General features: G+C 39.0%; 1 protein-coding gene across 1 annotated transcript; it reads left to right on the plus strand.

Annotated features, from left to right (window-relative positions):
• Window positions 1-38311: 38311 nt before the first annotated feature.
• On the plus strand, window positions 38312-39277 carry LOC149263758 (uncharacterized). The gene has a single exon (XM_089390304.1). It carries the CDS (start codon window positions 38312-38314, stop codon window positions 39275-39277), a length of 966 nt encoding a protein of 321 aa, XP_089246430.1.
• The last annotated feature ends 249081 nt before the right edge of the window (window positions 39278-288358 follow it).

Here is a 288358-nt window from a genome sequence, read left to right on the forward strand (position 1 = left end):
ACTGGCAAGAAACCCTTCCTTAAACATCTCAATATATTTGGCTATGATGCTTATATACGCTTTGTAAAGGAAAATGGGAATAAGCTAGAAAGAAACCTAAAAAGTGTACCTTTATTGGAGGTAAATATGGGCTGAAAGGTTATAAGCTTGGAACCCATAAGATAGTATGGTTGTGTATATTCAAGATGTGGTATCTAGAGATTTTTTTTTTTTTCAAAAAAGAAGTCCTAACAAGTGAGAAAGAACCAGATAAGATATAGACTGAGTTGAAGGATAATGAAATAGATTCTACACAATAATAGGAATCAAAATAAGAATAACCACATACTCTGGTATTGAGTGTAGAAATTAATAGAAATTTTCTACTACAGATGAAATCAAACTGAAATCAAGAGATTACGAATTTCCTCTATTATTTTGCGGAATGGAAATCACAATTTAGAAATACATGCAATGACATGCAACCATCAAAACCACAAGAACACAATGATTTACAGGGGAGCCCAACTAGGAAAAACCCCTTCATTTCTTTTCATTAATTGAATTAGAATGGGAAACTATTAAAATGTCTTACTTCAATCCTAAAGCACACCCTACATTATAAACCTGTTCTCCTATTGTTTGTCTTGCTTTGGACAACACTTAGCCCCTTCGTTTCTTTTCATTAATTGAATTAGAATGGGAAACGATTAAAATGTCTTGCTTCAATCCTGAAGCACACCCTACACTGTAAACATGTTCTCCTATTGATTGTCCTGCTTTGGTCAACACTTAGCCAATTCAAGGCTCCATCTTGCTCCTATTTCCTTGTGAAATCCTTGAGGAAATTAGCTCCTAAAAGATAGGAATTTCCTCCAATTTTCTTGCAAAAATCCCAAGGAATGATTCACCTGCTTAACTTCCAAGCCTGTACACTCAACTAGTATAATTGATAATTACAATGTGCATTTTCCTCCACTCTAGCTAGGCAATTCGAATTCCATGCATGTCTAGTGTATTTTTAGATGTTTGACTAGTTTAACTGAGAGATCACTAAGTTAACAACAATTCTACTACTCAACTGACCTTTAATTGAATCAAATAGCTACTTAAATCAATTAACTGAGTTAAACTAAAAATAGCTGAACTAGATTGCTAAATTTTATCAATCACTACATGCACAACTCTACTTCTCGCATATAACTCAAATTTACTGAGCTAACTACTATACAAGGCCATGTCACACAAGTTTACTGCAATCCAAGTCACCACGCTGATGTGGAAAATAAAATTGCTCAATTTGAATAAGGTGAAAGTCAAATTGAGTCTTTATTCCATCTTAGTAAGAAAGGGATTTTTCATCACCCCTATCTTGCACTTGTGAAATTTGAATTTTCCTCTTGACAATGCCTTTGTCAAGATATCTGCATCCTACTCCTCAGTTGGAATGTATTGTAACATCACGATTATTCTCTGGACACAATCCCATAAGTGATGGCACCTTCCTCTAGCTTTTTGTGAACAAGCTACATATGCTTGGGAATCTTCTTCTTCCTTGGAATTTATTCCTCTAGAAAAAAGTCATGATTATTCCTGAGAACAAGTTGCTCATAATTATTCCAAGAGTGGACTTCCTTTCGACTACTTATACATGATACAAATGAATCCCATGACTTTGATAGTCCATTGAGTGTTGAAATCACAAGTTCTTTGTCAGACACAATTTCATCAATAAATTGTATTAAATCTCTCAGTTAATATACCCTCACAAATTATTAAGCCACTGTATCATTCTTTGACATTCTAATACCACGAAGCTCATTTATCAAACCCAAGACTTGGCCAATATTGTTGATGGTATATAGACCAATTATGGCATCGTACATCTTCTTTGTAGTGTCATTCTTTGAGATGTGTGGAATTAGATGATCCTTGATGGAGTCCAAAATTATTCTCATGGAAGTGATGTCATATTTCTTGTAATTCTTCTTTCCTACTTCATATGTAGGTTCAATTATTTTTCATTTGCACAAGAGAATTAGATCTATTCTTGTCTTCCAATCTCTAGAGTTAGTATCCCCTTCCAACTTGTTCTCTGATTTCATGGAAGCCATGGATTCAACTTTATTGTAGCTATGGGGTTTCTTCAAAGTGATCTCAAGGTAAACCTTCTTCAAAAATTATCGTTGTGCTCTTTCCTTCACAAGTGATGAGCCTCAGCATTGCAACAAGAATGTTGCAACTCCCAAGGCTACCGAATTTAATGATCAACCTGGGGTTCATACAAAATTAAGAGGTATCGGCACTATATGTGCAACATACAATGTTTCCTTCCTTTGCTATTATGAGAGAAAAACAATTCTGCCTATTTGCAGGAATGAAAGTCTGAATTTAAAAATGCTTGTAAAGTAACATGAAATTCGCTATCTACTTATTAACACAGTTTGCTTGCAAAAGAACCCTATTTGTCACATGTAATGTTTTAACTAATCTAAGCATGAAATCTGATCTAGAGAGTACTAACTACTGTGCGCATGTGTAAATATAAAAGAACTCATTTTTTTAATTTTTTTGCTTTATAAATGCAAATGCTAATCATTCCTTGATCTTTGGCAGGGGAGATATGTGTGGAGGAAGAGGGGTACAATGATTTTGATGGCTTGGAGGTCAAGTAGGGGCCTAATCTCAGCTTCAATGATTATTTTTCTCAATTTGGACTCAAAACAGGCCGCTACATGATTTCATACAGGATGTACTAGTTCTCATACATGATCCACTAGTTCTCCTACAGGATCCCCTGTTTTACTACAAGATGTTACAGATTTACTATACGAAATTATAATTCTTCGAATGACCAAGAAAATATAATCCAAATTGGATAGGAAAAATCTTGTTATTGACTAGGATATCTTAGGGCCCCATTCCAAGTGTAATCACTCAAAAATACCTCTGTTAACGCATGCTAAAAAGTAGAAGAAAATTACTAGTCAAAAATCTAGAAATTCGAGAACTAGTGAGCTAGAAAATCTATAAAATGCCTAACCTAATCAAGTGCAAATTCAATGGGGTAATTTTTGTTATGAACTAGAATTTTTTTGATCTAATGCATGTGGAACCATCTCGATTGAAGGTCATTAGCATTCTCTAAAAAATAGCAGAAATTTACTGTTCTTTGCCACAAAGGAGTTCTATAAATCTAGATTTGAGAATAAGAAAGCTAATCCAAGTAGCTCAATGATTACTATTAACTTCCAAATATTTTCCAAGGATGAAATGATTGTTGTGATCCTGCAAAAGAACTTACATCAACCATTTAACCCAATCCTACAACAAGAAATCATTAATATTAAATGCAGAAATAGAAAGAAATAAAAACAAGAGATGGATGTGAATAAGAAGTGAAAAGAAGGAAAGAAAATGATACAAAAGGGCTCTGAGGCTCCTAGGATGGACAATCAAAAGGAAACTCAGAGACCTATGGAGGAGAACAATACTTAGAAGCTGAACATGACACCAATCTTCATTATTTTCATCAAGACAATTACATCCCTGCAAGTAAATACAATGGAGCTGCAGAAATACGAGTTCTCTCCACAAGAACACTAATGAAAATCTCCCCCTAGAGGAAAATTAGGCTTGGTACTTATACAAAATTATTAGGAATCATTCTCCATGAATGGAGGAAGCTTTCCCCACCAAAATCCCTTGATTAGTCGATCTGGTTCCCAATACTAGGAATCTACATTAAATGGTAGGGAACACACTCCTAGATTTTCTCAATCACTGGAGTTCCACAATCTGTGCCATAATTCCATAATATTTTGTTGATTTATTATTTAATAGTGATCATCCTATAGTAGGGAGAAAGTCCCTAAATTATCTCCTCCTCCAAATCATCATTATCTGCCCAATATTCTCATAATATTCCACAAAAATAAATAATATTAGGCACCAATATGCAATTATTCATAAACCTTCCTAATGAATATATTGAAGTTAAAAATACATTATCTAGTGCAAAAAGAGAGGTTTAATGTGATGAAGTATGGTCATAGGCCTTAATTTATGTTTAAATTGAGGCATGGGCCTTAAATTATGTCTAATTTAGCGGCTCACCACAAAGCCCTCATACCATGCTAATTTTTCTAGTGCAAATCATACTAGCACTTATTTCAGAAACTTGAGAATTACTTCCAATGAACTAGATGATTATTTTTCACTTTCAATGTATCATCAAGAAATTACACATTAAAAAATTCAACCATAGAGACAATAGAATAGCAATAGAGATCGCAATGCACAAAGAGACAAGATTTTTACCCTCGGAAAACCCGCTAGGGGGAAAAGAAAACCAACCATTTCCTTAGAAAATCAATGCAACAAGAGATACATCAAAGTCAAACTAACCAATAATATGATAACCACAAGATTCCTCAATATTTCAATTCAAACTAAACCAAAATCACTGCAAGATTCCTTTCCACAAACTCACATTAGGTCTATACAAGGGATGAATTTCAGCCTCTCCTTTATCTCAAAATTTTAGACAAGTGACCAAAATTTACCACAAAAACTTCAGACTGGAAATTTCACACATTCTAGGGTAACACAAGGATCACATGTGTGAGGGTATCTTCTTGGAATCAACTTCTTCTTCTCTCTTCAACTTGACCTTCTTCTTCTTGTCCTCCTTTGCCATACCAAATAAAAAATATACTTGATTGATGAGAGATGAAAATTTGCTTGGAGTGGAGATCAAGTGGCCTCTATTTATACATACTGGAAGGGGTCAAATAGGTGCCTCTTGGGGAAGGGCCGACTTCATCACTTGCAGGCTGACTTGGACATATTGTGGTGTCTAGAATGAAAATTTAAATTTTCATTTTCCTGCTTTTGTTAAGGACATGAAGAACATGCCTTATAAATTTTTTATTTTGAATATAAAATCAATAAATATTTTCCTTTTCTTGGAAGCATGAAGAACATGCTTCAAATAAATGTTATTTTACAAATGTAATTTATATTTCATTATTACAAGTACAAATGAAACTTTATGAAGACCAAGAATAGCTACAAATTCAATAGTAATAAGCACATAATCTTCGTATTAGTAGAGACAACAACCTTATTCATCAATATATAACAATAAACATCATATTACTTATCTATTATAAGATGATGATTGGGAAAATAGCTCCATGGGATCACTGTTCCTCCTAGTGATTGATACCAACTCGTGTAGGTACCACTCCTATGCCAAGCAATGAAACAAGGGTGAATTTATTGGCTATTAATCTAGTTTTCCTTACTCAAGCCCATTTTTTAATCTTATAACTAGGGAATTTAAATTTCACCACATAATTGTAGCAACAATCCTGCTCACCAACCTCTCTTTCCTCCTTTAAAGTTTTTCATAACACAAGTAATATGATCCCCTTTAGTTCTAAATAGTCCCTCTGTCTATCCAACTTCCCTCTAATGCTCCAATCGAGGCTAGCTAGGAAAAATCTAATGTTGGGAACCAAAGAATCTCAATTGAATTTCATCCATTACCTATAAAATCAATTATAATTTCCTCATACATTTATGGAAACAAAACTAAGGCAATAAGTTCACCTTTGGAACAATGGATTCTTAGCATCAACATATTAACATACCTCACCATCAACTCTCACATGATAGAATGAATAATATTTCCCCAAAGGTGGAATAAATCCCTTCCCAGTTTTCGCATGAATATAAGACTTTCATGGAGACGACATGCCTCTCCACAACGCTTGGAAAATAACATATGGAGCATAATACAATGGGATACAAATTATTTGGGATAAATACACATGGAATTGTAGTAAAATATTACATTTATGACACTCCCCTACTTCCCCACTCATTGGTCCATTTCCCCCATGGTGCTCCTAGGGATATATAACCCCAAGAGCTCCTTACTAGCAATAACCAAGTGGGAAAATTACCACATACTTACCATAGGCAATTTTACAACCCCACTAGCATCTAACTTACCTTATCATATAATTATTATAACCCCATAAAGTCTCATGAATGTCCGTAACCCTTGATGGTTACAACCCTAGTAACTTAGCGCTAACTACTAAATCACTAATCTCTCTTCATCCCAATCCATATAATTCCCCTACCCCTAATTGACCTTAAACTTAAACCTTTGTAAACCCCCAAACCCTTAAACAAAACCTTATGACCACTATAATTGTATCAACTACTATTATATTTGTAATGATCCCTAATTAACCTTAAAATCAATCCCCTATAAAACCATATGCCCCAAATTATTTGTAATATCTATAAACCTACGTGTCCTTATTAGTTGTATACCCTTAACCGACACCTTAAGAGATAAGTAATTTCCTCATATGAATATTTTCACCCTATGAAAATTGGTGTTTAGGCAATAGAAATGGGATTTAGATGTCCTCCTTGGAATTGGATGAAGTGAGAGTCAATCATGTGCTTATTATTGGATTTGGTGCATTTTTCATAACGCACAGGTTCTTAGTTGCACTTATGTTATGTATTGTATTTAGGATTCATGGATTATTATGTATGAATTGATGTATTACACTTGTTTTTTCAGAAGGTTATGTGATGATGAATTAATGGAGAAAGTTGTAATGTTCCTTATAGTGATGTAGCATGTTTCTCCCCTTTAGTGATCGATGATGTCGACTTATGTTAAATTTTGTTGAGCATGTGAGATGAGGGCCATTTGGTTGAAAAAGAATATATATGTGTTGCACATTAGACTTAGGCACATTACACTTAGGTCCTACTTCAAAACAAGTTAGGCATGTTAGAATCCAAATATACCTCAAAATGATTTTTATGCAATGGAAATGATGCTTAGGCATTAATATATAAATGGTTGGACATGGATAAAACAACATTTCTATTGTCAATAAAATGACTCTTAGTCAAGCAATATTCCAAAATGAAAACCTAGTCAAATATCTAAGAGCAAAGTCAGGTATCCAAACTTTTCATGATTATATGATGCTTACAAGCATTGATTCTAATGTGAGGTTAGTAAGGTTTTTTAAAGTTACAAAAATTTCTAAGGCTAACAAAGAAACACTTTAAAAAACTAAAATAAAACTAATGCGTGATGTGTCCTTTTTTGTGACCCTGAAGAACAACAATAAAATAATAATCAATGAAAATCAACAATTTTTTAGCATTAAAAAGTATTTCCCGATAATTAAAAATATGATATTGTTACATTTAAACTGATCCCTATTACTAAAATATTATTTATATGATATTTAATTTTACATATTAATAAATTAGTTTTCTAAGCTCAACATCTCAGTTTAGAGCATAGGGTGGCCCCAAAAATTTGCACGAGAGGTAGAATGTAATAAGTCTTAAGAGGATTCATATGCCTTTTCCACATGATCACCTTGATGATTAGTTATTGACATAGATGGACATAATGAAAATTTTATGGCTTAGACGAATTGGTTTTGGGTGCCTTTAATCCAGGTGGATGTTGGTGGCCACCATCCTATTCCAATTGGACCCCCACCACTCTCTATTTCAGTTTTTCATTTTCCTTAATTGTAGCACAATTTACTATTTTTGGCAGTTTTTCGGGTGCTAAACTTCCGGAGACGTTTTGAGGCCCTAGATGATGTTTTTTGGGAAAATCGGGGCAAACATGAATCCTTCACTAATGTTTTCTACTAGAAAGTTGTAGTCCTCAGATATATATTTTTAACGAGGTATTGTGTGGCTGAAATAGAGATCGTATGCCAAAGTTATGGCCCCAGGAAGTTGATGTACCAATTTACCCAAACGGGGCCCATAGTTTTGGCGCTTCATCTCCTAGGGTTAGGTTTTTGGATGTTTAGGGTTTTTCATTGTTTCTCAATAATAAATAGGCCTTCGAGCCTCATCGTAACACAGATCAGAGGCATGTAGCCACCAGATCACTTCTCAGAGATAAGCTACCATCTCTCAAGCTAGTTTTTTTCCATTATGTTTGTAAGTATATTTCAACATTTTATATTAATGAAATGAAGTGTTATTTCTGCTGCATCTATGTATTTATGGTTATATCTGTGATTTTTTGTGTTCTTTTTAAAGTTTGGATCAGTTGTATAAGAGAAATATGCTCTTTCTTTGTTTTTCTTTGCATGTCCCCAACAAGGTCTGGATATAAGGAGTTAGGGCTTGAATTGGTTGAACCTTTTCAAGACCATCCTCACAAATCTCGACGACCTCCCATGGCGGAAGAGAAGAAATACGATGGGGCAAGAGATCCTTTCAAAATATTGCTCGAAGAAGCCCTAGAGTGAAAAAGGAACGCGATGATGGACAACTTTGCCCAGATCCTTCAACGACTACCCAAAGGCGACGCATCTTCTTCTAGCAGCCACTCTGGAAGCGCCATGCATTTTTAAGGTACAAGTTAACTTTGACATCCCCATATTTTAAGTTCAGATAGATGTGGACGTCGTAGATAAATGGTTAAATATGCTAAAATGATATTTTTCTTTTCATGGATTTTCCAGTCGGGAAAATATTAATTTTTCACTTCTTAAAGTCATCCCCCACGTTAAGGACTGGTTAGAAACCTATTGTGAGAAGAAGGACGAACGTACACCTTCACAATTTTCAGCCACACCCACTTGGAATTTGTTCTGAGACGCCATCAAGGAGTAGTACTAGCTTGTGGGAAGGTATGAGGATAAATACCTAAAGTGGACCACATTGTGGCAGGGAAGGGACCAAGACATGTCAGAGTTTACCAATGTTTTTCACACCCTTCGTATGAAGTTGGGTATCAAGGATTATGAGTGACATTTGGTGATCAAGTGCCACCACTATTTACACAGATACATCCAAGATGAGATGGAGTTCCTGGACATCTTGTCGCTTGGCACAACTTATTGATACGTTATCAAGATTGAGCAGAAGTTTAAACAGAAGAAGCGAGACTTTGGCTCTGCGAACCAGAAGCGAGAGAAAGGCACCCCAAACCGCAGAGAAAAGGAAAAAGCCAAGGCAGGGTGACCCAGGACAAACCACCGAAGCTGCAAGCAAAGAAAAACACCTCGAAGACAAAGAAGCACACGAGAAAATGGTGTGACTTCCATAAGAGCTCCATTCACAACACAAGTGAGTGTCGGGACAAGAAGTCACTGGTGGCCGAGCTGAAGGCTTTTGAATAAGATGCATGTTCTAACTCTGACTCAGAACCCGAAAAGGGGAATGACAAAGGTAAGCAGATCATTGACGTGGATCCAAGTGCCACCTTGGTGACCATGAAGATCTAGAAGAATGAGACTGAAGATCCAGAGGAGGGAGAGTGCCTCTTCCACTCACAGATGTGAGTGAAGGGTTCTCTACTGTAGTTCATTGTTGATAGTAGGATCTAAAAGAACCTCATTTCAGTAGAGGTCATGAAGAGGCTGGGTCTACCAACTAAGACACATCCGCAACTGTACACCATTGAGTGGCTTCACCAAGGATGAGATCTTTGCGTCAGCCAACAGTGCCGCCTTCCCTACAACATCAAGCCCTTTACGGATGAGGTACTGTGTGATGTTGCTCCTCTTGAATTTTTTGATGTATTGTCGTGACGACCATACTTGTGGAAGTGACATGGTGTATATGGGTTTAGACACCGCTATGTTATTATTTATTTGGGTAATAAGTTATACAGGATACCGAAATTAGTGCCACCTACCGCCATCTCTTTGATCACTGCTAAGCAATGCAGTAAGGTCACCTCCGAGACTGGGAAATTTGTTTTCTTTAATATTCTCTCTAAAAGTAAGGGGATATCATAGCCACATCCATGGCCCCCAAGAAGGGTTTCTCCACACATCAGAAGCAGGTGGATACAATTGTGGAAGAATATAGGGACATCTTCTCCTCACCGAAAGGGGTACCCTTGCACTGTTAAGTCAAGCATTCGATCAATCTGTCTCTCGGAACACCTGTACCCAACATGATGATATATCTTCGCTCAATTATAGAAAATGAAGAGGTCAAGTGGAAAATCTAGGAGTTTCTGCAAAAATGGCACATCCAACCAAGTTCCTTGCCTTATGGGAGCTCGATTGTACTTGTAAAGAATAACACTAGGTTGTGGAGGCTCTGCATTGATTATTGGGCGCTAAACAAAATCACTGTCAGGAACAAGTATCCAATCCCACTGATTGATGACCTTCTTGACCAAATCAAGGTGGCCAAGTATTCTAGCAAGATCGATATGAAGTCTGGTTATCACCAGGTGCCAATAAAGCCCACATATGTATGCAAGACCGCCTTCAAATCCAAGGAAGGCCTTTTTGAATGGTTGGTTATGTGCTTTGGGTTGAAAAATGCCCCTGCTACTTTTATGAAAGTAATGGATGAGATATTGTAGCCCTTAACCAAATCATTCATGATTGTTTATCTTGACAACATCCTCATCTTCAGCAAGAGTTGGGAAGAACACTTGCAACACATTCGACAAGTCTTTCAAACCCTTCAACATAAATTGTTTGCCAACTTTGAGAAATGTACCTTTTGCATGAGCTAGGTCCAATATCTGGGTTACGTTATAGATGACTGTGGCATGCATGTGGATCCGACTAAGATCCAAATCGTTCAGGATTGGCCAGCCCCAACCAGTCTAACAGAGCTTCGCATCTTTTTGAGCCTTACAAATTTTTATCAGAGGTTCGTGTTTGGATTCTCCCATATCACCTTTCCTTTGAGTCAGGTTACTAAGGGTAGGGTGAAATAAAGTTTTTCCTTGTTCGAGTCCCAACAGAAGGCGTTCGTTGGGTTGAAGCACCACCTCTACTTTGCACTGGTACTCACATTACCTGACCTGCAACATCCATTTAAAATTGAGACAAACGCCTTTGATTATGCTATTGGTGTAGTCCTCACCTATCATGAGCATCTAATGGCTTATCATAGTGATACAATTTTTGATACAATTCGTAAGTACCCCACCTATGATGAAGAGATGTATTCCATCATGTAGGCTTGCCCGAAATGGAAGCATTACATTCTGGGGAAGGGGATGGTTATCCACACTGATCATCGGCCTCTTCAATTTATACAAACACAAGGGAAGTTGTAGAATGATCGCCATCATAAGTGGTCTACATATCTGCAAAAATTCCACTTGAACATTAAATAAAAAATGGAAACACCAATCATGTTGCAGATTTCCTCAGTCGAGTCCCAGTGGCAACAATGACTGTTTCTCAACTCTTGTGGCAATGAGACCTTTGGATGGCCTCAACTATACAAAAATGATCTAGAATTTGCCTCCACATACCAGATGCTAGTAGATGGAAAGAAAGTTCATGATTTCCACCTCTAGGATGCATTATTATGCTACCTAGGCAACCTTTGTGTTTCCTCAAGCGAGCCTGCCAAGCTAAATTGGGAGGCACACTATAGTCGGGTCGCATGACACTTTGGTGTGGAGAAAAATGTGGCTCTACTACAAAAGTAATTTTATTGGTTAAAACTCCAACTTGATGCCGGGAAATATATTAGATCTAGCACTGCATGCACCATCTCCAAGGCAACCATCAAGAAGCAAGGCATGTACACTCCTCTGCCTACTCCCATCCAACCGTGGGAATCCATATCCATGGAATATATGCATGGCCTCCATTCTAACAAGCATGGAAATGACTGTGTATTTGTGGTTGTGGACAAATTTTCTAAGATGAATATATTTTTGGTCTGCAATAAGTGTATCACAACAAAGGACACTTCTAAACTCTTCTTTGAATGAGTGTGGATACAGTTTGGGATCTCGCAAACCATTATATCAGATCGGGATAACAAGTTCCTGACCACATTCTAGTCAAGCCTTTGGGCACTATTGGACACCAAGCTCACCAAGTTGATTGCCTTCCATCCACTGGCCGATGGCCAGATGAAGGTCATCAATAGGATGATAGTGCACATACTTCGCATATAAAACTCCAAGAACCCATGAACCTGGGATGAGAGTCTTCTATATGTTCACCATAGTTATAATACAACCCTCCATAGCTCAGTTAGTCGTAGTCCCTTTCAAGTGGGTCTAGGATTTTAACCATTGTGTCCGATTGATGTTGCCATGCCTCATGAGACTACACATACATAATCCACACATGTATTGTCCGAGGATGATAAAGTGATCAGATTATTGAATGCATCCAACACATCCGCCATTAGGTTCAGGACATCACAGAGAAGTCAAAGTCCAAGTACAAGCAACGACATGTTCAACATCGCGTGCCACACAAGTTTCAGGTGGGTGACAAAGTGTGGTTGCATTTGCAGAAAGAAGACCTTACTAGAGCACATCAGAAGCTCAAACCACTATGATATGGTCCTTACACCATTACCAAGGCTTTGGGAGACAATTATTTTGAGCTCAACATTCCCCCATTCCTTAGCTTGCACCCCATTGTTCAATGTGGACCACCTTCGACCATACTTCCCACCATTATTGGACATGTTATCACAAAATCAAGCACTGAAGGGCTGCTGATCAGGTAGACTCTGTGCAACTATTTCAAACCAGACTTTTGACTAAGGCTTAGTCTCCTTAGCCTGAGAGGGCTCTCTCAAAGGGTTATTAATTTTAAATATTGATGAGATGGCTAACTCTTGCAAAGTAAATTTAACACATATGTTGGCTGGACAGACATTACAAAGACTTCCATTGGGCTCATGGAGTTAATCATCATTTCAGCAAACTATCAAACTATTCATTCATAGAAGTCAGGGCATGTAATGTTTAAATACTCAAAACACATCTCATAGAAACCTCAGCTTATAAATACACACAGGAAATCAGAGCAGCAAAGTGAATTCTGAGTGATTGTGTATCTATACAACTGTAAAAACATAAAGGATAAAACAAAACCACATATACTGAGCATTTGAAACACTGTATGAATCCTGAGAAGAAAAGCAGTCACTTGTATTACTGAAAAATGAGTTTGTACACAAGCCAAAATAACACTCTGTTTTCTCAAATATCCAACCCCAATTACATAGATCATTCAGCTATATATAGACACATACTTCTAACTACTTAGAGCTTCCTCCTGCAGCATGAGGGGAGCTCGATGACTGCTATTAATGACCCATATCTGCTATTGAACTGACTCATTAAATACAATAATTGCTAAACTAGAGCTTTAAAGAGTCCTAATTAACCTATAACTCTAACTCTATCTTCCTCGTAGCAAGATTCCTTCTTGTTCTTTGACACTTGTCTCCTTTTAGCTTGGCCGAGATGACTGAGAGGATGATTCAATGTTCCACTCTAGCTTTGGATGCTGAATGCTTTAATGGTTCAGTGATGTTAGGAGAAAACCCCTGTTTTTCCGGTCCCTGTCTTCCACCATTTATTCGAAAATGCAGCAACATGTCTCCAGCTCTTTAATATCCCAAAAATGCAGAGCACCACCATGTTTCCAGATGTGTTGGAGGCTTCGTTGATGGACAGGTATGCAAGCCAAGAATCCTCGTATGCAACTCCTTCCAAACCCTAATGACCGGTAATAAAGTGCCTTTATCATCAAAACTTTAACTTGAGCCAAAACATTTCACTTTTACAAAAGGTACACCTGTCATCATTTGAATGGCTATGCTAACTTCATTTGGTTTCCTATATGTCCCTTGGGTGTTTCCCTTGAAAATTTCCGGTCACTTCACCAAACTGTTTGTCTGCGCTAAAAACAACACCTACAGCAGTTTCGCAGTTTCGTAGCGCGCTACGAAACTGCGAAACTGTTTAAACAGCTTGTGCTCCTGCAGTAATTATTTGAGGAAAGGATCTCAGAGGTTCTTGGAGTATGCGAAAAGTCGCAATTGCAGTAAAAACTCGGCCTGGAGTAAGCTCTATATGCATCAGTACACATGAGCCAAATAATATAACAGAAACTGCAAACGGTGATAACTACAGCATAAAAATGGTTATAGCAGCATAATACATAAGCCCCCTTATTCAAATGCGTTCTTTACCATGAGCAGCATCAACTTTCTTATGAAACCATTCATGCTAGGCCTGTAACTTAATAATCTTCATGTTGCTTATTGCTTCATTAGTGACCTGCATACAGTTATCTTTGAATGAAATGAGCTTTTCGGCCATAAACACTCCTTGCTAAACTTCAATCTGATCTTTGATTACAGCATGTATTCCCTTGGTGTTCTGACTTATGTGCACGAGAAAAATTCCGTCCCCTGCTAAGTCCTTAATGAGCTTCACTAACTGAACCGACTTTACTTGAACTGCCTTCACCAAGAGAAAAGGAAGCTAAAGATTTTGAGGCCCATGCTTTTGCATTCATAGCTCCTTCTTGGAAGTTTCTTCTTTTACAAAATTTCAGACTACTCTTAATTCTATTAACATTGAAAATGTTTAAAACCTGCTCTATGAATGTCGGATGATTCTCTCTCTACATCTGCATTACTAAACCTCTGATCAGATTCACCACCATCCCATGACTGTCTGGGGTTAAGTGCATAAGATTAGTGCATATAATCCAGAAGGTTATCCTTAACAGGAAAATTACCTTTCCCTCGGCTTCCTCACTTAACATACGGTATTGGGCACCACTGCCATAAGGCTGTAAGCTAGAACCATACAAAGAACTCTTACGATAATTTTCATTTGCATCCAAGCTATATGAACTGTTAGCAACTCCTGAACTAGAGAAGTAATGTATCTCATCTGCATAAATGTCATGTCCACCTTCAATAGGAGTTTTACAAAAATATCAGAATGCCACGTCTTTGTGTGCTGTCAACCTTTGTCCATGTGTGAAGACAAAAGTTCTTCCAAGCTGCCTGACATATTTTGGACTGTAGTAAATGTGTTCACTTTATGACAAAAGTTTAAAGTTGCATTCGAATACATGTTTCCTCCACCTGTATTAACTTTGCTGAAGATTGATAATTTTGAAGGATCCCTTTAAGATATTCCCTTTTCAACATTTCCACTTGTAGTTCATAACTAGTGATTGAGATTGGAGTATTTAGCTTCAGCTGCTACGAAACTGTTGTTTTGCCTGAAAAATAGGTCTTGGGACAGAGCTCATAACTTCTCACAGAAAACGTATTTGGAAAAACTGAAGGAGGCTTTTGTAAACCAATCCGTGCTTAACAAAAACCTCTTTTAGTTTTTTGAAACCTTACTCCAGCTGCCCAGAATCGATCCTTGAAGAAGATGTGTAAAACATGAAATTAAAAACTGCACCTACAGCAGTTTCGTAGCACAACTTTTAGTCACCCGTTTCTCCCAGCTCATAATCAATTTGAAGAAACTGAAAGAGGTTTTTCTAGTTCAGTATGTTAGGAATAAAAACCTCTTTCAGTTTTCAAAAATATTCTTTCAGCGGCTCTAAATACCTCCTGGAAGTTGACTACTTAAAACAGAGAAATATGCCTGTAGAAAACATCACCTACAGCAGTTTCGTAGCGCGCTACGAAACTGCTGTGTAATTTCAAAAACACAACTTACATGCCAAATTTGACTATCTTGAGCTTCTTTACCTTGAAATGTCCTTCTCATCTGCCTTGAAAGTTGAAACTATGCAGAGGCACCATTTTTCAAGGAAAACTTCACAAAGGTAATTCATATCAAAATTTAGGATTACCTTACTTGCCTTGCTTGAGCCTTCAAAGAACTTTTAGGTATGCTGACCTTGAGTTTGCCAAGTGCTTCTTATGCAAGAATTGGTCATGAGAATAACCAAGACCAATTCTCCCTTACCTTACCCTTTTCCTTTGAAATATTTTCAGTGATAACATGACACATCATACATTGTAGAACAAATCACACCAACAAAGTTAAACCCAGACTGCATGGAGTCAGCCACAATTGATCGGATTATGGAAACCCATATCAAGAACAATTTCTAGTAGAAGATCCAACTATATTGATTTGTCCAAGTTGGCCAACTCCGACACCAAGGCAAATGGCTCACCAGGGACCAAGTTCAGCAAAAGTTTCCCCATCTACCAGAGGCACTCAACACAATGGGAACCATTGCTTCATAAGTGGGTAGGACTGATCCAGGTGGATGTTAGTGGCCACCCACCTATTCCACTTGGACCCCCATCATTGTCTCTTCCAATTTTTTAGTTTCCTTAATTGTAGCACAATTTACTATTTTTGGCAGTTTTTCTTGAACTTCCAGAGCCGTTTTGAGGCCCTAAACGACCTTTTTTGGGAAAAAACGGGGTAAATAATAATTGGAGACTCACGTTTCCAGTTGAAATTTGTAGTCCTTAGATATATATTTTTAACGAGGTATTCTCCACGTCAAATAGAGATGGTATGCCATAATTACGACTCCGGGAAGTTGATGTACCAATTTACCCAAACGGGGCCCATAGTTTTGGCGCTTCATATCCTAGGGTTATATTTTTGGATGTTTAGGATTTTTCATTGTTTCTCAATAATAAATAGGCCTTCAAGCCTCATGTAACACAATTGAGAGGCATGTATCTGCCACATCTCTTCTTAGAGATAAGTTACCATCGCTCGAGCTAGTTTATTTCCATTCCGTTTGTAAGCATATTTCAATATTTGATATTAATGAAATGAAGTGTTATTTCTACTGCATCTTTGTAATTATGGTTATATCTACGATTTATTGCGTTCTTATTTAAGTTTGGATCAACCTTATCTAATTTGCAAGGCACATCATGGGAAAACAAAGTACCCTTTCTCATATAAAGGCACACCATAGAAAATTTCTCATACTAATTGCATGCGCCAAGAGAATATTGGAAGAGAACATGGCCAGAGAAGGAAAAAAAGTTTGTTGTGGTTAGCCTTGTGCCTCGACACATATTTTACATAAAATTCATGAGTGGCATAGATATATTGATTACATGGATGTTTGGACTATATACGAACCAAGAAATTTAGGAAGTGCTCTCTGGGTTTTGCAATAAATGGTTGAAGTTCCTTCAGGCACAAGTAGCCATGGATCACAACTACGAAATGCATTGATTGGGTCTACACCATCTGGAATGAATCCATCAATAACACATAAACCAAAATGATCTATAAATGAGGGAATTATACTCCACTCGGTTCACTAATAGAGATCTTTTACACAATTTAAGTACTTTTCTCTCTCTAAACTATGTTCTTAGGCTTGGACACAATACTATATTGTTTGGAGGTTACTAGGCCTCTATCCTCTACTTAGTACAAGGATATTTATACTTTTTAAGGATACAAATATTGTTCTCCGTGCAACCTATGACCTAGATTATCTAGTTGGTTCCTTCACTTACAAAACCTACACATAAGAAGCCAGATGACTATACTATGGTAAACAAATGTTAGTTCTCAATATTCAAATCAATTTTAGGTCTCCAACTCCATTTGAAATGGATTGTTATGCTCTTAGGATCCTTTGAATGGTTGTAAGGCTAGAAATATGATAATTAATTTCCCATTACTATATAATGTAACCTGCACCTGATTGTTACCTAACAAGGAAATCATAATCAGGCCAATAAAAAAAATTAAAATTCACCAATTCTCAGTGACTAAGAACTTTGTCTCTTGATTCTTATTATGGTTGTAAGGATTATGATTTGAATGTAATTTTGAGTTCCAAATTCTCCTTAATCAATTTGCTTGGCCTCTTAGGTCTTTAACCTCCATGCTACTTGGTACAACCATTGAGCTATGTGGTAAAATCAACAATGCTTCCACTCTACAAAAACCTTTATTTATTCAAGTGCAAAAGAGTAGAAGTATGAACAAAGATGTGTTTTCAATGATGGGTTGACTAATCAATAGAGATAAAAGTAAATTCTCCAAATACAGATCTAGGTCGAAGGGAATATCTAAGTCTCCTAGTTAGTTAATTAGAAGATGTTAGAATTGTGGTAAATCATGACGTGACAACAGAGATTGCAATTTGAAAGATATTGAGTAGAGCAATGGATCTGACGAGTAGTTGACTAAAGGAAGGACTTGTTTGAGTGAAAGAGGGGATGTGTACTTAGCTTTAACATGTGCACAATTAGATCATGAGGAGTGGTTGATCAACTCAAGAGAATATTATTATGTGATACCCCACGAGGAGTGGTTTTATGTGTACGAAGAATATGATGGAGGGTATGTATACCTGGGGGATGACTCAACAACTAGAATAGTAGAATGAGGTCTATTTCAACGAATTCTCAACAATGGTCATAATATAAATTTTCCAAGTGTGTTACACATTCCAAGTTTGGATATGGAGATATAGTTGTGCATACTATATTCGAGAAGGATGCATGTAAGATGGATTGTGGTATGATGGTATTGATGGGAGGAGTTCAATTTGGGACATCATATAAGTTGTTGGGAGATGTCGACCCAGTTGGATATAGTAGTGCAATCATTCTTGAAATTGATAGGTCAACTTCTTGTCAAGTCAATAAAACCATGTTGTGGCATTAGAGGATGTGACACATTAGGGAAAAGGAATTTGAGCTATGTAATGTAAAGATATGGTTGAATATTTTCTTGAAAAATTTATATAATTCGAGTTCTATGAACATTATATGGGAAGTAGAATCATATTAAATTCCCATTTTCTACTACAAAGGAAAAGGGGATCATATAGCTTGTTCATAATTATGTATTTGGGCAAATATCAGTACAAGCACTAGGTGGATCTCTATATTATGTTTTTTCTTCATTGACGATTTCTCCAGATATGGTTGTATTTCCTAAGGAAGAAGTCTAATATTTTCAATAAATTTCACTAGTTCAAATTTCTTGTGGAAAAATATATAATAGGAAGATAAAGATGTTGAAAAATGTCAAGAAAGATGAATTATATGGTAAATTGAGAAGTTTTGCAAATAACATCAGGTAGTATGTCAAACAACTACTCCATATACCACTCAACATAATGGATTCACTGAGAGGATGAACGCGATATTGATGGAAAAGACAAGGAGCATGCTCAATGGTGCAAAATTGGCACAAGAATTCTTGGCGGAGGCAATCAACATTGTGTGTTACTTGGTAAATAAGTTTCCTTTATCAACATTGGTCAACACGGGTTGATAGGAAGTATAGTTTGGTAACAATCCATCACTCACACATTTGAGAGATTTTAGATATGAGGCTTTTGCCCATGCTCCAAAGGCAAAAAAGGATAAACCTAAATAACATGGCATTCAAGTGTATTTTCATCAATTACAAGATGGAATGAAAGGATATAAACTATAGGTTCTGGTGACAAGGAAAATAATATATAGTCAAGATGCAACTTCAAGTAATTATGTGTACTTTTAGGATTGAAGAGGCTTCAAAGGAGGAGGAACAAAAAAAGTTGATGTTTGGTTTAGAGAGTGAGGAAAGCGATTTAGATGAGTTTACTAAATTATATGAAAAGGTGGAACCATAGGATTCAATATCGAGGAGGTAAGGTCAAGTAGGGAAACAACCTCAAAGGTATAATTTATAGTCTTCTTTTTGTTGGGTATGTTTCATATTCTTTGCATAACTAATTTGACATGCTATACATTGCACCAAGCATAATGAGGGGTTACATGAGGAGGGGAAACCCCTCTTGTTCACATGGGTTGTGGTGGGGGAGAGGGAGGGGGGGAGTCAAGGGAGAGCGAAGCTCCCCCATATTCAAGAGGTTTAGGATAGCACCCTTGAAACAAATTTTGGTTAGTTTTTTTGCCTCCTTTTTTAATAGTTTTTTGCACACAATTATCACTTTTAGTGGTTTTGTGGTGCATGGTGGTTCAACTCATCAGTTTGTAATTTTGTTTAATGAACTACAATTTCATTCTAATCTGGGGTAAATGGATTTCTAGTTTATGGATTCCATGGGATATACATATTATGTTGTAATACTATAAATAAAACATATATTGAAAAATATTTCTGTTTTTCCTAGTTTGAGTTTTCATGGTAAAATCTCCGTGTTAACGTGTGTGTGTGTGTTCCATTGTATATTATTTGATTTTTGTTAGGAATATGTTTGAAACAATTAAATCTACAAGGTTAAAAACTACATTTGGTATCAAAGTAGTTTTAGCTTCAAGGAGACACTTTTGTGGCAAAGGGGTTTAATGCAGGCCTATGTTATACCTTGTTATAGTGGGAGATATGTGGAATCAAACATTTTGGTGAAAAAAATGGTGAAGTGTTCAAAAACAGAGATCAAGAAATTCTACGGGAAGATTGGATATGGAAGCTCAAAATGGAAGAACTTTTGGTGGACAAATATCAGTGGATCGTTGTGGATCCTGGTGTTACATTGATGGGGATGTCAATAGAAAATGGTATTAAGTTGGGTTGAAAGGTAAAGAGAATAATATAGTTTCATCTCTAATTATTGATATAACTCAATGTATAAGGAGGATCTTTATATCAATCGATGTCCTTGGTGAAAAATTGTACTTATAGAAAAATATGTAACCTGAGGATGAAGGATGGAGACTCAATGAAAAAGAATATGAATGCATTCAATGTTGTGGAAAGTTATCTATTATATATTGATATTAAGAATTAAGATGAAGATAAGTGCATTACTTTATTATTTTCTTTATCATAATTATGGTATATTTTAGTTGATGCCATAGGAAATAATGCAACTATTTTAACTTTCAATGAAATAGTCTCATCCTTGTTATTGGAGGAGATGAGATAGAAAAACATGGAAATTCATAACACAAATACCTTATTTGTATGAGGTGTTGAAATTTGGGAGCTCAGGGAGAAATTCCTCCATTGGGAAGCCTTCCTCATCTAGTGAAGGCCCTACTAGCCCTGGGAAGAATTTAATTTTCATAAGGGAAAATATTATTTTTAATGTCAAACCCACATGTGCACAAAAGTACAAGTCAGCCTGGGCAAGGAAAAACCACCTCATAAACTTCATTTAAATACACGTCATGTCACATCATTTAGAGACATAACATCGCACACATCTCTTCTCTTGATTGGTTCATACTACATATGCAATTGCAGGTCAAATCTCAGACGTGCGAAGGGAAGGAGGAATTTTATATTTGGTTTATGTACTTTTTGATGGGACAAAATTGACTAACTTTGACTTCACTTTTAGTTGGGTTCATTTGACTTGGAATTTCTGAATTTTTCTATGATTTGGAAGGCCAAATTGATTGGGAAGGAGACCAAACATTTCTGGGCTAGCTGACCAAATTTGATTACAGACGTTGGCTGAGTTTGACCGCAGATCTATTGAAGGTTGACTAAAAGTTTTATCTCTCCTTTAACTGAGTTTTTTATGGCTAATTTGACTATCATAAGAAGGCCAAATATTTTGATTGGTTGACCAAGCTCTTTGGAGGTAGATTTGACCATTGACCAAGACTGGTTCTTCTATTGTTGACTTTGACCAAAATTTGCAGATTTGAATTTTGACCAAAGTTGACCTTTTGGGCTCGTCTTTGATTGGACATTGGATTGATATTTGGGATAGTCAAGGCTTGACATTTGACTCTTTGTTAATGAACTTGAACATTGTATCTCCCTACTGAACATTTGATCATTACAGTCTAATAAAAGAAGAATTTGGAAAGGGTTTTAATGTGGTCTTTGACCAAATACTATGTCTCTATTGTTCTTGGATGTCTTATATTGTACATTTGACTTACTATTCTATCTACAATTGCTTATTATTTATGGGAAGATTCAATTATATTGAAAATTGATTGCTAATTGAAGAAGACTTGGAATAAGTGATTGCGTTAAGCATTGAAATTTAAAAAATTAACAAGAGGATGCTCTCGTAATAGAAATAAAAGTAAGTCCTTAAGTGGGAGATCTAAATATGCAAGAAATTTTGTAAAGGTATGTTTAAGATATGGAGAATAAGGGCATTACAAGAAATATTATATAATATCCAAAATTGTTAAGAAAGGGAAGGGATATGATGATGCTCCTTCTACATAAGTAAGAACATCCTTAGATGAAGGAGGGAATGTGTACATGGATTCTTCAAGTACACATGTAGATTATGAAGCATGGTTGGTAAACTTAGGTGCATCCTTTCATATGACTCCTCATAGGGAGTGGTTTTGTGAGTATGAAAGATATGATGGCAGTGATGTTTTCATAAGAGATGACTCAATAACTAGAATTAAGAAAAGATGAAGCTCATGGTTAGAAGGACTAGAACACTCAGTGTTTTACACATCCCATGATTGACCATAAATTTGATTTTTAAGCAAGATGAGTGATGCACATGTAAAAATAGTATTTGAAAATGATACCTGTAGGACAGTTCAAAGAGAATTGGTATTGCTGAGAGGAGGTTATATTGAAATTCTATATTGAATACTAGGAAGCATTATTAGATATGGGCGCAATAGTTCTTGAGAGTGAAGCAGAAGAAGGAAAAACTCCTACAATATCAAGATAAATGACTATGTTTCGGCATCAAATACTAGTAAATACTGGAGAGAAGGGCCTTTCATTACTACAATATGATGATATAATAGAGGGTATGTCTAATTTCTCTCTAGAATTTGATTTTTCTGAACATCACTTATATGGGGAGTAGAATTGGGTAACATTCTCGTCTGGTTCTACGAGTGTAAAGGGAATGTTACAACTAATGCACAATGGTGCATTTGGACCTATGTCGATTCAACCACAAAATAAATATTTGTACTATGTCTCATTTAAATATGAATTAACAAGGAATACATGGATTTATTTTCTCAAGAAGAAACATAAAGTCTTTGAAATATTTAAAGAGTGTAAGTTTCTTATGGAAAATCATATAGAGAAGAAAATTAAGGTGTTGAGGATAGGTAATGGTGGAGAATTCTGTGGGAATGAGCTTGAATAATTTTGTAAGAAGTGTGATATAATAAAGAATAATACTGCTCCATACAAACCTCAATGGAATTAAGTTGCATAAAGGATGAACTAGACGTTGAGATAAAAATCAAGGATAATTCTCAATGGTGATGGGTTATGATAGGAATTTTGGGTAGAGGTAGTGGAAAATTCTTGTTAACTAGTAAATAAATCACTTTCATCAATGTTGGATGACAAGACTCCACATGAGGTATGGACTGGCAAGAAACCCTTCCTTAAACATCTCAATTTATTTGGCTATGATGCTTATATATGCTTTCCAAAGGAAAATGGGAATAAGCTAGAAAGAAACCTAAAAAGTGTATCTTTATTGGATGTAAAGATGGGCTGAAAGGTTATAAGCTTGGAACCCATAAGATAATATGGTTGTGTATATTCAAGATGTGGTATCTAGAGATTTTTTTTTTTCAAAAACGAAGTCCTAGCAAGTGAGAAAGAACCAGATAAGATATAGACTGAGTTGAAGGATAATGAATTAGATTATACAAAATAATAGGAATCAAAATAAGAATAACCACATACTCTGGTATTGAGTGTAGAAATTAATAGAAATTTTATACTACAGATGAAATCAAACTGAAATCAAAAGATTACGAATTTCCTCTATTATTTTTCGGAATGGAAATCACAATTTAGAAACACATGCAATGACATGCATCCATCAAAACCACAAGAACACAATGATTTACAGGGGAGCCCAACTAGGAAAAACCCCTTCGTTTCTTTTCATTAATTGAATTAGAATGGGAAACTATTAAAATGTCTTACTTCAATCCTGAAGCACACCCTACATTATAAACCTGTTCTCCTATTGGTTGTCTTGCTTTGGCCAACACTTAGCCCCTTTGTTTCTTTTCATTAATTGAATTAGAATGGGAAATGATTAAAATGTCTTGCTTCAATCCTGAAGCACACCATACACTATAAACATGTTCTCCTATTGATTGTCTTGCTTTGGCCAACACTTAGCCAATTCAAGGCTCCATCTTGCTCCTATTTCCTTGTGAAATCCTTGAGGAAATTAGCTCCTAAAAGATAGGAATTTCATCCAATTTTCTTGCACAAATCCCAAGGAATGATTCACCTGCTTAACTTCCAAGCCTGTACACTCAACTAGTATAATTGATAATTACAATGTGCCTTTTCCTCCACTCTAGCTAGGCAATTCAAATTCCATGCATGTCTAGTGTATTTTTAGATGTTTGACTAGTTTAACTGAGAGATCACTAAGTTAACAACAATTCTACTACTCAACTGACCTTTAATTGAATCAAATAGCTACTTAAATCAATTAACTGAGTTAAACTAAAAATAGCTGAACTAGATTGCTAAATTTTATCAATCACTACATGCACAACTCTACTTCTAGCATATAACTCAAATTTACTGATCTAACTAGTATACAAGGCCATGTCACACAAGTTAACTGCAATCCAAGTCATCACGTTGATGTGGAAAATAGGATTGCTCAATTTGAATAAGGTAAAAGTCAAATTGAGTCTTTATTGCTACAATTTATAACACTCCGTCTTAGTAAGAAAGGGATTTTTCATCACCCCTATCTTGCACTTGTGAAATTTGAATTTTCCTCTTGACAATGCCTTTGTTAAGATATCTGCATCCTACTCCTCAGTTGGAATGTATTGTAACATCACGATTATTCTCTGGACACAATCCCATAAGTGATGGAACCTTCCTCTAGCTTTCCGTGAACAAGCTGCATATGCTTGGGAATCTTCTTCTTCCTTTGAATTTATTCCTCTAGAAAAAAGTCATGATTATTCCTGAGAACAAGTTTCTCATAATTATTCCAAGAGTGGAGCTTCCTTTCGACTGCTTATACATGATGCAAATGAATCCCATGACTTTCATAGTCCATTGAGTGCTGAAATCACAAATTCCTTGCCAGACAAAATTTCATCAATAAATTGTAGTAGATCTCTCGGTTAATATACCCTCACAAATTATTAAGCCACTGTATCATTCTTTTACATTCTAATACCACGAAGCTCATTTATCAAACCCAAGACTTGGCCAATATTTTTGATGGTACATAGACCAATTATGGCATCGTGCATCTTCTTTGTAGTGTCATTCTTTGGGATGTGTGGAATTAGAGGATCCTTGATGGAGTCCAAAATTATTCTCATGGAAGTGATGTCATATTTCTTGTACTTCTTATTTCCTACTTCTTATGTAGGTTCAATTATTTTTCATTTGCACGATTTCAAAAATATCTTCCCTTGTGAGAATTAGATCTATTCTTGTCTTCCAATCTCTAAAGTTAGTAGCCCCTTCCAACTTGTTCTCTGATTTCATAGAAGCCATGGATTCAACTTTATTGTAGATATGGGGTTTCTTCAAAGTGATGTCAAGGTAAACCTTCTTCAACAATTATCTTTGTGCTCTTTCCTTCACAAGTGATGAGCCTCGGCATTGCAACAAGAATACTGCAACTCCCGAGGCTACCGACTTTAATTATCAACCTGAGGTTCATACAAACTTAAGAAGTATCAGCACTATATGTGCAACATACAATGTTTCCTTCCTTTGTTGTCATGAGAGAAAAGAAATTCTGCCTATTTGCAGGAATGAAACACTGAATTTAAAATGCTTGTAAAGTAACATGAAATCCGCTATCTACTTATTAACACACTTTGATTGCAAAAGAACCCTATTTGTCACATGTGATGTTTTAACTAATATAAGCATGAAATCTGATCTAGAGAGTACTAACTGCTGTGTGCATGTGTAAATATAAAAGAACTCATTTTTTTAAATCTTTTTGCTTTATAAATGCAAATGCTAATCTTTCCTTGATCTTTGGCAGGGGAGATAGGTGTGGAGGAAGAGGGGTACAATGATTTTGATGGCTTGGAGGTCAAGTAGGGGCCTAATCCCAGCTTCAATGATTATTTTTCTCAATTTGGACTCAAAACAGGCCGCTATAGGATTTCCTACAGGATGTACTAGTTCTCATACATGATACCCTAGTTCTCCTACATGATCCCCTGTTTTACTACAAGATGTTACAGATTTACTATACGAAATTATAATTCATCGAATGACCAAGATAATCAAATCCAAATTGGATAGGATTTTTTTTTTTTTTTTATTGACGAGGATATCTTAGGGCCCCATTCCAAGTGTAATCACTCAAAAATACCTATGTTAACCCATTCTAAAAAGTAGCAGAAAATTACTAGTCAAAAATCTAGAAATTCAAGAACTAGTGAGCTAGAAAATCTATAAAATTCCTAACATAATCAAGTGAAAATTCAATGGGGTAACTTTTGTTATGAACTAGAATTTTTTTGTGATCTAATGCATGTGGAACCAACTCGATTGAAGCTCATTAGCATTCTCTAAAAAATAGCAAAAATTTACTGTTCTTTGCCACAAAGGAGTTCCATAAATCTAGATTTGAGAATAAGAAAGCTAATCCAAGTAGCTCAATGATTACTATTACCTTCCAAATTCTTTCCAAGGATGAAATGATTCTTGTGATCCTACAAAATAACTTACATCAACCATTTAACCCAATCCTACAACAAGAAATCATTAATACTAAATGCAGAAATATAAAGAAATAAAAAAAAGAGATGGATGTGAATAAGAAGTGAAAAGAAGGAAAGAAAATGATACAAAAGGGCTCCGAGGCTCCTGGGATGGAAAATTCAAAGGAAGCTCAGAGACCTATGGAGGAGAACAATATTTAGAAGCTGAACATGACACCAATCTTCATTATTTTCATCAAGACAATTACATCCCTGCAAGAAAATACAATGGAGCTGCAGAAATACGAGTTCTCTCCACAAGAACACTAATGAAAATCCTCCCGTAGAGGAAAATTAGGCTTGGTAGTTATACAAAATTATTAGGAATCATTCCCCATGAATGGAGGAAGCTTTCCCCACCAAAATCCCTTGATTAGTCGATCTGGTTCCCAATACTAGGAATCTACATTAAATGGTAGGGAACACACTCCTAGATTTTCTCAATCATTGGAGTTCCACAATCTGTGCCATAATTCCATAATATCTTGTTGATTTATTATTTAATAGTGATCATCCTATAGTAGGGAGAAAGTCCATAAATTATCTCCTCCTCCAAATCATCATTATCTGCCCAATATTATCATAATATTCCACAAAATTAAATAATATAAGGCACAAAATTATTTAGGCACAAATATGCAATTATTCATAAACCTTCCTAATGAATATATTGAAGTTAAAAATACAATATCTAACGCAAAAAGAGAGGTTTAATGTGATGAAGGATGGTCATATGCCTTAATTTATGTTTAAATTGAGGCATGGGCCTTAATTTATGTCTAATTTAGAGGCTCATCACAAAGCCCTCATACCATGCTAATTTTTCTAGTGCAAATCATACTAGCACTTATTTCAGAAACTTGAGAATTACTTCCAATGAACTAGATGATTATTTTTCACTTTCAATGTATCATCAAGAGATTACACATTAAAAAATTCAACCATAGAGACAATAGAATAGCAATAGAGATCGCAATGCACAAAGAGACAAGATTTTTACCCTCAGAAAACCCACTAGGGGGAAAATCAAACCAACCATTTCCTTAGAAAATCAATGCAATGAGAGATACATCAAAGTCAAACTAACCAATAATATGATAACCACAAGATTCCTCAATATTTCAATTCAAACAAAACCAAAATCACTGCAAGATTCCTTTCCACAAACTCACTTTAGGTCTATACAAGGGATGAATTTCAGCCTCTCCTTTATCTCAAAATTTTAGACAAGTGACCAAAATTTACCACAAAAACTTCAGACTGGAAATTTCACACATGCTAGGGTAACAGAAGGATCACATGTGTGAGGGTATCTTCTTGGAATCGACTTCTTCTTCTCTCTTCAACTTGACCTTCTTCTTCTTGTCCTCCTTTGCCATACCAAATAAAAAATATACTTGATTGATGAGAGATGCAAATTGCTTGGAGTGGAGATCAAGTGGTCTCGATTTATACATATTGGAAGAGGTCAAATAGGTGCCTCTTGGGGAAGGGTCGACTTCATCACTTGCAGGCCGACTTGGGCATATTATGGTGTCTAGAATGAAAATTTAAATTTTCATTTTCTTGCTTTTTTTAAGGCCATGAAGAACATGCCTTATAAAATTTTTATTTTGAATATGAAATCAATAAATATTTTCCTTTTCTTGGAAGCATGAAGAACATGCTTCAAATAAATTTTATTTTACAAATGTAATTTATATTTCATTATTACAAGTACAAATGAAACTTTATGAAGACCAAGAATAGCTACAAAATTCAACAGTAATAAGCACATAATCTTCGTATTAGTAGAGACAACAACATTATTCATCAATATATAACAATAAACATCATATTACTTATCTATTATAAGATGATGATTGGGAAAATAGCTCCATGGGATCACTGTTCCTCCTAGTGATTGATACCAACTCGTGTAGGTACCACCCCTATGCCAAGCAATGAAACAAGGGTGAATTTATTGGCTATTAATATAGTTTTCCTTACTCAAGTCCATTTTTTAATCTTATAACTAGGGAATTTAAATTTCACCACATATTTGTAGCAACAATCCTGCTCAACAACCTCTCTTTCCTCCTTTAAAGTTTTGCATAACACAAGTAATATGATCCCCTTTAGTTCTAAATAGTCCCTTTGTCTATCCAACTTCCCTCTAATGCTCCAATTGAGGCTAGCTAGGAAAAATCTAATGTTGGGAACCAAAGAATCTCAATTGAAATTCATCCAATACCTATAAAAGCAATTATAATTTCCTCATACATTTATGGAAACAAAACTAAGGCAATAAGTTCACCTTTGGAACAATGGATTCTTAGCATCAACATATTAAGATACCTCACCATCAACTCTCACATGATAGAATGAATAATATTTCCCCAAAGGTGGAATAAATCCCTTCCCAGTCTTCGCATGAATATAAGACTTTCATGGAGACGACATGCCTCTCCACAACGCTTGGAAAATAACATATGGAGCATAATACAATGGGATACAAATTATTTGGGATAAATACACGTGGAATTGTAGTAAAATATTACATTTATGACACCCCCCTACTTACCCATTCATTGGTCCATTTCTCCCATGGTGCTCCTAGCCTGGATATATAACCCCAAGAGCTCCTTACTAGCAATAACCAAGTGGGAAAATTACCACATACTTACCATAGGCAATTTTACAACCCCACTAGCATCTAACTTACCTTATCATATAATTATATAACCCCATATAGTCTCATGAATGTCCGTAACCCTTGATGGTTACAACCCCAGTAACTTAGCGTTAACTACTAAATCACTAATCTCTCTTCATCCCAATCCATGTAATTCCCCTACCCCTAATTGACCTTAACCTTAAACCCCTGTACACACACAAACCCTTTAAACAAAACCTTCTAACCACTATAATTGTATCAACTACTATTATATTTGTAATGATCCCTAATTAACCTTAAAATCAATCCCATATAAAACCATATGCCCCAAATTATTTGTAATCTCTATAAACCTACGTGTCCTTATCAGTTGTATACCCTTAACTGACACCTTAAGAGATAAGTAATTTCCTCATATGAATATTTTCACCCTATGAAAATTGGTGTTTAGGCAATAGAAATGGGATTTAGATGTCCTCCATGGAATTGGATGAAGTGAGAGTTAATCATGTGCTTATTATTGGATTTGGTGCATTTTTCATAACGCACAGGTTCTTAGTTGCACTTATGTTATGTATTGTATTTAGGATTCATGGATTATTATGTATGAATTGATGTATTACACTTGTTTTTTCAGAAGGTTATGTGATGATGAATTAATGGAGAAAGTTGTAATGTTCCTTATAGTGATGTAGCATGTTTCTCCCCTTTAGTGATCCATGATGTCGACTTATGTTCAATTTCGTTGAGCATGTGAGATGAGGGCCATTTGGTTGAAAAAGAATATATATCTGTTGCACATTAGACTTAGGCACATTACACTTAGGTCCTACTTCAAAACATGTTAGGCATGTTAGAATCCAAATATACCTCAAAATGATTTTTATGCAATGGAAATGATGCTTAGGCATTAATATATCAATGGTTGAACATGGATAAAACAACATTTCTATTGTCAAAAAAATGACTCTTAGCCAAGCAACATTCCAAAATGAAAACCTAGTCAAATATCTAAGAACAAAGTCAGGTATCCAAACTTTTCATGATTATATGATGCTTACAAGCATTGATTCTAAAGTGAGGTTAGTAAGGTTTTTTAAAGTTACAAAAATTTCTAAGGCTAACAATGAAACACTTTAAAAAACTAAAATAAAAATTAATGTGTGATGTGTCCTTTTTTGTGACCCTAATAGCAATACTTGGAAGAACAACAATAAAATAATAATCAATGAAAATCAACAATTTTTTAGCATTAAAAAGTATTTCCCAATAATTAAAAATATGATATTGTTACATTTAAACTGATCCCTATTACTAAAATATTATTTATATGATATTTAATTTTATATATTAGTAAATTAATTTTCTAAGCTCAACATCTCAGTTTAGATCATAGGGTGGCCCCAAAAATTTGCACGAGAGGTAGACTGTAAGTCTTAAGAGGATTCATATGCCTTTTCCACATGATCACCTTGATGATTAGTTATTGACATAGATGGACATAATGAAAATTTTATGGCTTAGACGAATTGGTTTTGGGTGCCTTTAATCCAGGTGGATGTTGGTGGCCACCCTCCTATTCCAATTGGACCCCCACCACTCTCTATTTCAGTTTTTCATTTTCCTTAATTGTAGCACAATTTACTATTTTTGGTAGTTTTTCGGGTCCTAAACTTCCAGAGACGTTTTGAGGCCCTAGACGATGTTTTTTTGGGAAAACCGGGGCAAACATGAATCTTTCACTAATGTTTTCTGCTAGAAAGTTGTATTCCTTAGATATATATTTTTAACGAGGTATTGTGTGTGTCAAATAGATATCGTATACCAAAGTTACAACCCCAGGAAGTAGATGTACCAATTTACCCAAACGGGGCCCATAGTTTTGGCGCTTCATCTCCTAGGGTTAGGTTTTTGGATGTTTACGGTTTTTCATTGTTTCTCAATAATAAATAGGCCTTTGAGCCTCAATTTAACACAAATCAGAGGCATGTAGCCACCAGATCTCTTCTCAGAGATAAGCTACCGTCTCTCGAGCTAGTTTATTTCCATTATGTTTGTAAGTATATTTCAACATTTTATATTAATGAAATGAAGTGTTATTTCTACTGCATCTATGTATTTATGGTTATATATGTGATTTTTCGTGTTCTTTTTAAAGTTAGGATCAGTTGTATAAGAGCAGTATGCTCTTTCTTTGTTTTCCTTTGCATGTCCCCAACAAGGTCTGGATATAAGGAGTTACGGCTTGAATTGGTTGAACCTTTTCAAGACCATCCTCACAAATCTCGACGACCTCCCATGGTGGAAGAGAATAAATACAATGGGGCAAGAGATCCTTTCAAAATATTGCTCGAAGAAGCCCTAGAGCGAAAAAGGAACGCGATGATGGACAACTTTGCCTAGATCCTTCAACGACTACCCAAAGGCGATGCATCTTCTTCTAGCAACCACTCTGGAAGCGCCATGCCTTTTTAAGGTACAAGTTAACTTTGACATCCCCATATTTTAAGTTTAGATAGATGTGGACGCCGTAGATAAATGGTTAAATATATTAAAATGATATTTTTCTTTTCATGGATTTTCCAGTCGGGAAAATATTCCTTTTTCACTTCTTAAAGCCACCCCCCACGTTAAGGACTGGTTAGAAACCTATTGTTAGAAGAAGGATGAAAGTACACCCTCACAATTTTTAGCCACACCCACTTGGAATTTGTTCTAAGATGCCATCAAGGAGTAGTACTAGTTTGTGGGAAGTTATGAGGATAAATACCTAAAGTGGACCACGTTGTGGCAGGGAAGGGACCAAGACATGTCAGGTTTACCAATGTTTTGCACACCCTTCGTACGAAGTTGGGTATCAAGGATTATGAGTGAAATTTGGTGCTCAAGTACCACCACTGTTTACACAGATACATCCAGGATGAGATGGAGTTCCTGGACATCTTGTCGCTTGGCACAACTTATTGATACGTTATCAAGATTGAGCAGAAGTTTAAACAGAAGAAGCGAGACTTTGTATTTGCGAACCAGAAGTAAGAGAAAGGCACCCCCAAACCGCAGAGAAAAGGAAAACGCCAAGGCAGGGTGACCCAGGACAAACCACCGAAGTTGCAAGCAAAGAAAAACACCTCGAAGACAAAGAAGGACACGAGAAAATGGTGTGAGTTCCATAAGAGCTCCAATGACAACACAAGTGAGTGTCGGGACAAGAAGTCACTGGTGGCCGAGCTAAAGGCTTCCGAATAAGATGCATGTTCTAACTCTGACTCAGAACCCAAAAAGGGGAATGACAAAGGTACGTAGATCATTGATGCGGATCCAAGTGCCACCCTGGTGACCATGAAGATCTAGAAGAATGAGACTGAAGATCCAGAGGAGGGAGAGTGCCTCTTCCACTCACAGATGTGAGTGAAGGGTTCTCTACTGTAGTTCATTGTTGACAGCGGGATCTAAAAGAACCTCATTTCAGTAGAGGTCATGAAGAGGCTGGGTCTACCAACTAAAACACATCCGCAACTGTATACCATTGAGTGGCTTCACCAAGGATGAGATCTTTGCGTCAGCCAACAGTGCCGCCTTCCCTACAACATCAAGCCCTTCACGGATGAGGTACTGTGTGATGTTTCTCCTCTTGAATTCTTTGATGTATTGTTGTGACGACCATACTTGTGGAAGTGACATGGTGTATATGAGTTTAGACATCACTATGTTATTATTTATTTGGGTAATAAGTTATATAGGATGCTGAAATTAGCCCCACCTACCGCCATCTCTTTGATCTCTGCTAAGCAATGCAGTAAGGTCATCTCCCAGACTGTGAATTTTTTTTTCTTTAAGATTCTCTCTCAAAGTAAGGGGAATATCATAGCCACATCCATGTCCCCCAAGAAGGGTTCCTCCACGCATCAGAAGCAGGTGGATACAATTGTGGAGGAATATAGGGACATCTTCTCCTCACCGAAAGGGGTACCCTTGCACTGTCAGGTCAAGCATTCGATCAATCTATATCCTGGAGCACCTCTACCCAATAGGATGATATATCTTCACTCAATTATAGAAAATGAAGGCGTCAAGTGGAAAATCTAGGAGTTTCTGCAAAAAGGGCACATCCAACCAAGTTCCTCGCCTTATGGGAACCTGATTGTACTTATACAGAATAATGCTGGGTTGTGGAGGCTTTGCATTGATTATTGGTCACTAAACAAAATCACTATCAGGAACAAGTATCCAATCCCACTGATTGATGACCTTCTTGACCAAATCAAGGTGGCCAAGTATTCTAGCAAGATCTATATGAAGTCTGGTTATCACCAGGTGCCAATAGAGCCCACATATATATGGAAGACTGCCTTCAAAACCAAGGAAGGCCTTTTTGAATGGTTGGTTATGCGCTTTGGGTTGAAAAATGCCCCTGCTACTTTTATGAAAGTAATGAATGACATATTGTAGCCCTTCACCAAATCATTCATGATTGTTTATCTTGACAACATCCTTATCTTCAACAAGAGTTGGGAAGAACACTTGCAACACATTCGACAGGTCTTTCAAACCCTTCAACATAAATTGTGTGCCAACTTTGAGAAATGTACCTTTTGCATGAGCTAGGTCCAATTTCTGGGTTACGTCATAGATGGCTATGGCGTGCATGTGGATCCAACTAAGATCCAAATTGTTTAGGATTGGCTAGCCCCGACTAGTCTAACAGAGCTTCGTATCTTTTTGAGCCTTACAAATTTTTATCAGAGGTTCATGTTGGGATTCTCCCATATCACCTGTCCTTTGAGTCAGGTTACTAAGGGCATGGTGAAAGAAAGTTTTTCCTTGTTCAAGTCCCAACAGAAGGCGTTCGCTGTGTTGAAGCACCACCTCTACTTTGCACTGGTACTCACATTACCTGACCTGCAACATCCATTTAAAATTGAGACAGACGCCTCTGATTATGCTATTGGTGTAGTCCTCACCTAGCACGAGCATCCAATGGCGTATCATAGTGACACAATTTTTGATACAATTCGTAAGTACTCCACCTATGATAAAGAGATGTATTCCATCATGCAGGCTTGCTAGAAATGGAAGCATTACATTCTGGGGAAGGGGATGGTCATCCACACTGATCATCGACCTCTTCAATTTATACAAACACAAGAGAAGTTGTAGAACGATCGCCATCATAAGTGGTCTACATATCTGAAAAAATTCCACTTGAACATTAAATAAAAAATGGAAACACTAATCATGTTGCAGATTGCCTCAGTCGACACCTAGTGGCAACAATGACCGCTGTTCTCAACTCTTGTGGCAATGAGACCTCTGGATGGCCTCAACTAAACAAAAATGATCAGAGTTCGCCTTCACATACCAGATTCTAGTAGATGGAAAGCAAGTTCATGATTTACACCTCTAGGATGCATTATTATGCTACCTAGGCCACCTTTGTGTTTCCTCAAGCGAGCATGCCAAGCTGAATTGGGAGGCACACTATAGTCAGGTTGCAGGACACTTTGGTGTGTAGAAAAATGTGGCTATACTACAAAATTAATCTTATTGGCTAAAACTCTGACTGGATGCCGGGAAATATATCACATCTAGCACTGCATGCACCATCTCCAAGCCAACCATCAAGAAGCAAGGCCTGTACACTCCTCTGCCTACTCCCACCCAACTGTGGGAATCCATATCCATGGACTATATGCATGGCCTCCATTCTAACAAGCATGGAAATGACTGTGTATTTGTGGTCGTGGACAAATTTTCTAAGATGAATATATTTTCGGTCTGCAATAAGAGTATCACAACAAAGGACACTTCTAAACTCTTCTTTGAACGAGTGTGGGTACAGTTTGGGATCTCGCAAACCATTATATCATATCAAGATAACAAGTTCCTGACCACATTCTAGTCAAGCCTCTGGACACTATTGGACACCAAGCTCACCAAGTTGATTGCCTTCCATCCACTGGTTGATAGCCAGATGAAGGTCATCAATAGGATGATAGTGCACATACTTCACATATAAAACTCCAAGAATCCATGAACCTGGGATGAGAGTCTTCCATATGTGCACCATAGTTATAATACAACCCTCCATAGCTCAATTAGTCGTAGTCCCTTTCAAGTGGGTCTAGGATTTTAGTCATTGTGTCCGATTGATGTTGCCATGCCTCATGCGACTACACATACATAATCCACACATGTATTGTCCGAGGATGATAAAGTGATCAGATTTATTGAACACATCTAAAAAATCTGCCATTAGGTTCATGACATCATGGAGAAGCCAAACGACAAGTACAAGCAACAACATGTTCAACATTGGGTGCCACACAAGTTTCAGGTGGGTGACAAAGTGTGGTTGCATTTTCAGAAAGAAGACCTTACCAGAGCATATCAGAAGCTCAAACCATTATGATATGGTCCTTACACCATTACCAAGGCTTTGGGAGACAATTATTTTGAGCTCAACATTCCCCCATTCCTTGGCTTGCACCCCATTGTTCAATGTGGACCACCTTCGACCATACTTCCCACCATTATTGGACACATCATACATTGTAGAACAAATCACACCAACAAAGTTAAACCTAGACTGCATGGAGTCGGCCACAACTGATAGGATTATGTAAACCCATATCAAGAACAATTTCTAGTAGAAGATCCAACTATATCGAGTTGTCAAAGCTGGCCAACTCTGACACCAAGGCAAATGGCTCACGAGGGACCAAGTTCAACAAAAGTTTCCCATCTACTGGAGGCACTCAACACAATTGCAACCATTGCTTCATAAGGGGGGAGGAATGGTCTAGGTGGATGTTAGTGGCCACCCACCTTTCCACTTGGACCCCCATCATCGTCTCTTCCAATTTTTTAGTTTCTTTAATTGTAGCACAATTTACTATTTTTGGCAGTTTTTCGGGTCTTGAACTTCCAGAGCCGTTTTGAGGCCCTAAACGACCTTTTTTGGGAAAAATGTGATAAATAATAATTGAAGACTCATGTTTCCAATTGAAAGTTGTAGTCCTTGGATATATATTTTTAACGAGGTATTCTGCGCATCAAATAGATATTGTATGCCATAATTACGACTCCGGGAAGTTGATGTACCAATTTACCCAAACGGGGCCCATAGTTTTGGCACTTCATATCCTAGGGTTATATTTTTGGATGTTTAGGATATTTCATTGTTTCTCAATAATAAATAGGCCTTCAAGCCTCATGTAACACAGTTGAGAGGCATGTATCTGCCACATCTCTTCTTAGAGATAAGTTACCATTGCCCTAGCTAGTTTATTTCCATTCTGTTTGTAAGCATATTTCAATATTTGATATTAATGAAATGAAGTGTTATTTCTACCGCATCTTTGTATTTATGGTTATATCTATGATTTATTGCGTTCTTGTTTAAGTTTGGGTCAACCTTATCTAATTTGCAAGGCACACCATGGGAAAACAAAGTACCCTTTCTCATATATAAGGCACACCATAGAAAATTTCTCATACTAATTGCATTCGCTAAGAGAATATTGGAAGAGAACATGGCCAGAGAAGGAAAACAAGTTTGTTGTGGTTAGCCTTGTACCTCGACACACATTTTACATAAAATTCATGAGTGGCATAGATATATTGATGATATGGATGTTTGGACTATATACGAACCAAGAAATTTAGGAAGTGCTCTTTGGGTTTTGCAATAAATGGTTGAAGTTCCTTCAGGCAGAAGTAGCCATGGATCACAACTACTAAATGCATTGATTTGGTCTACACCATCTGGAATGAATCCATCAATAACACATAAACCAAAATGATCTGTAAATGAGGGAATTATACTCCACTCGGTTCACTAACAGAGATATTTTACACACTAGTGAATATTTACTCTACCGAGAAGACCTAGCCGCGCGCGGCTCTGCTGAACGGATTGCAACAGCCACAGCCGCCAACGATCGACGCCATGAGCGGACCAGGGGGCGGGGAGGCCGCTCCCACCCCTCCAATCTCACCTGCAGAAGCCTTCAGCAGTTTATTAAAACAGCAAAGGAAGAAACGCAAAACATCAGAGGCGCCGAAGTTCATTAAGAAACTTGAAGAGATACCTGAGATTGCTCTCCCAGAGGAACAATCGATCAAAATCGCCCTAGCTCTGTCTGACAGAGGCCTAGTAGGGCAGTTTATGGGCCGCTGGCCATCCACAAAAATCACGGACGAATGGATTCAGAGGAACTGGAGACCTCAGCTAAAAAACAATGTGATCTGTTATGCTGTGCGACGAGGCTACTTCATTTTTGAATTCACAACCAAAGAAGATCGGGATTTGGTGTTCAGAAACGGGCCGTATTTTATGGGAAATCAAGGCCTGTACCTAAACAAATGGAGCCCCGACTTCGACCCCTCCGTAGATGTCCCTAAGGAGGCGCCGGTCTGGGTTCGCCTCCCGAATCTCCCGATACATTGCTGGAGCTATCAATCCCTGCAGAAGATCAGAAATGGGCTGGGTCGTTTCATTGATAAAGCTGATCACAAGGGCCAATATACCTGCGCCAAAATCTGTGTGGAAGTCGATCTGGAGGCCGGTCTGCCCGAAGCGGTCAAGCTATCAGTTGGAGAAAGGCAGCATTATCAGAAGCTGGATTACGAGCAGTTGCCGTTCAAATGCCGAACCTGTCATGAGCATGGAAATTTCCAGCGTGACTGCCCAAAAGCTTCAGCAAGGACCACGGTTGAAGAGGAAGGATGGAAAGAAATTAAAAAGGGAAAGGCTGTCCCAAAACCCCCGGGGAAGAATACCTCTGCATCGCTGGGGAAACCCCAATCTAATCCAAAGTCCAATGCTGAAATCAAAGATGGCTCCTCCTCAGGAGAACAGGTGGAAACCATGGAGACACAAGAGGAAACTGGAAATAAGTCGAAGCAAGTGAAAGATATTGAAGGAGAATCATCGGCTCCTCCGGTTGATGATGGTCAGCAGGGGAAAGAAGGTAATGAAGAGCACATCAACCTTACCTCCGAATCTGAGGAGGACTCGGAAGAGAGAGATTCTGAAACAGATAACTCGCAAGTCACTCCTATTAAATCGACAAGGGGCCGGAAATCCAAGAAGAAATAGCATGAGGAAAAAACTTACCTAGATGTTCTCCAAGGTTCTCAAAAAACCCTAAAAGGAATGATGAATACGAGATCTGGGCGCAAGAGTAACAGGGCTCCAAAAGGAGCCTCAATCCCCCAAACCAGTAAATAATGAAATACGTCTCCTGGAATTGTAGAGGATTAGGCAGCAGGTTGAAAGAGGAAGCCGTCAAAGACATAGTGGGAATATATTCGCCTGAAATCCTTCTCATCCAGGAGACTAAGCTGGAGGAACCCCTTCTCCTCCAATCCAGTAAAGTATTTTGGCAAAAAGGTCCAGGAAGAGCAATTAGCACAAGAGGTGCTTCTGGTGGAATAGCCACCTTCTGGAACAGCTCCATTTATGATCTCATTCAAGAAAAAAGAAATCCCCATTGGCTTTTCACTCAGCTCCTTCACAAAGATTCTGGTCAACAGGTAAGTATGTTTAATGTATATGCTCCTATTTTGCCAGGGGAAATTTTTTTTTGTTGGAACTCGATTCAATCTTTTCTTTCAGAACAAAATCCAGGGAATATTATCATTGCAGGGGATCTGAATGTCACCCTTGCTTCTGGTGAGAAAAAGGGAGGCTCCATTGTAAGGGACCCTGCTAGAGAATGGGTTGAAGATATTATGCTGGGCTGGGACCTGGAGGATATAAAACCTACTTCAGGCAAATTCACCTGGTCCAACAAAATATTAGCCCCAAATCATATAGCTGCCCATTTGGACAGATTCCTTGTCCATTCATCCTTCCTGACTTGCGGACTAATGGCCACTTCTAAAATTCTTCCAAACCTCATTTCTGATCATAAGCCTATCCTACTTGAGCTTTCACTGGATGGTAATTTAGGCCCCATTCCATTCAGGTTCAGCCCTCTGTGGATTCAGCAAGAAGGATTTCAAGATGTAGTCTCGGATGCCTGGAATAGGCCTGTCCGTGGTTCCCCTTTCTTTGTGTGGGAAGAGAAAATTAGAGTTTTAAAAAGAAGTCTTAAGGAGTGGGAAAAATATTGGAAACACCCACTGCCAAAAGAAAAGAATCTCTCAACAAACTTGCAGCCCATCAAACAGCAATGGAGAACAGTCCTGTAACGCAAAATCTCCTTCAAAAAGAAGTCGAGCTGCAAAAAATGGTTCACAAATCTAGCAGGGAGGAGGAAGAATTTTGGAGACAGAAATCTAGAAACTTATGGTTAAAGTCCGGAGACAGGAACACCAGCTTCTTTCACAAGAAAGCCGAAGCCAGAAAGCACTTCAAAACAGTTTCTGAGATACAATACCGAAACACAGTTATAAAGGATTTTGATGGCATTAAGAGAGCTGCTTATTCTTTCTTCAAAGATCTTTATTCGGCTCCTGAAGAAAACCCTATAGACCCCCAGGCCTATCCGATGGATTTAATTCCCAATAGCGTAAAGGACTCGGACAACGCCATGCTGACTGTTCCGATCAGCTTGGATGAAATTAAGCATATTCTGGATTCTATGGAGCCTGATAAAGCCCCAGGACCTGATGGGTTCACTGTCAGGTTTTACTTGGCCTGCTGGTCGACAATCAACAAAGATTTACTAAGAATGGTCAGAAAAACCCAGAACTGTGCAAAGCTGGGCGGTGGCATCAATTCGGCATTTCTAGCATTGATCCCAAAGGAGAAAGGCGCTGCTGACTTTAGCAGATTTAGGCCCATATCATTGTGCAACTCTAGCTACAAGCTGGTCTCCAAAATAATTGCCAACAGGTTAAAGAATATTTTGCCAACCATCATCCCTGAAAATCAAGGCGGATTCATAAAAGGAAGAAAGATCTTGGACAACATTGTGCTGGTGCAAGAAGCTGTCCATTCAAGTTGCCAAAGAAAAGAGAAAGGTATGGTTATTAAGCTCGATCTGTCTAATGCTTTTGATAGGGTAAGACATGATTTTTTCTTCAATGTAATGAAGAATCTAGGTTTCTCATCCGACTTCATAAGCTGGGTGAATGCCTGTATTGCCTCGCCATGGATCGCTCCGTTGGTCAATGGCCGCTCAACTGACTTCTTCCAAGCCTCTAGAGGCCTCAGACAAGGCTGTCCCCTGTCTCCTCTCCTTTATGCTATTCAGGCCTCGGTCCTCAGTTTCCAGCTTGACCACAACCAGAAGATGCAAATTTTACCGGGCCTTAGAACGACACAGAGAGTGAAGGATATCAACCATGCACAGTTCGCAGATGACACTTTGCTGCTTGGAGGAGCCAGCCTAATCTCTGCCAGATCTTTCAAGAAGGAGCTGGACATTTACAAATCGATTTCAGGAAGTAAAATTAACTATCGGAAATGTTCAATCTATGGCTGGAACTGCACGATCAAGGAGCTGTCTGACATTGCAAGGCTTTTAGAAATGGATGGAAATCGTAATTGGGAGTCTTTTAAATATCTCGGGATCCCCATATTCAAAATCAAACCCAAACTTGCCCATTGGATGCCGCTGCTCGATAAGTTAAAGAACAGAATTCAAGCTTGGGGTGCCTCATGGCTGAATAATGCAGGGAAAGTCATCCTGATGAAGTCAGTCCTTATAAGTATGCCGCTTTACCAAAACTCAATTCTCCTCGCCCCCAAATCCTTTCTCAGCAAAATGGACAGTTTGTTGAGAAGATTTCTTTGGGAAGGTGGGAACAACAACGACCGAAGGATCCATTTAGTGAATTGGGAAACCATCAAGAAACCTCTCCTGGAAGGCGGCCTCCATCTGCGTAACTTGGCTGCTCAAAACCTTGCTTTGGGATCCAAGATTTTGTGGAACTTAGTTTCCGGTAAATCAAGTTGGAGCAAAAGAGTCATCTGGAAGAAATACTACCAAGGTCAACGCTTGAGATGCCTGGATAAGCCTCCAAGAACCTTAAAAGGATCCCCGATCTTCAATCTCTGCAATCATGCTATGGAGCAGTTCAGCCAGCAACTTTACTGGATCCCAGGTAATGGGAGAAAAATTAAAATCTGGGAAGATTCAATTCTTGGAGACCAACCTCTGATTCAAGTGGAGGGGCTGGCAAATATCAGAGCTTGGCTTCAGTCCTCCAACTTGCACACCTTGTGGGACATTTCCACCTGGAAGAACGACACTGATAGGCTTTGGGACTGTTGGAATTTGGGAGAGATACCTCATAGGTTGCAGGGGGAAGCTTCACTTCTGCTGGATATGCTTCAAGGCAAGTCTCCCTCAAAGGCCACTTCTAAAGACAAAAGAGGCTGGGGCTCCCTCTCAGGCTCTTACACAGCTGCCGAAGGTTACAAAAGTATTCTGGCTGTCCCTTATGCTCCTCCTAACCCAACTATATGGAAATTTATATGGGATTTCCCCTCTCTCCCCAAAATTGACTTTTTCTGTTGAACTGTTGCGCACAATAGAATTCTCACCAGAGACAACTTGAGAAGAAGAGGGATGGAAGGGCCCTCCAGATGTTCCCTTTGTTTGGCTGCTAAAGAAAATGTCAACCATATGCTGTTGCTCTGCCCTTTTGCTCAGGTAGTTTGGAGGGGAGTTCTGAGGTTAAACCATGCAGATTTAGTTCTTCCAGAAAGCATCTCTAATCTTTTCCGAACCTGGGTCATTCTATATCCCTTTTGCCTTAAAAAAAAAAGTCTTCTCAAAATAAGCTGGATGTGGATCCCTAAATTTATATGCTGGAAGCTGTGGTTGGAGAGAAATAATAGGATCTTCAGAGGAGAAAGCTGCAATCCTACAAGAGTAATTTCTAAAATCAAAGCTCTGCTAAGCGAGGTTTTGGAAGTCAACTCTACTGCCAGGAATGAACTGAAGTTGCTCAAAGAAGAGGAGCAATGGCTCCAAGAATTGGCACCGAATCTGAACGAAAGACCCACACCTTCTGCTCCTATCCATGCCAATTGGGAGATCAGGCTGGAGGAACAGGAGTTTATAAAGTGGAGATCAGCCTTAGATGAATACTGTTTGTTCTTCGATGGGGCTTCTAAAGGAAACCCCGGGGCGGCAGGCAGTGGCGGGGTGCTCTTGAAACCAGGAGGATCAACAGAACTGCGATTCCATTGGGGCCTGGGCACCGAAACCAACAATAGAGCAGAGGCTCTAGCACTGTGGCAAGGACTGAACCTGGCGATTAATCGGAACATTCTCTCTCTCTGTGTATTTGGAGACTCTAGGCTCATTATCCAAGCAATGTCCTCTCATAAGGCTCCTCATCAGGTCCATTTAGCCACTGTTATCCAAAAAATTCACCTCTTACTGCCCAAGTTCAGGAAAATCTCCTTCTATCACATACTAAGGGGGCTCAATTCTCAAGCAGATTTGGAGGCCAATCTTGGCTCCCTCTGCAACCGTAGAGCTCTGGTGGTTAATTCGAGGGAATCCTTCTGTCCTATCCCATAAGGTTCATTCTGTTCGATCAGCTGCTCCTTTCTAAGCCTCTGGTTTTTTCGCTGCTCCGCCATACTCTGTTCCATGGGTCCTTCCCTCAAGGTAATTGCAAAGCTTATAGTCTTGATCTCAGGATGCTCTTAGACAATTCCTTTATTAACACCCTCTCTCCTGTCAAATCTCCTCTCGCAAACCCTATCTCCTCTAAAATCATCTCAGATCCTGTCCAGAATCTCCACTGTTCTCACATCCGAACAATGACTTCCATTCATATCTGAATACCATCAAAGCTTTTCATTCCCCAATGGAATCAATCGTTCTGCAGTTTCAAGAATGGCAACTTGTGCGTTGAAGATGCTTATGCCGCCTGTATATCCTCCAAAGAAACCGAGGTCTCATTCAAGCTCGACTCTCCATTGCGCGCTGCTTCAGGGTTTGTCCAAAGAAGGCCGTCGAACTCAGTCGTTATAGTGATCAAAGCCGGGCACATCCTTCACTAGGCGGATTCTCTGTTAGTCTGTTGTGAGATTTCCTGTTCTTGGCGTGAGTTGGACAGAACAGATTATGAACTCACTGAAATGTAATTGCTGAACAGTTTGGACAAACTGAAATGTAAACGCTAGCGGCAGGCAGTTTGCCGCCATAAATAAAAGCTATAACCGTTAATGTCAAAAAAAAAAAACAGAGATCTTTTACACAATTTAAGTACTTTTCTCTCTCTAAACTATGTTCTTAGGCTTGGACACAATACTATATCGTTTGGAGGTTACTAGGCCTCCATCCTCTACTTAGTACAAGGATATTTATACTTTTTAAGGATACAAATATTGTTCTCCGTGCAACCTATGACCTAAATTATCTAGTTGGTTCCTTCACTTACAAAACCTACACATAAGAAGCCAGATGACTATGCTATGGTAAACAAATGTTAGTTCTCAATATTCAAATCAATTTTAGGTCTCCAACTCCATTTGAAATGGATTGTTATGTTCTTAGGATCCTTCGAATGGTTGTAAGGCTAGCAATATGATAACTAATTTCCCATTACTATATAATGTAACCTGCACCTGATAGTTACCCAACAAGGAAATCATAATAAGGCCAATAAAAAAAATTAAAATTCACCAATTCTCAGCGACTAAGAACTTTGTCTCTTGATTCTTATTATGGTTGTAAGGCTTATGATTTGAATGTAATTTTGAGTTCCAAATTCTCCTTAATCAATTTTCTTGGCCTCTTAGGTCTTTAACCTCCATGCTACTTGGTACAACCATTGAGCTATGTGTTAAAATCAACAATGCTTCCACTCTAAAAAACCCTTTATTTATTCAAGTGAAAAAGAGCATAGAAGTATGAACAAATATGTGTTTTCAATGATAGGTTGACTAATCAATAGAGATAAAAGTAAATTCTCCAAATAAAGATCTAGGTCGAAGGGAATATCTAAGTCTCCTAGTTAGTTAATTAGAAGATGTTAGAATTGTGGTAAATCATGACGTGACAACAGAGGTTGCAATTTGAATGATATTGAGTAGAGCAATGGATCTAACGAGTAGTTGACTAAAGGAAGGACTTGTTTGAGCGAAAGAGGGGATGTGTACTTAGCTTTAACATGTGCACAATTAGATCATGAGGAGTGGTTGATCAACTCAAGAGAATATTAATATGTGACACCCCACGAGGAGTGGTTTTATGAGTACGAAGAATATGATGGAGGGGATGTCTACCTGGGGGATGACTCAACAACTAGAATAGTAGAATGGGGTCCATTTCAACGAATTCTCAACAATGGTCATAATATATTTTTTCCAAGTGTGTTACACATTCCAAGTTTGGATATGGAGATATAGTTGTGCATACTATATTCAAGCAGGATACATGTACGATGGATTGTGGTATGATGGTATTGATGGGAGGAGTTCAATTTGGGACATCATATAAGCTGTTTGGATATGTCGACTCAGTTGGATATAGTAGTGCAATCATTCTTGAAACTGATAGGTCAACTTCTTGTCAAGTCAATAAGACCATGTTGTGGCATTAGAGAATGTGACACATTAGGGAAAAGGAATTTGAGCTATGTAATGTAAAGATATGTTGAATATTTTCTTGAAAAATTTATATAAGTCGAGTTCTATGAACATTATATGGGAAGTAGAATCATATTAAATTCCCATTTTCTACTACAAAGGAAAAGGGGATCATATAGCTTGTTCATAATTATGTATTTGGGCCAATATCGGTACAAGCACTAGGTGGATCTCTATAGTATGTTTTTTCTTCATTGACGATTTCTCCAGATATGGTTGTATTTCCTAAGGAAGAAGTCTAATATTTTTAATAAATTTCACTAGTTCAAATTTCTTGTGGAAAAATATATAACAGGAAGATAAAGATGTTGAAAAATGTCAAGAAAGATGAATTATATGGTAAATTGAGTAGTTTTGCAAATAACATATGGTAGTATGTCAAACAACTACTCCATATACCACTCAACGTAATGGATTCACTGAGAGGATGAACGCGATGTTGATGGAAAAGACAAGGAGCATGCTCAATGGTGCAAAATTGGCACAAGAATTCTTGGCGGAGGCAATCAACATTGTGTGTTACTTGGTAAATAAGTTTCCTTTATCAACATTGGTCAACAAGGGTTGATAGGAAGTATAGTTTGGTAACAATCCATCACTCACACATTTGAGAGATTTTAGATATGAGGCTTTTGCCCATGCTCCAAAGGCAAAAAAGGATAAACCTAAATAACATGACATTCAAGTGTATTTTCATTAGTTACAAGATGGAATGAAAGGATATAAACTATGGGTTCTGGTGACAAGGAAAATAATATATAGTCAAGATGTAACTTCAAGTAATTATGTGTACTTTTAGGATTGAAGAGGCTTCAAAGGAGGAGGAACAAAAAAAGTTAATGTTTGGTTTATAGAGTGAGGAAAGTGATTTAGATGAGTTTACTAAATTATATGAAAAGGTGGAACCATAGGATTCAATATCGAGGAGGTAAGGTCAAGTAGGGAAACAACCTCAAAGGTATAATTTATAGTCTTCTTTTTTTTGGGTATGTTTCATATTCTTTGCATAACTAATTAGACATGCTATACATTGCACTAAGTGTAATGAGAGGTTACATGAGGAGGGGAAACCCCTCTTGTTCACATGGGTTGTGGTGGGGGAGAGGGAGGGGGGGAGTCAAGGGAGAGCGAAGCTCTCCCATATTCAAGAGGTTTAGGATAACACCCTTGAAACAAATTTTGGTTAGTTTTTTTGCCTCCTTTTTTAGTAGTTTTTTGCACACAATTATCACTTTCAGAGGTTTTGTGGTGCATGGTGGTTCAACTCATCAGTTTTTAATTTTGTTTAATGAACTACAATTTCATTCTATTCTAGGGTAAATGGATTTCTAGTTTATGGATTCCATGGGATATACATATTATGTTGTACTACTATAAATAAAACATATATTGAAAAATATTTCTGTTTTTCCTAGTTTGAGTTTTCATGGTAAAATCTCCGTGTTAACGTGTGTGTGTGTTCCATTGTATATTCTTTGGTTTTTATTAGGAATATGTTTGAAACAATTAAACCTACAAGGTTAAAAACTACATTTGGTATCAAAGTAGTTTTAGCTTCAAAGAGACACTTTTGTGGCAAAGGGGTTTAATGCAGGCCTATGGTATACCTTGTTATAGTGGGAGATATGTGGAATCCAATATTTTGGTGAAAAATATGGTGAAGTGTTAAAAAAAAGAGATCAAGGAATTCTATGGGAAGATTTTTGGGATATGGAAGCTCAAAATGGAAGAACTGTTGGTTGACAAATACCAGTGGATCGCTGTGGATCCTGGTATTGCATTGATGGGGATGTCAATAGAAGATTGTATTAAGTTGGGTTGAAAGATAAAGATAATAATATAGTTTCATCTCTCATTATTAGTGTTACTAAATGTATAAGGAGAAGCTTTATATCAATTGATGTCCATGGTGAAAAAACTGTAGTTATAGGAAAATATGTAAACTGAGGATAAAGGATGGAGACTCAATGAAAAAGCATATGAATGCATTCAATGTTGTGGAAAGTTATCTATTATCTATTGATATTAATAATTCAGATGAAGATAAGTGCATCACTTTATTATTTTCTTCATCATAATCATGGGATATTTTAGTTGATTCCATAGGAAATAATGCAACTAATTTAAGTTTCAATGAAATAGTCTCATCCTTTTTATTGGAGGAGATGAGATAGAAAAACATGGAAATTCATAACACAAATACCTTATTTGTATGAGGTGTTGAAATTTGGTAGCTCAGGGAGAAATTCCTCCATTGGGAAGCCTTCCTCATCTAGAGAAGGCCCTAGTAGCCCTGGGAAGAATTTAATTTGCACAAGGAAAAATATTATTTTTAATGTGAAACCCACATGTGCACAAAAGTACAAGTTGGCATGGGCAAGGAAAAACCACCTCATGTCACATCATTTAGAGACATAACATCACACGCATCTCTTGTCTTGATTGGTTCATACTACATATGCAATTGGAGGTCAAATCTCAGACGTGCGAAGGGAGGGAAGAATTTTATACTTGGTTTGTTGACTTTTTGATGGGATAACATTGACCAAATTTGACTTCACTTTTAGTTGATTTCATTTGACCTAGAATTTCTGAATTTGACTTTGATTTGGAAGGCAGAATTGATTGGGAAGGAGACCAAACTTTTCTGGGCTAATTGACCAAATTGATTGCAAACGTTGGCTAAGTCTAACCACAAGTTTTATCTCTCCTTTGACCGAGTTTCTTATGGATAATTTGACTATCAAAAGAAGGCCTAATATTTTGATTGGTTGACCGAGCTATTTGGAGGTAGATTTGACCATTGACCAGGACTGGTTCTTCTATTGTTGACTTTGACGAAAATTTGCAGATTTGAATTTTTACCAAATTTGAATTTTTGGGCTCATCTTTGATTGGATATTTGATTGATATTTGGGATAGTCAAGGCTTGACCTTTGACTTTTTGTTAATGAACTAGAACATTGTATCTCTCTACTGAACATTTGTTTACAATCTAATAGAAGAAGAATGTGGAAAGGGTCCCCCCCCTTGTGGGGTTTTTATGTGGTCTTTGACCAAATACCGTGTCTCTAATGTTCTTAGATGTCTTATATTGTACATTTGATTTACTATTCTATCTACAATTGCTTATTATTGATGGAAGATTGAATTATATTGAAAATTGATTTCTAATTGAAGAAGAATTGGAATAAGTGATTGTGTTAAGCATTTAACTTTGAAAAATTAACAAGAGGATGCTCTCGTAATAGAAATAAAAGTAAATTCTTAAGTGGGAGATCTAAATCTGCAGGAAATTTTGTAAAGGTATGTTTAAGATATGGAGAAGAAGGGCATTACAAGAAATATTGTATATCCAAAATTGCTAAGAAAGGGAAGGGATATGATGATGCTCCTTCTACGTAAGTAAAAACCTCCTCAGATGAAGGGGGGAATGAGTACATGTATTCTTCAAGTACACATGTAGATTATGAAGCATGGTTGGTCAAATTAGGTGCATCCTTTCATATGACTCCTCATAGGGAGTGGTTTTGTGAGTATGAAAGATATGATGGCAGTGATGTTTTCCTAAGAGATGACTCAATAACTAGAATTGAGAAAAGATGAAGCTCATGTTTAGAAGGAATAGAACACTCCTTAGTGTTTTACACATCCCATGATTGGCCATAAATTTGATTTTTGTAAGCAATATGAGCGTTGCACATGTAAAAATAGTATTTGAAAATGATATCTGTAGGATAGTTAAAAGAGAAATGGTATTGCTGAGAGGATGTTATATTGAAATTCTATATCGAATACTAGGAAACATTATTAGAGATGGGTGCAATAGTTTTATTGTTCTTGAGAGTGAATCAGAAGAAGGAAAAACTCCTACAATATCTAGAGAAATGACTATATTGTGGCATCAAAGACTGGGAAATACTAGATAGAAGGGCCTTTCATTACTACAAGATAATGATATAATAGAAGGTATGTCTAATATCTCTCTAGAATTTGATTTTTCTGAACATCACTTATATGGGAAGTAGAATTGGGTAAGATTCTCCTCTGGTTCTACGAGTGCAAAGGGAATATTACAACTAGTGCAGAATGATGCATTTGGACCTATGCTGATTAAACCACAAACTAAATATTTGTACTATGTCTCATTTAAATATGACTTATCAAGGAATACAAGGATTTATTTTCTCAATAAGAAACATAAAGTCTTTGAAAAATTTAAAGAGTGTAAGTTTCTTATGGAAAAACATATAGAGAAGAAAATTAAGGTGTTGAGGATAGGTAATGGTGGAGAATTTTGTGGGAATGAACTTGAATAATTTCATAAGAAGTGTGATATAATAAATAAAAATACTATTCCATACAAACCTCAATGTAATTAAGTTGCATAAAGGATGAATAAGACGTTGAGATAAAAAGCAAGGATAATTCTCAATGGTGATGGGTTAGGATAGGAATTATGGGTAGAGGCAGTGGACACTTCCTGTTAACTAGTAAATAAATCACCTTCATCAATGTTGGATGAAATTTTTCCACATGATGTATGGATTGGAAAGAAACCCTTCCTTAAACATCTCAATATATTTGGCTATGATGCTTATATATGCTTTCCAAAGGAAAATGGGAATAAGATAGAAAGAAACCTAAAAGGTGTATCTTTATTGGATATAAAGATGGTCTGCAAGGTTATAAGCTTGGAACCCATAAAATAATATGGTTGTGTATATTCAAGATGTGGTATCTAGAGAAATATATATTTTTTTCAAACAAGAAGTCTTACAAAGTGTGAAAGAACTAGATAAGATATCGACTGAGTTGAAGGATAATGAATTAGATTATACAAAATAATAGGAATCAAAATAAGAATAACTACATACTCTGGTATTGAGTGTAGAAATTATTAGAAATTTTCTACTACAGATGAAATCAAACTGAAATCAAGAGATTACAAATTTCCTCTACTATTTTGCAGAATCGAAATCACAATTTAGAAACACATGCAATGACATGCAACCATAAAAACCACAAGAACACAATGATTTATAGGGGAGCCCAACTAGGAAAAACCCCTTCGCTGCTTTTCATTAATTGAATTAGAATGGGAAATGATTAAAATATATTGCTTCAATCTTGAAGCACACCCTACACTGTAAACATGTTCTCCTATTGATTTTCCTGCTTTGGCAAACAATTATCCAATTCAAGGCTCCATCTTGCTCCTATTTACTTGTGAAATCCTTAAGGAAATTAGTTCCTAAAAGATAGGAATTTTCTCCAATTTGCTTGCACAATTCCCAAGGAATGATTCACCTACTTAACTTCCAAGCCTGTACACTCAACTAGTATATAATTGATAATTACAATGTGCCTTTTCCTCCACTCTAGCTAGGCAATTCGAATTCCATGCATGTCTAGGGTATTTTTATTTGATTGACTAGTTTAACTGAGAGATCACTGAGTTAACAACAATTCTACTACTCAACTGACCTTTAATTGAGTCAAATATCTTTTTAAGACCAGTTAACTGAGTTCAACTAAAAATAACTTAACTAGATTGCTAAATTTTCACTACACGCACAACTCTACTTCTAGCATATAACTCAAATTTACTGAGCTTACTAGTATACAATTCCATGTCACACAAGTTAACTGCAATCCAAGTCATCATGCTGACGTGGAAAATAAAATTGCTCAATTTCAATAAGGCAAAAGTCAAATTGAGTCTTTATTGCTACAATTTATAACACTCCCTCTTAGCAAGAAAGGGATTTTTCATCACCCCTATCTTGCACTTGTGAAATTTGAATTTTCCTCTTGATAATGCCTTTGTCAAGATATCTACATCCTACTCCCTAGCTGGAATGTATTGTAACATCATGATTATTCTCTAGACACAATCCCAGAAGTGATGGTACCTGATATCAATGTGCTTGGACCTGTCATGAAATACTTGATTCTCAGAGAGTTTAATACAGCTCTAATTATCACAATAAATCGTTGTCGGATCCATATCCTGACTAAAAATACCCACAAGTATTTTCCTCATCCATATGGCATCACATTCTGTTTGAATTGCAACCATGTATTCAACCTCTACTGAGCTGAGTGCCACAGACTCTGTTTCTTGTTATATCAGGGAATAGATGCAGACCCAACACTGAAGATAGCACCTGAAGTACTTTTCCTATCTCATGGACTCCTTGCCCAATCTGCATCATTGAAGCCTTGGAGCTTAACTCCCTCTGTCCTCCTGTACCATAACCCATACTTGGTTGTGCCTTTGAGGTACCTCAACACATGCATTACTTCCTTCCAATACAATTTGGTAGGCTCACCATGGCTTGAATCAGCTGATTAACGGAATAGCATATGTTGGGCCTTATGTTCACAAGATAACTCAAGGATCCCACAAGCTATTTTTAGATGGTGGAATCAGTTTCCTCTCCTGAAGAATCACTTTCCTTCTTCCAGTTTGTAGCTAGATGTGTGTCCATAGGTTTTCAATTCTCCATGTGAAGTCTTTGAAGTATTGTAGAGGAATACTTCACCTGGATCACAAACAACTCACCATCACCCTTCCATACTTCCAACCCAAGGAATTAATGCATCAAGCCCATGTTCTTCATCTCGAATTCTCTTGCAAGTTCCTCCTTTCAAGAGTGGATCAATTTCTCATCCCTTGTAAGTATCAAGTCATTAGCATAAAATACCAAGATAAGCAACTTGCCATCTACCATAATGTGATAGAAATTAGCATCTACTTCACTTTTAGTGAAGCCAAATCCACTGAGATATGTGTCAATCCAAGTGTACCATGCTTAGGGATCCTGCTTGAGACCATACAAGGATCTCCTGAGTTTGCACACATGTGTCTCCCTATCATATGTCTCAAATCCCTCTGGCTACTATATGTAAATTTCTTCCTTAAAAACACCATTGCGAAAGGAAATATTCACATCCATTTGGTGGATCTTCCACCCATTTGCACAACTAATGCTAGAATGGTTCTGGTTGAGATATATCTTGCCATAGGGGCAAATGTTTCCTCATATTCCACTCCCTCTACCTCTGAGAATCCTTTGGCCAGAAATATGGCCTTGTAGTTCTCAATTCTCCCATCTATTTCATGCTTTACTTTGTATATCCATTTCGAACCAACCACTGACTTGTTCTTCCGCCTCGACACCACATCCCATACACTGTTATTCATGATGGAGTCATATTCCTCCACCATCACATCAACCCACACCAATTGAGAAACTACTTCTTCAAATTAAGAAGGCTCTGTCTCAAGGAGTTATGTCATGAGAGCCATATATTTAGTGTACCTGTCCGGTGACATCCTCTACCTGCATTGATATGTAGGAGCTTCTACATGCTCCCGTGCATCCTGTACCAATCCATAAGCTTCTCTGGTTCTCTTCCTCCCTCTCTAGAATATTTTGGTTGATTGGGTGCCTCCACCCGACCTTGTGTCTTCTCCTCCACTTGTGGATTCTCCACGACATCCTAAATCTTTGCATGAGGCTCCTCCTATGGAGATATAAGCTCATCCTACTGTGAGATACTTAGATATCACTCTATAGAGCATCTCATTGCCTTCTCCTCATCAAATTTGACATCTCGTCTCAGTAATTTCACCTTGAGTGAGGAAAATACACCTAGTAATTATGTGGTGTATTTGTGTATCCTACAATGCCTCCCATCTCAGTTGTCGGCTCGAGTTTATTCTTGCTATCCTTGGAGACATGACAATAAATAGTAGCTCCAAAAATTTGAAAATGAAATACATCTAGATTTATCCCATAGAAATCTTATTCGGGTGTGATCATGCCAAGTAGTCTATGAGGGATCCTGTTCTGTAAATAAACTACAATTTTGCATGCTTCTTACCATAGATGTAATTCCAACCCTTGATCATGCAACATGGCTCTTTCTACTCCCACTGTGCTTATGTTATTCCTTTCAGCCACCCCATTTTACTGTGGGTTATGGGGTGCTATCAGTGCTCTTCTAATACCCTCTTTGGTACAAAAGTCATTGAAGGCATTAGAAACAAATTCTCCTCGTGGGTTATGGGGTGCTATCAGTGCTCTTCTAATACCCTCTTTGGTACAAAAGTCATTGAAGGCATTAGAAACAAATTCTCCTCCATTATCACTTCTTAGGGATTTCAATTTCTGACCAATCTCCTTTTCAACCAATGCTTTGAATTCAACAAATTTTGAGAAATCTTCATCCTTCTTCCTCATGAAGAAAATCCAACACTTTATAGAAAAGTCATAAAAAAAAATCACATAATACCTATGTTTTGCTGTAGAGGCTGTAGAAAATGGTCCACATACATTATAGTGGCCTCACTCCAATATTTATCTATCTCTACTATCTTGGCCCTTGAAGGTGGATTTGACATATTTCTCTAATGTACATCCTTTGGAGACATCATGTTAGTCAAGGGTACATTTCGAGAGACTGGTGGTAATCTGCTGCATGTTTTTTAAGGCCCCATGGTGTAAGTCTCCCATGTACTTGTGCCATATTTCTCCAACATCTTGACTCTACACTTTTTCTGCCTTGCTACTCAGTGTAGTGCAAGATTCCACCCCAAGTTTGTAGATATTTTTCACTCTAACTCCAATATGTTTCACTTGCTCGGTAGATACATGTCTCATAATGCTTTCCCCTTAATAAAAACAACATCATAACCTCTATCCTCCAATATAACTACATCGATCAGGTTCTTCTTTATCCCAAGTACATACATGACATATTTCAGATGAATATGGGAGCCTGACTCCCTTTTAAAGGTTACAGTTCCAATTCTTTTGGTACTGTACCACCCATCATCCCCAAGTTTTATGTTCATCTGGAGATCCTTCTCCTCTAGGCTTGATCAGAAAATGATCCAGGACTTTAACCGCAGTCAAGAAACAAAGGTAAGGAACAAAGGTTAAGAACAAATGTTTGTACATGACTGCCAGTTCTAAGTGAATTAGTGTTAAAGGGTTAAATTTGGCCTTAAGCGCTAAAACCTTTGTTTAAGCGCATAAATTTTATAAAGTGCCTTTTTCATTAAATCCAAATAAAGCACGTCGGAAGTATTGGCCAAGCAGTTAATGGTATATCACGTGGGTGAAAGGATAGAAGCGATAATGAACCCAAAGCATGCGTCCATTCAGTAGGTGACACGTAGCAGAGAAAAATGTCTTTTCTCACGCGCCCTCGGTCATATATCAGTCGTGCAGGAAATCTGCCCGAGATTGAGCGGGGTCACATCAACGACGGAGATTGTCCGAGCAAGTTGGCAAATAGACGATGTGACAACCATTGGATGGACAGGATAGATCGATGGTTTAGGATTAACCCGACCGCAAAAGCTCTATGGTTGAATGTCCCTAACCGCCGGGGTTATATCACACATATGTGCGCCCAACAGTTATGGTAATGACTAACGACTACCTCTGACGGTTAGCCTGGCAGAGTGGCTAAAGTTTAGCAGAAGTGCTAAGTTTAGTTGAAGTTAGGTGCGGTTGCTAATTTTGGTGGAGATACCATATAAAAGCACACACAGAGTAGTTTTACAGAGAGGGGGATTCAAGAGAGAGTTATTCAAAGAGACAGAGACAGAGCCCAAGAGTTTGAGAAAATCAGAGAGAGTGAAACAAACCTTCTGAAGCTATGGAATAGTCCATAAACCCTGAAGAGGTCATCTTCATGGAAAATTCCATCCAAGAAGATTGATTCTGGAGTTCAGAGCCACCAGAGGTTGGAGGCAATTGTAGGAGCTATCAGAGCTCATTCTCAGTGATCCAATAGTCAATTCTGACTGTAAAGGACCTTCTGAATCCATTGCAGGGATTTTCAGAAGCCTATGAAGACTTCTAAGGGCCAAGAAGCTACAGGGAAGTTTCAGGCAGCAAATGATCAAATGATCAAGTATGTTGTAGGTGTCTGATGTGTACTGAAGACAAAAGGAGTTCCAAAGACAATTGAAGAATTCTGAGGGCGTTAGTGCCATCAAGAAGCTCAAGTCAAATCAGTGCACTGATTGAAGGAATCAAGTCCAAGGAAGCTCAAATCTTTCACAAAGTGAGGACATCCAGGGATATAGATGGTATTCTAAGCCCATTGGTTCAATGGTTAACCTTTGGAGTTGAGTGTGGAACTTGTAAAAGAAGTTTTACCATAATCCCAAAGAGCCAAGTCAAGTTGATAAGAGATCAAGGAGACGTAGCCCATGATATTAGGGTCAACTCCTAAATTATATTGCTGTTATGTGTGATTGTCTATTTGCTGCATTTACTATTATATGTGTTTAATATCAGCATGAACAAATAAGTACTTAAACAGTATAAACAAAGACATACACCTAATTCAAGTACTTAATTCCGCAATTGTCAACATAAGCTAGATCATATATTTGTTAAGCTTTGGAGTGGGAGGTTCTTGTAAGTATAATAAGATATTAAACCCTCATTTTAGATCAAGGCTAATGAAGAATTCTTTGCATCCCGTCATATGGAACGAGGCACTTGAACCTAGACAACACACACTCCCCATTAAAATACTTTCCATGCATGCAAGTAGGGTGAAGTATAATTTGAATTGTGAGGAAAGTGCTTCACCTCATGCTCCTCTTGAAGGATTCTTGTTAGACTTGTTGTGTGGACACTTTGTTGCATAGTGCCCATATTCATGGTAATGAAAACATCCTATCTTGCTTAGGTCCTTCTTCTTTCCATTGTTCTGGATGGACTTTGACTTTTTTTGGGATTTCTTTCCCTTACCCTTCTTTCTCTTTCTAACCAAGGAAAAATTCTATTCCTCCTGAGATTGGGATGTTACTCCATCTCTAATGTTCCTCCTGATTTCTTCCTGTACCATATTGGACCAAAGTCTCTCCCAATTTGGAAATTTGTCCCTTCCATTTATAAAGTCCTAGTAGATGTTCCAGGATTTTGGAAGGCCTAAGAGAGATAGGCTCACTATTTCTAAAGAGTGTATATTTTCTCCAACTCCTCCAAGCTCATCTTGGCACTGAGTGAATCTGGAGAGGTAATGTCAAATAATTTGGTTTTTCTGCATGCAGATGTTTCTGAGCTTGTACCTCAATGCCAATTTCCTTGCATCACTACAATTTTCAAATATCTCAGTGAGGGTCCTCCACATAGAAAAGGGAGTTTCCTTTCCATGTAAATTCGAGGCTATGTGGTCTCTCACACCCTCCAAGACGACCCTCCTAGATTTTTATCGTATCCTTCTTCCAATGGGCTAACTTCCATGCATATGATACTGCTGGATTTTGAATGTCAGTTTTGGTGTACTCAACCACACACCATTATCATCGAGCATTGCTTCCATCCTGTCCTTCCAGGATATGAAATTCAAGGTTTCCTCAACTGAACACTCCAATCTCAATTTGTTGAAAGACATTTTCCTTCACGAAAGAAAAACTGCTTCATTGAATCTGAAAATCGAAATCTCTGAAGGAGAGGATCTATAGGCTGGTTTATAGTGTGATTTATGTTCGGATACCATGTAGAAATTAATAGAAATTTTATACTACTGATGAAATCAAACTAAAATGAAGAGATTAAAAATTTCCTTTACTATTATGCAGAATTGAAATCACAATTTAGAAACACATGCAATGACATGAAACCATCAAAACCACAAGAACAAAATGATTCACAGGGGAACCCAACTAGGAAAAACCCCTCTGTTGCTTTTCATTAATCAGATAAGAATGAGAAACTAGTACAATATATTGCTTCAATATTGAAGCACAAATTGCACTGTAAACTTGTTCTGTTGTTGATTGTCCTGCTCTGGACAATACTTAGCCAATTCAAGGCTCCAAATTGCTCCTACTTCCTTGCACAATCCTTGAGGAAAATAGCTCCTAAAATATAGGAATTTCCTCCTATTTTCTTGTGTAATTCCCAAGGAATTATTCACCTTCTTAACTACCAAGCCTGTACACTTGACTAGTATACAATTGATAATTATAATGCACCTTTTCCTCTAGGCAATTCAAATTCCATGCATGTCTAGGGTATTTTTAGCTGATTGACTAGCTTAACTGAGAGATCACTAAGTTTATGACAGTTCTACTACTCAACTAACCTTAAACTGACTCAACTAGCTACTTGAGCTCAATTAACTAAGTTCAACTGAAAATAATTGAACTATATTGCTAAAATTTAGAAATCACTACATGCACAACTCTACTTATAGCCCATAACTCAAATTTACTGAGTTAACTAGTAGACAAGGCCATGCCACACAAGTTAACTGCAATCCAAGTAATCCTGCTGATTTGGAAAATTGAATTGCTCAATTTCAGCAAGGCAAAAGTCAAATTGAGCCTTTCTTGCTACAATTTCTAACATTGAGGAGATTGGTTTGAGAAAGAAGGTAACCAAAAAAGTAGACTCCACCTGATTTCCATTAAAAAATTTCTTTGTTTATTTTTGATGATGATGCTAGAATTGTTAGGGAGGAAATAAATTCAAAGGATGGAAAACTCTGGAAAAAGGCCATGGTTGAAGAAATGAGAGGCTTTGGTGCAATTAGAGGTTATCTAGTGGAGATTCCATCTAGAAAAATTCCCATTGGAAACAAATGAGTGTTTAAAAAGAAGTTGAATACATAAGGAAATGTGGAGAAATACAAAGTTCGATTAATAGAAAAAAGTTATTCCCAGGTAGAGGGAATTGACTTCGATAAGACTTTTTCTCATGTTTCTAAGTTAACTTATCCTAGATTTATTTTTATTTCTATCTATTTTTATTTTTATATAGAACATATGAATGTGAAGACAACATTCCTACATGAGGATCTAGAAAAAGAAATCTACATGAAACAACCAAAATGATTTCTAGTGAAGGGAAAGAAAGAGCTAGTATGCAGGCTAAAAATGTCCTGATATGGGTTAAAGCAATCACCAAGGATGCAACATAAAAAAAATTGATACTTATATATTGGGACTTAGATTCACAAGGAGAAAAGCATATCACTATCTGCATTTCAAATTAGTTGTTGATCATATTATTTATTTGGTAATGTATGTGGGATATGTTGTTGATTGGAAATGATAGGAAAATCATACAATAAGTGAAAGCTCAGTTGTTCTCTAAATTTGATATGAAGGATTTTGGTGCTACAAATTTCATAATGGGAATGGAAATTAAAAGAGATCGAGAAAACAAGAAACTTTGGTTAAATTAGAGGAAGCATGATGAGACAATATTACAGAGGTTTAATATGTAGTAATGTAACTAATTAAGGTGCCTATTCCTATAGTTGTAAAGTTATCTATAAATCAATGTCTCAAGATAGGAAGTGGATGACATGTCCCATGTTCCATATGCCAATGCTGTTGTAAGTTTGATGTATGAGATGTTCTGTACTAGAATGGAAATTACACACGTAGTGGGAGTATTAAGAAGGTATATTTATAAACCAAGGAATATGCATTTTGGAATGTCCCTTTTTTTGAATGGTCATCGACTCAGTAACTTATTTGGTTCCGATAGGTTATAGAAGGAAAAAAGGGATCAAATAATTTAATTATTTGGATTCCATTCCAGTGAAAAGAGAAACAATTGGAAGTGATAATGAATAATTAAATTAAAAGGTGCTATTAAGTGGTACTGTTGGACACCTAATTCACTAAGGGTTATGATGTGGAATGTGAATAGTCATTGGAGTCCAATATACCTTGGAAGATGAAACCAATAGTCACACAATGTATCCAGATGTAACATATTTTTGAATAATTAATAAATTTATGGTTATCTTTCATATGTGGTTGCTCATTCCAATAGTGATATCAGAGCAGGTCTTGCTCAGAAACCCGTAAGATATGCCTCTCTTATTTTGTCAAATATGTTACTCTGAGCAATACTAAAATCCTTGACCATTTCTCTATGTATGCACACTCCAATAGACCCGGAAATTTTCTCAACCCTTCCATCTGCCATTTCTCCATTTTTCTCTTCTGTGTTCTACCATTGACCTGCATCATGGAATTTTATTGTAACACCATCCATTGTAAGGCATTTTCTATTTCCCTTTTCACCTCTTCTTTGCAAATAAGAAACGAGAGTAACCATGTCCTACAATTGGAGCATTAAAAACAGTATTGTTGAATACCCAATGCTTAATTGAAGTGAAATTGCAAAAGACACCCTTCTAGAAAATGAAATAAAAAACGAGAGTGGTTGAATATGGTTGTGGGTTTAAGTCAGGCCACTTGTTGAATGCATCGTAAGATATGAAGCATAATTTATGTTTTGCGGTAGCGACGCTGAGGGTTTAATGCTTGAACAGAGGGAATTGGGGCACATGATGGATCTGAGAAACACCTAGCAGATGCCCATTTCGAGCTCAACACCTTAATATGAGTATCCAAATGGAAATGGAAATGGAAATGCTACCACCATTATGGTGCTCCAATAATTTAGAAGGGAATTCTATCCATTTAGTTGGCATTTCAACATCCAACTCACATATTAATACAATCAAATTGATAAGGATAAAATTTACAAAGCTAGGCTAATGCTTTATCTCAAAGTGATTTTTGGAATTATTAATGTTTATAATTCACAATTATTTTTTCCAAGCTATTCTGCATAAGGAAATTAAATGACCAGTGTAGGTGAGATGTTAGATACGTTATATTGGCAACGATTTAGAAAGAAATGAAATGGGAGGTAGGTATGACATTCTGACTTGTCAGTACTACCATTTCTTTGTAATTATTTGCTATGTCTTTCCCTCAGTACCATCCTTGTTAATTTCTTTTCTTGGCACCCGTTGCATCTAACATTATATCTGCATCGTTTCCTTATATTTCTATATCAAAATTAGAATATTTTCATAATCATTTCTTCTATGATTTAAAATCTATTTCAAACTAGCTTACTGTCTCTAACTCCAAGTGGGAATTCAATATCTCGTATTGGTTTTATTTTAATTCAAAGTAAATGAGAAAAGTTATCAACATTCACATCAGCCAAGCGAGGATTTAGGTTAGGAATTCATGTTGGGAACTATATTATCTCAAGCATGGAATCTAGCCCAATGGTATGATGCCCAGTGAACTTCTATGGGTGTTGGAGATGATCTGTTTGACACTTTTTTCAGTAAGACATGAGCTAGTAAACACGTGTCGAGAGCCAGGTTCAAAGATATAGAAACCACAGTCATTGACAAGGTTCAAACATGGGCATACTAACAACTCTTCCATCTTGAACAATTGATATAGGGTAAATAAGGACTCATGGTAATTAAATTGTGAGGAAGGAGATTGTGGGCCTCTGTTTAGATCATGTGAGGAAGCTAGCTGATAACATGTAGGTGAGGTCAACATAAAAAATGATGGTGACATTTCAGACTCCCCTTGATAGTCGATGCCCTCAAAGTTGACTATACATTTCACTTTTTTTATATGTAGCTCTATCTTCTTTTTTTCCTATCATGGTTGTGATAGTTTAAACTTTTGTTTCTTTGGATGTGTTGTGGCCAGCAACAACCCCCCTTCTTATTTAGTTTTATTTCTAATACTAAATAAGTGGGGACCCTTATTCAAAAATTCAAAAAATTATTTAGTGCTTGTATTTCCTTTTTCAATAAAACTTACTATCATAAACTTAGGAGAATACCCTAAAAATATAAAAAGACTTAAGTTTTATGATAAAGTTCGACTAAAACCACTCCTTTAATAAAAAGTGTGACATTGCAAAAAAGGTAATGGATGCCTTCCAATGAGTGGAATTCTAATATTGCGAAATCGCGATGCGAAATCACGCATCAAAAGACCCTCATCGCATCGCATGCCTCAACTATCACTTAAAGCTAAAATGCCTCAAACCGCCGATATGAGATGGTGCATCTCGCAAATCACACTTCGCAGAAAACACATTAATGGATGATTACCACACACAACGGATTTGCGATATTGCGATCTTCGATACTATGATCTGCGATAATGAAGCAAATCGCAAAATCGCCTTATCGCAGATCTTCAGGGCTCGTTGTTCGAAAAAGCTTTTTCCATAAACCAATGCCCAGTTATGCGCGTTAATGTTAATCAATGAGTTAGTTGGCAATCATTAATGAAATATGGCTTTGATTTGATCGAAGAGCCATTTCACGTAAGGTGATATATTTTATATGTTTTTAGCATTTAAAGCTTTCCTGTCACCTTTTTCTTATCATTACTCTTACCTTATTTGTAAACTGCAGGAGTGAAGAGCAGAGAAGTATACATACCAGTGTTCGGGATATTATGGGAAAGAAGGGTAAAGCTCCAAGTTCTAAAGACAAAGAAATGACACCCTTATACACATACACCACCTGTAACAAAGATGCCGGTATTACTACTTGGGAAGGCATGTACAGTCTACTCGAGGAAGAAAATCCCAAAATGATGGAGGTTACAGCTACTGCAGGCTCACACGGGTCTTCTGAGGCGTCTATTACAGAACTAGCATGTTCGTTCTTGCACAGGATAGCGGTTAGGCCCAAAATTCTTCCATACACGGACATGGTCAAATGGGTACTGGATAATGTTGATATCATGAATAGGGAATTTAAAGCTCAGAACCAAGAACTCACGGAGTCATTATTTTCACAAAATTTAAGCTTTATATCCTCTAACAAAAAGCACGCAAGAGGCGAAAATTGCACCAGGGAAGCCCGGATCGAGAAACGGAGGCAGTTTCTGATGCGCGATTAGCGCTAATCATGCTAGCGCTAATTGTGCATCGCCAGGAAAAACCCCTCGAGATGGAAAGCCTCTAATCGCTCAGTCGCTTGTAAGCCCGAATTTTTTTAGGAAAAAGCGCTAAAGGTGAAAGACAAAACTTGAACTCTAAAACCCGTGGTATTTATCAGGGATATCCTCAAGTGGTATATAAATATCTACCAAATGTACAACATCTATAGACAAGCTAGAGACATAAGGCTCAAGAAAGGGCGAAATCCATCAAAAGGTTAACCAAGTTGAATTGGGATTCTTATTGGACGTACTTGGTAAAACCACACAGCTAGTGCATGACTCTCAAATGCATCATTAATTTTGCCGAGAAGATGGTGCCAGCTCTTGCCGATTTCGTTTTTGCAGGACAGCTAAAGTCGGAAGTCGGCCAGCCAACTCTCCTCAAGCAAATGCTGAATGCTTGCGACTACAAGGAACAGATACATAGATAGTTAGTTGTTAGTTTTAGTTTTAGATTCAGTTTTAGTTTTAATTTTTCTTTATTTTTTCCTGAAATGAGGACGGTCATTTAAACCGCATCCTACATTTTTGTAATAAATTATTTTTAGATTTAGCTAGTAGTATTTAAACCCTTCTCATGCATTTAGAGAAGGGTCCTGAAATTTGTCAAAAACTTGTCCTCAGAACATGCACTTTTGCACCCTCCGAGGAGGTTTTGATGAATGAATGGAACAAGATTTATTGATATCTGCATTTAATATCTACTACTGATGTTGCACTTTTGTACTCTTAGTGGATGTTGGATTAAGAAGAGATAAATCATTATTGCTTGAAGCTCATGAGTAGAACTAGTTATAAATGGTACTTTTATCTCTTAACTATTTCTGCCTATGTGTTAAAGTGATATTCATGTTCAGTTATTTATATATGAATGCGTGAATGCTTGAGTTATCATTTGGCACTTTTGTACGGTGATAGCTATTTATTTATGCTTAATATATGAGTAGCTTATTATGCGATATGTTTTTCACAATTGTTTCGTCTAACTTTTTATACGAAATGGTTTATCTTTATTGAATTCTTTTCTCATAGCAGTTGAATGATCTTTATTACCAATTGTTATTTGAAATCATTTTAGATTGCATAACAGAAAGATTAAATCCCGGGTTAGTTTAGAATTAGATATTTATGTTCATTAGAATACAATTGCATGTTGTTAGATTAGATTTAGAATAAAAGCATTTTACTTAGAATTATTAGAAAGGAAATATCAATTCTCAACACACACACACATAGATTGGGAAACTGGTCCCATATCCCTAGTCAGACCCACTATACCAAGTAGAAAAGGAGCTGCTAACCAAGGTCCGGACCGGGTTGGTATCCCCCTTGTTGTAGACCCAGTTTTCGGGGCTTCAACATATTTGGCGCTAAAAGGAGGGCCTGAAACTGCGAATGGAAAGTAAATCTAAATCTAAATACCATTCTTAGAGTAAATCGCCCTCACCATCTTCCCCGACTTCTCCATCGCATTTAGAATCTTTAAATCTTGAGCAAGAAGTCGAAAAAACAACAACCACTGCCACAAACCCGAATATTTCAGAGAAATCTACCATTGAACCTCTGGAAGTTGAATCTTTGATCCATAAACTTCAGCGATTTTCTATATCACCCCAAAGATCTGAAAAATCTCAAGGTAGTGTGACTTCGTAATATAACCCTTCTCATCCTCTTACCAGATTGAAGAGTGAAAAGTTTGGTATTGAGCCAACTGAGTTACCTCTACCTACAAGGAAGAGAGCAAGGAAATCACCTAAAGGGTCTAATAGCGAGACTCTTTCATCATCATCATCCATCTCAACTTCTCCACCACGAAGTCAACCATCCACCCCTCCACTTCAGATTATTGTCCACCAGTCCACTGGAACTTCCACATCTCCTTCTCAATCCTCTGGAACTATAATATCCTCATCTTCCCAACCGCAGGGATCATCTTCTGCGCTTTCATCTGTTAGTAGTTCAGCGATGGTCCAATCTCCATGGAATAACCAGGGGCAGTCTTAATGCCTGCACCCTTGAGTCAAATACCGGCCCATCCTGGAAAATGGCTGCCTAAGTTTAATCCTGAAGCAGGCATGCTAGAGAAAGAACATATAAACAACTTTATGTTATATATAAATCTCAATGGAGTTACTAATGAAGACGCTGTCGTCCAACTCTTTCCTTACACTTTGCAAGGAGTAGCCGGATCATGGTATTTCTCATTACCATCTGGATCTATCACTAGTTGGGATATCTTCCAGGAACAATTCTTGACTAATTTCGGTGATGACAGGTCTATGGCGACATTGATCAATGACCTGTCTAACCTTAGGGCTGAGTCAAAGGAACCTATCAAAGATTTTAATTCGCGTTTCAATAAATTGTTGAATAAAATTCCTACTGCTTCCAAGCCTAGCAAAGAAGTTCGAAGTGAATGGTACATCTCTGCTTTACCATCGAACATAGCAATCTTCGTTGATAGGGCCAACAAAACAACTTTAGCTGACAATATGAAGGGAAAAATAGTGGTAGAGAAATGTATCATAGCCTTAGAAAAGAAAAACGCCATTGATGAACGAAAATCTAAGAAGGTTACTTTTAAGGAAGATCCCAAGAAAAAAAAATTGAAAGATCCATTCGATTTAGAACGATTGCAAAAAGTTTTGAAAACCATGTCTAACGAAATGGTTGACATTAAGAAACAAGTAGCAGAGACTTCTTCTAAAAATCCATACAAGCCTTATAGAAGAAATCGTTCAACTGATTCAAAGCCTCCCAATGCTATTACAAATGTTGAATCAGAAGAAGAAGAAGAGGAAATTGCTACCGAAGAATCTACCGATGAAGAAGAAGTTGTAGAGGTACAAGGTATGTGGGATTTCATCCTCCCACATGAAGAGGATCAAGAGGCATCGCTGGTTATTACTAGAAGTAGAAATCAACTCGATCCTCCTCAACCTACTCCTAAGCCAAAGAGCGCAAGCTCAATGCCTAAGGATAAAGTCGCAGCAAAGAAGACATCACCCAAAGCAACTCAAACAAGCCCAGTCCAAACAGATTCACCAACTCCATCTAAAACATTGATTGTTTTGGATGAAATGGAGTATAATATCATATAAGACATGAAGAAGACTAAGGCTAACATCACTTTTTATGAGTTGAGCAAGTTAAGACATCAGCAAAAGTTACTTTTGAAAGAGTTACATGCAGTACCGGTTGCACCTTTTTCCACCGCTATAATCTCTCAAGCTTCCCATGAGATGGGAAGACCTCCAACTAATGTGATTAAAAAAATTGATCCAAACGATATCGCTTTAATTGGAGGAAGGTCAAGATCTCATAGTCCCCCATTTCTTCTTACTAATGAAGTTTTCAACAAAAATTTGCATAATTGTTTAGTGGATTCTAGAGCTCCATCTAATATCTTACCTAAATCGATATGTGCAAAGTTGAACGTTCAACCTAAATAATTTGCTGTGTGCATAGTTCAGCTGGATCAGTCGGAAGTTGAAGTGATCGGCGAACTAAATTAGGTTACCATAAGGCTGTCATCTAATCCAAAGGTATACCAAGTTATCGACATTTTAGTTTCAGATATTCCAGAATTTTATGGATTAATTCTTAGCCGAGATTGGTCTGAAAAACTTCATGGATACTTTGCAACTGATTGGTCACATATGTGGCTCCCTTACAATGGTAAACCAAATCAGATAAAGGTTGAGCGAGAAAGACATCAGAAATACATAGTAACAAAATTGGAAGGAGAAAATGAACCTGTAGCATACAACAACAATATAATTGGCAACTATTCTGTTGATTCTTTCCTAGGAAATTTTAATGCTCATACTTCACCTTACTTAGAAAATTCTGTTTTATCTCAAGTAGAATTTTTTTCCCAAAGAGATAGTTATAAATGTATTAATTTTATTGATAGTGCTGTAAATAAGTTTTTATTTTGGAAGTTATTCTTTGACGGTTCTAAGTCTAACGAAGGAGCAGGAGCAGGATGCGTACTAATCAGTCTAGAGGGAAACAAAACTATGCTTACTTGTAGACTCGAGTTCGATTGCACCAATAATACTACAGAATACGAGGCTTTAGTCCAAGGATTATAAAAAGCAATCGTATTAGACATCAAATATCTACAAGTCTTCGGAGATTTTGAAATTGTTATTAGGTAGGTACGGAATACTATACATTGTCTATCAGTTCATTTAAAGCATTACCAATATTTAGTACAAGGTTTGACTGAACATTTTATAGCATTCAATATTTCATCGATTCCCAGATTCCAGAATGCTAGTGCCGACCTCTTGGAAAATTTAGCTTCCAAGCTCATTCCCTCAAAAGACTATAGCCCTGATAGATTTTCAATCGAATTAATATTTAGACCCTCGATTCTTGATAACATTACCAATTGGAGAATTTTCAACGATGATCCTGATATTGTAATCTTCCTCACATCAGAGGGATCTTACAATAATCAGATAATTGATGAGGACCAACATGACAAACAATTGCAACAAGATAGCACTAATAATGCTATGCCAAAATCAGTAGTCAAATTGGAAGACCTATATGATTTGAAAGATCGATTCAAAAGATCTACCAATTCAAAACTTCAAAGTTCAACTCTGAACTATGAATTAGTAAATCTAGGAACTGATACCAAGCCGCAGAATATCAACCTAGGTCTTGGCCTAACCCCTGAAGAAAAATTAGCGTATGTTCGTCTCTTGAAACAATACAAAAGTGTCTTTGCCTGGAATTACGATGAACTTAAGACTTACGACACTTCCATCATCCAACATACTATCCCAATGATAAACGATGAAAAACTTGTCCAGCAAAAGTTGAGAAAGATCCATCCTAATCTAGAAAACCAGATCAAGTCTGAACTCAATAAATTATTGAAAGCCAAAATCATTTTTCCCGTTCGACATTCTAAATTGGTTTCCAATATGGTTCCTGTCAGAAAGAAGAACGGAGACATTAGAATTTGCATTGACTTTCGAAATCTTAACAAAGCCTGCCAAAAGGATAATTTTCCTCTGCCTCCTATGCAGCAAATATTACAGGTAGTTGCAGGGTCAGAATTAATGTCTTTCTTGGATGGTTTCTCAGGCTATAACCAAGTTTTGGTCCATCCCGATGATCAATTAAAGACTACATTTAGAACCAAATGGGGTACTTGTGCATATCAAAAGATGCCTTTCGGTCTGATCAACACTGGAGCCAAATTTCAAAGGGCCATGGACATCGCATTTAAGGGATTAGTAAACAAATTAGTAGTAATCTACTTGCATGATATCATTGTATATTCCAAAAAATGAGGTAATCATCTCAGAGACTTAAAACAGATCTTCCAACGTTGTCAAAGATATGGAATTTCACTTAACCCAAAAAAGTCATTTTTTTCATTAAGTGAAGGAAAAATTCTTGGTTTTATAGTGTCAAAATCTGGAATCCATATTGATCCCGACAGAATCAAGGAGATCTCTGAAATACCTTTGCCTCACAACAAGAAAGCTATGCAATCCTTCCTTGGCCAGATTAATTTTGTAAAGAGATTTGTTCCAGATTTTTCAAGAATCGTATCTCCTTTACAAGCAATGATTAAAAAGAACTCAATCTTCAAATGGGGCCAAGACGAATATGAAGCATTCAATATGATCAAACAAGCAATTGTTAATGCTCCATCTTTAGCAACTCCAAAATTTTTCGATCCTTTCATTTTATATACATTTGCCTATGATAAATCATATGCTGCGATACTCACTCAAGCAAATCAAGACAAGGCAGAAGCCCCAATTGCCTTTTTCAGTTCAAATCTACAAGGGGCTGAATTAAATTATTCAGACGTCGAGAAACAAGCTTATGCTGTTTTCAAAGTGATTAAATATTTCAGACCCTTTCTGCTTAAAACCCATACAAAAATCATAGTACCGTTTCCAGCAGTAAGAAATCTCTTAGTACAGAAAGACGTGGGTGAGAAAAGAGCCAATTGGGTTACTGCCTTACAAGAATACGACGTTGAAATTAAACCAACAAGTATTGTAAAAGGTCAAGGCTTTTGCAAAATGCTGGCTGGAGCATTGCTTATTTCCGAAATACCATCTGCAGAGATACAAATGTACGAGGTAAGCCTAAACGATGTTGAATCATTATACGCTGATATCATATTTTATCTAAAGAATGGATATGCTCCTTCAAACCTCGATTATACAAAGAAAAGAGCTCTAAGGTTGAAGGCTAAGCAATATCAACTCGTGAACGATGTACTTTTTAGGATGAATTATGATTCTGTTCTCCTTAGATGTCTTGAGAAATCTGAAGCTGAAAAGGTGTTGCAGGAACTCCACGATGGACCAGCAGGTGGACATTATGTTGGAGATGCTACTACACATAAAATCCTCCGCGTAGGCTATTATTGGCCCACACTATTCAAAGACGCACATAACTATGTAAGGAAATGTCAAGTTTGTCAAACTGCTGTTGGGAGACAAAAGAAACCATCGTTGCCTTTGCAACCAATCAACATTGAACAACCTTTTGATCAATGGGGATTGGATATAATAGGTGAGATCGTTCCTCACTCTTCTAAACAACATAGGTATATCCTTACAGCTACAAATTATTTTACTAAATGGGTAGAAGCAGTTCCTCTCAAGACAGCTAATGTCGAACACATCATTGATTTCATAGACCAGTTCATAATCACCAGGTTTGGTTTACCCTCTGCTTTAATGTTTGATAATGCATCGTATTTCTCTGGCAATGCTATGACTGAATTTGCACTCAAAAGAGGTTTTAAGCTTAAATACTTTGCCAATTATTACCCACAGGGGAATGGATTAGCTGAATCAATGAATAAAAACTTAATCAGAATCATTAAGCGAACCATTGATCAAACTCATAAGAATTGGCACAAATCCTTAATATATGCTTTATGGGCAGACCGAATAACGCAGAAAGCCTCTATTGGCACTTCTCCCTTTAATTTAGTTTATGGGAAAGAAGTGGTCCTCCCAACTCATCTAGCGATTCCTTCTTTGGCCTTAGTTCAATATATTGATGAAACACCAACCTCCTCCTTAAAACTAAGGCAGCTGCAAATCCTTAAGCTAGAAGAACAACGAGAACAGGCTAAAAAAACTCATGCTCATCACCAAGCATTAGTAAAATCTTCTTTTGATTCAAACATGATATCCAGAAAGGACTTTCAGATGGGAGATCTAGTTTTAAAATGGGACAAGGCTCATGAGGAAAAGGGCAAACATACGAAATTTCAACGAATGTGGCTTGGCCCTTTCCAAATTGCAGAAATCATAGGTCCATCTACTTTTATGTTATAGGATTTAACAGGAAAAAGAGAGTCTTTACCTGTTAATGGGCAGATCCTCAAAAAATACTTTCGATAGGAGATCAACCTTCTATTTTTGTAGATTAGTTTTTCCTTTATATTCATAATAAAACCAGTTGTAAATGGTTATGTTTGGAATTCATGAAAAATACAAGTATTTATTTTAGATTTTGTTTTTCGCTTGTATAAATAGAAATGATTTAGAAAATTTGTCATTATTATTCAAAGATACAGTCAAAGGCTATAAGCCAGAATATGATACTAGTTTCAACCTTGTAAATTTTGATAAAAAGCGACCTTTAGTGAGATTTTTATTTATTTATTTATTTATTTTTATATCAGTCAAATGAAAAGTATCAATAACAAAATGAAGATTCTCTGTAGAAAATCTCTTTCCAAAAACTCTACCATTGTCGTCCAGAGCTATTCTTAAGGAAACAATGACTTCCTCCCCACCTAAGGAATTACGAGCTTCAAGGAATAATCCAGTGATACACTTTAAACATAAAGAATAAGAGGTCTCATCATGAGCCGACTTATCATGATCATAGATATTATAGCTTGCTAACTTTGCCAAAACTGCATACCACAACAGGGCAATGACTCAAGATTGTTGCAATCAAAAGACAAGGGGTCTCATCACGAGCCAACTTGTTCAGAAAAGTTATAAATCAAGTGAATGGAACTGTCATAATTTGGCTACAAAACCAAGGCATTGTTCTTTAAGGATTACAAGAAAATAAAAGCAATAAGTATGGATATGGATTTCCCTTTGAAAATTGTATATTTCTCCAAGTAGGATACACGATCATTGCTGGGTAATAGGTAACCCTGTCGAGGCTATAAATGCCTGCTGGCAGCAGAGGCTCTACTTGCGACAAATGAGCAAATTTAAAACTGATCTATAGAGAAGGCTTTGTTTTTATCTTTATAAACTAAGTAGTGCTGATGTAGATACAATGACTAGCTTGGGGAAGTAAATAACCAAAGTTAAACATAGAAGAAACAAACTGTCATAGATCGCTGAAAGCATGATGTACTTTATCTTTCCATAATAAAGTTTGATTTTCTAGAAAATTTTTTGTTTTCTAAAGAAAAGTAGAGATAACTGGTGCTTCCAAGTGAATCACCAATTGTTGTGGCCAGCAACAACCCCCCTTCTTATTTAGTTTTATCACTAATACTAAATAAGTGGGGACCCTTATTCAAAAATTTAAAAAATTAATTAGTGCTTGTATTTCCTTTTTCAATAAAACTTACTATCATAAACTTAGGAGAATACCCTAAAAGTCTAAAAAGACTGAAGTTTTATGATAAAGTTCGACTAAAACCACTCCTTTAATAAAAAGCGTTGCATTGCAAAAAAGGTAATGGACGCCTTCCAATGAGCGGAATTCTAAGATTGGGAAATCGCGATGTGAAATCACGCATCAAAAGACCCTCATCGCATGGCATGCCTCAACCATCACTTAAAGCTGAAATGCATCAAACCGCCGATATGCGATGGCGCATCTCGCAAATCACACTTCGAAGAAAACACATTAACGGATGATTACCACACACACCGGATTTGCGATATTGCGATCTGCGGTATTGTGATATGCGATACTGTGATCTGCGATATTGTGAAGCAAATTGAAAAATAACCTTATCGCAGATCCTCAGGGCTCGTTGTTCGAAAAAGAGTTTTCCATAATCCAGTGCCCAGTTATGCGCGTTAATGTTAATCAATGAGTTAGTTGGCAATCATTAATGAAATATGGTTTGCTCTGATCGAAGAGCCATTTCACGTAAGGTGATATATTTTATATGTTTTCGGCATTTAAAGCTTTCTCGTCACATTTTTCTTATCATTACTCTTACCTTATTTGTAAACTGCAGGAGTGAAGAGCAGAGAAGTATACATAGAAGTGTTTAGGATATTATGGGCAAGAAGGGTAAAGCTCCGAGTTCTGAAGACAAAGAAATGATGCCATTATACACAGACACCACCTGTAACAAAGATGCTGGTATTACTACTTGGGAAGGCATGTACAGTCTATTCGAGGAAGAAAATCCCAAAATGATGGAGGTTACAACTACTCCAGGCTCACGCGGGTCTTTTGAGGCGTCTATTACAGAACTAGCATGTTCCTTCTTGCACAGGATAGCAACTAGGCCCAAAATTCTCCCATACACAGACATGGTAAAATGGGTACTAGATAATGCTGATATCACGAATAGGGAATTTAAAGCTCAGAACCAAGAACTCATGGAGTCATTATTTTCACAAAATTTAAGCTTTATATCCTCTAACAAAAAGCATGCAAGAGGTGAAAATCGCACCAGGGAAGCCCGGATCGAGAAACAGAGATAGTTTCCGATGTGTGATTAGCGCTAATCGCGCATCGCCAGGAAAAACCCTCAAGATGGAAAGCCTCTAATCGCTCAGTTGCCTGTAAGCCCGAAAATTTGTAGGAAAAAGCACTAAAGGTGAAAGACAAAACTTGAACTCTAAAACCAGTGGTATTTATTAGGGATATCCTCAAGTGGTATATAAATATCTACCAAATGTACAGCATCTACAGACAAGCTGGAGACAGAAGGCTCAAGCAAGGGTAGAATCCATCAAAAGGTTAACCAAGTTGAATTGGGATTCTTACTGGATGTACTTGGTAAAACCACACAGCTAGTGCATGACTCTCAAATGTATCATTAATTCTACCGAGAAGATGGCGCTAGCTCTTGCTGATTCCGTTTTTGCAGGACAAATAAAGTCGGAAGTCGACCAACCAACTCTCCTCAAGTAAATGCTAAATGCTTATGACTACAAGGAACATATACATAGATAGTTAGTTGTTAGTTTTAGTTTTAGATTTAGTTTTAGTTTTATTTTTTCTTTATTTTTACCTGAAATGAGGATAGTCATTTAAACTGCATCCTACATTTTTTTTTTCCAAAGAAAAAAACGGTAACCTTTTATTTAAAAAATGAAAAGTTACACTAGCAAATGCATTTAAGCATTTCATAAGTAGCCCATATGGGCTCGAGTGCATTTGCACCCCACGCTACGTTAGAAGACTAACGTGCATATAAAAGAATAAGAAAAGAGAAGAGAAAGAGGAGAGAGAAAGAGGCAAAAAAAACTGAATTCCGGCAGTGAGTAAAAACTCACGCTTCAAGTTTTTCTCCCCTTTTTCTTTTCGACCTTGCGCCACTCTCCTTGAGTGGGTTCGATCGTAGCTATGACTAACTGTGTTTCTGCTTTTTGTGGGGCTGTTTCCTTGTCTGAGTCTGAAGTATCTGAGTGGTGATGCCGTTTGATCCCTCCCATGCTTTGATCCTTGTCTGCCTGATTTTGATGGAGCTTTGTGATCTTGTTTTCTGTTGCAGTTTCCTTCTGTGTCTCCATTTCTTGGGATACCTCTGCATTCTCTGCGTGGGTGTCATCCTCTTCTGCTTCTGATTCTTCATCATCTGAGTCAGGGGGAGGAAATTGCCATCCTTTCCTCTGCTTCCCTTTCTGCTTCTTTTTGCTGTTTGCTTTTTTTGCTTCTGGGCATGTGCTTTGCAGGTGTCCTGTCTGTCTGCAGAGCCTGCATCTGAAGGCAGTATTTTCATAGTCTAGTGCTTGCAGCCAGTTTTGTTGTTTATAGATCAGCTTTATGTTGTCTGGTAGCCCTTTGCTTAGATCTGCTTCTACACAAATGCGTGCAAAAGTGTAAATCCTTTCATCAGTCCTCTCCAGATCTGTTTTGATGTATTTCCCTATGCTGTTCCCAATTCCTTCCAAGACTGGTTCACTCCAAAAGTGAAGGGGAAGGTTATATAGGTGGACCCAAACCGGTACTTTGGATACAGTCATGTTATTTGGATCGAAATCTGGGAACCATGGGGTCATGAACAGCCCCGATGTTCCCCAGAACCAAGGCCCATCTCTGATGATTTTTTCTCTGACTTCCGAAGATGCAAATCTAACTATAAAAAAACCCTTGGAGCATAAATGTATATCACATTCCATGGTCCAAGAGGTGAAAATCCAATGGAATAGATCCATTGGTTTTGGCCAGAAGCTGTTAAAACGACAGATTAGGGCCTGCGTTTCATAGGACTGTACGAAAACATCAAGCCCTGTAGCGTCAAAATTTAGGGCTGGGGTTTGCCCTAACTGATCTACTATGTATGGCCTAGGAGTATACCTGCCTTGATCTGGAGAGGACCCTGTGTCTTTGTTACCCTGAAGAATGTTTTTGTAGGAGGAGCCTCCTTTGGGTTGCTGCTGAGATGCTGGTTTTTTCCCCTTGTCCCCTCCTGAGGAGTTTTTGTCTCCCCCTGAGCTGCTTGACTGGCCCTGAGGAGGGGCTCCTCCTCTCAGTCTGAGGTTCAAAAGAATGGTTTCCCCTGGGCTAATCCCATAGCTTCCCATGGTTCTGTTGTCTTGGAGAGACCATCTGCCATTGACTAAGTGTTGGATCTGGCTAGGGTATCCAGTCAATGCACAGATTTTCTGCTTCAGCTGCAACACAGTATTTTCTGCATGTACCCATACTAAAGAAGATTGCGTCTCTGGGGTTTTAATGAAGATCTGAAAGGGAGTTACCTGATGTCTGCAATTTTGCTGAGTTCCTGCTTTGCCTGAGACGGTGACGTTGCTGGTTTCCTTGTGATCTATCTGTCGGCGATCTTCCAGATCTGAGCTTCTAATGCGGCATTCTACCCTTTGCCTGTCGCGATCTGCCAACTCTCTGTTGGATCGATGTATATAGCCACCGATCAACTGCCTAAGCTCCTGGAGGTCTTGCATCTTGTTCATATTTGTGATATCCGTCCTGGATCTACAGGAATTGGGCCATGCAAAAGGGTCCATAGGCGGATCTGCCCCATGCAACCCTACGACTTTGCATGCATGACCAGGGTTGGCAGATCTGGTATATATCAGGCCGATTTCTGACAAAATTCCGCCCCCAAACTGAGTTCTGAACCCAAAAACGAAGACCGGCTGCAGATCTCTGGTCTCGGACGGATTTGTTTGCTTCTCCTTCAGATCGGCCCTAGTTTCATTTGGCCCATCATGCATTGGGTGGTATGGGCGAAGGGTAAACGCTGTACCCACGACCTCCGGTAACTTCCAGGTATTTGGCCGCATAATCAAGGCTGCTTCAGGGGTTTGAGGAGGGTCGTAACACTCCCGCGCTGCGTTCTTGCTTTCGGTCCTGTGGGGGACTGCGTCCTTCCCCCCACGCCGCCTCCGACGATCGCCATGCCGAGGGTTTCATTCCTTGCGCAGGTCGAAAACGCAGCGATGGCCATCTCTCCAGTCAGGCTCGTATCCATATATATATCTTGCATCCTACATTTTTGTAATAAATTATTTTTAGATTTAGCTAGTAGTATTTAAACCCTTTTCATGCATTTAGAGAAGGGTCCTGAAATTTGTCAAAAACTTGTCCTCAGAACATGCACTTTTGCACCCTCCGAGGAGGTTGTGATGAATTAATGGAACAAGATTTATTTATATCTGCGTTTAATATCTACTACTGATGTTGCACTTTTGTACTCTTAGTGGATGTTGAATTAAGAAGAGATAAATCATTATTGCTTGAAGCTCATGAGTAGAACTAGTTATAAATGGTACTTTTATCTCTTAACTATTTCTGCCTATGTGTTAAAGTGATATTCATGTTCAGTTATTTATATATGAATGCGTGAATGCTTGAGTTATCGTTTGGCACTTTTGTACGGTGATAACTATTTATTTATGCTTAATATATGAGTAACTTATTATGCGATATGTTTTTCACAATTGTTTCGTCTAACGTTTTATACGAAATGGTTTATATTTATTGAATTCTTTTCTCATAGCATTTGAATGATCTTTATTATCAATTGTTATTTGAAATCATTTTAGATCGCATAACAGAAAGATTAAATCTCGGGTTAGTTTAGAATTAGATATTTTTGTTCATTAGAATAAAATTTCATGTTGTTAGATTAGATTTAGAATAAAAGCATTTTACTTAGAATTATTAGAAAGGAATTATCAATTCTCAACACACACACACATAGATTGGGAAACTGGTCCCATATCCCTAGTTGGACCCACTATACCAAACGGAAAAGGAGCTGCTAACCAAGGTTCGGACCGGGTGGGTATCCCCCTTGTTGTAGACCCGATTTTCGGGGCTTCAACAGGATGGTATGTAGTTGTTGGTGCAAAAGACAATTGGGATTATGGTCTTGTAAAAGGTGGCTTTGGGAAATCTTTCTTCACTTTTAAAAGCACTGTATATCTTGGGAATTCGGTTAAAAACAATGGTAAGTTGCAAATGGTATTGTTTTTTTAAGTTTAGCAATTAAATTGCATTGTAAATGGGTGCATTTTCTTTAGAAACCAACACCCTTCTTGAGTTCCATGCGTAAAGGATCTTTTTTTTTAAATATTGATCCATGTGAATGCTTAATAAACATATTCATCCTCTCAATTTGTATGGGATAAGAGGGGATTAACAATGAGGCTTCTTGTTTTGAATCCCTATCAATCAAGCATGTACAAGCGAGCTTGAGTAACACTGATACATCTTCTCACCTTTTATTTGATGAGGGGAATTGATGGATCAATTACAAGTTTCAAAGAGCCTAATCCATAGCCATAACAACACCAAAAGGAGAGCCTCAAGCCTAAACTTGAATCAAAGTTGCAACCAAATTCAAAGTTATGAGCATGATTAATTTCACAATCATCTTCAAACTGGAATTAGGAGCACTTCCACTAGCAGAGAATTCAAGTTCTAGCCATATTTTGAATTGTTCTAGGAACTACACTAAGCATTGCAGAGTTGGTGGTTAGCCTTAAACCACCAGTATTTGAGACCTCAATGGTCTCCCTTTTTAGAAAATAAGGGAGCACTTCATCTAGGAGAAGACTTCAGCTTCTAGCAAGATTTGGAATTGTTCCATGAACTGTATCAAGTGTTCTAGGTTTAGACCCTAATGGTCTCCCTTTTAGGAGAAATAGGGAGAACTTCCTCTAGTATAAGACTTCAACTTCTAGCTAGATTTGGAACTATTCAAGGAATTGCAGTAAGCATTCTAGTGTTGGTGTTCATCCTCAAACCATGTTACCTACTCATATGCACATGGCAGGGAATGAATATCCCATTGCCAAATGGACAAGGCATTTGATAAATTTTAAAATGTTCAGAAGTCCAACAGGGCACCTATGCTTCCTTTTTTCTCTCTCATCTCTCTATACTTTATTCTATCAAATTCCATACTCCTGCGTGGTAATTGTATAAATGAACGCTAGCATGATGGACTTATATAAAAAAATTAATATATTTGGGGCATGGTTAATAAGTGAGTCCACTCTATGGTGTTTTTTTCATTGGACTAATTATTTTCGCGCTTTATGTTTGGTCACAAAGCTACTGATTGTTACAGGAGGAATATGAAACATGTAAGATGTTATGCATGTAACAAGCTTGGACATATAGCCAAGGAATGCAGGAACAAAGTTTGGGCACCATATCAAAAGGAGAAAATGTCATCATCACGCTTGAAGATATGGAGGAAAAAGGAAGTACAGTCAGAAAAGGATGGCACAGTACAATGTACAGACATACCAGAATCAGAGGAAGCTGAAAGTACAGGACGCAGTGCAGTAACAGGAGACCTGCGTGCGGACGCAGGCCAGACCAAGTCCAGGTGCGTCCAGGACGCAGTTCAGTAACTGAAGATCTGCGTGGGGACGCAGAGAGACTGAGGATAAGGTGCGTCCCTGAAGCAAAAGGACGCGGCGCGATAGTAATTTTGGGTGCATCCCTGAGTAAAAGTACGCGGCGCGATAGTGATTTTGGGTGCGTCCCTGCAGCAACAGGACGCAGCGCAGCAGAAGATGAAGTGCGTACCTGTCTCAAAGCATTTATTGGCTGATTCTTCTTGATATGCATGATCAGATTTAACAGATGGCACTGGTTCAGGGGGAGCATATGTCCTAAATGCATTGTTGGCATTATGGTCCTTGGTGACAATGCTTATGTTTCATCTTGCTATTATGAGTTGGTTACATGATCAGATGTATGGTTGATTCTCTAATGATGCTTGCATGAAGTCTTTATTATCCTTGGCACATATATGGATGAGGTTGGCTGATTTCGTGGATGATTATTCAAAGTCACATTGTTGGAGACATGATGATGATGAGTTACTCATGCATTTCATGATGATGTTGACATGAGCAAGATGCATGATTTCTTTCTTGGCACAAATGGATGAGGATTGTTGGCTGGATACAGGGATGATTATTCATACATATGTTGATTGATGCTGATGCTTTCATTTGATGGCTCTTGATTCATGTAGATCTGGATGGTTATGAGTTGATGTTGACAGATACTATGGAGCAGATTATACAGTGCTGTTGTTTGTCATGATCTTTAGATGTTTGGAAGGTCGTAGCATGACTCATGTTGTAATGGTCTATCTATTATAGTCATCTCTTCAGGTCATGTAACGGCCTATGTCCCCCCACTATGCATGGGATGAAGATGTAATGTATTTGGCTCTCATATTTTTGATGTATTCCCACTTGGTTGGATGGATGATCCTTATTGTGATAGGTGATGGATGTATGTATTGAGTCTTTTGGTGATAGGAAGGTCATTTATGATATATATAGAGTCATGTTCTTCTTGTAGAACATCTTTTTGCAGACCTTGCTTACAGTCAGGGGGAGCTTGACCATGAACAAACACCATACAGCAGAGCAGACATCTCAGCTGGTTCTCAGAAAGACCATTATCAGATTGGAGCACCATGACATATACAAAGGGGGGGCTCATTCAGAGACTTCAGCAGATCTGGTTCATAGTCAAAGGGAGCATGTTCTTAGGGGGAGCATACCCCTTTGCCCTTGATGTCAAAGGGGGAGAGTGATCTGGTGTTGTTGCCATCAAGTCCAAAGGGGGAGATTGTTGGCATTATGATGCATGTGTTGTACTTGATGGCAACCCCCCTCATAGAAGACCATCTCACTTATATACATTCAGAAGAGATATCAGATGTAACATAATACATAGATGCAGGACAGCTCAAAGGAATCAAATGGCAAGTTCTTAGTAAGCTTTGCCATCAAGTCCAAAGGAAGAGATTGTTGGCATTATGGCTAAAGTGTTGTCCTTGATGGCAACCCATTCAGGTGGTAGTTCACTATTCTTCAAGTCAGCAGCAGAAGTTGATGATCAGCTCTCAGTTTGTTGAAAATTAAGAAGGACGCAGGAAATCTGTTCAGAAAGTGCGTCCCCGCAGGTATACCATGCAGAACCCGCGTCCAAGGACGCAGGCCAGCCGTTCAGGGGGTGCGTCCACCCAGTGCACACATTTCAAGGCAGAGAAAAAGCACGTGGGGGTTTCTTGTGTGGTATCTAGCCGACGGTTTTGTGTTTCTATGGTGTCGGCTCGTGGTATTGTTCCATGTTTTAAGGAGGAACTTGCCTATATAAAGCAAAGGAGATCATTTGGATTTGGCAAGTCTTGGGTTGAATATCTTATGAGGGCTAGATCTGGTCTAGATCTAAACAAGGCGAATCTACTGATGGACCGAGATCTCTTCGGCGCATGTTCAGATCTGTGGATCTGATTGTCTGGGTTACTTCTGAAGTCTTGAAATCATCTATGCCCGGAGGGACGCAGGTGCAGTAAGGGTTCAGGTGCGTCCGGGACGCAGGAGCGAAGAGTTTCAGGTGCGCCGGACGCAGGCGCAGAAGGGTTCAGGTGCGCCGGGACGCAGGCAGTTCAGTAGACTCAGTGCGACGGACTCAGGCTAGCAGTTGAGCAGAGTGCGTCCGGGACGCAGGCCAGCAGTTGAGCAGGGTGCGTCCAGGGACTCAGGCCAGCAGTTGAGCAGGGTGAGTCCGGGACTCAGGCTAGCAGTTGAGCAGGGTGAGTCTGGACTCAGGCTAGCAGTTGAGCAGGGTGCTTCCTTCTCTTAAAATCTTTGTTTATCATTGTTGTGTTCTGGGTTTTATCCTATTATTGTTGATCTGGTTACTTCAGTTGATTGGGTGTTTCATAAGGTTGTTTGAGCTTCATTGTTGTTGTTGGGTCCAGTATGAAAATTGGATGAAATGTGGCCTTTCAGTTTATGGGTTGTGCTTCAGTATATCCAGTATGAAAATTGATGAAACGTGGTACTTGAAGGAGAGAAGATTGTAGGCCGGCGCCTACGTACTAGTATCTAAGCTAGTACAAGAGCTAAAGGAAATCTTTGGAGCATTGTAGCAGGTAGTAGCCTGCGTACTAGTAAATGGATCGGCTAGTACAAGAGCAAAGGGGGTTGTAGCTCCCGTACTGGTATAAGGCTACACCAGTACAAATATTGTAAAAGAATTTTCTTATTAAGAAGAAGATTGAGATGACTTGCAGCAGGTGGTTTTTCTCCCGCATTGGGTTTCCACCTTACATCATTGTGTTCATGTGTGTGCCTTATGTGTGATGATCTACTTTATGTTACTGCATCTGTTAACTGATAATATGGTTGATAATGTTCTAATGCACTCATTGAAGATCGATTAACTTAATCACAAGAAGTTGTGGAAGTAGCATATATGAATCTGATTATGGAAATGAAAAAGTTTTTATAATACTGATTCACCCCCCCCTCTCAGTATTATTTCCAACAATTGGTATCAGAGTAGGTCCTTTGATAGAAGCTTGATCGCTTGAAGGAGATCCGTGGATCAATGGGAAAGAAGCTTAAGAAGAAAGCTAATAAGAAAAAGAAGTCATCTCAGAAGAACTATGACAGTGGAAGAATCGATTGGGGATTAGGCATAAGAAGCTCTTCAGATTCAGAATCAGATTCAGAGTCATTATCAGGTATGAATGTGTTATCCTCTGATGTTCCAGCTATATTTCCTTGTGAAAGAGATGAAAGTGATAGCGAAACTACTGAACTTGCTCTTATGGGTGAACAAGAAAGATATCAAATAGAGGCAGAATTTAAAAGGCTGACAGACAAAATTAGAGATCAACAAGATCTATTAAACAAAAAGGAATGTGATTTCAAAGAAGAAGCTACCAAACTAAGGGCACAACTAGAAGAAGGAAACAAGGTAAGAAAGCTACTCAAGGACAAGGAAGACCAATGTCAAAAATTGCAGCATGAAGTGACATCATTAAGAAAAGAAGTCAACGAAAGAAGCACAACCATCAAGAAACTCAAAGATAGATCCAGCTACTATGAAAATCTTGAAGCTACAATCCTCTCACTAAAAGGAGATCTTGAAGAATCAAAGAAGCATAATACAGATCTACTCCAAGCTATTGCAAAACAAGAAAACGAAGTCACCAGCTTAAAATCTCAACTGGAATGTGCCTTCCGAGTTCGTCAAATGCAGCAGGATCTGTATGAAGAACAAGAAAAAGAAATTCTCAAACTAAGGGAACAAATGGAAGAAGGAAGGAAAGCTGAAGAAGTTTTGAAAAAGAAATCTCTTGAAAAGGAAGAACAGCTTCAGGTTGAGGTAAATATCTTGAAAGGTAAACTAGAAGAAAAGGATAAGCTTTTACGATTTCAAGATAGCTCTAAAGTATTGGATGATATTCTTAGTAGTCAAAGGTCCCCTGCTATAAAGACTGGTCTTGGTTTCCATGAATCTGTTGAAGGTGAATCTAGTTCACAAGGTGAGGCAAGAAACTCTAAAAGGAAATCTAAAGTGATCAACGAAGAAGTGAAAGATCAATCTCATCATCAACCAAGGAAAGAAATTCCTCAAAGAAAATCCTTTACTCCTCCTATGAATAATGTTGAATGTTATGTATGTCATAATCTTGGACATGTTGCAGCTAGATGTAGAAGAAGAAGAGTTCAAGACCATTATGCAGAAAGGTCATCTCAATCAAGGTACTTTTATGGATATTGCTTTGCTTGCAATATGTTTGGTCACAAAGCTACTGATTGTTACAGGAGGAATATGAAACATGTAAGATGTTATGCATGTAACAAGCTTGGACATATAGCCAAGGAATGCAGGAACAAAGTTTGGGCACCATATCAAAAGGAGAAAATGTCATCATCACGCTTGAAGATATGGAGGAAAAAGGAAGTACAGTCAGAAAAGGATGGCACAGTACAATGTACAGACATACCAGAATCAGAGGAAGCTGAAAGTACAGGACGCAGTGCAGTAACAGGAGACCTGCGTGTGGACGCAGGCCAGACCAAGTCCAGGTGCGTCCAGGACGCAGTTCAGTAACTGAAGATCTGCGTGGGGACGCAGAGAGACTGAGGATAAGGTGCGTCCCTGAAGCAAAAGGACGCGGCGCGATAGTAATTTTGGGTGCGTCCCTGAGTAAAAGTACGCGGCGCGATAGTGATTTTGGGTGCGTCCCTGCAGCAACAGGACGCAGCGCAGCAGAAGATGAAGTGCGTACCTGTCTCAAAGCATTTATTGGCTGATTCTTCTTGATATGCATGATCAGATTTAACAGATGGCATTGGTTCAGGGGGAGCATATGTCCTAAATGCATTGTTGGCATTATGGTCCTTGGTGACAATGCTTATGTTTCATCTTGCTATTATGAGTTGGTTACATGATCAGATGTATGGTTGATTCTCTAATGATGCTTGCATGAAGTCTTTATTATCCTTGGCACATATATGGATGAGGTTGGCTGATTTCGTGGATGATTATTCAAAGTCGCATTGTTGGAGACATGATGATGATGAGTTACTCATGCATTTCATGATGATGTTGACATGAGCAAGATGCATGATTTCTTTCTTGGCACAAATGGATGAGGATTGTTGGCTGGATACAGGGATGATTATTCATACATATGTTGATTGATGCTGATGCTTTCATTTGATGGCTCTTGATTCATGTAGATCTGGATGGTTATGAGTTGATGTTGACAGATACTATGGAGCAGATTATACAGTGCTGTTGTTTGTCATGATCTTTAGATGTTTGGAAGGTCGTAGCAAGACTCATGTTGTAATGGTCTATCTATTATAGTCATCTCTTCAGGTCATGTAACGGCCTATGTCCCCCCACTATGCATGGGATGAAGATGTAATGTATTTGGTTCTCATATTTCTGATGTATTCCCACTTGGTTGGATGGATGATCCTTATTGTGATAGGTGATGGATGTATGTATTGAGTCTTTTGGTGATAGGAAGGTCATTTATGATATATATAGAGTCATGTTCTTCTTGTAGAACATCTTTTTGCAGACCTTGCTTACAGTCAGGGGGAGCTTGACCATGAACAAACACCATACAGCAGAGCAGACATCTCAGCTGGTTCTCAGAAAGACCATTATCAGATTGGAGCACCATGACATATACAAAGGGGGAGCTCATTCAGAGACTTCAGTAGATCTGGTTCATAGTCAAAGGGAGCATGTTCTTAGGGGGAGCATACCCCTTTGCCCTTGATGTCAAAGGGGGAGAGTGATCTGGTGTTGTTGCCATCAAGTCCAAAGGGGGAGATTGTTGGCATTATGATGCATGTGTTGTACTTGATGGCAACCCCCCTCATAGAAGACCATCTCACTTATATACATTCAGAAGAGATATGAGATGTAACATAATACATAGATGCAGGACAACTCAAAGGAATCAAATGGCAAGTTCTTAGTAAGCTTTGCCATCAAGTCCAAAGGGGGAGATTGTTGGCATTATGGCTAAAGTGTTGTCCTTGATGGCAACCCATTCAGGTGGTAGTTCACTATTCTTCAAGTCAGCAGCAGAAGTTGATGATCAGCTCTCAGTTTGTTGAAAATTAAGAAGGACGCAGGAAATCTGTTCAGAAAGTGCGTCCCCGCAGGTATACCATGAAAAGTACGCGACAGTATTTTCATGTTTTGGGAGTCTGAAAATAGCTGAAAGAGAACTCATACTAGAGGAACAAGTGGTATAAAGTGTAGCAACTGGTTCCGGTCATGGTGGAATTTCTCAAAACATGTAGGGGTCAAGAGGTTGGCTAATAACACTACTCGTCACAATAGTTCCTTAGGAAAGGGTAAAAACCAAGTGAAAGCATATGATCAGCCAAGAAGACGGTGATGATGGAATGAGAAAACCAAGGATCATCTGGAAAAAATAGGCTGATAAAAATGGCAATCACGAAAATAACATGAGAATGGTTTCATTTTTAAACAAGCTAGAAGCATGGGAAACTATGCTTGAAATTAGTTTCATTTTTACACAAGTTTGAATGGAGAAAAACTATGCTTGAAATAAGTTTGATTTACCCCCAAAATAATGACTCAATTTGAGGCACATGCCCCCAAAATTCATTTCATTCACCTAAGTAGACTACAGGTGGGTGGAATGAAGGTTCATTTATGAGATCAAGTGAAAGACTCGACTGGGAATTTGTGAGATCGAATCAAAGACAAATTGGAAGGGGACATGTTTCATTTTTTAACGAGCTTGAAACAAGAGAAGAACTATGCTCATGATTCCTTGTTTAAGTTTTTTAATGATCTTGACACAAGAAAATGAACTTTTCTCTGACACCTTGTTTTATTTTTTAACGAGCTTGACAAAATAAAATGAACTATACGATGACACTCATTGGTTCGAAACACGTCAACAAATGTACTATCATGTGATTTATGCCGAAATACTTTTTCTCATAAATATGCTATGACACCTTAATCATGATCTCCAAAAGGCCATGGCTTCCAAGAGTTTCTCATGAAATGGGAGGACAACACTCTGGAAGGGATACATATCAATGTATATAATGGAAAGATGAGGTTCCACTGCCCCCTGTACATGATGCAATACATCACCTACTAGATCATCAATAGACACATGCATAAAAAAGGTTTCCACATAATTAATCTATGGTGGGGAAGATACTACTTGCATATATGGACCATTTAAGGAATCTGGGTGTTTGGGAGTCACATTAGGAATAAATAATGAAATTTGGTCAATGGTCATGATTTTTCTTTCATGTGGGAAACATGTCACTCGAAAGAGAGAAGAGACGAGAGCTCCCATGACATAAACATAGTCACACCTGTTAGTGTCAGTCTTTACAGCCTTCCTCCAGTGATCAAATGTGCTCTTACATAGTGATTTTGAAGTGTCAAGGTCAAATTTTGTCATTTCAGTGAGTCTTCAAGCAAAATTTGGTCACTAGCCATTAGGTCTAGGGTTTGCCCAAATGTCAGTCTATGTCACTATTCAGCTGAGTCTATCATCATTCATAGGGTTTTCATTATCATGTCAGTGTCTAATGGGTCATTTGATACCTTGTTCATGCTTCAGTTGCGCCCAGGCAAGGTCATTTCCCTCTCCTAGGTTTTTGAAGGCGATTTCTCTTGGGCGGCCAAATCACCGGCAAAACTTGTTTCCTGATGTTCATACACCTTCCCCTATCCTTAAAGTACCTTATCAAACACTTCCCATCCCTTAGATCCGCCAAATTCCTCATTTTTGCACAAACCCTAGTTTCTAGCTACAACCTGGCAATTTTCTAGGTTGGGCCTGTGTTTTGCCCTTTTGGACCCCTTCCCCTCACTCAATCTCTGAGATTACACTTTCCCCTGCTTCCTAACATCCCTCCCTACTCCCAAAAATTTCCTCAAGAATTTAGAAGCCCCTTATCCCCTTCATTTCGCTCCATTTCGACAAAATTCCTTGTTTCACACATCGGGGCAAGTTTCACTAAAATGATGGTTCTGAGCAATCAAAGATGAATTTTGCAAAACTGATAGAGGTTTTTGTCCAAAACATTCCAAGGAAGAAACACCTCCTTCACTTTTTGCACAGGTGTCATGGTTTGAGAGAAATGTCAAGAATACTATTGCCTCAGGAGAATCAAAGGCGCCTCTGAAGTGACCTTGGGAAAATCAAGTTTTCTCCTAGCTTGGTTGGCCAAATGACTTTCTTGATGGGTAAAATGATAACTAGACACAAATATCTTTCCAATGAGCTATCATGAGCTCAATTTGGGGTTGAGGAAGGTATTCAAAAGTTGACTGCAACAACACTCTTCCTTGAGGCAGCCTCATTGGGCACTTTTTGACCAGTCTTGGGAGATTTGATTTTTGACAGGTCAAATCAACTCCAAATTGAAAAATTCCACTTGGGTTGGAAATTAGACTCAAATAAATTTCCAACGAGCTATCCTGCGCCTGATTCCGACACCGGGAAGGCCCTCAAACAAGGCTGTGAATGTGCGCGACCACTCAGGAGGTGCGCGACCACTCAGAGGCTCTCCTGCAGTGTTAAATTACAACGTGCGCGACCACTCAGGAGGTGCGCGACCACTCAGGCTGTAAGTGCCAAAATCACCTCCAACTCACTCAAAATCTCCTTCAAACTTGCAAATTGGGTTGAGGTAGGCTCTCTACAAATTGTTTTGTTGGTTGATGGTGATTGTGGATCCTCATGCTTGTGATTATACCTCCAAGAATGCAAGGAAAGAAGACATTGGTAGCTGCTTGTTCATGTAGGCATAATGCTAGGGTTTGATGTTTTTTCAAGGTGTTGATTCCCATCTATTCCCTCCATTTTTTCCCATTAAATTCACAATTGTTATGATATGTTTCTATCTTATCTCATTTGCAAAGAATATTAAATTTCCCATCCCCAGTACCTAAACCCTATCCCTCCCTCACATACATTCCCTAAACCCTAATTCCCTCCATCTAATCTACCCAAAACCCTAACAATGGACAATAAACTATCTTGAGCAGCGCAACAAGCAACTTGAGGATGAGAAAGAGTTGGATGAGATGTGGAGGATTCGAAGTGACCGAGTCATCAACCGTAGAAGGCCCGGTGACTTGCTGCCCAAAGAGAGGGAGTCCATGCTTATTCGTGTGAATGCACACTTGGAGAGACTGTTGGAGAAAGCCGAACAGGACAAGAGGCTGCTACGGAACATGAAAAATCACTATTGGGCGAGAATGCATGTTTGCAAGGCTAAAATGAAAATTCTCCGAAGGAAGCTGTCAGAGGCCCAGAAGAAGAAGAAAAGGACAAACCCACTCCGTATCTTGGCTGAGGCATCCCTCACTCACCATGGTACTCATTAGCCTTCATCCAGCAGCAAAATAAAAAAATTTTGAGAGTTTTGGAGCATTTTGGAATTTTTTTGGAAATTTACAGGTTTTTGCCTATGGAGTGGTCTCACCCCCCGCGCGACCACTCGGGAGGACTGCTCAGAATCACAAAAAGTTGACATTTTTGGAAAGGGCATGCAAAAACTAGAATTACCTATACTTGGGGTCAAATTGATTTTGAGATTTGGGCCTCCAAAAGCTCAAAATACATCAAAATTTTGACTTTCTGCCCACTTTTTGAGTTGCAGAAAGTGACCTTGGGAGAATTGACTTTTGAGGGGTCAGATCAACTCCAAATCCAGAAATTCCACTTGGGATGGAAATTAGACACACAGAGCTTTCCAATCAGCCATCTTGCACTTGATTTGGACAACTGGAACCCATTCAAAAAGTGCTGCAAAGGGGCGCGACCACTCGAGCTAAAATTGCCAGTTTTGACTTTTCAGGCCTGCAAACTCTGTTTTTACCTTGGTTGATCATTTGTACCTGTAAATGATGGATGTATGGATAATTTTCATGGAACATTGATAGATTTAATCTCTCTTAACCCTTTTAGAAGCTTCCTTGATGTAAATAGTGAATATTTAATGCATGGATGAGTTAGCTAAGTTTTAGAAGCAAGTTGTTTTGAATTCCTATTATCTAGTGCTTAGTTTAGAATTAGTTCAAACTGCTCCTAGGAAGCTGAGCTCGACCCCTAGAGGTGGGGAAAGGAGCTAGATGGTCTATATTATGCCTTCTCTTGCTCATTTTCATGGTTGGACTCTTGTGGGAGAAAGTATTATTGCATATTGTACATCTATTACTGCAATTTAAGGAAAAGGAAGGCCAGGGTTTTGCAGACATCATTGTGGATTCTTGTGGATTGTTGTGTTGATGGTGTGTTCTCTACATGTTATTGTAAGTGTGTTTATGTGTTCCATCTCTTTCTTTGCTGCTAATTGAACAGATGAAGTGATAAAGTTTGAATTCATGCATGCCATGCTCAGCTTTTAATTTTGTTCAATATCTATGTTTTCCACTGTCTAAAGAGGATTCAAAGTTGTTGTTTGCCCTCTTTAGCTCCTCCTCTATCATTCTTGATCCTCCATCTCAGATTAAGGCATCAGCACTCACTCCTACCTTGCCCCAAAGATCCCCCTGCAAAAACTGAGCCCAATCCCCGCACCCTGAATTGCACTCCCTCCAAATTGCCACCAAAAACCCCAAAAATCTTTAAATCAACCTCCCTTATCAATTTACTAGCCTAAAATCTTTATCCCTAATTGGTCAGCTTATCCTATTGAAAGATCTTCCGAATCTGACCCGAGAGAGCCTTCTCATACCTCGTAGGGTTAGCTACGAGGTGAAATGGTTTGATGTAGCCTTGAGAGTTTGTCTATCTCAGCCTAGGTGAATTCCAAGCGCTAACAGCACCCAAGGAGTAAATTAAAATCCAAAGGGCCTTGGAATACCATCACATATTTATAGACAGTCTTTCCTCCCAAAGTAATAGGAAAATAAGGAAGGATTCCTAACGGTTGACTGGTTCCTCTGTCAAAAGCCAATAAATTATGGGTAAAAGGCACAACTTGTGGAGAACCTAAAGCTTGCCAATAAGTGGAGGACATAATACTAGAAAACACGCCTTCATCTATAACTGTGCTAGGCACGGGCACATTATAATCTTATACTACGATCTGGAAGGGAATGGAATGAGGAATACGATATCCTGCCAATCGACTCCAATCAAAGGAAGTGACCATACTACTTGGAGCGGGTACTGTGGGAATGGGATAACTACCCCCTTGTGATATGGGAATGGGAGTATTTATCCCTTATGCCATGGGAATGGGAAAACTACTCCCCTATATCATGGGAACAAGAGGATTGTACCCCTGTGCTGTGGGAATCGGAGGGTTCCTCCCTAGTTCATTGGAATATGAAGAAATGAGAAGAACCTAAGTGATATGAAATTCACTCTCTATGGGAAAGGTACGATCAACTAAAGGTGGAGTCGAGTAAACTATGTTCTCTACCAATGGTTGGTTGGGAATAGACTCATGGGATTGATGTTCAGAGAGAGTGAGATTGAATGGATTTGGATTTTGATTAATCACTTCATCAACTAGTGGAGGATTAGGGGAAAAAATTTGATAGCTTGTCAAAAGTTGCGGTTGAGAAACATTAAGGTTTTCCAACACTTTTTAGGCTTCATCGATATCAAGATAAAGGTGAATAAGATGATTCCCTTCAAATAATATATTGGGAAACTTGACTTTACCATTTTTCCCATGGGCCTTACTATCACTAGTTGAAGCTTTATCACTAACATGATCTCTAGAGGCTGATGACAAAGGCTGATGTGAGCCAGTGGACCACACTTCTAAGTCCTTGGCAATACTGGGACAATCTCTAAGAAGGTGATCACACTTACATAAATTGCAAGGAAATTTAACTTTATGGGGCTGATTCGAAGATTTGTCCATACTAGTTGCATGGGTAGCAATGGTTTCTTGGTTGCCCCCATGCTTATTTTTCTTCTTCTTCTTCTTCCTTGTCTTATTTTTCTTAGCCTCCTAGTTACTTGAATCAAGACTTTCACTAGGAGATGAGGAAGAAAGGGATGAAGAAACAATAGGTGAAGAAGGAAAAGGGCTAAATTTATGATCAACTTGAGGTTGTTATTGTTAAGGTGGAGGAGAAGTTTGTTGAGGATTAGTTTGGACATTCAAAACCATAGTGGTCGAAAACAACCAAATTGGAATACCAATGGTAAATTCAGAAATGGACAATGTTGCAATATAAGAAGCACCAATATTTCCAAAAGAATGAAAAGGACTAGGATTCCCGTCAGAGGGGTTTCCTTGATTGGTAGACTCAGGAACTATTTCCATTAGTCTCAACCTAAGATCTACTAAGAAGTTTTTCCATAGTAAGGATTTCCTTTCGCAGTCAATTAATTGATTTTAGAAATTAACAACAAAAATAAATAAAAAGGGGTAGCTAGGCAAAAAGGATTACCAAGAAATGTGAACTGCAATATACCACCTTAGATAACCAAGGATTTACATACGAGCAGGCAATCCCTCAGAATGTTGTGTCCGGTGTATCACAATATACAAGGCGTCCGACTCGGTTACCTAAGGTGAGGATAACAACCTAGTGGGGACTTCCAAAATATATCCGAAGGTACGTGGAAGTGTAATCTGTAGTAGTGATGTCTAATGCGTAACCGTTTGATGAGAGCATTCCTATATACTTTTCATGCGTGCAGTGCCATCCAATATACCCAGAGGTACGTGGAGAAAGGTCCTATAGACTTACATACGTGGAACAAGATATCACCCCCAGAATGCAATGATGGAAGAAAATGATAGGGCCTATGTTTATAAACGCCGAAACACATATATAGCCTAGACCTCTGGATGTTTGCGTTAATATTACAAATGCTCCTTAGGTTAATTGAGTGAATTTTAGAGTTTATCTTGAATTATGTTTCGATTTCAAGGCTCAAAACTCGATGTCACTTGAACACACCTATGATGCAACTAATATGACAAAAATAACTCTTTTCATTTTCCTTTCAACAATGAAAGGCATAACTAAGTAGGGGAAGAAGGAATCAATCAACAATGCAACAAATAAGTGATGCAACAATCGATCTCCTCAACTTCGCTACTCCAATAAAAATAAAAGCCCTATATGTGATGCATGATGCATAAGATTTTTCTTTTCGATTTCACTTAATTTTCAATGAAAACTAAGATATTCACCTAATCACTGATAAAAGAAACTATTCAAAATGATGACTAAAACACTAATTCCTTCAAGAAACCTAATGATCAAGCAATATGTTTTCTAATGACCTAATGGAAAAGAAAAAAGGAAAATCCAAGGGAATTCTCATCAAAGGCTATAAAAACCAAAATCAAACCAAATGAAGGCTATTGAGATACCAAAACACACTTAGGGACACAAGGGGAACCAAATGGAACAAAGATAATTAGAGAGCAAGGCAACAAAAGGAATTTTTTTGCATGCAAATGGGGTCAACGAAGGTGCTTAAAGGGCTATGGTGCTCTGCAGAGCAGGTGCAGCGAAGGCTAGGGTGCTTTTCAGTGCTTTGTCTGTAGACTAGGGGGTGCTCTGATCCTAATTTGACTAGTTAACAACACCAAAAACCAAATCAAGCTCAATGAAAGGTCTTCCTAGGGTCTATTAGGATATGAGTGAGGTAATGAAGGTCGGTTCAAGAGGTGTAACAAGGGATAAAGTCAAGGAAACCTCTAAGGGAATGAACTGATCCCCAATATGGTCTCCAATTTTTTATACAGAATCTATGACTATGGAAAGAAGTGTCTTCCCTAGACCTAGTGGCTCGGTCTAGAAAAACATAAATCAACAAGTATAAATTTATCCTTACAGGAACTAGAGAATGGAAAGATGCTTGTGATCCATTGCAAGCTCTTTTCTCCACTTGGATCGTAAGCTCCAACTGTAGCTCCAATCGCTATAATTAGAACTTGCACAAATAATCAACACAAGCCAAAGAGTTACAATATCTATGTAGAATTATCTAGTCACTCTATTAAATGGATCAATATAACATTGAAATGTATGAATGTAAACATAACATAACACATATAGGAAAACTGTATACTCTTTGTATTAATATGAAAGGGAGAGGGTTTAAAACCAAAAGTTGAAGCTGATCTTGTAGATATCTCCCCAAGTTGACTTGTCCTTCCTTGCCACAACGCACACCTCAAAGTAACCCTAATGCATGGAAATGATAAATATATTATGATAAAAGCGACAACATAAGGGTATGATTAGTCTCCAAAATACAACCTTGATGTTGTAGATGGTTGTAGATTTATAGGAGAGTGTGTTAGTTTAGGAATTCTTATCCATTTACCAGTCTAGGCCTTAGATCCACTTAGGAGGGGAGGATAAGGTCAAGGGATAAGAGGTGAAATATCCAAGGTAGGATTAGATAAGAGTAAAACTTCTTACCTAAGGTAAATGGTTGTAGCAAATCTTGGAAGCTTCTAGAAGAGGAAGCTTCAGTTTTTTTTTCCCAAATTTCTAGAATCAACGCACCCCCAACAAGGGACAACCTGCTCCTGATCAGAGCAGGTGCAGAAAGGAAAAACCTGATACTGAACGCAGGTCCCTAAAGGGACAAGGTGCACTGGGCCTTAAAAGCACTGAAATGAGGCGGTCAAGCTCAGAAACTCATGGATTTGGGAGAGTCATGCTTAGGGATTTTTGTAGGGATGATGAGAGAGTATTCATAGATGTTGATTAACCTAGTTTGTAGGCCTATTGACCATATGAAAAAAAATGGACTATAACAGTCTTCTCGCTTTATTTATTGTGTGGACACTTTGTGGCATAGTGCCCAAATTCATGACAATGGAAGCATTTAATTTTGGTCAAAATATTTATTCTTGCCACCTTAACTGGATTCTGGTTTGGATTGAGATTTCCTCCCTTTTCCCTTCTTTTCCTTTCAATATAAATAAATATTTTGTTCATCCTTTCCCTTGGATGAAGTCCCATCTCTTGTATTCCGCCTTATTTCCTCCTATACCAAATCAGACCATAAGTGTTCTCAATTCGGCAGTTTCTCCCTCCCATTCACCAAATCTTGATTGCTATGCCAACTCTTGGGAAGGCCTAAAAAGGCCAGGCTTACCAAGTCTTCTTCAGGTACTATAACAACGAACCCATTAAGTTCATCATGACATTATGTAAACTTACACAGATGCTGTGAAATTGTGTCATTCTTCCACGTCTTGATACTTCAAAGTTTATCCTTGAGTGCCAACTTCCTGTGGTCACTATTTTTCTCGAACAATTTTGTCAGTGCTTTTCACATTTTGAGAAAAGTTTCATTTTTTTGGAGATTTGAGACAATGTGATCTATTACTCCATCCAATATTCTTCTGCTCACCTTGGCTGCATATTTCTTCCACTGAGGAAGGTTCTGAGAATCAGATTCTTGTGGTTTGACAACATCTGAGTTGATGTATTTTGGCAATCCATTTTCATCCAATACCGCCTTCATGCGATCTTTGCAAGCAACAAAATTATAGTTTCTTTCCAAGGAAAACTGTAGACTTAGTCCTTAAAAGGTCATCTTCTCAGCTTTGACGAAATCCTACTGCACTGAGCTCCAAAATAAAACCTACTGAGAAACAACTTCGACTTCATTCTCTAATGTGAATCTTGCTCTGATACCATGTAGATATTACAATGTAGATTTGCAACTTCTTATGAAGTTTTAATCAAAATCACATGACACAAACCTACCATACTTCTCTCAGAACATTAATTCAAAATCTAGAAGATTTTTTTTAGACATGCAATCAGGGAAAGAAAACTACTAAAACCCCCAATTCTTGCTTGCATTAAATTAGAAGAATAGAGATGTATTACAATTTCTTTTCTTAACTCATCACACTCTACAAGTGCATAACCTATCTCTCTGCTCACTGAAAGGCTCTGACCATGAATTAGTTAAATTTTTCCTCTGCTTGAGCTTCTATTTCCTTGCGCTATTCCTTGAGAAATTAGGCCTCTATTATTTATGAAATTCCTCAAATTGTTTGCAGAATTTCTTTAGGTTGATCCTCTGACTACATGAAACACCTGTACATTCAATTCTAATCTACAACTGATGTTACACTACCTTGGAATCTACACCTCAATTGGGTAACTCGAATTATTTGCATGCACATGCTATTTTGGGATGATTGATCAGTTAATTGGATGATCACTGAGTTTGAATGAAGTCCCACTGCTTAACTGACCTTCCACTAGTTCCGCCAAAAGTTGGAACTAGTTTAACTGAAAACAACCTGAGATAACTGACCTTGATTGCTATAAATTAGCAATTAAACATGCTGAATTGAACTATAACTCCTCCAATTTGAATTTACTAATTAAAATGGGTGATACAAGCCATGTCACACAATTTAATATCATCCAAGTTGTCTGCTAATGTGGAAATTCTAATTTTATCAATTTAATCAAGGCAAAATAAAATTGAGAATTTCTTGTTGCATTTTTCAACACTTTCATCACTTTTACTTGCAACCTTAAACATATTGATATTTTGATTTGATTTCCATTTAAAAAACCAAACACATAAGATTAAATTTGGATTTTTTTTCTAACAATAATCTATTTTTCTAAGAAGGACCAAGTTTACTTGGCCATTCATTAGTGAAACACCATGAAAATATGATCTTTGGGACTTAGAATTTTTTTCTTTATAAGACTAAAATTTTAATAGGTTTAGATCATCTACCTTCAGTTCTTTCTTTACTAATTTTCTTCCTAATTTTTGGTAGAATTTGATAGATCAAAAGGAGTTCTTGCGGAGGAACAAAACACTCAAAAAGTTACCTTTGGATAGCTGATTCAAATCTTAAATTTCCACTTCGTAAAACCCCTTTAAAGGGAATCTTCCACAATATCATTTCAAGAAAACCACTTGAAGTTTATAGAAAAAGGCTCTCTTTTCAGGCTACCAAAAGATCCTCTTGTAATCTAGTGTAACTTTGTCAAGAGTCTTTTCTCTCATTATTGGGATTTTCCAAACGGACCAATTGGAAAATAGTATTTTATCCCTTTGAAGGGATCCTATTGTAAAATATCTCTAAATCATCTCTACAAATACCTTTCTTGAAGGGATCCATTGTAAGTCATCTCTCTATCCCTCATTCCTATAAGGGGGATGCAATAAAGAATTCATTTTCTTGGGGGTTAGGGGATTTTCCGCCTAGGAATCCCTCCCTTCCCCATTTGGGGAAGTTGTTTTTGTGATGCTTGAGTGATTTTTATTAGCTAAAGTAGAGTAGAGCATTTCACTAATATGCATTTGATTCCTACTGTGCAATATTTTATGCATTGAGCTTATGTTGCAAATTCATTCACCTATCTAGTCATTTTCTCTTTAGTTTAGTCAACTTTTACACTACAAGCAATTTTGCATATTTGATAAAAATATTTCAAATTTGTCTCTGCAATAATCAAATTTACCTCTAGCTTTTCTGTTGAGTGGAAATTTAGGGACCCTTTATCCCCTATTGACTCCTTATTTTGAGATAGAGGCCCTAACGAGGATAAGGTCTAGGGAAGAAGTTCAATTGAAATTTGTTCAATTTGCAACCTACCATATGCAATATACCATAATTTAAAATAAATCAAGATTACATTCCAATACATTCATCTTCTAGCATTGACACTTGGAGTTTCATTTCATTTTACTTCCTAAGTTCATAAAGCTTATCTATCTCTTTGAAGCAATTACCATAATTTCAAGTACATACATTTTGTTGAACAAAGCATCTTGTTCTAAGCATTCATTTTTCTAAGCATTTTACATTGAACATTATTGTACTTGCCTATCTGTTGAGAGTGCTAGAACTGCCAACATGTAAGGGGATCCCCCCAGTAAGAAGTTCCAATTAGATCTAAAACCGTTTGGTGTAGGAGTCCCAACAGTGAGTCGTACGTTAATGCCTTGACCGCAATTTTGCACAAAGGCAAGTAAGATGTCTCTGTTGGTAGTAAGGGTGTGACAACTGCAACAAGCCAAGGAAGGTGCATGAAAGGTTCTAACACATTGAGGGTGAGGTGGGTGCGCCCCCTAGAAATCTGTAATAGTATGCGACATGGAAGGGAACACAAGAGCGAAGATACATCACAAGATGGAAAGCAAGTTAGCGAGCAATCTGAAGTGATGGTTAAACCAACAACACATTTAAGAAAGATTCACACATACTTATACAAAATAGTCCATACATGCATGCATAATAAAAAAAATACATATATCATTTATAGTAAACCAGAGTTCATAGAATAAAATATGACATATGCATGAAACATGCTGGATCTGTTATATTAAGTGTAAGCTCCAGTCATACAATACATCCATGTCCAACCACTAGTTCAAATAGTGGAACATTACAACCACAACCGTCTGCTCCTCCAAAGAGATATACTAGCTTTGCGTAGTGTAGAAGCCAAGGCTTATTACAATACTGTCCAAGCTCTCTCCAAGAAAGTCTTACCGAAGCTTGGCTGACCAAAATCCTTTACAATAAATTATGAGGTTCTATTTATAGCAAATGGTGGGGTGACCGTTGACATTCCCCTTTGTGACAGTTCATCTACCCTCATGAATCTTCATCTACTCTATGACTGTTACATCCACTTGTCGACACTTGAACTTCCACTTGACAAGATGTTACATTAGAATTCACATGTGTTCACGTGAGACAAAATAGTTTTAGGAAGCCATGCAAGACATCACTGACACTCGGTCCATTGTGGTGAGACCAACTCTTTGACATGCTTGTGATGGTGAAGTTGGTGAGATGATGCTAAGCTTGGTCATCTGTGATGGTGTGCATGCGCTCCATGGTGACATCTTGCTGAAGGTAACTATTGCCTCCGTTGCATCAGGGTGCATTAGTATGGCTCCTCCATCCAACTTTTTTTCCATAATGCAAATGGTCTTCTTGGGTGCGGATGAACCGACAAAACATTGATGCATAGTGTCTGTGCTGATCTTCCAGTGTGTGCTGGTGGTCACGCGCATCAACTGTCAACTACATGTTCAGCTCCAGGTGGACTTGCTTCTTGTCTTCACCTTGGTGAGTGTGTTGAATGGGTTGGATCGCATGCATGCGCACAATGATGTGCGTGCTATTGAATCCCTTGCATGCAATCAATAACACTGCTCACCATGTCTGCTCCGTGCCAGCTGCTGGGATGGATCTATAACTTGTATGGGCACAGTTTCATCCGTGAGTGCATGTTATGCTCCCTACTATTCATGTTCCTGCTGTAACTCATTCGCTTGTCTGTGTAGCTCATGTCCTTCCTTGAGTTGCTGCGTCAACACATGCAACTCCTTCTTTGTTCCATTCTCTGTCTTCATGTGATCTTCATGTCACGCCGTCGCCTCATAGCCCGAGTCTCTGAAGTTGCTTTCATCATCAGTGGATCCACTTGAGCTTACAACTTTGTTCTGCCTTCGTATTGTCAACAACCTTCCTCTTGCATTCGTTGCATCTGGTATGCTGCCTTTAGTCGTTGTTCATGATGCTGCTTACTGCGATGCTATGGCCATCACACCTTGATGTCCTTGGATATGAACAACTTGATATCTTTGTGAGTAGGTGAGATCATAGACGCTTGATCAACGGCATTCCCAAGTGTGCTTTGAACTGTGTCTTTGACTCTGCTCTCCTAAAACCATTGACCTATACTGCTGAGAGGCAAATGAACACGTTCTATACCTAGAAACATGGAAACAATCATGGAAACAATCATGGCAAGCAATCTGTTAGTCGAAAACCAAAATGAACTTGAGAACTGACTTGCAACATACCTGTGTGACTGATCATGAAGGTTGCGCAATTTTCATTGGGAGGTTTGTTATAGACATTTTTGTGCCTCGCAGCATGGAGCATGAAATGTCAATAATTACAGGGATCCTCAGTCCCTAAACATGTTGTTCTTACCCCTAGAAGAACAAGGTCAGCAAACCACAGCACTTCCCATCAGTTCTCCACCTGAAAACACTCAAAAACAGGCTATTTTTGGATCATGTCAGCTGCTCCACTGAGCATCTGCGCTGGAATGCAACTGCTCCTCCTTGTACCTGCGCTGAAAGTCAACTCCAATGAAGGCTACCTGCGCTGGGCGAGATTGGCCAAGTGGCACAGTCATTCTGCAAGGTGTCAATTGCCCAGGAAGCTTCCAAACTGACACTTGGTTCGAGGGATTCGCCCTGTGATGAGTAAGAGGCACTTGATCTCCATGTGTAAGCAAGGATCTCCAAGTGGACTTAAGAACTGAAGTTTAACTAAAGTGGGAGAGGACACTAGTCAGCTTTATGCCAGCCTCAAGCTGACTCATCCTTTCTCCAAATCTCCTATATATAGAGCTCTTCTATGAGGTCTAAGGAGGCTGGAATTTTGTGCAAAGCAAGGAAGTGCTGTTGGTTTACAGTTAGAGCTATTGGGTGATTGCTTTTATAGAGGTGAAGAGGAGATTTCTTGCTGCTGGGGAGGTGCTGCTGGATTGGAGCCATTGATGGTTGTAACCTTCTCAGAACCCTTTTACTTCTATCAATAAAGCTTTGAATGTTCTCCTATATACTTGTATTGCATTGATGTATTGTATTTACTTGTATATCTGATTCACTCTAATCCATGCATCAGTTATGAGTACATGTTTCTTGTAGTTTTCCTTCTCTTGTTTGTGCAGGATCTTTGTGTAGCTGGACCGGCAAAGGGAGCAAGGAGCTGGGAACAAGAGACAAAGAGAGAGGATAGGATCGACAAAAGCGAAAGACACCGGTTGGTCAATCTTTTCTTCCTTCTCTGTACTTTCATAAAGGAAAATATCAAAGCTTTACTTTCAGTTGTTGCTAAGGACTGTCACCCTTAGAGTAGGGATAGGGTCATCCGAGTCGGATACTTTTCCCCACAACAAACTGGCGACTCCGCTGGGGAGCTAGTATCTTGTTGGTTAGTTGTGTTTCTAGCTATTCATCTCATAAACAAGGAGAGCACCAAATCGAACTGCAATTGAATCCTTCAATTGCAAAGTAGAGGGCAGCTGCTCTCGTTCAGTTTCTGAGCAAGTTTATGATTTGAAGAGCTGATCCACAAGGACTCTTGTGCTCTTTGTGATAGCTTTTCATCCTCTTGATCATCCCTTAGCTTGTACTTGACCTATAGCTTTTTATTTCAGCAAAAACAGTGAATTTTTGAGCTTTTTATGACCCGGAAACCCTTGTAAACGCAACTCTCGTGTCTCAGTGCAGGCTGTCCAAAGGCAGTCTGCATTTCAGCGCAGGTACTCCCTTCGGGAACTGCGCTGAAAGTCAGTTTGACAGACCAGAGCCTGCGCTGAACCAGTTAGCCAGTGTCTTGCTGAGGTTTCCTACTGAGTCTGGGCCCTGTTTTCACTGTTGTTTTGCTGCTGATTGCTTGTCTTTGTACTTGCTGTAAACCAACTGTCCTTGACATTATTCCACCTCAGTTGTGTGATGAAACTATGATTGTTCTTTCAGTATTTCTTGATTCATTTACAGTTTCCCATTGTGAAAAGCGAACCAGTATAGCTGTGACCTCTTAGATCCAAAACTGTAAAAGTGTCGTAGTGGTCTTGAGAGTTAGTTTTATTGCTGTTCATAGCTGATTGAGTTTGTTTGTTTTTCATACTATGGTTTGAATTCATACATTTTTAGTGTCGAAACAAGTACCTGTAAGGCGTCTTTTGATTTTAGACAAAACTTGTTTGTTTACGCTTCAAATTGAATTCGAAATTATACAACAGTTTCCTTTTTGTCTTACATCAACATTAAGGAAAAAGAAAAGAAATACCTGCATCTTGCATTTGCATTTTTTGATAAGTTTGCGTGATTGATCTAGGAGAAAGTGCATTAGTTTGTGCTTTGTGGTCTGTGTGGAAAGATAGTGTTTTCTTATCCCTCAGTAGTTAAGATTTTCAAAGCTAAAAAGATTGTAAAGCTTGCTTATCATTTTAGCTGCATTTAGGAATTTGTACCAATACATCTCGTGGTGATCCTGAAAGACAAACTACTAAACAAGATCAACTTAAAATATATTGAATGAATCTAAAAACGCTTTGTAACATAATGCTCACAGTAGAGGTCTAGGTAGAGACGTGTTCCGGCGTCGTTAAACATAGTGACTGTCGATCTCTACGAAGGTGGGTGATTCCTCCTGAGGGACGATAGCACTAATACGGACTTGTGCTCCCGCGTACCGTCGCGTATATTGGGAGACCCCTATAGGCATTTATCCTTTATCCTTAGGAAGCCGTGTCGGCCGCCCTTACTGATCGCGATGCAGTGAACACAGCATTCACGAAGATCGACCACTTGTACCGTAAAACGTATTCTGTGGTTTCGCGAAAGGTTTGGCACACCCTCTGCCTAGATCTCCAGAGCAGTTTCTTTTGGCCTTTTTCAAACTCTATAACTGAAAAAGTCCAACCGAGCATTTGTCACTTCGGGCTCGTTAATACATCGAAGGCGACTAGAGTCATCTTTAGCTTTTTCTCGACTCTTAAAACATGAAAAAGCAAGTTGTGTCTAAAAGCGTCTAATAAAATTCATTCAATACGGAAACCTAATTCCCCTTTTTGTATTTTAGTTGATCGAGTAATCCGCAACCGTGGAGGAAAGTCAATTAGAACTCCGTCGTTCGAGGAGACTCGCGAGTCAACCGTCTTTGTCTCCGGAATCGAGAGTAGTACGGACGAAGCAAACTCGCTTGACCGGGTCAAAATCTCCCATTAAAGTTAGAACAACAGTTCCAACTACATCTAAGATTCTGGTCACTCCTAATATTTCTGGAATCCCTACCTCTATTGAAGAAGTTCAACAGCGACAGAGGGACAGTTGTACTGATCCTAGTCTGAGAACAAGTACTTGCATAACTGAACCAGTTCCATCTGAAACCGGTCCACAGAGTCTTGTTGCTCAAACAACTGTCGCTGTCGAAGCAACCCCTTCTTCGGCACCAGAAATCTTTTACGGACCTGACAGTCTTCCTCTTCCTCCTGGTCTGATTGCAATAGAGGAAATCGTAGAGGACCAGCAAGCAAATACTCCAACTCATTTTGGAGTAGGCATCACTCTTTTTCCTTCTGCATCAGAAGTTTGTCCATCGCCAGTGGAAGTTCCTGTAGAATCGTTAGGCAGTTTATTGGATAGACTTAAAATGTCTGAGCAACCGTCGACATCTAGGACTGTGCCAAATGACACAGCGACAGCAGAAGCTCCTGCTGTCACTCCGACGATGTTTGCCGGCATACCAGCTGTCCCGACTAGCTCTCAACAGCTAGAAGGAGTCCACCCAGGGACTATTAGGACAACTTGGTCTGTTCCAGTTTGTTCTTCCGGTATAATACCCGGTAATTCTTATGTTGAAACTAGACAAATTGATCCCTTTGGAAATCAGTTTGGACCATCCAGTCCTCAAAGGCAATCTATACCCTTGAGCTCCGGATTGTTACCGTATGGGGGGCAATATGCCCTTTCACTTCCCCCTCCGGGAGGATACCCATACGGCAGTTTTCAACCGCATTCAGGTTTGACTGAAGTTACAACGAGTGGTTGGGTGCCTATGTTGCCCCAACAACCGAGAGTTGTATATTCCATGCAACAATGTGTACCTATGTCTAGCATCCCGACGACGCCAGCAATTGTAACCGTGTCGCAAGTTCAATCGATGCCTGTTGTATGTCAACCCCAAGTTGTAATGCAACAGCCCCTTGACCCTGCAACACAACCACAATCGCCAATTGTCGGGACGACACAGATACAAACGGGAACCATAACCCCACATCTTGGTCCGTCGGTTAGTATCGCACAGCAAAACATGGCTTCGCAGCCATGGATGGTGCAATACCAACAACCTCAGTTTCAACAGGTGTACCAGGGATCTGAGCAACAGATCTTTGCAAATAGTGGGCAACCCTATATTCAGAACGGGTTAAATCCACCACTTTACAGTGGCCAAGCCCACCAGCCATATCAGTCCTATGAACATCAGTTGCATTATGCTGGTATGGAAAGGCCTACTGCTCAGGCGATTCCATCGTATCCTAGGTACGCCTCGCCAAACCTGAATCAACAGTTGCCATTCGTGGCGACTCTAGAATTACCAGATTTACATCGATTGACGAATGATCCAATCGCCTATGCCCATTGGTGGCCAGCGATTCCTCACAAACTTCCTTCGGACATTCCTAAATTCAATGGAAATCCTGGCGAAGACCCGTCGAATCATGTGATGACTTTCCATCTGTGGTGTTCGTCGAATACCTTGAATGATGATTCGATAAGGCTTCGCCTTTTCCAGAGGACATTGACTGGTCTGGCGGCTAAATGGTATATTGAATTACCTAGAGCCTCTTTCGACAATTTTAGTTCCCTAGCCACGACTTTCTTAACACACTTTCAGTTACCTATAAGGTACGAAACTGGAACCGAGATCTTAACCAATTTCAAGCAGACAACGGCCACACATATATCAGATCATATACATGAGTGGCGTCGTCGTCGCAGAATGGTAAAGACTTATGTTCCAGATCAGCTTTTAGCTGAGTGGTTTATAAAGTCGCTTCTTCCTGCTATAACAGAAGATGTGGCCAAGGGAGGCGTCGTAACAGAGGAGCAAGTTATTGCTCGTGCCCAGTATTTAGACTTAGTATATACTCAGTCTGGCACGCTCTATGACAAGATACCTGACGCCCCTAGACCGGAATTTTCAATTCCTCCCCCTCCTGGATCAAATAGTGACTCTCATGCCGGCGATGGTGTGATTGGCACTGCAAATGCAAAGTCAACACGGGATTCCTCTAAGAAAACCCGTAAGACTTCGAATCAAAATGCAAATGAAGAACTTCTTGCCTCGGAAGTAAGTGCCGTGTCGGACGACAAGGGAAAACAACTGAAGCAACCAGGAGACAAGAAGAAAAAGAAAGGGAGAAAAGGGAAACCCCCTTCGGGGTGTCATATATGCGATGAGGATCATTGGACAGCAGATTGTCCATGCAAAGCTGAGCTTAAAAGATTCTTTAAGAGTCCGAAAACCTCAGCTGTGTTGACTGATCCATTTCCTAATCCTGGTCAAAATCTGGTTGCTAATCAAAATGCTTCCCGATCCCAAGTGCTTATGTTGTCTACCTCAAAGCAGCAGAATAATGCTTTGACAAGGAATAAAGATTACGGGAATCCATGGCTGTCAAATAACAAGGCTAATGAACAACCTAGTAGTTCGACGACAGCTTTGACCAAAGTTGTGCCACCCATCATTCCTGAACCAATGGTAAAGTTGCCAAAGGGAGTAGTACACAAATCGACATTTAATCCTTGTGCCAAAATAGCACAGAATTATAATATAATAGAGGACCTGGCCCAATCGCCATCCGCTATGTCGACACTTGAGGTACCGCAAAATTGCCCCTCCCAAGAGCAAACTTTATTATCAGCAATAGGTGGGATTGGCCCAATGGATTCCAATCTTGTGGCCTTTGATCATAAAGGATATGACCCTAAGTTACTAGCTCAACTAGCTTTCCTTATTCAAGTGAAAGCCCTCAACAAAACTGTTCATCGAACAATTATTGATGAGGGGGCATCTACATGTCTTATGTCGATGAGTTGCTGGAAAAATTTAGGCTCACCACCCTTGTCGAAATCGTCAACGACCTTAAAGCATTTGATGGACGATCATACACTCCCTACGGGATTTTAGGTAACTTGCAAGTTGAACTGGGGGGCAAAACAGTAGAAGTCGATGTTGAAGTAATTGATGGAAACCTCGATTACAACATCCTACTAGGAAGGCCCTGGATATATGCCATGGCCGCAGTCGTGTCGACCTACTTCAGGAAGATTGCATTTCCCTTTCAAGGAGGGATTACAGTCGTCGACCAACAAACTTTCCTCCCCGACAGTTCACAAGTTACGGGAAGCATTCCAATGACACATGGAAGCAATCATTCGATTCAAAATATTGGAGTAGGTCTCCTAAAAGACCCTGCCTTAATGGGTACTTTTTCCCTACCGCCTGCAAGTAATCTGGCGGAGGTGGCCACAGTGGAAACCTACAATATGAAATCTTCTATATCTAATGGATTCGGAAGATTCCTAAACATTTTGTCAGCATGGATCATCGCCCTAATAGAAATACTGTAAATACAGTGGGCTCCGAGGACGGTTCTTATCTTGTGTCAACCTCATTAAAAAATGAAACAATTCCCCTTTCTCAAAGGTAAACCTTCATTCCAACCACCGAGTTGGATGCAATGAAGCTTGGGGGGCATGCACCTCGATTTTCATTATTATGCTGGGGGCATGCAAACTTATCATCGAGCAGTTTTAGCACATAGTTCATGCTCGTTAAAAAATAAACGCAAGATCCGAGCAGTTTTAACGCGGTCTTCATGCTCGTTAAAAAATAAATAAAAGCAGTGAGCAATGTTCCCTCCAGAGTTTAAGCTCATTTTTATCTAAAAAAAGAACCTATCCCGGTAAATAACCTTTTGAGATCGTAAATCCATCAGCCATAAAAGCCTTGGTCGTGTTTGTGCACCGTCACCTCCACTTTTCATTTGGCCGATCATTCACCTCCATTTGTGTGTTTACCTCTTTTGAGAAACAGCTGCGAAGAGTGATTTCACCTAGCCATCCTTGTGACACTGCCGTGATTGGAGAATTCCAACCTGTACCTGGAATCTGCTGCTATCCCTGTTTATCACTCGTTCCTCAAAAGACGAGTCTTCTTTGAGCTCTTTTCATCTGACTCGTAAAATATGAAAAGTTTGCCGAGTTTTGGCCTTCCAGCTCGTTAAACGACCGGAAGAGCTACCCCTCCTCTAGATTTTAATCTTTTTTGGACCTGAGGGATTATTGCACAAAAAGATCGAGCGCTTGTCTTGTTCGGCTCGTTAAAAGTACTGAACACTCATCCCTTCTGTATTGTTTTATACTTTTTCGGACTTAAGGGATTAGATGATGAAAAAGGAATTTTGGAGTTAACTTTCTGTACCTTTTCAAACTCTCTAAAAATGAAAAGGACCGAGTTTTCCTTGTCGTTAGACTCGTTAAAATGATTAAATAGCGACAAACTTGTCTTTAGATGAGAACGAGTTTCCCTATCGCTAGGCTCGTTAAAACATAGCGATGGGCTTGCCCGAAGGGCAGGTTATAGAACAAGCATATGTTATCCTCCTCAAGATTGACAAAAATAAAGAGGTACTGGTCAGAAATGACTGGGGAAAAATTGGGAGAACATCAAAGCTTAATGGTAGCAAGTCGCTCTTGAACATGACACTTTTCCTCCGTACCACATCGGGTTGGGTTGTTTCATTCACCGGTCTCATCGCCATGGTCTTCGCCAAACCATCCACATTTTGGGGTAATGCTACCGATCCATCGCATCAGTGTCGTTATATGTTCAAGAGAGGTCATTCTGAAAGTGTCAACCGTGTCCCATCCACTACCATACATTATCCTTCATCCATTCATGATCGCCACCCTGAATCATGTGTCACAGTTTGTTTTCACCTCCACTAAAATCATTAGCTCCGTTCCGTGTCATTGATGTGGGATTCATTAAGGCCCTCCTTTGACGGATCGCTTCTTGTCGACTTCAGCTCATTATCCAAGAAGTTGATCTAGGAACAACCCCCTCAGTACTTTGAAGCTTGCATGCCTCAATGGCAAGTTTCTCACTTCCGGCGACAGGTATACATCAATGACCTTCGACCAGAAGATTTTGCGTGGCGTTCGACGCCAAGTCCTTTATTCATGCCACGTGAATTGTACTGCAGTACCTTGAGGGTCATTATCATTATCGGTGATTCCTCTCGCGCTTGTTAACGGTTTTCATCATTGACCGGTAATCAAGCGATGTCTTTCCATGTTCGACTTCAGCGAAATTATCACATGGATCGACTTGTACTTAGAGTGAAGATCGAACGAGTTTGAAGACCCCGGATCTAGTTTCATCCATCCGGGCTGCGATACATATTCAGGAAATATAAAAGCATTTGTCATGTACATCATTGCAGCAGATGATCATCCTACTCAAAGGATGATAATTTCAGCAGAGAATTATCAGTCTACCATCAGACGATCGTCTGTTCTATGTACCAAAATGTATTTATAAAGCTGAGCATGGGAATGCCCGCCTCAGCTAGATCATGAAAATAAAATGAAAAATAATGTATTGTATTGTATTGTATTACAGGGCGCCTCCTCAGCACTGGAATGAACTTCGGACCCTCTAGATAAAGCATTTCACCCAATAAACGACCTCATACTTTAGGGGGCAACTGTTATAGACATTTTTGTGCCTCGCAGTATGGAGCATGAAATGTCAATAATTACAGGGATCCTCAGTCCCTAAACATGTTGTTCTTACCCCTAGAAGAACAAGGTCAGCAAACCACAGCACTTCCCATCAGTTCTCCACCTGAAAACACTCAAAAACAGGCTATTTTTGGATCATGTCAGCTGCTCCACTGAGCATCTGCGCTGGAATGCAACTGCTCCTCCTTGTACCTGCGCTGAAAGTCAACTCCAATGAAGGCTACCTGCGCTGGGCGAGATTGGCCAAGTGGCACAGTCATTCTGCAAGGTGTCAATTGCCCAGGAAGCTTCCAAACTGACACTTGGTTCGAGGGATTCGCCCTGTGATGAGTAAGAGGCACTTGATCTCCATGTGTAAGCAAGGATCTCCAAGTGGACTTAAGAACTGAAGTTTAACTAAAGTGGGAGAGGACACTAGTCAGCTTTATGCCAGCCTCAAGCTGACTCGTCCTTTCTCCAAATCTCCTATATATAGAGCTCTTCTATGAGGTCTAAGGAGGCTGGAATTTTGTGCAAAGCAAGGAAGTGCTGTTGGTTTACAGTTAGAGCTATTGGGTGATTGCTTTTATAGAGGTGAAGAGGAGATTTCTTGCTGCTGGGGAGGTGCTGCTGGATTGGAGCCATTGATGGTTGTAACCTTCTCAGAACCCTTTTACTTCTATCAATAAAGCTTTGAATGTTCTCCTATATACTTGTATTGCATTGATGTATTGTATTTACTTGTATATCTGATTCACTCTAATCCATGCATCAGTTATGAGTACATGTTTCTTGTAGTTTTCCTTCTCTTGTTTGTGCAGGATCTTTGTGTAGCTGGACCGGAAAAGGGAGCAAGGAGCTGGGAACAAGAGCCAAAGAGAGAGGACATGATCGACAAAAGCGAAAGACACCGGTTGGTCAATCTTTTCTTCCTTCTCTGTACTTTCATAAAGGAAAATATCAAAGCTTTACTTTCAGTTGTTGCTAAGGACTGTCACCCTTAGAGTAGGGATAGGGTCATCCGAGTCGGATACTTTTCCCCACAACAAGGTTGGGAGACTGATTGCGAAGACTACACAAGGCATATTTTGGGCTGCTAGGAGGCTGAATGGCTACTGGAACTGTGCAATGAACAATCCAGTCTAGTTTTTGACTGCTCGAATTACACAATGCACAATCTCAGCTAGCAATGGTTGCATGCTTAATGACTGCATTATGCAATTTTCTGGGCCAACAGTCACTATCCCTCAGAGTTGCACAATGCAAGACTCAAGGACAATAACTGGGAAAAAGTGCGCATTTCCTGAGAGGAAGACAAAGCCTTCCTCCTTAGGTTTGCGCAATGCTGTGTTGGTGAGGCAGAGTCTGGGCCAAGGTTGCCAAAACTCGCTGACAGGCAACTGAAAGCAAATGTGAACGCGAATGTATGGCGATACTGAGTGTAAGTATGAGTGAATGTTCATGCATGCAAATGGTGAATGACAGATTCATAAAACAGAACAACATGCATGTGGGTGAGGCGAGTTGCCGAATGAGAGACCATTTGTGAAAACAATTTCATGCATGCGACAACAGTGAGATGTTAAAGAAAACTAAAATGGTGCTAGTACAAGCTAGTATGTATCAAAATGATAGCAAGCCCTGACTGAAATCAAGAAGACAATGTTCATATGAAGTGAAACACAAAAAGCACCAGAAATGCAACACAAGACATGGAAAGCGGGCTTACCCAAAAACAAATAAGCTGAATGTGCCGACAAATCCTAGATGCGATGTGGGATGTCAGAGCTGCAAGGTTGATGTGAGGAATGAGCTTTGCAATGTCTAGTTGATGAGCTTGGATAAAATCAAGGTTGTGACACGCATGCCACAAATCTAGGGAAAGCGACACTTGGTGGGAGGTTTCTGAAATGATCCTTGCATGTAATGTCCAACTGCCAAAAATAGCTCCCTGAAAAAGGGATGCCTTTGCATGCTGCCTTGGGAGAAGTAGCCCATGCATGCAAGTCTGCTTTGCTCGGTCCTAGAATTAACTAATTAACTCAGCTGCACATGCAAGAGGCTGCTCAACTACTGGGAGAAAATGCACATTTCTGACTAGGAGCTGGGCTTGCTGCTCAGAAGATTTGTGCAATTTCTGGGTAGGGCAGCTGACTGCTGCCCAGATTTGCACAAATTCTGGGCTAAGAAGCTCAGCTGGGAAGGATTGCACAATTTTTTGGGTGAAGCTTGCTCAATAGAATTGCGCAATTGTGGGGCCCAGCAGGCTGCCAGTCAAGATTGTGCAATTTTTGGAGGGAAGGTTGGTTGCCCTCTAGATTTGCTCAAATTCTTGAAGGAACTGCTCAACGTTGTTGGGTTGTGTTATATTCTTTCCACGACTAGCCCACATAGTTAACCGGGGGGTTCGCCCCCCCTTCGTTGCGCTGATTGTGTAGGGGGGGGTCATAGGGGGTTTGAGGTGTACCCATAACCCCACTTTATGGGGTCTGGGGCAGCGCCCTGGAAAATTTTGGTTTTGGACCCTATGTTAGGTTGGGTGGATCCACCTATGGTTTTGTGCATGATTTTCGCACATGTTTTTGGATGCGATGGTTTTCGGTCCATGGTTTTGGACGCGATGGTTTTTTGGTCCATGGTATTGGATGCTTCGACATGTATAAATATGTATTATAACATTGAAAGGAATATAATGAAAAATCAAGCTGGTAGCCTCGATTTTGGGATCCAGGGGTAAATCTCTGTGTATATGTGTTTTATGTGTTATGCTCTTGCATTGTTTATTTTCTGTGTTTTAGAATTCATATGCAGGTAATTTCTGTATAGGGTTAAAACCTACATTTGGTATCGAAGCAGTTTTGGCTTCAAGGGGACGCCTTTGTTGCTGAGGGGTTTCGCTCGGGCCTGTGGTAGACCCTGTTCAGTGGGAGATCTGCGAGATTGATTTTGGTGGTGAAAGAAGATGGTGAGGAGTGGAAAGATAGAGATCGAGAAATTTAATGGTCAGGGTTTTGAGTTGTAGAAACTCAAGATGGAGGATCTGTTGGTGGATAAAGATCAGTGGATTGCCGTAGATCCGGGTACTAAACCAACGGGAATGTCCGATGAAGAATGGAAGAAGTTGGATCGGAAGGCAAAGAGCACAATATGATTGTGTGTCTTAGATTCAGTATTGTTGAATGTATCAGGGGAAGCTACGACAAAGGCTTTGTGGGACAAGTTAGGGACTTTTTACCAATCTAAGTCTCTGGTGAATAAACTGTTCATGCGGAAAAAGCTGTATAACCTGAGGATGAAAGATGGAGACTCGGTAACAGAGCATATGAATACATTTAATACTATGGTAAGTCAGTTAGCATCTGTTGTTATTAAAATTTTAGATGAAGATAAGTGCACCAGTTTGTTGTGTTCTCTACCAGATTCGTGGGATAGTCTGGTTATTGCAATAGGTAGCAATGCAATTGCCTTGCAGTTTGATGAAATAGTCTCAGCCTTGCTGACAGAGGAGATGAGATGGAAAAATATTGAGAGCCAGAATGGTTATGTCTTGTCTGTACAAGGACGGTCCCAGAACAGAAACAAAAACAAGTCATCGAGTGGGAGATCTAAATCTAGAGGGAGATCTAAATCTCCAGGAAAACCTATAAAGGTGGTGTACTGGAAATGCGGAAAGGAAGGCCACTTTAAAAGGGACTGTAACTCTAAAGCTCCTGACAAAGGAAAGGGATCTAATGAGGCTCCTTCTGCAGAGGCGAAAACCACCTCAGATGAAGGTGGGGATGTGTACTTGGGTTCTTCAAGTACACATGTAGATCATGAGGCATGGTTGATTGACTCAGGTGCATCCTTTCACTTCACTCCCCATAGAGAGTGGTTCTGCGAGTATGAGAAATATGATGGTGGTGATGTCTTCTTGGGGGATGACAGGAAGGCTAAAATTGTTGGTCACGGAAAAGTAAAGTTGAAGTTGCAAGGTGGAAGGGTTAGAACGCTTCCAAGTGTTCTACATATTCCTATATTAGCCAGAAATTTGATTTCTGTAAGAAAGCTAGATGATGCAGGTGTAAAAACAATGTTCAAGAAGGATACCTGCAAAATGGTTTGGGGAGCATTGGTATTGATGCGGGGAGTTCATATTGGAACTCTGTACAAGCTACAAGGTAGCACTGTTATTGATGGGTGCAATAGCTCTATGGTTCCTGAAAGTGGAGCAGAAAATCTAGTGGTCTCTGGAGAGAAGACCATGCTGTGGCATCAAAGGCTTGGACATATTGGAGAGAAGGGCCTTTGAATACTTCATGGTAAAGGTATGGTAGAAGGTATGAGTGATAGCTCCCTGTATTTTTATTTCTGTGAAAATTGTGTATATGGGAAGTAGAATCAGGTGAGTTTCCCCTCTGGTGGTAAGAGGGCGAAATAGATATTAGAGCTTGTGCACAGTGATGTGTTTGGACCTATGAAGGTTCCATCACTGGGTAAGTCTGTGTACTATGTATCATTTATAGATGAATTCTCAAGGAATACATGGATATATTTCCTTAAGAAGAAATCTGAAGTCTTTGACATGTTTAAAGAATTTAAGGCTCTGGTGGAAAACCAGACAGAGAAGAAGATAAAGGTGCTGAGGACAGATAATGGTGGAGAGTTTTGCAGCAAGGAATTTGAAGAATTCTGCAAGAAGTGTGGCATATCATGGCAGAAGAATACTCCATATACACCTTAGCAAAATGGAGTTGCAGAAAGAATGAACAAGACGTTGATGGAAAGGGCAAGAAGCATGCTCAGTGCTACCCGGTTAGGACAAGAATTCTGGGCAGAGGCGGTGGATACTGCATGTTACCTGGTCAATAGGTCACCTTCATCAACGTTGGAGGATAATACTCCACAAGAGGTATGGACTGGTAAGAAACCCTCTCTTTCACATCTAAGGGTATTTGGATGTGATGCATATGTACATGTTCCAAAGGAGAAAAGAACCAAGTTGGATAGTAAATCTCAAAAGTGCATCTTTATTGGGTATAAGGATGGTTTAAAGGGTTATAAGATTTGGAACCCAGTAACAAGGAAGGTTGTGTACAGCCGAGATGTGGTGTTCAGAGAGGTGAAAGATGTTATTAAATATGAAGTCCAACCAAAGGTACCTAAGAAGATAGAGTTTGAGCTAAAGGAGGAAGAATCATACTCTACAACAGAGGAGGAATCAGAAGATGAAGAGCCACAAACTCTGACTGTGAGAAGATCAGTTCGAGAAAGAAGGCAACCAGAAAGGTATAGTCTATCTACGTTCTGTTCAAATTTTGATTTGCCTGTTACTGATGATGATACCAGAACTGTGAAGGAAGCAGTAGATTCAGAGGATGGAAAACTATGGAAAGAGGCCATGGTTGATGAAATGGCATCTTTGCACAAAAATGAGGCTTGGGATCTGGTGGAGTTGTCAGCTGGAAGGAAACCCATTGGCAGCAAATGGGTGTTCAAAAAGAAGACAAATGCAGAAGGAAAAGTGGAGAAATACAAAGCTCGGTTGGTAGCAAAAGGTTATTCCCAGGTGTTGGGAATTGATTTTGGTGATATTTTTTCTCCTGTTGCCAAGGTAACTTGTATTAGAGTACTTTTATCTGTTGCTGCTACTTTTGATTTTGAGGTAGAATAGATGGATGCGAAGACAACATTTCTTCGTGGGGATCTGGAAGAGGATATCTACATGAAGCAACTTGAAGGCTTTGCGGTGAAGGGTAAGAAAGAACTAGTATGCAAGTTAAAGAAGTCTCTATATGGGTTAAAACAGTCACCAAGGATGTGGTATTAGAAATTTGATACATTTATACGGGGACTTGGCTTCACCAGAAGCAAAGAAGATCACTGTGTGTATTTTAAATTATTTGGTGATCGTGTTATTTATTTGCTCTTGTATGTGGATGATATGTTGCTGGTTGGAAATGAGAAAGAAATTATCCAGGATTTGAAGACCCAATTGTCCTCCAAATTTGACATGAAAGATATTGGTGCTGCAAACTATATTTTGGGCATGGAAATTAAAAGAGATCAGACAAAGAGGAAGCTCTGGTTAAACTAGAGGAAGTATGTCGAGACAATATTGCAGAGGTTTAATATGCAGGATAGTAAACCAGTGAAGGTTCCTATTCCTGTAGGTGTGAGGTTATCTGCTGAACAGTGTCCCAAGACACAAGAAGAGGAAGAGGACATGTCCCGTGTTCCATATGCAAGTGCAGTCGATAGCTTGATGTATGCAATGGTCTGTACTAGACTAGACATTTCACATGCAGTGGGAGTATTGAGCAAGTTTATGTCAAAACCAGGGAAGGAGCATTGGACAACAGTGAAGTAGGTTTTCAGGTATTTGCGTGGCACTAGTGATTATGGTTTGTGCTACCAAGGAAGACCAGGATTGGACAGAGTTTTGGATATTCATGGCTTTGTTGATGCAGACTGGGCTGGAGATTTGGATCAGAGAAGATCTACAAGTGGGTATGTGTTTAACCTATTTGGAGGTGCAGCCAGTTGGATGAGTAAGAAACAATCTGTAGTGGCACTATCAACTACAGAGGCAGAATACATGGCAGCCACTCATGCAAGCAAGGAAGTAGTTTGGTTGCAGAGATTGTGTTCAAGTATGGGGTTAGTACAGGGAGCTATAAGGATAGACTGTGGTAGCCAAAGTACAATTTCCTTGGCAAAGAACCTACATATCATTCAAAGACAAAGCACATTGTTGTTCAGTATCACTTTGTGAGGGATATGATAGAAGACAAAAATATGCTGCTGGTAAAGGTTGACACTTTGAAGAATACTGCAGATGCATTGACAAAATATGTGAGCTCTGAGAAGTTCTCTTGGTGTAAAGAGACAACGGGCATTTCACGGTTGGAAAAATGACTAAGCTCTCTTGTGGCCCCTTGTGGAAAGAAAACAACAAGTGGGATAATGTTGGGGTGTGTTATATTCTTTCCATGACTAGCCCACGTAGTTAACCGGGGGGTTAGAGGGGGGCGCAGAGGCCCCCCTTCGTTGCGCTGATTGTGTAGTGGGGGGGGGGGGGTCATAGGGGGTTTGAGGCGTACCCGTAACCCCACTTTATGGGGTCCAGGGCAGCGCCCCAGAAAATTTTGGTTTTGGACCCTATGTTAGGTTGGGCGGACCCACCTATGGTTTTGTGCATGATTTTCGCACATGTTTTTGGATGCGATGGTTTTCGGTCCATGGTTTTGGATGCGATGGTTTTTCGATCCATGGTATTGGATGCTTCGACATGTATAAATATGTATTATAACATTGAAAGGAATATAATGAAAAATCAAGCTGGTAGTCTCGGTTTTGGTATCCAGGGGAAAATCTCTGTGTATATGTGTTTTATGTGTTATGCTCTCGCATTGTTTATTTTCTGTGTTTTAGAATTCATATGCAGGTAATTTCTGTACGGGGTTAAAACCTACAATCTTGCTGCTGGACCGAGTCCAAATGAACAACCTATGAGGGGAATGCATCAGGGTTTGATCGACAGGCTGCCATTCTACAAGAAAATCACTAAAGCTTGTGTACTTGACGAAGCAAGACATGATGCTGTGAAAGGTTGGTGGGGAGCTACCAAAACGAAGCTAAGGACAAATTGTGGAAGGTGGTTGTAGTTGCAACAACACTTGGCGAAACACTGGTATACTTCCAACTCTTTGAATGGACCTTGTTTGTGAAAATCAAGTCTAACACCTTCGGAAGTATCGTTTAGTTCTTAGTTCATCTTGGTTTCCACACTTGCTTGATTTAAGATGTAGCATCTTCCAAGCTCTTCGTCGATTGAAACACATTCCAAGCCAAGTAAACACAGTTGTTTTGATTGGGGTTGAGGGGTATATTGGTTCACAAGCAGTATAGTCGTCAGAGTCATAGTTTCATATCTAGTGTTGCTTCGCTGCCAATAGGCCTGGACAGAAACCTGATGGAGTCACATAGATACACAAGCATGGCTCTGCTACCAGCAAGCCTGGTCAGTACCCCAGTGGAGTTACTTGCATCACCTCTCTGCGCAGGAAGCCTTTCTCTTCTTTTGCCTTATTCATTTTTTCAAAATTTTTTGAGTTCTTCATTTTTTCATTTTCATAATTTTGCATAGAGGAAGCCTTTCTCTTATTTTTCCTTACTCATTTTTCATTTTTTTAAATTTTTTGAGTTTTTCATTTTTTCATTTTCGTAACTATGCATAGAACTTATTCATTTCAAGGTCGAAAGGGAGGTCCCGACTTATTGAGAGAAGAATAGGTTGTTCCAGCAAAGAAGTAGTTTATTATATCTCTGACGTGCTTGTTAAGGTTTTCCCCCTCACCTTACTCTACTGGACTGAGTTGACAAGGATTAACCCAAAAATAACCGACTAGTCAGGTGATACTAGTATGTATTTTCTATTGATGTATCATGGATTGAAGACAACAATTTCTTACATAAGAGAGCAGACAACAAATAACCAAATGTTGATAGTTGTACAAGTCCTCTTGTACTTTACCCAACTTGTTTCAAGAGTCGTACATGGTTTCATGTGAAAATAACCTATGAACAAGACAATCAAACAAACAACAAAGCAAAGCAGAAGCAGAAGCAAAAGCGAAAGCAAAGCGAGTAAGAAAACAAGCAAGCTAGTGAAAAAACCAACAAAGCAAGTAAGAAAACAAGCATGCAAGCAAGAACACTGAAAGAAAACACTACTCCTACTCCTAAGCTAACGGTACAAGGGCCATCTCACATGAAGTGATAATTCCAATGCAGCCACCAACGCATTGGTTGACCCATGTTGGTGAAGGCATGGTTCGTGAACAAGACAACTATGTGAACCAGCAAACAAGAAAGATATAATAGTGAAGACAAACACACTCTGAGTTTACAAGCGACCACATAACAGAGATGAGTGAAAGCGCATGACATGCACTCTATGGAGTTGCCATGGTGCTATGCTACATTGCATGTAGATGTTGAGTGTGTGCATTCTCTTGACTGTGACATGCAAGAAAACATGAGAAAGGTAGACCACTTATGTTGTGCATGTGTGCTTGCTGTGTAATATTCGTCCAATGCATGAGCGATGGGATTGTGTAGTTCGAGTGGAGGAAACGAAATCTGAGTGTTTGGTTGATCTTCAATGCAAAGCAGAGAGTGATGAGGGGCCTTGAGTGTTTCAACAATTTCATGACCGGAAGTGAAAACAACCTCAGGGCAACGAGGGCTTGACATACCCATCAGCTCAGGCTGAAGTGCCTCGACAGTCTGCGGGGTTTCAACTTTGTTCATAGATAGATCATTGTAGACCAGTGTCTTAGATAGATTAACAATGACTGAATCAACATCATGATCCGATGAAGAAGTAGAGAGATCATGACAACCAAGATCAAAAAAAATTAGGATGTTTGTTGGCATCCTTATTGTTGGGTGTGGAGCCTAATTATCTTATTTATTCAGAGGTATCCCCACATTGGACCCCAGTTCATAATGTGGTGGCAACGCCACCCATAAAATGTGCGCTACCAGGGGGGTCTAGGGGGGTGATGGTGATTATTTGGAGCCCCCCTCCCCCCCCCACCTGGTGGGGGATCGGGGGTAGCACCCCCGAAGCTAAAAATAGATGTAAAATTGCCTTGTAAAATGTTGTAATTTTGTAGTCAATCTGGGTCATTCATTAGGCAGAGATATGACAGTTGAAGTTATATTTAATTTAGGGTTTTTTACCTAGAAGGCAACCCCTCGCTATATATGAGGGAATTGTATTGCGTCTATGTAGATCTGTATTCTGAGTGAGAAAGAGAGAGGAGATTGTGTGAAAGTGAAGAGGTAATTACATCAGATCTGCTGTAGGTTGTATCTCTTCAGTTTGCTAGATAATATAAAAGGAAGGAGTGACTGTTTCTCCATGGACGTAGCCCAAATCGTGTGAACCATGTAGATCTATGTCTCTCTTATTTTATGTGTTTATATTTATGCAATATATTTTATGTGTTCCATTGCTCTGTAATATATATTTTTCTAACAATTGGTATCAGAGCCGAAGGTCTATCTGGCTGATAAACTCGTAGGAGAAAAGGGTTCCTAGTTCGAGTGGGAGCAATGGCGGAAGATGGTAGGTTTAGGGTCGAAAAATTCAATGGCCAAAACTACCAGCTATGGAAGATGCAGATGGAAGATTATATGTATGAGAGAGATTTGTACCTACCACTGAGCATAAAGACAAAGAAGCCGATGAGTATGACAAACCTATAATGAGATATTCTCGACAGAAAGGCACTTGGAACAATATGGCTGTGCCTAGCGGCATCGGTAGCCTTTAATATTTCAAAGGAAACGACAACAGAGGATTTAATGTTGGCATTGGCCAAACTATATAAAAAACCCTTAGCGTCAAATAAGGTATTTCTTATGAAGCGTTTATTTAATATGAAGATGTCATAAGGTGGATCTATTGCTGATAATTTAAATGAATTTAATATAGTTACCGACCAGTTAAGTTCTTTAGGGGTAGCTTTTGATGATGAAGTTAGGGATCTATTATTTCTATGCTCATTTCCAGAAAGTTGGAATGGTTTAGTTATGGCCATTAGTAACTCTGTCTCTAGATCTAGTACTTTAAAGTTTGATGATGTTGTTGGTGCAATCTTTAGTGAGGAAATGTGTTAGAGAAGCTCAGGTGAGACACCTGGTAATGCTTCGACTGCAGAGACTAGGGGAAGAAAAATGGAAAGAGGAAAGGGCCCAGGATATCACAGTAAGTCAAGGAAAGGCATATCCAAGTCCAAATCGGGGATAGTGTGTTGGAAATGCAGGAAGAAAGGTCACCTGAAGAAAGACTGCAAGTATCGGAAGGGAAAAGAAGGAGACACGCAACAAGAAAACAATCATGAAGCAAATGTGATAGACATGGTAAATTTTAGGGGAAATTTTAGCCCAAGGGTGAAATTTAAGGGGTTTTGAATTTTAGAGGGGCGAATTTTTTATAAAACACCCTTTTCATATAGTTAGCCCAAGTTTTATTTTAAAAATAATTATTTTTTTGATTTTAACCCAAAATAAAAAAGGGCGGATAAACCCTGCGAAGCCTCATTTGGCTCGATTCACCTGGTTTGGGAGATTGTATTCCCTTAAAATCGCCGGATTTTCAGATTTGCACCTGGTTTGGGAGATTGTATTCCCTTAAAATCGTTGGATTTTCTAATTTACAGTGTTAAATTCATTTGTAATCACCCTATTTTTGGTTTTTCTGGTTTGGGAGTGGTTTGGGAGGTTCGATTTGGTCCTGGTAGGTGGTTTGGGAGGTTCGATTTGGTCCCAATCACCCTGATTTTTTGGTTTTCAAATGGAGGGAAATGGTGAACGACTCCCTGTTTTCAAATCAGTTTTCATGGTGTATAATTTTTTTTTCAAATCGGTTTTCATGGTGTATAAATTTGCTAGTTTCGGTCCTCGGATTTCTCAGTTCACAAATCTGACTCTTTCCAGTGGGGCTGAGGGCTAGTTAGAGGGCATCCATGAAGTCTGAACAGAGCTAAGATATGGCAATCCATTCTTGTGAAGAACATTAGCCTAAGGAAGGAGCAGCAAAATCTCAAGGAGAAGTCGAGCTCGAAGAGGACAAAAGGAAGTCTGTTCTGTGCATGTGAAGAGGCCGAAGTCTGTCCAGAAGCAAGGCCAAAGTTCTGTTTCTTTTCCGAGCTCTAGAAGGATTTGTTTATAGGTAGAAATAAGCCCACTGAAATTCTGCCTGAGGTGTATTTTGTTCTAAGTCAAAAGGGGCGGGCCAAAGCCCTAGAAAGTGGCCTAACAACCTCATATCTACCCACTGTAGGAAGCCAAAAGGCCTCAGGACTTGCACAAGAGTTTGTGGGGGGGACGAAGCCCTAGAGGAGGCCAAAAAAGACCTCAGACCTTGACCAGTAGCAGGTGAAGTGCCTTAAACAGAGAGCAGGCCAGAGAGAAATAAGCCTCATAGGGACCAGGGTGTACATTTTGTGTGGAATCCTCCATTTCTTGGCGACTCGTTGCAACCAGCGCTAGGGTATACATTTTGTGCAGAATCTTGCATTTCTTGGTGATTTGTGAATTGGAATTTGAAGGGGTTTGGCATTCTAGGTAAGCTGCAACCTTGTTCTTGTTCTTGTTCTTGTTTGTTTGCAAGTGCCATTCAATTCACAGATCGATATTAGTGTTCCATTCTTCTGTTCTAGAAATATATATGAACACAGAGACACCATTGATGGATTGATCGTGGATTCAAACCAATTACAACGCCAATTTCCTAAATTACAAGCTTGTCTTAAAAATTAATTCACGTTGTCAACTTAACTTCTTTTTGCTCAGTTTTAGTCTACTTTTTCCGCTCTCACCTGAGAGACCCTGGTTTGGTTCTCTATGTCCCAGCAGTGGGATTTCGTTGTCAAACAAAAAGTGTATGACTCTAGCTGTCTACGTTCTAGTGCCAAACCAGGATGACCATTCAAAGTGTATGACTCTAGCTGTCTAAAAATTTTCAAGGACACCCAATTCGTGTCAAAGGAAAGGCACACGTAGTTTGAAAATCGCTAAGGAAAATGTATAGACTATGTTTTTTCTATTTTCAATACTGCGTCATTGTTCAATTTTAATCAACATGACCACCAAAGGCTGATCCTCCAGGTGTTCAAACATTCAACGCTGCTAGATCAAGGAGATAACATCCAGTTCACACGAATGCACTATTGTTGGGTTATTGAATGTGAGGTAAATGAAAGAATCTAAGATGGAGGAGGCACATGCAGAGTTGTCCTCCTCTATTCTGCATCTCTTTATTTCAAAACCCTCGATTTCATGTTAAAAATATATTAGATTGTTGTAAGGGTCCTGTTTTGTTGGATATAAGAAAAATGATGCAGGGTATAAGAGCCATGGAGTCCAGAAAGAATTGCAAGAAACTCCAAGTGTTAAGTTATATCTTAGGATACGAAGAGTTGGTCTCTGGTTCTGCGTTTGTTCATGGATTTATTCAGGTTTAGGGAGGCAAGCCGTAACATATTGCAGGAAGAGGATTGTAAAAACCAAAATTTCCATCTATGATTTCGTGTGAAGTGCCTATTATAAATATTTAGAACTTTAACCAGCCATCCAAGGCTTACAAAATGATTATTAAAAAAAAAAATTGCAAATATTCTCCTGTGGATAGATGAGAAGCAGAAATTCACAATAATGTTGGATTTTAGTGTTTTTCATGCCCAAATTTTTGTTTCCCTTCACTGTGACTTTGTTCATCCATGATATTCTACCTTATTCATTGTTTGGGTATACATATGAGCCAGCTAGAGGACATCTTGATGCTTGCTGATACAGAGTGGCGAATTAGTAGGATGAGGGAAAAGTATGATGGAAAGATAACTTGTTGTGCAAAGATCAAAATGTTTATATGGAAATGCTGTATAATTTGGAATTGTTGAGCAAGTAGTGATCACTTTTGTTCAAATAGACCTTGGTCACTGTGATGATACGAATGGTCAACAAAGAATACAAGGAAGAATATCAACAGGTAGAGCGTTCCAAAGTGAGGATATTTGTCAACAATTCACAGATTATTTTTCTATTACATAACCTTTGGGAGCTAGTATAGTAAGATTAACTTTATCTACCAAATAAAGATTGTTGCAGTATACTTTTTGGATCATATATGAAGCAAGATTTGTGGCAAAAATTTAGGTGACAAGTCCAGAAATTGATGTGATAAATGTTTCTAGGCATTAGTTTAACAATTAGATCATTCCCATATTTTCAAGCAACTGTTTAATCATCCAAATCCATCGATGGCAGAGCATTTCAGGAGAAATCAATAGGTAAAAATTTACTCCAAATTTTGTGGACTAATGTGACAATCACATCCCAATTTACTTGCACTAAATCAACAATTCCATATTTGCAAGACATAGTTAGCAGTATTAAAGACAAGCGGCAAGTTTGAGTTCCTTTGCAACTATTTCTAGCCAAAAATTTCCAACAACCTTCCAACCATTCAAGACTTTGCAACTGATTTCAGATTTGATTCTATTGACAGCTTGAGAACTATTTTTAATTTGTTATTTTATTATTGCAAAAGAAATTTTTATTTTTTTTATTAAAAATAGGCCCTTGTAATTTGGCTTATTTATTCCAGCAGTTTGTAAGTGTGAGGGGTTGGATTCTGAAACAAAAAGACTACTGGCCAATTTTGGAAGGGGAAGGCTTAACCTTTTGGGTTAAAAACCTAAAATGAAAAGTGTTGGAGCAATGCTTGATATCTTTGAAATTGAAATCATGAATGTCGTCGAACTCGGAGAGGGAAAAGTGATTTTTGAAAAGTGGATAATACATAATTGGCTGGAATGCCAAAGAAAAAGGACAATATCCCCAACAAAGGAAGGAGACCCAACACTCCGATTAAGATTGGGTCATGTTGAATGACAAGCCCAAGAAGAAGGTATAGCTCCAAAGCTCCTCCACAACCCCAAGGAGAAGGTATAGCTCCCAGAACTCCTCCCCAACCCGAATAAGAAGGTATAGTTCCCAAAACTATGTCTAGAAGTAGCAACGTCCTCTTTGTTGGTAGCGAATAACATAATTCTATTTCAGGTAGCAATAAGGAAGGGATGCTTCCAAGGGCCACATAGATGTGGTGGATGCTTGGGGGAAGAGGAAGAGTCAATCATACACAAGAAACCTAGATAGGATCCTCCATGATAGCTATCACAAAAATAACCTCAGTCAAATAGGGAGGAAGACTCAATATTTTACTAATGCACTAAAGAAACCTAGAGAGGATCCTCCATGGTAGAGAGAGGCTCAAATAGGGACAAATATAGACAACATTATGAGAGAGAGAGAGAGAATGCGAGTAGAGTTCCATAAACTAAAAACATAAGTTTAGGAATGTGTGTAGACCATTGGAGATAGTGAGGCGTGCATCTTAACTATCTCCTTGTCATGGACTTAACACATTAGAGAGAGAGAGAGAATGCGAGTAGAGTTCCATAGAATGAAAACACAAGTTTAGGAATTTTTGTAGACCGTTGGAGATAGTGAGGCGTGCATCTTAACTATCTCCTTGTCATGGACTTAACACATAAACCTCATTCGTCGTACTTGGCTCTAGGTTTCATTCTCCATTGATGGTTAATTTGATCAAGGGGTTTCCACACCTCTGAGGCACTTTTTAAGTGCCATGATGGATGGATCCTTCCCGATTATTCCTTTTGTGGTAAGGTGGATTGATGGATTGAATTGCCATCATTAAATATCCTTGATCCTCCCACATTATTCCTAGATGGATCATTCAGGAAGTGAAGTTTGTCTTTTCATATCCCCCTGGAGGATACTCCACATATCTGGATATCTTATTGCACTCACCATTCTTGCTCCTTGCGTGTTTGAGTTCCAAATTGGGGATGAGGGAAGCCACCCTTTTCATTTATGACAATGGACTCCAACCTCCAATGATTCATGGAAGGTTGTTGATTCCTTAATTGATCGTAGTTGAGTTTTGAGTCCCCTTCCAAGTCTACACTTCTACATTCAAATTTATGGACGCTCTAGCTCCTTCTTTGCTGCCACAACGTCGACATAATTCTTATCAGGTTAGCCTATATTCCCTATAGCAACATAGGATGGGTCTTCCATGTGATTCCTAATTACAAACTCAAAACCTGCATTTGCTAGGGAAACCTCTTTAAGAACCATCAAAATCGAATTTAGAATGGAGACTTTCACAAGTGGACATATTGTCTGTCATTGGATTTGTGGTGATACTTTCACAAGTAGGCATATTGTCTGTCATTGAATTCGTGGTTTTTATAGCATGAAATATCTTTTTTTGACCCATGAAAATCATATTTTGAATGGAGATTTTCACAAGTGGACATATTGTCAGTCATTGGATTTGTGTTGTGGTGAGACTTTTCACAAGTGGGCATATTGCTTGTCACTGGATTTGTGGTTTTTACAACGTGAAATATATTTTTTTGACCCATGAAAACTGTATTTAAAATGGAGACTTTCACAAGTGGACATACTGTTTGTCATTGGATTTGTGGTTTTTACAATGTGAATTTTTTTTTTGAACCATTAAAATCGAATTTAGAATGGATACTTTCACAACTGGACATATTTTCTATCATTGGATTTGTGAAATATATTTTTTGGAGCCAACGTGGGTCAAGTGAAGCACTTTATTCTTTTTTAATCATTAAGGCTAATAGTGTGGAAGAGCAGAGAACAATTTTGCAAATATTTGGCTCAACAATATTTCATGCATCAGAAACCAAAAATCCAATGTCACAATTGATTTTGCTACCTTACCTTGAAAGAAGGGGAAAGACCAAAGTTGCAAATTCTCATTCCTATTTTCACATTAGGTTTGGATGATGTTCAAAGTGTCATCTGCCTTCTGCCCAAAACGAATCCACCAATCCTACTATATATATGTGTGTGTGTGTGTGGAGTAGAGAAAATGCAGAAACAGGGTAACCATAATTCCTAGTTTTAAGAGGAGCCATTGACAGCTAGCTTGTACACTGAATGTGGGTGCAACCGAGACTTAGACCAATGGGACTTGCGAGATAAAGAGGACTTCGTCATGTTGTGTTTTTAACTGTTGTAACAAGAACAACCATTGGAGGTTTCAAGCATTGTAAATTCCATTACCTGGATAACTAATAAATAAGAAGGAAAACCCGTTGTGTTTATTTCTTTCTTAAAAATAGAGTCATAAGCACGGCATCTATATCATTACAAATCAAAATGAACTTCACATTATTATCATAATCAATCAACCTTTCTTCCATCTCTCCTCCAAAATGAAATGTGTGTTACAACCAAAAGTTGTCAAGTTCCTTTTCACTTGGCTTGTTCCTGTGTCATATCTTCAAACATGACATTATTTCGCAATGTTGCAGTGGGAATCCCATCCTCTCTCAAACAACATATGGTGCAACACAATGTCATATTCCTTTGCCCAAAATGGGTCCAAAAAGAAAAATCCTGTACACATATATATTTGAGTAGGCACCCTGCACTCTCCCTAAGAAATCCCTATTCTACCCTTTTCGCAACATCATGATGATGTGTCGAGGAAGAATTCAACACTGTATAGTCCAACATCCATCATCTCACTGACAATGAAAAAAATATACTTGAATGCTCTAGAAACGTACTATGCTAACCCCCATTCTCACATTTCAAAATTAAATTTTCAACTCGCCCCCATTCTCACATTTCAAAATTAAATTTTCAACTCGCTCCCATTCTCAGATTTCAAAATTAAATTTTCAATGTTTACCAGAGTCATCAATATGTTGTATTGTTGCACTGAAGAAGTCGTAAAATTCACCTTAGACAAGTATATAAATACTTTTCATATTAAAGATGAAGAGAAGTTGGCCCTAATTTCTCCATTGGAAACATGTCAGGTCTATTAGAAATGAGTTTATTTCAATATTTTGATTTTTTTAGAATGATGTAGATTTACAAAAATAGGGCATTGATGTTTTCCATTTATCAAAAATTGGAAAGAAACGATATTACAACTACAGTAGACACCTTGAGGTATGTAGAAAAGTTTACAACAATGGGCCTTTCTTATAGTTTTCTTAATGTAGAATTCAGAAATTTTCCAAGATCTTTTGCCTTGTATTTGACAAGGTACAACTAAAATTCATTAATATACATCATAAAATATTTTGCACTAGTGTTGCAAAAGTTGTACTTAACAATAACTCAAGAAGGGCCTGAAAAAAGAAAATCAGGGAAAAATTATAAAAACTAGCAAGAAATTGAAATAAAAAACCAGAAAACCTATAAAAGAGAAAATTTATGCTTATATGAAAAGTAGGAGCTTGAAACCCCATGAGGTGAGGGAAAACCCTATTCTATAGAAGTTTGAGGCTTTTTCAACACAGGAGTGAAGATTGTGACAACAATATGGTCATTAAGAGCTGAATGCGTCACTTGTGGGAATTGCTCTTGGGTTGGAAGGTTAACACTCCTCACAACCACCCAGCCTAGCCCCAATTTACATTTTTTTTTTTGGAATATATATCCTGGCACTTCCTCTCATTCTGAGGATGGTATCTAGGGTAAGCCGAACTTATTTAGGGCTCAGGGCAATCAACAATACATTCATTAAGAGGTCAACATGTCACTTGTGAGAATTGGTCCTGGGTGTGGAGGGATAAAATTCCTTGTCAATTGCCTGGGCTAGACCCAATTGACTAAAATACTTTTTGCAAAATATATCCTGAGAAAACCCACCGAACTTTGCCTCATTTTGAGGATGGAACCCATACTTAAGCAATTTCCTTAGGGCCAAAGGCCATATCAACATGTCATTGGCGGGAATAAAACCCTTGTAGGGAGGATAACAATCATTCCACCTAAACAGTGGAGCCAAACCCAAGTGACATCAGATGTGTTTGCAGTTAGACAAAGTTGTATGACTTTTGGAAATGAGTTTTTCGGTGTTTTTGGACAGTCAAATATTGCTCTTATTTTGGTTGTTTTCTAGTATGCTGGAAAAGAGCAACCATTTCTTTTTCCTTTTTACTTGAAACTTTAAAGGATCTTAAAAAATAGTTCAATAATGGTAGATGGCCCTTAGTATGCTATCCAAACAAAACAAAGTCTTACTAACTTAAAACTTCTCCAGGAGGTCCCACGTTACCGATTTTCAAAAAGGTGCAGTCCAGGAGTCCCAGAAGAGCTTATCCATCCACTTGACTTTCAATGTCTGTTCCAAGTGACAAATGAAATACTATTCTACTAGTAAACTATTCCAAAAATAGAGCAATGACTATGAGGGGCATGTTGGGATTCTAGTTCATTTGAACTTCACACAAGTCTGCTGCTCCCAGTGTTATTTTCCATGTTTGATGCATATGTGAGTTGCATGGTCTCCCTTTTGAATGCAAATAATGGATTTTCTACACTACATTAAATGATGATTTCCTAAATTATTTGTCAGTCCCCTGTTAGAGGAGGTTAGAAGAGGGATTCTTGATAAGATTAATGCTTTAGAAGTGAGGGAGGTCGGGGTGAAGTTATGGGCTTGAAGAGAGGGAAGTTGGGGTTCCATTGTATTGCATAACTTTTGCAAAACCCTCGACAGGGATCTTAATTTGGCTAAGAATCATTGATCTTAATTAGCTCTACGATTATTCTTACATATATCATCCCATCAATAACATTTACTCTTTTTTTTTTTTTCTATTGAACTGAATGGAAATTAAATTTTTATTTCCATTTGAAATACATATGGGAGACATGGTGATATTGATGCATGACTTAAATCTTTCTTCACTTGTTTTGCATTCAACAAGATTTCACAAATATGGTTCCAGGTCTTGAGCCAACAGGAATTGATCTTCTCTTGGTGAGGACAAACATTATCTTTGTTCTTTGGAATATGATCAAAGGATGCCAGGTAACAATTTTTCTTAATGCTGAAAACTTTGTTGTTTTTTTCTTTGTTTTTCTGCCACCATGTTCCCTCCCAAAAAATGATGTGCATGGAGCCCAGTAGACGCATCACTGCTCGTAGTGCTCAGGAGCACAAGTATTTCAAAGATCTAGGTTTTGTACCCTGACCCGTATATTAACTGTGGGGATAAAAAGATTATTGGCTTGTTGTAGCGTATCCTGCATCATCTCACCAGTGAGTTTCTCTTTGGAGACTGGTAAACTAGATGGAAACCTGTATAAGTAACATGATCAAGTATACCATGTTAAAAAAAAAAAATTATTTTGCCACATTTGTTAAGGATTTGCACCATGGTGTAGCTGGATTGTGTTGGTTCTAGTTCTTCAAGACTATTGAACAAAAATTTATTTGGAAATGAAGTTGTTTATGATTGTCAAATATGACTGATCATTTGAAATTATTTTCCATCTGTTGTTATTGACGGGGTATTTTATAATATTGTGAAATCTGGTTTTCTATGCTAAAATTGTTCCAGATCTGAAGAAAAATCTGATTTCAACAGGGCAGTTGGGAGGTGAAGGCTGTGTGACTACTTTTACAGATAAAACCTGGAAGGGTACTAAAGGAGCCTTAGTAATAACAAAAGGAGAAAAGGTTGGTACATTGTATTTATCCAATGGTATTTCTAATTCTGTTAATGCTTTAACCTCTACAGGAGAAGATACGACATTGTGACATCATAAGCTTGGGCACATGAGTGAGAAGGGGATGTAGATTCTTCACTTAAGAAATTTTTTGCCAGGTTTGAAGCATGTTGATTTAAAATTCCATGAGAATTGTGTTTATGGAAAACAGAAGATAGTGAGATTCCTTAGAGTTTGGAAATAAAAGAAGAGCGAAAAATTAGAGCTTGTGCATACAGATGTATGGGGACCTACTCAGGTATCATCTCTCGGTGGCTCTCGTTATTATGTTACTTTTATTGATGATGCAACCAGAAAAACCTAGATTTATTGTATTCGAAATAAATATGATCTATTTGATACTTTTAAGAAATGGAAAGCTTGGGTTGAAAATGAGACAAGAAAAAGGTTGAAGTGTCTCAGATCAGACAATGGAGGTGAATATTGCAGCAAAGAGTTTGATAGGTACTGTTCAGAGAATGGAATTCGCAGAGAGAAGATAGTTCCAGGAACACCACAAGAAAATGGTGTGTCAGAAAGGATGAATAAGACAATCATGGAGCGTGTAAGGTGTATGAGATTGCATGCATGATTTCCTTTACAATTTTGGGAATATGCTGTAGATACTGCTATTTATCTAATAAACAAAGGGCCTTCAAGTTCTTTAGATGGTGGTATTCCAGAGGAGGCATGGATAGGTAAAAAGGTAAACTACTCATTTTTAAAGACTTTTGGTTATGAAGCCTTTGTCCACATTAATAAATAAAATAGAACAGCGATTGAGGCGAAATCAAAGAAATGTACCTTTATTAGACATGGTGTTAATGATTTTGGTTATCGCTTTTACGATTATGAAAAACAAAAAATCATTAGGAGCAGAGATGTCATATTCAATGAAAAGGTTTTGTATAAGGATAAGATGTAGGAAAAGAAACAGGAAAAAGAAGACAAAGAATATACAGTGCTTTATGAGATCACAGAAAAAGTGAAGGTGCTTGAAAATCATAATGATCAACAACTAGAACAACAACAACAACAACAAGCACCTCAAACACCTGAAAGTGGTGTTAGAAGATCTACCAGGATAATTAGACCCCCTGAACGATACTCTCCTTCATTATATTATGTATTGTTGACTGATTCTGGTGAACCAGAATGTTATGAAGAAGCAATGCAGGTAGAAACTAGGAAGAAGTGGGAGCAAGCCATGAAGGAAGAGATGGACTCCTTAACACATAACCAGACTTGGGACTTAGTACATGCCCCAATGTACTAAAGGAAGAGTTTCTTAGTCAACTCCTTGGATATTGAATTGATGTCGATAGGAAGTGACCCGTCGTAGGAGGGCCTTGATGTATCCCCCATCAACGCTATATAATGGGTATCATGATTTGAGACAGAATGGAATTGGTGTGGAACTAGTTCAAGAATGAAAGACATGGGATGAAGGCTTAAGAGTATCGTAGAAAATATCAATTGAATGACTTCTCTTGAACACACTGATGATACTTAATAGATTTTGCAACATTGATCCAAAACAAAAAATGGGGGTTTTGAAATGGTGCGATGAACCAAAGACAAGCGAATTTCCCAACCCAACAGAAACATAGATGAAGTGGAAGAGTGTCGTGTTCATGGGTGAATTGCTGCCATTAATAGGTTGAGTGCCCCATTTTCCCAATTTCCCCAATCATTTTTGGTCAGTCCCTCTTTATTTTTTAACAAGTTTGAGGAGGATAACGTATTCTTGATTTGTAAGTTCATACTTCAGATGAATCCTTCTGAGTATGTTTAAAAAACCCTGAGAAGGAGTGGTTTGGTCTTGTCATGTTCGACGAGTCCATCACAGTTGGATGTTTTAACGAGTCTAGTGAAGGTCTAACTTGGATCCTTTTTCATGTTTAGAGAGTTTGAAAAAGAGGTGAAAAATAAAACTCCAAAGGTTCCTTTTCGTAAATAGCCTCTTGAGTTCGAAAAGGTAGAAAACAATACTCAGGAGAACCTCTTAGTCATGTTCAAATAAGGTATTCCTTTTTCGTACATATTCAATCTCAGTCCAGAGAAGGGTTAAACTTATACTGAGTAGATTTTTATTTATTTATTTTAACGAGTTCAAAAAGACAAGTACACGACAATATTTTCATGTTTTGGGAGTCTGAAAAGAGCTGAAAGAGAACTCCTATTGGAGGAACAAGTGGTATAAAGGGTAACAACTGGTTCTAGTCATGGTGGAATTTATCAAAACATGTAGGGGTTAAGAGATTGGTTAATAACACCACTCGTCACAACGGTTCCTCAGGAAAGGGTAAAAACCAAATGAAAGCAAATGATCAACCAAGCAGACGGTGACGATGGAATGAGAAAACCAAGGCTCATCTGGAAAAAATAGGTTGATAAAAATGGCAATCATGGGAATAGGATGATAATGGTTTCATTTTTGAACAAGATAGAAACATGGGAAACTATACTTGAAATTAGTTTCATTTTTACACAAGCTTGAATGGAGAAAAACTATGCTTGAAATAAGTTTGCTTTCTCCCAAACATAATGACTCAAAATTAATTTCGTTCACCTAAGTAGACTACAGGTGGGTGGAATGAAGGTTCATTTATGAGATCAAGTGAAAGACTCGACTGGAAATTTACAAGATCTAATCAAAGACTCAAATTGGAAGGGGATATGTTTCATTTTTTAACGAGCTTGAAACAGGAGAAGAACTATGCTCATTATTCCTTGTTTAAGTTTTTTAATGATCTTGACACAAGAAAAGGAACTTTTCTCTAACACCTTGTTTCATTTTTTAACGAGATTGACACAAGAAAATGAACTATACTATGACACCTTGATCATGATCTTCAAGAGGCCATGACTTCCAAGAGCTTCTCATCAAATGGGAGGAAAACACTCTGGAAGGGATATATATCAATGTATATAATGAAAAGATCAGGTTCCAATGCCCGTAGTACATGATGCACTACATCATTTACTAGATCATCAATAGTCTCATGCATAAAAAAGGTTTCCACATAATTAATCTGTGGTGGGGAAGATATCACTTGCATATATGGACCATTTAGGGAAGATGGGTGTTTGGGAGTCAAATTAGGAATAACTAATGAAATTTGGTCAATGGTCATGATTTTTCCTTCATGTGGGAAACATGTCACATGAAAGAGAGAATAGACAAGAGCTCCCATGACATAAACATAGTCATGCCCAAGCAGTAAATTAAAATCCAAAGGGCCTTGGACTACCATAACATATTTATAAACAACATTTTCTCCCAAAGTAATAGGAAACTAAGGAAGGATGCCTAATAGTTGACTGGTTCCTCTGTCAAAAGCCAACAAATAATGGGTAACAGGCACAAGTTGCAGAGAACCTAAAGCTTGCCAAGAAGTGGAGGAAATAATACTAGCAAACACACATTCATCTATAACTGTGCCAAGTATGGGCACATAATAATCCTATACTATGATCTGGAAGGGAATGGAATGAGGAATATGATATCTTGCCAATCGAATCCAATCAAAGGAAGTGGCCATACCACTTGGAGGGGGTACTATGGGAACGGGATAACTACCCCCTTATGATATGGGAATGGGAGTATTTATCCCTTGTGCCATGGGAATGGGAGAACTACTCCCCTATATCACGGGAACAAGAGGATTGTACCCCTGTGCTGTGGGAATGGGAGGGTTTCCCCCTAGTTCATTAGAATCTAAAGAAACGAGAATAACCTAAGTAGTATGAACTTCACTCTCTATGAGAAAGGTATGATCAACTGAAGGTGGAGTCAAGTAAAATATGTTCTCTACCAATGGTTGGTTGGGAATAGACTCATGGGATTGACTTTTAGAGAGAGTGTGATTGAACGGATTTGTATTCTGACCAATCACTTCATCAACTAGTGGAGGATTAGGGGAAAACTTCTGATAGATTTTTGGAAGTTGTGGTTGAGAAACATTAATGTTTTCCAACACTTTTTAGGCTTCATCCATATAAGGATAAAGGTGAATAAGATGATTCCCTTCACATAATCTACAAGCAAACTTGAATTTACCATTTTTCCCATGGGCCTTACTATCACGAGTTGAAGGTTTATCACCAACGTGATCTCCAGAGGCTGATGACAAAGTCCGATGTGAGCTAGTGGACCACACTTCTAAGTCCTTGGGAATACCAGGACAATCTCTAAGAAGGTTATCACACTTACATAACTTGTAAGGGAATTTAACTTTACGGGGCTGATTCGAAGATTTGTCCATACTAGTTGCATGGGTAGCAATGGTTTCTTAGTTGCCCCCCTGCTTATTTTGCTTCTTCTTCTTCATCATTTTATGATTTTTTGTAGCCTCCTAGTTACTTGAATAAAGACTTTCACTAGGTGATGAGGAAGAAAGGGATGAAGAAACAATAGGTGAAGAAGGAAAATGGCTAACTTTATGATCAACTTGAGGTAAATATTGTTAAGGTGGAGGAGCAGTTGGTTGAGGATCAGTTTGGACATTCAGAACCATAGTGGTCGAAAACAACCAAACTGGAATACCAATGGTAAATTCGGAAAGGGACAATGTTGCAATATAAGGAGCATCGATATTTCCAAAAGAAGGAAAAGGACTAGGATTCCCGTCAGAGGGGTTTCCTTGATTGGTAGACTCAGGAACTATTTCCATTAGTCTCAACCTAAGATCTACTAAGAAGTTGTTCCAGGGTAAGGATGTCATTTCACGGTCAATTAATTGATTTTAGAAATTAACAAAAAAAATAAAAAAAAGGGGTAGCTAGGAAAAAAGGATTACCAAGAACTGTGAACTACAATAGACCACCTTGGATAACCAAGGATTTATGTATGAGCAGGCAATCCCTCAGAATGCTGTGTCTGGTGTATCACAATATACAAGGCGACTGACTTGGTTACCTAAGGTGAGGATAGCAACCTAGTGGGGACTTCCAAAATATACCCGGAGGTATGTGGAAGTGAAATTCGTAGTAGTGATGTCTAATGCGTAACTGTTCGATGAGAGCATTACTATATACTTTTCATGCGTGCAGTGCCATCCAATATACTCGGAGGTACATGGAGAACGATCCTATACACTTACATACGTGGAATAAGATATCACCCCTAGAATGCAATGATGGAAGAAAATGATAGAGACTATGTTTATGAATGCCGAAACACGTATATATCCTAGACCTCTAGATGTTTACGTTAATGTTACAAATGCTCCTTAGGTTAATTGAGTGAATTTTAGAGTTTATCTTGAATTATGTTTCGATTTCAAGGCTCAAAACTCGATGTCACCTGAACACACCTATGATGCAAATAATATGACAAAAATAACTCTTTTCATTTTCCTTTTAACAGTGAAAGGCATAACTAAGTAGGGTAAGAAGGAATCAATCAACAATGCAACAAACAAGTGATGCAACAATCGATCTCCTCAACTTCACTATTCCAATAAAAATAAAAGCCCTATATGCGATGCATAAGATTTTTCTTTTCGATTTCACTTCATTTTTAGATGAAAACTAAGATATTCACCTAATCACAGATAAAAGAAACTATACAAAACGATGACTAAAACACCAATTCCTTCAAGCAACCTAATGATCAAGCAATAAGTTTTCTAATGACCTAATGGACAAGAAAAAAGGAAAATCCAAGCAAATTCTCATCAAAGGCTATAGAAACCAAAATCAAACCAAATGAAGGCTATTGAGATACCAAAACACACTTAGGGACATAAGGAGAACCAACTGGAACAAAGATAAATAGTGAGAAAGGAAACAAAAGGAATATTTTTGCGTGCAAATGGGGTCAACGAAGGTGCTTAAAGGGCTATGGTGCTCTGCAGAGCAAGTGCAGCAAACGATAGAGTGATTTTCAGTGATTTGTGTCTAGACCAGGGGGTGCTTTGATCCTAATCCTACTATTTAACAACACCAAAAACCAAATCAAGGTCAATGAAATGTCTTCCTAGGGTATATTAGGATATGAGTGAGGCAATGAAGGTCGGTTTAAGAGGTGTAACAAGGGATAAATTCAAGGAAACCACTAAGGGTATGAATCGATCCCCAATATGGTCTCCAATTTGTTATACATAATCTATGACTATGGAAAGAAGTGTCTTCCCTAGACCTAGTGGCCTGGTCTAGAAAAAGAGAAATCAAAGAGTATAAATTTATCCTTAGAGGAACTAGAGAATGGAAAGATGCTTACTTGTGATGCATCACAAGCTCTTCTCTCCTCTTGGATCATAAGCTCCAACTGTAGCTCCGATCGTTATAATTAGAACCTGCACAAACAATCAACAGAAGCCAAAAATTTATGATATCTATGTAGAATTATCCAATAACTCTATTCAATGGATCAACATAAAATTGAAATATGTGAATGTAAACATAACATAACACATATAGGAAAATTGTATACTCTTTGTATTAATATGAAAGGGAGAGAGTTGACAACCAAAAGTGGAAGCTGATCTTGTAGAGATCTCCCCAATATGACTTGTCCTTTCTTGCCACAACACACACCTCAAAGCAACCCTAATGCATGGAAATGATAAATATCTTATGATAAAAGCAGCAACATAAGGGTATGATTAGTCTCCAAAAGACAACCTTGATGTTGTAGATGGTTGTAGATTTATAGGAGAGTGTGGTAGTTTATGAATTCTTATCCATTCACCAATCTAGGCCTGAGATCCACTAAGGAGGGGAGGATAAGCTCAAGGGATAAGACATGAAATCTCCAAGGTAGGATTAGATAGGATTCAAAGTTCTTATCTAAGGTAAATGGTTGTAACAAATCTTGGAAGCTTCTAGAAGAGGAAGCTTCCATTTTTTGTTCTTGAATTTCTAGAATCAATGCACCCCCAACAAGGGACAACCTATTGCTAATCAGAGCAGGTGCAGAAAGGAAAAACCTGATATTGAACATAGGTCCCTAAAGGGACAGGGTGTGCTAGGCCTTAAAAGCACTGAAATGAGGTAGTCAAGCTCAGAAACTCAGGGATTTGGGAGAGTCATGCTTAGGGCTTTGTGTAGGGATGATGACAAAGTGTTCATAGATGTTGATTAACCCAGTTTGTAGGCCTATTGACCATATGCAACAAAATGGACTATAATAGTCTTTTCAGTTTATTTCTTGTGTGGACACTTCGTGGCATAGTGCCCAAATTCATGACAATGGAAGCATTTAATTTTGGTCAAAATATTTATTCTTGCCACCTTAACTGGATTATGGTTTCGATTGAGATTTCTTCCCTTTTCCCTTCTTTTCCTTTCAAGATAAAGAAATATTTTTTTCATCCTTTCCCTTGGATGAAGTCCCATCTCTAGTATTCCGCCTTATTCCCTCCTGTACCAAATTAGACCATAAGCATTCCCAATTCGGCAGTTTCTCCCTCCCATTCACCGAATCTTGATTGCTATGCCAACTCTTGGGAAGGCCTAAAAGGGCCAGGCTTACCAAGTCTTCTTCAAGTATTATAACAACGAACCTGCTAAGTTCATGACGACATTGTGTAAACTTACTCAGATACTGCGAAATTGTGTCATTATTCCACGTCTTGATACTTCAAAGTTTATCATTGAGTGCCGACTTCCTGTGTTCACTATTTTTCTCGAACAATTTTGTTAGTGATTTCCACATTTCGAGAAAAGTTTCATTTTTGTGGAGATTTGAGACAATGTGATCCAGTACTCCCTCCAATATTATTCTCCTCACCTTGGATACATCTTTCTTGCACTGAGCAAGGTTCTGGGCATCAGATGCTTGTGGTTTGGCAACGTCTGAGTTGATGTATTCTGGCAATCCATTGTCATCCAATGTGATCCCTACATGCAACAAAAATATAATTTCTTTCCAAGGAAAACTCTAGCCTTAGTCCTTAGGAGGTCATCTTCTCAGCTGCGACAAAATCCTGTTGCACTGAGCTCCGAAATAAAACCTGCTGAGAAAAAACTTCGAATTCATTCTCTAATGTGAATCTTGCTATGATACCATGTAGATATTGCAATGTATATTTGCAACTGCTTATGAATTTTTAATCAAAATCATAAGACACAAACATACTATGCTTCTCTGCAAACATTAATATAAAATCTAGAAGAATTTTTTTAGACATGCAATAAGAAATAACACACATGCAACAATTATTGTTCCTGGGGAAAGAAAACTACTAAAAACCCCAATGCTTGCTTGCATTAAATTAGAAGAATAAATATGTATTACAATTTCTTTTCTTAACTCATCACACCCTGCAAGTGCATAACCTATCTCTCTGCTCACTGAAAGGTTCTGATCCCAACTTAGTCAAATTTTTCCTCTGCTTGAGCTCCTATTTCCTTAATCGATTCCTTGAGAAATTAGGCCTTTATTATTTATGAAATTCCTCAAATTGATTGCAGAATTCCTTTAGGATGATCCTCTGACTACATGAAACACCTGTGCACTCAAGACTAATATACAATTGATGTTACACTACCTTGGAATCTCCACCTCAACTGGGAAACTCGAATTCTATGCATGCACATGCTATTTTGGAATGATTGATTAGTTAATTGGACAATCACTGAGTTTTAATGAAGTCCCACTACTTAACTGACCTTCCACTAGTTCCTCCAAAAGTTGGAACTAGTTTAACTAAAAGCAACATGAGATAACTGACCTTGATTGCTACAAATTAGCAATTAAACATGCTGAATTGAACTATAACTCCTCCAATTTGAATTTACTAAGTAAAATGGGTGATACAAGCCATGCCACATAATTTAATATCATCCAAATTGTCTGCTAACGTGGAAATTCTATTTTTCTCAATTTAATCAAGGCAAAATCAAATTGAGAATTTCTTGATGCATTTTTCAACACTTTCATCACTTTTACTTGCAACCTTAAACCTCTTGATATTTTGATTTGATTTCCATTTAAAAAACCAAACACATAAGATTAAATTTGGATTTTTGTTCTAACAATAATATATTTTTCTAAGAAGGACCAAGTTTACCTAGGCATTCATTAGCAAAACACCATAAAAATATGACCTTTGGGACTTAGAATTTTTTCTTTATAAGAATTTTTTTTAATAGGTTGAGATCATCTTTCTTCAGTTCTTTCTTTATTGATTTTCTTCCTAAATTTTGGCAAAATTTGACAGTTCAAAAGGAGTTCTTGCGGAGGAACAAAACACTCAAAAAGTTATCTTTGGATAGCTGATTCAAATCTTAAATTTTCACTTCGTAAAACCCCTTTAAAGGGAATCTTCCACAATATCATTTCAAGAAAACCACTTGAAGTTTATAGCAAAAGGCTCTCTTTTCGGGCTACCAAAAGATCCTCTTGTAATCCACTGTAACTTTGTCAAGAGTCTTTTCTCTCATCATTGGGATTTCCCAAATGGGCGAATTGTAGCATTTTTCTTAGATTGCTTCTAACTTGATATAAGTATTTGGAAAATAGTATTTTATCCCTTTGAAGGGGTCCTATTGTAAAATCTCTCTAAATCATCTCTACAAATACCTTTCTTGAAGGGATCCATTGTAAGTCATCTCTGTATCCATCATTCTTATAAGGGGGATGCAATAAAGATTTCATTTTCTTGGGGGTTAGGAGCTTTTTCCCCTAGGAATCCCTCCCTTCCCCATTTGGGGAAGTTGTTTTTGTGATGCTTGAGTGATTTTTATTAGCTAAAGTAGAGTAGAGCATTTTACTAATATGCATTTGTTTCCTACAGTGGAATATTTTATGTATTGAGCTTATGTTGCAAATTCATTCACCTATCTAGTCATTTGCTCTTTAGTTTAGTCAACTTTTACACTACAAGCAATTTTTCACATTTGATAAAAATATTTCAAATTTGTCTTTGCAATAATCAAATTTACCCCTAGCTTTTCTGTTGATGTACAAATTTAGGGACCCTTTAGCCCCTATTGACTCCTTATTTTGAGATAGAGGCCCTAACGAGGATAAGGTCTAGGGAAGCAGTTCAATTTGCAACCAACCATATGCAATATACCTTAATTTAAAATAAATCAAGATTACATTCCAATACATTCATCTTGTAGCATTGGCATTTGGAGTTTCATTTCATTTTACTTCCTAAGTTCATAAAGCTTATCTATCTCTTTGAAGAAATTACCATAATTTCAAGTACATACATTTTGTTTAACAAAGCATGTTGTTCTAAGCATTCATTTTTCTAAGAATTTTACATTGAAAAGTATTTTACTTGCCTATCTATTGATGGTGTTGGACCCGCCAACATGTAAGGGGATCCCCCCGGTAAGAAGTCCCAATTAGACCTCAGACCGTTTGGTGTAGGAGTCCCAACAGTGGGTCGTACGGTAATGCCTTAATCACGATTTCGCACAGAAGCAAGTAAGATGTGTCTGTCGGTAGCAAAGGTGTGACAGCTACAGCAAGCCAAGGAAGGTGCATGAGAGATTCTAACACACTAAGGGTGAGGTGAGTGCGCCCCTTGGAAACCTGTAATAGTACATGGCTTGGAAGGGAACACATGAGCGAAGATGCATCACAAGCTGGAAAGCAAGTTAGAGAGCAATCCAAAGTGATGGTTAAACCAACAACACATTTTAGAAAGATTCATATATACTTATACAAAATAGTCCATACATGCTGTCTAGTTAATTTAATGTCTTAAATTGCTCTACATAAATTATCAATCAGGGTATCGTATACTGATGAAGTGTGGTGCACCATATGTGCTTAGTTAACCTTTTTCTTACTTCGTTGTTTTATAGATTTTATTTTGTTTTGGGGTTTTGTTTTTGTTGGTTTCCTAAGGTTTCTAATGCAAATGGAAATCCTATTCTAAGGTCTTAAGAATACTTTTAAAGGACAAGTATGGATAGAGATTTCAAGACAAGGCCTATGCCCCTAATGGTAACTTCCAAAACTTAGCACTTCAAAAGATCTTAAAACATGTTATTGATTGAATTAGTACTTAAACAAAAGTGTAAATATGCAGCTACTTCAATCAAAATGGAATGCAACAACCAATCAATGAGCTAGTGACTATGAAACCCAGTATCCTTGTTGTTGTATAAAAAAAGAAAACTGAACTTAAAGCAATTCAAAAACTGTAAGCAAAGTAAACTAAATCATATTACATCAACCCATATTCTGACCCCTCACCTTTCGACTCGCTCCGGCTATAGGAGGCAATCATAAATAAATTGAGTAATCTGATATCTAAATTGCATAAAATGAAACTAAGATCAAACTACGCATTCATACTTCAATCCCTCACCTTTCGACTCACTCTGGCTATAGGAGGTAACCGAAAATGACATGAGTAATCTAATCACTAACTTGCAGAAAAGTAAACTAAATCATATTACATCAAATAATATTCTGATTCCTCACTATTTGAGTCGCTTGGCTATAGGAAGGTAATCATAAACAAATGGAGTAATATGATATCTAAATTTGCATGAAAGTAAATGAGCAAAACAAAACTGAAAGAAATAACAATGCTGGAATTAGAACTCAGAAAATAAATCAGCAGAAGGACAAGATGATTCCATCATGTCATTAGTCATTAAAAAGCTATGTGCATTACTAATCTACAATCAACCGGTTGAACACACTTGCATGAATTAAAATTGCATGAATGAAAAATCTAATCTATCAAACTTGAAAGCAATCAAATGACATAATGAAATCAAAGCAAACTTTACAAAATGAAATCTACTCTACCTTACATTCTAATGTGCTCCATGACATCTACTTCACATCTCCTTCCATGTTGAGAACATCAAAGCTTTATTCAAATTATTCAAAATTACAAAGTACAACAAAGCTCTCCAAAGCTTTCAAAAGCCATCAAGGAAGAACTGCAAACTCACAAGTTAAAAAGACTTAAGAACTCCAAACTCTAAGCTAAAAGAATAACAAGCTCCAAAACTCTAAGCTAACAAATGAAGGAGAGAGATCTCCTATTTATACAAAAAGATGAGAAGCCATCTCATTAATGAGATTCCATGAATCTCTCCCTCTACCTCTAGAGTCCTAATCAAAATAGGAACTGATAAGACACATGTCTTCTTAGAGTTACAATACAATTAGGAGATGTGATACATATCCTCATGATCCCATGATTCTTTCCACTCAAATTCGAATTTGGCCTTAGAGTGCCACATAAGGGTCTTCTAGAAGCCTCCTTTCAACCTACACATGTCAACAATCTCAACCCATTTGTTAGGTATAAGCATATGCACATTATTTTCTAATTTTTAACCACAAATTCACTTAAAAGGCTTAGAATTAATAAAGATTGGAAAAACATAAATGTGGCCCAATGATAATGAAAGTGGGATGAATGTGGTGACATAATAGTGAAATGGAGGTGATATAATGGACATAATAGTGAAAGTGTAATGGAAATGAATGACATTTTCAAGACTCAACATACCCCCCAACTAAAGCTATTGCATGTCCTCATGCAATATATATTACATTAACTCTTTTGATCTTTGAGCTTTGGCTTAACTTTGCATGATATCATTTGATAACTTCATATTTCTGCAAAGTGTTTCACTTGAATTGCAACATGGTTGGTTCTTGTGTTACAACCATTTTTTTGTTGTTGCCTTCTATTTTGATCTTTGAACTTTGCATAATGATATTTTGATTATTGTTGCAAAGTATATCTTTATTGGATTGCATGATGGTTGGTTCTTTTGTGACAACCATGATTTTGTTTGTATCCAATTTATCCTTTAAGCACTTTTTCAAAAGCCATTGTATGCTCATAATAGCAATGTAATAATTAATAGATGTTGGAAGTATGTAGGCTCCTGAATATGATATGGAGATGGCAAGATATGAATATGAATGTATTCCCCTCCAACTGATGGTATTGACAATTTTATGAAATGAGGAAGAGAAATGTTTTTCTAACAATTATCATTCTAGCTTTTTATGGAATTTTATGGTCAAAAGTTAGAAAATGACGTACCTTCACTTACCCTTTGGAATGGATGAGTTGTATGTGTGGTGGCTGAAAATTTCTGATCATATTCTTCTTCAAGTGGCTGAACAAGAGGAGTCATGGATAGAGAGATAAGATGACTTTTTATTGCTTCTACTAAAACTTGCTGAATCTGCTCCAGAATGCTGAAAATAATAGTCTTCATGTATTCAAAACTCACTGGCACAATTCATACTATGTGAAAAGATGTTCTGATGTCGAACATAGTAGGAAATTGTTGGCTTAGTGGCCATTAATGGATGCCACTAGTCAACACGAGAACTCTCACCATTGATGACAATGAGAATCAAGATGCTCAAACACATCTTGCTAGGTACGAATAAATTTGCTGAAGTCGAGTCACCTAGAAGATCTGACGAACAAGGGACATTAATGTATTCCCATTGTTTGTTAGCATGAGGACTTGCCATTAAGGCATGCAAGCCTCAAGGTGTTTTTACAAAGAAATTAGACTCAAAGGACTATGGACTCAATAATTTTCATTGAAGCAGGGCTTATTTGCGGAATGAAAATGACAAGGAATGGAAGATGAAAATGGAAAAAAGGCAATGGAGAGTAGCATGTGAATGAGCCTCTTTCTTTTATTTCTGGGTTATGAATGGACAAAAAGAGATGGAAAGTGTATGTGAATGTAAATGGAAAATATGGAGGAAAATGAGATGAATGGTTTATTTTTAAGTATGGATGTGATGGATGGATGTGATGGAGACAATAGTATCTGAAAGTTTTTCAAGTGTTTGGATCTGATTTTGCATCAACATATTTCCTCTTTGTTGCTGATCATCCTCTTATGAAACAAACTGGTCTCTTAGAGAGACACCATTCTCTTGTAGTCATTTGTCCTTCCTCCTGGAACCTGCAAAAAAACTAATACTTCTTCTGCAATGGAATGTAAGATTATCAAAGGAGAGAGGTGATCAATCTCTCTAGTTATGATATTTACACACAAAACAAATAATTTGTATTAATGAAACAAGTTCTCAAAAGAAAAATCAAAAGAATTTATACCTGCTTTGGAATTGGTGCCCCAAGTTGAATGTTGCTTATTTTCAGCAATTTATTTCATTATTTTCCATTTCAAACTCTAATGATAGATTTCTCATTGTGTAGATCTTGTTGAGATCTTTCCAACGGTACTTGAATCATCGAAATCTGATTTTGGATGAGAAAGTTAGGCTGATTTGAACAATGAGGTTTTTCTGGCTGCGGAATTGGACTTTAGCTGCGGAATGTGCATAGTTCTGTAGCTAAAAATCTTGAATACAAAGTTAGCCATTCATCTTTCATCATCAGTCCAAAATTAATCAATACCTTCAGAAAAGTGAGAAAATAAATTATTCATTTCATTGATTCAAAATTATTATTTTTTCTTGACATGCAGCGACTTAGTGTGGCGACTCAGTGATAACACACAACTTGGCTTTCTTTTGACCGGGGTCTTTTTCATCTAATTGGATCAAATGAATAGGACACCATCCATGTACTGACATTCCCCTAGCTACCCATGTGGCTTGTTTTGCTTGATGACACCTGCAACCTAGAGTTTAACAAAACAACTGCGGAAAGTTGAACTAGCTGCGGAAAGTTGAATCAGCTGCGGAAAGTGGCTGAAACAGTCAACCATCAGTTTTACGCATATTTTGGATACTTTTGTCATGCATAGCTTTTTATCTCTTCCGCACTTTCCTGTGGAGTTTCTGCAACCTTAAAAGTGAGTGATTCATCTTTAAAACAGAGGTTTTCAGTTGAAACAAAACCAACCAAAAAGATATTGATCCCTTCTCTAATTGAAAATGCCAGCGTTACTACACAATAAGCCCCAGGCTTCCCATACAGAAAACAGCTAAAATCTAATAAATAGTCAAGGATACTAAGGTCGTGCTCAACAATAACATAATTGTTTGGCCTGAGCAGGGACTGGACTATTTGTGCAGCTTTATGCTGTAACAATACGTTGTTTTGAATCAAAGTATGCAATTGTAACTCGCTGTAATTTTCCACCAGAAAAGATTTATTATATTAATTTTTAAATTTGAAGTGGTTTCATGACATCAGATGTGAATTGAGTGTGTGTATATGAATCACAATTTTTTTTTTTTTTATGCAATAAATGCCTAATAGTTGGCTGGAACTTCGGTTGATCTTCTACGGTTTGTATGACACATTGGATTCAGGATTCTCCACATCTGCACTGTCTACAAGATCTGGTTTTAGCATGCATATAAACATTGTCTTCCCTGTTCCATTTTCTCCCAACATTTAACCGGAAGTAACGGAACAGGTACAGATGGGTGGCAGCGACTTCATGGGGTTTAATGACAGAGAGTCGTGTTCAATTGGGATACGTCTCTAAACAGGTGTGAGTTTATTAAGATGGAAGGCGTGTAATCAGGTTTTAGATGCCAGCATACAGTTGATTCCCAATTACAATTCCCTTCCTCAGGCACGCTAAATTGAATCACACATCAAACTATGAGTTAATTAATTCAAATTCCGTTTTTCTTCACACGGCGACAAAAAAGAGGCTCCAAAGAAACAATAATTTCTTTTAAATCGCCACGAATTTCTTGAAACGGTTTCTGGGTTATCTAATTGACCCCACTAGTGAAAAAACCCATGTTTTATTTTTTTTTTAGATTCGTCTCCATTTGGCCAAATCGTGCTCTCAAAGTTTGACGTTTTTCTGTGTTTTACGTATTTTTTGTTGTTGTTGTCTATCAGGTGTATTACACAGGCACAATGACAGGGCTGAAGAATTGGGGCAATGTATTTTGGAATGCACATAACCTTAATCAATCTGGAGTGTCTGGAACCTTTAACGATTCATGAAAACCTTCACTTAGTTTGAAATACAGATGATTCCATACTGACCCAAAACCTGTTCAATAACAGCGTTATCTGTCAGAGGAATCCTTTGCGTGTTTACCTTTCTATTTCCTCTCATGTAAATCAGCTCTCTAATACTCTTCAAATTAGGATAGCCATAAGTCACATATGTTTCACTCCTTTGCAACATAATCACAGTTGCTTTGTTCACTTTCAGGAAGACGCCATTGAAGATTTGCTTCAAATGCAGTAGCTTCCGTGTCTTTGGATGTATATCATTAATACCACAGATGCGAATAATGAAAAGCAACTTGGCTTCTAGGGTCTTCTTTCGTTCACAATTTTGTTGCAAAAATCCTGCACCATAAACACCTACAAACTAACCGATATACAAGGAAGGCCACTGATTTTCTCACAAATGTTGGCAGGCATCTCCATATAGGTATGGTCTCAGTAGGGATGCTCCGGCTGGACTGAGGGATGGAAGGAATGATTGAGATAAGAAATAGTAGCTGTAACAATGCTAATGATACTCCAGCAATGGATGGAATATAGGTGAGTGTTTAATATTTTCACTAACATTGACCTGCTACCGCTGATTACAAGAGTCAGGCAGACAATTAGAGAAGGCTTTTGTAGATTTTTTTGTTTTTTTTGTTTTTTTATTGAGGCCACAGTGAAAGCTAGGATTGAGAATAGCCATATATTGTTTTTTTTTTTTTCTCTCTCTCTGAAATTATAATTTTTTTTAAGAAGGATTAATGATTTTCAATTTCAGGCAGCAAAGTCTTCAAAGAAAACATGCTAAAAACAGGACTTTGACTGAGGTCTTAGGCTGGTTTTTTTTATTGATTTGAGCTGGGTGAGTAGGATAGGATCCATGTCGGGACAATTCCGGAGATGCCCATGTGGTCAGTTTCTTCATTGGATGCCTGTAACCTGCTAAACCTTGAAACATCTACGGAATTCTCAACTAGCTGCGAAATCAGGGCACTTTCCGCAGCTAAGTTGCAAAACCTTATTAAAATAGGATACAGTGTTTTGAGGACCACTACAAACCATAACCAGTCAATTTTGGGCAATTTGAACCTATCAAAGCAGTTGAGTTCCATTTTTTTTTTTGAATCAATTGAAATGATGAAGTTTATTTTGTCTCCCTCTTTTTTTTTTTACATAACAGTCCTTTTTCTGATCCTCCAGATCACATAAAGTGCAGGAGGAGAGCATACTCAAGAATTATTAATTTTTTTAGATGTAAGAAATAAGGTCTCCTAATTACACTTCCCCGGCAACGGCGCCAAAATGTCTAGTCAATTTAATGTCTTAAATTGCTCTACATAAATTATCAATCCGGGTATCGTAAACTGATGAAGTGTGGTGCACCATATGTGCTTAGTTAACCTTTTTCTTACTTCGTTGTTTCATATATTTTATTTTGTTTTTGGGTTTTGTTTTTGTTGGTTTCCTAAAGTTTCTAATGCAAATGGAAATCCTATTCTAAGGTCTTAAGAATACTTTTAAAGGACAAGTATGGATAGAGATTTCAAGACAAGGCCTATGTCCCTAATGGTAACTTCCAAAACTTAGCACTTCAAAAGATCTTAAAACATGTTATTGATTGAATTAGTACTTAAACAAAAGTGTAAATATGCAGCTACTTCAATCAAAATGGAATGCAACAACCAATCAATGAGCTAGTGACTATGAAACCCATTATCCTTGCTGTTGTATAAAAAAAGAAAACTGAACTTAAAGCAATTCAAAAACTGTAAGCAAAGTAAACTAAATCATATTACATCAACCCATATTCTGACCCCTCACCTTTCGACTCGCTCTGGCTATAGGAGGCAATCATAAATAAATTGAGTAATCTGATATCTAAATTGTATAAAATGAAATTGCATAAAATGAAACTAAGATCAAACTACGCATTCATACTTCAATCCCTCACCTTTCGACTCGCTCTGGCTATAGGAGGTAACCGAAAATGACATGAGTAATCTAATCACTAACTTGCATAAAAGTAAACTAAATCATATTACATCAAATAATATTCTGATTCCTCACTATTTGAGTCGCTTGGCTATAGGAAGGTAATCATAAACAAATGGAGTAATATTATATCTAAATTTGCATGAAAGTAAATGAGCAAAACAAAACTGAAAGAAATAAAAATGCTGGAATTAGAACTCAGAAAATAAATCAGCAGAAGGACAAGATGATTCCATCATGTCATTAGTCATTAAAAAGCTATGTGCATTACTAATCTACAATCAACCGGTTGAACACACTTGCATGAATTAAAATTGCATGAATGAAAAATCTAATCTATCAAACTTGAAAACAATCAAATGACATAATGAAATCAAAGCAAACTTTACAAAATGAAATCTACTCTACCTTGCATTCTAATGTGCTCCATGACATCTACTTCACATTTCCTTCCATGTTGAGAACATCAAAGCTTTATTCAAATTCTTCAAAATTACAAAGTACAACAAAGCTCTCCAAAGCTTTCAAAAGCCATCAAGGAAGAACTACAAACTCACAAGTTAAAAAGACTTAAGAACTCCAAACTCTAAGCTAAAAGAATAACAAGCTCCAAAACTCTAAGCTAACAAATGAAGGAGAGAGATCTCCTATTTATACAAAGAGATGAGAAGCCATCTCATTAATGAGATTCCATGAATCTCTCCCTCTACCTCTAGAGTCCTAATCAAAATAGGAACTGATAAGACACATGTCTTCTTAGAGTTACAATACAATTAGGAGATGTGATACATATCCTCATGATCCCATGATTCTTTCCACTCAAATTCGAATTTGGCCTTAGAGTGCCACATAAGGGTCTTCTAGAAGCCTCCTTTCAACCTACACATGTCAACAATCTCAACCCATTTGTTAGGTATAAGCATATGCACATTATTTTCTAATTTTTAACCACAAATTCACTTAAAAGGCTTAGAATTAATAAAGATTGGAAAAACATAAATGTGGCCCAATGATAATGAAAGTGGGATGAATGTGGTGACATAGTAGTGAAATGGAGGTGATATAATGGACATAATAGTGAAAGTGTAATGGAAATGAATGACATTTTCAAGACTCAACACATGCATGTGTAAGCAAACAAATACATATATCATTTAGAGTAAACTAGATAGCATAGAATACAATACAACATATGCATGAAACATGCTAGCTCTGTTATATTAAGTGTAAGTTCCAGTCATACAATACATCCATGTTCAACCACTAGTTCGAGTAGTGGAACGTTATAGCCACAACCGCCTGCTCCTCCAAAGAGATATACTAGCCCTGTGCAGTGGAGAATCCAAGGCTCATTACAATACTGTCCAAGCTCTCTCCAAGATAGTCTTATCGAAGCTTGGATGACCAAAATCCTTTACAATAAGTTATGAGGTTCTATTTATAGGAAAGGGTGGGGTGACCCTTGAAATTCCCCTTTGTGATAGTTCATCTACCCTCATGATTCTTCATCTACTCTATAACTGTTACATCCACCTATCGACAGTTGAACTTCCACTTGACAAGACGTTACATTAAAATTCACATCTGCTCATGTGAGACAAAATGGCTTGAGCAAGCCATGCAAGAAATCACTGACACTCGGTTCGTTGTGGTGAGACCAACTCTTTGACATGCTTGTGATGGTGAAGTTGGTGAGCTGATGCTAAGCTTGGTTGTCCATGATGGTGTGCATGCACTCCATGGTGACATCTTGCTGAAGTGAACTGTTGCCTCCATTGCATCTAGGTGCATTGGTATGGTTCCTCCATCCAACTCGTTTTCCAACATGCACATGGTTTTCTTGGGTGCGGATGAATTGGCAACACACCGATGCATAGTGTCCGTGCTGATCTTCCAGTGTGATCTGGTGGTCATGCACATCAACCGTCAACTGCATGTTCAACTCCAGTTGGACTTGATTCTTGTCTTCGCCTTGGTGAGTGTGTTGAATGGGTTGGATGGTATGCGTGCACACAATGAAATGCATGCTGCTGAATCCCTTGCATGCAATCAAAAACAATGCTCACCATGTCTGCTACGTGCCAGCTGCTGGGATGGATCTATAACTTGTACGGGTGCAGTTTCATCTGTGAGTGCATGTTGCACCCCCTACTATTCCTATTCCTGCTGCAACTCATTCACTTGTCTGTGCAACTCATGTCCTTCCTTGAGTTGCTAGTTCAACACATGCAACTCATTCTTTGTTCCATTCTCTGTCTTCACATGATCTTCATGTCGCGCTGTCGCCTCATAGCCTGAGTCTCCAAAGTTGCTTTCATCATCAGGGGATCCACTTGAGCTTGCAACTTTGTTCTGCCTCCATGTTGTCAACAACCTTCCTCTTGCATTCGTTGCATCTGGTATGCTACCTTCAGCTACCATTCATGATGTTGCTCATTGTAATGCTACGGTCATCACATTTTGATGTCCTTGCATATGAACAACTTGATATCTTCATGAGTAGGCAAGCTCATAGACACTTGATCAACTGCATTCCCAAGTGTGCTCTGAACGTATCTTCGAATTTGCTCTCTTAAAACCATTGACCTGTATTACTGAGAGGCAGATGAACACCTGCTATACCTAGAGACATGGCAACACTCATGGAAAGCAATCTGTCAGTCGAAAACCAAAATGAACTTGAGAACTGACTTAAAACATACTTGTGTGACTGATCATGAAGGTTGCACAATTTCCACCGTGAGGTCGGGAGATTAACTGCCAAGGCTACACAAGGCACATTCTGGGTTGCTGGGAGGCTGAATGACTACTGGAACTGCGCAATGCATAGTCCAGTCTAGTTATTGACTGCTGGAATTGCATAATGCACAAACTCAGATGGCAATGGTTACAAGCTTAGTGACTGCATTGTGTAATTTTCTGGGCCAACAGTCACTGTCCCTCAGAATTGTGCAATGCAAGACTGGAGGATAGCCACTGGGAAGAAATGTGCTTTCCTGAGAGGAAGACAAAGCCTTCCTTCTCAGGAATGCACAATGCTATCTTGGTGAGGCAGAGTCTGGGCCAAGGCTGCCCAGACTTGCTGACAGGCAACTGAAAGCGAATGTGAATGCGAATGCATGGTGGTACTGAGTGTAAGTATGATTGAATGATCATGCATGCAAACGGTGAATGACAGATTCATAAAACATAACAACATGCACGTGGGTGAGGTGGGTTGCCGAATCAATGACCATTTGTGAAACCAATTTCATGCATACGACAATAGTGAGATGTTAACGAAAACTAAAATGGTGCTAGTACAAGATAGTATGTATCAAAATGACAACAAGATCTTACTAAAATGAAGAAGACAAAGTTCATACGAAGTGAAACACAAAAAATGCTAGAAATGCAACACAAGACATGGAAAGCGGGCTTACCCCAAAACAACTGAGCTAAATGTGCCGACAGCTCCTAGATGTGATGTGTGGTCAGAGCTCCAAGGTTGATGTGAGGAATGAGCTCTGTAACATTCGGTTGATGAGTTTTGATAAAATCGAAGTTGTGACGCGCATGCCACAAATCTAGGGAAAGCGAGACTTGGTGGGAGGTTTCTGAAATGATCCTTGCATGAAACCTCCAACTGCCAAAAATAGGTCCCTGAAACAAGGGATGCATTTTCATGCTGCCTTGGAAGATGTAACCCATGCATGCAAGTCTCTTTTTCTCGGTCCTAAAGGTAACCGATCAACTCAGTTGCACATGCAAGAGGCTACTCAACTGCTGGGAGAAAATGCCCATTTCTGGCTGGGAGATGGGCTGGATTCTTAGAAGATTTGTACAATTTTTGGGTAATGCAGCTGAGTGCTACCCAGATTTGTGGAAATTCTGGGCTGAGCAGCCGAGCTAGGAAGGATTGCACAATTTTCTGGGTGAAGCTTGCTCATCAGAATTGCACAATTTTGGGGCTCAGCAAGTTGCCAGTTAGGATTGTGCAATTTCTAGAGGGAAGGTTGGTTTCCCTCCATATTTGCACAAATGATTGAAGGAGTTGCTCAACCTGCTCTTGGACCAAGTCCGGATGAAGAGCTTGTGAGGGGAATGCATCAGGGTTTGATCGACAGGCTGTCATTCTGCAAGAAAATCACTAAATCTTGTGTACTTGACAAAGAAAGACATGCTGTTGTGAAAGGTTGGTGGGGAGGCTCCAAAACAAAGCTAAGGTAAAATTTTGGAGGGTGGTTGTAGCCGCTACAACTTTTGGCGACACACTGGTAGAACTCCAGCTCTATGAATGGACCTTGTTCGTAAAAAGCAAGTCTAACACCTTTGGAAGTATTGTTTAGTTCTTAGCTCGTCTTGGTTTCCACAGTTGCTTGATTATGATATGTAGCATCTGCCAAGATCTTGGTCGATTGACACACATTCCAAGCCAAGTCAACATTGTTGTTTCGATTGGGGTTGAGGAGTATATTGGGACACAAGCCGTATAGTTGTCAGAGTCTTAGTTTCATCTTTGGTGTTGCTATGCTACCAGCAGGCCTGGACAGTGCCCTGATGGAGTCACATAGGAACACAAGCGTGGATCTACTGCTAGCTATCTTGGTCAGTACCCTGGCGGAGTTACTTGCATCACCTCTCTACGCAATAAGTCTTTCTCTTCTTTCACCTTATTCATTTTTCATTTTTTCATTTTCGTAACTATGCATAGAACTTATTCATTTCAAGTTCGGAAGAGGGATCCCGACTTATTGAGAGTAGAAGAGGTTGTTCTAGTAGAGAAGTAGTTTATTATATCTCTAATATGCCTGTTAAGGTTTTCCCCCTCACCTTACTCTACTAGACTGTGTTGACAAGGATTAACCCAAAAACAACTGACTAGTGTAGGTGATACTAGTGAGCATGCAAGCGTTGTGTTTTCACCAAGGTTCACTTCGAATAGTACGTATTCTCCATTGATGTATCATGGACTGAAGACAACAAGTTCTTATATAAGAGAGCGGATAACAGATAACCAAACGTTAATAGTTGTACAAGTCATCTCATACTTTACCCAACTTGTTTCAAGAGGCATACATGGTTTCATGAAAAACTAACCTACGAACAAAACAAGCAAACAAACAACAAAGCAAAGTAGAATCAGAATAAAAAGTGAAAACAAAGCGAGTAAGAAAAGAAGCAAGCAAGCGAACATACCAACAAAGCAAGTAAGCAAACAAGCATGCAAGCAAATAGACTGAAATAGTACACTACTCCTACTCCTAAGCTAATCGTGCATGGGCTACCTCACATGAAGTGATAACAACGAAGACAAACACACTCTGAGTTTACAAGAAACCAAAGAACATAGATGAGTGAAAGCCCATGACATGCACTCTATGGAGCTGCCATGGTGCTGTGAAACACTACATGTAGATGTTGAGTGTGTGCATTCTCTTGCCTGTGACATGCAAGAAAACGTGAGAAAGGTAGACCACTTATGTTGTGCATGTGTGCTTACTGTGTAAGATTCCTCCAATGCATGAGTGATGGGATCGTGTAGTTCGAGTGGAGGAAACCAAATCTGGGTGCTTGGTTGATATTCAATGCAAAGTAGAGAGTGATGAGGAGCCTTAAGGGTTTCAACAATTTCCTAACCGGAAGTGAAACCAACCTCAGGACAACGAGGGCTTGACATAACCATCAGCTCACACTGAAGTGCCTCGACAGTCTGCGGGGATTTGGCTTCGTTGACATATAGATCATTGTAGACCAGTGCCTTAGATAGATTAACAATCACTGAATCAACATCGTGATCAAATGAAGAAGTAGAGAGATCACAACAGCTAAGATCAGAAAATTTAGGATGTTTGTTGGCATCCTCATTGTTGGGTGTGGAGCCTGATTATCTTCTTTATTCAGAGGTATCTCCACATTGGACCCCAGTTCATAATGTGGCGGCAATACTGCCAGTAAAATGTGCACCACTAGGGGGGTCCAAGGGGAGTGAAGATGATTATTTGGAGCCCCCCCGGCGAGGGATTGGGGGGCAGCACCCCCGAAGCTAAAAATAGATATAAAATTGCCTTGTAAAATGTTGTAATTTCGTAGTCAATCTGGGCCGTTCATTAGGTAGAGATATGACAGTAGAAGTTATGTTTAATTTAGGGTTTTTTTGCCCTAGAAGGAAACCCCTCGCTATATATGAGGGAATTGTATTGTGTCTATGTAGATCTGTATTCTGAGTGAGAAAGAGAGAGGATATTATGTGAGAGTGAAGAGGGAATTACAATGGATCTACTGTATGTTGTATCTCTTTAGTTTGCTAGATAATATAAAAGGAAGGACTGGCTGTTTCTCCTTGGACATAGCCCAAATTGGGTGAACTATGTAGATCTGTGTCTCTCTTATTTTATGTGTTTTATGTGTTTATATTTATGCAATATATTTTATGTGTTCCATTTCTCTATAATATACAATTTTCTAACAACTAGTATTAGAGCCGAAGGTCTATTTGGCTAATAAACTCGTAGGAGAGAAGGGTTCCTGGTTCGAGTGGGAGTAATGGTGGAAGATGGTAGGTTTAGGGTCGAAAAATTTAACGACCAAACCTACCAGCTATGGAAGATGGAGATGGAATATTATTTGTATCAGAGAGATCTATACCTACCATTGAGCAGAAAGAAAAAGAAGCTGACGAGTATGACAGACACACAATGGGATATTCTCGATAGAAAGGCACTTGGAACAATACATATGTGCCTAGTGGCGTCGGTAGCCTTTAATATTTCAAAGGAAACAACAACAAATGGTTTAGTGTCGGTATTGACGAAACTATATGAAACACCCTCGGCCTTAAATAAGGTATTACTTATGAAGCGTTTATTTAATATGAAGATGTCAGAAGGTGGATCTGTTGCTGATAATTTAAATGAATTTAATATAGCTACCAGTTAGTTAAGTTATGTAGGGGTAAGTTGTGATGATGAAGTTAGGGCTCTGTTATTTCTGTGCTCATTGCCAGAGAGTTGGAATGGTTTAGTTATGGCCATTAGTAACTCGGTCTGTGGATCTAGTACTTTAAAGTTTGATGATGTTTTCGGTGTAATCCTTAGCGAGGAAATGTGATGGAAAAGATCTGGTGAGACATCAGGTAATGCTTTGACCGCAGAGACTAGGGGAAGAAAAATGGAAAGAGGAAAGAGCCCAGGATATTGCAGTAAGTCAAGGAAAGAAAGATCCAAGTCTAGATCGGGGATAGTGTGTTGGAAATGCGGGAAGAAAGGTCACCTGAAGAAAGACTCCAATTCTAGGAAGGGAAAAGAAGGAGACACACAACAATAAAACAATCATGAAGCGAATGTGACAGGTGATGTGTTGCAAGATGCTTTGATTCTTTCATTAGAAAATATTATTGATGCCTGGGTGGTAGATTCAGGGGCCTCATTCCATGCCACACCTGATAGGAAACATTTTCATGATTATGTTCAAGGAGATTTTGGACAGGTTCGATTGGGTGATGATAAACCCTGTAAAATAATTGGAATGGGTACAATTTTCATAAAACAGCAAAATGGAAATCAATGGCTATTGAAGGAGGTAAGGCATGTTCCAGATCTGAAGAAAAATCTGATTTCAACAGGGAAGTTGGGAGGTGAAGGCTGTGTGACTACTTTTACAGATAAAACTTGGAAGGTCACTAAAGGAGCCCTGGTAATAGAAAAATGAGAAAAGGTTGCTACATTGCATTTATGCAATGGTATTTATAATTCTATTAATGATTTAACCTCTAAAGGAGAAGATACGACATTGTGGCATCATAGGCTCGGGCACAGGAGTGAGAAGGGGATGCAGATTCTTCACTCAAAAAATTTGTTGCTAGGTTTGAAGCATGTTGATTTAAAATTCTGTGAGAATTGTGTTTATGGAAAACAAAAAAGAGTCAGATTCCTCAGAGTTGGGAAAGAAAAGAAGAGGGAAAAATTAGAGCTTGTGCATACAGATGTATGGGGACCTACTCAGGTATTATCTCTCGGTGGCTCTCATTATTATGTTACTTTTATTGATGATGAAACCAAAAAAACTTGGATTTATTTTATTCGAAATAAATATGATGTATTTGATACTTTGAAGAAATGGAAAGCTTTGGTGGAAAATGAGTTAGAAAAGAGGTTGAAGTGTCTCAGATCAGACAATGGAGGTGAATATTGCAGCAAAGAGTTTGATAGATACTCTTCATAGAATGGAATTAGCAGAGAGAAGACAGATCCAGGAACACCACAAGAGAATGGTGTGTTAGAAAGGATGAATAGGACAATCATGGAGCATGCAAGGTGTATGAGATTGCATGCAGAATTGCCTTTATAATTTTGGGCAGATGCTGTAGATACTGCTGTTTATCTAATAAATAGAGGGCCTTCAAGTTCCTTGGATGGTGGTATTCCAGAGGAGGCATGGACAGGTAAAAAGATAAAATTCTTATTTTTAAATACTTCTGGTTGTGAAACCTTTGTCCACATTAATAACGAAAATAGAACAAAGCTTGAGGAAAAATCAAAGAAATGTACCTTTATTGGATATGGTGTTAATGATTTTGGTTATTACTTTTACAATTATGAAAAACACAAAATCATTATGTTGTTGGGAAAAGTATCCAATACGGAATGACCCTATCCCACTCTAAGGGTGATAGTACCTCAGCAACAATCAAAGCAAAGCTATTCGAGATTACTTCTTTATGAGATGTAAGAGAGGGGAGAAAGAGATCCACTAACCGTTGTCTTCCGCTAATGATTGATCCAATCTTCTCTCCTTGTTGCTTGCTCCCAGCTCCTTGCTCTTTCACTGGCCCAGCTACACCAAGATCCTGCAAAATAACAAGAAGGAGAAACTACAAGCAGCATACATTCATAATTGATTCAAGGATTAGAATAAATCAAATATACAAGTATCAATACGCCATTGAGACACATGCATATAGAAGAACCTCAAATGCTTTATTAATGGAAGAAGTAAAGTTCAGGAAGTGATACAACCATAAAAGGCCCAATCCAGCATCACCTCCCAGCAAAAAGAAATCTCCTCTTCACCTCCTTCAAGCAAATCACCCAATAGTTCTATACTCAAACCAACAACACTTCCTTACATTCACCAGATTCTAGCCTCCCTAGACCTCATGAGAGAGCTCTATATATAGGAGTTTTGGAGAAAGGATGAGTCAGCTTGAGGCTGGCATGAAGCTGACTAGTGTCCTCTCCCACTTCAGTTATTCTTCAGTTCTTGAGTCCACTTGGAGGTTCTTGCTTCCACTTGGAGATCTAGACCCTCTTACTCATCACTAGGCGAATTCCCTGATCCAAGTGTCATTTTGGAAGCTTCCTGGGCATTGACACCTTGAGGAATGACTGTGCCACTTGGCCAAACTCGCCCAGCGCAGGTAGCCTTCTTTACAGTTGACATTCAGCGCAGGTACAGAGTGGAGCAGTTGACATTCAGCGCAGATGCTCAGTGGAGCAGTTGACATGATCCAGAATTAGCTTGTTTTTGAGTGTTTTCAGGTGGAGAACTGATATTTAGTGTTGTGGTTTGCTGACCTTGTTCCTCTAGGGGTAGGAACAACATGTTTAGGGACTTTGGATCCCTTAGATTATTGACATTTCATGCTTCATGCTGTAAGGCACAAAAATGTCTATAACAGTTGCCCCCTAAAGTATGAGGTCGTTTATCGGGTGAAATGCTTTATCAGGAGGATCCGAAGTTCATTCAATCGCTGAGAGGTGACCTGTAATAAAATACAATACAATACATTATTTTTCATTCTGCTTTCATGATCTAGCTGAGGCGGGCATTCCCATGCTCAGCTTTATAAATTCATTTTGGTACATAGAATAGACGATCGTCTGATGATAGACTGATAATTCTCTGCTGAAATTATCATCCTTTGAGTAGGATGATCATCTGCTGCAATGATGTACATATCAAATGTCTTTATTTTTCCTGAATATATATCGCAGCCCGGATGGATGAAACTAGATCTGGGGTCTTCAAACGCGTTCGATCTTCACTCTAGGTACAAGTCGATCCATGTGAGAATTGCGCTGAAGTCGAACATGGAAAGACATCGCTTGATTACTGGTCAATGATGTAAACCGTTAACAAGTGCGAGAGGAATCATCGATAATGATAATGACCCTCAAGGTACTGCAGTACAATTCACGTGGTGTGAATAAAGGACTTGGCGTCGAACACCACGCAAAATCTTCTGGTCGAAGGTCATTGATGTATACCTATCGCCGGAAGTGAGAAACTTGCCATTGAGGCATGCAAGCTTCAAAGTACTGAGGGGGGTGTTCCTAGATCAACTTCTTGGATAATGAGCTGAAGTCGACAAGAAGCGATCCGTCAAAGGAGGGCCTTAATGAATCCCACATCAGTGACACGGAACGGAGCTAATGATTTTAGTGGAGGTGAAAACAATCTGTGAAATATGATTCAGGGTGGCGATCATGGGTGGATGAAGGATAATGTATGGCAGTGGATGGGACACGGTCGACTCTTTCTGAACAACATCTCTTGAACATATAACGACACTGATGCGATGGATCGGTAGCATTACCCCAAATGTGGATGGCTTGGCGAAGACCATGGTGATGAGACCGGTGAATGAAACAACCCAACCCGATGTGATACGGAGGAAAAGTGTCATGTTCAAGAGCGACTTGCTACCATTAAAACTTTGAGGTTCTCCCAATTTTTCCCCAGTCATTTCTGACCAGTACCTCTTTATTTTTGTCAAGCTTGAGGAGGATAACATATGCTTGTTCTATAACCTACCCTTCGGGCAAGCCCATCGCTATGTTTTAACGAGCCTAGCGATAGGGAAACTCGTTCTCGTCTAAAGACAAGTTTGTCGCTATTTAATCATTTTAACGAGTCTAACGACAAGGAAAACTCGGTCCTTTTCAATTTTAGAGAGTCTGAAAAGGTACAGAAAGTTAACTCCAAAATTCCTTTTTCGTCATCTAATCCCTTAAGTCCGAAAAAGTATAAAACAATACAGAAGGGATGAGTTTTCGATAACTTTAACGAGCCGAATAAAACAAGCGCTCGACCTTTTTGTGTAATAATCCCTCAGGTCCAAAAAGATTAAAATCTAGAGGAGGGATAGCTCTTCCGGTCACTTTAACGAGCTGGAAGGCCAAAACTCGGCAAACTTTTCATATTTTACGAGTCAGGAGAAAAGAGCTCAAAGAAGACTCGTCTTTTGAGGAACGAGTGATAAACAGGGATAGCAGCAGATTCCAGGTACAGGTTGGAATTTTCCAATCACGGCAGTGTCACAAGGATGGCTAGGTGAAATCACTCTTCGCAGCTGTTCCTCAAAATGGGTAAACAATCATATGGAGGTGAACGATCGGCCAAATGGAATCGAGGTGGCAGGTGCAAAACACGACCAAGGCTTTTTATGGCTAATAAATTTATGATCACAATGGTTATTTACCGGTATTGGGTTCATTTTTTAAAGAGCTTGAATGCACCAAAACACTGCTCAATCTTATGTTTATTTTTTAACGAGCATGAACTATGTGCTAAAACTGCTCGGATCTCGCTTTTCTATTTTTTAACGAGCATAAATTCCGCGGTAAAACTGCTCGATAATACTAGTCATAAGATAAGAAATGTCTCCTGTGAGATAGCTATTTTTTATGGAGCTTTATCTCACGAAGCTATGCTCCTCATATCCTTTCTTTATGCAAGTTCGGAAATGGATAATCCCAAAAACAGATAAATAACCGCTCTTAGCTTACACTCCAAAAGGTTTGCATGCCCCCAGGTATAAAGTACAATTTCAAGGCTGCCCCTACTTATCCGATAAAACATTTGTTTTAAAGGGTGAGGCTTGCCTCTTTCTGGTTACCCAAAGATTGTTTTGTTAACACCATCAAACGAAAATATTTCCTCGGCACTGTCTACCGAAGTAGACAATGGTGAATGACCTTTGTCAAACAAGTAACCTTGACAAAAGAATCCTGTTCTAGAACAACCCCTCTTCCATCCACGGACGGGGTACGGACTAGTCATATTTTTTCGCGGAAATTCTACCCTATACCCAAGGTTTCCTCTGCCCGAAGCAGACCAGGATGCATGCCCCCTGGGTTCCAGTCCCATCTTTCCGAATCACTCGCACTCATCGAGAAGGAGGACTGGGGGTGGAGACATTTCTTGGGTGAATAGACCATTCAGGGTTGGTATGTGACTATTTGCGATGCGTGATCCCGGAAATGAAAGTTGGTCTACGAGCTTGACCATTCTTCCTTCGTGTGGAAAACACATTACTCTAAAGAGTGAGGAGACTATAGCTCACATGCAATATATATAGTCTCGTCCAAGGAGTAGGTTATAATCCAAGGGTCCTTGAACGACCATCACGTTCATTTGAACGGTCTTCCCTTTCAATGTAACAGGCACATTGGGGAGGATCCCTAATGGTCGACTGGTTCCTTTATCAAAACCCGAGAGATTTCTCATCTCAGGCAAAAGCGCCGGGGAACCCAGTGCTTTCCAAGCAATAGAGGAAAGGATACTCACAGATGCCCCTTCATCAATGATAGTGCCGACCATTACCATTCTATAAATTTGGACCATGATTCTGAATGGTATACTGGCTGGCAACCGGGGTCTGCCTAGTTGGTTCCAATCAAAGGACACAACTAGGTTGCTTGGTGGTGGAACCGAATACACGGCCGGATATGACCCTGACGATGTTCCTTCCTGCGATAAAGGAATGGGCGCATTGCCCTGATGCTCATCAGAGTCGGTGTTGATGAAAAGAATCTGGATGGTGTCATCCTTATTCTCTTCAGTGAGGGTGTCATTTGAAGATGAATCTTCATTGACGGTGTCATTTGAAGATGAAACCTCTGAAGGCAGAACCGGGCCAACTGCCGTATCGACCTTTAGACTTTCGTCTGGTCTGGATTCAGTAGGTTCATTTTCAATGACTGACGCTTCAACTGACCACTTGAGTGGGCCAACTGTATTTTCAACCAACGAAGGACTTGGCACGAGTTTTTTGTATCCAGGAGGAAGTCTCAACGGTGAAACCGGGCGATCTTCCAAAACTCTCTTCGCTTCGTCTAAGAAGGGACAACGGTGGATGGCGTGATCGCCTTTACACAGTCTGCAGGGGGATCTTGCTCCCCCTCTTTGTCTTGAACCTTCACTTTCGCTGGTTGACGGTAAGCATTCAACATGGCTATCAGAGGTTGATGCTCCCGAATTGTGCAAACGAGGGGACCAGTCCCTTAGTATCCGGGGAATACAGGGACAATCTCTATGGAAGTGGTCTCCTTTACATATGACACATGGCGATTTAGGCCCGGTCTGTGCTGTGTGTGGATTTTTGTCAGATGTCTTTTGCTTGCCCCCAGTCGCCTTAGGCTCCTTCTTCTTCTTCTCCTTCTTCTTCTTCTCCTTCTTCTCCATGGGAGCTTGGCTTTTGCCGGCTCTACCTTGCGAAGATGAAGGATTGGAGGAAGAGTTATAGGAAGTAGAAGGCTGGTGGGCAGTTCTAGACTGATCTAACAGTTGACTCGACTGTTCAGGAACCATGGTGTTCTGAACTACATTGGTTGAGAATAGCCAAATCGGCAGGCCAATTGTCAGTCCTGGAAGCGACAATGTGGCGATGTGGGGCGCACCAACTTCTCCCCAAGAGGAGAAAGGACTAGGATTTCCATCCTGTGGAATTCCTTGGTTGGGACGTTCCATGTTCTCAACCTAAAGATCAACGTAGGAATAGGAGGTGATTATGTTCCGTTTAAAATAAATTTTATAACGACGCTTTAGACACAACTTGCTTTTTCACTTTTTAAGAGTCGAGAAAAAGCTAAAGATGACTCTAGTCTCCTTCGATGTTTTAACGAGCCTGAAGTGACAAATGCTCGGATGGACTTTTTAAGTTATAGAGTTTGAAAAAGGCCAAAAGAAACTGCTCTGGAGATCTAGGCAGAGGGTGTGCCAAACCTTTCGCAAAACCACAGAATACGTTTTACGGTACGAGTGGTCGATCTTCGTGAATGCTGTGTTCACTGCATTGCGATCAGTAGGGCGGCCGACACAGTTTCCTATGGATAAAGGCTTTGTTCCTATAGGGGTCTCCCAATATATACGCGACGGTACGTGGGAGCACAAGTCCGTATTGATACTTATCGCTTCACCGTGGAGGAATCACCCAACCACTCAACGCTAAGATATCACGTTTAACGACGCCGGAACACGTCTCTAGCTTAGACCTCTATGTGTTTGCGTTATGTTTCAATGCGTTGTTATGTAAATTCAATTTATTTTAAGGTTGATCTTGTTTAGCAGTTTGCATTTATGGATCACCACGAGATGTATAGTAACACTCCTAAATGCAGTCTAAGATGATAAGCAAGCTTTTCAATCTTTCAACTTTGAAAATCTTAACTACTGAGGGAAAAGAAAGACAACATCTTTTCACACAGATCATAGAGCACACACTAATGCACTTTTTCCTAAATCAACATGCAAACTGTCATAATGCACATGCACAATGCAGGTATTTCTTTTCTCTTTCTTAATGTTGGTGCAATACAAAAAGAAAGTTGTTGTATAAATTCGAATTCAATTTCAAGTGAAAGCAAACAAGCTTGTCCAAAATCAAAAGACACCTTAAGATTTACTTGTTTCGACACTAGAAATATATAAATTCAAACCATATGACGAAAGCAAAAGCTCAATCAGCTATGAACAGCAAATAAACTAACTCTTAAGATCAGAACGACACTTTACCACAGGTCTAGATCTAAGAGGCCACAGCAAGACTAGTTCACTTTCGTTATGGGAAACTGCAAATGATACAAGAAATACACAAAGAACAAACACAGTTTCTTTATACAACCGAGGCACAATAGTGGCAAGGAAAGTTGGTTTCAGATAGGTACATTGACTGGTAACAGGCTGCAAAAACAAGGGTGAAAACAGGGCAATAAACAGGAGGGAACCCCAGTAGCACTAGGCAAAACTAGTTCAGCGCAGGTAGTACACTGGCAGTTTGACCTTCAGCGCAGGTAGTCCCTTCGGGAACTGTGCTGAAATGCAGACTGCCTTCACAGTGCCTGCACTGAAGATTCAAACTTTCGTTTTTCTCAGTTTCCGGGTCACAGATTGCTAAAAAATTCACAGTTTTTGGCCAAATCAGAAGCTATCAGTCAAGTACACACTAAGGGATGAAAAGCTATCACTAAGAGCTATTCAGAGTCCTTTTGAATCAGCTCTTCAAATCATAAACTTGCCCAAAAACTGAGCTAGAGTAGCTGCCCTCTACTTTGCATTTGAAAGATCCAAATGCAGTTCGATTCGGTACTCCCCGTGTTTATGAAATGAATAGCAAAAACACAAACAACCAACAAGATACGATCCCCAGTGGAGTCGCCAATTTGTTGTTGGGAAAAGTATCCAATACGGAATGACCCTATCCCACTCTAAGGGTGATAGTACCTCAACAACAATCAAAGCAAAGCTATTCGAGATTACTTCTTTATGAGATGTAAGAGAGGGGAGAAAGAGATCCACTAACCGTTGTCTTCCGCTAATGATTGATCCAATCTTCTCTCCTTGCTGCTTGCTCCCAGCTCCTTGCTCTTTCACTGGCCCAGCTACACCAAGATCCTGCAAAATAACAAGAAGGAGAAACTACAAGCAGCATACATTCATAATTTATTCAAGGATTAGAATAAATCAAATATACAAGTATCAATACGCCATTGAGACACATGCATATAGAAGAACCTCAAATGATTTATTAATGGAAGAAGTAAAGTTCAGGAAGTGATACAACCATAAAAGGCCCAATCCAGCATCACCTCCCAGCAGAAAGAAATCTCCTCTTCACCTCCTTCAAGCAAATCACCCAATAGTTCTATACTCAAACCAACAGCACTTCCTTACATTCACCAGATTCCAGCCTCCCTAGACCTCATGAGAGAGCTCTATATATAGGAGTTTTGGAGAAAGGATGAGTCAGCTTGAGGCTGGCATGAAGCTGACTAGTGTCCTCTCCCACTTCAGTTATTCTTCAGTTCTTGAGTCCACTTGGAGGTTCTTGCTTCCACTTGGAGATCTAGACCCTCTTACTCATCACTAGGCGAATTCCCTGATCCAAGTGTCATTTTGGAAGCTTCCTGGGCATTGACACCTTGAGGAATGACTGTGCCACTTGGCCAAACTCGCCCAACGCAGGTAGCCTTCTTTACAGTTGACATTCAGCGCAGGTACAGAGTGGAGCAGTTGACATTCAGCGTAGATGCTCAGTGGAGCAGTTGACATGATCCAGAATTAGCTTGTTTTTGAGTGTTTTCAGGTGGAGAACTGATATTTAGTGCTGTGGTTTGCTGACCTTGTTCCTCTAGGGGTAGGAACAACATGTTTAGGGACTTTGGATCCCTTAGATTATTGACATTTCATGCTTCATGCTGTAAGGCACACAAATGTCTATAACACATTAGGAGTAGATATTTCCTATTCAATGAAAAAGTTTTTTATAAGGATCAGATGCAGGGAAAGAAACAGGAAAAAGAAAACAGAGAATATACAGTGCTTGATGAGATCACAAAAAAAGTGAAGGTGCCTAAAAATCATAATGATCAATAACGAGAACAACAACAACAACAAACACCTCAAACACCTGAAAGTTGTGTTAGAAGATCTACCAAGATAAGTAGACCCCCTGAACGATACTCTCCTTCATTATATTATGTATTGTTGACTGATTCTGGTGAACCAAAATGTTATGAAGAAGCAGTGAAGGTAGAAACCAGGAAGAAGTGGGAGCAAGCCATGAAGGAAGAGATAGACTCCTTAGCACATAACCAGACTTGGGGTTTAGTTAGGTTTCCTGTAGGCAAAACAACATTGCAAAATAAATGGGTTTACAGGTTGAAGGAAGAATATGGAGGTGGAAAAAGGTATAAAGCTAGACTTGTGGTGAAGGGGTTTTCACATAAAAAGGGTATAGACTTTGATGATATATTTTCTGCTGTTGTTAAAATGAATTCAATCAAAACTATTTTAAGTCTAGTAGTAGTTGAATATTTGCTTCTTGAGCAGTTAGATGTAAATACAACCTTTCTCCATGGGGATTTGGAGGAAGAGATATATATGCAGCAAGCACACGGATATGAGGTTAACGGGAAGGAAAAACTAGTGTGCAGGTTGAAGAAGAGTTTGTATGGCTTAAAACAGGCTTCAAGGCAGTGGTATCTAACATTTGACAGGTTTATGTCTGAACAAGGTTATACTAGATGTCACTCAGATCATTGTGTTTATCTCAAAATGCAAAATGATGGCAGCTATATTATATTGTTATTGTACGTAGATGACATGCTTGTTGTAGGTTCTAACCTGCAAGAAATAAATGTGCTCAAAAGAAAATTGGCGAACTCATTTGCAATGAAGGATTTGGGTGCTGCAAAACAAATCCTTGGTATGAGAATAACTAGAGACAGGAAGAATAAAAAATTAACATTTTCTCAGAGTGAGTACATAGAAAAGGTGTTGAAAAGATTTAATATGCAGAATGCAAAACTAGTTAGTATACCTTTGGCTAGCCATTTCAAACTAAGTAAGGAGAAGTGCCCCAAGACTCAGGAAGAAATGGATTATATGTCTAAAGTTCGATATGCATAAGCAGTTGGAAGCTTAATGTATGAAATGGTTTGCACAAGGCCTGATATTTCACATGCAGTGGGAGTTATAAGCAGGTACATGAACAATCTAGGAAAAGAACACTGGATGGCAATGAAGTGGATTTTCAGGTATTTGAGAGGTACCACAAATCAAGCATTATGCTTTGGTGGTTCAAAAATTTCTCTACAGGGATATGTTGATGCAGATATGGCAGGTGATAGAGATAACATGAGGAGCACCACATGGTATGTGTTTACTGTATATGGAAAAACTGTCAGTTGGGTTTCAAAACTGCAAAGTGTTGTTGCACTCTCAACAATGGAAGCAGAATATGTTGCTGCTACAGAGGCTACTAAGGAAATGATTTGGTTACAAAGGTTTCTGGATGAATTGGGTAAGAAGTAGGAGTTGGGCAGGTTATACAGTGATAGCTAGAGTGCTATACATATTGCAAATAGCTCTGCATTTCATTCCAAGACTAAACATATATAGCTCAATTACCATTTCCTATGGTGAGTGATGGAAGATGGACAATTGATGCTGGAAAAGATACACACCAGTCATAATATTTTAGATATGTTAACAAAAGTTGTAACTAGGGAGAAACTGAGATTATGCTCAGTTTCAATTGGTGTTCAAGTATGATGAAGAAGATGAGAAACAACTAGGTCCAAAGTGGAGTCATTGTCCAACAAATGAAGCAGCGGTGGAGTTGCTATAATTAGTCTCCAAGTGGGAGATTGTTGGGTGTGCAGCCTGATTATCTTCTTTATTCAGAGGTATTGAGACATTGGACCTTAGTTCGTAATGTGGTGGCAATGTCTCCTATAAAACTTGCGCCACCAGGGGGGTGCAAGGGGAACGACAACAATTATTTGGAGCCCCCCCAAAACGTTTATTTAATATGAAGATGCCAGAAGGTGGATCTGTTGTTGATAATTTAAATGAATTTAATACAGTTACGAGTCAATTAATTTCTGTAGGGGTAACTTTTGATGATGAAGTTAGGGCTCTGTTATTTCTGTGCTCATTGCCAGAAAGTTGGAATGGTTTAGTTATGGCCATTAGTAACTCTGTCCCTTGATCTAGTACTTTAAAGTTTGATGATGTTGTCGATGCAATCCTTAGCGAGGAAATGTGACGAAAAAGCTCCGTTGAGACATTAGGTAATACTTTGACTGCAGAGACTAGGGGAAGAAAAATTGAAAGAGGAAAGAGCCCAAGATATCATAGTAAGTCAAGGAAAGGCAGAACCAAGTCTAGATTGGGGATAGTGTGCTGGAAATGTGGGAAGAAGGGTCGCCTGAAGAAAGACTCCAAGTTTTGGAAGGGAAAAGAAGGAGACGCGCAACAAGAAAACAATCATGAAGTGAATGTGACAGGTGATGTGTTGCAAGATGCTTTGATTATTTCCTTAGAAAATATTATTGGTGCCTGGGTGGTAGATTCAGGGTCCTCATTCCATGCCACACCTAATAGGAAACATTTTCATGATTATGTTTAGGGAGATTTTGGAGAGGTTCGATTGGGTGATGATAAACCCTGTAAAATCATTGAAATGGGTACAATTTTCATAAAACAATAGAATGGAAATCAATGGCTATTGAAGGAGGTAAGGCATGTTCCAAATCTGAAGAAAAATATGATTTCAACAGGGCAATTGGGAGGTATCATCTCTCAGTGGCTCTCATTATTATGTTGCTTTTATTGATGATGCAACCAGAAACATGGATTTATTGTATTCAAAATAAATATGATGTATTTGATACTTTCAAGGAATGGAAAAATTTGGTTGAAAATGAGATAGGAAAAAGGTTGAAGTGTCTCAGATCAGACAATGGAGGTGAATATTGCAGCAAAGAGTTTGATAGGTATTTTTCAGAGAATAGAATTCGAAGAGAGAAGATAGTTACAAGAACACCACAAGAAAATGGCGTGTCAGAAAGGATGAACAGGACAATCATGGAGCGTGCAAGGTGCATGAGATTGCATGCAGGATTGCTTTTAAAATTTTGGGCAAATGCTGTAGATACTGCTGTTTATCTAATAAACAGAGGGCCTTCAAGTTCCTTGGATGGTGGTATTCCAGAGGAGGCATGGACAGGTAAAAAGATAAACTACTCATTTTTAAAGACTTTTGGTTGTGAAGCCTTGTTCCACATTAATAAAGAAAATAGAACAAAGATTGAGGAAAAATCAAAGAAATGTACCTTCATTGGATATGGTGTTAATGATTTTGGTTATCAATTTACGATTACGAAAAACACATAATCATTAGGAGCAGAGATGTCATATTCAATGAAAAGGTTTTGTATAAGGATCAAATGTAGGAAAAGAAATAGGGAAAAGAAAACATAGAATATACAATGCTTGATGAGATCACATAAAAAGTGAATGTGCTTGAAAATCATAATGATCAACAACCAAAACAACAACAACAAAAAGCACCTCAAACACATGAAAGTGGTGTTAGAATATCTACCAGGATAAGTAGACCCCCCTGAACGATACTCTCCTTCATTATATTATGTATTGTTGACTGATTCTGGTGAACTAGAATGTTATGAAGAAGCAGTGCAGGTAGAAACCAGGAAGAAGTGGGAGCAAGCCATGAAGGAAGAGATGGACTCCTTAGCACATAACCATAGTTGGGACTTAGTCAGGTTTCCTGTAGGTGAAACAACATTGCAGAATAAATGGGTTTATAGGTTGAAGGAAGAAGATGGAGGTAGAAAAAGGTATAAAGCTAGACTTGTGGTGAAGGGGTTTGCACAGAAAAAGGGTATAGACTTTGATGAGATATTTTCTCTTGCTGTTAAAATGACTTCAATCAGAACTATTTTAAGTCTAGTAGCAACTGAATATTTTCATCTTGAGTAATTAGAGTTAAAGACAACCTTTCTCCATGGGGATTTGGAAGAAGAGATATATATGCAACATCCACATGGATATGATGTAAGAGGGAAGGAGAAACTAGTGTGTAGGTTGAAGAAGAGATTGTGTGGCTTAAAACAGGATCTAAGGGAGTGGTATCTAAAATTTGACAGGTTTACGTCTGAACAATGTTATACTAGATGCCACTATGATCATTGTGTTTATCTCAAAAGGAAAAATGATGGCAGCTATATTATATTGTTATTGTACGTAGATGAAATGCTTGTTGTAGGTTCTAACATGTAGGAAATAAATGTGCTCAAAAGAACATTGATGAACTCATTTGCAATGAAGGATTTGGGTGCTGCAAAAAAAATCCTTGGTATGAGAATAACTAGAGACAAGGAGAATCGAAAATTAACATTGTCTCAGAGTGAGTACATATAAAAGGTGTTGAAAAGATTTAATATGCAGAATGAAAAATTAGTTAGTATACCTTTGGCTAGCCATTTCAAACTAAGTAAGGAGGACTGTCCCAAGACTCAGGAAGAATGGATTATATGTCTAAAGTTCCATATGCATAAGTGGTAGGAAGATTAATGTATGCAATGGTCTGCAAACAGCCTGATATTGCACATGCAGTGGGAGTTGTAAGCAGGTACATGAAAAATCTAGGAAAAGAACACTGGATGGCGGTGAAGTGGATTCTCAGGTATTTGAGAAGTACCACAAATCAAGCATTATGATTTGGTGGTTCAAACATTGCTCTACAAGGACATGTTGATGCAGATATGGCAGGTGATAGAGATAACATGAGGACCACCATAGGGTATGTGTTTACTGTAGGTGGAACAACTGTCAGTTGGGCTTCAAAACTGCGAAGTGTTGTTGCACTCTCAATAATGGAAGCAGAGTATGTTGCTTCTAGAGAGGCAAGTAAAGAAATGATTTGGTTACAAAGGTTTTTGGATGAATTGGGTAAGAAGAAGGAGTTGGGCAGGTTATACAGTGACAGCCAAAGGGTGCAAAGAACTCTGCATTTCATTCCAAGACTAAACATATATAGCTCAACTACCATTTCATACGGTCAGTGTTGGAAGATGGATAATTGAAGCTGGAAAAGATACACACCAACCATAATCCTACAGATATGTTAACAAAAGTTGTAACGAAGGAGAAACTAAGATTATGCTCAGTTTCAATTGGTCTTCAAGTATGATGAAGAAGATGAGAAACATCCAGGTTCAAAGTGGAGTCATTGTAGAGCAAATGAAGCAACGGTGGAGTTGTTATAATCAATCTCCAAGTGGGAGATTTTTGGGTGTGGAGCCTGATTATCTTCTTTATTCAAAGGTTTCGTCGCATTGGACCCCAGTTCATAATGTGGCGGCAATGCCACCCATAAAATGTGCACTTCCATGGGGGTCTAGGGGGGCGACGACGGTTATTTGGAGGCCCCCTTGGCGGGGGATCGGGGGCAGCGGCCCCGAAGCTAGAAATAGATGTAAAATTGCCTTGTAAAATGTTGTAATTTCGTAGTCAATTTGGTCCATTCATTAGGCGGAGATCTTACGGTAGAAGTTATGTTTAATTTAGGGTTTTTTGCCCTAGAATTCAACCCCTCGCTATATATGATGGAATTGTATTGCGTCTATGTAGATCTGTATTTTGAGTGAGAAAGAGAGAGGAGATTGTGTGAGAGCGAAGAGGGAATTAGAACGGATCTGTTGTAGGTTGTATCTCTTCAGTTTGCTAAATAATATAAAAGGAAGGACTGGCTATTTCTTCGTGGATGTAGCCCAAATTGGGTGAACCACATAGATCTGTGTCTCTCTTATTTTATGTGTTTATATTTATGCAATATATTTTATGTGTTCCATTTCTCCGTAATATATAGTTTTCTAACAATGGGTATCAGAGTCGAAGGTCTATTTGGCTGATAAAATCGGAGGAGAGAATGGTTCCTGGTTCGAGTGGGAGCAATGGCGGAAGATGGTAGGTTTAGGGTCAACAAATTTAATGGCCAAAACTACCAGCTATGGAAGATGCAGATGGAAGATTATCTGTATCAGAGAGATACGTACCTACCATTGAGTGGAAATACAAAGAAGCTGACGAGTATGACAGAAACATAATGGGATATTCTTGACAGAAAGACACTTGGAACAATACGGCTATGCTTAGCGGCATTGATAGCCTTTAATATTTGAAAGGAAATGACAACACAGTGTTTATTGTCAGCATTGGCCAAACTATATGAAAAACCGTCAACCTCAAATAAGGTATTTCTTATGAAGAGTTTATTTAATATGAAGATGTTAGAAGGTGGATCTGTTGCTGATCATTCAAATAAATTTAAAACAATTACCAGTCAGTTAAGTTCTGTAGGGGTAACTTTTGATGATGAAGTTAGGGCTATGTTATTTCTGTGCTCATTGCTAGAAAGTTGGAATGGTTTAGTTATGGCCATTATTAACTTTGTCTCTGGATCTTGTAATTTAAATTTTGATGATGTTGTCAGTGCAATCCTTAGCAAGGAAATGAAATGGAAAATCTCCAGCGAGGCATCAGGTAATGCTTTGACTGCAGATACTAAGGGAAGAAAAATGGAAAGAGAAAAGAGCCCAAGATATCGTAGTAAGTAAAGGAAAGACAGATCCAAGTCTAGATTGGGGATAGTGTGCTGGAAATGCGGGAAGAAAGGTCACCTGAAAAAAGACTACAAGTCTTGGAAGGGAAAAGAAGGAGACGCGTAGCAAGAAAACAATCATGAAGCGAATGCGACAGGTGATGCGTTGCAAGATGGTTTGATTCTTTCATTAGAAAATATTATTGATGCCTAGGTGGTAGATTTAGGGGACTCATTCCATGCCACACCTGATATGAAACATTTTCATGATTATGTTTAAGGAGATTTTGGACAGGTTCGATTGGGTGATGATAAACCCTGTAAAATCATTGGAATGGGTACAATTTTCATAAAACAATAGAATGGAAATCAATGGCTATTGAAGGAGGTAAGGCATGTTCCAGATCTGAAGAAAAATTGATTTCAACAGGGCATTTGGGACGTGAAGGCTGTGTGACTACTTTTACAGATAAAACCTGGAAGGGCACTAAAGGAGCCTTGGTAATAACAAAAGGAGAAAAGGTTGGTACATTGTATTTATGCAATGGTATTTCTAATTTTGTTAATGCTTAAACCTCTAAGGAGAAGATATGACATTGTGGCATCATAGGCTCGGGCACATGATTGAGAAGGGGATGCAAATTCTTCACTCAAAAAATTTGTTTCCAGGTTTGAAGCATGTTGATTTAAAATTATGTGAGAATTGTGTTTATGGAAAACAGAAGAGAGTCAGATTCCTCAGAGTTGAGAAAGAAAAGAAGAGCGAAAAATTAGAGCTTGTGCATACAGATGTATGGGGACTTGCTTAGGTATCATCTCTTGGTGGCTCTCGTTATTATATTACTTTTATTGATGATGCAAACAGAAAAACCTGGATTTATTGTATTCGAAATAAATCTGATGTATTTGATACTTTCAAGAAATGGAAAGCTTTGGTTGAAAATGAGACAGGAAAAAGGTTGAAGTGTCTAAGATCAGACAATGGAGGTTAATATTGCAGCAAGGAGTTGTATAGGTACTGTTTAGAGAATGGAATTCACAGAGAAAAGACAGTTCTAGGAATGCCATAAGAAAATGGCATGTCAGAAAGGATGAACAGGACAATCATGGAGCGTGCAAGGTGCATGAGATTGCATGCAGGATTGCCTTTACAATTTTGGGCAGATGTTGTAGATACTGCTATTTATCTAATAAACAGAGGGCCTTCAAGTTCCTTGGATGGTGGTATTCTAGAGGAGGCATGGACAGGCAAAAAGGTAAACTACTCATTTTTAAAGACTTTTGGTTGTGAATCCTTGTCTACATTAATAAAGAAAATAGAACAAAGCTTGAGACAAAATCAAAGAAATGTACCTTTATTGGAAAAGAAACAGGAAAAAGAAAATAGAGAATATACAGTGCTTGATGAGATCACAGAAAAAGTGAAGGTGCCTGAAAATCATAATGATCAATAGCCAGAAAAACAACAATAAACACAATAGCAACACGCACCTCAAACACCTGAAAGTGGCGTTAGAATATCTACCAGGATAAGTAGACCCCCTGAATGATACTCTCCTTCATTATATTATGTATTGTTGACTGATTCTGGTGAACCAAAATGTTATGAAGAAGCAGTGCAGGTAGAAACCAGGAAGAAGTGGGAGCAAGCCATGAAGGGAGAGATGGACTCCTTATCACATAACCAGACTTGGGATTTAGTCAAGTTTCCTGCAAGCAAAAAAAATTGAAAAATAAATGGGTTTACAGGTTGAAGGAAGAATATGGAGGTAGAAAAAGGTATAAAGCTAGACCTGTTGTGAAGCGATTTGAACAGAAAAAGGGTATAGACTTTGATGAGATATTTTATCCTGTTGTTAAAATGACTTCAATAAGAACTATTTTAAGTCTAGCAGCAGCTGAATATTTTCATTTTGAGTAGTTAGATGTAAATACAACCTTTTTCCATGGGGATTTGGATGAAGAGATATATATGTGGCAGCCACACAGATATGAGGTAAAAGGGAAGGAGAAACTAGTGTGGAGGTTGAAGAAGGGCTTGTATGGCTTAAAACAGGCTCCAAGGAAGTGGTATTTAAAATTTGACAGGTTTATGTCTGAACAAGGTTATACTATATGTCACTCTGATCGTTGTGTTTATCTTAAAAGGCAAAATGATGGCAACTATATTATATTGTTATTGTACGTAGATGACATGCTTGTTGTAGGTTCTAACATGTAGGAAATAAATGTGCTCAAAAGAAAATCGGCGAACTTATTTGCAATGAAGGATTTGGGTGCTGCAAAACAAATCCTTGGTATGAGAATAACTAGAGACAGGAAGAATTGAAAAAAGACATTGTCTCAGAGTGAGCACATAGAAAAGGTGTTGAAAAGATTTAATATCTAGAATGAAAAATCAATTAGTATACCTTTAGCTAGCCATTTCAAACTAAGTAAGGAGGACTGTCCCAAGACTCAGGAAGAAATGGATTATATGTCTAAAGTTCCATATGCATAAGCAGTTGGAAGCTTAATGTATGCAATGGTCTGCACAAGGCCTGATATTGCACATGTAGTGGAAGTTGTAAGCTAGTACATGAACAATCCAGGAAAAGAACATTGGATGGCAGTGAACTGGATTCTTAGGTATTTGAGAGGTACCACAAATCAAGCATTATGCTTTGGTGGTTCAAACATTACTCTATAGGGATACGTTGATGTAGATATGGTGGGTGATAGAGATAATAGAGGAGAATTGCCAGTGTGTGTTTATTGTAGGTGGAAAAATTGTCAGTTGGGTTTCAAAACTGCAAAGTGTTGTTTCACTCTCAACAACGAAAGCAGAGTATATTGTTGCTAAAGAGGCTAGTAAAGAAATGATTTGGTTACAAAGGTTTCTGAATGAATTGGGTAAGAAGCAAGAGTTAGGCAGGTTGTACAGTGACAGCGAGAGTGCCATACATCTGGAAAATAACTCTGCATTTCATTCCAAGACTAAATATATACAGCTCAAGTACCATTTCATATGGTCAGTGTTGGAAGATGGACAACTAAAGATGGAAAAGATACACACTAGCCAGAATCCTATAGATATGTTAACAAAAGTTGTAACTAGGGAGAAATTGAGATTATGCTAAGTTTCAATTGGTCTTCAAGTATGATGAAGAAGATGAGAAACAACTAGGTCCAAAGTGGAGTCATTGTCCAACAAATGAAGTAGCGGTGGAGTTGCTATAATCAGTCTCCAACTGGGAGATTGTTGGGTGTGGAGCCTTATAATCTTCTTTATTCAGAGGTATCACCACATTGACCACAAATTCGTAATGTGGTGGAAACGTTGCTTGTAAAATGTGCACAACGAGGGGTTCCTAAGGGGGGCGACGATGATTATTTGGAGCCCCCATTGGCAGGGGGATCGGGGGCAACACCCCTGAAGCTAAAATTAGATGTAAAATTTCCTTGTAAAATGTTGTAATTTCATAGTCAATCTGAGCTGTTCATTAGGCGGATATCTCACAGTAGAAGTTATGTTTAATTTAGGGTTTTTTTTTTCCCTAGAAGGCAACCCATCGCTACATATGAGGGAACTATATTGCATCTATGTAGATCTGTATTCTGAGTGAGAAAGAGAGAGGAGATTATGTGAGAGTGAAGAGGGAATTACAATGAATTTGCTGTAGATTGTATCTCTTCAGTTTGCTCGATATATAAAAGGAAGGACTGGCTATTTCTCCTTGGATGTAGCCCAAATTGGGTGAACCACGTAGATCTGTGTCTCTTTTATTTTATGTCTTTTCTATGTTTATATTTATGCAATATATTTTATGTGTTCCATTACTCTGTAATATATAATTTTCTAACAACTCGTATCAGAGTCGAAGGTCTATTTGGCTGATAAACTCTCAGGAGAGAAGGGTTTCTAGTTCGAGTGGGAGCAATGGCGAAAGATGGTAGGTTTAGGGTCCAAAAATTTAACGGCCAAAACTATCAGCTATGGAAGATGCAAATGGAAGATTATCCGTATTAGAGAGATCTGTACCTACCATTGACCGAAAAGGCAAAGAGGTCGACGAGTATGAAAAACACAAAATGGGATATTCTCGACAGAAAGACACTTGGAACAATACGACTGTGCGTAGTGGCGACGGTAGCCTTTAATATTTCAAAGGAAATGACATCAGAGGGTTTAATGTCGGCATTGGCAAAACTATATGAAAAACCCTTGGTCTCAAATAAGGTATTTCTTATGAAGCGTTTATTTAATATGAAGATATCAGAAGGTGGATCTGTTGCTGATCATTTAAATGAATTTAATACAGTTACTAGTCAATTAAGTTTTGTAGGGGTAACTTTTGATGATGAAGTTAGGACTCTGTTATTTCTGTGCTCATTGCTAGAAAGTTGGAATAGTTTAGCTATGGCCATTAGTAACTTTGTCTCTGGATTTAGTACTTTAAAGTTTGATGCTGTTGTCGGTGAAATCCTTAGGGAGCAATTGCGATGGAAAATCTGTGGTGAGATATCAGGTAATGCTTTGACTGCAGAGACTAGGGAAGAAAAATGGAAAGAGGAAAGAGACCAGGATATTGCAGTAAGTCAATGAAAGGAAGATCCAAGTCCAGATCGGGGATAGTGTGCTGGAAATGCAGGAAGAAAGGTCACCTGAAGAAAGACTGCAAGTCTCAGAAGGGAAAAGAAGGAGATGTGCAACAAGAAAGCAATCATGAAGCGAATGTGACAGGTGATGTGCTGCAAGATGCTTTGATTCCTTCATTAGAAAATATTATTGATGCTTGGGTCGTAGATTTAGGGGCCTCATTCCATGCCACACCTGATAGGAAACATTTTCATGATTATGTTCAAGGAGATTTTGGACAGGTTCGATTGGCTGATGATAAACCCTGTAAAATCATTGGAATGGGTACAGTTTTCATACAACAATAGAATGGAAATCAATGGCTATTGAAGGAGGTAAGGCATGTTCCAGATCTGAAGAAAAATCTGATTTCAACAGGGTAGTTGGGAGGTGAAGGCTGTGTGACTACTTTTACGGATAAAACCTCTACAGGAGAAGATACAACATTGTGGAATCATAGGCTCGGGCACATGAGTGAGAAGGGGATGCAGATTCTTCACTCAAGAAATTTTTTGCCAGGTTTGAAGCACGCTGATTTAAATTCTGTGAGAATTGTGTTTATGGAAAACAAAAGAGAGTTAGATTCCTTAGAGTTGGGAAAGAAAAAAAGAGCAAAAAATTAGAGCTTGTGCATACAGATGTATGGGGACCTACTCAGGTATCATCTCTCAGTGGCTCTCATTATTATGTTACTTTTATTGATGATGCAACCAGAAAAACCTGGATTTATTGTATTAGAAATAAATCTAATGTATTTGATACATTGGATGGTGGTGAAGTGGATTCTCAGGTATTTGAGAGGTACCACAAATCAAGCATTATGCTTTGGTTGTTCAAACATTTCTCTACATGGATATGTTGATGCAGATATGGTGGGTGATAGAGATAATAAGAGGAGCACCACACGGTATGTGTTTACTGTAGGTGGAACATATATCGGTTGGGTTTCAAAACTGCAAATTTTTGTTGCACTCTCAACAACGGAATAAAAGTATGTTGCTGCTACAGAGACTAGTAAAGAAATGATTTAGTTACAAAGGTTTTTGGATGAATTGGATAAGAAATAGGAGTTGGGCAGGTTATACAGTGACAACGAGAGTGTCATACATCTTGCAAAGAACTCTACATTCATTCCAAGACTAAACATATACAACACAAGTACCATTTCATATGGTGAGTGTTGGAAGATGGATAGTTGAAGCTGGAAAAGATACACAACGACCAGAATCCTGCAGGTATGTTAGAAAAAGTTATAACCAGGGAGAAAATGAGATTATGCTTAGTTTCAATTGGTCTTCAAGTATGATGAAGAAGATGAGAAAAAATCAGGTCCAAAGTGGAGTCATTATCCAAAAAATGAAGCAGCGGTGGAGTTGCTATAATCAGCCTCGAAGTGGGAGATTGTTGGGTGTGGAGTCTGATTATCTTCTTTATTCAGGGTATCGCCGCATTGGACCCCAGTTTGTAATGTGACAGTAACACCAACCATAAAATGTGCATTGCCAGGGGGTTCCAGGGGGCCGACGATGAATATTTGGAGCCTCCACAGTGGGGGATTGGGGGAAACACCCCTGAAGCTAAAAATAGATGTAAAATTTCCTTGTAAAATGTTGTAATTTCGTAGTCAATCTGGGCCGTTCATTAGGTGGAGATCTGACGGTAGAAGTTATGTTTAATTTAGGGGTTTTTTTCCTAGAAGGCAACCCTTCGCTATATATGAGGGAATTGTATTGCGTCTATGCAGATCTGTATTCTGAGTGAGAAAGAGAGATGAGATTGTGTGGAAGCGAAGAGGTAATTACAACGAATCTGCTGTAGGTTGTATCTCTTCAGTTTTTGGGATAATATAAAAGGAAGGAATGATTGTTTCTTCGTGGACGTAGCCCAAATTGGATGAACCACGTAGTTCTATCTTTCTCTTATTTTAGGTGTTTTATGTGATTATATTTATCTAATATATTTTATGTTTTCCATTCCTCAGTAATATATAATTTTCTAACAAGTGCTATCAGAGCTGAAGGTCTATTTGGCTGATAAACTTGCAGGGGAGAAGGGTTCCTTGTTCAAGTGGGAGAAATGGCGGAAGATGGTAGGTTTAGGGTCGAAACATTTAATGGCCATATCTACTAGCTATGGAAGATGCAGATGGAAGATTATCTATATCAGAGAGATCTGTACAGAAAGACACTTTGAACAATACGACTGTGTGTAGCGACATTGGTAGCCTTTAATATTTAAAAGGAAACAAAAAGAGAGGGTTTAATGTCGACATTGGCCAAACTATATGAAAAACCCTGAGCCTCAAATAAGATATTTATTATGAAGCATTTATTTAATATGAAGATGTCAAAAGGTGGATCTGTTGCTAATCATTTAAATGAATTTAATACAGTTGTCGGGCAGTGAAGTTCTGTAGGGGCAACTTTTGATGATGAAGTTATGGCTCTGTTATTTCTGTGATCATTGCCAAAAAGTTGGAATGGTTTAATTATGGCCATTAGTAACTCTGTCTCTGGATCTAGTACTTTAAAGTTTTATGATGTTTTCGGTGCAATCCTTAGCGAGGAAATGCAACGGAAAAGCTCCGGTGAGACATCAGGTAATGCTTTGACTGCAGAGACCAGGGGAAGAAAAATGGAAAGAGGAAAGAGCCCAGGATATTGCAGTAAGCCAGGGAAAGGAAAATCCAAGTCCAGATCGGAGATAGTGTGTTGGAAATGTGGGAAGAAAGGTCACCTAAAGAAATACTACAAGTCTCGGAAGGGAAAAGAAGGAGACACACAACAAGAAAACAATCATGAAGCGAATGTGACAAGTGATGTGCTGCAAGATGATTTGATTCTTTCATTAGAAAATATTATTGATTCCTGGGTGGTAGATTCTGGGGCCTCATTCCATGCCACACCAGATAGGAAACATTTTCATGATTATGTTCAAGGAGATTTTGGACAGGTTCGATTGGGTAATGATAAACCCTGTAAAATCATTGGAATGGGTACAGTTTTCATAAAATAGTAGAATGGAAATCAATGGCTATTAAAGGAGGTAAGGCATGTTCCAAATCTGAAGAAAAATCTGATTTCAACAGGGTAGTTGGGAGGTGAAGGCTGTGTGACTACTTTTACAGATAAAACCTGGAAGTTCACTAAAGGATCCCTAGTAATAGCAAAAGGAGAAAAGGTTGGTAGATTGTATTTATGCAATGGTATTTCTAATTCTGTTAATGCTTTAACCTCTACAAGAGAAGATACGACATTGTGGAATCATAGGATCGGGCACATGAGTGAGAAGGGGATGCAAATTCTTCAATCAAGAAATTTGTTGCCAGGTTTGAAGCATGTTTTAAAATTTTGTGAGAATTGTGTTTATGGAAAACAGAAAAGAGTCAGATTCCTCAGAGTTTGGAGAGAAAAGAAGAGCGAAAAAGTAGAGCTTGTGCATACAGATGTATGGGGACCTACTCAGTTATCATCTCTCGATGGATCTCGTTATTATGTTACTTTTATTGATGATGCAACCAGAAAACTTGGATTTATTTTATTCGAAATAAATTTGATGTATTTGATACTTTCAAGAAATGAAAAGATTTGGTTGAAAATGAGATAGGAAAAGCATTGAAGTCTCTTAGATTAGACAATGGAGGTGAATATTGCAGTAAAGAGTTTGATAGGTACTATTCAGAGAATGGAATTCACATAGAGAAGACCGTTCTAGGAACACCACAAGAAAATGGTGTGTCAGAAAGGATGAACATGATAACCATGGAGCGTGCAAGTTGCATGAGATTGCATGTAGGATTGTATTTACAATTTTGGGCAGATGCTGTAGATACTATTGTTTATCTAATAAACAGAGGGCCTTCAAGTTCCTTGGATGGTGGTATTCCAGAGGAGGCATGGATAGGTAAAAAGGTAAACTACTCATTTTTATATACTTTTTGTTGTGAAGCCTTTGTCCACATTAATAAAGAAAATAGAACAAATCTTGAGGCAAAATCAAAGAAATGTACCTTTATTGGATATGGTGTTAATGATTTTGGTTATCACTTTTACAATTATGAAAAACACAAAATCATTAGGAGCAGAGATGTCATATTCAATGAAAATTTTTTGTGCAAGGATCAGATGCAATAAAATAAACAGGAAAAGGAAAACAAAGCATATACAGTGCTTGATGAAATCACAGAAAAAGTGAAAGTGCGTGAAAATCATAATGATCAACAGCCAGAACAACAAAAGAAACCACAACAGCAACAAGCACCTCAAACACCTGAAAGTGGTGTTAGAAGATCTACCAGGATAAGTAGACCCCCTTAACGATACTCTCCTTCATTATATTATGTATTTTTGACTGATTCTGGTGAACCATAATGCTATGAAAAAGCAGTGCAAGTAGAAACCAAGAAGAAGTGGAGCAAGCCATGAAGGAAGAGATGGACTCCTTAGCACATAACCAGACTTGGGAATTAATGAGGTTTCCTGTAGGAAAAAAAACATTGCAAAATAAATGGGTTTACAGGCTGAAGGAAGAATATGGAGGTAGAAAAAGGTATAAAGCTAGACTTGTGGTGAAGGGTTTTGCACAGAAAAAGAGTATAGAATTTGATGAGATATTTTCTCTTGTTGTTAAAATGACTTCAATCAGAACTATTTTAAGTCTAGTAACAACTGACGATTTTCATCTTGAGAAGTTAGATGTAAAGACAACCTTTCTCCATGGGGATTTGGAGGAAGAGACATATATGCAACAACCACATGGATATGAGGTAAAAGGGAAAGAGAAAATAGTGTTGAGGTTGAAGAAGAGCTTGTATGGATGAAAACAGGCTCCAAGGCAGTGGTATCTAAAATTTGATAGGTTTATGTCTAAACAAGGTTATACTAGATGTCACTCTGTTCATTGTGCTTATCTAAAAAGGAAAAATGATGGCAACTATATTATATTGTTATTGTACGTAGATGACATGCTTGTTGTAGGTTCTAACATGTAGGAAATAAATGTGCTCAAAATAAAATTGGCGAACTCATTTGCAATGAAGGATTTGGGTGCTGCAAAACAAATCCTTGGTATGAGAATAACTGGAGGTAGGAAGAATAAAAAATTAAAATTTTCTCAAAGTGAGTACATAGAAATGGTGTTGAAAATATTTAATATGCAGAATGAAAAACCAGTTAGTATACCTTTGGCTAGCCATTTCAAACTAAGTAAGGAGGAGTGTCCCAAGACTTAGGAAGAAATGGATTATATGTCTAAAGTTCCATATGCATAATAAGTTGGAAGCTTAATGTATGCAATGGTCTGCACAAGGCCTGATATTGCACATGCAATCAGAGTTGTAAGTAGGTACATGAATAATCTAAGAAAAAACATTGAATGGTGGTGAAGAGGATTCTTAGGGATTTTAGAGGTAACACAAATCAAGCATTATGCTTTGGTGGTTCGAACATTTCTCTACATGGATATGTTGATGTAGATATGGCGGGTGATAAAGATAATAGGAGGAGCACCATAGGGTATGTGTTTACTATAGATGGAAAAACTGTCAGTTGGGTTTCAAAACTACAAAGTGTTGTTGCACTCTCAACAACGGAAGTAGAGTATGTTGCTGCTACAGAGGCTAGTAAAGAAATGATTTGGTTACAAAGGTTTCTGGATGAATTGGGTAAGACACAGGAGTTGGGTAGGTTGTACAGTGACAGCGAGAGTGCCATACATCTTGCAAAGAACTCTGAATTTCATTCCAAGACTAAACATATACAACTCAAGTACCATTTCATATGGTCAGTGTTGGAAGATGGAGAGTTGAAGATAGAAAAGATACACACTAGCCACAATCCTGCAGATATGTTAACAAAAGTTGTAACCAGGGAGAAACTGAGAATATGCTCAGTTGCAATTGGTCTTCAAGTATGATGAAGAAGATGAGAAATAGCCAGGTCCAAAGTGGAGTCATTTTCCAACAAATGAAGCAGCGGTGGAGTTGCTATAATCAGTCTCCAAGTGGGATATTGTTGGGTGTGGAGCCTGATTATTTTCTTTATTCAAAGGTATTGCTGCATTGGACCCTGGTTCGTAATGTGGCGGCAATGCGTCCCATAAAATATGCATTGCCAAGGGGTCCAGGGGGGCGACGACAGTTATTTGGAGCCGCCGTGGTGGGGGATCGGGGGCAGCTCCCCCAAAGCTAAAAATAGATGTAAAATTGCCTTGTAAAATGTTGTAATTTCATAGTTAATCTGGGTTGTTCATTAGGCTTAGATCTGACGGTAGAAGTTATGTTTAATTTAATGTTTTTTGCCCTAGAAGGAAACCCCTCACTATATACGAGGGAATTTTATTGCGTCTATGTATATCTATATTCTGAGTGAGAAATAGAGACGAGATTCTATGAGAGCAAAGAGGGAATTACAACAGATCTTCTGTAGGTTGTATCTATTCAGTTTGCTGGAAAATATAAAAGGAAGGACTGGCTGTTTCTCCCTGGATGTAGCTAAAGTTGGGTGAACCACGTAGATCTATGTCTCTCTTATTTTATGTGTTTTATGTGTTTATATTTATGCAATATATTTTATGTGTTCCACTGCTCTGTAATATATAATTTTCTAACAACTGGTATTAGCGCTAAAGGTCTATGTGGCTGATAAACTCGCAGGGGAGAAGGGTTCCTGGTTCGAGTGGGAGCAATGGCGGAAGATGGTAGGTTTAGGGTAGAAAAATTTAATGACTAAAACTACCAGCTATGGAATATGCAGATGGAATATTATCCATATCAGAGAGATCTATAGCTACCATTGAGCGGAAAGAAAAAGAAGCTGATGAGTATGACAGACACATAATGGGATATTCTTGACAAAAAGGCACTTGGAACAATACAGATGTACCTAGCGGCGTCGGTAAGCTTTAATATTTCAAAGGAAATGAAAACAAAGGGTTTAATGTCGGCATTGGCCAAACTATATGAAAAACCCTCGGCTTTAAATAAGGTATTTTTTATGAAGAATTTATTTAATATGAAGATGTCAGAAGATCGATATATTGCTGATCATTACATGAATTTAATACAGTTACCATCCAGTTAAGTTCTGTAGGGGTAACTTTTGATAATGAAGTTAGGGCTCTGTTATTTCTGTGCTCATTGCTAGAAAGTTGGAATGGTTTAGTTATTGCCATTAGTAACTTTGTCTCTAGATCTAGTATTTTAAAGTTTGATGATGTTGTTGGTGCAATCCTTAGCAAGGAAATGTGAGGGAAAAGCTCCGGCGAGACATCAGGTAATACTTTTTCTGCAGAGATTAGGGGAAGAAAAATGGAAAGAGGAAAGAGCCTAGGGTATCACAGTAAATCAGGGAAATGTAGATCCAAGTCCAGATCAGGGATAGTGTGTTGGAAATGCGGGAAGAAAGGTCACCTAAAGAAAGACTGCAAGTCTTGGAAGGGAAAAGAATGAGATCCGCAACAGAAAAACAATCATGAAGCGAATATGACATGTGATGTGTTGCAAGTTGCTTTGATTCTTTCATTAGAAAATATTATTGATGCCTGGGTGGTAGATTCAGGGGCCTGCTTCCATGCCACACCTGATAGGAAACATTTCATGATTATGTTTAAGGAGATTTTGGACAGGTTTGATTGGGTTATGATAAACCTTGTAAAATCATTGGAATGGGTACAATTTTCATAAAACAGCAGAATGGAAATCAATGGCTATTGAAGGAGGTAAGGGATGTTCCAGATCTGAAGAAAAATCTGATTTCAACAGGGCAGTTGGGAGGTGAAGGCTATGTGGCTACTTTTACATATAAAACCTGGAAGTTCACTAAAGGAGCCCTGGTAATAGCAAAATGAGAAAATTTTGGTACATTGTATTTATGCAATGGTATTTCTAATTCAGTTAATGCTTTAACCTCTACAGGAGAAGATATGACATTGTGGCATCATAGGCTCGGGCACATGAGTGAGAAGGGGATGTAGATTTTCACTCAATAAATTTGTTGCTAGGTTTGAAGCATGTTGATTTAAAATTCTGTGAGAATTATGTTTATGGAAAATGCAAATGGAATATTATCCATATCAGAGAGATCTATAGCTACCATTGAGCGGAAAGAAAAAGAAGCTGATGAGTATGACAGACACATAATGGGATATTCTTGACAAAAAGGCACTTGGAACAATACAGATGTACCTAGCGGCGTCGGTAAGCTTTAATATTTCAAAGGAAATGAAAACAGAGGGTTTAATGTCGGCATTGGCCAAACTATATGAAAAACCCTCGGCTTTAAATAAGGTATTTTTTATGAAGAATTTATTTAATATGAAGATGTCAGAAGGTGGATTTGTTGCTGATCATTACATGAATTTAATACAGTTACCATCCAGTTAAGTTCTGTAGGGGTAACTTTTGATAATGAAGTTAGGGCTCTGTTATTTCTGTGCTCATTGCTAGAAAGTTGGAATGGTTTAGTTATTGCCATTAGTAACTTTGTCTCTAGATCTAGTATTTTAAAGTTTGATGATGTTGTTGGTGCAATCCTTAGCAAGGAAATGTGAGGGAAAAGCTCCGGCGAGACATCAGATAATACTTTTTCTGCAGAGATTAGGGGAAGAAAAATGGAAAGAGGAAAGAGCCTAGGGTATCGCAGTAAATCAGGGAAATGTAGATCCAAGTCCAGATCAGGGATAGTGTGTTGGAAATGCGGGAAGAAAGGTCACCTAAAGAAAGACTGCAAGTCTTAGAAGGGAAAAGAATGAGATCCGCAACAGGAAAACAATCATGAAGCGAATATGACATGTGATGTGTTGCAAGTTGCTTTGATTCTTTCATTAGAAAATATTATTGATGCCTGGGTGGTAGATTCAGGGGCCTCCTTCCATGCCACACCTGATAGGAAACATTTCATGATTATGTTTAAGGAGATTTTGGACAGGTTTGATTGGGTTATGATAAACCTTGTAAAATCATTGGAATGGGTACAATTTTCATAAAACAGCAGAATGGAAATCAATGGCTATTGAAGGAGGTAAGGGATGTTCCAGATCTGAAGAAAAATCTGATTTCAATAGGGCAGTTGGGAGGTGAAGGCTATGTGGCTACTTTTACAGATAAAACCTGGAAGTTCACTAAAGGAGCCCTAGTAATAGCAAAATGAGAAAATTTTGGTACATTGTATTTATGCAATGGTATTTCTAATTCAGTTAATGCTTTAACCTCTACAGGAGAAGATATGACATTGTGGCATCATAGGCTCGGGCACATGAGTGAGAAGGGGATGTAGATTTTCACTCAATAAATTTGTTGCTAGGTTTGAAGCATGTTGATTTAAAATTCTGTGAGAATTATGTTTATGGAAAACATAAGAGATTCATATTCCCTAGAGTTTGGAAAGAAAAGAAGAGCGAAAAATTAGAGCTTGTGCATATAGATGTATGGGGACCTGCTCAGGTATCATTTCTTGGTGGTTCTCGTTATCAGGTTACTTTTATTGATGATGCAACCAGAAAAACCTGGATTTATTTTATTCGAAATAAATCTTATGTATTTGATAATTTCAATAAATGGAAAGCTTTGGTTGAAGATGAGTAAGGAAAAACGTTGAAGTGTCTCAAATCAGACAATGGAGGTGAATTTTGCAGTAAAGAGTTTGGTAGGTAATGTTCAGAGAATGGAATTCGCAGAGAGAAGATAGTTCCAGGAACACCACAAGAAAATGGTGTGTTAGAAAGGATGAACAAGACAATCATGGAGCGTAAAAGGTGCATGAGACTGCATGCAGGATTGCCCTTACAATTTTGGGCAGATGCTGTAGATACTGCTGTTTATCTAATAAACAGAGGGACTTCAATTTCCTTGGATGGTGGTATTCCAGAGGATGCATGGACAGGTAAAAAGGTAAACTAATCATTTTTAAAGGCTTTTGGTTGTGAAGCCTTTGTCCACATTAATAAAGAAAATAGAGCAAAGCTTGAGGAATAATAAAAGAAATACACCTTTATTGGATATGGTGTTAATAATTTTGGTTATCGCTTTTATGATTATGAAAAACACAAAATCATTAGGAGCAGAGATGTCATATTCAATGAAAATGTTTTGTATAAGTATCAGATGCAGGAAAAGAAACAGGAAAAAGAAAACAGAGAATATACAGTGCTTGATGAGATCACAGAAAAAGTGAAGGTTCCTGAAAATCATAATGATCAACACCCAAAACAACGACAGAAACAAGCACCTCAAACACCTGAAAGTGGTGTTAGAAGATCTACCATGATAAGTAGACCCCTTGAATTATACTCTCCTTCATTATATTATATATTGTTGACTGATTTTGGTGAACCAAAATGTTATGAAGAAGTAGTGCAGGCATAAACTAGGAAGAAGTGGATGCAATCCATGAAGGAAGAGATGGAATCCTTATCACATAACCAAACTTGAGACTTAGTCAGGTTTCTTATAGGAAAAACAACATTGCAAAATAAATGGGTTTACAGGTTCAAGGAAGAAGATGGAGGTAGAAAAAGGTACAAATCTAGACTTGTGGTGAAGGGGTTTGCACAGAAAAAGGGTATAGACTTTGATGAGGTGTTTTCTCCTATCATTAAAATGACTTCAATTAGAACTATTTTAAGTCTAGTAGCAGCTACATTTTTGCATCTTGATTATTTAAATGTAAAGACAACCTTTCTCCATGGGGATTTGGAGGAAGATATATATATGAAGCAACCACACTGATATGAGGTAAAAGAGAAGGAGAAACTAGTGTGCAGGTTGAAGAAGAGCTTGTATGGCTTAAAACAGGCTCCAAATCAGTGGTATCTAAAATTTGACAGGTTTATGTCTAAACAAGGTTATACTAGATATTACTCTGATCATTGTGTTTATCTCAAAAGGCAAAATGATGGCAACTATATTATATTGTTATCGTACGTAGATGACATGCTTGTTGTAGGTTCTAACATGTAGGAAATAAATGTGCTCAAAAGAAAATTGGCGAACTCATTTGTAATGAAGGATTTGGGTGTAGCAAAACAAATCCTTTGATCCGGATTTAAACAGGAACGCAACAAATTATAGAGATAACCATATACACAAAGATGCAACGGAAATAATACTTCATTTCATTAATGGAAAATACTGAAATATGCTTACAACCAGAAATGGAAATAAACCAGCTAGGGCGATGGTAGCTTATCTCTAAGAAGAGATGTGATGGCTACATGCCTCTGAACTGTGTTACAATGAGGCTCGAAGGCCTATTTATTGTTGAGAAACAATGGAAAAACCCTTAACATTCCAAAACCTAACCCTAGGAGATGAAACGCCAAACTGTGGGCCCCGTTTGGGGTAAATTGGTACATCAACTTCCCGGGGTCGTAACTTTGGCATATGATCTCCGTTTGACGCGTACAATAGCTCATTAGAAAGATCTATCCGAGCACTATCATTGTTGGAACGGGCAACATTGCATCCATGTTGCCCCCGGATTCCCCAAAAAACGTCGTTTAGGGCCTCAAAACGGCTCCGGAAGTTCAGGACCCGAAAAACTGCTAAAAATAGTAAGTTGTGCTACAATTAAGGAAACTGAAAATGTTGAGAAAGACAATGGTGGGGGTCCAGGTGGACTTGGCAGGTGGCCACCAATATCCACCTGGATCATTCCTCCCCCCTTAGGAAGCAATGGTCCCCATTGCGTTGAGCTCCTCCATGAGATGAGGAAACTTCTGCTGAACTTGTTCCCTGGTGAGCCACTTGCCCTGCTGAAGGAGTTGGCCTGCTTTGACAACTCGATACAGTTGGATATTCTGTTGGCGAGTGTTCTTGATCTGTGTGTCCATGATTCGATCAGTTGCAGCTTGTTCCATGCAATCTGGATTTAATTCTGTGGGTTTGAGCTGTTCTGCAATGTCGGATGTGTCTAGCAATGGTGGAAAGTATGGCCGAAGGCGGTCCACATTGAACACTGGGTGCAGGCCAAGGAATGGGGGAATGCTGAGCTCAAATGCATTGTCTCCCATAGCCTTAGTAATGGTGTAAGGACCATATCGGAGTGGTCTCAATTTCCGATAGGCTCCAGTAAGGCGTTCCTTTTGCAAATGCAACCAGACTTTGTCGCCCACCTGAAACTTGTGTGGCACCCGATGTTGATCATGTCGCTGCTTGTACTTGGCATTTGATTTCTCAAGAATGTCATGGACCTGCTGGCGAATATGTTGGATGCGCTCAATGAAGCTGGTGGCCTTATCTGTTTCGGACTGGACATGAGCTGAATTCATGTGAGTAGCTGCAAGTGGCATGGCCACATCAATGGGGCATAGTGGCTGGAATCCCAAACCCACCTGAAAAGGGCTATGGCCAGTGGAGCTGTGAAGAGCTCGGTTGTAGCTGTGCTGAACATAGGGGAGGCTCTCGTCCCATGTGCGTGGATGCTTTGAGTTATACATGCGCAGAATGTGCACAATCATCCTATTGACAACCTCTGTCTGGCCATCAGTTTGAGGATGGAAGGCTGTGGACTTCGTGAGTTTGGTGTCCAGCATTGACCAGAGACTGGACCAAAATGTGCTGAGAAACCGACTGTCCCGATCTGAGATGATAGACTGTGGGATCCCAAAGTGCACCCACACTCGTTCAAAGAAGAGTTTAGCAGTGGCTTCTGCTGTGATATTCTTCTTGCAGGCCACCATAATGGCCATCTTCGAGAACCTGTCGACGACCACAAAAACACAGTCATTTCCATGCTTAGTGGAAGGAAGGCCTGACATGTAATCCATGGAGATGGATTCCCAAGGTCGACTAGGGGTAGGCAACGGGGTATAGAGGCCGTGCTTCTTAATGGTCGGTTTGGCAATGGCACAGGCAGTACATGATCGGATGTACTTCCCAACATCCTGTCGAAGATTCGGCCAATAGAAATAATTTTGCAGTACTGCCACTGTTTTCTCGACCCCGAAATGCCCAGCAGCCCGACTGTAGTGTGCTTCCCAAATCATCTTGGCACGCTCGCTTGAAGGAACACAAAGGTGACCGAGGTGGCATAATAGGGCATCCTGGAGGTGAAAATCTGCAACATGCCGACCCTCCAAGAGTGTCTGGTATGTGTGGCCGAATTCTGGGTCGCTTTTGTAGAGAAGTGGCCAATCAGAAGTCTCGTGCCCACAAGAGTTGAGCACGGTGGTTAACGCCATGATCGGTGGTCGACTGAGGCAATCTGCAACATTATTGGTGCTGCCCTTTTTATACTTGATATTCAAGTGAAACTGTTGCAGGTATGTAGACCACTTCTGATGGCGATCATTCTGCAATTTCCCTTGGGTCTGTATGAACTGCAGGGGTCGGTGGTCTGTGTGGATGACCGTTTCCTTCCCCAAAATGTAATGCTTCCATTGTCGGCAGGCCTGTACAATGGAATACATCTCTTTATCATAAGTGGGGTACTTCCGGACTGTGTCTGAAAGTGTTTCACTGTGATATGCCACTGGATGTCCATGTTGAGTAAGGACTGCCCCAATAGCATAGTCAGAGGCATCTGTCTCGACCTCAAATGGTTGTTGTAAATCTGGTAACGCGAGCACTGGTGCCGTGCAGAGGCGATCCTTCAACTCCCTGAATGCCTTCTGTTGAGATTCAGACCAAAAGAATTTTGCTTTCGCCCCTCCCTTGGTGACTTGACTCAAGGGCCAAGAAATATGAGAAAACCCCAACACAAACCTGCGGTAGAAGTTGGCAAGACCTAGAAAGCTGCGGAGCTCTGTTAGAGTGGTTGGAGAGGGCCAATCCCGAATGACTTGGACCTTGGCTGGATCGACATGCACCCCCTGTTCATCAATGATGTATCCCAGATACTGAACCTGGGTCATGCCAAAAGTGCATTTCTCCAAATTGGCACATAGCTTGTGTTGCCGCAGTGTTTGGAGAACCTGTCGGATGTGGTGGAGGTGCTCTTCCCAACTCTGGCTGAAGATCAGAATGTCATCCAAGTATACTACTACAAAGGAGTTGGTGAATGGCCGCAAGATGTCATCCATTAGCCTCATAAAGGTTGCAGGAGCATTCGTCAATCCGAAAGGCATGACCAACCATTCGAAGAGGCCCTCCTTGGATTTGAAGGCAGTCTTCCACACATCTGAGGGTTCGATTGGTACCTGGTGATATCCTGACTTCAGATCGATCTTGCTGAAATATTTCGCCCCCTTTAGTTGGTCTAGGAGGTCATCAATCCGCGGGATCGGGTACCTATTACGGACAGTGATCTTGTTCAGCGCCCGATAGTCAATACAGAGTCTCCACGTCCCATCCTTCTTCTGTACCAACACGATCGGGCTCCCACAGGGCGATGAACTCGGACGGATGTGACCTTTCTGCAGGAGCTCCTGAATCTGCCTCTTGATTTCATTGTTCTCCAGAACGGAGCGCCGATAAATTGGTCCATTGGGTAGCGGCGCACCTGGGGTCAGATCGATGGAGTGCTTGACTTGACAGTGCAGAGGAACCCCTGCCGGGGAGGTGAAGATGTCTTCGTACTCCTCCACAATCTTGTCCATCTGTAGCTGTCGTGCAGAGGGACCCCGTTTGGAGGCCGCGGCCACTGTCTTCTTCTTCCCTTGAGGGCGTATCATCAGGAAAACAAATTTCCTGGTTTTGGAAATGATCTTACTGCATTGTTTTGCAGTAATCAAAGAGATGGCGGCAGGTGGTGCTACCTCTGGTATCCTGAACAACTTATTTCCCAATGTAATAATAACAGCACGGGGCCTTGATTCATACACAGCATGTCGCTTCCACAAGTATGGTTGTCCTAGTAATACATCACAAACTTCAAGGGGAGCAATGTCACACAATACCTCATCCGTGAAGGGCTTGATGTTGTATGGAAGGCGACACTGCTGGCTCACGCGAAGATCTCGCCCTTGGTGAAGCCACCCAATGGTGTATGGTTGTGGATGTGCTGTGGTCGGTAAGCCCAACCGCTTCACGACCTCTGCCGAAATGAGGTTCTTTTGACTCCCGCTATCAACAATGAACTGTATCGGGGAGCCCTTTACCCACATCTGGGAGTGGAAGAGACGCTCCTCCTCCTCTGGATCTTCGGGTTCATTTTTCTGGATCTTTGCGGTAGCAACAGTGGCGCTGGGATCCGCATCAATGATCTGCTTCCCTTTTTCATACCCCTTATCGGGTTCTGACTCAGAGTCGGAACATGCATCTGATTCTGAAACCTTTAGCTCAGCCACCAGTGACTGCTTGGCCCGACACTCACTTGTGTTGTGAGTGGAGCTCTTATGGAACTCGCACCATTTTCCAGTGTCCTTTCTCGGCTTCGCGGCGTTGTTCTTTGCTTGCAGCTTCGGCTGGTTGTCTTGGGCTGTCCCGCCTTGGCTTTGTCCTTTGTTCTGTGGTTTAGGGGCACCTTTCCCCTGCTTTGGATTCGCAGATCCAAAGTCTCGCTTCTTTTGTTTAAACTTCTGCTCGACCTTGACGGCATATCGGTATGCTGCGCCGAGCGAGGGGATGTTTAGGAATTGTATTTCTTCCTGGATGTACTTGTGCAGGCAGCCACGGTATTTGAGTATCAAATGTTGCTCCGAATCCTTGATACCCAACTTTGTGCGAAGGGTATGGAAAAGATTGGTGAACTCCGGCACGTCTTGGTCCCTTCCCTGCCGCAGCGTGGTCCACTTTATGTATTCATCCTCATAGCTTCCGACAGGGTAGTACTGCTCCTTGATGGCATCCCGGAACGAATCCCAGGTGGGTGCGGCTGAAAATAGTGAGCCAGTACTTTCATCCTTTTGCTCGCAGTAGGTTTCCCACCAGTCCTTGACGTGGGGGGCTGCTTTGAGAAGAGCAAAAACAATCTTTTCCCGACTCGAAAATTCATGAACAGAAAAATAACCCTCTAGCAGATTTAACCATTTATCTACGGCATCGGCGTCTATCTGACCCTCGAATATGGGGATTTCAAAATTAACTTGTACCTTAAAGGGTGTGGCGTTTCCAGAGGAGCTGCTGGAAGCCGATGCGCCGCTTCTGGGTAGCCGCTGAAGGATCTGGGCAAAGCTGTCCATCATCGCGTTCCGTTGTCGCTCGAGGGCTTCTTCGAGCAAGATTTTGATGGGATCTCCTGCCCCCTCGTCTTTCTTCTCGTCCGCCATGGGAGGCCGTCGGGATTTGCGAGGCTGGTCTTGCAAAGGTTCAACCAGTTCAAGCCCTAACTCCTTATATCCCGACCTTGTTGGGGACATGCAAAGAAAAACAGAGAAAAAGCAGACCGCTCTGATACCACTGATCCGGATTTAAACAGGAACGCAACAAATTACAGAGATAACCATATACACAAAGATGCAGCGGAAATAATACTTCATTTCATTAATGGAAAATACTGAAATATGCTTACAACCAGAAATGGAAATAAACCAGCTAGGGCGATGGTAGCTTATCTCTGAGAAGAGATGTGATGGCTACATGCCTCTGAACTGTGTTACAATGAGGCTCGAAGGCCTATTTATTGTTGAGAAACAATGGAAAAACCCTTAACATTCCAAAACCTAACCCTAGGAGATGAAACGCCAAACTGTGGGCCCCGTTTGGGGTAAATTAATACATCAACTTCCCGGGGTCGTAACTTTGGCATATGATCTCCGTTTGACGCGTACAATAGCTCATTAGAAAGATCTATCCGAGCACTATCATTGTTGGAATGAGCAACATCGGTCCATTCCATGGACCCATTTTGCCCCCGGATTCCCCAAAAAACGTTGCTTAGGGCCTCAAAACGGCTCCGGAAGTTCAGGACCCGAAAAACTGCTAAAAATAGTAAGTTGTGCTACAATTAAGGAAACTGAAAATGCTGAGAAAGACAATGGTGGGGGTCCAGGTGGACTTGGCAGGTGGCCACCAATATCCACCTGGATCATCCTTGGTATGAGATTAACTTAGAGACAGGAAGAATCGAAAATTAACATTGTCTCAGAGTGACTACATAGAAAAGGTGTTGAAAAGATTTAATATGCAAAATGCAAAACCAGTTAGTATACCTTTGGCTAGCCATTTTAAACTAAGTAAGGAGTGCCCCAAGGCTCAGGAAGAAAAAGATTATATGTCTAAAGTTCCATATGCATAAGCAATTGGGAGCTTAATGTATGCAATGGTATACACAGGGCTTGATATTGCACATGCATTGGAAGTTGTAAGCAGGTACATGAAAAATACAGGAAAAGAACATTGGATGGCGGTGAAGTGGATTCTCAGGTATTTGAGAGGTACCCCAAATCAAGAATTATGCTTTGGTGGTTCAAACATTGCTCTACAGGGATATGTTGATGCAAATATGGTGGGTGATAGATATAACATGAGGAGCATCACATGGTATGTGTTTACTGTAGGTGGAATAACCGTTAGTTGGGTTTCAAAACTGCAAAATGTTGTTGCACTTTCAACAATGGAAGAAGAGTATGTTGCTGCTACAGAGGCTAGTAAAGAAATGATTTGGTTACAAAGGTTTCTGGATGAATTGGGTAAGAAGCAAGAGTTGGTCAGGTTATACAGTGACAACAAGAGCGCATACATATTACAAAGAACTCTGCATTTCCTTCCAAGACTATGTAGGTTTTAACCCCGTAAAGAAATTACTTGCATTTGAATTATAAAACACAGAAAATAAACAATGTGAGAGAATAACACATAAAACACATATACATAGAGATTTTCCCCTAGATCAAAAAACCGGGACTACCAGATTGATTTTTCATTATGTTCCTTTCAATGTTACAATACATATATATACATTTCGAAGCATCTAATACCATGGAACAAAAACCATTGTGCCCAAAACCATGTGTGAAAACCATGCACAAAACCATAGGTAGGTTCGCCCCACCTAGTATAGGTTCCAATTTTTTTTTCCTCGGGGCGCTGCCTCGAACCCCATAGAGGGGGGCTACCCGCCCCCCTTAAACCCCCTATGACCCCTCCACTACGCAATCAGTGCAACAAAGGGGGGGCTCCATCCCCCCTCTAACCCCCCGGTTAACTAGGGGAGCTAGTCGTGGAAAGAATATAACACAACCCAACATTCTACCACTTGTTGTTTTCTTTCCAAAGGGGGCCATAAGAGAGCTTAGTTATTTATCCAGCCCTGCAACACCCATTGTTTTTCTACACCAAGAGAAATTCTTAGAGCTCATAGATTTTGTCAATGCATCTGCAGTATTCTTCAAAGTGTCCACCTTTACCAGCAACCCCTTTTTTCCTTCTATCATATCCCTCACAAAGTGATACGGAACATCAATGTGCTTTGTCTTTGAATGATAAGTAGGGTTCTTTGCCAAGTAAATTGCACTTTGGATTTCACAGTATATCCTTATAGCTCACTATACTAACCCCATACTTGAACATAATCTTTGGAACCAAACTGCTTCCTTGCTTGCATGAGTGGTTGCCATGTATTCTGCCTCTCTAGTTGATAATGCCACTACAGATTGTTTCTTACTTATCTAACTGACTGCACCTCCAAATAGGTTAAACACATACCCACTTGTAGATCTTCTCTGATCCAGATCTCCAGCCCAACCTACATCAACAAAGCCATGGATATCCAAAACTCTGTCCAATCCTAATCTTCCTTGGTAGCACAAACCATAATCCCTAGTGCCACGCAAATACCTAAAAACCCACCTCACTACTGTCAAATGCTCCTTTACTGGTTTTGACATAAACTTGCTCAATACTCCCACTGCATGTGCAATGTCTGGTCTAGTACATACCATCGCATACATCAGGCTACCAACTACACTTGCATATGGAACATGGGACATGTCCTATTCCTCTTCTTGCGTCTTGGGACACTGTTCAACAGATAACTTTACATCAATAGGAATAGGAACCTTCACCAGTTTACTATCCTGCATATTAAACCTCTGCAGTATTATCTCGACATACTTCCTCTGGTTTAACCATAGCTTCTTCTTTGCTCGATCTCTTTTAATTTCCATGCCCAAAATATAGTTTTCAGCACCAAGATCTTTCATGTCGAATTTGGAGGGAAATTGGATCTTCAAATCATGGATAATTTCTTTATCATTTCCAACCAACAACATATCATCCACACACAAGACTAGATAAATAACACGGTCACCAATTAATTTAAAACACACAGTGATTTTCTTTGCTTATGGTGAAGCCAAGTCCCTGTATAAATGTATCAAATTTCTGATACCACATCCTTGGTGACTGTTTTAACCCATACAAAGACTTTTTTAACTTGCATACTAGTTCTTTCTTACCCTTCACCACAAAGCCTTCAGGTTGCTTCATGTAGATCTCCTCTTCTAGATCCCCATGAAGAAATGCTATCTTCACATCGATTTGTTCTACCTAAAAATCAAAAGCAGCAACAAAAGATAAAAGTAATCTAATAGAAGCTACCTTGGCAATAGGAGAAAAAATATCGCCGAAATCAATTCCCGGCACCTGGGAATAACCTTTTTCTACCAATGGAGCTTTGTATTTCTCTACCTTTCCTTCTACATTTGTCTTCTTCTTGAACACCCATTTGCTGCTAATGGGTTTCCTTCCATTTGGCAACTCCACCAGATCCCAAGCCTCATTTTTGTGCAAAGATGCCATTTCATCAACCATGGCCTCTTTATAGAGTTTTCCATCCTTTGAATCTACTACTTCCTTCACAGTTCTGGGATCATCATCAATACTAGATAAAGCAAAATTTGAATAGAAAGCAGATGGACTATACATTTATTGTTGCCTTCTTTCTGAAACTGATTTTCTCACACCCGGAGTTTGTGGCTCTTCATCTTTTGATTCCTCTTCTCCTGTAGAGTATAATTCTTCCTCCTTAAGCTCAAACTCTATCTTCTCAAGTTCCTTTGGTTGGAATTCATGTTTAATAACATCTTTCACCTCTTTGAACATCACATATCGGCTGTACACAACCTTCCTTGTTACTAGGTATGAAAGCATATAACCCTTTAAACCATCCTTACACCCAATAAAGATGCACTTTTTCAGATTTACTATCCAACTTGGTTATTTTCTCCGTTGGAACATGTACATATGCATCACATCCAAATACCCTTAGATGTGAAAGAGAGGGTTTTTACCAGTACATACCTCTTGTGGAGTCTTATCCTCCAACGCTGATGAAGGTGATTTGTTGACCAGGTAACATGTTGTCTCCACCGCCTCTGCCCAGAATTCCTATCCTAACTCGGCACCACTGAGCATGCTTCTTTCCCTTTTCGTCAACATCTTGTTCATTATTTCTGCAACTCCATTCTTCTCAGGTGTGTATGGAGTAGCCTTCTGTCGTGCTATACCACACTTCTTACAGAATTCTTCAAATTCCTTGTTGCAAAATTTTCCATCGTTATCTGTCCTCAACACCTTTATCTTTTTCTCTTTCTTGTTTTCCACTAGAGCCTTATATTGTTTAATCCTATCGAAGATTTCAGATTTCTTCTTGAAGAAATATATCCATGTATTCCTTGAGAGTGATCTATAAATGATACATAGTACACATACTTACCTAGTGATGGAACCTTCACAGGTCCAAACACATCACTGTGCACAAGATCTAATATATGTTTCGCCCTCTTACCACCAGGGGGGAAATTCACCCGATTCTGCTTCCCATATACACAAATTTCACATAAATCAAAATCCAAAGAGCTATTAGTCATACCTTCTACCATACCTTTATCATGAAGTATTCGAAGGCCCTTCTCTCCAATATGTCCAAGCCTTTGATGCCATAGCATGGTCTTTTCTCCAGAGACCACTAGATTTTATGCTTCACTTTCAGGAACCATAGAACTGTTGCACCCATCAATAATAGTGATACGTTGTAGCTTGTACAAAGTTCCAATCCGAACTCCCCGCATCAATACGAGTGCTCCCTAAACCATCTTGCAGGTATCTTTCTCGAACACTGTTTTTACACCTGCATCATCCAGCTTGCTTACAGAAATCAGATTTTTGGCCAATGTAGGAATATGCATGTTATGAAACCAGCTCAATAAAAAAATAGAAAAGATAGATCAACGCCTTAAAATTCAGCCTCTTCAAGGGGGCAACCTCCTTTACATTACATAAATGAACAATTCTTGGATGATTCAAATGACAAAACCTCCTTTCTATATATAGGAGTCTAAGGAGTCACAATATAACCCAACCGACCTAACAATAATAATATAAAGCCACAAAAATAACAATAGAGGGATTCTATGGGGTACAGTAATAACAATATGGGGACAATAGGGGCACAACAATATTAATAAGGGGTACAATTACAATAGTAATGGGGTAATCACTAGTATTATAGGGGCCCAACATGCCCCTCTCGTTCAAAAAAGTGTTGTCCTCAACACTTGAGTAGTTCTGGATGCTTCTGTATAAAATTCTCATCCTCCCATGTGGAATCTTCAGTAGATAAGTTCTTCCACTTGATAAGATACTCTGAAATTGATCGATTTCGTAGCTATCGAGTTCTTGTTTCTGTCACTGCTTCTGGTTCCAATATAATTTTTCCTTCCTCGTCAAGTTCTGGAAATATTGTTTGTACTGGGAGCTTATCACCTATAACCTTTTTTAAACATGAAACATGGAAAACTGGGTGCAATCGAGAAGCTGCAGGAAGCTCCAATTTGTATGCCATAGTACCAATCTTTTGCAACACCTTGTAAGGACCATAATAGTTTGGTGATAATTTATTATCCTTCTTAGCTTGCTTGAGGGACATTTGCTTATATGGTTGTAGCTGTAGGAATACCCAATCACCTACATCAAAACTTCTTTCACTGCGATGTTGATCTGCCTATTGTTTCATTATATTCTGTGCCAACACAAGGTTATCCTTTAAGAGTTGGAGGACTTGTTGTTGATGTTCGATGTGATGTTCCACTGCTTGAACCTTAGAATTTTCTCTTAAATATGATGTGATGGATGGTGGCTGATACCCATAAAGTGCCATAAATGGGGTCATTTTTGTTGCTGTATGGAAGGAAGTGTTATACCACCATTCAGCCAGAGGCAACCATTTGACCCATTGTGTCTGTTTATTAGATACAAAGCAACGAAGATATCCTTCCAAACATTTGTTTACTATCTCAGTTTGCCCATCAGATTGAGGATGATAAGATGAGCTATGAGCTAACTGAGTACCAAGACAAGAAAATAATTCTGTCCAAAAATTTCCAGTGAAAATGGGATCTCTGTCACTTACAATAATCTTTGGGTTTCCATGGGATTCCTTCTTGCTGCATCAAGATAACTCTTTGAGGTGGATGCTTGAGAAGTTTCTCCATTATAGCCCAGACCCGTCTTGTTTAGAGGAGAGCATTGTACATTGATGATCTCATCCAGAGTTTCAGATCCTTTGACAAACTTAAGATTAATAGCCTTTGTTTTCTCAATCTCTTTTCTAAGACCAACAATTTCGCCTTCTAACTTTTCAAGATATTTTTCTTTTTCATCAATTTGAAGTTGTGGAGTATCAATGATCCTATTCTTTTCTTCTATACATGTCTTGAGTCTAGAAATTTCTTCACAAAAGCTATCCACATCTATAGCATCCATGTAATCATCATCTTCAAATGCCATTAAGAGTTTATAGTCATTACCTCGTTCATCTTCGTCACTATTTGATAGACCATCACTATCTTCATGAGTGTAGTAGCTTTTCTTATTTGCAATCTGTTTCTTGTTCCATCTAGCAGGTTCCTTTCCTTTATCCTTACGAGGACATTTTGTAGCATAATGACCTACTATTCCACAAGCAAAGCATTTAAAAGGTAACTTACCTCTGAACCTTCCAGTTCCCCTTTGAAGATTTCTGACAAAATTTGATTCTTCTTCTTCTTCTTCTGGTATGTGACTTGCTTCATAATAGTCTCCTTTGCCTGAAGCCTTGAAAGCAGCTTCTCTTCTGTCTGATGGACCTCCCTTTCTCATTTCATAAGCAGTTAGAATTCCGTGTAGCTGAGACATAGTAAGAATTCGTAGATTTTCCTTTTCTTCTGTTGCAGACACTTTAGATTCAAACTTGGGGGACAATGATATTAGAACTTTTTCAACCACAATAGCCTCTTTTATTTCTTCACCCAAGTTTTTCATTCAATTAACAATCTCATCTACCCGAAGGAAATAGTTAGCCACACTTTCATCATTATACATTCTGAGATTCTCATACTGAATCCTGAGGGTTTGAAGTTTAGCACGCTTTACCTGTTCATCTCCTTCGTAGCTCAAGACAATCTTGTCCCATATTTCTTTTGCGGATTTATATTGCATAACCTTCACGAATTCTGTTTGAGATAAGCATCCTAGCAGAGTATTGACTGCTTTAGCATTTGTTTCATATTTCTTCTTTTCGGCCGTATCTGTAGGAGTAGCTGAAGGAAAAGTGTAGCCTGTATCTATGATATCCAAAACTTTTGTACCAAGAGATTGAAGATAGGCAGTAACTCATACCTTCCAATAATTGAAGTTTGTCCCATCAAAAATTGGTGGCCTGATTGATACTTCCCTCTCGTAGTTGCTCATGATGAATGATCTTCCTTCAAGCGATCAAGCTTCTCCGAAGGACCTGCTCTGATACCAATTGTTGGAAATAATACTGAGAGGGGGGGTGAATCAGTATTATCAAGTTCTTTTAATAAATCTTCCTTATTTATTCTTTGAATTATTTTTTCATGTCAGTACCATAAAATAATGAGCATGAACAAAGAAAACAGATAGTCACACCAAAGAACACAAGATGTAAGGTGGAAACCCAATGTGGGTGAAAACCACCTGCTGCAATATGTCTCTATCTTATTTCAAATTAGAAACTCCTTTTACAATGGTTTTGTACTGGTGCAGTCCTTTACCAGTACGCAGGCTGCAACCTACAGAGAGCTACAACTCTCTCTCGTTTTCCAGTCTCTCCTGGAAGGGAGCTACAACCCCCTACTTCTTTTCTTTCAAGGACCACTTTTCATAAATTTTCAAACTGGATCCAAGAACATCAAAAACCCATCAACTACACTTGCATCATCAATCTCTGATTTCACCAAAGCCAACCCGCATACAGATCTGAAAATATTTCCTTATAATTTTGCAGTTGTTACATCAGACATACCCAGATCATAACATGTGTAAAATAAAACATGCATCAATAATTCAGACCCAGATTATTAGATTTATAGATCAAGCGTATGCCACATATCACAGATCAAAATCATATAGAGATACCACTATTCCAGCCTTAAGATTTTGACCCATCAATAGAACTTATCCTTCTCCTTACGCTCAGGTTCCTTCTTCATTCAGATCCAGATCTGCACCAAAACCCAATCACAATATTCCAAATCTAGCAATTTATCAGATATTCGATAATTCAGAAGATGCTTTGCAAAATGATCTCCTTCCTCTTTTATAGTCTTAGGCCTTTCACAATACCACGGGCCAAAACCATAGGATCAAAAAACTGTTGGACTAATACCATGAACCAACCATGAAAGTAAGTGAGATCAACACTTTTGGATGCAATACCACGGGCCAAAACCATAGGATAAAAAACTGTCGGACTAATACCATGAACCAACCATGAAATTGTGTGAGATCAACACTTTTGACGAGGTACCATGGTCCAAAACCATAGGTTCAAATACCAAGGACTAACTACCATGGACCAAAGGTAAGTTCTCCAACATATACGCGCTTTTCCTTGCATGAAAGTGCGTACCATGGTCCAAAACCATAGGTTCAAATACCAAGGCCTAACTACCATATACCAAAGGTAAGTTCTCCAACATATACGTGCTTTTCCTCATAGGTTCAAATACCAAGGACTAACTACCATGGACCAAAGGTAAGTTCTCCAACATATACGCGCTTTTCCTCATAGGTTCTAATAACAAGGACAAACTACCATGGACCAAAGGTAAGTTCTCCAACATATACGCACTTTTCCTTGCATGAAAGTGCGTGAACTTTTTCTCTACATGAAACAAACTTTTCTCTGCATAAAAATGTGTGAACTTTTCTCTACATGAAATAAACTTTTCTCTGCATAAAAGTGCGTGAACTTTTCTCTACATGAAATAAACTTTTCTCTGCATATAAGTGCGTGAACTTTTCTCTACACTATAATTTATTATCTGAGATGAGTGGGTTGCCATCAAGTACAACATATGTATCATAATGCCAAAAATCTCCCCCTTTGGACTTGATGGCAACAACAACCAATCACTCTCCCCCTTTGACATCAAGGGCAAAGGGTTATGCTCCCCCTAAGAACATGCTCCCCTTGACTATAAACCAGATCTGCAAAGAAGAACCATAATCCATGACCATGAAAGAGATAGAGACGTATTGCAGCAATATTCAGACCAGCATCCATGATCTCCTTCTGTACTTCCTCCATAATGCCAACAATGCATGATATGCTCCCCCTGAACCTGTGCCATTCGATCTTTGACCAATCCGCAACCCAGCACATGTACGCATATACTTCAGATGAACCTTGCGTACAACCAACAATCAGAAGAGATTCAACAACAAGATGATGCATCAACAACCCCCAGCTTTTGCCTGAGGTATTCAAAGGTCTCCCTAGGCAATGGTTTGGTGAGTATATCAGCAACCTGTTCCTTAGAAGGAACATACTCCAACTTGACCTTTTGTTCAAGCACTTGTTCCCGGAGAAAGTGATACTTGATTGGTATGTGCTTGGTTTTTGAATGCATGACTGGGTTCTTTGAAATGCTGATTGCACTTGTATTATCACATAAGATGGAGATGGGTGGTGTACAAGTGATTTGAAAATCCTGCAAGGTCTGCATCATCCAAAGGAGTTGAGTGCAGCAAGATGCAGCAGCAACATATTCTGCTTCAGCTGTAGACAAGGCAATCGAACTCTGTTTCTTGCTGAACCAAGATACTAATCTGGAACCCATAAAGAATGCACCACCACTTGTGCTTTTCCTGTCATCCACGCTTCCGGCCCAATCTGCATCTGTATAAGCATGAAGTGTGAGATCTGTATCTCTAGGATACCATAAGCCATAGTTTTGAGTCCCTTGAAGATATTTGAAGATTCTCTTTACTGCCTGAAGATGAGTTTCCTTTGGATTTGCCTGAAATCTTCCAACTATTCCCACTGCATGCATGATGTCTGGTCGGGTACCTGTCAAATAAAGTAGACTTCCAATCATAGATCTGTAAGTTGGTTGATGCACTGCTGCTGATTCATCATTTGCACTGAGGTTACATCCTGTGACCATGGGTGTACATACTGGTTTTGCTTCTTCCATACCATATTTCTTCAAAATCTGCTTGAGATACTTGGTTTGAGACAAGAAGATCCCTCCTTCATTTTGTTGGATTTGCAAACCAAGAAAATATGTCAGTTCTCCCAGCAAGGACATTTCGAATTCTTTCTGCATCACCAAGGCAAAGCTTTGACTCATAGCTTCTTCATTGCTGCCAAAGATAATGTCATCTACATACACAACAAGTATCAGCAATTTGTCATTTTCAACTTTTATATAAAGATTGCTGTCTGCTGATCCTTTTGAAAAACCTTGTTGATGAAGATATTTGTCCAAACGATAGTACCAAGCCCTTGGAGCTTGTTTGAGGCCATAGAGAGCCTTTTTCAATCTGCATACAAGATTTGGATCATTTCCAAGAATGAAACCATCTGGCTGCTCAATGTATACTTCTTCTTCCAAGTCTCCATTCAGAAAGGCTGATTTCACGTCCATTTGAAATACTTTGAAGTTTTGAAAGCTTGAGAGAGCAAGGAACATTCGGATGGCCTCAAGTCTTGCAACAGGAGCAAAAGTTTCTTCAAAATCTATTCCTTCTTGCTGCGCATACCCTTTACAAACAAGTCTGGCCTTGTTTCTAATTACTTCTCCATTTTCATTCAATTTATTTTTGAAGACCCATTTTGTTCCTATAACATTCTTATCCTTTGGTCTAGGAACCAGCTCCCAAGTGTTGTTCTTTTCGATCTGCTCAAGTTCTTCATCCATTGCTTTGACCCAACATTCATCTTTGCATGCCTCTTTCACATTTTGTGGTTCAGTGGAAGAGAGTAATGCCAAATAGCTTGAAGCTTCTGCAATTGTTCTTCTTGTTTGTACACCTGCTTCTTTCTGTCCCAAAATCTGAGATTCTGGATGATTCTTCTGAACATATCTGGATGGAGTCTTCTCTTCTATCCTTATCTGCTCCTCTGGTTCTTCTTGAGGTTCTTCTTCTTCATCATTCTGTCTTTGAGTATGGCCTTCATCTTCTTCGATATCTTCATGATTTACTTGCCTAGGAATGTATCCCTTCTCATCAACCACTACATCAATGCTGTCAACAATTCTTCCAAGTCTTTTATTATAGCACTTGTATGCTTTGCTGTGTGGAGAATAACCAAGAAGGATGCCTTCATCTGCTCTAGGTTCAAGTTTGCCAAGTTGCTCATCAGTATTTCTAATATAGCATTTGCTCCCAAAGATTTTGAAGTGCTTTACCGAAGGAGTCTCACCATACCAGAGCTCATGAGGGGTTTGAGTGCTGTTCACTCGGACATTTGTTTTGTTGAGAATAATAACCGCAGCATGTGCAGCTTCACCCCAGAAAGTTGCGGGAGTTCCAGATTCATCAAGCATAGCACGAGCCATTTGTTGGACTGTTCTGTTCATTCTTTCCACCACTCCATTTTGCTGAGGAGTTCTAGCTGTAGAGAATTCTCTTCTTATCCCATGTTCTTCACAGAAATCGAAAAATTCATTTGAGGTAAACTCCCCACCTCTGTCGGATCTAAGACACTTAATTTTGTATCCTGATTCATTTTCAACCAAGGCTTTAAAGGATTTGAATTTTTCGAATGCTTCATCTTTGTGCTTCATAAGTCCTAACCAGACAAACCTGGAGAAATCGTCAATGAATAATATCAAGTATTCTTCTCCTCGAGGTGTCCTTTTCCTGAATGGACCACATGTATCTGTATGTACTAGCTCAAGAGGCATGCTAGCTGATCCTTCCTTTTCGGAAAGGTAGTTCTGGTTTGCTTTCCAAACTGACATGATTTGCATATGGTGTTGTCTGGAACTTTGATATCTGGAAGACCACGAACTGCCTGATATTTGCATGCTTTCCTTATTTGTGAAAAGCTTAGATGCCCCAACCTCCGGTGCCATAACCAGTGCTCATCATCCTTGCTCAGATAGCATTGTTGTTGTCCTTCTTCAAATATGTATAGATTATTTGGAGTTCTTTTACCTTTGATCACTGTTTTACCTGTATCAAGATCACGAACAAGACATCCATTTGATCTGAATATCACCTCGGTTCTTTGATCACACATCTGGCTGACACTTAGAAGATTATGTTTCAATCCATCAACATACAAAACATTTCCAGCTTTGACCTTTTCTTTTAACTGAGCAGTGCCTTTTCCTTTTATAGTTGCAGGAGTATCATTTCCAAAAGAAACTTTCTTTCCTTTTTCTAGAGCAGAATATGATTCAAGTTTTTCTTTATCACCTGTCATATGCTTCGAACATCCACTGTCAATGTACCATAGATTTTCCTGTCCCTCTGCATAAAATGCTATCCCACATCTTTCTGTTTGTGGTTCCTTTATTCTCCATGTTTTGGTGCTTGAGGCTTGTTCCTTTGTCTGCTGAAACCTGCTCCTGCATTCAGAATCTTCATGACCAAAGTTATTGCAAATAGAACATTCAACTTCATTTTCAAGAACCGAAAAGTTGTTATAGGTCCTTTTTGTAATCCCGGTCATACTTCTTTGTTTTTGAGCTTCTCTAGTCATGATCGTTTTATATGCAACACATTGAGCTGCTTTGTGACCAAAGTTATGGCAAGAAAAGCATTGTCCATTGAAGAAATTTCTGCGGTTATCAAATCTTCCGGCCAAATGATTGTAATTTCTATTGTCATTCATTCTTGAAGCAAATTGAGAGGATTTTACCTGTGGCTGGTTGTAGCTTTTGTTCATCCTTAAGACAGATTGCCCCTGATTTTCCTGATAGTCTTTGTTTGTAATTGGTCCCTGCTTTACTTGGTGATCTCCATTGTGCTTTTGCTCATTCCTTCTTGCTGCATCAAGATAACTCTTTGAGGTGGATGCTTGAGAAGTTTCTCCATTATAGCCCAGACCTGTCTTGTTTAGAGGAGAGCGTTGTACATTGATGATCTCATCCAGAGTTTCAGATCCTTTGACAAACTTAAGATTAATAGCCTTTGTTTTCTCAATCTCTTTTCTAAGACCAACAATTTCACCTTCTAACTTTTCAAGATATTTTTCTTTTTCATCAATTTGAAGTTGTAGAGTATCAATGATCATATTCTTTTCTTCTATACATGTCTTGAGTCTAGAAATTTCTTCACAAAAGCTATCCACATCTATAGCATCCATGTAATCATCATCTTCAAATGCCATTAAGAGTTTATAGTCATTACCTCGTTCATCTTCATCACTATTTGATAGACCATCACTATCTTCATGAGTGTAGTAGCTTTTCTTATTTGCAATCTGTTTCTTGTTCCATCTAGCAGGTTCCTTTCCTTTATCCTTATGAGGACATTTTGCAGCATAATGACCTACTCTTCCACAAGCAAAGCATTTAAAAGGTAACTTACCTCTGAACCTTCCAGTTCCCCTTTGAAGATTTCTGACAAAATTTGATTCTTCTTCTTCTTCTTCTGGCACGTGACTTGCTTCATAATAGTCTCCTTTGCCTGAAGCCTTGAAAGCAGCTTCTCTTCTGTCTGATGGACCTCCCTTTCTCATTTCATAAGCAGTTAGAATTCCGTGTAGCTGAGACATAGTAAGAATTCGTAGATTTTCCTTTTCTTCTATTGCAGACACTTTAGATTCAAACTTGGGGGACAATGATCTTAGAACTTTTTCAACCACAATAGCCTCTTTTATTTCTTCACCCAAGTTTTTCATGCAATTAACAATCTCATCTACCCGAAGGAAATAGTTAGCCACACTTTCATCATTATACATTCTGAGATTCTCATACTGAATCCTGAGGGTTTGAAGTTTAGCACGCTTTACCTGTTCATCTCCTTCGTAGCTCAAGACAATCTTGTCCCATATTTCTTTTGCGGATTTATATTGCATAACCTTCACGAATTCTGTTTGAGATAAGCATCCCAGCAGAGTATTGACTGCTTTAGCATTTGTTTCATATTTCTTCTTTTCGGCCGTATCTGTAGGAGTAGCTGAAGGAAAAGTGTAGCCTGTATCTATGATATCCCAAACTTCTGTACCAAGAGATTGAAGATAGGCAGTAACTCTTACCTTCCAATAATTGAAGTTTGTCCCATCAAAAATTGGTGGCCTGATTGATGCTTCCCTCTCGTAGTTGCTCATGATGAATGATCTTCCTTCAAGCGATCAAGCTTCTCTGAAGGACCTGCTCTGATACCAATTGTTGGAAATAATACTGAGAGGGGGGGTGAATCAGTATTATCAAGTTCTTTTAATAAATCTTCCTTATTTATTCTTTGAATTATTTTTGCATGTCAGTACCATAAAATAATGAGCATGAACAAAGAAAACAGATAGTCACACCAAAGAACACAAGATGTAAGGTGGAAACCCAATGTGGGTGAAAACCACCTGCTGCAATATGTCTCTATCTTCTTTCAAATTAGAAACTCCTTTTACAATGGTTTTGTACTGGTGCAGTCCTTTACCAGTACGCAGGCTGCAACCTGCAGAGAGCTACAACTCTCTCTCGTTTTCCAGTCTCTCCTGGAAGGGAGCTACAACCCCCTACTTCTTTTCTTTCAAGGACCACTTTTCATAAATTTTCAAACTGGATCCAAGAACATCAAAAACCCATCAACTACACTTGCATCATCAATCTCTGATTTCACCAAAGCCAACCCGCATACAGATCTGCAAATATTTCCTTATAACTTTGCAGTTGTTACATCAGACATACCCAGATCATAACATGTGTAAAATAAAACATGCATCAATAATTCAGACCCAGATTATTAGATTTATAGATCAAGCGTATGCCACATATCACAGATCAAAATCATATAGAGATACCACTATTCCAGCCTTAAGATTTTGACCCATCAATAGAACTTATCCTTCTCCTTACGCTCAGGTTCCTTCTTCATTCAGATCCAGATCTGCACCAAAACCCAATCACAATATTCCAGATCTAGCACTTTATCAGATATTCGATAATTCAGAAGATGCTTTGCCAAATGATCTCCTTCCTCTTTTATAGTCTTAGGCCTTTCACAATACCACGGGCCAAAACCATAGGATCAAAAAACTGTTGGACTAATACCATGAACCAACCATGAAAGTACGTGAGATCAACACTTTTGGATGCAATACCACGGGCCAAAACCATAGGATCAAAAACTGTCGGACTAATACCATGAACCAACCATGAAATTGCGTGAGATCAACACTTTTGACGAGGTACCATGGTCCAAAACCATAGGTTCAAATACCAAGGACTAACTACCATGGACCAAAGGTAAGTTCTCCAACATATACGCGCTTTTCCTTGCATGAAAGTGCGTACCATGGTCAAAAACCATAGGTTCAAATACCAAGGACTAACTACCATGGACCAAAGGTAAGTTCTCCAACATATACGCGCTTTTCCTCATAGGTTCAAATACCAAGGACTAACTACCATGGACCAAAGGTAAGTTCTCCAACATATACGCGCTTTTCCTCATAGGTTCAAATAACAAGGACTAACTACCATGGACCAAAGGTAAGTTCTCCAACATATACGCGCTTTTCCTTGCATGAAAGTGCGTGAACTTTTTCTCTACATGAAATAAACTTTTCTCTGCATAAAAGTGCGTGAACTTTTCTCTACATGAAATAAACTTTTCTCTGCATAAAAGTGCGTGAACTTTTCTCTACATGAAATAAACTTTTCTCTGCATATAAGTGCGTGAACTTTTCTCTACACTATAATTTATTATCTGAGATGAGTGGGTTGCCATCAAGTACAACATATGTATCATAATGCCAACAATCTCCCCTTTGGACTTGATGGCAACAACAACCAATCACTCTCTCCCTTTGACATCAAGGCAAAGGGTTATGCTCCCTAAGAACATGCTCCCTTGACTATAAACCAGATCTGCAAAGAAGAACCATAATCCATGACCATGAAAGAGATAGAGACATATTGCAGCAATATTCAGACCAGCATCCATGATCTCCTTCATACTTCCTCCATAATGCCAACAATGCATGACATGCTCCCTGAATCTGTGCCTTTCGATCTTTGACCAATCCGCAACCCAGCACATGTACGCATATACTTCAGATGAACCTTGGTACAACCAACAATCAGAAGAGATCCAACAACAAGATGATGCATCAACAACCCCAGCTTTTGCCTGAGGTATTCAAAGGTCTCCCTAGGCAATGGTTTGGTGAGTATATCAACAACCTGTTCCTTAGAAAGAACATACTCCAACTTGACATTTTGTTCAAGCACTTGTTCCCGGAGAAAGTGATACAAATTGGTATGTGCTTGGTTTTTGAATGCATGACTGGGTTCTTTGAAATGCTGATTGCACTTGTATTATCACATAAGATGGAGATGGTTAGTACAAGTGATTTGATCATCCTACAGGTCTGCATCATCCATACTGAATTGAGGGTTTGAAGATGCAGCAGCAACATGTTCTGCTTCAGCTGTAGACAAGGCAATCGAACTCTGTTTCTTGTGAACCAAGATACTAATCTTCAAATTCTGTTTGAATGCACCCAGCACTTGTGCTTTTCCATTTGTTTCACGCTTCCGGCCAATCTGCATCTGTATAAGCAAGAAAAGTGAGATCTGTATCTATAGATATCCCAAACTTCTGTACCAAGAGATTGAAGATAGGCAGTAACTCTTACCTTCCAATAATTGAAGTTTGTCCCATCAAAAATTGGTGGCCTGATTGATGCTTCCTCTCGTAGTTGCTCATGATGAATGATCTTCCTTCAAGCGATCAAGCTTCTCTGAGGACCTGCTCTGATACCAATTGTTGGAAATAATACTGAGAGGGGGGGTGAATCAGTATTATCAAGTTCTTTTAATAAATCTTCCTTATTTATTCTTTGAATTATTTTTGCATGTCAGTACCATAAAATAATGAGCATGAACAAAGAAAACAGATAGTCACACCAAAGAACACAAGATGTAAGGTGGAAACCCAATGTGGGTGAAAACCACCTGCTGCAATATGTCTCTATCTTCTTTCAAATTAGAAACTCCTTTTACAATGGTTTTGTACTGGTGCAGTCCTTTACCAGTACGCAGGCTGCAACCTGCAGAGAGCTACAACTCTCTCTCGTTTTCCAGTCTCTCCTGGAAGGGAGCTACAACCCCCTACTTCTTTTCTTTCAAGGACCACTTTTCATAAATTTTCAAACTGGATCCAAGAACATCAAAAACCCATCAACTACACTTGCATCATCAATCTCTGATTTCACCAAAGCCAACCCGCATACAGATCTGCAAATATTTCCTTATAACTTTGCAGTTGTTACATCAGACATACCCAGATCATAACATGTGTAAAATAAAACATGCATCAATAATTCAGACCCAGATTATTAGATTTATAGATCAAGCGTATGCCACATATCACAGATCAAAATCATATAGAGATACCACTATTCCAGCCTTAAGATTTTGACCCATCAATAGAACTTATCCTTCTCCTTACGCTCAGGTTCCTTCTTCATTCAGATCCAGATCTGCACCAAAACCCAATCACAATATTCCAGATCTAGCACTTTATCAGATATTCGATAATTCAGAAGATGCTTTGCCAAATGATCTCCTTCCTCTTTTATAGTCTTAGGCCTTTCACAATACCACGGGCCAAAACCATAGGATCAAAAAACTGTTGGACTAATACCATGAACCAACCATGAAAGTACGTGAGATCAACACTTTTGGATGCAATACCACGGGCCAAAACCATAGGATCAAAAACTGTCGGACTAATACCATGAACCAACCATGAAATTGCGTGAGATCAACACTTTTGACGAGGTACCATGGTCCAAAACCATAGGTTCAAATACCAAGGACTAACTACCATGGACCAAAGGTAAGTTCTCCAACATATACGCTTTTCCTTGCATGAAAGTGCGTACCATGGTCCAAAACCATAGGTTCAAATACCAAGGACTAACTACCATGGACCAAAGGTAAGTTCTCCAACATATACGCGCTTTTCCTCATAGGTTCAAATACCAAGGACTAACTACCATGGACCAAAGGTAAGTTCTCCAACATATACGCGCTTTTCCTCATAGGTTCAAATACCAAGGACTAACTACCATGGACCAAAGGTAAGTTCTCCAACATATACGCGCTTTTCCTTGCATGAAAGTGCGTGAACTTTTTCTCTACATGAAATAAACTTTTCTCTGCATAAAAGTGCGTGAACTTTTCTCTACATGAAATAAACTTTTCTCTGCATAAAAGTGCGTGAACTTTTCTCTACATGAAATAAACTTTTCTCTGCATATAAGTGCGTGAACTTTTCTCTACACTATAATTTATTATCTGAGATGAGTGGGTTGCCATCAAGTACAACATATGTATCATAATGCCAACAATCTCCCCCTTTGGACTTGATGGCAACAACAACCAATCACTCTCCCCCTTTGACATCAAGGGCAAAGGGTTATGCTCCCCCTAAGAACATGCTCCCCTGACTATAAACCAGATCTGCAAAGAAGAACCATAATCCATGACCATGAAAGAGATAGAGACGTATTGCAGCAATATTCAGACCAGCATCCATGATCTCCTTCTGTACTTCCTCCATAATGCCAACAATGCATGATATGCTCCCCCTGAACCTGTGCCATTCGATCTTTGACCAATCCGCAACCCAGCACATGTACGCATATACTTCAGATGAACCTTGCGTACAACCAACAATCAGAAGAGATTCAACAACAAGATGATGCATCAACAACCCCCAGCTTTTGCCTGAGGTATTCAAAGGTCTCCCTAGGCAATGGTTTGGTGAGTATATCAGCAACCTGTTCCTTAGAAGGAACATACTCCAACTTGACCTTTTGTTCAAGCACTTGTTCCCGGAGAAAGTGATACTTGATTGGTATGTGCTTGGTTTTTGAATGCATGACTGGGTTCTTTGAAATGCTGATTGCACTTGTATTATCACATAAGATGGAGATGGGTGGTGTACAAGTGATTTGAAAATCCTGCAAGGTCTGCATCATCCAAAGGAGTTGAGTGCAGCAAGATGCAGCAGCAACATATTCTGCTTCAGCTGTAGACAAGGCAATCGAACTCTGTTTCTTGCTGAACCAAGATACTAATCTGGAACCCATAAAGAATGCACCACCACTTGTGCTTTTCCTGTCATCCACGCTTCCGGCCCAATCTGCATCTGTATAAGCATGAAGTGTGAGATCTGTATCTCTAGGATACCATAAGCCATAGTTTTGAGTCCCTTGAAGATATTTGAAGATTCTCTTTACTGCCTGAAGATGAGTTTCCTTTGGATTTGCCTGAAATCTTCCAACTATTCCCACTGCATGCATGATGTCTGGTCGGGTACCTGTCAAATAAAGTAGACTTCCAATCATAGATCTGTAAGTTGGTTGATGCACTGCTGCTGATTCATCATTTGCACTGAGGTTACATCCTGTGACCATGGGTGTACATACTGGTTTTGCTTCTTCCATACCATATTTCTTCAAAATCTGCTTGAGATACTTGGTTTGAGACAAGAAGATCCCTCCTTCATTTTGTTGGATTTGCAAACCAAGAAAATATGTCAGTTCTCCCAGCAAGGACATTTCGAATTCTTTCTGCATCACCAAGGCAAAGCTTTGACTCATAGCTTCTTCATTGCTGCCAAAGATAATGTCATCTACATACACAACAAGTATTAGCAATTTGTCATTTTCAACTTTTATATAAAGATTGCTATCTGCTGATCCTTTTGAAAAACCTTGTTGATGAAGATATTTGTCCAAACGATAGTACCAAGCCCTTGGAGCTTGTTTGAGGCCATAGAGAGCCTTTTTCAATCTGCATACAAGATTTGGATCATTTCCAAGAATGAAACCATCTGGCTGCTCAATGTATACTTCTTCTTCCAAGTCTCCATTCAGAAAGGCTGATTTCACGTCCATTTGAAATACTTTGAAGTTTTGAAAGCTTGAGAGAGCAAGGAACATTCGGATGGCCTCAAGTCTTGCAACAGGAGCAAAAGTTTCTTCAAAATCTATTCCTTCTTGCTGCGCATACCCTTTACAAACAAGTCTGGCCTTGTTTCTAATTACTTCTCCATTTTCATTCAATTTATTTTTGAAGACCCATTTTGTTCCTATAACATTCTTATCCTTTGGTCTAGGAACCAGCTCCCAAGTGTTGTTCTTTTCGATCTGCTCAAGTTCTTCATCCATTGCTTTGACCCAACATTCATCTTTGCATGCCTCTTTCACATTTTGTGGTTCAGTGGAAGAGAGTAATGCCAAATAGCTTGAAGCTTCTGCAATTGTTCTTCTTGTTTGTACACCTGCTTCTTTCTGTCCCAAAATCTGAGATTCTGGATGATTCTTCTGAACATATCTGGATGGAGTCTTCTCTTCTATCCTTATCTGCTCCTCTGGTTCTTCTTGAGGTTCTTCTTCTTCATCATTCTGTCTTTGAGGATGGCCTTCATCTTCTTCGATATCTTCATGATTTACTTGCCTAGGAATGTATCCCTTCTCATCAACCACTACATCAATGCTGTCAACAATTCTTCCAAGTCTTTTATTGTAGCACTTGTATGCTTTGCTGTGTGGAGAATAACCAAGAAGGATGCCTTCATCTGCTCTAGGTTCAAGTTTGCCAAGTTGCTCATCAGTATTTTTAATATAGCATTTGCTCCCAAAGATTTTGAAGTGCTTTACCGAAGGAGTCTCACCATACCAGAGCTCATGAGGGGTTTGAGTGCTGTTCACTCGGACATTTGTTTTGTTGAGAATAATAACCGCAGCATGTGCTGCTTCACCCCAGAAAGTTGCGGGAGTTCCAGATTCATCAAGCATAGCACGAGCCATTTGTTGGACTGTTCTGTTCATTCTTTCCACCACTCCATTTTGCTGAGGAGTTCTAGCTGTAGAGAATTCTCTTCTTATCCCATGTTCTTCACAGAAATCGAAAAATTCATTTGAGGTAAACTCCCCACCTCTGTCGGATCTAAGACACTTAATTTTGTATCCTGATTCATTTTCAACCAAGGCTTTAAAGGATTTGAATTTTTCGAATGCTTCATCTTTGTGCTTCATAAGTCCTAACCAGACAAACCTGGAGAAATCGTCAATGAATAATATCAAGTATTCTTCTCCTCGAGGTGTCCTTTTCCTGAATGGACCACATGTATCTGTATGTACTAGCTCAAGAGGCATGCTAGCTGATCCTTCCTTTTCCGGAAAGGTAGTTCTGGTTTGCTTTCCAAACTGACATGATTTGCATATGGTGTTGTCTGGAACTTTGATATCTGGAAGACCACGAACTGCCTGATATTTGCATGCTTTCCTTATTTGTGAAAAGCTTAGATGCCCCAACCTCCGGTGCCATAACCAGTGCTCATCATCCTTGCTCAGATAGCATTGTTGTTGTCCTTCTTCAAATATGTATAGATTATTTGGAGTTCTTTTACCTTTGATCACTGTTTTACCTGTATCAAGATCACGAACAAGACATCCATTTGATCTGAATATCACCTCGGTTCTTTGATCACACATCTGGCTGACACTTAGAAGATTATGTTTCAATCCATCAACATACAAAACATTTCCAGCTTTGACCTTTTCTTTTAACTGAGCAGTGCCTTTTCCTTTTATAGTTGCAGGAGTATCATTTCCAAAAGAAACTTTCTTTCCTTTTTCTAGAGCAGAATATGATTCAAGTTTTTCTTTATCACCTGTCATATGCTTCGAACATCCACTGTCAATGTACCATAGATTTTCCTGTCCCTCTGCATAAAATGCTATCCCACATCTTTCTGTTTGTGGTTCCTTTATTCTCCATGTTTTGGTGCTTGAGGCTTGTTCCTTTGTCTGCTGAAACCTGCTCCTGCATTCAGAATCTTCATGACCAAAGTTATTGCAAATAGAACATTCAACTTCATTTTCAAGAACCGAAAAGTTGTTATAGGTCCTTTTTGTAATCCCGGTCATACTTCTTTGTTTTTGAGCTTCTCTAGTCATGATCGTTTTATATGCAACACATTGAGCTGCTTTGTGACCAAAGTTATGGCAAGAAAAGCATTGTCCATTGAAGAAATTTCTGCGGTTATCAAATCTTCCGGCCAAACGATTGTAATTTCTATTGTCATTCATTCTTGAAGCAAATTGAGAGGATTTTACCTGTGGCTGGTTGTAGCTTTTGTTCATCCTTAAGACAGATTGCCCCTGATTTGCCTGATAGTCTTTGTTTGTAATTGGTCCCTGCTTTACTTGGTGATCTCCATTGTGCTTTTGCTCATTCCTTCTTGCTGCATCAAGATAACTCTTTGAGGTGGATGCTTGAGAAGTTTCTCCATTATAGCCCAGACCTGTCTTGTTTAGAGGAGAGCGTTGTACATTGATGATCTCATCCAGAGTTTCAGATCCTTTGACAAACTTAAGATTAATAGCCTTTGTTTTCTCAATCTCTTTTCTAAGACCAACAATTTCACCTTCTAACTTTTCAAGATATTTTTCTTTTTCATCAATTTGAAGTTGTAGAGTATCAATGATCATATTCTTTTCTTCTATACATGTCTTGAGTCTAGAAATTTCTTCACAAAAGCTATCCACATCTATAGCATCCATGTAATCATCATCTTCAAATGCCATTAAGAGTTTATAGTCATTACCTCGTTCATCTTCATCACTATTTGATAGACCATCACTATCTTCATGAGTGTAGTAGCTTTTCTTATTTGCAATCTGTTTCTTGTTCCATCTAGCAGGTTCCTTTCCTTTATCCTTATGAGGACATTTTGCAGCATAATGACCTACTCTTCCACAAGCAAAGCATTTAAAAGGTAACTTACCTCTGAACCTTCCAGTTCCCCTTTGAAGATTTCTGACAAAATTTGATTCTTCTTCTTCTTCTTCTGGCACGTGACTTGCTTCATAATAGTCTCCTTTGCCTGAAGCCTTGAAAGCAGCTTCTCTTCTGTCTGATGGACCTCCCTTTCTCATTTCATAAGCAGTTAGAATTCCGTGTAGCTGAGACATAGTAAGAATTCGTAGATTTTCCTTTTCTTCTATTGCAGACACTTTAGATTCAAACTTGGGGGACAATGATCTTAGAACTTTTTCAACCACAATAGCCTCTTTTATTTCTTCACCCAAGTTTTTCATGCAATTAACAATCTCATCTACCCGAAGGAAATAGTTAGCCACACTTTCATCATTATACATTCTGAGATTCTCATACTGAATCCTGAGGGTTTGAAGTTTAGCACGCTTTACCTGTTCATCTCCTTCGTAGCTCAAGACAATCTTGTCCCATATTTCTTTTGCGGATTTATATTGCATAACCTTCACGAATTCTGTTTGAGATAAGCATCCCAGCAGAGTATTGACTGCTTTAGCATTTGTTTCATATTTCTTCTTTTCGGCCGTATCTGTAGGAGTAGCTGAAGGAAAAGTGTAGCCTGTATCTATGATATCCCAAACTTCTGTACCAAGAGATTGAAGATAGGCAGTAACTCTTACCTTCCAATAATTGAAGTTTGTCCCATCAAAAATTGGTGGCCTGATTGATGCTTCCCTCTCGTAGTTGCTCATGATGAATGATCTTCCTTCAAGCGATCAAGCTTCTCTGAAGGACCTGCTCTGATACCAATTGTTGGAAATAATACTGAGAGGGGGGGTGAATCAGTATTATCAAGTTCTTTTAATAAATCTTCCTTATTTATTCTTTGAATTATTTTTGCATGTCAGTACCATAAAATAATGAGCATGAACAAAGAAAACAGATAGTCACACCAAAGAACACAAGATGTAAGGTGGAAACCCAATGTGGGTGAAAACCACCTGCTGCAATATGTCTCTATCTTCTTTCAAATTAGAAACTCCTTTTACAATGGTTTTGTACTGGTGCAGTCCTTTACCAGTACGCAGGCTGCAACCTGCAGAGAGCTACAACTCTCTCTCGTTTTCCAGTCTCTCCTGGAAGGGAGCTACAACCCCCTACTTCTTTTCTTTCAAGGACCACTTTTCATAAATTTTCAAACTGGATCCAAGAACATCAAAAACCCATCAACTACACTTGCATCATCAATCTCTGATTTCACCAAAGCCAACCCGCATACAGATCTGCAAATATTTCCTTATAACTTTGCAGTTGTTACATCAGACATACCCAGATCATAACATGTGTAAAATAAAACATGCATCAATAATTCAGACCCAGATTATTAGATTTATAGATCAAGCGTATGCCACATATCACAGATCAAAATCATATAGAGATACCACTATTCCAGCCTTAAGATTTTGACCCATCAATAGAACTTATCCTTCTCCTTACGCTCAGGTTCCTTCTTCATTCAGATCCAGATCTGCACCAAAACCCAATCACAATATTCCAGATCTAGCACTTTATCAGATATTCGATAATTCAGAAGATGCTTTGCCAAATGATCTCCTTCCTCTTTTATAGTCTTAGGCCTTTCACAATACCACGGGCCAAAACCATAGGATCAAAAAATTGTTGGACTAATACCATGAACCAACCATGAAAGTACGTGAGATCAACACTTTTGGATGCAATACCACGGGCCAAAACCATAGGATCAAAAACTGTCGGACTAATACCATGAACCAACCATGAAATTGCGTGAGATCAACACTTTTGATGAGGTACCATGGTCCAAAACCATAGGTTCAAATACCAAGGACTAACTACCATGGACCAAAGGTAAGTTCTCCAACATATACGCGCTTTTCCTTGCATGAAAGTGCGTACCATGGTCTAAAACCATAGGTTAAAATACCAAGGACTAACTACCATGGACCAAAGGTAAGTTCTCCAACATATACGCGCTTTTCCTCATAGGTTCAAATACCAAGGACTAACTACCATGGACCAAAGGTAAGTTCTCCAACATATACGCGCTTTTCCTCATAGGTTCAAATACCAAGGACTAACTACCATGGACCAAAGGTAAGTTCTCCAACATATACGCGCTTTTCCTTGCATGAAAGTGCGTGAACTTTTCTCTACACTATAATTTATTATCTGAGATGAGTGGGTTACCATCAAGTACAACATATGTATCATAATGCCAACAAACTTATCTTTAATAGTGAGCTTGTTGAGCTCCCTATAATACGGACACATGCGCCATGATCCATACTTCTTGTGCACCAATACCACTGGAGCAGAGAAAGAACTTTGACTCGGTTGAATTATACTAGCCTCTAGCATTTTTGTAACCATACGTTCAATTTCACTCTTTTGGGCATAGGGATATCTGTACGGCCTGATGTTTGGAGGAACCACTTCCTGGAATCAGATGAATAGCATGATCATGATCACGAATAGGTGGGAGACCTTTGGGAGTCTCAAATACCTTGGAATGATTGTCCAAGACTTTTTGGAGATCTGTAGAAATAGATGATTCCAATGTGGAAACATCTAGCGAACATAATTGTGCAATTACACCTTTTCATTCCTTTTTTAGAAGCTTTGTCATACCGTTAGCGCTGATTATCTTTCCCGGTTTCCCTGCAATACCCCTTAATTCAACTTCCTTTCCTTCCACAGAAAATTTCATGAAAATTTCTTGAAAATTAAAAGCTATTGTACCCAAGGATTGTAGCCATTGGACTCCTAATACAACATCAGCACCTCCCATTGGAATGGAAAGCATTAGGCTAGTCAATACATATTCTCCCATGGATAGCTTGATATTATGGCACTTTCCAAAGCAATTTATTATTCCTCCATTTGCAACCATCACTTGACACTCTGGTGTTGGATATAAGAAGCAATTCAATTCTTTTGCTACCTTACAATGAATAAAATTGTGGGTACTTCCTGAATCAATCAACACTATTACCTTTTTCTTCTTGATTTGTCCTTCTATCTTGATGGTTTGAGGAGTGGTAATTCCCGCCAATGCATTACAAGATATGGTCAGATTCATTTGTTCTTCATCTAGGCTTTGTTCCTGGAGTATATCCTCTTCTTTTGACCTTTCTTGCTCCTTTTCTTCTTCCTCTTCACAATCTATGTAGAATAATTTCTTCTCAGCACACTTATGACCTTTAGTGTATTTGCTATTGTTGTTGGGAAAAGTATCCAATTCGGAATGCCCCTATCCCACTCTAAGAGGTGATAGTGCCTTAGCAACAAACAAGGAAACTTATTCGAGTATTCTTCTTTATGAAATGTAAATGAGGAAGCAGGATCTAACTAACCTGTGTCTTTCGCTAGTTTGTTGATCCAATCGCTCCTCTCTTCAGTAGCTCCCAGCTCCCAGCTCTCTCACCGGCCCAGCTTCACAGAATTCCTGCAAGATCACAAGAGAGAGAAACTACAAGAAGATACATATATACATTCATAAAAAGCTCAAGATCAGATTAAGCTAAACATGTAAGCATAACAAAACATCATTGATACACAGCATGTAGGAGAAACTCAAATAGTTTATTGATAGAGTAATAAAGTCCAAGAGGAGATACAACCAAGTGAGGCCCGATCCAGCATCTACCTCCCAGCAAAGGAATCCCTTCCTCTCCTCCAACAAAGCATAAATCACCCAATGTACTAATCTCAATCTCAAACCAACAACAATTCTCTGCAAAGTACAAAATTCCAGCCTCCTGAACCTCTGGGTGAGAGATCCATATATAGATGTAAGCAGAGAGGATGAGTCAGCTTATGTTTTGACTTGTGGCTTCTCTCTGTCAGTTCTTGCTTCCACTTGGAGGTTGAGAACCTCTTACTCATCACTAGTCGAATTCATTGAGGCAAGTGTCATTGGAGAAGATTCTGGAAGCTTCCATGGTCTTTCCACCTCGTTGAATGAGCTTGCCATTTGTCATTTTCCGCTCAGCGCACCCTGGTAGTGCTTCCACCTGTGTTGCAGTGCACCTAGCCAGTGTAAACTTTGCATTTCAACGCAGGCAGCTAGTGGAGCCTCTGAATTGATCCTGAATTGACTATTTCTGAGTGGTTTTTGGTGGAGAACTTCTGGGAGAAGCTGTCATTGGTTGACCTTGTTCCTTTAGGAGCTGTAACAACATCTTTAGGGACTTTGGATCCCTTGAATTATGGACATTTCATGCTTATAGCTGTAAGGCACAAAAATGTCTATAACAGTTGCCCCCTAAAGTATGAGGCCGTTTATCGGGTGAAATGCTTTATTAGGAGGATCCGAAGTTCATTCAATGCTGGGAGGAGACCTGTAATAAGATACAATACAATACATTATTTTTCATACTGTTTTCATGATCTAGCTGAGGCGGGCATTCCCATGCTCAGCTTTATAAATTCATTTTTGTGTACATAGGACAGACAATCGTCTGATGGTAGACTGATGATCCTGTTGAAATCATCATCCTTTGGTAGGATGATTGTCTGTGCTGCAATGCTGTACATGTCAATGTCTTTATTTTTCCTGAATATATATCGCAGCCTGGATGGATGAAACTAGATCCGGGGTCTTCAAACTCGTTCGATCTTCACTCTAAGTACAAGTCGATCCATGTGAGAAATGTTCTGAAGTCGAACATGGAAAGACATCGCTTGATTACCAGTCAATGATGTAAACCGTTAACAAGCGCGAGAGGAATCACCGATAATGATAATGACCCTCAAGGTACTGCAGTACAATTCACGTGGTGTGAATAAAGGACTTGGCGTCGAACACCACGCAAAATCTTTCGGTCGAAGGTCATTGATGTATACCTGTCGCCGGAAGTGAGAAACTTGCCATTGAGGCATGCAAGCTTCAAAGTACTGAAGGGGTTGTTCCTAGATCAACTTCTTGGATAATGAGCTGATGTCGACAAGAAGCGATCCGTCAAAGGAGGGCCTTAATGTATCCCACATCAGTGACACGGAACGGAGCAAATGATTTTGATGGAGGTGAAAACGATCTGATGATATATGGTTCAGGGTGGCGGTCATGAAAGAATGAAGGATAATGTATGGTAGTGGATGGGACACGTTTGACTTCTCTGGATGACTTCTCTTGAACATATCGGCGACACTTATGTGATGGATTGGTAGCATTTACCCCAAAGGTGGATGGTATGGCGAGACCATGGCGATGTGACCGGTGAATGAAACAACCCAACCCGACTCAGGCACGGAGTGGAAGTGTCATGTTCAAGAGCGACTTGCTACCAATAAAGTTCTTTGAGTTTCTTCCCAATTTTTCCCCAGTCATTGCTGACCAGTACCTCTTTATTTTTGTCAAGCTTGAGGAGGATAACATATGCTTGTTCTATAATTTTCCCTTCGGGCAAACCCATCGCTATGTTTTAACGAGCCTAGCGATAGTGAAACTCGTTCTCGTCTAAAGACAAGTTTGTCGCTATTTAATGTTTTTAACGAGTCTAACGACAAAGATAACTCGGTCCTTTTCATTTTTAGAGAGTCTGAAAAGGTACGTAAAGTCAACTCCGAAAGTCCTTTTTCGTCATCTAATCCCTTAAGTCCGAAAAAGTATAAAACAATACAGAAGGGATGAGTTTTCGATAGTTTTAACGAGCCGAACAAAACAAGCGCTCGATCTTTTTGTGCAATAATCCCTCAGGTCCAAAAAGATTAAAATCTAGAGGAGGGATAGCACTTCCGGTCGCTTTAACGAGCTGGAAGGCCAAAACTCGGCAATCTTTTCATATTTTACGAGTCAGATGAAAAGAGCTTAAAGAAGACTCGTCTTTTGAGGAACGAGTGATAAAACGGGTTAGCAGCTGATTCCAGGTAAGGGTTGGAATTTTCCAATCACGGCAGTGTCACAAGGATGGCTAGTGAAATCACTCTTCGCAGCTGTTCCTCAAAATGGGTAAACAATCATATGGAGGTGAATGATCGGCCAATGGAAAAGTGGAGGTGACGGTGCAAACACGACCAAGGCTTTAATGGCTGATAATGTTACATTCACGGTGGTTATTTACCAGAGGGTAGTTCATTTTTTAACGAGCTTAAACGCGGAAAAACACTGCTCGATCTTATGTTTATTTTTTAACGAGCATGAACTATGTGCTAAAACTGCTCGATAATTCATGGTCTAGTTTTGATTTTTTACCATAAATAGCTTTGCCTTTTCAAAGATAGTACTGTACCCTCAATTGCTGCATCAAACTATTAGAAATGAATAACATTTTCTTGAAAATGAGATTAAAACACCAATATTTTACTTTGAACTACGTAAAAAGCTATTAAAAAGTGTTTTTACCTCTCATTTTACCATTTCATTTGAACTTGGTTTGTTGGAGCTTTGGAGGTGCCTCTTCCCCCTTGATTTTCATCAGCTGATTTCAGGAGATTCTGTGGACGATTCTCGGCGCCGTCTGGACCAGGTAGGAGCTAAACCTGAGCTCTTTCTTTTCATGGTTTCCTTTCTGCATTCTGTGCTTGATTTCCTGTTTTTCTGAGCCCCTGGGGTTTGATGGGGTCGCTCTGCCATCAGCGCACCTTGGGCACTCGAAACCTGCGTTGAATGTCAAGCAGTATGAAGGCAGTTTGACCTTCAACGCAGGTGGAACACTGTGCAGGGTGCGTTGGGCGCAGAAAAGGATTTTATTGCACAGTTTTTGATGAAATTTTTTGCCTGTTTCTCATCAAAACCAGGATCTAACTCATCTCATGTTTGTTTTTCAGAGATATTGGAGCAAAATGATCCTTACATGGTGAGAACGAGAACATGAAGAAGAGGACATGATTGCCCTACATGATCCTGTCACAGTGAACGCGCTGCGGAACTGTGGCTTGCTGAAGTTCTTCCGCATCTCTAGCATGAGACAGCAGATTACCTTACTGCAGTATTTGCTCGATGCTTGGGATCCTATCAACCAAGTTTTCCAGATTAGGGGCAAATCCATCCCCTTGACCACAGTAGACATTTACTTCTTGACTGGCTTGTCGAGGTGGGGTGCCCCCATTTCTTTGTCAGGTTCGGCCCGAGGGAGTGACTCTGTCAGAGACTATGTCCGCCAGTATTGCAGGGAAGGATCTCAGCCGAGTAAAGACAGTAAGATCGTTATCCATGAGGTTGCTGACAGGTCCCTTAGGTCTATCCTGTACACTATTGGTAGGATGGCCGGTAGTGCATCTCTTCATGTGGCCAACAGATCCTATGTGCAACATGCCTTGGAGTGCCTTCAACCGAAAGTATTCAACTGGTGTGATGCAAAACTTCTTCAGATGAAAATTCAATTGACCAAGGTAAAGGACGGGAAGTTGAAGAACTTTGGGTTCGGTTCTATTTTGACCGCCTTCGCCTTGGAGAAGATACCACTGATGCAGCCACAGTACATTGCACTCGACTTGCCTTCTCCTACTGAACCACGCATGCAGAGATGGGTTGATCACATGTCTAGGCATGCTGGTCAATCTCAGATTTCTTTCTATGATACCTTCTTCAGGTGGTTTGAGCGTCAGGAGATGGTCTATCCCGAGTATCCATATGTTGGCATGGACTTCCGGGGTGATCCGGATTTGGTACTGCCGGACGGCAAGCAGTGGGGCGCTATTGGTAAAATCTTCGACCATATCACTGTTTACTGTTTTTATTCATAATGTCCTTGTGCTTTATTCTATCAAGACTTTAATCAAACTCATGTGTGCATGCAGATGTTGGTCCTGTTCGCCCAGCAGTTCGCCTGAGAGCGCCAGCCGCTGCCCCAGCAGGAGAGGCTGCTGGGAGGGTTATTCTTCGTGACCTTGATGTGGCCGAGACCCTTACAGCTGTGCAGGAGCAGGTTGAGAGCCTTACTCTCGGCATTCCAGATGTGAGGATCGACGAGTTACCTTTACAGTTGCAGCAGCATACTACTGGTGTGCCTAGACGATGGACTCGTCTCTTACGCATGATTGCACAGGCTGTGACGTGCTATCATGAGCATCACTAGACTAGGGTGCCCCCTAGCATTTTGAGTTTTTGGGTCATGTGACCGATTTTGTCTTGGTTACAGAACATTATATGTAAACCATAAACAACTTATATATATATATTGATTTTTGGGGTTTTATTCTGGTTGAGTTATGTGATCCATATGTACAACATTGATGATGTGTTTCTTTTTATAAATGTCGCAAATGTCTATCTAACACATAGTTTGCTAATGAGTCGGTTAATGTGTTTAAGTTTCTGGAAATATGCTGGTATTGAATTAAATCAAACTGTCTTTCCAAAATCTTAACCCTTAGAAACATGCGATAAATGGCTGGATTTCGGACGAAATATATACCATTGAGTTGTAGTATTACGAGTTGTGAGTCTAGCCTGACGATTAGTCGGCGTATACCATGGGTGATGGCATCAGAGAGCAGTTCTATCAACGCGCTATACTCAGCGATGTTATTCATTGATTTCCCAATACATACACCTCTGAAACTTACTAACTCGCCGCTTGGATCAAAAATGGCCCAGGATGCGGAGGACAGGTTCCGCGAACTACGACTCGCTCCGTCGGCATATCCAACACATGTCTCCAAAAGGTTTGACATCTGCCATAAATGAAAAAAGGTGGATTACTCGACCAAAATAAACACTTTAGCGAAAACAAAATACAACAAAAGCATCATGGTTACTATTTAAGCATAGTAACGCTTGAGGTACAACCCATTACGGGGTTGCGCCAGTGGAATTCCGTCATAATCCATTAACTCGTAGGCTCCTTTTGCTAACACTCGTTTAAAAATATAGGGGCCCATCCATAAAGAATTAAATTTACCTGCTCCCAATTTATCGGATTCTTGGTCGTAAAGCAAGACCAAGTCACCTTCTGAGAAGACACGGGGTTTGACATTTTTGTCGAACTGCGCCTTGACTCGTTTCTTATGGGCTTTGTTAGCCAAAGCGGCATCATGACGGGTTTCATCCAATTGGATTAATTCCAAGAAATGGGCCTCTTCTTCAGAAGTTCCGGGGAGGAGATCGATTGCGAGTTTAAAGATGAGATTTCGCACTGGACTGGTAAGACTGCTTCTAGGCCATACACAGGCCATACACCAGTTGGAAAGGTGTGAACCCAGTCGCATTCCTTACCGATGTTCGGTAAGCCCACAAGGCTGAGTACAGGATTAGGTGCCACTTTCTTTTGTGAACTCCGATCATCCTTTGCAACATACGCTTCAGGACTTTGTTGATCGCTTCAACTTGTCCGTTGGCTTGCGGATAATACGGGGTAGAGCTGTCGTGAGATAGCCCTAGCTTGGCAGCTAATTCAACCATCATGTGATTGCGAAAATGTGATCCATGATCCGTAACTATAGCCTGTGGTACGCCGAATCTGGCGACTACATGATTGAAAAAGAAAAGGGCAGCTGTTTCACCAGTGTTATCTAATGTAGGCATCGCCTCGGCCCATTTGGTAAAATAGTCAACGGCGACTATAATATACCCATGCCCCCTGGTCGAGGTGGGGTTACATGTCATGAAATCGATGCCCCATTTGGCGAAAGGCCCAACAGCAACTATTGGCTGTAAAGGTGCGGGTGGTCTTCTGGTTTTGCTATCAAAAATTTGACAAGCATGGCAACTTCTGACTGCGGTTATGCAATCTTTGAACATGGTTGGCCAGAAGTATCCTGCTCGTAAGATTTTTTGTGCTGTAGCATATCCAGATTGATGCCCCACACCCGCCTGAATGACACTCATTCAGGGCTTTTTCGGCCTCCTCATGGGTGAGGCACCTTCTCAGAACTGTATCGATACCACGACGGTAAAGCGTATCACCGACGATCATGTAGTCTTTTGCTTGGTATCGTATACGTTTTTGTTCTGAGTGAGAGGTGTTAGGCCTAAACTTTTGGGTTTGGAGATAAATTATTATATCTCCATACCACTCATTGCTTGTAGATATCAGAAACAAATTCTCGTCCACGATTGATTCTTCGGATGTTTCATCGTTGGACGACGATGGGAGATCGCACAGTAATTCTGCGAAAACTAGAGCTTTCTTTGATTTGGATTTTACAAATTCCAGATCAAACTCTTGAAGGATTGCTATCCATTTTGAATATTTGCCCCCCAGCAACTGTCGCGACAATATATAAGTCATGGGGTTGCAATCAGACAAAATGGTAGTTTTCCGAAAGAGGACATAGTGTCGAAACCTTTGTATCGCTTGAACAGCTGCAAGCGCTAGTTTTTCCACATAAGAATATTTACTTTCTGTATCATTTAAGTTTCTACTTAAATAATATATAGGGTGTTCGATTCCATCGACTTCTTGAACTAAAACCATTGCGATGGTCGTATCTGCTGCAGCCAGATACAGGTTAAAGTCTCTTTGATAATCGGGTGCGTACATTAATGATGCTTTTATTAAGGAATCCTTTAAAGCATCAAAGGAAGCTTGCGCAACCTGATCCCAGACGAAGGGTACCTCCTTTTTCAAAAGACGTGTATAACCTTTAGCAAGTTCGGTGTAATTTGGAATGAACTTGCTTTCCCTTGGAGTTTCTGAATCTGAAGCAAATTTGAAGGTGGAGGCAAATTGATGATTGCCTGGACCTTACAAGGGTCGAGACGAATCCCATCCTTTGAGACTACAAAGCCAAGTAAACGACCAGAACTGACGCAAAATACACATTTGTGCGGATTGAGTCGTATCTTGTAGTGTCGGCAACGTAGAAATATCGCTCTTAAATGCTGCGGATGATCAGTCTGCTTTCGCGAATGAGCCGGAAGGTCGTCGAGGTATGGTTGAACGATGTTCTTGATGTCATGGAAGGCATAATTCATTGCCCTCTGAAACGTCGCCCCTGCGTTCTTTAAACCAAAGGGTGATTTTCGATATGCGAATGTGCCCCACGGACAAATGAATGCAGTCTTTGACTGGTCCTGTGGGCGGATATTTATTTGATTATACCCGAAAAATCCATCCATGAATGAAAAGATTTCACATCCGGCACATTCATCAATTATCTGGTCGATGAAGGGTGTAGGGTAGTTGTCTTTTGGACAAGCTTGGTTTACATCCCTATAATCGACACACACTCTAATTGTCCCTTGTTTCTTCATAACAGGGACAATATTCGATACCCAATCGGTTAGAGGAACCGGGTAGATGAAACCAGCATGGAAAAGTTTTTCAACTTCTGCCTTAATGGAAGCGGCTTTCTTGGGGTGCACCTGCCTGAGCCGTTGTCTTACCGGTTTGACATCTGGATACATCTTAATTTCGTGTTCAACGATACTCGAGTCGATGCCTGGCATTTCATCATATGACCAAGCAAAGACATCTCTGAATTCGCAAAAAAGAGTGTTATATATTTCCAGTTCTGAAGGAGAACAACCTTTGCCGACATAAATATTCTCTACAACATTTGTTTTGGTCGAGATATTTATGGCTATAGTTTCTTCAATATTGGATAAGTTTCGCTCAGAATCCACCGTATTTACAGTATTTGAAAGGAATTCAAAAACTGAAGGATGATAAAGGTCATCTTGAGTATCTTCTTCATAATCCAGAAGAAGGGAACGATGGTGGCAATCATTCCATGGTGCCTCTTCAATCAACATTGATTGTAGAATTCCTTCGTCGGTTCCATGCACTCGCGACCAAGGATCTAAAGGGGTACCATATTCTCTAGACCTATCTACCCAAACGCTTGATGAGCGTTGATTTGGGTTCGCCTCCCATGCCAGAAACATTGATTGCTACAATATTTCTATTGGGCTTGGGGGCAAAACCATTGCATGATCCATGTCGATATCGTCTTCTGAGATCTTCGTGGAAGATATCATATTGCAGGTACCTATCGACGCTACTTCCGCCAAGTCGATTGGAGGTGGAAGAGCAAAAGTTCCCATTAGTATAGGATCTTTTAGTAGGCCTACTCCGATATTCTGAAGCGAATGGGGGCTTCCATGGATCATGGGAATGCTTCCTGTAACTTGTGAACCATTAGGGAGGAAGTTTTGTTGGTCGACGATCGTAATCCCCCCTTGAAAGGGGAATGCAATCTTTCTAAAATAGGTCGACACAACAACTGCCATGGCATAGATCCACGGTCTTCCTAGTAGGATGTTGTAATCAAGATTCCCATCGATGACTTCAACATCTATTTCTACTGTTTTTCCCCCTAGTTCAACCTTCAAGTTATTTAGGATACCATATGGGGTATATGTCCTTCCGTCGAATGCTTTTAATGTTGTCGAGGAACGCGACAAGGTTGGTGATCCTAAAGTTTTCTAGCAACTCATCGACATAATACATGTAGATGCCCCCTCATCAATAATTGTTCGATGAACAGTTTTGTTGAGGGCTTTCACTTGGATAAGGAAAGCTAGTTGAGCTGGTAACTGAGGATCGTATCCTTTGTTGTCAAAGGATACAAGATTGGAATCCTTAGGATCAACCCCACCAATGGCTGATAACAAAGCCTGCCTTTGGGATGGGAAATTTTGTAGTACTTCAAGAGTCGACATAGCGGATGGCGATTGGGCCAAATCTTCCACTATGTTATAATGCTGCGCTGCTCTGGCGCGAGGATTAAATGTCGACTTGTGTACTACTCCCTTTGGCGGTTTTATTGTTAATTCAGGAATGATGGGTGGTACAACTTCTGTCGAAGTTGTTGTCGAACTGCTTGGTTGATCTTTTTCCTTGCCGTTCGACAGCTGCGGATTCCCGTAATCTTTGTTCCTTGTTTAAATCAAAGCATCATTTTGCTGCTTGGAAATCGACAACATAAGCACTTGCGACGGGGAAGCATTTCCACTACCAACCAGATTTTGTCCTGGATTTGGAAACGGATCAGTTAACACAGTTGAGGTTTGAGAACTCTTAAAGAATCTTTTAAGCTCAGCTTTGTATGGACATTTTGAGGTCCAATGATCCTCATCACATATGTGACACCCTGCGGGGGGTGGTTTCCTATTTCCAGGAGGGTTTGAAGAAGTTTTTTCAGGAGATGACTCACCCTGTTTCTTCTTCTTCCCTTTGCTTTGTTTCTTCTTGCTTCCTGGTTGTTTGGTTTCTTTGCCCTTATCTGCTGATACGGCATTTACTTCCAAAGCAAGAATTTCGTCTTTTGCATTTTGATCTGAAATCTTACGGGCCTTCTTGGAGTTGGCCTTTGTTGATTTCGCGTTTGTCGTGCCAATCACGCCATCACCGGCATGAGAGTCATTGTTTGATTTAGGAGGAGGAGGAATTGAAAATTCCGGTCTAGGGGCATCAGGTATTTTGTCGTAGAGTGTGCCAGACTGAGTATAGACCAAGTCTAGATATTGCGCACGAGCGATAACTTGCTCTTCCGTTACGACTCCCCCCTTCGCCACATCTTCCGTTATGTCCGGAAGTAACGACTTGATAAACCATTCAGCTAATAGCTGATCGGGAACGTACATTTTTACCATCCTACGACGACGTCGCCACTCATGTATATGATTAGATATGTGAGTGGCCGTTGTCTGTTTGAAGTTGGTTAAGATTTCCGTCCCCGTTTCATACCTTATCGGTAATTGAAAATGGGTTAAGAAAGTCGTGGCTAAGGTGCTGAAATTGTCGAACGAAGCTCTAGGCAATTCAATATACCATTTTGCCGCTGGACCCGTTAACGTCCTCTGAAAAAGGCGAAGCCTTATCGAATCATCGTTTAGGGTGTTTGATGAACACCATAGATGAAATGTCATTACGTGATTCGATGGGTCTTCGCCTGGATTTCCATTAAATTTAGGAATATCTGAAGGAAGTTTGTGAGGAATCGTTGGCCACCAAGGGGCGTAAGCAATTGGATCGTTTGTTAACCGGTGTAAATCGGGTAACTCTAAAGTTGCCACGAATGGTAACTGTTGATTCAGGTTAGGTGTAGCATACCCAGGATATGATGGAATCGCCTGAGCAGTTGGCCTTTGCATACCAGCATAATGTAATTGATGCTGGTATGACTGATACGGTTGGTGGACATGACTACCGTAAAGTGGTTGATTTTGACCATTTTGAATGTACGGTTGTCCACTGTTCGCAAAGATCTGCTGCTCAGAACCTTGGTATACTTGTTGGAATTGTGGTTTTTGATATTGCACCAGCCACGGTTGTGAAGCCATGTTCTGTTGTTCTATACTAACCGTTGGACCAAGGTGTGGGGTAATTGTACCTGTTTGGACTTGTGTCACCCCACCAGTCGGCGATTGTGGTTGTGTCATAGGGTCAAGGGGTTGTTGCATTACAACTTGAGAGATCTGAGGTTGACATACAACAGGCAACATTTGAACTTGCGACACTGTCACAATAGCTGGTGTAGTCGGGATGTTCGATATAGGTACACATTGTTGCATAGAATACATAACCCTTGGTTGTTGGGGTAGTATAGGTACCCAACCACTTGATGTAATTCCAGTATAACCTAAATACTGTTGTGAACTCCCGTATGGATATCCTCTTGGAGGGGGTAATGAAAGGGCATACTGCCCCCCATACGGTGGCAATCCGGAACTCAAGGGGATTGTCTGCCCTTGGGGACTGGATTGCCCAAATTGACCTCCAAATGGATCAATTTGGCGAGTCTCAACATAAGAGTTGCCGGATATTATTCCGGAGGAACAAACAGGAACGGACCACACTGTCGAAATAGTCCCTGGATGGACTCCTTCTAGCGGTTGTGAGCTAGTCGGGACAGATGGTATGCCGGCGAACATTGTCGGAGTGACGGCAGGGAATTCTGCTGTCACTGTGTCATTTGACACAGTCCTAGATGTTGACGGTTGTTCAGCCATTTTGAGTCTATCCAAAAGATTACCTAGCGATTCTACAGGAACTTCCACTGGTGGTAGACTAACTTCTGATGTCGAAGGAAATAGAGTGATCCCGACTCCAAAATATGTTGGAGTACTTGCTTGCGGATCTTCTACAATTTCCTCTATTGCAATCAAACCAGGTGGAAGGGGAAGACCGTCAGGTCCGTAAAATATTTCTGGTGCCGAAGAAGGGGTTGAATCAACAACGACAGATGTTTGAAGAACAAGACTCTCTGAACCGGTTACAGATGGAACTGGTTCAGTAACACAAGCGTTTGCTCTCAGACTAGGATCAGTATCACTGTCCCTCTGTGGCTGTTAAACTTCTTCTGTAGAGGCAGGGTTTCCAGAAATGTTTGGAGTAACCGGAATCTCAGATGTTGTTGGAACACTTGTTCTAACTTTGATAGGAGATTTCGAACCGGTTAAACGAGTTCGCTTTGTCCGTACTGTTTTCGATTCCGGAGACAAAGACGGTTGACTCGTAAGCCTCCGCGAACGATGGGGTTTCAATTGACTTTCTTCCACGATTGCGGATTACTCGATCAACCAAAATACAAAAAGGGGAAAGTGCGTTTCCGAATTAAATGAATTTTAGACGCTTTAGACACAACTTGCTTTTTCAATTTTAAAGAGTCGAGAAAAAGCTAAAGATGACTCTAGTCTCCTTCGATGTTTTAACGAGCCCGAAGTGACAAATGCTCGGATGGACTTTTTCCGTTATAGAGTCTGAAAAAGGCCAAAAGGAACTGCTCTGGAGTTCTAGGCAGAGGGTGTGCCAAACTTTTTGCAAAACCGCAGAATACTTTTTAAGTTACGGGCGGTCAATCTTCCTGAATGCTGTGTTCAGTGCATTGCGATCAGTAGGGCGGCCGACACGGCTTCCTAAGGATAAAGGTTTTATGCCTATAGGGGTCTCCCAATATATACTCGACGGTACGTGGGAGCACAATCCGTACTGGCGCTATCGTCCCTCAGGAGGAATCACCCAACCATCAATGAGATCGACAATCACCAGGTTTTATGACGCCGGAACACGTCTCTAGCCTAGACCTCTATGTTGTGCGTTAAGTTACAAAGCGTTGTTAAGTTCATTCAATTTATTTTAGGTTGATCTTTCTTAGAAGTTTGCCTTTTTGGATCACCACGAGATGTATGATACAATTCCTAAATGCAGTCTAAAGATGATAAGCAAGCTTTTATATCTTTTCAACAATGAAAATCCTAGCTACAAGGGGAAAAGGAAGACACAAACTTTTCTCAAAGAGCATAGAGCACACTGTAATGCACTTTTCCCTAAATCAAAGCATGCAAACTATCAAAATGCAAATGCACATATGCATGTATTTCTTTTCGCTTTCTTAATATTGATGCCTAAAAAGAAAGCTGTTGTACAAATTTGAATTCGATTTCAAGTGAAAACATAAACAAGTTCCTTTTTCAAAATCAAAAAGACGATTACGAAACTTTATGATTTACTTGTTTTGACACTAGAAATGCATAAATTCAAACCAAACGACAAAAGTAAAAGCTCAATCAACTGTGAACAGCAAACAAACTCACTCCTAAGATCAAAACGACACTTATGACAGGTCTAGATCTAAGGGCGACAACATGACTAGTTTACTTTTGTAATGGGAAATTGCAAATGATGTAACAAATACACAAAGAACAAATACAATTTCTTTATACAACTGAGGCGAAATTGAGGCAAAGAAAAGGGGTTTCAGATAGGTACACTGACTGATAACAGGTTGCAAAAAACAGAGATAAAACTGAGCAAAAGGAAGCAGGGAACCATAGCTGCACAAGGCAAGGGCTGATCAACGCACCCTCAGCACAGAGAAACTGAACTTCAGCGCAAGTATCCTTCACGGGACCTGCGTTGAAATGCAGAACCTCTTCACAGAGTCTGTGCTGAAGCAGAAACGAGAGTTGTTTCTGGGTTCTGGGTCACGGTTTGCAGTTAAATCTACAGTTTTTGGCCGGATCAAAGCTATCAATTAGGTACAATTAGGAGGATGATTTATAGGAGGACTAAGATCTATCACAAATGGCTGTTAGAGAACTTGTGTATCAATTTGTTCAGATCATAAAAACAGGCCCAGTGAGTGGACTAGAGTGGCAGATCTCTACTTTGCATTTGAAAATGGCAAATGCATTTCGATTCGGCACTCCTGAGTTTATGAGAAGAACAACAATAGAAACACAAATAGACTAACAAAATACAGTCCCCAGTGGAGTCGCCAATTTGTTGTTGGGAAAAGTATCCAATTCAGAATGCCCCTATCCCACTCTAAGAGGTGATAGTGCCTTAGCAACAAACAAGGAAACTTATTCGAGTATTCTTCTTTATGAAATGTAAATGAGGAAGCAGGATCTAACTAACCTGTGTCTTTCGCAAGTTTGTTGATCCAATCGCTCCTCTCTTCAGTAGCTCCCAGATCCCAACTCTCTCACTGGCCCAGCTTCACAGAATTCCTGCAAGATCACAAGAGAGAGAAACTACAAGAAGATACAGATATACATTCATAAAAAGCTCAAGATCAGATTAAGCTAAACATGTAAGCATAACAAAACATCATTGATACACAACATGTAGGAGAAACTCAAATAGTTTATTGATAGAGTAATAAAGTCCAAGAGGAGATACAACCAAGTGAGGCCCGATCCAGCATCTACCTCCCAGCAAAGGAATCCCTTCCTCTCCTCCAACAAAGCATAAATCACCCAATGTACTAATCTCAATCTCAAACCAACAACAATTCTCTGCAAAGTACAAAATTCCAGCCTCCTAAACCTCTGGGTGAGAGATCCATATATAGATGTAAGCAGAGAGGATGAGTCAGCTTATGTTTTGACTTGTGGTTTCTCTCTGTCAGTTCTTGCTTCCACTTGGAGGTTGAGAACCTCTTACTCATCACTAGTCGAATTCATTGAGGCAAGTGTCATTGGAGAAGATTCTGGAAGCTTCCATGGTCTTTCCACCTCGTTGAATGAGCTTGCCATTTGTCATTTCCCGCTCAGCGCACCCTGGTAGTGCTTCCACCTGCGTTGCAGTGCACCTAGCCAGTGCAGACTTTGCATTTCAACGCAGGCAGCTAGTGGAGCCTCTGAATTGATCCTGAATTGACTATTTCTGAGTGGTTTTTGGTGGAGAACTTCTGGGAGAAGCTGTCATTGGTTGACCTTGTTCCTTTAGGAGCTGTAACAACATCTTTAGGGACTTTGGATCCCTTGAATTATGGAAATTTCATGCTTATAGCTGTAAGGCACAAAAATGTCTATAACAGCTATCAAAACTGTAACAAAGCCCTTTTTCTCTTTTTTCTTCCAATTTTGTGGTGTCAACCTTATAGGTTGTGGAAGACTAGCGACAACAACACTTCCGTCTTTATAGTTATGAGTGGTATGCTTCCTGGTTGCCATAATTTTGCTTTCCATTTTTCTTGATAACCTGAATGCCTTCTCTAATGAATCAGGTTCCCAAAGGCGAACATCATGTTGGATATTATCCTTTAAAGACCCTATGAACACATCAATCCTATGCTCCTCTGGAATATTTTTTACCCTTATGTTCAATTTTTGGAACTCCTCAATGTGCTCCATTATTGAACCCTTTTGTTTGAGACTTATCAATTGGCTAAAAAAAGTGTTGCTTTTTGTATCCTCATAATGTGCTATCAATTCTTTCGTAAAAATTACCCAAGTGATAAATTGTTTACGTGAGCAAAGCCATTGATACCATACAAACTGATTTGGTTCCAAATATAAAGTTGCAATACGTACCTTTTGTGTGTTTTGCACATTATTGAGATCGAAAAATTGCTCCATCTGTAATATCCATGTTGTGGGATCCTTGCCATCAAACTTCCTCATATCGATTTTTGGAATATGGTGTGTCTTTGATCCAACATTAGAGTCTATGAAATCATGATTAACATTTCCTTTGTTTGCATCATGAGTTTCGTTTCCTCCCCTTTCACCATTAGTAAGTATTTCTTGTAGAAAATTTGTCAAATCTGCCTTCAAATCTATCTTCAAAGCGTCAATCTTGGCTTCCACGCCCTTTATCTTAGATTCCACTCCATTTATCTTAGCTTTTGTTAGCTTTTGTGAGAGTGAAATTTGTTGCACTTGGTCTTATAATTTTGATATATCATGTAGCATTTTTTCCTCTTCTTCATGAGTCATGCTAGAGCTTTCAGATTGCTTACTAGCTGTTTTCATTTTCTTTCCTCAGGGCATCAGTTACCGATACTAATGCTCTACTATGCCCTTTGAATTCCTTCAAAATAATTTTTCAAACAAAGCTTAAGCAAAAATTTAAAAAATCTACACACCTTTTTTCACTTTGTAGGAGCTCGATATTGCCTCTGATGTATCTCTGTAATTTCGGATCATCCAATTTTGAAATTGTGATCTCTGGTAGCCCTCTGTGTCTTCTTTCCAATGCTACCAGTTTGACCCCAATTGGATTCTCCAATGAAGAGTTATGCCAAATCTCCCACAGTGACCTGATTATAGACTAATTCAGTAGAGCGAACTTGTACAACGTGCCACGTGTCCCTGTTTTGACCTTTGGCTCTGAAAAATATATATAAGAAACTAAAGTCCGTCCTATTTTTGTAACTTCTTACAAAATTTCAATCCGATGCTCAGAGAGAAAGTTATGATGATTTTCCCCAGGTCACCTGCTTGGAATGTAATTCAGGAGTCTGCAAAAAGACCAACTTCCTCAGATCATATCTTCGCAAATATAGCGCGAAAAAATTTGAAATTCGGACCCGAGCTTTAGCGTGATGTCATCATAAATGTGTTTTTTTTTAGCTTCTGAAACGTCGCAGAAAAAAAGTTATAAAGAAAATGCCACGATGACCTGTTTGGAGCAGCGAAACCCTAGAATCCAAAGCTCTGATACCAAATGTTATGAAACTAGCTCAAGAAAAAGATAGAAAAGATAGATCAACGCCTTAAAATTCAGCCTCTTCAAGGGGGCAACCTCCTTTACATTACATAAATGAACAATTCTTGGATGATTCAAATGAAAAAACCTCCTTTCTATATATAGGAGTCTAAGGAGTCACAATATAACTCAGCCGACCTAACAATAATAATATAAAGCCACAAAAATAATAATAGAGGGATTCTACGGGGCACAATAATAACAATATGGGGACAATAGGGGCACAACAATATTAATAAGGGGTACAATTATAATAGTAATGGGGTAATCACTAGTATTATAGGGACCCAACAATGCAGAACACCTGGAAGTGTTCTAACCCTTCCACCTTGCAACTTCAACTTTACTTTTCCACGACCAATGATTCTAGCCTTCCTATCATCCCCTAAGAAGACATCACCACCATTGTATTTCTCATACTCACAGAACCACTCTCTATGGGGATGGAAGTGAAAGGATGCACCTGAGTCAATCAACCATGCCTCATGATCTACATGTGTACTTGAAGAAGCCAAGTACACATCCCCACCTTCATCTGAGGTGGTTTTCATCTCTGCAAAAGGAGCATCATCAAATCCCTTTTCTTTCTCAGGAGATTTAGATTTACAGTCCCTTTTGTAGTGCCCTTCCTTTCCGCATTTCCAACACACCACCTTTATAGGTTTTCCTAGAGATTTAGATCTCCCTCTAGATTTAGATCTCCTACTCGATGACTTATTTTTGTTTCTATTCTGGGACCGTCCTCGTACAGACAAGGCATCACCATTCTAGCTCTCCATATTTTTCCGTCTCATCTCCTCCGTTAGCAAGGATGAGACTATTTCATCAAACTGCAAGGTAGTTGCATTGCTACCTATTGCAATAACCAGACTATCCCACGAATCTGGTAGAGAACACAACAAATTGATGCACTTATCTTCATCTGAAATTTTAATATCAATAGATAATAATTGACTTACCACAATATTAAATGCGTTTAGATGCTCTATCACCGAGTCTCCATATTTCATCCTCAGGTTATACAACTTTTTACGTAGGGACAATTTATTGAGAAGAGACTTAGATTGGTACAAAGTCCTAACTTGTCTCACAAAGCCTTCACTGTAGCTTCCCCTGATACATTCAGCAATACTGAATCTAAGACACACACTCATATTGTGCTTTTTGCCTTCAGATCCAACTTCTTCCATTCTTGATCTAAAACTCCCGTTGGTTTATTACCTGGACCTACCGTGATCCATTAATCTTTATCCACCAACAAATCCTCCATCTTGAGTTTCCAGAACTCAAAACTATGATCATTAAATTTCTCGATCTCTATCTTTCCACCGCTCGACATCTTCTTTCAACACCAGAATCAATCCTATAGATCTCCCACTGAACAGGGTCTACCATAGGCCCGAGTGAAACCCCTCAACAACAAAGGCGTCCCTTTGAAGCTAAAACAACTTTGATACCAAATGTAGGTTTTAACCCCGTATAGAAATTACCTGCATACGAATTCTAAAACACAAAAATTAAACAATGCAAGAGCATAACACATAAAACACATACATAGAAATTTTCCCCTGGATCCCAAAACCGGGACTACCAGATAGATTTTTCATTATGTTCCTTTCAATGTTACAATACATATATACATGCCGAGTTATCCAATACCATGGACCGAAAAACAGCGTGCCCAAAACCATGTGTGAAAACCATGCACAAAACCATAGGTAGGTTCACCCCACCTAGTATAGGGTCCAAAACAATTTTCCCCGGGGCGCTGCCCTGGACCCTGTAGAGGGGGGCTAACAACCCCCCTCAAACCCCCTGTGACCCCCTTACTGTGCAATCAACGCAATGAAGGGGGGGCTCCTTCCCCCCCTCTAACCCCTCGGTTAACTAGGGGAGATAGTCATGGAAAGAATATAACACAACCCAACAAACTAAACATATAGAGCTCAAGTACCATTTCATACGGTCAATGTTGGAAGATGGACAGTTGAAGCTGGAAAAGATACACACTAGCCAGAATACTGTAGATATGTTAACAAAAGTTGTAACCAGGGAGAAACTGAGATTATGCGCAGTTTCAATTGGTCTTCAAGTATGATGAAGAAGATGAGAAATAGGCAGGTCCAAAGTGGAGTCATTGTCCAGCAAATGAAGCAGCAGTGGAATTGCTATAATCAGTCTCCAAGTGGGAGATTGTTGGGTGTGGAGCCTGATTATCTTCTTTATTCATAGGTATCGCCGCATTGGACCCCAGTTCGTAATGTGGTGGAAACACCGACCATAAAATGTGTGCCACCAAGGGGTCCAGGGGGGGTGACGACAATTATTTGGACCCCCCCCGGTGGGGGATCAGGGGCAGTGCCTCTGAAGCTAAAAATAGATGTAAAATTGTCGTGTAAAATGTTGTAATTCTGTAGTCAGTCTGGGTTGTTCATTAGGCGGAGATTTGACAATAGAAGTTATGTTTAATTTAAAGTTTTTTGCCCTAAAAAGAAACCCTTCGCTATATATGAGGGAATTGTATTGCATCTATGTAGATCTGTATTTTGAGTGAGAAATAGAGAAGAGATTGTGTGAGAGCAAAGAGGGAATTACATCAGATATGCTATAGGTTGTATCTCTTCATTTTGCTGGATAATATAAAAGGAAAGACTAGCTGTTTCTCCGTGGACATAGCCCAAATTGGGTGAACCACGTAGATCTGTGTATCTCTTATTTTATGTGTTTATATGTTTATATTTATGCAATATATTTTATGTGTTCCATTTCTCTATAATATATAATTGTCTAACAACTGGTATCAGAGCCGAAGGTCTATTTGGCTGATAAACTCACGGGAGAGAAGGGTTCCTTGTTCGAGTGGGAGAAATGCCAGAAGATGGTAGGTTTAGGGTCGAAAAATTTAATGGCCAAAACTACGAGCTATGGAAGATGAAGATGGAAGATTATATGTATCAGAGAGATCTGTACCTACCATTGAGCAGAAAGACAAAGAAGTTGCCAAGTATGACAGACACAAAATGGGATATTCTCGACAGAAAGGCACCTGGAACAATATGGCTGTGCCTAGTGGCATCTGTAGCCTTTAATATTTCAAAGGAAATGACAACAGAGGGTTTAATGATAGCATTGGCCAAACTATATGAAAAACCCTCGGCCTCAAATAAGGTATTTCTTATGAAGCATTTATTTAATATGAAGATGTCAAAAGGTGGATATGTTGCTGATCATTTAAATGAATTTAATACAGTTACTAGTCAGTTAAGTTTTGTAGGGGTAACTTTTGATGATGAAGTTAGGGCTCTGTTATTTCTGTGCTTATTGCCAGAAAGTTGGAATGGTTTAGTTATGGCCATTAGTAACTCTGTCTCTGGATATAGTACTTTAAAGTTCGATGATGTTGTCAGTGCAATCCTTACTAAGGAAATGTTATGGAAAATCTCCGATGAGACATCAGGTAATGATTTGACTGCAGAGACAAGGGGAAGAAAAATGGAAAGAGAAAAGAGCCTAGGATATCGCAGTAAGTCAAGGAAAGGCAGATCCAAGTCCAGATCAAGGATAGTGTGCTGGAAATGCGGGAAGAAAGGTCACCTGAAGAAATACTGCAAGCCTCGGAAGGGAAAAGAAGGAGACGCGCAACAAGAAAACAATAATGAATCGAATGTGACATTTGATGTGTTGCAATATGCTTTGATTCTTTCATTAGAACATATTATTGATGCATAGGTGGTAGATTCAGGGGCCTCATTCCATGCCAGACGTGATAGGAAACATCTTCATAATTATGTTCAAGAAGATTTTGGACATGTTCGATTGGGTGATGATAAACCCTGTAAAATCATTGGAATGGGTATAGTTTTCATAAAATAGCAGAATGGAAATCAATGGCTATTGAAGGAGGTCAGGCATGTTCCAAATCTTAAGAAGAATCTAATTTCAATAGGGTAGTTGAGAGGTGAAGGCCGTGTGACTACTTTACAGATAAAACTTGGAAGGTCACTAAAGGATCCCTGGTAATAGCAAAAGGAGAAAAGGTTGGTACATTGTATTTATGCAATGGTATTTCTAATTCTATTAATGGTTTAACCTCTACAGGAGAAGATACGAAATTGTGGAATCATAGGCTCGGGCACATGAGTGAGAAGGGGATTCAGATTCTTCACTCAATAAATTTGTTGCCAGTTTTTGAAGCATGTTGATTTAAAATTATGTGAGAATTGTGTTTATGGAAAACATAAGATAGTCAAGTTCCCGAGAGTTGGGAAAGAAAAGAAGAGTGAAAAATTAGAGCTTGTGCATACAAATGTATGGGGACCTATTGAGGTATCATATCTCAGTGGTCTCATTATTATGTTACTTTTATTGATGATGCAACCAGAAAAACCTAGATTTATTGTATTCGAAATAAATCTGATGTATTTGATACTTTCAAGAAATGGAAAGATTTGGTTGAAAACAAGACAGGGAAAAGGTTGAAGTGTTTCAGATCAGACAATGGAGGTGAATATTGCAGCAAAGAGTTTGATAGGCACTGTTTAGAGAATGGAATTCACAGAGAGAATATAGTTCTAGGAACACCACAAGAAAATGGTTGTCAGAAAGGATGAATGGGACAATCATGGAGCATGCAAGGTGCATGAGATTGCATGTAGGATTGCCTTTACAATTTTGGACAGATGCTCTAGATACTGTTGTTTATCTAATAAACAGAGAGCCTTCAAGTTCCTTTGATGGTGGTATTCCAGAGGAGGCATGGACAGGTAAAAAGGTAAACTACTCATTTTTAAAGACTTTTGGCTGTGAAGCCTTTGTCCACATTAATAAAGAAAATGGAACAAAGCTCGAGGAAAAATCAAAGAAATGTACCTTTATTGGATATGGCGTTAATGATTTTGGTTATCTCTTTTACGATTATGAAAAACATGAAATCATTAGGAGCAGAGATGTCATATTCAATGAAAAGGTTTTGTATAAGTATCAAATGCAGGAAAAGAAACAAGAAAAAGAAAACATAGAATATACAGTGCTTGATGAAATCACAGAAAAAGTGAAGGTGCCTGAAAATCATAATGATCAACAACTAGAACAAAAACAACAACCACAATAGCAACAAGCACCTCAAACACCTGAAAGCAGTGTTAGAAGATCTACTAGAATAAGTAGACCCCCTGAACGATACACTCCTTCGTTATATTATGTATTGTTGACTCGTTCTGGTGAACCAGAATGTTATGAAGAAGTAGTGCAAGTAGAAACCAGGAAGAAGTGGGAGCAAGCCATGAAGGAAGAGATGGACTCCTTAGCACAAAACTAGACTTAGGACCTAGTCAGGTTTCCTACAGGCAAAATAACATTGCAAAATAAATGGGTTTACAGGTTGAAGGAAGAAGATGGAGGTAGAAAAAGGTATAAAGCTAGACTTTTGGTGAAGGGGTTTGCACAGAAAAGGTTATAAACTTTGATGAGATATTTTCTCCGGTTGTTAAAATGACCTCAATCAGAACTATTTCAAGTCTAGTAGCAGCTGAAGATATGCATATTGAGCAGTTAGATGTAAAGACAACCTTTCTACATGGGGATACAGAGGAACATATATATATATGAAATAGCCACATGGATATGAGGTAAAGGGGAAGGTGAAACTAGTGTGCAAGTTGAAGAACAACTTGTATGGCTTAAATAGGCTCCAAAGCAGTGGTATCTAAAATTTGACAGGTTTATGTCTGAACAAGGTTATACTAGATGTCACTCTGATCATTGTGTTTATCTCAAAAGGCACAATGATGGAAGCTATATTATATTGTTATTGTACGTATATGACATGCTTGTTGTAGGTTCTAACATGTAGGAAATAAATGTCCTCAAAAGAAAATTGGTGAACTCATTTGCAATGAAGGATTTGGTTGTTGCAAAACAAATCCTTGGTATGAGAATAACTAGAGACAGGAAGAATCGAAAATAAACGTTGTCTCAGAGTGAGTACATAGAAAAGGTGTTGAAAAGATTTAATATGCAGAATGAAAAACCAGTTAGTTTACCTTTGGCTAGACATTTCGAACTAAGAAAGGAGGAGTGTCCCAAGAATCAGGAAGAAATGGATTATATGTTTAAAGTTCCATATGCATAAGTAGTTGGAAGCTTAATGTATGCAATAGTTTGCACAAGGCCTGATATTGCACATGCAATGGGAGTATTAAGCAGGTACTTGAACAATCCAGGAAAAGAACATAGGATGACGTTGAAGTAGATTCTCAGGTATTTGAGAGGTACCACAAATCAAGCATTATGCTTTGGTGGTTCAAACATTGCTCTACAGGGATATGTTGATGCAAATATGGTGGGTGATAGAGATAACAGGAGGAGCACCACAGGGTATGTGTTTACTGTAGGTGGAACAACTGTTAGTTGGGTTTAAAAACTGCAAAGTGTTGTTGCACTCTCAACAATGGAAGCAGAGTATGTTGCTGCTACAGAGGCTAGTAAAGAAATGATTTGGTTACAAAGGTTTCTGGATGAATTGGGTAAGAAGCAAGCGTTGGGAAGTTTATACAGTGATAGCCAGAGTGCCATACATCTTGCAAAGAAATCTGAATTTCATTCCAAGACTAAACATATACAACTCAAGTACCATTTCATATGGTCAGTGTTGGAAGATGGAAAATTGAAGTTGGAAAAGATACACACCAGCCAGAATCCTGCAAATATGTTAACAGAAGTTGTAACCAGGGAGAAACTGAGATTATGTTCAGTTTCAATTGGTCTTCAAGTATGATGAAGAAGATGTGAAACAACCAGGTCCAAAGTGGAGTCATTGTCCAACAAATGAAGCAGCGGTGGAGTTGCTATAATCAGTCTCCAAGTGGGAGATTGTTGGGTGTGGAGCCTGATTATCTTCTTTATTTAGAGGTATCGCCGCATTGGACCCCAATTTGTAATGTGGCGGCAATGCCAATCGTAAAATGTGTGCCGCTAGGGGGCTGGTGGCGATTATTTGGAGCCCCCCCTGGCGGGTGATCGGGGTCAGTGCCCCCGAAGCTAAAAATAGATGTAAAATTGCCTTGTAAAATGTTGTAATTTCGTAGTCAATCTAGGCCGTTCATTAGGCAGAGATATGACAATAGAAGTTATGTTTAATTTAGGGTTTTTTCCCTATAAGGAAACCCCTCGCTATATATGAGGGAATTGTATTGCGTCTATGTAGATCTATATTTTGAGTGAGAAAGAGAGAGGAGATTGTGTGAGAGCGAAGAGGGAATTACAACGAATCTGCTGTAGGTTGTATCTCTTCAGTTTGCTAGATAATATAAAAGGAAGGACTAGCTGTTTCTTTGTGGACGTAGCCCAAATTGGGTGAACCACGTAGATCTGCGTCTCTCTTATTTTATATGTTTTCTGTGTTTCTATTTTTGCAATATATTTTATGTGTTCCATTGCTCTGTAATATATAAATTTTTAACATTCATGATTTGATGAATCGGGCAGAGGGGTAGATGAGAAGCAAAGATGTTCACCCTCTGTGTTTTTAGAAATTACAGATGACAGATTGGACGGATTTCCAAAGGAAGATGTGTTCTCTCCACACTGTGATGATAGACCGACATTCGACATGTCCTGTGAATGATCGGAAGTAGAAACATCCAAAAATGGGTTTTCACAGGGGAAATAAATAGTGGCAGAAATGTCAGGATGAAGTGGATGAGGTGCGCTGGAAGGGAGTCATCTTTCACCGCAGGTTCTTATTTAGATTCCCTTACACACTCATCATGAATGATGGCACAGGTTGGCTGCATAACACCAACTCCGTTGACAACTTGATCCTCGTTAACAACAGGTGAGGAGTCCATAATGGAAGAACACAAGATAGTACAATCTGAAGGATCAACAGAACGCAAGGATGGAGGTCAAGGGAATGAATCCACATGACAACCAATAGGCTTGCAAGCCAAATCTACACATATATCAAGAACAGGTGGGGTGGGAGGATGTGACCGTTGAATAGAGGTAAGTGCATGATCTCCCACATCACTTTGCGGTGGTGGAGCTGTTTGATGAGATGAAGGTGGACAATCAATCATGACAATGACTGTGCCTGCTCATGATTGTGTAGTTCCATCACCACAGTATGAGCGAGATTCGAGTGATTTCAAGAATTGTGGATTTTCAAATATGTAAAGAAGATACTCAAATATCCAATCGAGAAAGTCCCAACCAATATCATCTTCAGGGAATCGATATGCAATATTGCAAAAGCGTGTGTGAAATTGTTCAACCGATTCATCGGGTGCTTTTCATAATTTCTTTGTTGAGTGCTTTATAGTCAAAGTGATTGGAAGCATGGTCTATCTCTACAACCAGATGAGCAAGAGAATGAATAGATTTTTTGGGTAGTGTGGAAAACCATTGCATTGGGTGCCCTCGAAGCATCTAGACGAACAACGCATAGCTCATGTATTCTTCAAAGAATCCAGGTATTTCGCATGAGCCTACAATTTTGACCACGTGCCTAACGAAGGCTACGTGGCCTCCATTATCATATGTTTTATGAGACAAGTTATCCGAGAGCTTTTCTGAGATAGTGAAGTTGTTTCCATAAGACATGCACTCCGGAAGAGAAATTTGGTAGTTAGTCATGATATATATGTAGAGATTCAAAACGAATGTGAGGACTCAGCTTGTCATCTGGCCCTCCTTCTAGCGCCAAAATGTTGACGGTTCTGGGCCCGCCAACATGTAAGAGGATCACCCCGGTAAGAAGTCCCAATTAGACCTCACATCGTTTGGTGTAGGAGTCCCAGCAGTGGGTTGTACGGTAATGCCTTGACCATGATTTCACACATAGGAAAGTAAGATGTCGCTATTGGTAGCAAAGGTGTGACAATTGTAGTAAACCAAGGAAGGTGCATGAGAGGTTCTACCACACTGAGGGTGAGGTGAGTGTGCCCCTTGGAAACCTGTAATAGTACACGGCTTGGAAGGGAACATAGGAGTGAAGATGCATCACAAGCCGGAAAGAAAGTTAGCAAGCAATCCAAAGTGATGGTTAAACCAACAACATATTTCAGAAAGATTCATACATACTTATACAGAATAGTCCATACATGCATGTGTAAGAAAACAAATACATATGTATTTTAGAGTAAACCAGATAGCATAGAATACAATATGACATATGCATGAAATGTGCTAGCTCTATTATATTAAGTGTAAGTTCCAGTCATACAATACATCCATGTCCAACCACTAGTTCTAATAGTGGAATGTTAGAGCCACAATCGCCTACTCCTCCAAAGAGATATACTAGCTCTATGCATTAGAGAAGCCAAGGTTCGTTACAATACTGTCCAAGCTCTCTCCAAGATAGTCTTATCAAATCTTGGCTGTCCAAAAGAATTTACAATAACTTATGAGGTTATATTTATAGCAAAGGGTGGGGTGACCCTTGACATTCCCCTTTGTGACAGTTCATCTACCCTCATGACTCTTCATCCGCTCTATGAATTTTACATCCACCTATCGACACTTTCACTTCCACTTGAAAAGACGTTACATTACAATGCACATTTGCTCATGTGAGACAAAATGGCTTGAGAAAGCCATGAAAGAAATCATTGACACTCACTCTATTGTGGTGAGACCAACTCTTTGACATGCTTGTGATGGTGAAGTTGGTGAGTAGATGCTAAGCTTGGTCGTCTGTGATGGTGTGCATGCAATCCATGGTGACATATCGCTAAAGAGAAATCTTGCCTCCGTTGCATTCGGGTGTATTGGTATGTCTCCTCCATCCAACTCATTTTCCAACATGCACATGGTATTCTTGGGTGCAGACAAATTGACAACACACTTATGCATAGTGTCCATGCTGACCTTCCAGTGTGTGTTGGTGGTCATGCGCATCAATTGTCAACTACATGTTCAACTCTAGTTGGACTTGCTTCTTGTCTTTGCCTTGGTGAGTGTGTTGAATGGGTTGGATCACATGCATGTGCAAAATGACATGCATGTTGATGTATCCCTTTCATGTGATCAAAAACACTGCCCACCATGTCTACTCCGTGACAACTTCTGGGATGGATCTATAACTTGTATGGGCACAGTTTCATCCATGAGTGCATGTTGTACCCCCTGCTGTTCCTGTTCCTGCTGCAACTCATTTGCTTGTCTGTGCAACTCATGTTCTTCCTTGAGTTGTTTCTTCAACACATGTAACTCCTTCTTTCTTCCATTCTCTGTCTTCATGCGATCTTCATGTCACACCGTCACCTCATAGCCTGAGTCTACAAAGTTGCTTTCATCATTAGTGGATCTGCTTGAGCTTGCAACTTTGTCCTGCCTTCATGTTGTCAACAACTTTCCTCTTGCATTCTTTGCATCCAGTATGCTGCCTTTAGTTGCCGTTCATGATTCTGCTCGCTGTGATGCTGCGACCATCACATTTTGATGTCCTTGCGTATGAAAAAATTGATATCTTCGTGAGTAGGTAAGCTCATAGATACTTGATCAACTGCATCCCCAAGTGTGCTCTGAATGGTGTCTTCGACTCTGCTCTCCTGAAACCATTGACCTGTACTGCTGAGAGGCAGATGAACACTTGCTATACCTAGAGACATGGAAACACTCAAGAAAAAAAATCTATCAGTCGAAAACCAAAATGAACTTGAGAACTGACTTGCAACATACCTGTGTCACTGATCGTGAAGGTTGCACAATTTTTACTGGGAGATCGGGAGACTAACTGCCTAGATTGCGCAAGGTACATTCTAGGCTACTGGGAGGCTGAATGAATATTTAAAATGTGCAATTCAAAGTCTAGTCTGGCTACTGACTCCTGGGATTAGTTAATGCGTAATCTCAGTGGCAATGGTTGCAGGATTAGTGACTACATTGCGCAATTTTCTGGGCCAGCAGTCACTCTCCCTCATAATTGTGCAATGCAAGACTGGAGGACAGTCACTGGGAATAAATGCACATTTCCTAAGAGGAAGATAGAGCCTTCCTTCTCAGGATTGTGCAATGTTGTCTTGGTGAGGCAAAGTCTGGGCCAAGCCTGCCCAGACTCGATGATGGGCAACTGAAAGCGAATGTGAACACGAATGCATGGCGATACTTAGTGTAAGTATGAGTGAATGATCATGGATGCAAACGGTGAATGACAGATTCATAAAATAGAACAACATTCATGTTGGTGAGGCGAGTCGCCGAATCGATGACCGTTCATGAAAACAGTTTCATGCCTGCGACAACAATGAGATGTTAACGAAAAATAAAACGGTGATAGTACAAGCTAGTATGTATCAAAATGACAACAAGCGCTCATTGAAATCAAGTAGACAATGTTCATATGAAGTGAAACACAAAAATGCCAGAAATGAAACATAAGACATGGAAAGTGAGCTTACCCCAAAACAACTGAGTTGAATGTGTCGACAACTCCTAGATGCGATGTGGGATGTTAGAGCTGCAAGGTTGATGTGAGGAATGAGATTTGCAACGTCCAGTTGATGACTTTTGATAAAATCGAGGTTGTGACGCGCATGCCACAAATATAGGGAAAGCGATACTTGGTGGGAGTTTTCTGAAATGATCCTTGCATGTAACCTCCAACTGCCCAAAATAGGTCCCTGAAACAAGGGATGCCTTTGTATGCTGCCTTGGGAGAAGCAACCCATGCATGCAAGTCTGTTTTTCTCAGTCCCGGAGGTAATCGGTCAACTCAGCTACACATGCAAGAGGTTTCTCAACTGTTGGGGGAAAATGGACATTTCTGGCTAGGAGCTGGGCTGGATTCTCAAAATATTTGCGTAATTTCTGGGCAGAGCAACTGACTGCTACCCAGGCTTGCGCAAATTCTTGGCTAAGTAGCCCAACTGGGAAGGATTGCGCAATTTTCTGGATGAAGTTTGCTCCGTAAAATTGCGCAATTCTAGGGCCCATTAGGCTACCAGTCAGGATTGTGCAATTTTTGGAGGGAAGGTTGGTTGCCCTCCAGATTTATGCAAATTCTTGAAGGAGCTACTCAACCTGCTGCTAGACCAAGTCTGGATAAATAGCTTGTGAGGGGAATGCATTAGGGTTTGATCGACAGTCTATCATTCTGCAAGAAAATAACTGAAGCTTGTGTACTTGACGAAACAAGACATGCTACTGTGAAAGGTTAGTGGGGAGGCTCCAAAATGAAGCTAAGGAAAAATTTTGGAGGGTGGTTGTAGCTGCTACAACACTATCTTTGTTGCCACATTTATCTTTGAAGAATTTCTTTAACTATTATTGCAATATTTTAACTTGTGGATGGTGATTGCTATTATGATGAGTTGAATTCATTTGTTGCAATTTATATATATTGATTAAATTTGTATGTATCTTTGATCATTTAATTTTAACTCCTAGAACTTAACTTATCTAGCTTTAGATTAGATGATCCTTAGTTATTTTCATGGGGTCCACCCCTCTTGGCTTCACTAGGAGTTAACCTAGATGGAGGAGTTGATATTTGAGTGGCAACAACTCAACTCAAGATTTCCCCCCAAGGCCACACCAAGCGGAGTTAAATATTTTCTCCATGATAATTCCAAGTGTGGATTAAGGTGGTAACAAACCACCACTAGTTGAGACCTCGAGTTCTCCCACCTTATATCATTATTTCAGAGAGCATATTCAATTAATTGATGCCATACATTTTTATATCTTTGTTCTTTGTTCTTTGCTGACTGAAAGAGAAAAAGATGGTCACACAGCCAAGAACAAATTTGGTAAGGTTGTCGCTATTAAAATGATTAACTATGAACATTGAGATGCAAATTTAGGGCATGAATTTACCCATAAAATGTTCATTATGAGGAATTTCAGCATAAGAATGCAATCCAACTTATTGGTTCCTACAAAATACCACCATATTTCTTCATTGTAACATAATTTATGTTTGGTGGCAGTGTGTATGATTATCTGCATAAGTGGAAAGGTATTTTCAAGATGCTAACTCATCCTAAGATTTGTAACCTTTATTGTGGGTGTGGAGAAAATACTGAGTATTGGGCTCAAGCTCAAATAAGGTAGTACATTGAAATTGACTTGTCAACATATAATCTCAGAGAATCTTGTGAGCAATGGGAGTTTCAATGAAAGCCTTATCCCACTAATTTCTAAGAATTGAATCCTTGTGCTAAAAATCTACCGTCATACCTGCCAAAAAAATATACAAACTAACATTGTATGTTTCCCAAGGTACAAGTAGGATTGTTTTGCAAGTAAAATTAAGTGAAGAGCCTACTTTAGAAAGTGGCATCTTTATTGAAACCTAGAGGCTATTTTGGAGTCACTGCAGATTCATTCACCATATAGTCAATGTGCCGACAAGATGTAGAAGATGCAATTAAAGTAGGAAATTTGAAGGCTAATGGAACAATGCTTTATGTGCATACTACTATAACTTTTGAAGATGGAAGGTTCACACCAGTTGGTATGAAGTACCAAATACAATTTTTTTATGGACCACCCTTGCAAACCAAATTGTTGATGCATTTTCAGATCTCAATTAGGTTAGCAACTCAAGTTGGTTTGGGGTTTATTGAGACTCAAATTATGTTGGAATTTTATGAGGATTATTGTATCAAATTTGTAGACATATTATATGTTAGGTTCCTATAATAATAGGAGTCATAATTTTTGAATGGCTGAGATTAAACCTGTAATATGTACATACCTTTGGTTTCTACAAATGTTTTCCATATTCAAAAAATTAAAAAATGTAAAGAGGGTATGTCCTAAAAGAATAATCAAAGGACAAAAAGAATTAAAAAGTAAAAAAAGATAAAAAAAAAAATTATGAACCCCAAGAAAAGAAAAAGACCATGAAAGTGAGCAAGTCAAAATGCCACTACTATTTACTTTTTGTGCAAAATAAATGATTGTGTGTAGTTTATAGTTCTTTTCCACAATCCATGATAGTCAAAATGTTTAAACTTGGCTATTTCATGTTTCAATTTCATGTTTATAGATAGAGAATAAAGATTTGACCAAACTGTTTAATCTTGGTAGATAAGTAGGTAGGTAGAGTTAATAAAAGGAGCTCAACTATTTAATCTGAGCCCTTGGATGTAATAAGGTTAGATTTAGTTAGTTTAGTATTGCAAAGAAAAAGAAAAATGTTTGATAACGTTTTGCTAGCTCAAATTCACCCTAATAAAGAGAAGTGAAAATGGTAGGATGAGTAGATGGGTAAGTAGTAGAAAGGTTGCAGAATTTTGATGATTTATTAGACAAAAGCACATTTATCATCTTTCAACATGTATTTCAAATGTGAATGGGCAATTAAGCATGCAGAAGGATATCAAAGTCAATTAATTAATTTACCTCATTCATTTCACCTTTTACTTAACTAATTTCTTATAATAAAGTTCAAAGTACTTAAAAACCCTAAGTCAAAGAGGCTCAGAGCATTTCTCTAACTTTTGGAGGGACCAGACCCTCGGCTCAATGACTTATAGGCAATAAGTACTAAAACCCCCTCATAAACATTCATTCCCCCCTTCATTTCATTCATTTTCCCAAATAATACTCTTTCCTAAGGTTAAAATGCTTTTACCTAGGAAAAGTCTTTATTCCCCCACATAACTCATTTTCATATCAAAAACCCACAAAAACACTATATCCTAAGTTTTATGGAAAAGCATTAAAAACATGAAATAACATATACTTAGGGTGTTGTGCCCCTTTCCGCTCATTTTACTAATTACTAATTTATTTATTAAATCCCGAATAAAAACCCCTTTTCCCCATATATATTTAACTCCTGCAATATTAATAAACCCTACCCTAGTTTAATTATATAAACTATAATATTACCCAAAACCCTAAAAATCCACTAACTAATCAACCTGCGATTAAGTTAGTCTAAAAACCCAATTAAATCCCGCCGCTAATCACCCTGATACCTTAACCCCATCTTAATCCCTCATTAAATTAAAAACCACCGCGCTAATCAACCGCCTCGCCCCCCCCGCCCCACTACCTTCCGTGCAACTCCACTGCCCGATCGTCGCACGATCGCCCCCCTCCACATCTAACGGTCCTCATCCATTTCAGAAGGGCCTGACATCCAAATGTTACCCACCCGAAAAGGGTTGTTTTCCACTGGGCCCCCGAGACTACGTGTCGCTCAATGAATGGAATCGAGCAACCTCCCCCCAATACCACCAAGCGCCCAAACCATGCGAAGGAAACCATTTACCACCACCCTGCTACATGGCAAAATAGCTATTGCTCACCCCGCTACACGAAAAATCACCACTGTTCACCCATACCCGCCAATTTTGACTTTCCCGCATAAAGCCAAAAAGCCCCAAATCATTCGTTTTTATTGTTTTTCAATTGTAAACCTCCATGCATGCACCTGCGGATGTCGAAGTTGTCAACCCACGTACAATTGCACCCTGAAGATGCCACAAAGCTCCCAGATTGCCTTCCAGCCTACTCAAAACCTTTTCAACCGTTCACAGTTGCCAGCTGACCTGTTCAGAGCTAGTTCTCCCTAATTCCAGGTATTTAAGCCATAATTCACTGGAAAACCTCTCAAATTTCAGAACCAGTTACTGAGTTTGTTAGTTAAAGTAAAAATTAATTAAAGCAACTCAAGTAACTTGACCTTACACTGTACTCAACCACCTTTGCCCTAAAAAACTGAAAATCACCTCCCCCATTCTCAAATCCACAAGAACTGAGAATGGCTACCCCAATTGCCATGGATGTGAGACCTATTTCCACTCCTCACCTGGACCTAGACCACCTCCCCCTGGCTGATAAAGATTTCCAAATCAAGGACACCTCTATCCTTGAATCCCCTCTCAAACTATACTACCGATATAGAGATCAATACCTGAACCATGCTGATAAAATTGGTCTTTGGGAGTCCAATTTGCCTAAGTACCAATTCCCTGAAGTTCACATTTTCCCAGAAATTGTCCATTACTGCCATGCAAACTATATCCCCAGCCAAAGAACAGTGATATCCCCTGACCATAATGTACTTTCCACGATCACTGCTGAATCAATAAATGAGATGTTGCAACTTCAACTTGTCCAAAACCTAAACCCTGTCTCAATTGGAGACCTATTAGATCGATTCCCTAAGCTTGCCACTGAAAAACTTGCTGAGATGTTCCAAACCTTCATCAGGGAGGAGAAGCATATCCTAAAAGATCCTCCTCCATATGTGGCTACCATATTTTCCCCATTTGGTTAGGACATTGTAGCAATGATATCTAGTGTCCTAGGTTACACCACCAGTGAGTATATAGATGAAATCATCCTAGCTTTCATGTCCATCTTCAGTCTAGGAAAACCTCCTGCTGTCATTTATGATTATGCCAAGTTTATAGCTTATAGGATGCATGACCAATTTCTAAGGATGAGTAATGAGAGAGTCTTTAAGTATTCCTCTGTCTTGTATCACCTTTTTCTATATTACCAAGCAGATAAGTTCCCCTTTACTCTCCAGAAACTTGACACAAAAGGTCACCCTAGATCAGTAATTTTTTGGACTCCATTGACATATTTGTATACAGACTTCATAGACCAATTTGTACATCCCATTGTGAAAACACTGCTAGGAAGCCCTCCTCCAAGAATCAGTTTAGATATAAGGAGGATCCTGCAACTCTCAAAACAACACAAAGTGGAGGATTGGTACTTATACCAAAACCACACTGAAATTAGGATTTATGGTTGTGAGCTAGCGCCATACAGACTACCCAAATACCTCCCAATGAGGTTATTTTATCTGGAGTACTACAAGCAGATAATCAATTCAGATGAGGTGCATTTTGTCAGAGCCAAGAAGAAGGCCCAACTTAGGATCAAAGACCAATTAGGCCCCTTTATTTGTAATAGCAGAGAAGCTGGAAAAGAGGTAGACCAAATCCTTCAAAGACTAAATCTGAAATAGAGATTCATGTGGAGATATGATCCCTTGGACTTCATCTGCAACAAAAGATAGAAAAACAAGATGGCTCCCTACATTCACCACCGAATCCCTGAAATAGAAAAATATGCCAATCAATTGGAATGGGTGGAGAATACTTTAGAAGACAGGGATAGCACTGAAGTTGTTGTGGAAAATACTTTAATTGATCTAGAGAAACAACTTAATGAGGGTTATTTCCTGTAGGTGCCAGGAGAATCACAAGCCCAAGAAGAATCACCGGTACATCAAGAATCAGAAGCATCAGAAGAACCAGAATAATAAGAGAAAACAGACAGGCCAGAGGCCACCATGAGTAATCCCCCAATCTTACAGACTCCTCTAAATGAGGAGAAAAGCATCAAGAGAAATAGGGAAGGTGCCACTACCTCAGGAAGAGAAACATCACAGGCCTATGCAAAGACAAGCCATGCTAAGAGACAAAGAGTTAATCTTGTCTCTGAACAGGAATATACAGAAGAGAAAAAAGATGTTACAATCACAAAAATACAGGAAGCAGGGATGCCACTCCCTCTCGAGGCATCCTAGAACCTTCCACATCACATACCTAGATATTGGAAAGACAATAAAGTGTGGAGGTATCCTCTTTTAGAATGCCAGCAGACAAAGACCAAGACATCAAAGAAAGATACAAAGAAATAAAAGCCAGAAATGAGAGGCTGAAAGCCTAGACCTATGCACAGTACTTGAAGATGACCCCTACTAATCAAACAAGGCTTATGTCAGCCTATGATGTAAAAGAGGGGAAAATGCAGATGACATTCATGAAACCCACTACTCAGCGACCGAGAACAACAATAAACTTCAAAAAGATAGACTTTGAAGTACTGGAAAAGGACATTCATCCTATTGACCAGATTGAGTTGCACAAGCAGACAAGGGAGATGATTTACTCCACCTTGACAGGGAAAGCCATTGCTGCCCACCAATTGCAAAACTCCCTGAATAATATATCAACACAGTTCCAGTTGGAGAAGGCCTCTTCACAGGCCAAAGATACCAGAATCAAGTCCTTAGAGGACTTAGTCATTGAGTTGGGACACGATCCCAAAGATGTAAAGGCCACAGAAAAATTAATAAAGAAAAAGAATGATGATATAGCTGCTTTGAAGAAGCAGCTCAAGATTCCCCAGTTGCATCACCCACAAACAGTAGAAGTCCTGGAGGCACAAAAAGGACATGAAGAGCTCATGGACTTGGTCCTAAAGCTAAATGACCAACTAAAAGAGACAGAGAAAGAGTTGGACATTTTGATTCAGTCCAAACAAAGTGACCTGGCAACAACTTCCACAACTGCCATTCCCACAGTGACAACAACAGTTCCTTCTACATTGGTAGCATCATTGGCACCTACAGCTCCACCTGCCACAACACTGCCAATCACAATTGAATCTATAGCAGCAGGCACACCAATAGAGAAAACAACAGAGCTAGTAAAAGCCATGGAGGATATGTCCATCCAGGCAACAAAGCTCAAAAGGCTAAAGGAGAAAGTGGCAAGCTTAGAAACTGACTGTAAGCTTGCCCAAATTCAAAAAAAAGAAGAGACACAGAAATCCCTAAGGATGGGTGAGAAAATTAAAGTCCTAGAGAAAGATTTGACACTATAGAAGCCACTAGGATAGACTAAAGAAATGCTCTAGGCCAATATCATTGACTCTGTCAATGATATTTGGCCATCAATTCAAGTTATATTTGAGCAAACTGAATTGGTGAAGGTAGCCACTAAGGCTATCCAAAAAGTAAGGGAAGAGTTGGGTGATATCCCTGAGGATGCCAATCGACTCATCCACTTCCTGAACAATAAGAACAGACATGAGATCAATGATCTTGGTATAGAGGATAGGACCGAAGCCTTCCTAGAGGTTGAAAAGGTTCTTTCCAAAAGGAACCTTATGCTCAACTTAGAAGAAAATTGCCACAACAGGCAGGTGGCCATTGACAGGTTTATGGCCAAATTTCAAATTTTGAGGGACAAAGGCCTTCCTAGTATTATGGTCATTAATGATAAACTTATGACCCAATTGGACTATAGTGATAGACTTAGGAAATTGGCTAAGGAACAGACCAGTTCTTCATTTATAAAAGCCCTGCCAACTGGAAAAGTATTGTATGATACTTTGGAAAATCTATTTTTCCTAGAACATGAGGTGAAACATTTGTTTGTCACCAAGCCCAATTTTGCAAAATACACAGAGGTAGACGAAATTTACAGAAGAATGTTGAAAGTAAAGTTACCTGAGGATGAATGGTGGGAAAAAATGACAGATTTACTATGAAAAGTTTTACATTAGGAAGTTACCACAATAAATCTGAAGGCAGCCAGATGAAATAGGTAAAAGACAGATCAGTAAGGTCAAAGAGTAACAGAGTCAAAGAGTATCAGTGAAAGATCAAAGTAAAGAAGACTCCAGCGTGGAAATACCCCAACCATCAGCCAGCTTAAAGGGCTTAAAACTCAACAGAAACAACCAACACTACCACAATAAAAGGGACAACATGATGCAATTTTCCATCTGTCTCTATCTTCATGCTTGAAGATATTTTGATTCCCTAGATTAAATCTCAGATTGTTATGAGATATTTTGTAAATATTTTTGTATAAATACTTCATATTTCGAAGTATGTAGGGTGGATTCCAAGACATTTCTATAGACCTTTTCTCTCAATTATAAGTTCTATTGTATCAATGACTGGATTGGCTTGCTGGATCAAGGAATAAAGATCAGATATTTTACAGGATTCTTGTGTAAAGCGATATACAAATAAGTATTTTCTCATGTTTACTGTTATTTCTCTTATGTGTTTCCATAATCTTGTTTGTTTGTCTAAAATCTAAATGTATAACATGGAATGATATTTCAGAAATTGCTTGAATGCACTCTGTCTTGACTGTTTACATTTTAAATGTTTTCTACTAAACTATCTTAGTTAGGGAATTCTTAACTGCTCCCTAGCTTCCGTAGTTTCCCCCTGGTCTATAGCAAAGGATTCTTAATTGCCCTTTGTTCATGATCACCTGCTTTCCTTCATTCTGATCCCGGTCCAAGGATTCTTAGCTGCCCTTTCACCCTGATTAGAACCATTTCATCCATTAGACCTGAAGATTTTCCTTTTACTTTGCTAGCCTACCCTGTAAACATTCCCTTTATTGATCTGGTCCAGTTATGATATCCATTGATTGACTCCATAGGCAAATGGCTTGAAGACTTAGCTCTATCCATTTGCTCTAAGAATTCCACCACCCAACGTTCAATCTAAAATCAAAATCCTCGTGAACACTAAGAACTAGCCTATAACCTAATAAAAACAAAGCTAAATCATAAAGAGAGAGCCCTCTCTGGACTTAGGTTGGCTAGAACCTGAGTCTAAAAGATTGGTTTGTGGTTACCTTGGATGATTCCTTCTTTTTATAACTTCTAGGGAAAAATTCTGAGTGATAACATAGTGGCGACCATACTGGGGACTCAAATCCTCAGTCTTAATAAACCTTTGAGAAATTTCAAATCTTTATTTCAAGCCTCTTGAAGGGTTTATTAGAAGTTATTTACAAAATTTCATAAAAAGAAAGTAATTAGAAAAGTTCAAAACTCTGGCTTCAAGGAGAACTCACTATACTAGGGCCAATCCAGATCCAAATCCTGCCCCAGTAGTGGATAATCCCAACCTAATTTTGAGAAGATCCAGAAGACAAGAAAGTTTAGTAAGTCCAACACCTTCAATCAAAGCAGATTCATGCCCTGATGAGTGGTTGTTTTTAGAAGACCTCCCCTTTGATGAGTCATTTGACCTTTCCCTATTTAGAACCAGGTCTGAAAGTGCACTTGATGACATAGTTCTAGATCCAGAGTTTATTGCAGATCTTGAAGTCCAAAAGGCAAACCAGTTAATTGATCAACATATTCTAAATTCCCCTCAGTCATCCCTTACTACTGCTAAAATCCCCAGGCTCTCTGAACCAGTGTCAACTAGTCTTAGTTCACCATTATTCCCTTCCACCTCTGAAGTTTATTCCTCACCTCCATTTATCCCTTCACTACCCTACCAACCTATCATTACACATCAATCACCTATTACGCCCAGTTCTCCATCAACTACTGTATCATCTCCTGGCACCCCAACCCCACTTCTTATCCCTGTCCAACTTAGAGCCATGGAAAATAGATATGCTCCTCTTGTGTTACCTGTGCCACTTGGTCCCATGCCACAAGATTACCAGAAAAAAATTGTATAATTTGATGGCATAGGACCTTACACAACACACCATCATGTAAACAAAATGATAGACTACTTTGAATTACATGAAATTGATATTGGAGATGTTCAGATGAGACTTTTTGCTCAAACTCTAGCTGGTGATGTAAGGAGATGGTTTATAGCTTTACCTGATAATATCATTGACACCTTTGAAATACTTTATTAGCAATTTTTAAATAGATGGGAAAAGAAAAAGAACCCTCTGTAGATCCTTTCAGAATATGAAAACATCAGGAGAGGACCAAATGAAACAATCTAGGATTACTGTACCAGATTTAACAATATATACAATGCAATACCAGTCAATCTTAGACCCCCACCTGGCTTAGCTCTGATAAAGTTTCCTGATGGGTTTGATACTGATATGGCCTTCCAACTCAGAGAGAGAAATCCTCCAACTTTAGAAGATATGCAGAGTGTAGCAGTTAGTGTAGAAGCTAACTTGCTAGCAAAAAGAGCTAGAGTTAGGAATGAGAGGAGAGGATCTGCCAAAGATGAAGCCTCACCCTCTGACCTTAAAATAGATGTTCTAACCAAGGGTATGGAAAAACTGATGGATAGAGTAGAGAACATTGAGAGGAAGCCTCACTGGGATAATCAACAGGCACCTCCAGTGAGAAATCCAAACTTTAGAAAGAATCAAAATCAAAATACTGGAAAGAATGGACCTGATCAGAATATTAGGCCTCCTTTTCAAGAAAACTATGCTGAAACATCCCATTCAGAAGACCTTGAACAAGACACACAAATTAACTTAATGGGATTAGATGATGAGGAAATTGTCTTTTTGACCCAAGATGAGCAGGAACTACATATGTTGCAGCAATTGCAGACCCAATCTGGAGAATCATTTGATTATAAGCAAGGGTATGATTCTGCCATTTTTGAAGTACATAAATAATACAATCTGAGGAGTAAAAAGAATTCTAATACTCTTGACCAGGCCAAGAAAATAGTGCCAAATCAACCTAAGAAAATCAAAATAGCTCTAGTTACTAAGACTCTCCAAATCCTCTCTAGACCAAATCAAAACCCTTTTGGTCCCACCATTGTAGATATAACCCATGACCAACCCCTTGATGATCAACCATCCACTTCAATCCCTTCTAAGGAGACAATGGAGAAATCTCCAAACACCATATTAGAAAATTCATAGAAAAAGACTTCAAATGCAGAAAAAGAAGAGAAACCTACTCAAAATTCTGCTATCAAAATTCCAAGCAATCAAATAGAAAAAGTCCCTTTGCCTTTCAATTTGGGGGCAGAGGTAGCTAAACTGAAAATTTTGGTTCCCTTAACAAAGTTGATTAAAAATGAAATGTACAAGTCTCAGATAAACAAAACCTTAAACTTTGTTGAGAATGAAGACTCTGTCAACTTGTTTGATGATCAACCTGAGCTTATATTCGGTCCTGATGTTAATGGCAAACCATTATAAGGAGGGATACCACCCTTTTATATTAGCCTTAGCATTCATGATAAAATCTTACACAATGCAATGTTAGATTCAGGAGCTTCACACAATTTAATGCCTAAATCAGTTATGGAAAAGTTAAACTTGGATATCACTAGACCTTACAAAGACTTGTTTTCATTTGATTCAAGTCAAGTAAAGTGTCTAGGGTTAATCAAAGACCTATGTGTCTCCTTAGTACAATACCCTACTAAGACTATTCTCATGGATATAGTAGTAGCTGACATCCCACCTAAATATGGCATGCTATTGTCTAGATCATGGGGGGATAAACTCCAAGGATCTTTGCAACTTGACATGTCATATGCCACAATATCAATCTTTGGACAACCTAAAAAGCTGTACAGAGATACCCTAATGAAATATGCGGTGAGTAGCTGAGATAGGCCTCAAAAATTTCCTATATATTCCATGCATTCAGACATTGATTCTTTCATTTTGTATAATGCTGAACAAACACAACAAACCACTTCAAACAATATTATTTCAGAACCAAAAGAAATTGCAGTTACAACTAAAAAATAAACTGTCCAAACTCAAGAGATTTCCAATAAACAAGATAATCAAAACACCTCAAATAAAGAAAATTTTCTTCCCCCTGACAATGAAAATTATGAACATGAGATATTATGGCAGCTTGAATTTGATGGATCAGTGAACAATTTAGGAGTAGGAGCAGGAGTGTGGATATATAATTTGGAGAATGATCACTCAGAGGGCCATGCTTACAGACTAAATTTCAAATGCACTAACAACATGGCTGAGTATGAAGCACTTCTTTTAGGTCTTAAATTAGTTATAAAGTTAGGAGGTATAAGAGTTTCTATCATGGGAGACTCTGAATTAGTGATAAATCAGATTAAAGCTGTATATATGACCAAAGACCCTAGATTAAGTTGTTATAGAGGAACCATTATAGAAATACTAAACACTTTCCTAGAAACCAAAGTTGCTGTAATTCCTAGGAAGCATAATATGCAGGCTCATAGTTTAGCAATGTTTGCCAGCACTTGTAAGTTACCATTCCAACCTAACCATCAGTACACTGTTGAGGTCAGTGCGATCCCAGATAACTTGAAAAATTGGCAAGTATTTGCTAATGACCAACAAATAGACAATTTTTTAACCTTAAAGGAGGAATTTGTAAATAGTAATATAGATACTGACATAACATTAGATCCTGATTTTAAAGAGGAAATAGAAATTAATAAAATAGAAGATGAAGAGATAGATAGATTCCATCCCACTAAATTTACAAAATTAGATGTACAAAACCTAAAGCAAGTTGAAATTGATGAGATAATTAACGAAGATTCTAAAATCATTTACCTCAAAGACAACTTTTTGCCCAAAGGATTAACCCCTTTGGAAGACTTGTTTGATTCAAATGATGTCCCTAGAAAACCAAAGATGGAACCCTTAAAATCTGATATAGAGGAGTGTAATATAGGCACTAAGGAAAACCCAAAATTGATCAAACTTTCAAAGTCCTTACCTCCTACTGAAAAAGTGAAATACATTGAACTATTAAAGGAATTCCAAGATGTCTTTGCTTGGAGTTATGAGGACCTCAAGTCCTATGACACCAGCATAATACAACACACCATCCCCATAAAAGAAAACCAGAAACCTTTTAGGAAGAAGCTTAGGAGGATCAATCCCATTCTATTGCCTTCTATTGAAAAGGAAATCAGAAGGATGTATGAAGCCAAGATAATAACACCAATTAGATTCTTTGATTGGGTTTCAAATTTGGTGCCAACAAGGAAGAAAACTGGTGAGATTAGACTTTGTGTTGATCTCAGGAATCTTAATAAAGTTTCACTCAAAGACAATTACCCTCTCCCTAAAATGGATCATATATTACAAAGGGTAGTAGGGTCAACCAGAATCTCATTATTGGATGGGTTTTCTGGTTACAATCAAATTCTAGTTCACCTAGATGACCAGGCTAAAACTGCATTCACTACTCCTTGGGGCACATTCATGTATGTGAAGATGCCTTTTGGATTAAAGAATGCAAGGGACACTTTCCAAAGGGCCATGGATATATCATTTGCTAAAGAAATTCATGACTTCTTAGTAATATAATTAGATGATATCACTATATTCTCAAAAGCTAACAAACAACACTTAGATCATCTAAGGCAGGTCTTCATCAAATGTAGGAAGTATGGAATTTCTTTGAATCCTAAAAAATCTTTATTTGGGTTAGAAGAGGGAAAATTGTTAGGCCATATAATCTCTAAAGATGGTATCCGAATAGATCCTGTAAGAATTGAAGCCATCTTATAGATACAACATCCTAGGAGCATTAGGGAATTACAAGCCTTTTTAGGGAAAATCAACTTTCTTAGGAGATTTATTTCTAACTTAGTAGAATTAATTAGGGGATTAAACAATATGTTGAAAAAAATATTCGACCATAAAATGGACTGTTGAGGCTAAGAAGTCCTTTGGAGATATTAAGCTAGCCTTAACAAAAACACCAGTTTTCATCAGTCCAAAGTTTGATAGGGATTTCATTATATTTTCCTTTGCCTCAGAACACACAATTTCTATAGTTCTACTGCAGAAGAATGATGAGGGTTATGAACAACATATTTCCTTTTTTAGCAAAGCCCTGAGGGATGCCCCTTTAAAATACAATATAATGGAAAAGAAATCTTTTGCTCTGGTCAAAGCTATCAAAGATTTTAGAGTTTACATTTTATATTCTCATATAATAGCCTATGTCCCTAATTCAGTAGTCAAGGATATCCTGATTCAGGATGGTCCAGATGGAAAGAGAGGGAAATGGATTGCTACTATATTAGAATATGACCTAGAAATAAAGCTAACAAAGTTAATCAAAGGCTAAGGTTTAGCCAAGATCATGGCTGAATCGAGCTGTCAGGCCTTAGATATAAATTTTATTGCAGAAATGGATAATGGAGAGGAGATGGCGACTCCACCAATCAGCCAGGCCTTTATTGAATCACCATGGTATGCTGACATCATATATTTTTTACAAAATCTACAAGCTCCTCCTGAATTATCTAGGACCAAAAGCAAATTTTAAAAAATGAAATCTTTAATATTTTGCATAATTGACAATGCTTTGTTTTTGAGGAATCATGAAGGTATCCTTCTTAATTGTTTATTGAAAGAAGAATCTGAGAAGGTGTTACAAGAGTTTCATGCAGGTGATTGTGGAGGACATCTTTACTTGAAAACCACTGTTGACAATATTCTTAGAGCCAGTTTCTATTGGCCTACTTTTTTTTCTGATGTAAAGAAATTTGAACCTCATGTCATAAATGTCAAATTTTGGAAGGAAAGAAATTTTTTTTACCCCTGCCCCTAAAACCAGTCTCTGCTGAAGTACCTTTTCAACAATCGGGTATTGACTTCATTGGTGAAATTCACCCACCTTTCTTTGCCCAACACAAATGGATCCTCACTGCTACAGATTATTTTACCAAATGGATAGAAGCCATACCATCAAGGCAAGCCACTGACACTATTATAATAACCTTCCTTGAGTCCAACATCCTATCTAGATTTGGGTGCCCAACCAAGATCATCACTGATAATGCAACAAATTTCAAATCTAGGAGAATGATTGATTTTTGTAATAAGTATCATATAAACCTAGGCCATTCCATAGCTTATTACCCTTAAGGAAATGGACTAGCAGAGTCCTCAAACAAAAGTCTGGTAAATATCATCAAAAAATTGTTAGAAGATAACAAGAAAACATGGAACAAGAAGCTAGTAAATGCCTTATGGGCAGACAGGCTGACCACAAAGAAATCCATTGGTACTAGTCCTTATCAATTAGTTTATGGAATGGAAGTTGTTTTCCCATATTCCTTGGGAACACCAGTGATGAAGCTACTCCAAGAGCTGCAAGTTGAACCAAATGACATCCAAATAAGAATCAACCAAACAATTCACTTACAGCAAACCAGGGAAGAAGTGTACATCAGATCTCAAGTTGTGCAGGAAAGGATCAAAAAGACTTTTGATAAAAGGACTAAGGCAAAAGATTTTTACCTAGGGGACAAAGTTCTAAAATGGGATTCAAGGAGAGAAGATAAAGGTAAACATGGGAAATTTGATTTCCTATGGAAAGGCCCATATATCATTTATGCTTTCAGAGGTAATAATGCTTTCTTCCTCAGAGAAATGGATGGCACAGAAGCAGAAGGAGGACTAGTGAATGGTAAGATGCTCAAACACTATATTGAGCCTAGTTACTAATTTCACTAATAATCTATACATACTTTACTTTCAAAGTCTAGAGTGGATTGGATGGTGATTTTTTAAAGTTGAAGCCCGAAGAGAAGGCCCTAAGCTTCAAAAGTTTTTACTGTCATAAATAGCAATAATGCAGAAATGTGAAAAAGAAAAGTTGCAGGATAACATCACATCGATTCAGAAGGCTATTGGTCTACAAATTCCTTGACATTTCACCAGGAAATGCCATCCCCAAGTGGAGCCACTGTTAGATTCCTATACCAATAGGAGTCATACTTTTTGAATGGCTGAGATTAAACCTGTAATATGTACATACCTTTGCTTTTTGCAAATGTTTTCCATGTTCAAAAAATTAAAAAATGTAAAGAGGGTATGTCCTAAAAGAATAATCAAAGGACAAAAAGAATAAAAAGGTAAAAATAAAAATAAAAAAATATGAACCCCAAGAAAAGAAAAAGACCATGAAAGTGAGCAAGTCAAAATTCCACTACTATTTACTTTTTGTGCAAAATAAATGATTGTGTGCAGTTTGTAGTTTTTTCCACAATCCATGATAGTCAAAATGTTTAAACTTGGCTATTTGATGTCTATAGATAGAGAATAAAGATCTGACCAAACTGTTTAATCTTAGCAGATAAGTAGGTAGGTAGAGTAAATAAAAGGAGCTCAACTGTTTAATCTGAGCCCTTGGATGTAATAAGGTTAGATTTAGTTAGTTTACTATTGTAAAGAAAAAGAAAAATGTTTGATAAGGGTTTGCTAGCTCAAATGCACCCTAATAAAGAGAAGTGAAAATGGTAGGATGAGTAGATGGGTAAGTAGTAGAAAGGTTGCAGAATTTTGATGATTGATTAGACAAAAGCACATTTATCATCTTTCAACATGCATTTCAAATGTGAATGGGAAATCAAGCATGCAGAAGGATATCAAAGTCAATTAATTAATTTCCCTCATTCATTTCACCTTTTACTTAACTAATTTCTCATAATAAAGTTCAAAGTACTTAAAAACCCTAAGTCAAAGAGGCTCATATCATTTCTCTGACTTTTGGAGGGACTGGACCCTCGACTTAATGACTTATAGGCAATAACTACTAAAACCCTCTCATAAGCATTCATTCCCCCCTTCATTTCATTCATTTTCCCAAATAATACTCTTTCCTAAGGTTAAAATGCTTTTACCTAGGAAAAGTCTTTATTCCCCCACATAACTCATTTTCATATCAAAAACCCACAAAAACACTATATCCAAAGTTTTATGGAAAAGGATTAAAGCATGAAATAACATATACTTAGGGTGTTGTGCCCCTTTCCGCTCGTTTTACTAATTACTAATTTATTTATTAAATCCCAAATAAAAACCCCTTTTCCCCATATATATTTAACTCCTGCAATATTGATAAACCCTACCCTAGTTTAATTATATAAACTATAATATTACCCAAAACCCCAAAAATCCACTAACTAATCGTCCTGTGATTAAGTTAGTCTGAAACCCAATTAAATCCCACCGCTAATCACCCCAATACCTTAACCCCATCTTAATCCCTCATTAAATAAAAAACCACCGCGCTAATCACCCACTGGGCCCCCCCACTACCTTCTGTGCAACTCCACTGCCTAATCGCTACAAGATCGCGCCCCTCCACATCTTACGGTCCCCATCCATTTCGGAAGGGCCCGACATCCGAATTTTACCTGCCTGAAAAGGGTTTTTTTCCGCTGGGCCCCCGAGGGTACGTGTTGCTCAATGAATGGAATCGGGTGTCCTTCCCCCAATACCATCGAGTGCCCAAAAGTGATGCGAAGGAAACCATTTACCGCCACCCTGCTACACGCAAAAATAGCTATTGTTCACCCCGTTACATGACAAACGACCACTTTTCACCCATACCCGCCAATTTTGACTTTCTCGTATAAAGCCAAAAATCCCCAAATCATTCATTTTTATCGTTTTTTCAACTGTAAACCTCCATGCACACACCTGCGGATGTCGAAGATGTCAACCCACGTAAAATTGCACCTTGAATATGCCACAAAGCTCCTAGATTGCCTTCCATCCTACTTAGAACCTTTTCAACCGTTCACAATTGCTAGCCGACCTGTTCAGAGCTAGTTCTCCCTAATTCTAGGTATTTAAGCCATAATTCACTGGAAAACCTCTCAAATTTCAGAACCAGTTACTGAATTTGTTAGTTAAAGTAAAAATTAATTAAAGCAACTCAAGTAACTTGACCTTACACTGTACTCAACCACCTTTTCCCTAAAAAACTGAAAATCACCTCCCCCATTCTCAAATCCACAAGAACTGAGAATGGCTGCCCCAATTGCCATGGATGTGAGACCTATTTCCACTCCTCACCTTAGCCTAGATAGCCTCCCCCTGGCTGATAAAGATTTCCAAATCAAGGACACCTCTATCCTTGAATCCCCTCTCAAACTATACTGCCGATATAGAGATCAATACCTGAACCATGCTGATAAAATTGGTCTTTGGGAGTCCAATTTTCCTAAGTACCAATTCCCTGAAGTTCACATTTTCCCAGAAATTGTCCATTACTGCCATGCAAACTATATCCCCAGCCAAAGAGCAGTGATGTCCCCTAACTAGACTGTACTTTTCACCATCACTGTTGAATCAATAAATGAGATGCTGCAACTTCAACCTGGCCAAAACCTAACCCCTATCTCAATTGGAGACCTATTAGACCGATTCCCCAAGCTTACCACTGCAAAACTTGCTGAGATGTTCCAAACCTTCATCAGGGAGGAAAAGCATATCCCAAAAGATCCTCCTCCATATGTGGCTACCATATTTTCCCCATTTGGTCAGGACATTGTAGCAATGATATCTAGTGTCCTAGGTTACACCACTAGTGAGTATATAGATGAAATCATCCTGGCTTTCATGTCCATCTTCACTCCAGGACAGCCTCCTATTGTCATTTATGATTATGCCAAGTTTATAGCTGATAGGATGCATGACCAATTTCTAAGGATGAGTAATGAGAGAGTCTTTAAGTATTCCTCTGTCTTGTATCACCTTTTTCTATACTACCAAGCAGATAAGTTCCCCTTTACTCTCTAGAAACTTGACACAAAAGGTCACCCTAGATCAGTAATTTTCTGGACTCCATTGATCCATAAATGTGATTCTCCATATTCATATACAGACTTCATAGACCTATTTGTACATCCCATTGTGATAATGCTGCTAGGAATCCCTCCTCCAAGAATCAGTTCAGATATAAGGAGGATCCTGCAACTCTCAAAACAACACAAAGTGGGGGATTGGTACTTGTACCAAAACCACACTAAAATTAGGATTTATGGTTGTGAGCTGGCCCCATACAGACTACCCAAATACCTCCCAATGAGGTTATTTGCTCTGGAGTACTACAAGCAAATAATCAATTCAGATGAGGTACATTTTGTTAGAGCCAAGACGAAGGTCCAACTCAGGATCAAAGACTAATTAGGCCCCTTTATTTGTAATAGCAGAGAAGCTGGAAAGGAGGCAGACCAAATCCTTCAAAGACTAAATCTGAAACAGAGCTTCATGTGGAGATATGATCCCTTGGACTTCATCTACAATAGAAGACAGAAAAACAAGATGGCTCCCTACATTCACCACTGAATCCCTAAAATAGAAAAATATGCCAATCAATTGGAATGGGTGGAGAATACTTTAGAAGATAGGGATAACATTGAAGTTGCTGCTGAAAATACTTTATTGATCTATAGAAACAAATTGATGAGGGTGGTGAGCTCCAGTATTGCAGAAACGATGCTGCAACTCCTAGGACTCCCTTCTTTACTTTTATCAACCTGGTAGTTCGTAACAAACTTGGAAGCAATGGTGCTATATGCACAAGTACTAGCTCTTACTGCAGGTTGTCACTTGATCAGCTGGCACAAGTTCACTAGGAGCTTAACCCAACTTCTATGAGTTCTTAGAAGAAGCTTTTAACTGTGATGGACTAAAGCTAACTCAAAAGAGGCTAGTCTACTTGCAAAAAGAAGCGGAAAGCTGAAAGGAAATGCAAACCCTAGCACACCCTAATTTTTCCGACTAACCCTACTGGTGCAAGAAAAGAGATGAAAGCCACTGAAATGGATGCAATTGACTCTTGGAAAGGTAAAATGCATGTGTCTAAGCTACTTCTAAAGGAAAATATGGAAAAAGCATCTTTTTGTATTTTTGAGTAATTTTGCAAAATTATTATGCATGTGCTTTAACTATTTTTGACTATGCAGAGGTTTATTGGTGAAAGGAAATGGAGTGGGTGCTTGCAGGAGGTTGGGATGGTGAGAAGAGGGCCTAAGAGGTCCCTAGCACCCATCCAGAGAATTTCACAATGATCAGATCTCGAAAAACTACTCACGTGAACTTCTACAGGAAGTCTGCAGGGGTTCTACAGGAACAGCCGAAAGAGGATTTTAGAGGGTTGATGGTGGAAAAATCGTGGGAAAGTGGAAATGAAGAATGGATAAGGATGTGAAGGGGTCTAGGACCTAGTAAATGAAGCTAAGGAGTGATGAAGGTGGTTGGATTTGTTCAAGGATGGAGGGAGCAATGTTGCACAAGAATGTAGAAATTAGGGTTGTTTGGGGAAGTGTGGCAAACGAGTGAGTAAAACCTTGGGAAAGAGGCTGGAACAGGTTGCATGGTGAAGGAAGGATAGGCTGGAGTGTCTTACAAGTTCTCTGAACACTTCTATTCAAAACTGATCCAAGCGAAGACTAAAAAACCAGAGATCTATCTATTTTGACCTAATCTGACCTAAAAACCAGAAACATGATTAACACAAGTTTATAGACAGGAAATCATGCAAGAGAGCTATGGAAACTGAGCAATAACATATCTAAACATGAAAACACAACTGGTATCAACTTTTCCAACTCGAAATCTAACACTAGCAATTGCATTGGGAGGCAAAAACAGTGTTTTTGTGGCAGCAAGTATGCCTTGGTCTCAGCTCATGGTCCCAAGGAGGGAGAGATGAGATCAAGGACTGCTTGATGGCATTTTTGCAGATATTTTCTGTTACCAAACTATCAAATCAATATGAAGCATGAAAAACTATCTTAATCATCAAAAACAACCTAAGTAACAAAGCAAGATCTTAACCTAAATAACATAAATTATTCTATGAATGTAGCAAAGACACATAAATGTACATAAAGGAAGTACTGGGCACTTGGGTTGGGCCCAAACCCAAGAGCTACAGCCTCCTAAGAAAGATTAGAGCTGGTGTAAGGCTGAATTCATCTTCATTGATCAAAAAAATAATAGTTACATCCCAAAAACTGTCTACAAGAAGAAGCTCGAAAATGTGCTGATACAGAGCTGCACTAAAGTGCGAAAATAGACTAAAAAAATGACTAACCTACTGACTAAAATCTGACTAACCAAAATGAGGCCCTAAGCCTTCTTATTTATACAAATGGGGACCTCCAACAGTCCTCCTAAAATCAAGGAACTTGGCTTCCTGGAACTGAAGATAACAACAGTCCTACTTGACTTGCTTGGCTGCCCCTTGTGCTCCGAGTTTTTGATGGAGAATTCGATGTAAGGGCTCATAAATGAAGGGGACACCTTCCTAAAAATCCTCTCCCTTGCTTCCATGAATTTGGCTGCCAAGTGCTCATTAAACCTTTGATTTTGTCTCAAAATTGACCAAAAATATGCATAAAGCACACATTAGACTTTTTGGCATAATGACTAACCCAATTCACTCTATTAGCATAAATATAATAAAAAACATGCAATAAACTAATGAGAATGGTGGATTAAGTCGAATTAGGAGGTTGAATGAGCCCATATAATTACCCATTTCTAGGGCTCATCAGAGGGTTCTTTCCTGCAGGTTCCAGGAGAATCACAAGCCCAAGAAGAATCACAGGTACAACAAGAATCATAAGCACGAGATGAATCAGAAGCACCAGAAGAGTTAGAAGCACCAGAAGAACCAGAACAATCAGAGAAAATAGATAGGCCAGAGGCCACCATGAGTAACCCCCCAATCTTACAGACTCCTCTAAATGAGGAGAAAAGCCTCAAGAGAAATAGGGAAGGGGCCACTACCTCAGGAAGAGAAACATCATAGGCCTATGCAGAGACAAGCCAGGCTAAGAGACAAAGAGTTAATCCTGTCTCTAAACAGGAATATACAGAAGAAACAGTTGATGTTACAAGCACAAAAAGAGAAGGGAGCAAGCATGCCACTCCCTCTGGAGGCATCCTAGAACCTTCCACATCACATACCTAGATATTGGAAAGACAACAAAGTGTGGAGGTATCCTCTTTCAGAATGCCAGTAGACAAAGACCAGGACATCAAAGAAAGATACAAAGAAATAAAAGCCAGAAATGAGAGGCTGAAAGCCCAGACCTATGCATAGTACTTGAAGATGACCCCTACCAATCAGACAAGGCTTATGTCAGCCTATGATGTAAAAGAGGGGAAAATGCAGATGACATTCATGAAACCCACTACTCAACAACTGAGAACAGCAACAAACTTCAAAAAGATAGACTTCAAAGTACTAGCAAAGGAAATTCATCCTATTGACCAGATTGAGCTACACAAGCAAATAGGGGAGATGATTTACTCCACCTTGATAGGGAAAGCCATCGCTTCCCACCAATTGCAAAACTCCCTGAATAATATATCAACACAGTTCTAGTTGGAGAAGGCCTCTTCACAGGCCAAAGATACCAAAATCAAGTCCTTAGAGGACTTAGTCATTGAGTTGGGACACGATCCCAAAGATGTAAAGACCACAAAAAAATTAATAATGACAAAGATTGATGATATAACTTCTCTAAAGAAGTAGCTCAATATTCCCCAGTTGCATCACCCGTAAACAGTAGAAGTCATGTAGGCACAAAAAGGACATGAAGAGCTCATGGAAATGGTCCTAAAGCTAAATGACCAACTAAAAGAGATAGAGAAAGAGTTGGACATTTTGATTCAATCAAAACAAAGTGACCTGGCAACAACTTCCACAATTGCCATTCGCACAGTGACAACAACAGTTCCTTCTACATTGGCAGCATCATTGGCACCTACAACTCCACCTGCCATAGCATTGCCAATCACAACTAAATCTATAGCAGCAAGCACACCAATAGAGAAAACAACAGAGCTAGTAAAATCCATGGAGGAGATGTCCATCCAGGCAACAAAGCTCAAAAGGCTAAAGGAGAAAGTGGCAAGCTTAGAAACTAACTGTAAGCTTGCCCAAATTCAACAAAGAGAAGAAACATAGAAATCCCTAAGGATGGGTGAGAAAATTAAAGTCCTAGAGAAAGATTTGACACTACAGAAGCCACTAGGACATACTAAAGAAATGCTCTGGGCCAATATCATTGACTCTGTCAATGATATTTGGCCATCAATTCAAGTTATATTTGAGCAAACTGAATTGGTGAAGGTAGCCACTGAGGCTATCCAAAAAGTAAGGGAAGAGTTGGGTGATATGCCTGAGGATGCCAATCGACTCATCCACTTCCTGAACAATAAGAACAAACATGAGCTCAATGAGCTTGGTATAGAGGATAGGACTGAAGCCATCCTAGAGGTTAAAAAGGTTCTTTCCAAAAGAAACCTTATGCTCAACTTAGAAGAAAATTGCCACAACATGCAAGTGGCCATTGACAGGTTTATGGCCAAATTTCAAATTTTGAGGGACAAAGGCCTTCCTAGTCCTATGGTCATTAATGATAAACTTATGACCCAATTGGACTATAGTGATAGACTTAGGAAATTGGCTAAGGAACAGGCCAGTTCTTCATTTATAAAAGCCCTGCCAACTTGAAAAGTAATGTATGGTACTTTGGAAAATCTATTTTTCCTAGAACATGAGGTGAAACATTTGTTTGTCACCAAGCCCAATTTTGCAAAATACACAGAGGCAGACGAAATTTACAGAAGAATGTTGAAAGTAAAGTTACCTGAGGATGAATGGTGGGAAAAAATGACAAATTTACTATGAAAAGTTTTACATCAGGAAGTTACCACAGTAAATCTGAAGGTAGCCAAATGAAATAGGTAAAAGACATATCAGCAGGGTCAAAGAGTAACAGAGTCAAAGAGTATCAATGAAAGATTAAAGTAAAGAAGACTCCAACGTGGAAATACCCCAACCATTAGCCAGCTTAAAGGGCTTAAAACTCAACAGAAACAACCAGCACTACCACAATAAAAGGGACAACATGATGTAGTTTTCCATCTGTCTCTATCTTCATGCTTGAAGATATTTTGATTCCCTAGATTAAATCTCAGATTGTTATGAGATATTTTGTAAATATTTTTTGTATAAATACTTCACATTTCGAAGTATGTAGGGTGGATTCCAAGACATTTCTATAGACTTTTTCTCTCAATTCTAAGTTTTATTGTATCAATGGCTGGATTGGCTTGCTGGATCAAGGAACAAAGATTAGATATTTTACAGGATTCTTGTGTAAGTATTTTATCATGTTTACTGTTATTTCTCTTATGCATTTCCATAATCTTGTTTGGCTGTCTAAAATCTAAATGTATAACATGGAATGATATTTCAGAAAGTTCTTGAATGCACTCTATCTTGACTGTTTACATTTTAAATGTTTTCTACTAAACTATCTTAGTTAGGGAATTCTTAATTTCTCCCTAGCTTCCGTAGTTTCCCCCCTAGTCTATAGAAAAGGATTCTTAATTGCCCTTTGTTCATGATCACTTGCTTTCCTTCATTATGATCCCGGTCCAAGGATTATTAGCTACCCTTTCACCATAATTAGAACCATTTCATCCATTAGACTTGAAGATTTTCCTTTTGCTTTGCTAGCATGCCCTGTAAACATTCCCTTTATTGATCTAGTCCACTTATGCTATCCATTGATGGACTCCATAGCCCAATGGCTTGAAGACTTAGCTCTATCCATCTACTCTAAGAATTCCACCACCCAACCTTCAATCTAAAATGAAAATCCTCATGAACACTAAGAACTAGCCTAAAATCTAATAAAAACAAAGCTAAATCATAAAGAGAGAGCCCTCTCTGGACTTAGGTTGGCTAGAACCTGAGTCTAAAAGATTGGTTTGTGGTTACCTCGGATGATTCCTTCTTTTTATAACTTCTAGGGAAAACTTCTGAGTGATAACACTATAGATCACATGTGGAAATTTACTATATAACTCTACATGCTCTATTAGGGAGTGCGAAAAAGGTTCAACATTCCACCATGTGATCCCAAGGTTCAAGTGCCAAGGTGATGATTCCACATGGGGAAATGACACCAATGACGAGTCGATTTACAAGGAGAAGTTTTCCGTTGAGAACATTGTGAAGAAGCACATATGTTCCACCATACTCTTTATAGCCAATGTTGTCCCTATCACTAATGGATCCCAATTCTACAAATGTGCTACATAGACTTCGTGGTTGGGCAACAAGAACATCGCATTTGTGCAAGCACGTCATATTGGGGATTTGATCTGTAAAGGATTTGTTGATGGGAATTACTGGTTTATTGCGCAATGGTTTTATAGTCCTAAGGACACAACTATAGTGCAAGGTGAATAAATATAACATGATAAGAAGAGAGTATTATTTTTAACAATGACGATGATAAATTATTGGAATGCATAACTTTAAAATTGAGTATCATTCATGTCCATGCATTGACACATTTTTAGTCTAAAGTAAAATCCATCCTATGTTGTGATTACTACTATGAGATGGGTTATGATCTTCATGATGAGAAGGTGGGTGATACAATGTGTAGTAGAAAATTTACATCAATAGTTTCAAGTGACAATCCCTCAAATTTATTAATTAATAATATTAGTTCAAGTAATTGAAGCAAAAATAATTGATTTATACTCAGGTTTTTCCATGTCAAGAGAATTGTGTTTGGGCACTACTCTATCATCAGTAAAACTTGTCACGAGGTGGGAATTGTACCTCAATAAACCTGCATGCAATAACTCAAGAAACAATCACCTAGAAACATAAGTTTGAAATGAATCAACTGAATTTTTGATGTTGTTGTTGAGAGTTACTAGAATGGAGGATGCTAAATAACGAGACAAATGATGATGAAGTCACTGGATCCATTATCCACAAGGATTTTTCTATTATCCAAACAATAAGATGTCCACTATTGGCTAGGGAGCATATTGATCAACACACTAGTTTTCTAAATAAAAGATAATTTTGAGTCCTCTATTATATGGAACACTTTGATTTTTGAAGTTATATTTGGACCTTCTTTCGAAGTTCATGTTTCAAAACAATCAACAAATGTTTCTAGATGTTCTTTGAGAATTGGGAAAGTACATGAAAATGATTTAGTTGTGAATGATCTTGAGGTTTCTAGAGTAAGTTGGAACTCAAAGAATTCAAAAGGGGAGCTAGTTGATATGGGTACTAACCTGAATGGGACACATTTTAATTCTCAACCATCTTCTGATTTAGATTCAAGTTTGAGACACAAGAGTATTACAATACAACTATATAATGGAGATGTCATAACTCTTGGCTCAACTTCAAAATTTTTTGTTCAATATGCTTCCGAAATTTCAAGTGTTTCTATACCATTTAGGGTAGGTTTTGCTTTAGATGCAATGACCATGCACAAATGAGTAAGGAAGCTTCCGATGGAATATGTATGCCACTTTCAATGACTACTTCATCGGATTCCACAATTTGGAGTATTTTGTATATTTGATGGACATGGTAGGATGCAGTAGTTGAGTCTCCAACCAAGATCATGCCACAAAGGTTGGCTGGCATTCTCTTCGTCCCAAAAAGAATAAAGGAAGTGCTCTATAATTGTGATGTGACAAATGTTCTGAGAAATGCATTTAGAGAGACTGAAGTAGCATTAGAGTATCAGTACAAGGGTTGCACAAAAAAATTTATCTTGTTATGGTATGTTATTAAAGAGGTTTTATTTACACAATGGGAAAATGTTTGATAATCAACTTGCATTTTCCACATATAAGGAAAGCATAGTTCCATGACAGAAGATCACATGCTTACTAATTTGTCTAAAAATAACATAATCTTGGAAATCATGGAATTGTTGAAAATGCAACAAGATGATGGAGCTTAGTGAAAAGAAGTTGCCTTCACTAAGTGGGCCCGCAGGCTATTTTTGGCGCAAAGTCTATTTTTAGACTATGTCTATTTTTAGACATATGGATCATGGTCTATGAGTTGCAGGATGCTATTTGTGGATGATTGGTCATGTTGGTAAAAATAGATGGACTTCTATTTTTAGACATATGGGCGGAGTCTATTTTTAGACTGCCAGTCTAAAAATAGAACAATCAAATATTATTAGCTCTTAATAATATTTGGACTATAAACATTATCTTATCCTCTTGGAGCACTTCAGTTCGAGCTATGGATGTGGCACATGCAGCTGCCAAGGAAATACACTTTTCTTATGGGTCAGTTGAGCTATTGCATGATGGACTTCAATTAGAACTCAAGTGATTGAGTTTGGTGGAGTTGATTGAGGAGTTGATGGAGTTGTGTTCAGTTTGACTTAGTTGAACTAGTTGTATTTAGTCTAAATAACAAATACACTAGTGATGAGTGGTGTGAATTAATTATTAATTAATTCACTAATTATTAACTCATAAATCAACTAAAGAATACATCAGTTAACTCAGTGCATGGACAGTTCAGTGGAGACAAGTGTTAGAGGTGAGTGAAAGGGCAAGACAGCTATCAGTTGTGACTATAGTTGTGCATGAGATTTGCACAATCAATGGATTGAGTATTGTCAATGAGGATTGTGTGGTTCGGCCAAGGGAAATACGAGTTTGGATAAGCCATTCTCATCTATTCTCATGCAGGATTGTGCAGTGGAGGCAGGCAAGCAACGGAGGAGATTTGAACCTGTGATTGATTCAGATCTGAGCTAGTTTGTGTGTAGCAGGTGGAGATAGTACTGAGTACTTGTGAGGAGTATTGTACTATGTATTGTTACATGTTCTCAATCAATATAATATATAGATAGTTGGGGGTTTTCAGTTGTATGCTTTCCCCGTGATATACTGTGTTGATACATGCGATTGATGTTTCATTGTTTTTAATTCCGCAAAATTGATGATCAACGTAGAGGAGGTTATGTATTATGCATGCATTCCGCAAATAGTGTATAATCAGGATAATCTCTGTGAATAAGTTTCATATTATTCAAAATTTCTACATGGTATCAGAGCAGAGTTGATCATCAGATCTATTATTCAGAAAGTGATTACACTTTATTTCTTCAGGCAGAGTCTATAATCAGGCCAGGTAGCCTCTAGATTCATCCTTCTTTTGGAAGGTGAGATATCCAGTAAAAGACCATACAGTCAATCTCTGTATGAGAAATACTTTGTTCTGACAAATTTTAGATCAGAAGCGGTTGAGTTTTGAGCTGGTGGAATTCAAATTTGCAGCAATGTTTTCTTGGTGTCAAAGTTGAAATGTCTTTCAATGGTTTGCGATTGGAGTATGCTCTTGAAGGCAGCTCGAATTATATTGCATGGAAAGACAAGATGGAGGCGGTGTTAGATGACAATGGGTTGAAGGATTTCATAAAGGATGAGGTCCCAAAGCCTACTGATGTTGCTGAAGCTGTGGCTTGGCAAAAGAAGACAGCAAAGTGTCGAAGGATTCTGTTGGAGGGCGTGAAGGATCACATTGTATCCAGCCTGCATGGAAAGGCTTCTCCATACTTGATGTGGAAAGCGTTGACAGATTTATTCCAAAGAAAGAGAGACCAGAGGAAGTTGGCGCTCAAGGATAAACTCAGAAACATTAAGTGTGAGAATGGAGACAGTATGCCCAAGTATCTCATGAAGTTCACCCAATGTCGGGATGAGCTGGGAAGTGTGGGGGTGACTGTCGATGATGAGGACTTGGTGAGCTTGGCTCTCCTTGGTCTTCCGAAGAGTTGGCATTCCTATCAAGACTTTTTCAATGGTCGGGAGAAATTGCCAGGATGGGAGAGACTTTGGTCAGATCTTGTGCAAGAGGAGATCAGGTAGAATACCAGGGACGGATCTTCATCAAAGGCATCTGATGAAGAAAATTGTGCTTTGGTTGCCAAAGCAAAGAAGGGGAAGGATAAGGTTTCTCTTTCCGAATCCAGTTCTTCCAATGATGGGAAGAAGGTTAACAAATCGAAAGTGTGATGCTTTCATTGTCATGAGGTGGGCCATTATGCTGCAAATTGTCCACGGAGGAAATCCAAGAAGGGATCCGGGGAAGGATCTGAAGGTGAGGCACTTGCTTCACAATTTGAGTTGGATTTCACACTCTTCGCATGCATTGTTTCATCCATGGTGGGAAGTTGTTGGTTTCTTGATAGTGGAGCTTCTTTCCACATGACCGGTGACAAGAGTTTGTTCAGTACTTTGGAGGAGAAAGATCTCCAGCTACTCATAGCGATGGGTAATGATGAGAAGTATAGTGTTTCAGGTGTAGGCACGGTTATTTTTCAGAGGGAGCATGGAGCTCGCCTTACCTTGACCGATTTCAAGTATGTACCAGGACTAAAGAGAAACTTGGTGTCAATCGCGATGCTGGAAGACAGAGGCTATGATGTAGTCTTCAGTAAGGGAAAGGTTTTCCTTAGACACATCATTACTAGCCAGGTGAAGCAGATTGGGTCACGGGTAGAACCTATATGCTCTTGAGGTTCAAGATGCATGAAAAGCCTTGAGCAGCGAGGCAACTGATGGAGACTTGGTGGTTGAGAGGGAGTGTATATTACCTCTCAACATGCAGAGCCAGAAGAAGTCTCAGACGATTGTGGAGGAGCCACGATTGGTGCAGCAGTTTCAGGAGGTTGTGGAGTAGCCACAGCAAGGGAAGCTGAGAGAAGATCGAGTAGAGACATCTACTCATGCAGAGACCTCCAGTAGGGGGAAACTTCGAGCCAGGTGGGCTGAGGGATCACGTGCAGCCATACCTCCAGGTAGGAGGTGGGGCGATATAGAGTGATCGTCCCAAGGAGGAGGGGCAGGATCCTTGAGGTACCCAACCTCTTGGATGAGACCTTGCTACGGGAGCCCCGATGTGGAGTAGCAGGAACTGACTGATTGGGTAGAGACAGATGCGGATGGAGCAGCAGAGAGAGTGACAGTGCAGGGAATCCCAGGATAGCGCATAGCTAGCAGGCTGCAGCAATGCGAGAGGCACAAGTGTTTTGCATGGTGCTAGGTGGCACAGAGAGGTGTGCAATGGTGCAAGATGCATGGAGATGTTGCAGTAGTGCAGATGTCAGAGAGGGAGCACTTGTCAGCAACAGGTAGAGCTTCAGCATCAGAGTATGTTCCTAGCCCAACAGAGTGGTCAGTTGGGAGTGTTTTTGTTCCAAGTGTTGCTGGAGCAAGTGGACGGGGCAAATATGTTGCATGCAGAACATTCAAGAGTTGCAGGATAGGGGTTGCAGATAATCGATATCTTGCTGAGAGGGAGTGTTGAAAATGCAACAATATGATGGAGCTTAGTGAAAAGAAGTCGCCTTCACTAAGTGGGCCCGCAGGCTATTTTTGGCGCAAAGTCTATTTTTAGACTATGTCTATTTTTAGACATATGTATCATGGTCTATGAGTTGCAGGATGCTATTTGTGGATGATTGGTCATGTTGGTAAAAATAGATGGACTTCTATTTTTAGACATATGGGCGGAGTCTATTTTTAGACTGTCAGTCTAAAAATAGAACAGTCGAATATTATTAGCTCTTAATAATATTTGGACTATAAACATTATCTTATCCTCTTGGAGCACTTCAATTCGAGCTACAGATGTGGCACATGCAGCTGCCAGAAGGAAATACACTTTTCTTATGGGTCAGTTGAGCTATTGCATGATGGACTTCAGTTAGAACTCAAGTGATTGAGTTTGGTGGAGTTGATTGAGGAGTTGATGGAGTTGTGTTCAGTTTGACTTGGTTGAACTAGTTGTATTTAGTCTAACTAACAAATACACTAGTGATGAGTGGTGTGAATTAATTATTAATTAATTCACTAATTATTAACTCATAAATCAACTAAAGAATACATCAGTTAACTCAGTGCATGGACAATTCAGTGGAGACAAGTGTTAGAGGTGAGTGAAAGGGCAAGACAGCTGTCAGTTGTGACTATAGTTGTGCATGAGATTTGCACAATCAATGGATTGAGTATTGCCAATGAGGATTGCGTGGTTCAGCCAAGGGAAATACAAGTTTGGATCAGCCATTCTCATCTATTCTCATGCAGGATTGTGCAGTGGAGGCAGGCAAGCAGCGGAGGTCCGAGGAGATTTGAACCTGTGATTGATTCAGATTTGAGCTAGTTTGTGTGTAGCAGGTGGAGATAGTACTGAGTACTTGTGAGTATTGTACTATGTATTGTTACATGTTCTCAATCAATATAATATATAGATAGTTGGGGGTTTTCAGCTGTATGCTTTCCCCGTGATATACTGTGTTGATATGTGTGATTGATGCTTCAATGTGCGCATGCGATTGTTTCTGAATACTGCAAATTGATGGTCAATAGTAGAGGAGGTTATGTATTATGCATGCATTCCACAAATAGTGTATAATTAGGATAATCTCTGTGAATAAGTGTTTTATTATTCAAAATTTCTACAGGAATTTCTAAATACATGGAATTTCAAAGAAGCTTCAGTTTGGAGATGGGAACAATATTTTCAACCATCTAACAAAAATGTTTCCAAATGCAAAGTTACAAAAAGAAACTTCCCATCAAAAGTAATCGAGAATTTGGAAAGACGTATTTCAGATATCAAGTCCTTCATCAATAAGGGCCAAGTAAACACCATTGAGTTAGATTGAATTTCATTATCCTGTAAGTATTGATGCTGGCCACCAAGTAACTCTAATAATAACAGATATCCATGGAAAATATGGAGGCGACTTATGCCCTAATCCTTGATACGATGCACTCAATTTCATTGTTGTTGAAATTAAAGAAGATTCAAATGACACAACATAAATTTTGTTCTTCTCTGGAATGAAAAAGCCAATGTATATAATAAAAATGCTAATGGGGTATTAGGTTGTGGAGTTTTTGCACTGAAGGATGAAAAAAAATTAGTTTACTTGTTCATAGAGCTAGTTTTCTTATATGATCAAAATATTCTGATGGGTTGGGAATTCGAAGGGGATCAATTGGATATTTAGCTAAGAGGGAAACATACGCTGGGATAGGTATCTTGAAGAATATTTATAGTATTTCTTTTTGTGAGATAAAACTGGAAAATATCCATTTAGGATATATCAGAAGGGATGAGTCAAAGGATTCCATTGAGGAATTTTCTGCTGAGGATTTGGAGTTACAGGATACAATCATTGAGGATGAATGTCGCACTCACAGAAGTGGTATCCATATTGTTGGAAGAATTGTCGTTAAAATTTGACAAATTATGTGTGATGAGCTTAAACTTAGAATCTATTCTCTTGAAGCTATAGCTAAAGAAAATCTAAGATTTTTTTTTTCCTAGAATTCCATGGCACAAATTGTCTTGGTGGTTTTTGAGTGGACTTGGTAGATAAATATCTTGTTGTAGGGAATTGGTTGATATAACGACAACTATTTCATATAGATTTCTAGTTAGATAACTCCAATGGTGGGGTTGGTTATCTGACCCATTGACTACTCTCTTATAGGTACTCTTTCACACATCAATACAAGTATTCGTTTATAAATTGAGACTTATTATACTATCGAGTTGGAGACCTGTGTTAAAGCATATGACAATTTGTTTGGAAAGAGTTTCTCACCAACATCAAACCCTACTACTGCACATGATAGCCATTTCACTAGGAAAATAAACAGGACTAATATGGAGGCAACAATTGCTCAATATATTGAAGAATTACAAATATGAGATGGAAAGATTACTCTTCTAGATTAAGAAAACACCATCACCATTGTATCAAGGTTACTAGGTTAGATAGTTGATAATATATCATATAGAAATATTTCTATAGGTAGGAAAAATTCTCTTTCATCATCTCCCATAAGTGTTACATCTATTATGGCACATGATGGGAGTCTTTCCTCCCAAGGACAATGAGAAGTTGCAAATAATTACTACATCCCTCCACAAAAATACATAGACAGGGCATCCAATTGTGGATTTTCAATAGCTTGGGATCAAATGTTCAAATAACATAGCCAAAGGATGATATAAATGACAACATACATTGTAACACCCTCCTCGCACATCTACCCAAGAAACCGGCCAACTAGGGAAAACATGCGATGAGAGGCCACTATGATATGATTCGATGTCCTAAGTCACGTTAAGGAAGTGGAACCAATGAAAGAACAACATACAAACATTCAACATCAGCTTCAGGACCCTTAGGAACCAATCCTACACTTCAGAAAGCTTGCCCTTGGGTCCCAATGAGCTTTTGGACAACTTAAGCCTAAGTCACTCTCATTCTATAGGCATGAAAACGTCCAAAAAACTAGAGTCACTCTCATAGACTTGCCTTCCAACGTCCAGAGGCCCAATTTTCCAGTGTTATGCCAACGTCCCCAAGATTTGAGCCACTTTTTCAGGCCTAGAACCTAGGTCACTGCCCAAAATTGAAACATCTCTTCAGAATAGTAAAATAACATGGAAATGACAGTACTAAAGAAAATACTTGTTTAAGACCTTGATTGGACCCCTACTAGCCATGACAAACATTTCGTCAAACATATCACAAATATGTAATCTACAAGTGTAAAGAACAGATCTGAGCATAGGGGTCTCATACTTATCTAAGATTCACCATGAAGCATTGATGCCTCAACACATTAACTGCCATTCCATCCATTAGTCCATAGATACATTGATCATTCAATTACAAGTAAAAACATGATGAGATCCATACATAGCTGTTGTCATAAAGCATACACATAAAAAACATAATAAGGACATAAATACCAATGAACTCACCGCCATATAAAACTCATATAATATAGTATAATTCTCATAGAAATAAAAGGAGAAATAAATTTTCATTAAGGATGCCAAATCCAAACCCAAGATGAGACTTCCACATTCCACCCGACCATAGAATGGCTAAGCCAAATCTCTCTTCAACCATTCACCCCCATGCCATATGCCAAGCATGAATGTGGGATCTCATAGAACACACCAATCAAAACTCATCCAGGGTTTCCATAGGCCATCCAACTCAACCCATAAAATAGTGCTTCCACCTCACGATCAGACATCACAAAACCATCATCAGATTGGTCTCTATCCCAACCATCCAGGGCTCCAGAGTGTTTTTTCCAAATTGGCTCCCAGGAGTAGTAACTCAACCCATGGCTATTGTCGGGCTCTAGAGAATTTGTCCAACCGAGGCTCTAGGACTAGTAACTCAACCCACAACTACTATCGGGCTTCTAGAGAATTTTTCCAACCAAAGCTTCCAAGGCTAGTAACTCAACACACAAAGGTCTTCTAGAGCATTTTCCCAACCAAGGCTTCTAGGACTAATAACTCAACCCAAGTTGTTACAGGGCTTCCAGAGCATTATTCCAACCAAGGCCACAAGACTAGTAACTCAACCCAAGCTGTTACAGGGATTCTAGGAAATGGCAAGGCTAGGAAAATCCATTGTCAATCCAAGCAATCCTCCATGCCAATGATAGATCATAACCAAGAAACCACATGCATGTGCTATGCATCCCAAAAATAGTGAGGAAAACACACATGCAACTCAGTACATGCAAGAAAAACTACTGTAGCTACTGACCCTGATGCCCTCTTGCACTTTCCTGCTCTTCCTTTGCCTTCTTGCTCAAAATATCCAAGTATGCCACACCCTCCAAGAGTGCTACAACAAAAATCTAAGTATCTAAGAGTATGAGAGAGAGAATAGAAGAGAGCTCCACCAAAACCTGTTAAAATCTTACCCCCTAATCCTTAAAAGCCTTTTTATCAACAAGGCCTCTATTTTCTTCATTTTCCATTCCTTCAATTTCCTCCTCACATGAAACCTGTGACCTTTCACCTTCATTTTCTCCTAATTTCAATTATTTTCATAAATAAAATTCTAAAAAATGCCCCATGCCTTTCTAAAGCCTTAGCCATTACCTTTGCCAATTTCCTTAGCCATAATAAACTGAATCAGCACCCACTAGGATGTTACCCCCACCATTCAACTTGGAATATGTGTCCCATCACCGTGGCCATATATATATATTTTTACATGGAATTTTCACCAGGAATGTTACATACATTCCCTAAGGTTTTAATATTTCCCTATTTTTTACAATCATCTAACATAGGGGAAGAGGCCATTGTAAATTGAAAATGATGAGTATGCTTGATGATTTGAATTTAAGGAAGTATAGAACACACATGTGTGACAAGTTTTCATGTTATAACAAATTTTAAATTTGTAATTATATGAAAATAGAGTGGTAGAAACATGGTGGGTTGCTTCACGACAATGGAAAAGTGTAACAATGATGCTGAGTTTTAATGTGTTAGGATGGTGCATCATATATATGTTGGAGCATTATACATGCATATTTGGGATCCTGGTATGTATATGTAGGTTTTGGATTACTTGAGTGAAAGCAATCTCGAGAAGGGAGGAATGTAATGTATTTTTTTTTGAATGGTCACCGAATCAGTAGCCTATTCCATTCTTGTAGGCTATAGAAGGAAAAGGAGGATCAACTAATTTAATTGTTTGATTGTTATTCAGGTGAAACATTTAGAAGTGACAATGAATAATTAAATTAAAAGGGTGCTATTAAGTTACAATTAGAAAAATAACTAAAACTTTATAAAGTCCCTTTATATTATTGAGTGATAAAAAGGTAAAAAGGGGAGATCCATGGTATTTTGATGACCCATGGTATTCGAATAAACCATGTTATTCTAATGATAAAAGTTATAAAAGGAGATTTGGAGCTTACTTTTGGGTATGAATTTGGGTATTGATTTTTGATAATCTTTTTGAGAGCTCTTGTAGCTTTATAGTATGGGTGAGACCCATGTGAGGAAGGTTGGTTTCGGTGTTGAAACTATATACCTTAGCTGATATACAAGGAGGGATCATATCAGGTCACACATTTGTGGTTCAGGTTGAAGAAAGAGGAGGGAATATATTACTTAGATCCTTCATTAGTGCTAAACATTGGAGATTATTATTCAACTGAGTGTGCAATTATACAATAGTATTTACAGGTTCTAAATCTAAAGAATTTCCATGTACTTACATAAATAATAGAAATAAATATTTGGCTAAGTTTTTATTTACTGCTCATTTGGATTTTCATTGTGCATTTTATTGTATGAGGGTTTACCAGTTATTGTATGAGGGTGTACTAGTGAGAATTTTGTGGATTTTTGGCACATATAATAAAAAAGGAAATTACACATTGGAATAAAATAAAGAGGGTTTTTATGTGTTTGTGTGACACTATTTGTTATGGATTGTGCTACCAAGGAAGATCATTATTAGACAATGTGTTGGCTATACATGGTTTTGTTGATGTAGACTAAGTTAGATATATGGATCACAAAATATCTACATGTGGGTATGTGTTTAATATATTTGGATGAACAATCAATTGGATGAGTAAGAGAGAGTCTATAGTGTTACTTTAAACTACATAAGTTGAATACATGACAACTATTGGGATGGGGTCCCCTGGGTCAATTTTGGGGCAAAAAGCCCAAGTTTTGATGTATAAAATATAAAGTCTCTGCAAATTGTGATCGCAAAGCGCGTAGATAGTTAAAGGGTCATAAATGGTTTTACCTCTTTTTATGTAAGTTGAGTAAGCTTTTTGAGGATCTACCCATGGTCCGCGAACCATGGGATTGTATAAATAAGTGTGTCTTAGAGAGTCTAAGGCAATAATAGAAGATGAAGACAAATGTAAGGGGCTAGTAGAAGGAAGATCGTAGAAGTCTTAGAGTAGAAGGAAGGCTCTGCAGCTATGTGCATAGAGGCCTAGAGTAGAGTCCACAGCTGAGTGCGCGGACCCCTACAGCTGAGTGTGCAGGGAAGTCTTGAGTCTGTAAGCTGAACTGAATATTAATAAAGAAGATTGTTGTAGAAATACCCGTGTTTATCTCTTTACTTTTGTTTTATATGAATGCACTTTATGTTGTGATGGGTTTATGAAATAATGATGTATTGATGCACGAATTTACATGATTTATATTGTTATATGAACACAATTGATGTTAACTATTTATGCGAAGATTATCTTGTTGTATGTTAAAGTTATCGAACACTTAAGCCGATCTGAGTAATTGTTGGGTTAAGAGTAATCTTTGATGTGTGTAAGTAGCTGATTAGCCTATTCAGGGTCCACAAAATCTAGTCATAGACCTTCACGGAGGTCTAGAGGCCAATTCAAGGAAGTTATATTGATAAGCCTTTAAGGCTTATCGATCTACACGAAGGCAGACTTAGGGCATAAAGTGACATCACACTGATCTCTGGGTGCAAAAACTTGGTTCCAGCATTCCCCCGTACTTCTTCGGGTGAGAATTCAGTCCACGCTCCATGGATTGATGTCGAAAGGGCCAGTAGTGTTGGGATTTGTTTGGCACAACTAACTCTGAACCTGGGCCAGGACCCACTAAGCTAACATATGGTTCTGTTGCCAGGACCGGGATCTACATAAAGAGATGTGTGATGTCGCATCACTGGAATCTGACAAAGAAATAAATTGGGAAGTGGTTGGATAGAAAGATCCATGAATTCACAGTGCAAGAGAACAAAAATCCATGCCTGACAAAAGAATAGTGGTTGGATAGGTATATATACACAGAAATACATGAAATTTTCTTCTGCACCTTCCCAATCGAACTGTACGAGTGGATCGCTAAATTGGCAGACGACTAAGGAAGGTGGAGGCCTAACGGTTCAATAGTGTGGACCTTAGATCTAGTGTGAAAATTGAAAGCTTCTGAAGATAAGCTCGTGTGTGCTGTCGATCACTAGATTGATCGAGTCATAGGAGGATTTGTGACAGAATTCGTGATAAATACCTCAGTCAGCTACAGTGAAGAAGAGCGATGCTTTTTCAAAGGACCGCAAGGTAAGTATTTTAAATCTTTGAATGCTTGGATTGAAATGCTCTCGTGTGAAAGGTGGGTTATGTGACTGCCTTGATATTTGGATCTATGTGGAGTGGATGATTCTTTAGAAATCAAGAGAGAGCATGTCTTGAATACAACCCATTGATAGAACCTCCTTCGAGTGACGACGAGGGAGCGGTACAGGTCTCACCACAAAGCGTTGTACAATTTATAAAGCATGGTTTTCTGAAAATACCTCATTCGCCCACACCACCTCCACCTTCACCTCCACAACATACACCTTCACCCACACCACCACCTCTTCCACCATTCAATATGTCAAATACCATGAAGTTACCCATTTTCAAGGGCTTGGGAAGTGAAGACCCGGATCAATTTTGGTTTGTTGTGAAGGTTGTATGGACGACACAAAATATTACAGATGATCATATAAAGAAGGCGCAATTGGTTACTTCTCTACAAGATCGTGCATTGACATGGTACATTAAGTACTGCATCGATAACCCATTGGCATCGTTAGCAGAAATTCAAACTGCTCTGAATAAGGAATTTAGTAGGCCCAAATCTGAATCGCAATTAGTCATTAGATTCAAGGAAATCATGATGAGGCCAAGCAAAACACCCTGGGACATGGATCAGAGACTGAAGTGCTAGATCTACAAGGCTAACATGAATCTCATGGATAGTTAGCACCGCATATGGTTTGTAGTCTCACTCCTGCCCCACCTAAGGGTTGCTTTATCACAACAAAGGATAGGGACCCAGACGGAAGCCCTGGAAATTGCGATGAAATTTCATGAAATGCTTATTTAGGATGCTGCTTTAGGAGTTTAGCAGATGCATGCAGAGTTTTAGAACCTCTACTTGGATTTGCAGAGCTTGAAGAAGGAAAAATATGCTCGGTCGGAGGTGTGCGAAGAAGTTTGGTGCCTAAAATGTAAAAGCCAAGGGCATGATAAAGATCACTACCCTATCTTCGCAAATTATATTACAGGGGGAGGACCAATGCCCCTGAGGTAGGAGGCTTCTGCGAGACAAAGTGCACAGTCTGCGTTGTGGTGCACTATCTGTCAGGGCTAAAAAGCATGTAACAAACAATTGTCACTTGCTGTAAATATTTGTACAAACGTTGCAACAATTATTCTACAATTTCTGTAAATCGGTGGGCCACAATGAGCGTAACTACCATAGCTATGAATTGATGATGGAAAGAATGCTCGTGTATCGAATGAAAATTGAAACTCGGCCTTCGGATCAAGGCATTGGGGGAGCGAGGCGAAGGATATCAGGGGTGTGGATGGGGCCAAGGAGGAGGAGGACTTGGTAGAGGTCAAGGGAAAGTTATTTTATATAATTGCGGAGTGCCAGGACACTATGTTCAGGAGTGTACGAGCTAGACACTCCCATCATGCCGATATTGTACTCAGTTCAACGACGCGATAGAAGCATGCCCTATATTGATAGTTAAGATGCAGGAGAAGAAGGCGCAGCCTCAGCAGCCCACCCAAAATTTACAGATGATGAGGGCTGAGCCCCACAAGGAGGATCCCAATGTGAATGTTGTGTTGTGAAGCGGAATGATGACTGGTGATGATAAAGGAAAGTAACCTGAAGAGAGTGAGTGGGTTCGAAAGGCTCCAGAAAAGGAGGTTGGGTTCGATTTGGAGCAAGCAAAGGAAATGTTCATGGAAGCAAAGAGAAGCTTCGCTGAGGCCTCTACCTCAGGAAGTGAGGACAAACTATTTGAAAATGTTGACCCCTCTATGCTTACTACCTTCTTGGAGACTTGTATGAAGCTACTGCACGATAGAAAGGCTGTGAAAGGGCTTCAAGAACTGATAAATAAGTGTTCTGGTAAGGAAGGTTCTCCTAAAGGACATTGCGTAGTCCGAAATATAGGCAAACACAATACAAGAAAAGGGTGCTAGATGAGGCTTACCACACAAATAGGAGAGTATGAGATGGACCAAGTTATTTTGGATCTAGGGTTGGATTCGAATGTTCTGCCTAAACAGACATGGGAAAGAATGGGAAGACCTGTGCTGCAGTGGTCTCTGATTCAATTAAGGATGGAAAATCAACAAAAGATTATCCCTATGGGGAGATTGCATGGAGTAACCATAGATATAGAAGGTGTGAGCACGTTGGCCAATTTTGAAGTGATAGAGATTATTGATGACAAAAATCCATACCCTGCGCTCCTTGGAATTGATTGGGCTATCGACATGAATGGGGTAATCAATTTGAAGAAGTGGACGATGTCGTTTGAAAGAAAATCGCTCCATGTAGTAGTCCCATTGGACCCTGCAGAAGGACTGCGCTACACTGAACCGGTCTATGATTATGAGGAAAGCGATGATGATTTGGACCAGATCTATAAAATAACATCATGAGATCAAGACTGGGTTAATCCGACAGCCGATGGACAAATTGCATGGGATCACAAAAGTTCCTGTACATCAGATTCAGATGAAGAGTTGGAGCATTGGCAGAATAGATTGCACGAAGTATCTATGTTGTGTTGTAATATGATGACTAAATCATTGCACTATGTGTCATCGAAGGTAAGAAATTTACCTTATTATGATGGTTTGACTGATGTAGATAAATTTTTGAATGCATTTGAAAGGGAAGTACCAGAGAATCATCACTTCCAAGTGCTATATTTGGTGCTGCGTGCTACACTTGCATGGTGTTGGGGTACACATAAAGACAATTTTGATGAATGGTGTGAGTACATAAGAATGATGAGATTATAGTTTGGTTGCTTGAAAGTTCGGCTAACTGAAAAATACGATGGAAGAAATGATCTGCATGATCATTTAGCAAAATGGACTAAGGTCTATGGAATGGAGTCGCAGCTAGAGTGGGTGCATATTTTCTGTCACACTTTGGACATCATTCCTATGAATTGGTACTTGGAAATAGAGCTCTGCCATGGTACCATGGAGTGGGACATCTTAAGAGAAGGATTTTTGATGACCTTCAGCTTTGAGGATGGGTTTGAAATCATCGACGAAGTGCTGCAGGAGGTTAAGGAAACAATATTCAGAATACCATAGGATCCTTTAGAATTGATTCAACCAGATTGGAGCACCTAGTTGCACCATGCGTTGGAATGCTATAATGTGACTGCTGAAGAAGATGAGGAGGATCTAAGGAATATTAACATCCCAGGGGAAGAAGGTCACCATGAAGTAGAGGGACCGCAGATAGAGAACCCCAACATCACTGTGCCACTGAAAACTAAGCAAGTAAACATTGGTACAGAAACGGAGCCAAAGTTTGCGAAGATTGGGGATTACTAGGATGATGCTACAATAGATAAAGTCACTGAGTTGCTTCGCGAATATCAGGATTTATTCCCTACAAAATTTTCATACTTGAAGGGCATCATAGGTTATTTGGGAGTGATGAAAATAAATTTGAAACTAAACGCGAAGCCCGTTAAGCAGAGGCCATATCGCCTTAATCCCAAATACAAGGAAAAGGTTTGCTTGGAGTTGGACAAGATGCTTGCAGCAGGTATTATTGAACCAGTGGAGGAATCTGATTGGGTGAGTCCAATGGTAGTTCAGGAAAAGAAGTAGAAGGATGAAATAATGCTTTGCATAGATCTCAGAAAGATTAACGATGCATGTGTCCATGATCCCTTTCCGACACCGTTTATTGATGAGGTCCTAGACAATGTTGGAGGACAAGAGGCCTACTCATTTACTGATCAGTTCTATGGGTACCATCAGACTAAGATTGCACTAGAAGACAGCAGTAAGACCACCTTCGCGACAGAATGGGTATGTTTTCAATATACAGTGATGCCTTTTGGCCTTAAGAATGCACCGACGATCTTCTCACGCGTAGTCATCGTGAAGTTTAGGGAGTTTATTCACAAATTCTTGGAGGTCTATTTTGATGACTAGACAGTGTTTGGGCTAGTCAAGCACCATCTCGATAGTCTATGCTTAATGTTGGATACATGCTAAAGGTATCAGATTGCACTAAACCTAAAGAAGTGCTTGTTTTGTGTCCCCTTTGGGATTTTGCTAGGTCATGTGGTATGCAAGCAAGGCCTCATGGTGGACCCTTCTAAGATCATGGTAATAATCAATTTATAAGCCCCAATGAGTGTTAAATAGCTATGCGTAATACTGGGCCATATGTGATACTATCAGAAGTTCATCAAGAGTTATGCTCAGATTACTGCACCTATGGAGAAGCTACAGAAGAAGGATGCTACATTATGTTGGGATGAAGAATGTCAGCACATTCTAGATATCTTAAAGGAAAAAATGGTCATCGTGCCTGTTAGCGCTTGGAATTCACCTAGGCTGAGATAGACAAACTCTCAAGGCTACATCAAACCATTTCACCTCGTAGCTAGCCCTACGAGGTATGAGAAGGCTCTCTCGGGTCAGATTTGATAGATCTTATAATATAATTAGGCTGACCAATTAGGATCAAAGATATTAGGCTAGTAAATTGATAGGGGGGTTGATTTAATGATTTTTGGGGTTTTTGGTGGCAATTGGAGGGAGTGCAATTCAGGGTGCGGGGATTGGGCTCAGTTTTTGCAGGGGGTTCTTTGGGGCAAGGTAGGAACTTGTGCTGATGCCTTTGGCTTGGATGAGTGATCAGGGAAGAAAGAGAGGAGGTTAAAGAGGGCAAACAAGGACTTTGAATCCTCTTTAAACAGTGGAAAACATAGAATTTAAACAAAATTGAAAGCTGAGCATGGCATGCATGAATTCAAACTTTATCACTTCTTTTGTTTAAATAGCAGCAAGAGATTAAGAAATGGAACACATAAACACACTTACAATAACAGTAGGAGACACACCATCAACATAATAATCCACAAGAATCCACAATGAAGTCTGCAAAATCCTGGCCTTCCTTTTCCTCAAATTGCAGAAAATACAAGTCAATAATTCAATAGCACTTCTCCCTCTAGAGTCCAACCATCAAAATGAGAAAGAGAAGGCATAATATAGAAGGTCAAACCTCTTTCCCCACCTCTAGGGGTCGAGCTCAGCTTCCTAGGAGCTGTTACAACTAATTCTAAATCAGTCACTAGATAATAGGCCAGCACAACAACTTGCCTCTAAAAGTTAGGAAGCCTATCTATGCATTAAATATTCACTATTTACATCAAAGAAGCTTCTAGAAGTGGTAAAGAAGAGTAAAAGTATCTAATGCCATGAAATTTACACAATAATCCATCATTTACATGCCCAAATAGTCAACCAAAGTGAAAATAGTGCTTTTCTGGCCGAACTAGTCAAAAACTGGCAAATCTGGAAGTTCTGGTCGCGCCCCTGGAAGTTCTGGTCGCGCCCCTTTGCAGCTACTTTTGAGTGGGTTCCACTGATCCAAATCAGGTGCAAGATGGCTCATTGGAAAGCTTGGCCTGTCTACTTTCTATCCCAAGTGGAATTTCTGAATTTGGTGTAGATTTGACCCCTCAAAAACCATTTCTCCCAAGGTCACTTTCTGCAACTCAAAAAGTGGGCAGAAAGTCAATTTTTAGGTGTATTTTGAGCTTTTGGAGGCTCAAAACTCAAAATTAAGCTGCCCCCAAGTACTGGTAATTTTTATTTTTGCATGCCCTTTCCAAAAATGCCAAGTTTGCAAAATTCCGAGCAGCCCTTCAAAATGGCCTCACCCGGGGTGAGACCAAACCGTGGGCAAAACCTGTAATTTTACCAAAAATTTGCAAAATGCTCCAAAATTCTCAAAATTTTCAGATTTTGATGCTAGATCAAGGCTGATCAGTACCATGATGAGTGAGGGATGCCTCAGCCAAGATGCGGAGTGGATTTGTCCTTTTCTTCTTCTTCCGGGCCTCTGACAGCTCTCTTTGGAGAATTTTCATTCTCGCCTTGCAAACATGTAATCTTGCCCAGTAGTGTGTCTTCATGTTCCGGAGCAGCTCTTTATCACGGTTTGCCTTGTCTAACAGTCCCTCCAAGCGCCAATTTGCTCGAATGAGCAATAACTCTCTATCCTTGGGTAGTGGGTCCCCAGGCCTCCTGCGGTTGATGACTCGGTCGAATCGAATCCTCCATAACTCATCCAACTCCTTCTCGGTCTCCAGCTGTTTGGTCCGCTGCTCTAAATAAGTGATAGTCCACTGAGCCATCTCAAGCTTCCGCTGCAACACAAGGTTCTCTTCCTTGAGCTCATAGAAATCTGAAGAGGAAGGAGAATGAGCATCACGACCAGTGAAATCATCATGTGCCTCGCCAACTGCCTCATCCTCAACCATGGGCTGCTTGCCCTCTCGTACTGCCTGTGCCGATGAAGAAAGAGAGGCCCCTTCCACCTGGTGTGGAGATAACACTCGCTGCTCTGATGATGAAGACGAGACCCCTTCCACTGGCTGTAGAGAAAGTACTCGTCGGGCTGCTGCAAATAAGGTCCTGTGACCTCTCTGATATGTGACCCGAGGAGAAGAAGGCATGTGTCTCGGGATGCTGGTCTCGGGCTAATGTGATGGCCCTCCCTCCTCATGAACTGCCTCAGGCCCTGAATGTGGCTGTGTGAAAACATCTCGGGAGATGAAATCCGCCCAAGGGATGCCCTGCTGGCTCAGCTGATGGGAAACTACTAACTGAATAAGACCATGATGGCATAGGCTCCGGAGCTGCTGTACTGGAGTTTGTCTCCGAAAGGTAGTGGCTATCCTCTGAATGTCATGAAATAAGTAAGCCGAGATGTTCATCATCCTCACTCTGGTGAAGTGCATCATCATGCGGATATGACAAGAAAATACTCGTGAGAATCTCCCCTCGCATGTGAAGTAGTGCATAATGAGTCTCATGGTGTCTATATACTCTGCTCGGAGGAACTTGATAGGAAAGTTCCTTGTCAAGTGATGCACATAGGCAGGCCTAACATATGGCTCATAGTATACCAGGTCCACCCACTTGCGCTTCGGCCACACCTCACCCACATTGGGTATCCCGGTAGCATCTGTGATAGCCTCTGGAGAAAACACAAAATTCACCCCTGCAAGGGTGACCTGCCTGTCATGGAGATGGAGGACAAACAACCGGGCCAAGTCTCTGTGATGCTGGATGTGTGACAGCCTCTCACAAAACTGAAAACAAGCCATATGCTGAAAGCAAGATACTGCCAATGGGCAAGCCTGCAATTTTGTCAATGATGTGGGCTCTTCCCTCCTGTGATGACCACCCTTGCCTCCCCTACGAGGCCTCTGCTGTATCTCAATCTCAGTAGATGATGATCGGTCATCACCTTGCTCATTAGTCTCAGTGGTTGACATGGTGTTATTGAGCAAGGTGGAATAAATAAGTCAAAATGACCGCTGCCCTGCCTGCAAAATGCTGTGAAGTATGCTGTTTTCAAGGGGAAACATCATGAGGGATATGTTAGGGGAGGAAATTTACATATAGGAAAGGGAAAAATATATATATAAGCAGGGAATTCTGAAGGAAAACATCACATAATGTTAAACATGCCATCTCATCTTTCATCATTTGCAAATCAATACTTTATTAAGGGAAACTGTGATTTTTAATCACCAAGGGAAAGGACAATATAGAATTTTCATCATGATGGAAGGAAGGATGTCATGGGCATAGGGGGATAAGGCAGCATCAACTATCAACATTTAACAGGCTGCTCATTTCATTTTGTCTTTGAATGTCTATTAAGAGCATACTCTGTTTTTTATAACTTTTAAAATGGTCATTGATGCTTTTGGGAAACAGGGACTTTGTATGCTTGATCACCAAGGGAGGGAAGGGTTACTGTAATAAATTTGCAAGAAAAATGGGATATGATGTGTCGATGGTATTTCGGAAGATGAGGGTGAAAGGGAATTAGGGTTTAAGGGGACAATGAAACCCCTCAACAAAGTCTGCCAACTAATTTTCATAACAGCAGTTCATTTAAAACAGAGGCAGCTTCATCATGCTTTTACCATGGGGAATTAGGGTTTCACTGTGTGCTTTGATCATAGGGAGGGACATTCAATTGCATATGGAGTTTTAATGAAGGGAAATGCAATTGAATTAGGGTTTTAATATAGGGAATAGGTGGGGAAAAACAGAGTCTTAAGGATGGGGAAGAATACCATGTTAATGCAAAACCCTAATCACAGCAAAAGTAGTCTTTTTTGATAGCTATGCAGCTGATACCTTTAATGAATTTTGTCATGAATTTTATACAGCTTGTAGCCTTTGACATTATACAGCAAGATGACATTTTTCTTTATTTTTTCTAAGGCTATGCAAGTAGCAATTTTCACTGTTTTTTACAATTCTTGAATGTATGCCTTGTCATCACTTTTCTATTTGTTTTTTTACAATGTTTTCTGTTCATTCTTTTGCTGTGCATTTGATATATAATTTGTTGTGTATACTAGTGTTTATGTTTTGAGCATATAACATGGGGAAAAGGTAGGGTTTGAAATGATTAGAGGGGACTAGTGTTTGATAGGATTTAGGGGTGGGGTTGGTATGATTAATTTGCAAATGAGATCAATAAATATGACATGTTAACATATGTAATTTACATGGGAAAATGAAAGGAGGGAAAAAGGGAAAAATTTCCTTGAAAAATAACAAACTGTCACACATATTGCTTGCAAAAACAACTATTCATTTAACCTATTTCTTTATGGATTTCTTGCACAAAATTTATGATCATTACCTTCCTTTCCAATCCCAACACCATCATCAAACATGTGAATGAGGCATACCTTAATAACTTGAGAGAATTTGAGGGTGATTTCAGCGTTTGAATGAGTTTTTAGGGCGGGCAGACTTTTTGGTCGCGCAAGCTCCCAGTTTGGTCTCACCCCTCCGTTTGGTCGCGCCTGTGTAATTTAACACAGCGCGTTGGCCTTTTTTTGGTCGCGCCCCTCCGTTTGGTCGCGCAGCCTCCAAAAGACTGAAACTTCTGCAATTTGCCCAATTCCACCCTCTAATCGCCTTTTGCTTGTAATTTCTTGCTCCAAATGCACAATGAAGACCTTTCAAGAGGGAATTTGCTTTTATAGGCTCATATTTAAAAAAATTTGACTTTAAAAATCCCACTTTATAATGTTTAAACCTTTGTATTCTCTTTAACACTATTTTAGAGTCTTTTTGTCCTGGAATGAGCTTTTTGATGCGTTTGACTCCGTTCTTCTTGCAGGTTGACCGCCTGATGGACTGTAGCGAAGGAACCAGGGTTGTTGCCGGCACTTTTACAAATTTTTGAAAATTTCTTTGTTTTTTCAAATTCCACATGACCTTGGAATTAAAAACAGTGTTTTTAAATCCAAGGCATAAGATGAGCTGTAGCTGAAGAAGATGACAATGAAACATATGTACAAAACTCCTTCCGGCTTGCTGGGCACTTACTGACCATGACTCATGACCTTGAAATGATTTTGACTCATAACCCTAGACCTAAGACCATGGGACTTCAAAACAAGAATAAAAACAAGCATGACTCAATTACATTGTGGTATGACCTGATTCAGCAAAGCCGAGAAGGGAACAAAGACCAGCTCCTCCATTCAGTGTTATGGCATGCCTAGCGGGATGCAAAACTGACACTAATGAGACACCTATAAATGCATATGCAAAGAGTTATTGATCACTGATGGAGGGCTCAAGACCGACACTAACGGTGCCGATCCTAGTATTCTCGGATTGGAAGAAGGAATTCCATGTGCATGTGGATGCCTCGTGTATTGCGTTGGGGGCAGTACTGACACAGGATGGTGAAGGAGAAATGGATCATCCTATAGCGTTTACGAGTAGGAAGCCGTCAAAAGCTGAAAATAATTATTCGACGACAGAGCATGAAGGATTGGCTATGGTATATGCGCTCCAAAAATCCAAAAAT

Source organism: Pinus tabuliformis, chromosome 6 (assembly GCF_031772625.1).
Source record: "Pinus tabuliformis cultivar Carrire ecotype Pingquan chromosome 6, CPIR1, whole genome shotgun sequence".
NCBI lineage: Eukaryota > Viridiplantae > Streptophyta > Pinopsida > Pinales > Pinaceae > Pinus > Pinus tabuliformis.

Bases quoted from the DNA above. Each gene is read 5' to 3' on its own strand.
- LOC149263758 (XM_089390304.1), top strand. From the start codon at position 38,312: ATGAAATACGTCTCCTGGAATTGTAGAGGATTAGGCAGCAGGTTGAAA.